Source organism: Dendrobates tinctorius, unplaced genomic scaffold (genome assembly GCF_039654945.1).
Source record: "Dendrobates tinctorius isolate UK_male_01 unplaced genomic scaffold, ASM3965494v1 ptg000142l, whole genome shotgun sequence".
Classification (NCBI taxonomy): domain Eukaryota; kingdom Metazoa; phylum Chordata; class Amphibia; order Anura; family Dendrobatidae; genus Dendrobates; species Dendrobates tinctorius.
Genome location: NW_027361809.1, coordinates 2,531,651 through 2,763,695, shown reverse-complemented (window position 1 = coordinate 2,763,695; position 232,045 = coordinate 2,531,651). Strand labels below are relative to the sequence as shown.

At 49.6% G+C, this 232,045-nt stretch overlaps 2 protein-coding genes across 6 annotated transcripts; one reads left to right on the top strand and one right to left on the bottom strand.

The window, feature by feature from the left end:
• Nucleotides 1–28,366: 28,366 nt before the first annotated feature.
• TUB (TUB bipartite transcription factor) lies at nucleotides 28,367–160,850 on the top strand. 4 transcript variants are annotated; one of them, XM_073545216.1, is made up of 12 exons: nucleotides 28,367–28,872; nucleotides 139,348–139,399; nucleotides 139,555–139,717; nucleotides 145,609–145,746; nucleotides 147,756–147,923; nucleotides 148,007–148,128; nucleotides 148,331–148,522; nucleotides 154,625–154,737; nucleotides 154,808–154,922; nucleotides 156,548–156,646; nucleotides 156,748–156,889; nucleotides 158,694–160,850. In XM_073545216.1, the coding sequence occupies exons 1-12, from the start codon at nucleotides 28,709–28,711 to the stop codon at nucleotides 158,825–158,827; spliced, it is 1,602 nt and encodes a 533-aa protein (XP_073401317.1). In that variant the 5' UTR covers nucleotides 28,367–28,708; the 3' UTR covers nucleotides 158,828–160,850. The 4 variants fall into 4 exon arrangements, with proteins under 4 accessions (XP_073401317.1, XP_073401316.1, XP_073401319.1 ...); XM_073545215.1 differs by having other exon boundaries at nucleotides 28,370–28,872; nucleotides 156,718–156,889; XM_073545217.1 differs by lacking the exon at nucleotides 28,367–28,872 and adding an exon at nucleotides 128,934–129,352 and having other exon boundaries at nucleotides 156,718–156,889.
• Nucleotides 160,851–185,285: 24,435 nt separating this feature from the next.
• Nucleotides 185,286–199,990, bottom strand: RIC3 (RIC3 acetylcholine receptor chaperone). 2 transcript variants are annotated; one of them, XM_073545213.1, is made up of 6 exons: nucleotides 199,729–199,990; nucleotides 196,886–197,094; nucleotides 196,653–196,731; nucleotides 196,417–196,510; nucleotides 188,749–188,894; nucleotides 185,286–187,743 (listed from the first exon to the last, which is right to left on the bottom strand). In XM_073545213.1, exons 1-6 carry the CDS (start codon nucleotides 199,844–199,846, stop codon nucleotides 187,280–187,282), a joined length of 1,110 nt encoding a protein of 369 aa, XP_073401314.1. In that variant the 5' UTR covers nucleotides 199,847–199,990; the 3' UTR covers nucleotides 185,286–187,279. The 2 variants fall into 2 exon arrangements, with proteins under 2 accessions (XP_073401314.1, XP_073401315.1); XM_073545214.1 differs by lacking the exon at nucleotides 199,729–199,990 and adding an exon at nucleotides 199,190–199,702.
• Nucleotides 199,991–232,045: the final 32,055 nt, after the last annotated feature.

Below are 232,045 nucleotides of genomic sequence, written 5' to 3'. Positions count from 1 at the left end.
CTAGGGACCACTTCGCAGCACTGACATTGTAACCCCACAGACAGGAGGCAGGGAGCACGCTGGGGACCACTCCGCAGCACTGACATTGTAGCCCCACAGACAGGAGGCAGGGAGCACGCTGGGGACCACTTCGCAGCACTGACATTGTAACCCCACAGACAGGAGGCAGGGAGCACGCTGGGGACCACTCCGCAGCACTGACATTGTAACCCCACAGACAGGAGCAGGGAGCACGCTGGGGACCACTCCGCAGCACTGACATTGTAACCCCACAGACACGAGGCAGTGAGCACGCTGGGGACCACTCCGCAGCACTGACATTGTAACCCCACAGACAGGAGCAGGGAGCACGCTGGGGACCACTTCGCAGCACTGACATTGTAACCCCACAGACAGGAGGCAGGGAGCACGCTGGGGACCACTCCGCAGCACTGACATTGTAGCCCCACAGACAGGAGGCAGGGAGCACGCTGGGGACCACTCCGCAGCACTGACATTGTAGCCCCACAGACAGGAGGCAGGGAGCACGCTGGGGACCACTCCGCAGCACTGACATTGTAACCCCACAGACAGGAGGCAAGGAGCACGCTGGGGACCACTCCGCAGCACTGACATTGTAGCCCCACAGACAGGAGGCAGGGAGCACGCTGGGGACCACTCCGCAGCACTGACATTGTAGCCCCACAGACAGGAGGCAGGGAGCACGCTGGGGACCACTCCGCAGCACTGACATTGTAACCCCACAGACAGGAGCAGGGAGCACGCTAGGGACCACTCCGCAGCACTGACATTGTAACCCCACAGACAGGAGGCAAGGAGCACGCTGGGGACCACTCCACAGCACTGACATTGTAATCCCACAGACAGGAGCAGGGAGCACGCTAGGGACCACTCCGCAGCACTGACATTGTAACCCCACAGACAGGAGGCAAGGAGCACGCTGGGGACCACTCCGCAACACTGAAATTGTAACCCCACAGACAGGAGCAGGGAGCACCCTGGGGACCACTCCGCAGCACTGACATTGTAACCCCACAGACACGAGGCAGTGAGCACGCTAGGGACCACTACGCAGCACTGACATTGTAACCCCACAGACAGGAGCAGGAAGCACGCTGGGGACCACTTCGCAGCACTGACATTGTAACCCCACAGACAGGAGGCAAGGAGCACGCTGGGGACCACTCCACAGCACTGACATTGTAATCCCACAGACAGGAGCAGGGAGCACGCTAGGGACCACTCCGCAGCACTGACATTGTAACCCCACAGACAGGAGGCAAGGAGCACGCTGGGGACCACTCCGCAACACTGAAATTGTAACCCCACAGACAGGAGCAGGGAGCACGCTGGGGACCACTCCGCAGCACTGACATTGTAACCCCACAGACACGAGGCAGTGAGCACGCTAGGGACCACTACGCAGCACTGACATTGTAACCCCACAGACAGGAGCAGGAAGCACGCTGGGGACCACTTCGCAGCACTGACATTGTAACCCCACAGACAGGAGCAGGGAGCACGCTGGGGACCACTCCGCGGCACTGACATTGTAACCCCACAGACAGGAGCAGGGAGCACGCTGGGGACCACTTCGCTGCACTGACATTGTAATCCCACAGACAGGAGCAGGGAGCACGCTGGGGACCACTCCGCAGCACTGACATTGTAACCCCACAGACAGGAGCAGGGAGTACGCTAGGGACCACTCCGCAGCACTGACATTGTAATCCCACAGACAGGAGCAGGGAGCACGCTGGGAACCACTTCGCAGCACTGACATTGTAATCCCACAGACAGGAGCAGGGAGTACGCTAGGGACCACTCCGCAGCACTGACATTGTAACCCCACAGACAGGAGCAGGGAGCACGCTGGGGACCACTCCGCAGCACTGACATTGTAACCCCACAGACAGGAGCAGGGAGCACGCTGGGGACCACTTCGCAGCACTGACATTGTAACCCCACAGACAGGAGCAGGGAGCACGCTGGGGACCACTTCGCAGCACTGACATTGTAACCCCACAGACAGGAGCAGGGAGCACGCTGGGGACCACTCCGTGGCACTGACATTGTAACCCCACAGACAGGAGCAGGGAGCACGCTGGGGACCACTTCGCTGCACTGACATTGTAATTCCACAGACAGGAGCAGGGAGCACGCTGGGAACCACTTCGCAGCACTGACATTGTAACCCCACAGACAGGAGCAGGAAGCACGCTAGGGACCACTACGCAGCACTGACATTGTAACCCCACAGACAGGAGCAGGGAGCACGCTGGGGACCACTCGCAGCACTGACATTGTAACCCCACAGACACGAGGCAGTGAGCACGCTAGGGACCACTTCGCAGCACTGACATTGTAACCCCACAGACACGAGGCAGGGAGCACGCTAGGGACCACTACGCAGCACTGACATTGTAACCCCACAGACAGGAGCAGTGAGCACGCTAGGGACCACTTTGCAGCACTGACATTGTAACCCCACAGACACGAGGCAGGGAGCACGCTGGGGACCACTACGCAGCACTGACATTGTAACCCCACAGACAGGAGCAGTGAGCACGCTAGGGACCACTCCGCAGCACTGACATTGTAACCCCACAGACACGAGGCAGTGAGCACGCTAGGGACCACTACGCAGCACTGACATTGTAACCCCACAGACAGGAGCAGGGAGCACGTTAGGGACCACTTCGCAGCACTGACATTGTAACCCCACAGACAGGAGGCAGGGAGCACGCTGGGGACCACTCCGCAGCACTGACATTGTAGCCCCACAGACAGGAGGCAGGGAGCACGCTGGGGACCACTCCGCAGCACTGACATTGTAACCCCACAGACAGGAGCAGGGAGCACGCTGGGGACCACTCCGCAGCACTGACATTGTAACCCCACAGACAGGAGCAGGGAGCACGCTGGGGACCACTCCGCAGCACTGACATTGTAATCCCACAGACAGGAGCAGGGAGCACGCTGGGGACCACTCCGCAGCACTGACATTGTAACCCCACAGACAGGAGCAGGGAGCACGCTGGGGACCACTCCGCAGCACTGACATTGTAACCCCACAGACAGGAGGCAGGGAGCACGCTGGGGACCACTCCGCAGCACTGACATTGTAGCCCCACAGACAGGAGGCAGGGAGCACGCTGGGGACCACTCCGCAGCACTGACATTGTAACCCCACAGACAGGAGCAGGGAGCACGCTGGGGACCACTCCGCAGCACTGACATTGTAACCCCACAGACAGGAGCAGGGAGCACGCTGGGGACCACTCCGCAGCACTGACATTGTAATCCCACAGACAGGAGCAGGGAGCACGCTGGGGACCACTCCGCAGCACTGACATTGTAACCCCACAGACAGGAGCAGGGAGCACGCTGGGGACCACTACGCAGCACTGACATTGTAACCCCACAGAAAGGAGCAGGAAGCACGCTGGGGACCACTTCGCAGCACTGACATTGTAACCCCACAGACAGGAGCAGGGAGCACGCTGGGGACCACTTCGCAGCACTGACATTGTAACCCCACAGACAGGAGCAGGGAGCACGCTGGGGACCACTCCGCGGCACTGACATTGTAACCCCACAGACAGGAGCAGGGAGCACGCTGGGGACCACTCCGCAGCACTGACATTGTAATCCCACAGACAGGAGCAGGGAGCACGCTGGGGACCACTCCGCAGCACTGACATTGTAACCCCACAGACACGAGGCAGGGAGCACGCTAGGGACCACTACGCAGCACTAACATTGTAACCCCACAGACACGAGGCAGGGAGCACGCTGGGGACCACTTCGCAGCACTGACATTGTAACCCCACAGACACGAGGCAGCGAGCACGCTAGGGACCACTCCGCAGCACTGACATTGTAACCCCACAGACAGGAGCAGGGAGCACGCTGGGGACCACTCCGCAGCACTGACATTGTAACCCCACAGACACGAGGCAGTGAGCACGCTAGGGACCACTTCGCAGCACTGACATTGTAACCCCACAGACAGGAGCAGGAAGCACGCTAGGGACCACTCCGCAGCACTGACATTGTAACCCCACAGACAGGAGCAGGGAGCACGCTGGGGACCACTCCGCAGCACTGACATTGTAACCCCACAGACACGTAGGCAGTGAGCACGCTAGGGACCACTTCGCAGCACTGACATTGTAACCCCACAGACACGAGGCAGGGAGCACGCTAGGGACCACTACGCAGCACTGACATTGTAACCCCACAGACAGGAGCAGTGAGCACGCTAGGGACCACTTCGCAGCACTGACATTGTAACCCCACACACAGGAGCAGGGAGCACGCTGGGGACCACTCCGCAGCACTGACATTGTAACCCCACAGACACGTAGGCAGTGAGCACGCTAGGGACCACTTCGCAGCACTGACATTGTAACCCCACAGACACGAGGCAGTGAGCACGCTAGGGACCACTTCGCAGCACTGACATTGTAACCCCACACACAGGAGCAGGGAGCACGCTGGGGACCACTCCGCAGCACTGACATTGTAACCCCACAGACAGGAGGCAGGGAGCACGCTGGGGACCACTCCGCAGCACTGACATTGTAACCCCACAGACAGGAGCAGGCAGCACGCTGGGGACCACTCTGCGGCACTGACATTGTAACCCCACAGACAGGAGCAGGTAGCACGCTAGGGACCACTCCGCAGCACTGACATTGTAACCCCACAGACAGGAGCAGGCAGCACGCTGGGGACCACTCCGCAACACTGACATTGTAACCCCACAGACAGGAGGCAGGGAGCACGCTAGGGACCACTCCGCAGCACTGACATTGTAACCCCACAGACAGGAGGCAGTGAGCACGCTAGGGACCACTTCGCAGCACTGACATTGTAACCCCACAGACAGGAGCAGGGAGCACGCTAGGGATCACTACGCAGCACTGACATTGTAACCCCACAGACAGGAGCAAGGAGCACGCTGGGGACCACTCCGCAGCACTGACATTGTAACCCCACAGACAGGAGGCAGGGAGCACTCTGGGGACCTCTCCGCAGCACTGACATTGTAACCCCACAGACAGGAGCAGGGAGCACGCTAGGGACCACTTCGCAGCACTGACATTGTAACCCCACAGACAGGAGCAGGGAGCACGCTGGGGACCACTCCGCAGCACTGACATTGTAACCCCACAGACAGGAGCAGGGAGCACGCTAGGGACCACTCCGCAGCACTGACATTGTAACCCCACAGACAGGAGGCAAGGAGCACGCTGGGGACCACTCCGCAGCACTGACATTGTAATCCCACAGACAGGAGCAGGGAGCACGCTAGGGACCACTCCGCAGCACTGACATTGTAACCCCACAGACAGGAGCAGGGAGCACGCTGGGGACCACTCCGCAGCACTGACATTGTAACCCCACAGACAAGAGTAGGGAGCACGCTGGGGACCACTCCGCAGCACTGACATTGTAACCCCACAGACACGAGGCAGTGAGCACGCTAGGGACCACTACGCAGCACTGACATTGTAACCCCACAGACAGGAGCAGGAAGCACGCTGGGGACCACTTCGCAGCACTGACATTGTAACCCCACAGACAGGAGCAGGGAGCACGCTAGGGACCACTCCACAGCACTGACATTGTAACCCCACAGACACGAGGCAGTGAGCACGCTAGGGACCACTACGCAGCACTGACATTGTAACCCCACAGACAGGAGCAGGAAGCACGCTGGGGACCACTTCGCAGCACTGACATTGTAACCCCACAGACAGGAGCAGGGAGCACGCTGGGGACCACTACGCAGCACTGACATTATAACCCCACAGACAGGAGCAGGAAGCACGCTGGGGACCACTTCGCAGCACTGACATTGTAACCCCACAGACAGGAGCAGGGAGCACGCTGGGGACCACTCCGCAGCACTGACATTGTAACCCCACAGACAGGAGCAGGGAGCACGCTGGGGACCACTCCGCGGCACTGACATTGTAACCCCACAGACAGGAGCAGGGAGCACGCTAGGGACCACTCCGCAGCACTGACATTGTAATCCCACAGACAGGAGCAGTGAGCACGCTGGCGACCACTCCGCGGCACTGACATTGTAACCCCACAGACAGGAGCAGGGAGCACGCTAGGGACCACTCCGCAGCACTGACATTGTAATCCCACAGACAGGAGCAGGGAGCACGCTGGGAACCACTTCGCAGCACTGACATTGTAATCCCACAGACAGGAGCAGGGAGCACGCTAGGGACCACTCCGCAGCGCTGACATTGTAATCCCACAGACAGGAGCAGGGAGCACGCTGGGAACCACTTCGCAGCACTGACATTGTAATCCCACAGACAGGAGCAGTGAGCACGCTGGGGACCACTCCGCGGCACTGACATTGTAACCCCACAGACAGGAGCAGGGAGCACGCTAGGGACCACTCCGCAGCACTGACATTGTAATCCCACAGACAGGAGCAGTGAGCACGCTGGGGACCACTCCGCGGCACTGACATTGTAACCCCACAGACAGGAGCAGAGAGCACGCTAGGGACCACTCCGCAGCACTGACATTGTAACCCCACAGACAGGAGCAGGGAGCAAGCTGGGGACCACTCCGCAGCACTGACATTGTAATCCCACAGACAGGAGCAGGGAGCACGCTGGGAACCACTTCGCAGCACTGACATTGTAATCCCACAGACAGGAGCAGGGAGCACGCTGGGGACCACTCCGCAGCACTGACATTGTAACCCCACAGACAGGAGCAGGGAGCACGCTGGGGACCACTTCGCTGCACTGACATTGTAATCCCACAGACAGGAGCAGGGAGCACGCTGGGGACCACTCCGCAGCACTGACATTGTAACCCCACAGACAGGAGCAGGGAGTACGCTAGGGACCACTCCGCAGCACTGACATTGTAATCCCACAGACAGGAGCAGGGAGCACGCTGGGAACCACTTCGCAGCACTGACATTGTAATCCCACAGACAGGAGCAGGGAGTACGCTAGGGACCACTCCGCAGCACTGACATTGTAACCCCACAGACAGGAGCAGGGAGCACGCTGGGGACCACTCCGCAGCACTGACATTGTAACCCCACAGACAGGAGCAGGGAGCACGCTGGGGACCACTTCGCAGCACTGACATTGTAACCCCACAGACAGGAGCAGGGAGCACGCTGGGGACCACTTCGCAGCACTGACATTGTAACCCCACAGACAGGAGCAGGGAGCACGCTGGGGACCACTCCGTGGCACTGACATTGTAACCCCACAGACAGGAGCAGGGAGCACGCTGGGGACCACTTCGCTGCACTGACATTGTAATTCCACAGACAGCAGCAGGAAGCACGCTAGGGACCACTACGCAGCACTGACATTGTAACCCCACAGACAGGAGCAGGGAGCACGCTGGGGACCACTTCGCAGCACTGACATTGTAACCCCACAGACAGGAGCAGGGAGCACGCTGGGGACCACTCCGTGGCACTGACATTGTAACCCCACAGACAGGAGCAGGGAGCACGCTGGGAACCACTTCGCAGCACTGACATTGTAACCCCACAGACAGGAGCAGGAAGCACGCTAGGGACCACTACGCAGCACTGACATTGTAACCCCACAGACAGGAGCAGGGAGCACGCTGGGGACCACTCGCAGCACTGACATTGTAACCCCACAGACAGGAGCAGTGAGCACGCTAGGGACCACTCCGCAGCACTGACATTGTAACCCCACAGACACGAGGCAGTGAGCACGCTAGGGACCACTACGCAGCACTGACATTGTAACCCCACAGACAGGAGCAGGGAGCACGTTAGGGACCACTTCGCAGCACTGACATTGTAACCCCACAGACAGGAGGCAGGGAGCACGCTGGGGACCACTCCGCAGCACTGACATTGTAGCCCCACAGACAGGAGGCAGGGAGCACGCTGGGGACCACTCCGCAGCACTGACATTGTAACCCCACAGACAGGAGCAGGGAGCACGCTGGGGACCACTCCGCAGCACTGACATTGTAACCCCACAGACAGGAGCAGGGAGCACGCTGGGGACCACTCCGCAGCACTGACATTGTAATCCCACAGACAGGAGCAGGGAGCACGCTGGGGACCACTCCGCAGCACTGACATTGTAACCCCACAGACAGGAGCAGGGAGCACGCTGGGGACCACTCCGCAGCACTGACATTGTAACCCCACAGACAGGAGGCAGGGAGCACGCTGGGGACCACTCCGCAGCACTGACATTGTAGCCCCACAGACAGGAGGCAGGGAGCACGCTGGGGACCACTCCGCAGCACTGACATTGTAACCCCACAGACAGGAGCAGGGAGCACGCTGGGGACCACTCCGCAGCACTGACATTGTAACCCCACAGACAGGAGCAGGGAGCACGCTGGGGACCACTCCGCAGCACTGACATTGTAATCCCACAGACAGGAGCAGGGAGCACGCTGGGGACCACTCCGCAGCACTGACATTGTAACCCCACAGACAGGAGCAGGGAGCACGCTGGGGACCACTACGCAGCACTGACATTGTAACCCCACAGACAGGAGCAGGAAGCACGCTGGGGACCACTTCGCAGCACTGACATTGTAACCCCACAGACAGGAGCAGGGAGCACGCTGGGGACCACTTCGCAGCACTGACATTGTAACCCCACAGACAGGAGCAGGGAGCACGCTGGGGACCACTCCGCGGCACTGACATTGTAACCCCACAGACAGGAGCAGGGAGCACGCTGGGGACCACTCCGCAGCACTGACATTGTAATCCCACAGACAGGAGCAGGGAGCACGCTGGGGACCACTCCGCAGCACTGACATTGTAACCCCACAGACACGAGGCAGGGAGCACGCTAGGGACCACTACGCAGCACTAACATTGTAACCCCACAGACACGAGGCAGGGAGCACGCTGGGGACCACTTTGCAGCACTGACATTGTAACCCCACAGACACGAGGCAGCGAGCACGCTAGGGACCACTCCGCAGCACTGACATTGTAACCCCACAGACAGGAGCAGGGAGCACGCTGGGGACCACTCCGCAGCACTGACATTGTAACCCCACAGACACGAGGCAGTGAGCACGCTAGGGACCACTTCGCAGCACTGACATTGTAACCCCACAGACAGGAGCAGGAAGCACGCTAGGGACCACTCCGCAGCACTGACATTGTAACCCCACAGACAGGAGCAGGGAGCACGCTGGGGACCACTCCGCAGCACTGACATTGTAACCCCACAGACACGTAGGCAGTGAGCACGCTAGGGACCACTTCGCAGCACTGACATTGTAACCCCACAGACACGAGGCAGTGAGCACGCTAGGGACCACTTCGCAGCACTGACATTGTAACCCCACACACAGGAGCAGGGAGCACGCTGGGGACCACTCCGCAGCACTGACATTGTAACCCCACAGACAGGAGGCAGGGAGCACGCTGGGGACCACTCCGCAGCACTGACATTGTAACCCCACAGACAGGAGCAGGCAGCACGCTGGGGACCACTCTGCGGCACTGACATTGTAACCCCACAGACAGGAGCAGTGAGCACGCTAGGGACCACTTCGCAGCACTGACATTGTAACCCCACACACAGGAGCAGGGAGCACGCTGGGGACCACTCCGCAGCACTGACATTGTAACCCCACAGACACGTAGGCAGTGAGCACGCTAGGGACCACTTCGCAGCACTGACATTGTAACCCCACAGACACGAGGCAGTGAGCACGCTAGGGACCACTTCGCAGCACTGACATTGTAACCCCACACACAGGAGCAGGGAGCACGCTGGGGACCACTCCGCAGCACTGACATTGTAACCCCACAGACAGGAGGCAGGGAGCACGCTGGGGACCACTCCGCAGCACTGACATTGTAACCCCACAGACAGGAGCAGGCAGCACGCTGGGGACCACTCTGCGGCACTGACATTGTAACCCCACAGACAGGAGCAGGTAGCACGCTAGGGACCACTCCGCAGCACTGACATTGTAACCCCACAGACAGGAGCAGGCAGCACGCTGGGGACCACTCCGCAACACTGACATTGTAACCCCACAGACAGGAGGCAGGGAGCACGCTAGGGACCACTCCGCAGCACTGACATTGTAACCCCACAGACAGGAGGCAGTGAGCACGCTAGGGACCACTTCGCAGCACTGACATTGTAACCCCACAGACAGGAGCAGGGAGCACGCTAGGGATCACTACGCAGCACTGACATTGTAACCCCACAGACAGGAGCAAGGAGCACGCTGGGGACCACTCCGCAGCACTGACATTGTAACCCCACAGACAGGAGGCAGGGAGCACTCTGGGGACCTCTCCGCAGCACTGACATTGTAACCCCACAGACAGGAGCAGGGAGCACGCTAGGGACCACTTCGCAGCACTGACATTGTAACCCCACAGACAGGAGCAGGGAGCACGCTGGGGACCACTCCGCAGCACTGACATTGTAACCCCACAGACAGGAGCAGGGAGCACGCTAGGGACCACTCCGCAGCACTGACATTGTAACCCCACAGACAGGAGGCAAGGAGCACGCTGGGGACCACTCCGCAGCACTGACATTGTAATCCCACAGACAGGAGCAGGGAGCACGCTGGGGACCACTCCGCAGCACTGACATTGTAACCCCACAGACAGGAGTAGGGAGCACGCTGGGGACCACTCCGCAGCACTGACATTGTAACCCCACAGACACGAGGCAGTGAGCACGCTAGGGACCACTACGCAGCACTGACATTGTAACCCCACAGACAGGAGCAGGAAGCACGCTGGGGACCACTTCGCAGCACTGACATTGTAACCCCACAGACAGGAGCAGGGAGCACGCTAGGGACCACTCCACAGCACTGACATTGTAACCCCACAGACACGAGGCAGTGAGCACGCTAGGGACCACTACGCAGCACTGACATTGTAACCCCACAGACAGGAGCAGGAAGCACGCTGGGGACCACTTCGCAGCACTGACATTGTAACCCCACAGACAGGAGCAGGGAGCACGCTGGGGACCACTCCGCAGCACTGACATTGTAACCCCACAGACAGGAGCAGGGAGCACGCTGGGGACCACTCCGCGGCACTGACATTGTAACCCCACAGACAGGAGCAGGGAGCACGCTAGGGACCACTCCGCAGCACTGACATTGTAATCCCACAGACAGGAGCAGTGAGCACGCTGGGGACCACTCCGCAGCACTGACATTGTAACCCCACAGACAGGAGCAGGGAGCACGCTGGGGACCGCTCCGCAGCACTAACATAACACCGCAGACTGGAGGCAGGGAGCACGCTGGGGACCACTCCGCGGCACTGACATTGTAACCCCACAGACAGGAGCAGGGAGCACGCTGGGGACCACTCCGCAGCACTGACATTGTAACCCCACAGACAGGAGCAGGGAGCACGCTAGGGACCACTCCTCAGCACTGACATTGTAACCCCACAGACACGAGGCAGGGAGCACGCTGGGGACCACTCCTCAGCACTGACATTGTAACCCCACAGACAGGAGCAGGAAGCACGCTGGGGACCACTCCGCGGCACTGACATTGTAACCCCACAGACAGGAGCAGGGAGCACGCTGGTGACCACTCCGCAGCACTGACATTGTAACCCCTCAGACAGGAGCAGGGAGCACGCTGGGGACCGCTCCGCAGCACTAACATAACACCGCAGACAGGAGGCAGGGAGCACGCTGGGGACCGCTCCGCAGCACTAACATAACACCGCAGACAGGAGCAGGGAGCACGCTGGGGACCACTCCGCAGCACTGACATTGTAACCCCACAGACAGGAGCAGGGAGCACGCGGGGGACCACTCCTCAGCACTGACATTGTAACCCCACAGACAGGAGCAGGGAGCACGCTAGGGACCACTCCTCAGCACTGACATTGTAACCCCACAGACAGGAGCAGGAAGCACGCTGGGGACCACTCCGCGGCACTGACATTGTAACCCCACAGACAGGAGCAGGGAGCACGCTGGGGACCACTCCGCAGCACTGACATTGTAACCCCACAGACAGGAGCAGGGAGCACGCTAGGGACCACTCCTCAGCACTGACATTGTAACCCCACAGACAGGAGCAGGGAGCACGCTAGGGACCACTCCGCAGCACTGACATTGTAATCCCACAGACAGGAGCAGGGAGCACGCTAGGGACCACTACGCAGCACTGACATTGTAACCCCACAGACAGGAGGCAGGGAGCACGCTGGGGACCACTCCGCAGCAGTGATATTGTAACCCCACAGACAGGAGCAGGGAGCACGCTGGGGACCACTCCGCAGCACTGACATTGTAACCCCACAGACAGGAGCAGGGAGCACGCTAAGGACCACTACAGAGCATTGACATTGTAACCCCACAGACAGGAGCAGGGAGCACGCTAGGGACCACTTCGCAGCACTGACATTGTAACCCCACAGACAGGAGCAGTGAGCACGCTGGGGACCACTCCGCAGCACTGACATTGTAACCCCACAGACAGGAGCAGGGAGCACGCTAGGGACCACTCCGCAGCACTGACATTGTAACCCCACAGACAGGAGCAGGGAGCACGCTAGGGACCACTCCGCAGCACTGACATTGTAACCCCACAGACAGGAGCAGGGAGCACGCTAGGGACCACTCCGCAGCACTGACATTGTAACCCCACAGACACGAGGCAGGGAGCACGCTGGGGACCGCTCCGCAGCACTGACATTGTAACCCCACAGACAGGAGGCAGGGAGCACGCTGGGGACCACTCCGCAGCACTGACATTGTAACCCCACAGACAGGAGCAGGGAGCACGCTGGGGACCACTCCGCAGCACTGACATTGTAACCCCACAGACAGGAGCAGGGAGCACGCTGGGGACCGCTCCGCAGCACTGACATTGTAACCCCACAAACACGAGGCAGGGAGCACGCTGGGGACCGCTCCGCAGCACTGACATTGTAACCCCACAGACAGGAGGCAGGGAGTACGCTGGAGACCACTTCGCAGCACTGACATATATATTTTTGTACATAGGAGCTGTATTATAGTAGTTATATTTTGGTATATAGGAGCAGTATTATATTAGTTATATTCTTGAACACAAGGCCAAGATAACATATAAAAAATACAATTTTATTACAACATCTAATAAAATCCAATCGACAGGTATATATGGGAACGATGTAGAAAAACGCACACATAATGGTGGTACATAAGCACATGCTAAGGGACGTACACATGCAGATTGATATATATTAGCAATAAATATAATAATTACATAATTGTGATTTAACCCACATGGGGAAAAAACCGCTATAATATATAATATCAGAGGGAAAATGATGGACATACAAGTGCACAGCTGGGATATATACCACAATCATTTCCCTTAGCCATATCCATAAAGATCCCACCCTGCTAGCAGCAAGTGACCTCCATATATTAATCACTACCCCAGAGTTACCATTCAAATGAGGGGTTAAATTACCAGCAGGTCACGGCAGCAGCAGGGACTGTGATGTATCCCGGATGAGCACGTCAGCCCCGACGCGCGTTTCGATCCTCCTTTATCAGGGGGCATAACTACATTGATGGCTGCCTGTCTTTTTATACCGCCTGGTCAAAGCGCGTTTAACCGCGCGACCGGACGTAGCGGTCCCGGACCGGAAGTGACACGCGCTCCGTTGTCAAGACACCAACAACATTTTCCCTCTGATATTATATATTATAGCGTTTTTTTCCCCTTGTGGGTTAAATCACAATTATGTGATTATTATATTTATTGCTAATATATATCAATCTGCATGTGTACGTCCCTTAGCATGTGCTTATGTACCACTATTATGTGTGCGTTTTTCTACATCGTTCCCATATATACCTGTCGATTGGATTTTATTAGATGCTGTAATAAAATTGTATTTTTTATATGTTATCTTGGCCTTGTGCTCGCCTTTCTTTTGGTTTAGTTTATGTGTTTTTGGTGATAGGTAGTTAAATCCGCAATAAATCTTTGGTAGATGTACAAGCAAAATACCATGTATATGTGTTTGACCTGCTGGTGTCTAGTAGTTATATTCTTGTACATAGGGCCAGTATTATAGTAGTTATATTCTTGTACATAGGGCAGTATTATAGTAGTTATATTCTTGTACATAGGGGCAGTATTATAGTAGTTATATTCTTGTATATATGGGCAGTATTATAGTAGTTATATTCTTGTACATAGGGCAGTATTATAGTAGTTATATTCTTGTATATATGGGCAGTATTATAGTAGTTATATTCTTGTACATATGGGGCTGTATTATAGTAGTTATATTCTTGTACATAGGAGCAGTATTATAGTAGCTATATTCTTGTACATAGGATTAGTATTATAGTAGTTATATTCTTGTACATAGGGGGCAGTATTATAGTAGTTATATTCTTGTACATAGGAGCAGTATTATAGTAGTTATATTCTTGTGCATAGGGGCAGTATTATAGTAGTTATATTCTTGTGCATAGGGGCAGTATTATAGTAGTTATATTCTTGTGCATAGGGGCAGTATTATAGTAGTTATATTCTTGTGCATAGGGGCAGTATTATAGTAGTTATATTCTTGTACTTTGGGGCAGTATTATAGTAGTTATATTCTTGTACATAGGGCAGTATTATAGTAGTTATATTCTTGTATATATGGGCAGTATTATAGTAGTTATATTCTTGTACATAGAAGCAGTATTATAGTAGTTATATTCTTGTGCATAGGGGCAGTATTATAGTAGTTATATTCTTGTGCATAGGGGCAGTATTATAGTAGTTATATTCTTGTACTTTGGGGCAGTATTATAGTAGTTATATTCTTGTACATAGGGCAGTATTATAGTAGTTATATTCTTGTATATATGGGCAGTATTATAGTAGTTATATTCTTGTATATATGGGCAGTATTATAGTAGTTATATTCTTGTACATAGGGCAGTATTATAGTAGTTATATTCTTGTACATAGGGGCAGTATTATAGTAGTTATATTCTTGTACATATGGGGCAGTATTATAGTAGTTATATTCTTGTACATAGGGAGCAGTATTATAGTAGTTATATTCTTGTACATAGGGAGCAGTATTATAGTAGTTATATTCTTTTACATAGGAGCAGTATTATAGTAGCTATATTCTTGTACATAGGAGCAGTATTATAGTAGTTATATTCTTGTACATAGGGGGCAGTATTATAGTAGTTATATTCTTGTACATAGGAACAGTATTATAGTAGTTATATTCTTGTGCATAGGGGCAGTATTATAGTAGTTATATTCTTGTGCATAGGGGCAGTATTATAGTAGTTATATTCTTGTACTTTGGGGCAGTATTATAGTAGTTATATTCTTGTACATAGGGAGCAGTATTATAGTAGTTATATTCTTGTACTTTGGGGCAGTATTATAGTAGTTATATTCTTGTACATAGGGCAGTATTATAGTAGTTATATTCTTGTACATAGGGCAGTATTATAGTAGTTATATTCTTGTACATAGGAGGCAGTAGTATAGTAGTTATATTCTTGTACATAGGAGCAGTATTATAGTAGTTATATTCTTGTACATAGGAGCAGTATTATAGTAGCTATATTCTTGTACATAGGAGCAGTATTATAGTAGTTATATTCTTGTACATAGGGGGCGGTATTATAGTAGTTATATTCTTGTACATAGGTGGCAGTATTATAGTAGTTATATTCTTATACATAGGAGCAGTATTATAGTAGTTATATTCTTGTGCATAGGGGCAGTATTATAGTAGTTATATTCTTGTGCATAGGGGCAGTATTATAGTAGTTATATTCTTGTACATTGGGGCAGTATTATAGTAGCTATATTCTTGTATATAGGGGCAGTATTATAGTAGTTATATTCTTGTATATAGGAGCAGTATTATAGTAGTTATATTCTTGTACATAGGAGCAGTATTATAGTAGTTATATTCTTGTACATAGGAGCAGTATTATAGTAGTTATAGTCTTGTACATAAGGGGCAGTATTATAGTAGTTATATTCTTGTACATAGGGGGCAGTATTATAGTAGTTATATTCCTGTATATAGGAGCAGTATTATAGTAGTTATATTCTTGTACATAGGAGCAGTATTATAGTAGTTATATTCTTGTACATAGGAGCAGTATTATAGTAGTTATATTCTTGTACATAGGGGCAGTATTATAGTAGTTATATTCTTGTACATAGGGGGCAGTATTATAGTAGTTATATTCCTGTATATAGGAGCAGTATTATAGTAGTTATATTCTTGTACATAGGAGCAGTATTATAGTAGTTATATTCTTGTACATAGGAGCAGTATTATAGTAGTTATATTCTTGTACATAGGGGGCAGTATTATAGTAGTTATATTCTTGTACATAGGTGGCAGTATTATAGTAGTTATATTCTTGTACATAGGTGGCAGTATTATAGTAGTTATATTCTTGTACATAGGAGCAGTATTATAGTAGCTATATTCTTGTACATAGGAGCAGTATTATAGTAGTTATATTCTTGTACATAGGGAGCAGTATTATAGTAGTTATATTCCTGTACATAGGGGCAGTATTATAGTAGTTATATTCTTGTACATAGGGGGCGGTATTATAGTAGTTATATTCTTGTACATAGGTGGCAGTATTATAGTAGTTATATTCTTATACATAGGAGCAGTATTATAGTAGTTATATTCTTGTGCATAGGGGCAGTATTATAGTAGTTATATTCTTGTGCATAGGGGCAGTATTATAGTAGTTATATTCTTGTACATTGGGGCAGTATTATAGTAGCTATATTCTTGTATATAGGGGCAGTATTATAGTAGTTATATTCTTGTATATAGGAGCAGTATTATAGTAGTTATATTCTTGTACATAGGAGCAGTATTATAGTAGTTATATTCTTGCACATAGGAGCAGTATTATAGTAGTTATATTCTTGTACATAAGGGGCAGTATTATAGTAGTTATATTCTTGTACATAGGGGGCAGTATTATAGTAGTTATATTCCTGTATATAGGAGCAGTATTATAGTAGTTATATTCTTGTACATAGGAGCAGTATTATAGTAGTTATATTCTTGTACATAGGAGCAGTATTATAGTAGTTATATTCTTGTACATAGGGGCAGTATTATAGTAGTTATATTCTTGTACATAGGGGGCAGTATTATAGTAGTTATATTCCTGTATATAGGAGCAGTATTATAGTAGTTATATTCTTGTACATAGGAGCAGTATTATAGTAGTTATATTCTTGTACATAGGAGCAGTATTATAGTAGTTATATTCTTGTACATAGGGGGCAGTATTATAGTAGTTATATTCTTGTACATAGGTGGCAGTATTATAGTAGTTATATTCTTGTACATAGGTGGCAGTATTATAGTAGTTATATTCTTGTACATAGGAGCAGTATTATAGTAGCTATATTCTTGTACATAGGAGCAGTATTATAGTAGTTATATTCTTGTACATAGGGAGCAGTATTATAGTAGTTATATTCTTGTACATAGAAGGCAGTATTATAGTAGTTATATTCTTGTACATAGCTGACGGTATTATAGTAGGTATATTCTTGTACATAGGAGCAGTATTATAGTAGTTATTCTTGTACATAGGGGCAGTATTATAGTAGCTATATTCTTGTATATAGGGGCAGTATTATAGTAGTTATATTCTTGTATATAGGAGCAGTATTATAGTAGTTATATTCTTGTACATATGGGGCAGTATTATAGTAGTTATATTCTTGTACATAGGAGCAGTATTATAGTAGTTATATTCTTGTGCATAGGGGCAGTATTATAGTAGATATATTCTTGTACATAGAAGGCAGTATTATAGTAGTTATATTCTTGTACATAGGTGGCAGTATTATAGTAGTTATATTCTTATACATAGGAGCAGTATTATAGTAGTTATATTCTTGTGCATAGGGGCAGTATTATAGTAGTTATATTCTTGTGCATAGGGGCAGTATTATAGTAGTTATATTCTTGTACATTGGGGCAGTATTATAGTAGCTATATTCTTGTATATAGGGGCAGTATTATAGTAGTTATATTCTTGTATATAGGAGCAGTATTATAGTAGTTATATTCTTGTACATAGGAGCAGTATTATAGTAGTTATATTCTTGCACATAGGAGCAGTATTATAGTAGTTATATTCTTGTACATAAGGGGCAGTATTATAGTAGTTATATTCTTGTACATAGGGGGCAGTATTATAGTAGTTATATTCCTGTATATAGGAGCAGTATTATAGTAGTTATATTCTTGTACATAGGAGCAGTATTATAGTAGTTATATTCTTGTACATAGGAGCAGTATTATAGTAGTTATATTCTTGTACATAGGGGCAGTATTATAGTAGTTATATTCTTGTACATAGGGGGCAGTATTATAGTAGTTATATTCCTGTATATAGGAGCAGTATTATAGTAGTTATATTCTTGTACATAGGAGCAGTATTATAGTAGTTATATTCTTGTACATAGGAGCAGTATTATAGTAGTTATATTCTTGTACATAGGGGGCAGTATTATAGTAGTTATATTCTTGTACATAGGTGGCAGTATTATAGTAGTTATATTCTTGTACATAGGTGGCAGTATTATAGTAGTTATATTCTTGTACATAGGAGCAGTATTATAGTAGCTATATTCTTGTACATAGGAGCAGTATTATAGTAGTTATATTCTTGTACATAGGGAGCAGTATTATAGTAGTTATATTCTTGTACATAGAAGGCAGTATTATAGTAGTTATATTCTTGTACATAGCTGACGGTATTATAGTAGGTATATTCTTGTACATAGGAGCAGTATTATAGTAGTTATTCTTGTACATAGGGGCAGTATTATAGTAGCTATATTCTTGTATATAGGGGCAGTATTATAGTAGTTATATTCTTGTATATAGGAGCAGTATTATAGTAGTTATATTCTTGTACATATGGGGCAGTATTATAGTAGTTATATTCTTGTACATAGGAGCAGTATTATAGTAGTTATATTCTTGTGCATAGGGGCAGTATTATAGTAGATATATTCTTGTACATAGAAGGCAGTATTATAGTAGTTATATTCTTGTACATAGGGGGCAGTATTATAGTAGTTATATTCTTGTACATAGGAGCAGTATTATAGTAGGTATATTCTTGTACATACGGGGCAGTATTATAGTAGTTATATTCTTGTACATAGGGGCAGTATTATAGTAGTTATATTCTTGTACATAGGGGGCAGTATTATAGTAGTTATATTCCTGTACATAGGAGGCAGTATTATAGTAGTTATATTCCTGTACATAGGAACAGTATTATAGTAGTTATATTCTTGTACATAGGAGCAGTATTATAGTAGTTATATTCTTGTACATAGGGAGCAGTATTATAGTAGTTATATTCTTGTGCATAGGGGCAGTATTATAGTAGATATATTCTTGTACATAGAAGGCAGTATTATAGTAGTTATATTCTTGTACATAGCGGACGGTATTATAGTGGTATATTCTTGTACATAGGAGCAGTATTATAGTAGTTATATTCTTGTACATAGGGGCAGTATTATAGTAGTTATATTCTTGTACATAGGAGCAGTATTATAGTAGTTATACTCTTGTACATAGGAGGCAGTATTATAGTAGTTATATTCCTGTACATAGGAGCAGTATTATAGTAGTTATATTCTTGTACATAGGGGCAGTATTATAGTAGTTATATTCTTGTACATAGGGGGCAGTATTATAGTAGTTATATTCTTGTACATACGGGGCAGTATTATAGTAGTTATATTCTTGTACATAGGAGGCAGTATTATAGTAGTTATATTCCTGTACATAGGAGCAGTATTATAGTAGTTATATTCTTGTACATAGGAGCAGTATTATAGTAGTTATATTCTTGTACATAGGGGCAGTATTATAGTAGTTATATTCCTGTACATAGGAGCAGTATTATAGTAGTTATATTCCTGTACATAGGAGCAGTATTATAGTAGTTATATTCTTGTACATAGGAGCAGTATTATAGTAGTTATATTCTTGTACATAGGAGCAGTATTATAGTAGTTATATTCTTGTACATAGGAGCAGTATTATAGTAGTTATATTCTTGTACATAGGGGCAGTATTATAGTAGTTATATTCTTGTACATAGGGGCAGTACTATAGTAGTTATATTCCTGTACATAGGGGGCAGTATTATAGTAGTTATATTCTTGTACATAGGGGGCAGTATTATAGTAGTTATATTTCTGTACATAGGAGCAGTATTATAGTAGTTATATTCTTGTACATAGGAGCAGTATTATAGTAGTTATATTCTTGTACATAGCAGCAGTATTATAGTAGTTATATTCTTGTACATAGGGCCATTTTTATTGTAAAAACCAAACAAATCCAAATAACATTCCTCCAATAATACAAAACTGAATTCACTAGGATTGTACATACATTCATTACATATCCAGTTTATACATATCAAATTAACTTAGAGTCCATACTCTTAGTTTGAGGAGAGAAAAAAACAAACAAACAAAAAAAAAACACACTTTGCAAACAGAGCTCATCATGTTCCTACCCAGTGACTCATCTTTCCATATCTTAACATTTCCTAATTTCTCCTAACGATTTTCCCTATCTGAGTTTGGACATTATCTGGTTGACAGCGTCACAGATCTGAGTCGGAGTTATTCTGTTCACCACCGGTCTCCATCTCAGACTCTACTCGAGTGCCCTCAGGTAAGGGCTTCCGCTTTGGCGGAGGACAGTCCTCTACGTCCCTATCACACTCTGCGTCAATTCTTTTAAGGTCATCTTCAAAATCGCCGTCAGACTCAGACAGAACATCAAACCTGTTAGATACGACCATTACACCTGCAGAACTCTGGAATTTCTTCCCGGCTCCTTGGCCAGTGTCGTACCCCTCAGGTTTACGGGAGGCCTTGTCCTTTTTCTTCCTTTTCTGATTATTGCTATACTCTTCAGACACAGATGGTAGCACTGAAGTAATGCCTTCCTGTGACCGCTGCCCCTGAGGTACAACCTCCATACTCCCCTGTTCTCTCTCTGAACCCTGCTGCTCTGGTGTTAGCTGAGTAGACCCCTGGTGGACCTCTGGTCTGGTCAGTATTTCCCCTAACAGTAAAGCTGCCTCCTCCAGAATCTCTGCCCCTGCCACCAAGTCCTCGTCAGGAAAGTTCTTACAGATATTGTGCCAGGCGTCTGGACAGTCCCTGTGAGGGTGACCGATCTTCCCACAGAGGTTGCACCTGATGTTCTGGCAGTCTGCAGCTAGATGGCCGACCTCCCCACACAGGCTGCACTTCACCACAGTACAGGTATTTGCCAGGTGACCTGCCTTGCCACATTTAAAGCACTTACGAGTCTGCCCAGGATAGAAACACACACCCCTCTCCCTCCCAATAAAGAAGGAGTTGGGTAAGTGGGCAGTGATGTTATTGCATTGGCGCAGTTTCACCAAAACCCGCCACCCTCCCGTCCAGATACCATCACTGTCTCTGCTTTTGGTGAGGTCCGAGACCAGGTCACAATACCTCCGGAGCCACACCACAATGTCCTGCGGGGGAACAGACTCATTCCAGAAGATGACATTTACGGTGACAGTATCTGGCTTAGAGATAGGAATAAAGCTGAACTTACTCCATCCCTCCGAGTCTCTAAACTTGGGGAAACTAGACCAGAATCTGTCCAGGTCAGACATGAGCTTAAAGCTGACATCATAGCCCTGCCTGTCTGGAAGATTAATCACTGCCAGGATGCTGACTGGCACAAACCCCATCTGGTGGCACAAGAGCTCCCTGATGACAAACCTCCTGTCTGGCAGGTCCTCCTTGGCACCTCTGTGCCGGAAACGCACGACGTTTCTCCGTTTAAACGCCTGGCCTGTATAATTGGTACCAGAGGTAAAGGACGGAGCACCACGACTCCAGGCATTACTGTGGGGACCGTGCGGGGTCACATTGGGTTCACTGACGGGGTGAAGGTCTGCAGCAGGAGGGGCAGCCACACCTTGTGTGCTCGAAATTAAAAGGGGGAAATCACAGACATTATCATGCACATTGTTATCATCAGCATCAATGTCATTATCAGACTGTGCAGCGTCCACCAAAGATACTGTGCTCCCCCAAGCCCCCGACCCCCCAGATACAGTGCGGTTATCCCCAGCATCAGAGCCCTGCTGGGCACCATCAGTAATGACCAGCACATGTCCACTGCCCAACTGTTGTGCTTGGCATTCTGAGACTTGTAGTCCCTCTGCTGGAAAGTGCAGTCCATGCTGCTGCTTGGAATCTGCTGCAGGCTGCTGTGCTGGGCATTCTGAGACTTGTGGTACACCTGCTGGAATCTGCATAACATGCTGCTGCTTGGGGTCTGCCGCAGGCTGCTGCGGCTGCAGTATTTGACCCTTTTGGAAGCAGAAACTTGCAGGCTGCAGCACTGGCCGCAGCGGCTTCTGGGGCCCACCTGGGACAATGTCTGAGCTGGAACCTGCAGAGTCCTGCTTGTGTGACATAAACAGTTCCTGGTTCCTATAAGTCTCTGCCAGGGGCCCCATCCTCTCTAGGACACAGTCCATGTCCGTCACCACTTTTGCCAGCTGTATGCCAAGCATGTTCAGAGTCTGATCACAAAAGGTGTGATCCCCACCAGGATTAGCAGCCTTTACATTATAGCCCATTTCTATTTGTATCTGCAAGTCTTTGTGCTGCTGTAACTCACCGAGCCTTTTGACCAGTCCTGGGATCTCCTCTGTGACCTGAAGCTCAGGTGCACATGGCATCTCCTCCTGGGATCCTGCTTTCAGCAATGTCCCTGGATGCTTGAAACCAGACGTCTCCTTAACTTTCACCACCGCTGGTTTCATGGTTCCAGGCTCCACAGCACTTTTACTGCTGCCACCTGACTGCGACCTTGTGCGCCCAGAGCTCGCCATGCTGGCCACCACATGCTTCTGCTGCAGGTTCTCCTGGAGCGTCTGTCTCTCCAGTGAGGTTCTCCTCTGTCTGCTGGGAGTCAGCTGCACACCTGAAGCCGGTGATGGCACCTCCTGAGCTGCAGGCTGCTTTCCTCCATTCAGCTTCTCACCAGTAGATTTCTTCTGGATTTCTCCTAGTTGTCCTTCACTCTGCTTGCCTTGGCTGGCCGACTGCTTAACTGGAACTTTCTTACCCACAGCCAGGGCTTTTCCTTGTTCCGTTACTTTTTGCACTTTCACAGCTTCATCTTTCTTGCTGCTGCTGCTACTTCCATTCTGAGCTTTCTTTCCCTCAGAAACAACTTTGGGACTTGCATCCGCCTTAGACACAACTTGAGCGTTACTTCCAAGTGTAGGCCTGGAAGCCTGGGCCTTGCTTGGGGAGTTACCCCGCCCAGGGTGGCCTCCCCCTGGGCTTGCTCCAGACATCAGGAGAGCTACAAACACACAACCTCACAGCTAGGAGGCAGTATTATAGTAGTTATATTCTTGTACATAGGAGCAGTATTATAGTAGTTATATTCTTGTACATAGGGTCAGTATTATAGTAGTTATATTCTTGCACATAGGGGCAGTATTATAGTAGTTATATTCTTGTACATAGGAGCAGTATTATAGTAGTTATATTCTTGTACATAGGAGCAGTATTATAATAGTTATATTCTTGTACATAGGGGCAGTATTATAGTAGTTATATTCTTGTACATAGGGGGCAGTATTATAGTAGTTATATTCTTGTACATAGGAGCAGTATTATAGTAGTTATATTCTTGCACATAGGGGCAGTATTATAGTAGTTATATTCTTGCACATAGGGGCAGTATTATAATAGTTATATTCTTGTACATAGGGGCAGTATTATAGTAGTTATATTCTTGTACATAGGGGCAGTATTATAGTAGTTATATTCTTGTACATAGGGGCAGTATTATAGTAGCTATATTCTTGTACATAGGAGGCAGTATTATAGTAGTTATATTCTTGTACATAGGAGCAGTATTATAGTAGTTATATTCTTGTACATAGGGGCAGTATTATAGTAGTTATATTCTTGTACATAGGGGCAGTATTATAGTAGTTATATTCTTGTACATAGGAGCAGTATTATAGTAGTTATATTCTTGTACATAGGGGCAGTATTATAGTAGTTATATTCTTGTACATAGGGGCAGTATTATAGTAGCTATATTCTTGTACATAGGGTCAGTATTATAGTAGTTATATTCTTGTACATAGGGGGCAGTATTATAGTAGTTATATTCTTGTACATAGGAGCAGTATTATAGTAGTTATATTCTTGTACATAGGGGCAGTATTATAGTAGCTATATTCTTGTACATAGGGGCAGTATTATAGTAGTTATATTCTTGTACATAGGAGCGGTATTATAGTAGTTATATTCTTGTACATAGGGAGCAGTATTATAGTAGTTATATTCTTGTACATAGGAGGCAGTATTATAGTAGTTATATTCTTGTACATAGGAGCAGTATTATAGTAGTTATATTCTTGTACATAGAGACAGTATTATAGTAGTTATATTCTTGTACATAGGAGCAGTATTATAGTAGTTATATTCTTGTACATAGGGAGCAGTATTATAGTAGTTATATTCTTGTACATAGGAGGCAGTATTATAGTAGTTATATTCTTGTACATAGGAGCAGTATTATAGTAGTTATATTCTTGTACATAGAGACAGTATTATAGTAGTTATATTCTTGTACATAGGAGCGGTATTATAGTAGTTATATTCTTGTACATAGGAGCGGTATTATAGTAGTTATATTCTTGCACATAGGGGCAGTATTATAGTAGTTATATTCTTGTACATAGGAGCAGTATTATAGTAGTTATATTCTTGTACATAGGGGCAGTATTATAGTAGTTATATTCTTGTACATAGGGGCAGTATTATAGTAGTTATATTCTTGCACATAGGGGCAGTATTATAGTAGTTATATTCTTGTACATAGGGGGCAGTATTATAGTAGTTATATTCTTGTACATAGGGGGCAGTATTATAGTAGATATATTCTTGTACATAGGGGGCAGTATTATAGTGGTTATATTCTTGTACATAGGGGCAGTATTATAGTAGTTATATTCTTGTACATAGGAGCAGTATTATAGTAGTTATATTCTTGTACATAGGGGCAGTATTATAGTAGTTATATTCTTGTACATAGGGGGAAGTATTATAGTAGTTATATTCTTGCACATAGGGGCAGTATTATAGTAGTTATATTCTTGTACATAGGAGCAGTATTATAGTAGTTATATTCTTGTACATAGGGGCAGTATTATAGTAGTTATATTCTTGTACATAGGGGGAAGTATTATAGTAGTTATATTCTTGTACATAGGAGCAGTATTATAGTAGTTATATTCTTGTACATAGGGGCAGTATTATAGTAGTTATATTCTTGTACATAGGGGGAAGTATTATAGTAGTTATATTCTTGTACATAGGAGCAGTATTATAGTAGTTATATTCTTGTACATAGGGGCAGTATTATAGTAGTTATATTCTTGTACATAGGGGGAAGTATTATAGTAGTTATATTCTTGTACATAGGAGCAGTATTATAGTAGTTATATTCTTGTACATAGGAGCAGTATTATAGTAGTTATATTCTTGTACATAGGAGCAGTATTATAGTAGTTATATTCTTGTACATAGGGGGAAGTATTATAGTAGTTATATTCTTGTACATAGGAGCAGTATTATAGTAGTTATATTCTTGTACATAGGAGCAGTATTATAGTAGTTATATTCTTGTACATAGGGGGAAGTATTATAGTAGTTATATTCTTGTACATAGGGGCAGTATTATAGTAGTTATATTCTTGTACATAGGGGGAAGTATTATAGTAGTTATATTCTTGCACATAGGGGCAGTATTATAGTAGTTATATTCTTGTACATAGGAGCAGTATTATAGTAGTTATATTCTTGTACATAGGGGCAGTATTATAGTAGTTATATTCTTGTACATAGGGGGAAGTATTATAGTAGTTATATTCTTGTACATAGGAGCAGTATTATAGTAGTTATATTCTTGTAAATAGGGGCAGTACTATAGTAGTTATATTCTTGTACATAGGGGCAGTATTATAGTAGTTATATTCTTGTACATAGGAGCAGTATTATAGTAGTTATATTCTTGTACATAGGGGCAGTATTATAGTAGTTATATTCTTGTACATAGGGGGAAGTATTATAGTAGTTATATTCTTGTACATAGGGGCAGTATTATAGTAGTTATATTCTTGTACATAGGGGCAGTATTATAGTAGTTATATTCTTGTACATAGGGGCAGTATTATAGTAGTTATATTCTTGTACATAGGGGGAAGTATTATAGTAGTTATATTCTTGCACATAGGGGCAGTATTATAGTAGTTATATTCTTGTACATAGCAGTATTATAGAAGTTATATTCCTGTATATAGGGGCAGTATTATAGTAGTTATATTCTTGTATATAGGGGCAGTATTATAGTAGTTATATTCTTGTACATAGGAGCAGTATTATAGTAGTTATATTCTTGTACATAGGGGGCAGTATTATAGTAGTTATATTCTTGTAAATAGGAGCAGTATTATAGTAGTTATATTCTTGTAAATAGGGGCAGTATTATAGTAGTTATATTCTTGTACATAGGGACAGTATTATAGTAGTTATATTCTTGTACATAGGAGCAGTATTATAGTAGTTATATTCTTGTACATAGGGGGCAGTATTATAGTAGTTATATTCTTGTAAATAGGAGCAGTATTATAGTAGTTATATTCTTGTAAATAGGGGCAGTACTATAGTAGTTATATTCTTGTACATAGGGACAGTATTATAGTAGTTATATTCTTGTACATAGGAGCAGTATTATAGTAGTTATATTCTTGTAAATAGGGGCAGTACTATAGTAGTTATATTCTTGTATATAGGGGCAGTATTATAGTAGTTATATTCTTGTATATAGGGGCAGTATTATAGTAGTTATATTCTTGTACATAGGAGCAGTATTATAGTAGTTATATTCTTGTACATAGGGGGCAGTATTATAGTAGTTATATTCTTGTAAATAGGAGCAGTATTATAGTAGTTATATTCTTGTAAATAGGGGCAGTACTATAGTAGTTATATTCTTGTATATAGGGGCAGTATTATAGTAGTTATATTCTTGTATATAGGGGCAGTATTATAGTAGTTATATTCTTGTACATAGGAGCAGTATTATAGTAGTTATATTCTTGTACATAGGGGGCAGTATTATATTAGTTATATTCTTGTAAATAGGAGCAGTATTATAGTAGTTATATTCTTGTAAATAGGGGGCAGTACTATAGTAGTTATATTCTTGTACATAGGGGCAGTATTATAGTAGTTATATTCTTGTACATAGGGGGCAGTATTATAGTAGTTATATTCTTGTAAATAGGAGCAGTATTATAGTAGTTATATTCTTGTAAATAGGGGGCAGTATTATAGTAGTTATATTCTTGTACATAGGAGCAGTATTATAGTAGTTATATTCTTGTACATAGGGGGCAGTATTATAGTAGTTATATTCTTGTAAATAGGAGCAGTATTATAGTAGTTATATTCTTGTAAATAGGGGCAGTACTATAGTAGTTATATTCTTGTATATAGGGGCAGTATTATAGTAGTTATATTCTTGTACATAGGGGCAGTATTATAGTAGTTATATTCTTGTACATAGGGGCAGTATTATAGTAGTTATATTCTTGTACATAGAAGCAGTATTATAGTAGTTATATCCATGTACATAGGAGCAGTATTATAGTAGTTATATTCTTGTACATAGGGGCAGTATTATAGTAGTTATATTCTTGTACATAGGAGCAGTATTATAGTAGTTATATTCTTGTACATAGGAGCAGTATTATAGTAGTTATATTCTTGTACATAGGGGGCAGTATTATAGTAGTTATATTCTTGCACATAGGAGCAGTATTATAGTAGTTATATTCTTGTACATAGGGGCAGTATTATAGTAGTTATATTCTTGCACATAGGAGCAGTATTATAGTAGTTATATTCTTGCACATAGGAGCAGTATTATAGTAGTTATATTCTTGCACATAGGGGCAGTATTATATTAGTTATATCGACGATTACTGAACGCAGGAGGACATTTTCGCATACTGTGAGCCTGAATCTTCTGCTTCCCTTTGATTCCTTGATGGGATATTCAGAACACTGAAAACATTTGCTAATAATCTCTTTCTTTCCTGGAGGTTTGGGGCTGATTCTTGCCCGTGTTGCTGTTGTGGAGCTGTACACTGTGGCACTGGCAGTGCATGATGGCGGTGCAGCGCTCGGTGGAGGATGGGGGTCGTGGGGCGCTGTTGTACGCTGTCTCCACATTACAGTGAGGACCAGACCCTGGTAATGACTGATCTGCAGCTGGAGATGATTTCCAGCCCTCGTCCCTGCGGCTCCTGTACCTGCTGCACACGTAGGATGCTCTGAGGGACCGTGATGTCAGGATGGAGCCGCAGCTGTAGATACAGGAGGCAGCCAGTATCTGGAGACCTTCATCCTCGCCACATCCTCCATCACTCTGGAGCACACTGACGGCACTGAGGGTCTCGCTGCACCCCCCTCCTCACACTGAAAGTGGTACATTCCTCAGATTGTGAGACCCAAGTCAATGAGCCTCCGTGAGTCTCTCTGTGATCCCCCTTACCGGACTGGTGGTACCAATCCCAGCCACGAGCCAGCGCCAGGGTCCCTGCCCAGCACCCGGCAGCACCTGAGGATGGAGGGGGTCAGCAGCAACAGGACCATGTGCTACAGCAGGTGGAGCTATGACAGGTACGGAGCCATCAGCGGGGGCCCAAGGGGTTAATGGAGCCGGTTACAATGTGTCACAAATAGCGGCTGCTACAAAGTGTTACAATGTTGCCGATGTCGCTGCTTGTTACTGTATATGGGGGAGCGCTTGGCAACTCGCGTTCTCCTGCCCGAACCTATATGGTTTACCTCTCATATAGCGCTGGCGATGGATACGGACACGCGTAGCTCTCATATAGCGCTGGCGATGGATACGGACATAAGGAGCTCTCATATAGCGCTGGCGATGGATACAGACACAGGGAGCTCTCATATAGCGCAGGCGATGGATACGGACACAGGGAGCTCTCATATAGCGCGGGCGATGGATACAGACACAGGGAGCTCTCATATAGCGCAGGCGATGGATACGGACACAGGGAGCTCTCATATAGCACGGGCGTTGGATACGGACACAGGGAGCTCTCATATAGCACGGGCGATGGATACGGACATAAGGAGCTCTCATATAGCGCGGGCGATGGATACAGACACAGGGAGCTCTCATATAGCGCAGGCGATGGATACAGACACAGGGAGCTCTCATATAGCGCTGGCGATGGATACAGACACAGGGAGCTCTCGTATAGCACGGGCGATGGATACGGACATAAGGAGCTCTCATATAGCGCGGGCGATGGATACGGACACAGGGAGCTCTCGTATAGCACGGGCGATGGATACGGACATAAGGAGCTCTCATATAGCGTAGGCGATGGATACAGACACAGGGAGCTCTCATATAGCGCAGGCGATGGATACATACACAGGGAGCTCTCATATAGCGCGGGCGATGGATACAGACACAGGGAGCTCTCATATAGCGCTGGCGATGGATACAGACACGCGGAGCTCTCATATAGCGCTGGCGATGGATACAGACACATGGAGCTCTCGTATAGCACGGGCAATGGATACGGACATAAGGAGCTCTCATATAGCGCAGGCGATGGATACAGACACAGGGAGCTCTCATATAGCGCAGGCGATGGATACATACACAGGGAGCTCTCGTATAGCGCGGGCGATGGATACAGACACAGGGAGCTCTCATATAGCGCTGGCGATGGATACAGACACGCGGAGCTCTCATAGAGTGCGGGCGATGGTTACGGACATAAGGAGCTCTCCTATAGCGCTGGCGATGGATATAGACATGCGGAGCTCTCATATAGCGTGGGCGATGGATACGGACACGCGTAGCTCTCATATAGCGCTGGCGATGGATACAGACACATGGAGCTCTCGTATAGCACGGGCGATGGATACGGACATAAGGAGCTCTCATATAGCGCAGGCGATAGATACAGACACATGGAGCTCTCGTATAGCACGGGCGATGGATACAGACACAGGGAGCTCTCATATAGCGCAGGCGATGGATACAGACACAGGGAGCTCTCGTATAGCGCGGGCGATGGATACAGACACAGGGAGCTCTCATATAGCGCTGGCGATGGATACAGACACGCGGAGCTCTCATAGAGCGCGGGCGATGGTTACGGACATAAGGAGCTCTCATATAGCGCTGGCGATGGATATAGACATGCGGAGCTCTCATATAGCGCGGGCGATGGATACGGACATAAGGAGCTCTCCTATAGCGCGGGCGATGGATACGGACATAAGGAGCTCTCATATAGCGCAGGCGATGGATACAGACACAGGGAGCTCTCATATAGCGCAGGCGATGGATACAGACACAGGGAGCTCTCGTATAGCACGGGCGATGGATACAGACACAGGGAGCTCTCATATAGCGCTGGCGATGGATACAGACACGCGGAGCTCTCATAGAGCGCGGGCGATGGTTACGGACATAAGGAGCTCTCCTATAGCGCTGGCGATGGATATAGACATGCGGAGCTCTCATATAGCGCGGGCGATGGATACGGACATAAGGAGCTCTCCTATATCGCTGGCGATGGATATGGACATGCGGAGCTCTAATATAGCGCGGGCGATGGATACGGACATAAGGAGCTCTCCTATATCGCTGGCGATGGATATAGACATGCGGAGCTCTCATATACCGCTGGCGATGGATATGGACATAAGGAGCTCTCATATAGCGCGGGCGATGGATACGGACATAAGGAGCTCTCCTATAGCGCTGGCGATGGATATGGACATGCAGAGCTCTCATATAGCGCGGGCGATGGATACGGACATAAGGAGCTCTCCTATAGCGCTGGCGATGGATACGGACATAAGGAGCTCTCCTATAGCGCTGGCGATGGATATGGACATGCGGAGCTCTAATATAGCGCGGGCGATGGATACGGACATAAGGAGCTCTCCTATATCGCTGGCGATGGATATAGACATGCGGAGCTCTCATATAGCGCTGGCGATGGATATGGACATAAGGAGCTCTCATATAGCGCGGGCGATGGATACGGACATAAGGAGCTCTCCTATAGCGCTGGCGATGGATATGGACATGCAGAGCTCTCATATAGCGCTGGCGATGGATATGGACATAAGGAGCTCTCATATAGCGCGGGCGATGGATACGGACATAAGGAGCTCTCCTATAGCGCTGGCGATGGATATGGACATAAGGAGCTCTCATATAGCGCGGGCGATGGATATGGACATAAGGAGCTCTCCTATAGCGCTGGCGATGGATACGGACATAAGGAGCTCTCCTATAGCGCTGACAATGGATATGGACATGCGGAGCTCTCATATAGCGCTGGCGATGGATATGGACATAAGGAGCTCTCATATAGCGCGGGCGATGGATACGGACATAAGGAGCTCTCCTATAGCGCGGGCGATGGATACGGACATAAGGAGCTCTCCTATAGCGCTGGCGATGGATATGGACATGCGGAGCTCTCATATAGCGCGGGCGATGGATACGGACATAAGGAGCTCTCCTATAGCGCTGGCAATGGATATGGACATGCGGAGCTCTCATATAGCACGGGCGATGGATACGGACATAAGGAGCTCTCCTATAGCGTGGGCGATGGATACGGACATAAGGAGCTCTCCTATAGCGCTGGCAATGGATATGGACAGCGCTGAATCATTCATGCCTTTGTTGATAAATGATTTATCTGATGTATGAAACGATTAATCAAGGAGAAGTAATATGAGCGAGAAGAGCGTCTGACAGCCCTTTGTATGCGCAACCGAGGCATCTGAAGACAGTACTGTATATGAGCGAGCGGGGAGTCTGATGACAACACTTTATATGAGCGAGCAGAGCGTCTGACATCACTTTATATGAGCGAGCATGGCGTCTGATGACAGTACCGTATGAGTGAGTGGAGCGTCTGACTGTACTGTATATGAGCGAGCGGAGCGTCTGATGACAACACTTTATATGAGCCAGCAGAGCGTCTGATGACAGCACTTTATATGAGCAAGCAGGGCGTCTGATGACAGCACTTTATATGAACGAGCGGAGCGTCTGATGACAGCACTTTATATGAACGAGCGGAGCATCTGATGACAGCACTTTATATGAGCAAGCAGAGCGTCTAATGACAACACTTTATATGAACGAGCGCAGCGTCTGATGACAGCACTTTATATGAGCGAGCGGAGCGTCTGATGACAGTACTGTATATGAGCGAGCGGAGCGTCTGATGACAGCACTTTATATGAGCGAGCGGAGCGTCTGATGACAGCACTTTATATGAGCGAGCGGAGCGTCTGATGACAGCACTTTATATGAGCGAGCGGAGCGTCTGATAACAGCACTATATATAAGCGAGTGGTGCATCTGATGACAGCACATTGTATGAGCGAGCAGAGTGAGTGGAGCGTCTGATGACAGTACTGTATATGAGCGAGCAGAGCGTCTGATAACAGCACTATATATAAGCGAGTGGAGCATCTGATGACAGCACATTGTATGAGCGAGCAGAGTGAGCGGAGCATCTGATGACAGTACTGTATATGAGCGAGCAGAGCGTCTGATAACAGCACTATATATAAGCGAGTGGAGCATCTGATGACAGCACATTGTATGAGCGAGCAGAGTGAGCGGAGCATCTGATGACAGTACTGTATATGAGCGAGCGGGACGTCTGATGACAGTACTGTATATGAGCAAGCGGAGTGTCTGATGACAGCACTGTATATGAGCAAGCGGAGCGTCTGATGACAGTAGTATATGAGCCAGCGGAGCGTCTGATGACAGCACTGTATATGAGCCAGCGGAGCGTCTGACAGTACTTTATATGAGTGATCGGAGCGTCTGACTGCACTTTATATGAGCCAGCGGAGCGTCTGATGACAGTACTGTATATAAGCGAATGAGCGGAGCATCTGATGAGGGTACTGTATATGAGCCAGCAGAGCGTCTGATGACAGTATTGTATATGAGCGAGCGGAGCGTCTGATGACGGTACTTTATATGAGCGAGCAGAGCGTCTGATGACAGCACTATATATGAGCGAGTGGAGCGTCTGATAACAGCACATTGTATGAGCGAGCAGAGTGAGCAGAGGGTCTGATGACAGTACTGTATATGAGTGAGTGGAGCGTCTGATGACAGTAGTATACGAGCAAGCGGGACGTCTGATGACAGCACTGTACATGAGCGAGCGGGGCGTCCCATGACAGCACTGTATATGAGCCAGCGGAGCATCTGATGACAGCACTGTATATGAGCGAGCAGAGCGTCTGATGACAGTACAGTATATGAGCCAGCGGAGCGTCTGACTGCACTTTATATGAGCGAGCGGAGCGTCTGATGACAGTACTGTATATGAGCGAGCAGAGCGTCTGATGACAGTACAGTATATGAGCCAGCGGAGCGTCTGACTGCACTTTATATGAGCGAGCGGAGCATCTGATGACAGTACTGTATATGAGTGAGCAGAGCGTCTGATGACAGTACTGTATATGAGCCAGCGGAGCGTCTGATGACTGTACTGTATATGAGCGAGCAGAGCGTCTGATGACAGTACTGTATATGAGCCAGCGGAGCGTCTGACTGCACTTTATATGAGCCAGCGGAGCGTCTGATGACAGTACTGTATATGAGCGAACGAGCGGAGCGTCTGATGACAGCACTGTATATGAGCGAGCAGAGCATCTGATGACAGCACTATATATGAGCGAGTGGAGCTTCTGATGACAGCACTTTATATGAGCCAGCAGAGCGTCTGATGACAGTACTGTATATGAGCGAGTGGAGCATCTGATGACAGCACTTTATATGAGCGAGCGGAGCGTCTGATGACAGCACATTGTATGAGTGAGCGGAGCGTCTGATGACGGTACTGTATATGAGCGAGCAGAGTGTCTGATGACAGCACTTTATATGAGCCAGCAGAGCGTCTGATGACGGTACTGTATATGAGCGAGTGGAGCGTCTGATGACAGCACTTTATATGAGCGAGTGGAGCGTCTGATGACAGCACTTAATATGAGCGAGCGGAGCGTCTGATGACAGCGCATTGTATGAGCGAGCAGAGTGAGCGGAGCGTCTGATGATGGTACTGTATATGAGCGAGCAGAGCATCTGATGACAGCACATTGAGCGAGCGAAGTGTCTGATGAGAGCACTTTATATGAGCGAGTGGAGCGTCTGACAGCACTTTTTATGAGCCAGCGGAGCGTCTGATGACAGCACTGTATATGAGTGAGCGGAGCGTCTGATGACAGCACTGTATATGAGTGAGCGGAGCGTCTGATGACAGCACATTGTATGAGTGAGCGAAGTGTCTGATGACAGCGCTTTATATGAGCGATCGGAGCGTCGATGACAGTACTGTATATGAGCAAGCAGAGAGAGCGGGGCATCTGACACGTTATATGAGCGAGCAGAGCGTCTGATGACAGTACCATAGGTGAGCGAATAGAGCGTCTGATGACAGCCCTTTGTATGAGCAAGCGAAGCGTCTGATGACAGTACTGCATATGAGCGAGCGGTGCGTCTGATGACAGCACATTGTATGAGCGAGCAGAGTGAGCGGAGCGTCTGATGACAGCACATTGTATGAGCGAGCAGAGTGAGCGGAGCGTCTGATGACAGTACTGTATATGAGCGAGCAGAGCGTCTGATGACAGCACATTGTATGAGCGAGCAGAGTGAGCAGAGCGTCTGATGACAGCACATTGTATGAGCGAGCAGAGTGAGTGGAGCGTCTGATGACAGTACTGTATATGAGTGAGCGGAGCGTCTGATGACAGCACTTTATATGAGCGAGCAGAGTGTCTGATGACAGTACTGTATATGAGCGAGCGGAGCATCTGATGGCAGCACATTGTATGAGTGAGCGGAGCGTCTGATGTCAGCACTTTATATGAGCGAGCAGAGTGTCTGATGACAGCACTTTATATGAGCGATCAGAGCGTCTGACACTGTACATGAGCGAGTGAGAAGTCTGCTGACACTTTATATGAGCGATCGGAGCGTCTGATGACAGTACTGTACATGAGCGAGCGGAGCGTCTGATGACAGCACATTGTATGAGCAAGCAGAGTGAGCGAAGCGTCTGATGACATCACATTGTATGAGTGAGCGGAGCGTCTGATGACAGCACATTGTATGAGTGAGCGGAGCGTCTGATGACAGCACATTGTATGAGTGAGCGGAGCGTCTGATGTCAGCACTTTATATGAGCGAGCAGAGCGTCTGACACTGTACATGAGCGAGTGAGACATCTGCTGACACTTTATATGAGCGATCGGAGCGTCTGATGACAGTACTGTATATGAGTGAGCGGAGTGTTTGATGACAGCACATTGTATGAGTGAGCGAAGTGTCTGATGACAGCGCTTTATATGAGCGATCGGAGCGTCGATGACAGTACTGTATATGAGCAAGCAGAGAGAGCGGGGCATCTGACACGTTATATGAGCGAGCAGAGCGTCTGATGACAGTACTGTATATGAGTGAGCGGAGCGTCTGATGACAGTACTGTATATGAGTGAGCGGAGCGTCTGATGACAGCACATTGTATGAGTGAGCGAAGTGTCTGATGACAGCGCTTTATATGAGCGATCGGAGCGTCGATGACAGTACTGTATATGAGCAAGCAGAGAGAGCGGAGCATCTGACACGTTATATGAGCGAGCAGAGCGTCTGATGACAGTACCATAGGTGAGCGAATAGAGCGTCTGATGACAGCCCTTTGTATGAGCAAGCGAAGCGTCTGATGACAGTACTGCATATGAGCGAGCGGTGCGTCTGATGACAGCACATTGTATGAGCGAGCAGAGTGAGCGGAGCGTCTGATGACAGCACATTGTATGAGCGAGCAGAGTGAGCGGAGCGTCTGATGACAGTACTGTATATGAGCGAGCAGAGCGTCTGATGACAGCACATTGTATGAGCGAGCAGAGTGAGCGGAGCGTCTGATGACAGCACATTGTATGAGCGAGCAGAGTGAGCAGAGCGTCTGATGACAGCACATTGTATGAGCGAGCAGAGTGAGTGGAGCGTCTGATGACAGTACTGTATATGAGTGAGCGGAGCGTCTGATGACAGCACTTTATATGAGCGAGCAGAGTGTCTGATGACAGTACTGTATATGAGCGAGCGGAGCATCTGATGTCAGCACTTTATATGAGCGAGCAGAGTGTCTGATGACAGCACTTTATATGAGCGATCAGAGCGTCTGACACTGTACATGAGCGAGTGAGAAGTCTGCTGACACTTTATATGAGCGATCGGAGCGTCTGATGACAGTACTGTATATGAGCGAGCGGAGCGTCTGATGACAGCACATTGTATGAGCAAGCAGAGTGAGCGAAGCATCTGATGACATCACATTGTATGAGTGAGCGGAGCGTCTGATGACAGCACATTGTATGAGTGAGCGGAGCGTCTGATGTCAGCACTTTATATGAGCGAGCAGAGCGTCTGACACTGTACATGAGCGAGTGAGACGTCTGCTGACACTTTATATGAGCGATCGGAGCGTCTGATGACAGTACTGTATATGAGTGAGCGGAGTGTTTGATGACAGCGCTTTATATGAGTGATCGGAACGTCTGATGACAGTACTGTATATGAGCGAGCGGAGCGTCTGATGACAGCACATTGTATGAGCGAGCAGAGTGAGCGGGGCATCTGATGACACGTTATATGAGCGAGCGGGGCATCTGATGACAGCACATTGTATGAGCGAGCAGAGTGAGCGGGGCATCTGATGACACGTTATATGAGCGAGCGGGGCGTCTGATGACAGTACTGTATATGAGCGAGCGGGGCATCTGATGACAGTACTGTATATGAGCAAGCGGGGCGTCTGATGACAGTACTGTATATAAGTGAGCGGGGCGTCTGATGACAGTACTGTATATGAGCGAGCGGGGCATCTGATGACAGTACTGTATATGAGCGAGCGGGGCATCTGATGACAGTACTGTATATGAGCGAGCGGGGCATCTGATGACAGTACTGTATATGAGCGAGCGGGGCATCTGATGACAGTACTGTATATGAGCGAGCGGAGCATCTGATGACAGTACTGTATATGAGCGAGCGGAGCATCTGATGACAGTACTGTATATGAGCGAGCGGGGCGTCTGATGACAGTACTGTATATGAGCGAGCGGGGCGTCTGATGACAGTACTGTATATGAGCGAGCGGGGCGTCTGATGACAGTACTGTATATGAGCGAGCGGGGCGTCTGATGACAGTACTGTATATGAGCAAGCGGGGCATCTGATGACAGTACTGTATATGAGCGAGCGGGGCATCTGATGACAGTGCTGTATATGAGCGAGCGGAGCATCTGATGACAGTACTGTATATGAGCGAGCGGAGCGTCTGATGACAGTACTGTATATGAGCGAGCGGGGCGTCTGATGACAGTACTGTATATGAGCGAGCGGGGCGTCTGATGACAGTACTGTATATGAGCGAGCGGGGCGTCTGATGACAGTACTGTATATGAGCGAGCGGGGCGTCTGATGACAGTACTGTATATGAGCGAGCGGGGCATCTGATGACAGTACTGTATATGAGCGAGCGGGGCATCTGATGACAGTGCTGTATATGAGCGAGCGGAGCATCTGATGACAGTACTGTATATGAGCGAGCGGAGCATCTGATGACAGTACTGTATATGAGCGAGCGGGGCGTCTGATGACAGTACTGTATGTGAGCGAGCGGGGCATCTGATGACAGTACTGTATGTGAGCGAGCGGGGCGTCTGATGACAGTACTGTATATAAGCGAGCGGGGCATCTGATGACAGTACAGTATATGAGCGAGCGGAGCATCTGATGACAGTACTGTATATGAGCGAGCGGAGCGTCTGATGACAGTACTGTATATGAGCGAGCGGGGCATCTGATGACAGTGCTGTATATGAGCGAGCGGAGCATCTGATGACAGTACTGTATATGAGCGAGCGGAGCATCTGATGACAGTACTGTATATGAGCGAGCGGGGCGTCTGATGACAGTACTGTATATGAGCGAGCGGGGCATCTGATGACAGTACTGTATGTGAGCGAGCGGGGCGTCTGATGACAGTACTGTATATAAGCGAGCGGGGCATCTGATGACAGTACAGTATATGAGCGAGCGGAGCATCTGATGACAGTACTGTATATGAGCGAGCGGAGCGTCTGATGACAGTACTGTATATGAGCGAGCGGGGCGTCTGATGACAGTACTGTATATGAGCGAGCGGGGCGTCTGATGACAGTACTGTATATGAGCGAGCGGAGCATCTGATGAGAGCACTTGATATGAGCGAGCATTGCGCATGGAGGACATCTAGCCTAGACCGATAAGATGACTTCTCCCGCCAGGACTCGTCTGCAGAGATTACAGCACAGACACATCTGAATTCTCACATTCCCTGCACCGTCCCCGTCTATACCCGACCTGCACAAACCCCTCATCCTGCTGATGTGGCAGCAGTGGCTTAGTATTGGGGTAGGTGACCCTATTACTGCACTTGCTGTATGGTACTGTGCGCCCGATAATATTCCTCCTACTGGAGTCCTAGATCCTCCTTTCATTGCACCCATAAAAGTATGATGCCAACCAAATGAATTCCTCCACAATACCCTCCATACGTACAGTATGATGACCCTACTGCACCCCACCCCTCAACTACTCCGGAAAACTATGGTGACCCCAGCACAGTATGATCCCCCAACTGTCACCCCCCCACCGCCCTCTATACAGTATAATGGTGCATCACCTTTCCACATTATATAATGTCCCCCACACAGCGTGATGGACCGCAGGCAAACCTTCACACTGTGTAATTGCTTGCATACAGAATAAAGGTTCCCGCATAGTCCTCCAAATATTATAACAGTCCCACATAGCCTTCCATATTGTATAATGCACCCCATAGCTCTCCAAATAATAGAATACGCTTTCCCCATAGTCTTCCATATACTATACTGCACTCCGTACAGTATACTGCACTCCCCCCACGGTCCTCCGTACAGTATACTGCACTCTCCACGGTCCTCCGTAGAGTGTACTGCACTCCCTCCACGGTCCTCCGTACAGTATACTGCACTCTCCACGGTCCTCCGTAGAGTGTACTGCACTCCCCCCACGGTCCTCCGTACAGTATACTGCACTCTCCACAGTCCTCCGTAGAGTGTACTGCACTCCCCCCACGGTCCTCCGTACAGTATACTGCACTCTCCACGGTCCTCCGTAGAGTGTACTGCACTCCCCCCACGGTCCTCCGTACAGTATACTGCACTCTCCACGGTCCTCCGTAGAGTGTACTGCACTCCCCCCACGGTCCTCCGTACAGTATACTGCACTCTCCACGGTCCTCCGTAGAGTGTACTGCACTCCCCCCACGGTCCTCCGTACAGTATACTGCACTCTCCACGGTCCTCCGTAGAGTGTACTGCACTCCCCCCACGGTCCTCCGTAGAGTGTACTGCACTCCCCCACGGTCCTCCGTACAGTATACTGCACTCCCCCCACGGTCCTCCGCAGAGTGTACTGCACTCCCCCCACGGTCCTCCGTAGAGTGTACTGCACTCCCCCCACAGTCCCCCGTACAGTATACTGCACTCCCCCCACAGTCCCCCGTACAGTATATTGCACTCCCCCCACAGTCCTCTGTAGAGTCTACTGCACTCCCCCCACGGTCCTGCGTAGAGTCTACTGCACTCCCCCCACGGTCCTGCGTAGAGTCTACTGCACTCCCCCCACGGTCCTCCGTAGAGTGTACTGCACTCCCCCCACGGTCCTCCGTAGAGTGTACTGCACTCCCCCCACGGTCCTCCGTAGAGTGTACTGCACTCCCCCCACGGTCCTCCGTAGAGTCTACTGCACTCCCCCCACGGTCCTCCGTAGAGTCTACTGCAGTCCCCCACGGTCCTCCGTAGAGTCTACTGCACTCCCCCCACGATCCTCCGTAGAGTCTACTGCACTCCCCCCACGGTCCTCCGTAGAGTGTACTGCACTCCCCCACGGTCCCCTGTAGAGTGTACTGCAATCCCCCCACGGTCCTCCGTACAGTGTACTGCACTCCCCCCACGGTCCTCCGTAGAGTGTACTGCACTCCCCCACGGTCCCCTGTAATGTGTACTGCAATCCCCCCACGGTCCTCCGTACAGTGTACTGGACTCCCCCCACGGTCCTCCGTAGAGTATACTTGTAATGTAAAATGTCTATAAAGTATGATGTTTCTAGAACCTTCTAGAAAACTCCAACTTCACTCTGATGAGAAATTCAGCCTGTCATGTTATGAACTCATTTTCTGCTCCACCAGTTGAGAGTTCCCCTTCCGTTCTCCCTCTGGTGGTGACGGGAGGTAGTGAGGTTGGCTTGAGTGGTAGTGATCAGCCACCTGGTGAGGAAGATAACGATTGGATCTCTGGAGTATCAGGCTGGATATAAGACAGCCGACGCCCTATCCTGTTGCTGGTGGTTCAGTCTGTTTCTAAGGTCTTGGACTCAGCTCTGTTCCAGTCTTCTTAAAGATAAGTTTGTTTTTTGCTAATGTTCACACTTGCTCTTGTTGGTCTTTCCAGTTTTTGTGTGGTCAGCCAGCCCGGCTGGGCTGTGCTGAATTTCCACTCTTATTTGCCAAATTACCTTTTTTTTATCCCATATTAGATTGGCCTCTTTTGCTCTGTCTCAGAATATTTCAGAGTGCTGATATAGTGGGAAAAGTCTAGTGACTTTAGGGTTAATTTTGCTATCAGTTGTGTTGGACATTTTGTAGGGTTTTTTGGCAGACTGCAGACAGTGTCTTTCCTTTCCTGTCCTTTCTAGTTAGTTTGGGCCCCATCGTTTGCTCAGCCTATTTTCCTGCCTTTGTTTGTGTTTTCATCTTTTTTCACCGTCAATACATGTGGGGGGCTGTCTCTCTTTTGGGGTCTGCTCTGGGGCAGTTAGTTTGCCTCTTTTCCTGCTTTAGGCTTATCTAATTCTCCGGTTGTGACGAGGCATCTAGGACCACCGTAGGAACGCTCCACGACTGCTGCTAGTTGCGTGTTAGGATCAGGGTTCTGTAGTCTGCATAGTTACCAACCTCTTTGGTTTTCTGAGACTTAGCTTGTATTGTTTTTTATTTCCTCCTTGGCTACCCGATCATAACACTGTCAGCTCCTACAGCTTCCCTTCTTCCCCCTCCTTAACAGCCTGTGTCCGCACTGGTAATAGGACACTTCCCCTATAGAATTTGCCCCATCTCCACAGAAAGGAATGTTAATTAGTTAAGCTAAAGGAAGTCCTTTGTTTTCTGGGACATGTGTCTGAAATAAAACTATGAGAGATATTAAAATAGGCTAGCATGGGCTCCGATCACGACAGAAAAACGAAACGGACATTTATGTTATCTGCGCGGACCCAGCTTCCCTACGGTGGCTCTTGCAAAGTTCTATCACCGCCAGAAGCTGAGATATGGATTGCTCCCAAACGGAGTGTCCTAAGTATGGCATGTCTGATGTTGCTTTATTACATTCGATGAACTACAACCTATGAGGCCCTCAGTGTGTTGATACGAGCTTCCCTCGTTGAGATATGGTTATCATAAGTTTTGTAGTTAATTGGCAACTTGGAGAAAGGGGGGATGAACTTCTTCACACTGCCCCTTTCGTGATGTCACAGACCCTGGGCTATAAGGCACCCCTCCCTTACAATGAGTCAGTGGGAGCTACAGCGTCCATGCCGACCAGAACCCAGATGAGTGGAGACGTGTGGCTCCGCCTTCTCTCCCCAGCCACATGCTCTGCCTGATACCGACTAAGCACATGTGAGTGTTACTTTCTGTCTTTTTAATCCCCTTTATGTTATATTTGTATTGTACATATGTAATGTCTCAACTTTATAGCAACTTTTATCTATGTAATCACTGCCCGCATTCTTTTGGGAATAAATGATAAAATCTATTAGCTCTGTCTCCATGCTCTAAGAAACGAGCTATGCGCCTTTTTTAGATAATTACGCTACTGTTCGGGTTGGCTTCAAACCCCTCCATTAAGTCTATAACTTAAGTGGAGAAACCAGGAGCTGGTGGCAGCGTGGTGTGTGCGGCTGGCGAGGCTAGCTGGCAGTACAGAAGGGTCTTATATTGCTGAATGAGTGGTTGAGGCCACAGCATTGATAATTCCCTTACTGCAGTAGTCTAGTTGCCCGTGCCCAACAAGCAGCCCATCCGGCGACTAATTATGGCCGGTTTCACATTAGCGCATTTTCAGCGCGCACACGGCCGGGGGTAGCTCCGCCCCCGAGCCGGCTCTCTGCCCGGCGTGCCCGCCCCTTGCTTGTAGCGCCGCCTACTAGCGGACAGCGGCGCCTGCGATCGGCGCACCCTATCTTTAGCATAGGGTGCGCAGATCGTGCGCAGGCCGTGCGCTAGTTGCGCACTTTTGACGGTGCGCCGTGCGCGCCAAAATCAAACTTTTCGGATTTTGGCGCGCACGGCGCACCGTCAAAAGTGCGCAGCGCAGGTCAAAGCGCAACTAGCGCACGGCCTGCGCACGATCTGCGCACCCTATGCTAAAGATAGGGTGCGCCGATCGCAGGCGCCGCTGTCCGCTAGTAGGCGGCGCTACAAGCAAGGGGTGGGCACGCCGGGCAGAGAGCCGGCTCGGGGGCGGAGCTACCCCCGGCCGTGCGCGCGCTGAAAATGCGCTAATGTGAAACCGGCCTATCCTAGGTGCAGTTCCCTGACTGACCTGAGGGTAAGGGAGGCGCCGGAGAGTTGCGAGTTCCAAAGTGGAACTGAGAAAGTGGGATATACATAAATCCCCGCAGTTCTTGAAAGGTTGTTAGCAGTGGTGGGGCATCCAAAATACCCCCCTGCAATAAATTGTTAGAGCAAGATTAGCTTGCTGTGTTTTTGTCACATGGTGCCAGTGGTGGGATAACTAAGATAAGCCCCCACTGTGCCTGTGATAGCCGTGTGCCGGCAGTGCGTCATGTCCCCCCGTCCGCTGACAAACCCGTGTCGGTGGTGGGATCGTGACGTATTGGTGGCACCAGCTGCGCCGTTCGTCACAATTTGGTGGCAGCGGTGTGCCTCCTGCTTGCGTTCATCACATATTGGTGGCAGCGGTGTGCCTCCTGCTTGCGTTCATCACATATTGGTGGCAGCGGTGTGCCTCCTGCTTGCGTTCATCACATATTGGTGGCACAGGGTCCGCTGTCCGTCGCAATTTGGCGACAGCGGTCCGCCTGTTCGTCACAATACTGCACTCCCCCACGGTCCTCTGTACAGTGTACTGGACTCCCCCCACGGTCCCCTGAAGAGTATACTGCACTCCCCCACGGTCCTCTATACAGTATTATGTCCACCACAACTTTCTCACTGTTTTTTTTTTTTAATACAATACTCTCCTCTTCATTTCCCCGCTACTCTGGTCTCTGCAGCAAGTTTTCATAGAATCCTAGATTGTTACAGTTGGAAGGGACCTCCCGGGCCATCTGGTCCAATCCCCTGCTCAATGCAGGATTCACTAAACCCTCATGTCTGTCCAGCCTCTGTTTGAAGACTTCCATTGAAGGAGAACTCACCACATCTAGTGGCCGCCTGTTCCACTCATTGATCACTTTCAAAGTTTTTTCTAATATCTAATCTGTATCTTCTCCCTTTCAGCTTCATCCCATTGCTTCTCGTGTTTCCATATACACATAAAAATGATGATCCTTCTACAATGTGACAGCCCCGAAGATATTTGTAGACAGCTATTAAGTCTCCTCTCAGTCTTCTTTTTTGCAGCTAAACATTCCCAAATCCTTTAAAGTGCCTGTCAGCAGGATTGTGCTCAGTCACTACACACAGTTTCACGTCAGTGCCATTATGCTGATTACACTGACACCTGGTGATTGTAATAACCTGATGGCATTGTATTTGTGACAGAGGAGTCTGGAGGAGGTGACAAGGCTCTAGAGAGAACAGAAAAGTATGAAGCTAGTGACAGAGGAGTCTGGAGGAGGTGACAGGGCTCTAGAGAGAACAGGAGAGTATGATGCAAGTGACAGAGGAGTCTGGAGGAGGTGATAAGGCTCTAAAGAGAACAGGAGAGTATGAAGCTAGTGACAGAAGAGGTCTGGAGGAGGTGACAGGGCTCTAGAGAGAACAGGAGAGTATGAAGCTAGTGACAGAAGAATCTCGAGGTGACAAGGCTCTAGAGAGAACAGGAGAGTATGAAGCAAGTGACAGAGGAGTCTGGAGGAGGTGATAAGGCTCTAAAGAGAACAGGAGAGTATGAAGCTAGTGACAGAGGAGTCTGGAGGAGACGGGCATGTGGCAGTGGCTCTTGGAGAACACAGTTGCTCAGCTGAGCGTTCCTGTATATAGGAGTTGGGGACAGAAGCTGTTGGCTCAGTGAGCTTTCGGTTGACCCCTATCTGATGTGTGGGGGCTTCAGTCTGGTCTTCTTGAGACCCCAGTTCTGTTACCAGGGGTCTGATATGGCAGCGATGCTGGGGCCGGCTGCATTGTGCTCGGCTCCAGGAGACCTCGGGGTCAGTCCTGTTACTAAGGATTTGTCTTGTGAATCCGGGAAAGACGAATATTAAAGATTTCTAACAAAATCCGATCTGAGAGGCAGCGACCGAACCAAAGGGCCCTGACGAACGGCCACAACCGTACTGCAGCATAGCGCTTGACGAGTGTGACCACCTTTTTACCATTGAGGCTGCCTATGCGGGATCAGCAGTAAAAGATGTTAAAAATAATTTAAAAAAATAAAATATATTGCTATTCTCACCTTCCGACGGCCCGATCTCCTCTCCGGCGCTCCCGGCATCTTCCGGTCCCAGTAAGGCTTTGTGCGAAGGACCGGAGATGATGTCACTCTCACCACAGCGCAACGCCATCGCGGTCATTTGCACAAAGCATTACTGGAACCGGAAGATGCCGGGAGCGTGGAGAGAGGAGGGAAAGAGGCCGGGGGCCGTCGGAAGGTGAGAATAGCAATATTTTTAATTTTTATTATTTTTTACAGGGCTGTGGTACCCGGGGCATGCACAGTCTCCTCTCCTCCAGACCCTGGGTACCAGCCGCACATTGAGCGCTCACTTTATGCATGGTGGGCATAGCCACATGTGAGCGTGTCAATGCAATCCTATGGCGGCGGAATTGCCCCGATGCCACAGATATAATGGACATGCTGCAGATATTACCGCTATGCGATTCCACAGCAGAAAAATCCGCAGCACTGACACAGCAACTGCGGAATCCTATAGAATCGCAAGGGGATGTTTTTTATGCATTTTCGTGGCAATTCCGTGCGCAAAAAAACGCAACGTGTGCACACAGCCTTAATCTTCTACAGAAGGGCATAGTCCTTCCAGGACGCACTGCGGCAGCAGCGGTGTCAGAGGAGCGCCACGAACCTGTAGTTTGGCTCCAGTGTCCCAATTGCAACAAGCAGAAATGTAATTGCAGCTTTGAATGTGACTGGAGTAAAAGTCGGAGTCTGAGCTGTAGAAATGTGGCCGTTCTTATTCTGTTCATGTGATGTTACCCTGTAGGCCGCGGCGCGGGGTCGCTGCTTGCTGCCGTTTGCGGTTTACCTGTCCGTACACGAGACACAGTGTGTACAGAGATGTAACGAGAATCCACAGAGACCATCAGTCAGAAATCACCCAGAAACCTGACGATACGAGGCACCGCGGGGTCACAGATCTGATCATCAGCACGAGGAGATAAAGGGAATCTGTCCCCACATGTGACCGATGGGCCGAAAGGTGATGGACGGCCGAGGACGGTGGCCCCTGGAAGACTCCTATCAGAAGCCACGATGTGGATAAAGTATCTCTTATCACTTTCCGTAAATAGCCTCTTCCAGGCTATGTGCGGGACAATGCCTGGAAGATAACTCCACCTCCAGATAGTATTTTACAAGAAAGCTGTCATGATCCAGGTTGGATGATGACAGTTAAAAGCACATGTAACCTTTCTTGACCCTTAAGCTGTGTGCTTAAGTTTGGTTTTTGCCCCCCGGTGGCCATTAGGATTATTACACAGTGGTGTCTTTTGTTCTAGTTTGCCCCCGGTGGTGGTTAGCGTTATTACACATGAATCACTAACAGGTGTGATTCCTCTGGCTTAACTATAAAGGTGTGTCATGTGCTCTCACTGGTGTTGGTGATAGTGTTCATTTCCAACCATCCTTGGTGGAGAAAGGAGCTAGAGAGAGTTCCTTGCAGCACAGTCAGAGTCCTGGTGTGGTAGGAGTCAGAGGGGATTTCCTGGCAGCTCTGACAGAGCTTGGTGGCAGCTATTCAGGAGGAAAGCTGCATTCTGGTGGTGGACTCTGTTGCTGGGAGCAAGAGCAACAGAGCAAAGCTAAGTGGTGTTCCCTTGTTTGTGCCTTTCCTTTATGTGTGTTTCAGTGCAGTGGTGGGATTAGTCTCTGCACCGGCCATTTCACTAGAAAGGGGTAGGTGCAGGGTGAGCTAGGGTTTAAAGCTATCCGGATCGGCGCCCAGTGCGGAACCGGCCTAGGGATCGTTAGGAGTGTAGACACTGACTCAGGGGAGTGCAGGAGGTCTCCATGTCCCCGTTCCCTATCGCAGGGCCCACCATTGTAATTGTTTTCCTGGTGTTTCCCCTTATTATTTAAATTCACCCTGCTGGAGGCGGTGTATCCAGTTTCACGTGTATTTCTGAAATTCGCCCTGCTGGAGGCGGTGTATCCAGGGTCGCATGTGTCATATAAATTCACCCTGCTGGAGGCGGTGTGTCCAGTCACACGTTGACCATTACATTGCACTGTACGTGTGATGGTTTCCAGTGTAACACACGTTCTGCTCCTCTCTCCTGTCTGCTGTATTGTAACGATATTACATTGTGTCTGAGCTGGAGGCGGCGGATGTGTCAGGTGTAATCACACAGGAGAGCGCGGCCATCACACTGGACACTCCCCTTCATGTAAAATAATCTCAGGAGGCAGAGTTATCTTCTGGGCAGCGTCCCGCCCATAGCCTGAAATAAGTCATTAACATAAAGTGATAACAGATGATATCTCAGGAGCAAGACATCTGATAGGACACATCCAGGGATCGCCGACCTCAGCCGTCTATAACCTGCGCGTCTTTAGTAATAAATTACATAGGTCACATGTGGGGACAGATTCCGTTTAAAACTGGTTTCTTAACTTGGAAACATTTTATACCTTGCTGTGAGAAACGAGTCCTTATCAATCTAGCCAAAGAGCTTAGTTTTTCTGATTTTCTGGCAATACAGTCCAAAACCTGTACTTACATTAACATATACAGAGATACATGATAAGATCCTGTCTGCAGTCACCACTAGGGGGAGCTCCCTGTATACAGAGATACCTGATATGATCCTGTCTGCAGACACCACTAGGGGGGCTCCCTGTATACAGAGATACATGATAAGATCCTGTCTGCGGCCACCAATAGGGGGAGCTCCCTGCATACAGAGATACATGATAAGATCCTGTCTGCAGTCACCACTAGGGGAAGCTCCTTGTATACAGATACATAAGATCCTGTCTGCAGCCACCACTAGAGGGAGCTCCCTGTATACAGAGATACATGATAAGATCCTGTCTGCAGCCACCACTCGGGGAGCTCCCTGTATACAGAGATACATAAGATCCTGTCTGCAGCCAACACTAGGGGGAGCTCCCTGTATACAGAGATACATGATAAGATCCTGTCTGCAGTCACCACTAGGGGGAGCTCCCTACATACAGAGATACATAAGATCCTGTCTGCAGCCACCACTAGGGGGAGCTCCCTGTATACAGAGATACATGATAAGATCCTGTCTGCAGCCACCACTAGGGGGATCTCCCTGTATACAGAGATACATGATAACATCCTGTCTGCAGTCACCACTAGGGGAAGCTCCTTGTATACAGAGATACATAAGATCCTGTCTGCAGTCACCACTAGGGGGAGCTTCCTGTATAGAGATACATAAAAAGAACCTGTCTGCAGCCACCACTAGGGGGAGCTTCCTGTATACAGAGATACATAAAAAGAACCTGTCTGCAGCCACCACTAGGGGGGCTCCCTGTATACATGATAAGATCCTGTCTGCAGCCACCAATAGGGGGAGCTCCCTGTATACAGAGATACATAAGATCCTGTTTGCAGCCACCACTAGGGGGAGCTCCCTGTATACATGATAAGATCCTGTCTGCAGTCACCACTAGGAGGAGCTCCCTGTATACAGAGATACATGATAAGATCCTGTCTGCAGCCACCACTTGGGGGATCTCCCTGTATACAGAGATGCATGATAAGATCCTGTCGGCAGCCACTAGGGGGAGTTCCCTGTATAAAGAGATACATGATAAGATCCTGTCTGCAGCCACCACTAGGGGGAGCTCCCTGTATACAGAGATACATGATAAGATCCTGTCTGCAGACACCACTAGGGGGAGCTCCTTGTATACAGAGATACCTGATATGATCCTGTCTGCAGACACCACTAGGGGGGCTCCCTGTATACAGAGATACATGATAAGATCCTGTCTGCGGCCACCACTAGGGGGAGCTCCCTGCATACAGAGATACATGATAAGATCCTGTCTGCAGTCACCACTAGGGGAAGCTCCTTGTATACAGATACATTAGATCCTGTCTGCAGTCACCACTAGAGGAAGCTCCCTGTATACAGAGATACATGATAAGATCCTGTCTGCAGCCACCACTCGGGGAGCTCCCTGTATACAGAGATACATAAGATCCTGTCTGCAGCCAACACTAGGGGGAGCTCCCTGTATACAGAGATACATGATAAGATCCTGTCTGCAGTCACCACTAGGGGGAGCTCCCTACATACAGAGATACAGAAGATCCTGTCTGCAGCCACCACTAGGGGGAGCTCCCTGTATACAGAGATACATGATAAGATCCTGTCTGCAGCCACCACTAGGGGGATCTCCCTGTATACAGAGATACATGATAACATCCTGTCTGCAGTCACCACTAGGGGAAGCTCCTTGTATACAGAGATACATAAGATCCTGTCTGCAGCCACCACTAGGGGGAGCTTCCTGTATACAGAGATACATAAAAAGAACCTGTCTGCAGCCACCACTAGGGGGGGCTCCCTGTATACATGATAAGATCCTGTCTGCAGTCACCACTAGGGGGAGCTTCCTGTATACAGAGATACATGATAAGATCCTGTCTGCAGTCACCGCTAGGGGGAGCTCCCTGTGTACAGAGATACATAAGATCCTGTCTGCAGCCACCACTAGGGGGAGCTCCCTGTATACAGAGATACATGATAAGATCCTGTCTGCAGCCACCAATAGGGGGAGCTCCCTGTATACAGAGATACATAAGATCCTGTTTGCAGCCACCACTAGGGGGAGCTCCCTGTATACATGATAAGATCCTGTCTGCAGTCACCACTAGGAGGAGCTCCCTGTATACAGAGATACATGATAAGATCCTGTCTGCAGCCACCACTTGGGGGATCTCCCTGTATACAGAGATGCATGATAAGATCCTGTCGGCAGCCACTAGGTGGAGTTCCCTGTATAAAGAGATACATGATAAGATCCTGTCTGCAGCCACCACTAGGGGGAGCTCCCTGTATACAGAGATACATGATAAGATCCTGTCTGCAGACACCACTAGGAGGAGCTCCCTGTATACAGAGATACATGATAAGATCCTGTCTGCAGCCACCACTAGGGGGAGCTCCCTGTATACAGAGATACATGATAAGATCCTGTCTGCAGCCACCACTAGGGGGAGCTCCCTGTATATTGAGATACATAAGATCCTGTCTGCAGCCACCACTAGGGGGAGCTCCCTGTATGCAGAGATACATAAGATCCTGTCTGCAGCCACCACTAGGGGGAACTCCCTGTATACAGAGATACATGATAAGATCCTGTCTGCAGCCACCACTAGGGGGAGCTCCCTGTATACAGAGATACATGATAAGATCCTGTCTGCAGCTACCTGTTGTGAGTTCATTTTCCCCTTCACCATTGAGGTCTGATGAACTCCCTCTTCTGGTGAAGGAAGGTAGTGAGGCTGATTACCAAGCACCTGAGCAGGATGATGATGACTGGGTGACTGGAATTACTGACTGGATATAAGGCAGCCGACGCCCTTCTGCCTTGCTGGTGAGTTCTCAGAGGGATTCTAGGAGACCAGTCTGATTCCTGCTCCTCAAAAGCTAAGTTTTCTGCTCTGCTTTTTGCATTTGTGTTTTGGTTTTGTTTTGTCTTGTTTTTCTGGATGTCTGCCATTCCCTGCTGGGGTGAGCTGAATTCCTATTTGCTCTGTCTTCAGAAAATACCTTAGCACTGATATATTCTTTTTGAAGCCTAGCGTCTTCAGGGCTTTTTTCCCTATCAGTCTGTTGGCTCTTGTTTTGATAGGGTTTTAGCAGATTGCAGACAGCAGCTTTTCTATCCTGTAATATTTAGTTAGCTTGGGCCCCATCATTTGCTCAGCCTTTCTTTCTATCTGTGTGAGTATTTTTTCATCTTGCTTCACCGCCATTATATGTTGGGGGCTGCCTATTGCTTTGGGGTCTGCTCTGGGGCAGTTTAGATTTCCCTTTCTGTCTTTAGGCTATTTAGTTCTCTGGCTGTGATCGAGGGGTCTAGGGCACCGTAGGAACCCCCCACGGCTACTGCTAGTTGTTGTTGATAGGTTCAGGGGTCTGCAATCCGATAGCTGCCAACTTCTCTGGTTTTCTGGACTTAGCTAGTATTTCTGTTTTTGCCTCCTACGGTGACTCATTCATAACAGCCACCACTAGGGGGAGCTCCCTGTATACATGATAAGATCCTTTCTGCAGTCACCACTAGGAGGAGCTCCCTGTATACAGAGATACATGATAAGATCCTGTCTGCAGCCACCACTAGGGGGAGCTTCCTGTATACAGAGATACATAAAAAGAACCTGTCTGCAGCCACCACTAGGGGAAGCTCCCTGTATACATGATAAGATCCTGTCTGCAGTCACCACTAGGGGGAGCTTCCTGTATACAGAGATACATGATAACACTCTGTTTGCAGCCAGCACTAGGGGGAGCTCCCTGTATACAGAGATACATGATAAGATCCTGTCTGCAGTCACTGCTAGGAGGAGCTCCATGTATACAGAGATACATGATAAGATCCTGTCTGCAGCCACCACTAGGGGGAGCTCCCTGTATACAGAGATACATAAGATCCTGTTTGCAGCCACCACTAGGGGGAGCTCCCTGTATACAGAGATACATGATAAGATCCTGTCTGAAGCCACCACTAGGGGGAGCTCCCTGTATACATGATAAGATCCTGTCGGCAGCCACCACTAGGGGGAGCTCCCAGTATACAGAGATACGTGATAAGATCCTGTCTGCAGCCACCACTAGGGGGAGCTCTCTGTATACAGAGATACATGGTAAGATCCTGTCTGCAGACACCACTAGGAGGAGCTCCCTGTATACTGAGATACATGATAAGATCCTGTCTGCAGCCACCACTAGGGGGAGCTTCCTGTGCACAGAGATACATGATAAGATCCTGTCTGCAGCCACCACTAGGGGGAGCTCCCTGTATACAGAGATACATGATAATATCCTGTCTGCAGTCGCCACTAGGGGGAGCTCCCTGTATACAGAGATACATAAGATCCTGTTTGCAGCCACCACTAGGGGGAGCTCCCTGTATACTGAGATACATGATAAGATCCTGTCTGCAGCCATCACAAGGGGGAGCTCCCTGTATACAGAGATACATAAGATCCTGTCTGCAGCCACCACTAGGGGGAGCTTCCTGTGCACAGAGATACATGATAAGATCCTGTCTGCAGCCACCACTAGGGGGAGCTCCCTGCATACAGAGATACATGATAATATCCTGTCTGCAGTCACCACTAGGGGGAGCTCCCTGTATACAGAGATACATAAGATCATGTCTGCAGCCACCACTAGGGGGAGCTCCCTGTACACAGAGATACATGATAAGATCCTGTCTGCAGTCACCACTAGGGGGAGCTCCCTGTATACACCGATACATGATAAGATCCTGTCTGCAGCCACCACTAGGGGGAGCTCCCTGTATACAGAGATACATGATAAGATCCTGTCTGCAGCCACCACTAGGGGGAGCATGGAGGAGTCTCTGTAGAGCGTATTAAACAGCACTTAGTGATGGCCGCTGTCTCGCCTCCTCGCTCGCTGTGCTCAGTGATGGCCGCTGTCTCGCCTCCTCGCTCGCTGTGCTCAGTGATGGCCGCTGTCTCGCCTCCTCGCTAGCTGTGCTCAGTGATGGCCGCTGTCTCGCCTCCTCGCTCGCTGTGCTCAGTGATGGCCGCTGTCTCGCCTCCTCGCTCGCTGTGCTCAGTGATGGCCGCTGTCTCGCCTCCTCGCTCGCTGTGCTCAGTGATGGCCGCTGTCTCGCCTCCTCGCTCGCTGTGCTCAGTGATGGCCGCTGTCTCGCCTCCTCGCTCGCTGTGCTCAGTGATGGCCGCTGTCTCGCCTCCTCGCTCGCTGTGCTCAGTGATGGCCGCTGTCTCGCCTCCTCGCTCGCTGTGCTCAGTGATGGCCGCTGTCTCGCCTCCTCGCTCGCTGTGCTCAGTGATGGCCGCTGTCTCGCCTCCTCGCTCGCTGTGCTCAGTGATGGCCGCTGTCTCGCCTCCTCGCTCGCTGTGCTCAGTGATGGCCGCTGTCTCGCCTCCTCGCTCGCTGTGCTCAGTGATGGCCGCTGTCTCGCCTCCTCGCTCGCTGTGCTCAGTGATGGCCGCTGTCTCGCCTCCTCGCTCGCTGTGCTCAGTGATGGCCGCTGTCTCGCCTCCTCGCTCGCTGTGCTCAGTGATGGCCGCTGTCTCGCCTCCTCGCTCGCTGTGCTCAGTAAGCGGTGCCTCCCGCCTTCCACCAATCCCATAATAGCGAAACAACAGAACGGCCTGGATGGGTTGAACAGGTCGGTCACAGTTTATTGAATTCTAAGCCGAGAGAGGCAAATACAAATTCGCAACGGACTCAGAGCCGAAAGCCCCCGTCAGTGACGGTGGGCCAGCAAGCCACGGAGGATCTTGTGTATGACCTACACAGGACTTCGACCCCCACACAACATCATTAAGGCCTGGTCAACGCCGTCCTGTAGGTTGGTTAAAAATATATGCACTATCAGGGTGCAGTGGACCCATATAGTTAAGATGGCAACACAGGTGCAAGAATACCGATATAAAACAACCGCTCGCAGCCTACCAATACATGGGGGGGCGGTTGCCTGGTATGTTAATGCACAGCAAAACACTTGTCCCGTAAGCGTGGAGATCTTTGACGTAGGTTACGGGCTCACGTATTTTGGCCAAAATATCAGCTAATACTCCACATTATTAATGTATTTTTTTAATGTGTTTTTTGCACTTATTATTCAGGGTGCAGTTGGGCCCATCTGGTCTTGTAAACTGCGGCGTCTGTTCACATGGCGTGCATTTTGATAGCGCTGGGCAGCCCGCCTGAGCTAATAGAAGGGTGTCACTACTAGGCTGGCCTGGATGCTGTGCATGGCCTTAGTGTGAACAGCGCCGCATACAAGTGTTTTGCTGTGCATTAATATACCAGGCAACCGCCCCCTCCATGTATTGGTAGGCTGCGAGCGGTTGTTTTATATCGGTATTCATGCACCTGTGTTGCCATCTTAACTATATGGGTCCACTGCACCCTGAGAGTGCATTTGTCTGGAGGCCTATACGGGTAAACCTCTTTGCTCTTTTTGCTGTTTCACATTATTGGTGGACTTTCAAGTCCTCTTTTTGTGCTGTATTGGTTAAAAATATATCCAGCCCGATATCTGTAAGGTGAACGCCGTCCGGTCTGAGTACATTTGAATTGTCTTTTTGAAGGTCGCGGTGGCTACGATGCCATAGTTTTCTCGGACGAATTTTGTCATTTTTGTATCTTTCTCCTTGACTTGTCAATGGCTTTAGGATCTTTGGCTCCATGCCAGACCGCCCTTGGTATAATGTCCGACCACACGACCACCATATCGGGGACTAAGCAGGCAAAATGCCGTATATCCGTTGACATCAATGTGTAGAGCTCGGCACCTTTTTTTCTGGCTAAGTCATTTCCGCCGGCATGCAATACCAAAACCACCGGCCCTTTGGCCGTCTTTGAGATGTTGGCCATTTCGGGGAATGTTTGCTGCCACCGCAGCCCTCTGATGCCTCTCCAGATCACCTCCAGCTCAGGGAAACCAACATTTTTTCCACCTGGGCGCAGGCTGGCCCTTTTGTATGCCCAATAAACATAGGAATGCCCCAGCACCCAAACTGTGGGCTTATGACCTCCTGTAAGAAACGAGATGAGTTAGAGCAGGTCTGGTCTTATGTATCTTGCTAAGCATGCGGATTTCCAACGGCTCAATCTCTGTACTTCAACTTCCGATACGCCGGCCCTAGCTGCTTCGGTGGCCGCCCCTATTCTGAAGGAATGTGTCCCGTATTCCTTTGGGTTAGCGCCAACAGCTTCTAGACATTGTTTAAAAATCGCGTGAAATTGATATTTAGTAAGCGGGGACCCGTCGGTGTGTGAGAGAATCTACTGTCGTGTCTTATGACCGTATAGCGTCTGACTATCTTAACAGGGCATATGGGGCCGTCTCAAGCCTTGACCAGAACCCAAAACCCTCGACCTGTGGGGTCAGATTTGGATTTCCGCACCCTAATGCGCAGAGTGTCACTACATACAACGAGGTCCTCGTTGATTAACCCGCCAACTGCTGCTGTCTTTGACTGCGGTACTAGTTCGCTAATGCAAAGCGCCCCGAAGAACGCGATTGCTAACGGTGTAGATATTAGGGTCGACTCGTATTGTGACCTGCACTCTGTCGCAGAGATTACGATAATATCGCGCAATAGGCTTAAATACACAGGACGACGACATTCCTGACTAGGTTGGAGCCTTTTCCAGCCTTTAACGGCTTGCCTGATAAAAAAATATTTAGTTACGTCGTCCCATCCTAACAGCTGGAAGAAAAAGGCTATCCCTGATAAGTGTCGCTGCGCTAATGTACCCGACGCGCTTCTACGCCTGAGCCGATTCAAAAGTTCTACTAACACGTATTATTATTATTATTTATTGTTATAGCGCCATTTATTCCATGGCGCTTTACATGTGAGGAGGGGTATACATAATACATACAAGCACAGTAATCTTACACAATACAAGTCACGACTGGAACAGGAGGAGAGAGGACCCTGCCCGCGAGGGCTCACAATCTACAAGGGATGGGTGAGGATACAGTAGGCGAGGGTAGAGCTGGTCATGCAGCGGTTTGGTCGATCGGTGGTTACTGCAGGTTGTAGGCTTGTTGGAAGAGGTCGGTCTTCAGGCTCTTTTTGAAGGTTTCGATGGTAGGTGAGAGTCTGATATGTTGTGGTAGAGAGTTCCAGAGTAGGGGGGATGCGTGGGAGAAATCTTGTATGCGATTGTGGGAAGAGGAGATAAGAGGGGAGTACAGAAGGAGATGTTATGAGGATTGGAGGTTGTGTGCAGGAAAGTACCGGGAGACGAGGTCACAGATGTATGGAGGACTCAGGTTGTGCATTGCTTTGTATGTCATGGTTAGAGTTTTGAACTGGAGTCTTTGGGTAATGAGGAGCCAGTGCAGGGATTGACAGAGGGGAGAGGCTAGGGAATAGCGGGGGGACAGGGGGATTAGTCGGGCAGCAGAGTTAAGAATAGATTGGAGGGGTGTGAGAGTGTTAGAGGGGAGGCCGCAGAGCAGGAGGTTGCAGTAGTCAAGGCGGGAGATGATGAGGGCATGGATTAGGGTTTTTGCAGATTCTTGGTTGAGGAATGTACGGATCCGTGAAATATTTTTGAGTTGAAGTCGGCAGGAAGCGGAAAGGGCTTGGATATGTGGTTTGAAAGAGAGATCAGTGTCAAGGATTACTCCGAGGCAGCGAGCTTGTGGGACTGGGGAGAGTGGGCAGTCATTTACTGTAAGGGATCGGTTCGTTGGGGGGGTCACGTGAGATGGGGGAAAGATGATGAATTCTGTTTTGTCCATGTTAAGTTTAAGAAATCTGGTAGAGAAGAAGGATGAAACAGTGGACAGACATTGAGGGATTCTGTTTAGTAGGGAGGTGATATCTGGTCCAGAGATGTAGATCTGTGTGTAGCATAGCGATGATACTGAAAGCCGTGAGATTCTATGAGCTGTCCCAGGCCGAAGGTGTAAATAGAGAAGAGCAGGGGTCCTAGGACTGAACCTTGTGGGACTCCAACAGATAGGGGGCGTGGTGAGGAGGTGGTGTGCGAATGGGAGACGCTGAATGTCCGATCTGCTAGGTATGATGAGATCCAAGATAGGGCCAAGTCTGTGATACCAAGGGATGAGAGGGTCTGTAATAATAGGGAATGGTCCACTGTGTCAAAGGCAGAGGACAGGTCCAGGAGGAGGAGGACAGAGTAGTGTCGCTTGGCCTTGGCAGCTAGTAGGTTATTGGTGACATTAGTAAGGGCAGTTTCAGTGAAGTGGTATGGCTGGAAGCCAGACTGTAAGCAGTCAAGGAGGGAGCAAGAAGAGAGGTGGGAAGATAGTTCAAGATGGACGTGTTGTTCCAGTAGTTTTGAGGCGTAAGGGAGAAGTGATATAGGGTGATAGCTAGATACAGAGGATGGGTCAAGAGAGGGCTTTTTGAGGATAGGTGTGATTGAGGCATGTTTAAAGTTTGAGGGGAAAACACCAGTTGTTAGTGATAGGTTGAAGAGATGAGTTAGGGTTGGGATGAAGACTGTGGTGAGGTTTGGTATGAAGTGGGAAGGGATCGGGTCGAGTGCACAGGTGGTGAGATGTGATCTTGAGAGTAGAGTGGAGAGTCGATCTTCTGTAATGGTGGAGAAGTTGGTTTTGGGGAGGAGGGCAGGGCAGTTAGGAGGAAGGGCTCTGGTGGTTGTTGACCAAAACTGTCTCTGATGTTATCAATCTCCTTGAAAAATGGCCTGATTACATGTATGGACTGGTCTTCCTTTGATTCCTTGCCAGGTAGCCAGTGTCACTGAGGCGCGGATCAAGGGCATCAGTGATTGGCCACAGTGTCCCACGGGGAGGGAGGACACAGTAGGCCCAGTGGCTGAGCGTTGGGGATGAACAATTTGAAGGCCTGCCAATCGGAAGACAACAGAGAGTTAACAATCACATCCTCCACAATAGACGTCACTCTGGCGCGGCACCAGATGTTGTGTCTAAGGCATAATAGCGCTAAGCGGCGCAGCAGTGCCAGAACAGGCAGGGAGGAAGAAGACATGCTGTTCAAATTTTTGTGGTTCCTTGGTGTTTGGTTACAGATCTGATGTCAGTGTTTTCCAGTTGGGCACCCGAAAGCTCAACGGCTGTCACTATCGAAAACATTTCTACCAGTGCTGGGTTGTGGCCCAGGGGGATGAGGTCCATAAGTCCGGCCAGCTGCCGTTACATCATTGGTCTTTGTAGATTGCGACAAAGCCGTTATTGAAATCTCCCCCAACCCATAGACCTAAGTCCTTGCTCGGCGTTCCCTGCGCCATGACGCATGTTTGTCCATTGTAGGATTCTAAGAATGACTTCCAGACCGGCACGTCTGCCTCCATGGACGTGTGGAGTCTAATTCTCTGTCCTGGATGGGTAATGCCTTTCGCTGACCACGATAAACGGCGTGAGAAAGCTCTGCCCGCTGGCATAGCGCGACACGCAAAATTCGAATGGTCAGCCAGGGGAGGAAGAGGAAGACTCCGGCCCAGCACAAGAATTTAACCCCTGAGGGTGCGGCTGGACGCCCCTTCCCCTTTCTCCCCGTTGGTCAGTGGGCGTCCTAGCATGTGGCATCACCTGAGAAGTAGTGGGGGGGCACAGCCCAAAGTTCCTCTATAGCTTTACATATATATGTGGGGGCTCTGCAGTCAGACGCACGTTCCCCATACGGTGCCGTCACATTCTGTCACATTGGTGAAGAGGTGTCTCTTTCTGGAATTTATTTTCCTTCCCAGCAGCAGAATATTGAGGTTTCGGAGAAGTGATTGTCGCAGGGTCCCATCTATCACCCGGCGCGGACGTCACTTATTGATGATTTCTTCCTTTCCTGTCAGCAATTTCGAGTATAATTTGGAAGATGACTAAGGATCATGTTGTCTGATGGAGCCGAGCTATGACACGTCCACGTCCACCACGGCGTCAGTAACGGACCAAGCTTCAGCAATCTGCTGCAATGTGTATGGCACCACCCTACATCTCCTCCCTTGTTTCAGTATACCACCCTACCCGCGCCCTCCGTTCTGCTGATGACCTGAGGTTAGCATCCTCAATAATCAGAACCTCCCACTCCCATCTCCAAGACTTGACACGTGCCGCGCCAATTCTTTGGAATGCACTTCCCAGGTCAATACGATTAGTCCCCAATCCCCACAATTTTAAGCGTGCCCTGAAAACGCATTTATTCAGACTGGCCTATCGCCTCAACACATTAACCTAATCTATCCCTGTGTGGCACAGCCAAAAGTTTTACCATAACCAGGTTCCCCGCATCATGTTCCCACATGCTTTATGCATCCATTAGCCCTCTGTGTCTGTACTGTTACACGCTTAACATTATGAATGGTCCATACAATCAGAGCAACTGTTACCACCCACCTTTCGTGTCTCCCTCTTTCCTCATAGACTGTAAGCTTGCGAGCAGGGCCCTCACTCCTCTTGGTATCTGTTATGATCTATGTGATTATTGTTATGCTGTAATGTCTATCGTCTGTACAAATCCCCTCTGAAATGTAAAGTGCTGCGGAATATGTCGGCGCTAAAAAAATAAAATTTATTATTATTATTATATTATTATTATGGGGTACGTGGTCCTCTGCTCCCTGCAGACCATTCCTCCTGCACTTGTCTATGGGGGTCCTCTGCTCCCTGCAGACCATTCCTCCTGCACTTGTGTATGGGGGTCCTCTGCTCTCCGCAGACCATTCCTCCTGCACTTCTCTATGGGGGTCCTCTGCTCTCCGCAGACCATTCCTCCTGCACTTCTCTATGGGGGTCCTCTGCTCTCCACAGACCATTCCTCCTGCACTTCTCTATGCGGGTCCTCTGCTCTCCGCAGACCATTCCTCCTGCACTTGTCTATGGGGTCCTCTGCTCCCTGCAGACCATTCCTCCTGCACTTGTCTATGGGGTCTTCTGCTCTCCGCAGACCATTCCTCCTGCACTTGTCTATGGGGGTCCTCTGCTCTCCGCAGACCATTCCTCCTGCACTTGTCTATGGGGGTCCTCTGCTCTCCGCAGACCATTCCTCCTGCACTTCTCTATGGGGGTCCTCTGCTCCCTGCAGACCATTCCTCCTGCACTTGTCTATGGGGTCCTCTGCTCCCTGCAGACCATTCCTCCTGCACTTGTCTATGGGGTCCTCTGCTCCCTGCAGACCATTCCTCCTGCACTTCTCTATGGGGGTCCTCTGCTCCCTGCAGACCATTCCTCCTGCACTTCTCTATGGGGGTCCTCTGCTCCCTGCAGACCATTCCTCCTGCACTTGTCTATGGGGTCCTCTGCTCCCTGCAGACCATTCTTCCTGCACTTGTCTATGGGGTCCTCTGCTCCCTGCAGACCATTCCTCCTGCACTTATCTATGGGGGTCCTCTGCTCCCTGCAATCCATTCTTCCTGCACTTGTCTATGGGGTCCTCTGCTCCCTGCAGACCATTCCTCCTGCACTTCTCTATGGGGGTCCTCTGCTCCCTGCAGACCATTCCTCCTGCACTTATCTATGGGGGTCCTCTGCCCTCCACAGACCATTCCTCCAGCACTTGTCTATGGGGGTCCTCTGCTCCCTGCAGACCATTCATCCTGCACTTGTCTATGGGGGTCCTCTGCTCCCTGCAGACCATTCCTCCTGCACTTTTTTATGGGGGTCCTCTGCTCTCCGCAGACCATTCATCCTGCACTTGTCTATGGGGGTCCTCTGCTCCCTGCAGACCATTCCTCCTGCACTTTTTTATGGGGGTCCTCTGCTCTCCGCAGACCATTCCTCCTGCACTTGTCTATGGGGGTCCTCTGCTCTCCATAGACCATTCTTCCTGCACTTGTCTATGGGGGTCCTCTGCCCTCCACAGACCATTCCACCTGCAGTTGTCTATGGGGGTCCTCTGCCCTCCGTAGACCATTCCTCCTGCACTTGTCAATGGGGGTCCTCTGCCCTCCGCAGACCATTCCTCCTGCACTTGTTTATGGGGGTCCTCTGCTCTCCATAGACCATTCCTCCTGCACTTGTCTATGGGGTCCTCTGCCCTCCGCAGACCATTCCTTCTGCACTTGTCTATGGGGTCCTCTGCTCTCAGCAGACCATTCCTCCTGCACTTGTCTATGGGGGTCCTCTGCTCTCCGCAGACCATTCCTCCAGCACTTGTCTATGGGGGTCCTCTGCTCCCTGCAGACCATTCCTCCTGCACTTGTCTATGGGGGTCCTCTGCTCTCCGCAGACCATTCCTCCTGCACTTGTCTATGGGGGTCCTCTGCCTTCCGTAGATCATTCCTCCTGCACTTGTCTATGGGGGTCCTCTGCCCTCCACAGATCATTCCACCTGCAGTTGTCTATGGGGGTCCTCTGCCCTCCGTAGACCATTCCTCCTGCACTTGTTTATGGGGGTCCTCTGCTCTCCATAGACCATTCCTCCTGCACTTGTCTATGGGGTCCTCTGCTCTCCACAGACCATTCCTTCTGCACTTGTCTATGGGGTCCTCTGCTCTCAGCAGACCATTCCTCCTGCACTTGTCTATGGGGGTCCTCTGCCCTCCGCAGACCATTCCTTCTGCACTTGTCTATGGGGGTCCTCTGCTCTCAGCAGACCATTCCTCCTGCACTTGTCTATGGGGGTCCTCTGCTCTCAGCAGACCATTCCTCCTGCACTTGTCTATGAGGGTCCTCTGCCCTCCGCAGACCATTCCTTCTGCACTTGTCTATGGGGGTCCTCTGCCCTCCGCAGACCATTCCTTCTGCACTTGTCTATGGGGGTCCTCTGCTCTCAGCAGACCATTCCTCCTGCACTTGTCTATGGGGGTCCTCTGCTCTCCGCAGACCATTCCTCCAGCACTTGTCTATGGGGGTCCTCTGCCCTCCTCAGACCATTCCTCCTGCACTCCTCTATGGGGGCCCTCTGCCCTCCGCAGACCCCTTTAGCCGTCCTTTGATACATTGTATCCATGATGTTTCCTGTGCATTTCCCCCCGGTTCACACGTTGCGATTCTTCGGCCGCGTTCGTCGCTTCTTGCTCGGTGAAGATCTTGTTTCTCGGGATTTCCCACAGATTCCCGGATTCCGGTAGATTCCACGTGAATGACGTCAGATTCTCTCAGATGAGACGACTCTTGTTATTAACAATGGTCTCAGTGGTTGATACCTTTTAATGGCCTGAGGCTGGAGTCACACACAACGAATAAAAAAATCGGTCAGATTTTAACGGTACGAAATCGCACAAAGGTTTATTGTCCAGAGATCCGTCTGTCCTCCCATTTTCCGGCGATGAACCGATTTTATTCGCATCTAAGCATCCAATGCCAATGCCTGATGCTCTTTCCTGTTGACCTGGAGAAGTCTTGCGATTTAATCACAAGTCACACATCAGGTCCGTTTGTCATCCGATTTTTTTCTCGCATCCATAGACTTGTATTGTTGAATCCAATCCGAAAATCAGTGACAATCGCAGCATGCTGCCGAGGAACGGATCCGATAAAAAACGCATGATGGGAGCAGCACCATAGAATAACATTGGGACGAATGCAATGCGATTTATTATTGCATTGCATTCGTCTGATTTAATCGCCAGTGTGACTCCGGCCAAACTGAAGAGATGGTGACACATTGCAGCTTTCCAGACTCCTCAGGTCTCTTCATCAGGCAAAGACTAATACAACATCTGAAGAATCACATATTTATGCACAATACAGCACAGAAAAAATGCAATAGATAAGACAAGTGATGTGAAGCAGAATTATCATTATGGGAGAGGGATTGACATAAATATTGGACCAGTTCATAGATAAGGAGTCCGGATGTTTTATGGTCCTCTGATTGGGGTCTGGTTCTGTGTTGCGATGACCCCAGAAGGTCTTAGGAGCAAATTCCTTAATTGATGTAAAAAGACATAAATCCATGTGACACATTCATTCCAGCATTGAGAGTGTCAAAGGTCGTCATAAATTTATACTCCCAAACTCGTCTCTCTCTCTTAGACGTGAAGTTACCTTTCAATACCAGTAATTTCATATCCACGCTGCTGTGATCAGGGATACAGAAATGTTTTGCCACAGGTAGATCCATTCTTTTTTCTCTTATTGTGTGACGATGAGCATTCATCCTTGTTCTAAGCTTTTGCCCGGTCTCCCCCACATACAGACCCCCAGTTGGACATTTAGTACAAATAATTAAGTACACCACATTAGATATAATGCAGGTGAAAGTACCTGGGATCTTGTAGTCCTGATGTGAGTTGGGATCTTTATCTTGTCCGTGGTCATTATAGATGGACAGGTTTTACATTTTTTCTGGTTGCAAGGAAAGGTTCCTGCAGCTGTTGGAGAGGACAGGGAGCTTCTGACAATGATGCTTCTTAAATTTGGGGGCTGCCTAAAGCACAGTAGTGGGGGATCTGGAAAAATGGATTGTAATTGGGCATCTTTTTGTGGTAAAGGTTGTAATTTCCGCGCAGCTCCCCTTAGCACCTCCAGATTTGGGTTGTAGGTGACTACTAGAGGCTCCCGCTTATTCTCTTCTTTAGCTTTGTAATGTAGCAGGTGATTCCTTGACATTCTGGTGGCTCTTGTAGTCTGGTTTTCAATTGTTCTTGGATGGTAGCCCTGATTCTAAAAGGTCTTTTTGAGGCGACCAAGGTGTTTGTCTCTATCTGTCTCTTGTATTGTGCATAAATATGTGACCCTTCAGATTTTGTATTAGTCTGTGCCTGATGAAGAGACCTGAGGAGTCTGGAAAGCTGCAATGTGTCACCATCTCTTCAGTTCGCCATTAAAAGGCATCAACCACTGAGGACTCTCAATTCTGAATATTATTCCATCTACTGGCTAACACCGTGCAGAGATATACATCTTCCATGTAACAATGGTCTCGTAATTTCCCCCCCAGAGGATCCAAAGTGATAAATCTAGCAGAGCCCCCCGCCCTGGAGATAGAAGGGGAACTCGGGTAACGACCCCGTGGAGCCTGGAGAGAGGGGCCCCCGCAGTCTCCCCTGGAGCGACCAATTAGGAGGTGAGAACCCACAAGACCCTCCTGGTCAGAATGGTCAGGGGGCAGCAGCTCTGAGGGTCCCGTGATGTGAGAGACCTAGAACGCTCCGACGGCAGAATCCCGGGACTGCGGCATTACTGCGGATGGGCCCTTCTCGCGTTTTCTTTGCACTTTACGCCTATGTTTTCATTAGCGCCTTTTTTAATATGGCAAATTTTAATGTCTACTTTTGATATTCACCAATTATTTTTTTTTGAAGGTCCCCACTGTGAGCGGTTTTTGGCTTTTCAGATGTTTTCTGCGGATTCCTCAATTGCAACATGTTTCCACGATGTCTTCGTAGATGACAAAATCTGTTCAAAAATTAGAAAAACTCTCCCATGTCTTAATTCTGTGGTTATGTCATATCACCTCCAGAGCTGCACTCACGATTCTGCTGATACATCGTGTCTTATCCTCCAGTCACCTCCAGAGCTGCACTCACGATTCTGCTGATACATCGTGTCTTATCCTCCAGTCACCTCCAGAGCTGCACTCACGATTCTGCTGTTACATCGTGTCTTATCCTCCAGAGCTGCACTCACGATTCTGCTGTTATATCGTGTCTTATCCTCCAGTCACCTCCAGAGCTGCACTCACGATTCTGCTGTTACATCGTGTCTTATCCTCCAGAGCTGCACTCACTATTCTGCTGTTATATCGTGTCTTATCCTCCAGTCACCTCCAGAGCTGCACTCACGATTCTGCTGTTACATCGTGTCTTATCCTCCAACTCTTTTATTTTACAAAATTATCAAAATTACACTCAGAAACAAACCACAATACATAAACTAAAGAAAACCAACATAGACAGACATAAAATGTGCAAAACATGCGCAAACAACTGAAAGTCCAAATCCTTTCCTTGTCCCCCACTGAGCTCGGCAGCTTAGGGTCCCCCAGCAGGAATCCACTGAAAAGAGAATACAAAGAAACATAAACCCCTCTCCCCACTCTCACTCCATTCACCCCCATTCACCCCCATTCACACCTCACCGATTTTACTGGTTTACTATTTACAATTTTACTATTTACAAAAACCAAACGAAAATAACCCTTTCCTGGCCCTCCGCCTTGAAAAAAAAAGAACTCTACCACTTTGGCCGACAAACCTTACCTCCTATTACACAGCAAAGATTTTTTTTTTTTTTTTTTCCCTCTCCCACACATGGCAACAAGTTCGCAGCCTTTTTTCCCACCACCTTGCACCGCAGGTCCTACAAGTTTGTAGCCTTGTCACTGCAAAATCTGGTCCACGAAAGTTTATGGCCTTTTGATTCCACACGAAAACTATTTCCAGGGTCCGCAGAGTCTACTTCTCCTGCCCTGCTCCTCTGCTCCTTCATGTTGCTCTTGGCATCCGGTCATCCATCCACCACCCCCCATGCACCCCCCTCCCAACCTGACTACACCCCATCCACACATTCTAACTAAAAAAAAACCAAAAAAAAACGTGTGTTATATGTTTTTCCTTTTACCAAAGCACAACCAAAAGACATTTTCCAAAACTCTCAATACCATCCCATCTACTTACGCATTAATATACAAACTAAACACAGCATTTGCATACCCAAGGCCCAAGTTTGGCACCTGTAAGCCCAATATCCATTATATGTCCTGTTTTTAAAACAAAAAGCTAAGGTGGCATGCACCAGCCCACCACCAGGAAAACGGGGTTCTAGAGGCTCCATCCCTCACTAACACATTCATCCTATCCCTCAAGAACTAAGACTGTCCCTACTTCTGTCCCTAAAAAAAAGAAACCTGTCCCTACCTGTCCCTACTCTACCTAACTTATCATAACTAACTCTCTATCTGTCCCTCAGTGCCTGTCCCTATCTGCCCCTACTTCTGTCCCTAACACACCCAGTGAAACTTATGCTATCCCTACCCTCATTCACACGGAGCTAGCTCTCCCTTGAGTGCGTTTTTAAAAGGAGAGGCCTCTCCAAAGCCAAGAGGCCTTCCTCACACCCAACCTTTCGAACTCCAAAGAACGGACCTTCACCAGGTCACCCAAGATGTTTCCTACCACCTCATCCCTTGGGAGGGTTTTTTTCCGCGTCGTAACTAGGCACCGTGCATTCCAAGTGTGGAACCTAACCACTGCACTGACTAGGAATAAAGTGCACGGGTCCCGGCCACCCAGGGATCTGAACGCTCCATAGGCCCATTCAGCGTAGGAGAGGGACGCCAGCCGCGGCCAACGTATGGAGGCACCCACCCTGTTGTAAACCTCTGCATTAAAGGGACAATGAAGCAGGAAGTGCTCCATGCTTTCCAGCACGTCGCCACACTCCTCACGAGGGCAACCCCGGTCATCGGAGTTCCTGCACTTCAAGTTGTCCCTTACATACAGCCTCCTGTGGAAGCAACGCCAGGTCAAGTCCCAAAACTTCATGGGGATCCGCTTAGAATTTAAAAGCCCCAGCCCGACCTCCAGATCCCGGCCTGGGCAATCCTTAAGGGCCAGGGGCTTCTGGAAATGGGTCAACAGGACCCTCCTGTCAAGGCACTGCCTCGACATGGTCCTGATTTCCCACATTCCCAGACCCCACCGGCGGATCACCTTCAGAACCGGGGTAGCATAAGCCGGGAGATGCCCATGAGGTGTGCGTAGGTCCTTCACCCGCCCTCCTGTCTCCCATTCCTGGAAGAAAGGCCAAAGCCAACCCTTGCAGGAGACTACCCACGGAGGAGCCCTCTCTAGCCAGAGGTTGGAGATGTTAGTCTTAAGAAAGGTGTTTACTAGAAACACCACCGGGTTGACCATACCCAACCCGCCTAGTCTCCTCGTACGGTATGTAACCTCCCTCTTGATTAGGTTAAGCCTATTCCCCCATAACAATTGGAAGAACAGGCTATAGACCCGCGTCCAGAGAGGTTCCGGCAAGATGCACACACTGCCCAGGTATATCAATAAAGGTAGCAGATAGCCTTTAGCCAGGGCAACCCTTTCCCTCAGGGTTAAAGACCAACCCTTCCATTGGTCCACCTTTTGGGCGGCGATCTTAAGTCTGCCCTCCCAATTTTGCTGGGGGTAGTCCCCGGGGCCAAATTCGATGCCTAGAATTTTGGCGGTGGCCTGGGGCCCTGGAAGGGTGTCCGGGAGATCAAAACTAGGATCTCCCCCTCCCAGCCAGAGACTTTCACACTTATCCCGGTTGATCATGGACCCGGATGCCTCCGAGTAGCGCACTACCTCCGACATGACCCAGTCCGCCTCCCCTCTCGAGGATACGAACAGGGAAACATCATCGGCGTACGCCACCACCCTCAGAGAGGAGCCAGAGCCCGCCCGGTCCATCCCGACTCCCGCCAACGGTCCACGATCTACCCTCCTTAAGAAGGGATCGATCGCGAACACGTATAAAAGCGGGCTCAGCGGACAGCCCTGACGGACCCCAGAACCCACCTCAAAAGGACGACCTGACCAACCATTCACCAGCGGAAAAGTCTCAGCCCCTTGGTACAAGATCTCTAACCATTTTACAAACCTCCCAGGCAGACCATACCTCAAAAGGACGGACCAGAGGTACTCGTGGTTGACCCGGTCAAAGGCTTTCGCTTGATCTAATGACAGCAAGTACCCCTTCCAGTGACCTGCCCTACCCTGCTCCACTGCCTCTCGGACACCGAGCACAGCACTAAAAGTACTGCGGCCTGGAACAGAGCAATGCTGGGCCCCTGAAAGGAGCCGGGGTGCAAACTTCACCAGCCGATTAAACAGCACCTTGGCCAGAACCTTCCGGTCCGTATCGAGAAGCGCTATGGGACGCCAGTTCTCGATTCGGGACGGATCCGTACCCTTTGACAGAATAATGAGGGCTGACTTCCTCATTGAGCCGGGAAGAGTGCCCGAGGAGAGACACTCATTAAAGACCCCTGTCAAGAGGGGGACCAAGGAGTCCCTAAAAGTCTTATAGAACTCAGATGTTAAGCCATCCGGACCTGGCGATTTCTTGAGCCGAAGCCCATCAATGACCAGTCTCACTTCCTCTTCCCTGATTTCTTCTGCCAAAACACCAAGAGAGGGGTCACCCCCTGGCTCAGGGGCGGCTTCAGCCAGGAAAGCCGACATCCTGTCCCGATCCAGATCCTTCTTTTCCAAGAGGTGTGAGTAGAAGGATCTGACTACCTCCAGGATCCCTGATTTGGATCTGTTCAGGGACCCCGTACTGTCGATCAGTCCTGTCACCATCTTACAATTCACTGACATCTTACAGTTTCTGTAAGGGTCGGGCGAGCGGTACTTCCCGAAGTCCCTCTCAAAAACCAAGGATGTGTGCCTATCATACTGACACCTCTTGAGCAAAGATTTCACTCTGGAGATTTCCTCTCGGTCACCTCCAGTCGAGACAAGCTGCTCGAGTTTCCTCCCCAGAGCCTGGTACAAGCGGTGCCTGTTCAGACTCCTGAGGCTCGAGAGCTGACGGAAGAACCCCGCCACCCGCTTTTTGAAGATCTCCCACCACTCTGACTTACTGCTACAGAGATCCAACAGCGGTACCTGGCTCTGAAGAAAATCCTCGAAGGAGTGTCTCACCTCCGCTTCTTCCAGCAGGGACGAGTTGAGCTTCCACAGCCCTCTTCCCATCCGAGGAGTCTCTGCAACATTCAGAGAAAAGAAAATTAGACAGTGATCGGAGAACTCCACCTCAACGGCGGACACAGCAGAAAAGATGGCGTCCTCCTTCAAAAAAAACCTGTCTATTCTAGACCTACTGCTACCCCTATGGTAGGTGAAACCTCCGTGACCTGGGGTGTGCCGGATGTGGGCATCCACCAGGCGAGCTTCACTGGCTATGCTATTCAACGCGACGCTATCATAAGCCAGGCGATCTCCGGGACCCCCCCGGTCACGGGACCTCGTAATGGTGTTGAAGTCCCCACCGAAGACCACCTGTCGGCTCGTAAAAAGAAAGGGCTTGATCCTCAGGAAGAGACATTTGCGGTCCCACTTGGACTGCAGGCCGTAGATGTTGATGAGCCGGAGCTCTTGTCCCCTCATGAAGACATCTAGGATCAGGCACCTCCCCATTTCCAACTCAGTAACCCGTCGGCATTCAACTGCTGCAGTCTTAAAAAGGACTGCCACCCCGCTATACGGCTCGGCCGCAAGAGACCAGTATGAGGGCCCGCACCTCCACTCCCTCCGTGCTTTATAGATGGCCCCCATGTCTGTTAGTCTGGTCTCTTGCAAGAATAAAATTTCTGCCTCAATCCGGGAGAAAAAATCAAAGGCCGTGAAGCGAGCCGCATCTGACTTAATGCTGGCGACATTAATAGACGCCAGCGTCAACGGGGCGAGTTCAGCCATCATGGGTGATCGAGTTGGATGGCCAATTTCTTCCCTACCCCGCTATTACCTCCTCCTGGGGAGGGGTCAGACACCTTCCTTTTCAGGGAAGCTCCCGACGTGTCCATCCCACCCCCCCCGGTGTCCTCGCCCCCGGGTTCCAGGTCTGTCCCCCCCTCAGGAGGAGCAATGCCCCCTGAGGGACGGACTCCGCCATCCCCTGAAGGACCCTCCGGTGTTGCCCCCGGCCCAGTACCCTCGTCTTGCGGTTCATCATCTGAACCCCCGAGGGCGCTGAACCGGTTGGAGAGTCTGATCAGAGGGGGGTCAGCGGGCCCTTCCGTATGCACCCTTGTGGTCGGGGGCGGGGGGGACTTTGAAGGCTTGTCAGCCTTCCTCCCCACCGCTTTGCGCTTGGCACGCCTGGTTTTGCCACCTGGTGCTGTAGGCTGCTCTTGGACATCCTCATCAACACTTTCATACTGAGAGGAATTGTCCGAGTCAGCCGCTTTCTCCTCTCTCTCCATCCTCCTGATCTCCTCACTCACCGCACTCTCCCCCAGGGCCTCAGAGGCTTTGGCCACGGGCCTGGAGGGAGGAGCAGGCATCACCCCGGTTGCCCGAGGCTCCACCTGTCCCTTACCTCCCTGGCGCTTTTCCTGCCTCCGCTGGTACGCGGGGCCCCTTGCAGCATTGCCCTTCCTCACTGGCCCCTCAGCCCTTCCCCCTTCGCCACCACCTGCCACAGCAGAAGCAGCGCCACCGGGGGTTGCCCCCCCGCGGTCTCCCCCCACCGGGCCTGTGGCGGCATTAGAGAAAAAGCGAGGGCAGCGGCTGAGAGGGTGACCCAGGTCACCACACAGGTGGCACCGAATGTCTTTGCACAAGGCAGCCAGGTGACCTACCCCACCACACAACGCGCACTTCTGCACCTTGCAGTTGGCGCTGAAGTGAGTGGGGTGGCCGCACTTGTGGCAGACCTTCGGTTGCCCCTGGTAGAAGACCAGGATCCTGTCCCTTCCCAGGAACGCCGAGGAAGGGATGTGGGTGACCGTGCCGCCGGAAACCTTCAATTTGACCATGAAGGTCCAGCCCCCCGACCAGATGCCAAACTCGTTCCTGTTCTTTTTTGGGACCTTGGTGACCTCCCCGTAACGGGAAAGCCACGTCATGATGTCCACGCCTGCGAGTGACTCGTTACATGTAACCACGGTCACTCGCTTGACGGAATTTTGGCGAGACACCGCTTGAGCCACGAAGTCTCGCCATCCGGGCTCTTCTCGCACCAGCTCGTAGTTTGACCAGAAGAGCTCAAGCCCCTCTGGCCGCACGAAGCTGACGTCGAAGAAGCGGGACGCCGAAGGGTGTATCAGGGCAAAGATGTCATTCGCCCCGAAGCCCATCTTAAGGAGGAGCTCCACCACCTTGCTCCTAGGTGGACTAGCTTCACTGCCCCCCCACCTAAGACGGACCACATTCCTTCTTGGCGGCCCCTGCCCGGCTGTGGGGAGAGACCAAACAGTCCCTCCCTCCCTTTGATTTTGGAAGGCTGCTAGGCCATGTCTCTCTATCCAGAAAGACAGGTCCACTGTCCTCCCCTCTACCATGATCGATCTTTCTCCCCTTTGGAGGGCCTCCAGGAAACGGCGGTGCAAACCGCCGTCCCCGGAGCCCGGAGGCGAGGAGACCCCCCCGGAACCACCCCGACCCCCAGCCGCGACCCCCGCATAATTACGTTGGGGCCTTGCGGCTGGGGGGGCAGACGGGCCAGCCCTCCCACCACTACCACCACTTGTGCCAGCACCCTCATTCACTCTCCCGTTCACTCTTTTATTATTTCCACTCGCTCCGGCACTCACTCCAGCATTTACTGCCACATTCACACTCGCACTCACTCCCTCATCCATATCGCTCACATCACCATTTATGTCCTCAAACAGCTCTTCAAAAATATCTCCTATCTCACTCCCACTCTCACTTCCAGATAGACCACTATTTACATTAGCAGACTTGGTGTTGCAGTACCCCTGCCTGCCTGCTGGGGGCCCTGACTGGCCAGTGCTCTGCTCCTTGGAGCTGCTGGCACTGCTCCAACTCTTGTCCAAGAGTGCCGCTGCCCCTTTAAATACCTCCGAGCAGAGCGCACTCAGTACGCCCTGCCCGAGCCTGGGAGCAGCAGCAGCTCCTGGGTTCTCTGGCTCCACTTTTTTTTCTTTTTGCGGTGTCTGCACTGAGGACAGGGACGGCCACTGCCACCGCACCCTGCCCTCTGCTGTTCGCCCCCGCCGGCTTCCCAAGGAGCGCCAGAGCCCCCGCACCACCAGATGGAGGTAAGCGGGCTGGGGACCCCAACAACTCCCTACCGACTTTTGGGGGCACTATGCTGCTTGAGGGGGTAGGCGGGACAGGAGGCAGTGGGCCCGCCAAGGCCACGCCCCCCCCGCCGGCCGCAGCCACCCCGGGCAGAGCAGTGACCCCTTGCGAGGCCACGCCCTCCCCAGGTGACGCGGGCACAGTGTAACGTCCGTCTGCGGTTCTGGGCTGCAGCCAGACAACACCCCGAGAAACACTGATACCCTTTACCCCTATACAGGGATCTGGATTTACAGCAGAGCCCAGGAGGCGCTGTCTGAATATGAACAGTGACCAGAGCAGGACGGTCGTCAGAGAGGAATAAAAACGGGACCAAAAGCGTAGTCGGGAATCAGAGTCTTAACCGAGCGGACAGCAGAAGTACAAGAAACGGCAGACAATAGCAGAGTCAAATTCAGGCCAAGGTCAGAGTCAAAAACCAGGAGGGCAGCAGAGGTACAGAATCGTTAGGCAGTAGCAGAGTCAGAATATCCTGGCCAAAGTCAAAAACCGGGAGAATAGCAGAAGTACAAAATCGTCAGGCAATAGAGGGGTCAGGAATCCAGGCCAAGGTCAGCGTCAGTAATCAGGAGAAATGCAAGGTACAAAAACGGCAGGCAACAGAGGAGTCAGAAGTTCAGGCTGAGGTCGGAGTTAACGATAGGCAATCACAAGCAACACGTAGGGGAACCAAGAATATATCCGGCGGCTTGCAAGCCCAGTCCCAAGATATTTGAGGGATCAGGTCGTCCCTCACAGGCTCCTGGGCTGGTGATGTCATCAGGACCGCCCCCAGGAGCAGACCTGATGATGATGCACCAGCCCCATCATGACTGACAGAGGAGCGGAGTCTGCGTCCAGTAGACGCCTGCGCAGAAGCCCTTTCATTGTTGCCGCCGTCACTCGGGCGCGAGCCACGGCGCCTCCTAGTGGTTGAGGGCGGAACAGCAGGCCCCGAGATCGACGACGACATGTCAGTCCGGCGTCTCCTGGTGGCCGAGGCCTGGACAGCAGGCTCCGAGTCTGACGGCGACGTGACAGTACCCCCCTCTCCAGGAGGGGCCTCCGGACCCTCAAAACCCGGTTTGTCAGGGTGAAGGAGATGAAACCTCCTAATTAATGCCTTGGCATGGATGTTCCTTGCGGGGACCCAGGACCTCTCCTCCGGGCCGTAGCCCTTCCAGTGTATAAGATACTGTATGGAGTCTCTCACAAGGCGGGAGTCAAGGATACCCTGGACTTCATACTCCAAGGACCCTCCGACCGAAACAGGAGGAGGAGGGGACTGGACAGGGTGAATTGGGGAGCGATACAGTTTGAGGAGAGACTTGTGGAACACGTTAGGTAATTTAAATGACTGCGGAAGTTTCAAACGGAAGGCTACCGGATTAACCACTTCTATAATTTCATATGGGCCGATAAATCTGGGACCCAGTTTGGCAGACGGTACTTTCAGTTTGATGTTTTTAGTCGAAAGCCAAACCTTGTCCCCAACCCCCAAGTGTGGCCCCTTGGACCGTCGTTTGTTTGCAGCTGAAGCCTGTCTAACTTGAGCCCCTTTCAAATTCGTATTTACTTCAGACCATATTGTTTTCAAGCGATGTATGTTTTTCTGTACCCCAGGGAGCTCCGACATCCTAGCCGAGAACGACCCAAAGCGCGGATGCAATCCAAGGTTACAAAAAAAGGGGTAGTTTTAATGGAGTCCTGGTAGCGATTATTTAAGGCAAACTCAGCCAATGGCAGGTGTTCTACCCAGTCGGACTGGTGTCCTGACACGTAACAACGGAGGTATTGCTCCAGAGCTTGATTAGCACGTTCGGTTTGCCCATTTGTTTCGGGGTGGTAGGCCGAGGAGAAGGATAACTCAACACCGATGCGTTTACAGAACGCCCTCCAGAATTTTGAGACGAACTGGGTACCTCTGTCGGACACAATATTTGACGGAACACCATGAAGACGTACAATGTGCACAAGGAACAATTTGCTCAAGGTTTCGGAGTTAGGCAAGCCAGACAGGGGAATAAAATGGCACTGTTTGCTGAACCTGTCTACCACCACCCAGATACATGTTTTCCCATCTGAGGTCGGCAGGTCTGTGATGAAGTCCATGGAGATGTGGGTCCATGGACTCTCAGGGGTGGGCAAGGACTGAAGCCAGCCAGCAGGGCGATTATGGGTGGATTTGGCGCGGGCACAGACTTCACATGCAGAAACATAGTTCTTACAGTCCTTGACCACCGTCGGCCACCAAAAGTTCCTAGTTACCAACCTGGTGGTATTGTTGAGCCCAGGATGACCTGCCAGAACAGAGTCATGTGACTCTTTAAGAACTTGAAGGCGAAAGGAATTCGGAACAAACAATTTTTTGGGGGGTGTAGTGTCAGGAGCTCGTTCTGGAGACCTACGGATCTCCTCCAGAAGGTCCAAGGAAACTGCCGACACGACGATCCCATTGGCTAATATGGGAACGGGTTCACAGTCTTCGGCTTGTGTGGGGCAAAAACTGCGAGAGAGGGCATCGGCCCTCACATTTTTCGTGCCAGGGCGAAAGGTGATTAAAAAATCGAACCTTGAAAAGAACAAGGCCCACCTGGCCTGCCTGGAATTCAGTCTTTTAGCTGACTCCAGGTAGGTCAGGTTTTTGTGGTCTGTAATGACGGTGACCTTGTGTTTGGCGCCTTCGAGAAAGTGACGCCACTCCTTGAAGGCCCATTTGATTGCTAGTAATTCCCGATTCCCAATATCATAGTTCTTCTCTGTGGCAGAGAACTTTCGGGAAAAAAAAGCACATGGGCGCAGCTGAGTGAGAGCTGCAGTGCCTTGCGATAGCACTGCTTCCACTCCGACTTCGGAGGCATCCACCTCCACAATAAATGGGCGATCCAAGTCAGGTTGTACTAAAACCGGGTTGGCCACAAAGCATTCTTTTAACGTAGAAAATGCTTGAATGGCCTCGGGATTCCAGTTGGTCACGTCCGCCCCCTTTCGGGTTAGATCCGTGAGTGGCTTGGCAATCTCAGAAAAACTCTTGATAAACTTACGGTAGTAATTGGCAAATCCCAAAAATCGCTGCAATGCTTTCAGCGATTTGGGTTGCACCCACTCCTTAATAGGTTGGATCTTGGCAGGATCCATGCGGAACCCCCTGCCTGAGACCATGTACCCCAAAAATTGTACCTCCTCAGCGAAAAAGACACATTTCTCCAACTTAGCAAACAAGGAGTTCTCCCGTAGTCTCTGCAGTACTGAACGGACGTGTTGAGCATGTGTCACAGGGTCAGTGGAGTAAATCAAAATATCATCCAAGTACACAACGACATACACACCACAGATGTCCCTGAAAATATCGTTTACAAAGTGCTGAAACACTGCAGGAGCATTGCTGAGTCCGAAAGGCATTACTAGGTACTCAAAGTGACCAAGAGGTGTATTAAACGCTGTCTTCCACTCATCGCCGTCTCTTATGCGGATTAGATTGTATGCCCCCCGGAGGTCAAGTTTAGTAAACCAACGGGCTCCAATTAGCTGATTAAAAAGATCAGGGATGAGTGGAAGCGGGTACTGGTTCTTTATAGTGATTGCGTTTAATTCCCGGTAGTCAATGCAGGGTCTGAGACCACCATCTTTCTTCTCTACAAAGAAGAAACCAGCTCCAACTGGTGAAATAGATGGTCTAATGAACCCCTTTCTTAAGCTATCCGCTATGTACTCATTCATGGCCTGACGCTCTGGACCAGAGAGATTAAATATTCTCCCTTTTGGAAGACGGGCATCTGGAATTAGGTTTATAGGACAATCATACTCTCTGTGGGGTGGTAGTTTCTCAGACTCTATAACGGAAAAGACATCTCCATAATCCCTGAGAGCAAACGGTATGAAGGGGTGTTTTTTTAGCTTGGTTTGATTTACTGCTACAGAGATGCAATTATCCTGGCATTGGGAGCTCCAGCGCACCACATCACCCAGGTGCCAGTCAATGACAGGGTTATGTTGATGTAGCCACGGCATCCCCAAAATGACTGCAGAAGATAGATTGTCCAACACAAAAAAGGAAATAAGCTCAGTATGTAATGCTCCTACTGACATAGCAATCTTAGCAGTAACAAATTTAACCCCCTCCTGAATAATGGATGTGCCATTAATAGCCGTGGTTTTAATTGGAATATTAAGTTTTAGTAATGGTACACCCAGATCCCTAGCAGTCATAGAATCCATAAAATTGCCTTCAGACCCACTATCCACATACGCATTTAAACAGAGAGTTTTCTGACCAAATAAAACTGAGATAGGTAATAAAACTTTCGCCGCATCTGCGGGCAATACCTGAGCCTCTGGACAACCATAGCCAGAGTGGTTGCCCAGAGGGCGACGTCCCAGGAGCATGGATCTCTGACGTATAGCTCTCTCCCTGAAGATTCCAGACTGCAGCATGCTTGTGCAGGAGAATGAGAGTGATCTTCCAAGCAGTGCAGTGCAACAGGTGTTCAGGCCAACAATCAGCTCAGTCAGGAGAAAGGAAAAAAAAAGTTCAGGGAAACTGCTTTTATATATGTTAGGAGTATACACAAAAAGCAGTTTTAATTTGTTTGGCCGGATATAATGTAACGTCCGTCTGCGGTTCTGGGCTGCAGCCAGACAACACCCCGAGAAACACTGATACCCTTTACCCCTATACAGGGATCTGGATTTACAGCAGAGCCCAGGAGGCGCTGTCTGAATATGAACAGTGACCAGAGCAGGACGGTCGTCAGAGAGGAATAAAAACGGGACCAAAAGCGTAGTCGGGAATCAGAGTCTTAACCGAGCGGACAGCAGAAGTACAAGAAACGGCAGACAATAGCGGAGTCAAATTCAGGCCAAGGTCAGAGTCAAAAACCAGGAGGGCAGCAGAGGTACAGAATCGTTAGGCAGCAGCAGAGTCAGAATATCCAGGCCAAAGTCAAAAACCGGGAGAATAGCAGAAGTACAAAATCGTCAGGCAATAGAGGGGTCAGAAATCCAGGCCAAGGTCAGCGTCAGTAATCAGGAGAAATGCAAGGTACAAAAACGGCAGGCAACAGAGGAGTCAGAAGTTCAGGCTGAGGTCGGAGTTAACGATAGGCAATCACAAGCAACACGTAGGGGAACCAAGAATATATCCGGCGGCTTGCAAGCCCAGTCCCAAGATATTTGAGGGATCAGGTCGTCCCTCACAGGCTCCTGGGCTGGTGATGTCATCAGGACCGCCCCCAGGAGCAGACCTGATGATGATGCACCAGCCCCATCATGACTGACAGAGGAGCGGAGTCTGCGTCCAGTAGACGCCTGCGCAGAAGCCCTTTCATTGTTGCCGCCGTCACTCGGGCGCGAGCCACGGCGCCTCCTAGTGGTTGAGGGCGGAACAGCAGGCCCCGAGATCGACGACGACATGTCAGTCCGGCGTCTCCTGGTGGCCGAGGCCTGGACAGCAGGCTCCGAGTCTGACGGCGACGTGACACACAGCGGGCGGGACAGCGGCCGAGGAGGACACGCCCCCCCGCATGCCGCAGCCTTTGCAGGCTGGGCAACACTCGGGGAGGCCACGCCCCCCTCACGGACTGTCACTGCGCCCCTGAACCCACCACTTGATGTTGGCAGGGCTGGCCACTCCCCCTCGTCGCCCAGCGGCGGCGGTGCCCCCAGCACGGACCCCTTTTTGGGTCTACGCGCCGGGGACCCCGCTCTTGCCACGGGCGCCGTCAGAGGAGCTACCAGCCCCTTGCATTTTTTTAGCTGCTGCTTCACAGCAGCCTCCACGCCCTTTCTAGGTCTCTGGACCCCCATAAGTGGACCAGACTTAACGGACCCGTGCGTGGGGGATCCAGAGACCCCAGCACTCACCGCCGGAGGTGCGGTCCTGGCTGTACCCGTGCTGAGCGCCAGGCCAGCCCCCCTGCCACCGGGGACTGAGCCCGGACACCACTACTGCCAATACCGCCAGCGGCTGTTACACCACTGGCACCAGCACCGACCTCCATGTCGCTGCCTGAACCCTCACCACCAGATGTGACGGTAAGGTCCAGGCACACATCACTCTCCCCGCGCCCCCGCTGCGGACCCACCACAGGGCCCGAGCCGGGGTGGGCAGCGGGTTCCATACAGCGGGACAGAGGGGCCCCGGAAAGAGGGACAAACATAAGTTTGTCAGCCACGGTGTTTTTTGACTTGCGCTTGTTTTTTTTCTTTTTCCTCTTTCCGGTTGCCCCGTCCTCAGGGCAGACCTCATCCCCAAAGAGCAGTGTGCCAAACCGCTCTGGGGACTCGATCTGCCTCACCTGTTGTAGGACGAGGCAGCCCCCCTCACTACTACTGTCCCCACTCCCACCAGCCTCCCCCTCGCCCCCACTTTCCTCCGAGTAACTGGAGTCCGGTGGGAGAGCCACTTGCTCAGGGGCCACCCCGCTGCATGTTACCTGGGTGTTGTTGCTCACCAGGCCTTCAGGTGGGGCAGGCGTAGATGTTCCGCCATCCTCCTCCTCCTCCTCTTGGCCCTCCACCTGGCAGGGGCCTCCCGACCCCCCAGGAGACCCTCCGGTCATGGCTCTAAACCGGTCATCGTTTTTCAGTTTCTCTGCAAAGGGGCCGCTCCCACTCAGGATAGCCGCCCGTATCTCCTCCAAGGCCCTGATAGCCCCCTTCAGCCTCTCCACCGTGGCGGAGACCTCAGCTCGTCTCGAGGCGGGGAGCCGGTTCTTAGCCACCGCTCGTGCTCCCCTTAACTCCTCCCGGAGTTTTCTCAGCTGTTTGGCGGCCTCCTCATATTCGCAGAGGTGCGCATGGATGCGGGAGGCGTAGATGGTGGATGGCTCTCCCTCAGCTCTGGAGCCCCAGATGTTGGGGGGCTCTGCCACTGCACCTCTGCTCTGGGCCGCCACTCCTCCGGGAGGAGGAGCCGCCACTGTACCAGCTTCGGGGGGCCCGGTGTCCCGGGGCTCCTGGGTCCTGCGACCCCCTCTCTCCTGGCTCCGTCTCTTCCCCATCTCCCTGGGACTGGCTGGCTGCACCCTGGCCTCCGGATGGTGCTGAGGCCCCCCACCCCCAGCTGGCTTGCCGGAGGGTGGGAGCCAGGGGCACAGCCCCGGCGCTCAGTCCCAGGGAAAGTCCTCTTTCCTGGGAAGGGGGCAGATGGAAAGTCCTTGCAGGAAAAAACCTCCCTTCCCAGGAGCTTAGCAAGGCCCTAGCCTGCAGACGCTCAGCACAGATGCTCCTCCTCTTCCTGGGCGTGCTCTATCCTCCAGTCACCTCCAGAGCTGCAGTCACTGTTCTGCTGTTACATCATGTCTTATCCTCCAGTCACCTCCAGAGCTGCAGTCACTATTCTGTTACATCATGTCTTATCCTCCAGTCACCTCCAGAGCTGCAGTCACTATTCTGCTATTACATCGTGTCTTATTCTCCAGTCACCTCCAGAGCTGCAGGCACACTTTGCCTGTAGCAGTTGATTACCTTATAGCAATATGAAGTATAAAGTTGTTGTTCAGTCACACCATACTAATGAGCATCTAGCTCTGTGACATTAAGGCAATGTTCACACGAGGCGTTTTTAGTGCGTTTACCAGTCATACATGCACACAGCTTGTTTTTTGCCCTGAGTATTTTGTACTTTGCTTTCTCCAGGTGGAGCAGACTGTGTTGCACCGCTTTCTCCAGGTGGAGCAGACTGTGTTGCACCGCTTTCTCCAGGTGGAGCAGACTGTGTTGCACCGCTTTCTCCAGGTGGAGCAGACTGTGTTGCACAGCTTTCTCCAGGTGGAGCAGACTGTGTTGCACCGCTTTCTCCAGGTGGAGCAGACTGTGTTGCACTGCTTTCTCCAGGTGCAGCAGACTGTGTTGCTCTGCTTTCTCCAGGTGGAGCAGACTGTGTTGCACCGCTTTCTCCAGGTGGAGCAGACTGTGTTGCACCGCTTTCTCCAGGTGGAGCAGACTGTGTTGCACCGCTTTCTCCAGGTGGAGCAGACTGTGTTGCACAGCTTTCTCCAGGTGGAGCAGACTGTGTTGCACCGCTTTCTCCAGGTGGAGCAGACTGTGTTGCACTGCTTTCTCCAGGTGCAGCAGACTGTGTTGCTCTGCTTTCTCCAGGTGGAGCAGACTGTGTTGCACTGCTTTCGCCAGGTGGAGCAGACAGTGTTGCACTGCTTTCTCCAGGTGGAGCAGACTGTGTTGCACCGCTTTCGCCAGGTGGAGCAGACTGTGTTGCTCTGCTTTCTCCAGGTGGAGCAGACTGTGTTGCACCGCTTTCTCCAGGTGGAGCAGACTGTGTTGCACCGCTTTCTCCAGGTGGAGCAGACTGTGTTGCACCGCTTTCGCCAGGTGGAGCAGACTGTGCTGCACCGCTTTCTCCAGGTGGAGGAGACTGTGTTGCACCGCTTTCTCCAGGTGGAGCAGACTGTGTTGCACTGCTTTCTCCAGGTGGAGCAGACTGTGTTGCACTGCTTTCTCCAGGTGGAGCAGACTGTGTTGCACTGCTTTCTCCAGGTGGAGCAGACTGTGTTGCACTCCTTTCGCCAGGTGGAGCAGACTGTGTTGCACTGCTTTCTCCAGGTGGAGCAAACAGTGTTGCACTGCTTTCTCCAGGTGGAGCAGACAGTGTTGCACCGCTTTCTCCAGGTGGAGCAGACAGTGTTGCACTGCTTTCTCCAGGTGGAGCAGACTGTGTTGCACTGCTTTCTCCAGGTGGAGCAGACAGTGTTGCACTGCTTTCACCAGGTGGAGCAGACTGTGTTGCACTGCTTTCTCCAGGTGGAGCAGACTGTGTTGCACCGCTTTCTCCAGGTGGAGCAGACTGTGTTGCACCGCTTTCTCCAGGTGGAGCAGACTGTGTTGCACCGCTTTCTCCAGGTGGAGCAGACTGTGTTGCACCGCTTTCTCCAGGTGGAGCAGACTGTGTTGCACAGCTTTCTCCAGGTGGAGCAGACTGTGTTGCACTGCTTTCTCCAGGTGGAGCAGACTGTGTTGCACTGCTTTCTCCAGGTGCAGCAGACTGTGTTGCTCTGCTTTCTCCAGGTGGAGCAGACTGTGTTGCACCGCTTTCTCCAGGTGCAGCAGACTGTGTTGCACCGCTTTCTCCAGGTGGAGCAGACTGTGTTGCACTGCTTTCTCCAGGTGGAGCAGACTGTGTTGCACTCCTTTCGCCAGGTGGAGCAGACTGTGTTGCACTGCTTTCTCCAGGTGGAGCAGACTGTGTTGCTCTGCTTTCTCCAGGTGGAGCAGACAGTGTTGCACCGCTTTCTCCAGGTGGAGCAGACAGTGTTGCACTGCTTTCTCCAGGTGGAGCAGACTGTGTTGCACTGCTTTCTCCAGGTGGAGCAGACTGTGTTGCACTGCTTTCTCCAGGTGGAGCAGACAGTGTTGCACTGCTTTCGCCAGGTGGAGCAGACAGTGTTGCACTGCTTTCTCCAGGTGGAGCAGACTGTGTTGCACTGCTTTCTCCAGGTGGAGCAGACTGTGTTGCACCGCTTTCTCCAGGTGGAGCAGACTGTGTTGCACTGCTTTCGCCAGGTGGAGCAGACAGTGTTGCACTGCTTTCTCCAGGTGGAGCAGACTGTGTTGCACTGCTTTCTCCAGGTGGAGCAGACTGTGTTGCACTGCTTTCTCCAGGTGGAGCAGACTGTGTTGCACCGCTTTCTCCAGGTGGAGCAGACTGTGTTGCACCGCTTTCTCCAGGTGGAGCAGACTGTGTTGCACTGCTTTCTCCAGGTGGAGCAGACTGTGTTGCACTGCTTTCTCCAGGTGGAGCAGACTGTGTTGCACTGCTTTCTCCAGGTGGAGCAGACAGTGTTGCACTGCTTTCTCCAGGTGGAGCAGACAGTGTTGCACTGCTTTCTCCAGGTGGAGCAGACTGTGTTGCACTGCTTTCTCCAGGTGGAGCAGACTGTGTTGCACTGCTTTCTCCAGGTGGAGCAGACTGTGTTGCACTGCTTTCTCCAGGTGGAGCAGACTGTGTTGCACTGCTTTCTCCAGGTGGAGCAGACTGTGTTGCACTGCTTTCTCCAGGTGGAGCAGACTGTGTTGCACTGCTTTCTCCAGGTGGAGCAGACAGTGTTGCACCGCTTTCTCCAGGTGGAGCAGACAGTGTTGCACTGCTTTCTCCAGGTGGAGCAGACTGTGTTGCACTGCTTTCGCCAGGTGGAGCAGACAGTGTTGCACCGCTTTCTCCAGGTGGAGCAGACAGTGTTGCACTGCTTTCTCCAGGTGGAGCAGACTGTGTTGCTCTGCTTTCGCCAGGTGGAGCAGACAGTGTTGCACCGCTTTCTCCAGGTGGAGCAGACAGTGTTGCACTGCTTTCTCCAGGTGGAGCAGACTGTGTTGCACTGCTTTCTCCAGGTGGAGCAGACAGTGTTGCACTGCTTTCTCCAGGTGGAGCAGACTGTGTTGCACTGCTTTCTCCAGGTGGAGCAGACTGTGTTGCACCGCTTTCTCCAGGTGGAGCAGACTGTGTTGCACTGCTTTCTCCAGGTGGAGCAGACTGTGTTGCACCGCTTTCTCCAGGTGGAGCAGACAGTGTTGCACTGCTTTCGCCAGGTGGAGCAGACAGTGTTGCACTGCTTTCTCCAGGTGGAGCAGACTGTGTTGCACTGCTTTCTCCAGGTGGAGCAGACTGTGTTGCACTGCTTTCTCCAGGTGGAGCAGACTGTGTTGCACTGCTTTCTCCAGGTGGAGCAGACTGTGTTGCACAGCTTTCTCCAGGTGGAGCAGACTGTGTTGCACTGCTTTCTCCAGGTGGAGCAGACTGTGTTGCACTGCTTTCTCCAGGTGGAGCAGACTGTGTTGCACCGCTTTCTCCAGGTGGAGCAGACAGTGTTGCACCGCTTTCTCCAGGTGGAGCAGACAGTGTTGCACTGCTTTCTCCAGGTGGAGCAGACTGTGTTGCACTGCTTTCTCCAGGTGGAGCAGACTGTGTTGCACTGCTTTCTCCAGGTGGAGCAGACTGTGTTGCACTGCTTTCTCCAGGTGGAGCAGACTGTGTTGCACTGCTTTCTCCAGGTGGAGCAGACTGTGTTGCACTGCTTTCTCCAGGTGGAGCAGACTGTGTTGCACTGCTTTCTCCAGGTGGAGCAGACAGTGTTGCACCGCTTTCTCCAGGTGGAGCAGACAGTGTTGCACCGCTTTCTCCAGGTGGAGCAGACTGTGTTGCACTGCTTTCGCCAGGTGGAGCAGACTGTGTTGCACTGCTTTCGCCAGGTGGAGCAGACTGTGTTGCACTGCTTTCTCCAGGTGGAGCAGACTGTGTTGCACTGCTTTCTCCACGTGGAGCAGACTGTGTTGCACTGCTTTCTCCAGGTGGAGCAGACTGTGTTGCACCGCTTTCTCCAAGTGGAGCAGACTGTGTTGCACAGCTTTCTCCAGGTGGAGCAGACTGTGTTGCACCGCTTTCTCCAGGTGGAGCAGACTGTGTTGCACTGCTTTCTCCAGGTGCAGCAGACTGTGTTGCTCTGCTTTCTCCAGGTGGAGCAGACTGTGTTGCACCGCTTTCTCCAGGTGCAGCAGACTGTGTTGCACCGCTTTCTCCAGGTGGAGCAGACTGTGTTGCACTGCTTTCTCCAGGTGGAGCAGACTGTGTTGCACTCCTTTCGCCAGGTGGAGCAGACTGTGTTGCACCGCTTTCTCCAGGTGGAGCAGACTGTGTTGCTCTGCTTTCTCCAGGTGGAGCAGACAGTGTTGCACCGCTTTCTCCAGGTGGAGCAGACAGTGTTGCACTGCTTTCTCCAGGTGGAGCAGACTGTGTTGCACTGCTTTCTCCAGGTGGAGCAGACAGTGTTGCACTGCTTTCTCCAGGTGGAGCAGACAGTGTTGCACTGCTTTCTCCAGGTGGAGCAGACTGTGTTGCACCGCTTTCTCCAGGTGGAGCAGACTGTGTTGCACCGCTTTCTCCAGGTGGAGCAGACTGTGTTGCACCGCTTTCTCCAGGTGGAGCACACTGTGTTGCACCGCTTTCTCCAGGTGGAGCACACTGTGTTGCACCGCTTTCTCCAGGTGGAGCAGACTGTGTTGCACTGCTTTCTCCAGGTGGAGCAGACTGTGTTGCACTGCTTTCTCCAGGTGGAGCAGACTGTGTTGCACTGCTTTCTCCAGGTGGAGCAGACTGTGTTCCACTGCTTTCTCCAGGTGGAGCAGACTGTGTTGCACTGCTTTCTCCAGGTGGAGCAGACTGTGTTGCACTGCTTTCTCCAGGTGGAGCAGACTGCTCTGTAATGGTGGTGTGTGGCCGGAGTCCTCCTGGAGGTCTCGTGTGACCCTGTGCTGAGGCCGGAGTCCTCCTGGAGGCCTCGTGTGACCCTGTGCTGAGGCCGGAGTCCTCCTGGAGGCCTCGTGTGACCCTGTGCTGAGGCCGGAGTCCTCCTGGAGGCCTCGTGTGACCCTGTGCTGAGGCCGGAGTCCTCCTGGAGGCCTCGTGTGACCCTGTGCTGAGGCCGGAGTCCTGGAGGCCTCGTGTGACCCTGTGCTGAGGCCGGAGTCCTCCTGGAGGCCTCGTGTGACCCTGTGCTGAGGCCGGAGTCCTCCTGGAGGCCTCGTGTGACCGTGTGCTGAGGCCGGAGTCCTCCTGGAGGCCTCGTGTGACCGTGTGCTGAGGCCGGAGTCCTTCTGGAGGCCTCGTGTGACCGTGTGCTGAGGCCGGAGTCCTCCTGGAGGCCTCGTGTGACGCTGTGCTGAGGCCGGAGTCCTCCTGGAGGCCTCGTGTGACCCTGTGCTGAGGCCGGAGTCCTCCTGGAGGCCTCGTGTGACCGTGTGCTGAGGCCGGAGTCCTCCTGGAGGCCTCGTGTGACCCTGTGCTGAGGCCGGAGTCGTCCTGGAGGCCTCGTGTGACGCTGTGCTGAGGCCGGAGTCCTCCTGGAGGCCTCGTGTGACCCTGTGCTGAGGCCGGAGTCCTCCTGGAGGCCTCGTGTGACGCTGTGCTGAGGCTGGAGTCCTCCTGGAGGCCTCGTGTGACCCTGTGCTGAGGCTGGAGTCCTCCTGGAGGCCTCGTGTGATGCTGTGCTGAGGCTGGAGTCCTCCTGGAGGCCTCGTGTGACCCTGTGCTGAGGCCGGAGTCCTCCTGGAGGCCTCGTGTCCCTGTGCTGAGGCCGGAGTCCTCCTGGAGGCCTCGTGTCCCTGTGCTGAGGCCGGAGTCCTCCACGCTCCGTGTTTCCCGTCTTTTCATTGTCTTGATGTTGGGTGGATCCAGTCCATCGTGTGTCTTTTACCTGCTCGCTGAGGACTTGTTGCTACGGAAACCAGGGAATAAAGGATTCACGTTTTCTCCCACTCACAGAACGAGCGCGGAGGAAGAGAAAGGTCAGGCGAGATGAGGACGATATAGGATCGGGGCGATCGGGGTTGATGAAGCTCCATAGACTGTCAGCTCCTGTATCTGTAGGGGGCGGAGGCCGCAGCCACAACTGGAGACCCTCTCCCACATGAGAAGACCCCAATATTATCGCTATAGTTACCAATAAGCATCTTCCGCACATTATAACCCGCTAGGAAAACAGAAATCTCATCAGTAAATCTTTACAGTAACACAGATACAACGCTTCCAGTCTCAGCATTGTGTGACCCATTGTGTGCTGGTGTAACTGTCAGCCCCATGTAGATCATTCCTATCAGCCCCATGTAATGTCCAGATGATGAGGGCAGATCAGGCCCCTGAGAACAGAGTAGTGGCCCTTTGTCTTCTGACGATCTGATTGGCTGCAGGTAGCGCGCGTCGTGGTCCATTTCCTGAGTATGACTTGTCTGTAACCATGGAGACACATAAATCTGCCTACGAGCTGTGGACTCAAACATTCATTCATGGCCTTGGATACTTGGTATAAGAAGGTGGGGCTCGATTTCAGCTTTATTTATTGCATTCCCCTGCTGGACCCCAGGACTCAGGGGAGACGACCTCGGAGGGATTCATCTGAGGTCACCCAGCTTTCCCAGGGACTGACATGACCATGTAACCTCCTGATAAGCCAGTGGTCCCGGATGTGTATAGACGCTGTCATGGCGTCCGTGTCCTGAAGGTCATTGTCCCAGCGGTCAGCGCTGACCCCATGTAACCTTCGCGCTCCATTTCCTGGGTTATCGCCACCTCGGACCTTGGAACCCCCTAAATTCCTGGACACGTCACAGTACAAGGGTCTCAGCAGCTTTGGGTCTCCAACAGTGGCATCCAAGATGAGGGAAAGTCTCAGGAGGAGAGAGAAGAACTAGAGGTAACCTCACTATTATTATTGGGGCGTTATCACAGACGAGCCGTCACCAGCACACAGGGGCATCAGTACATGGGGGGCATCAGTACATGGGGGCATCAGTACATGGGGGGCACCAGCACACGGGGGCACCAGTACATGGGGGCACCAGTACATGGGGGGCATCAGTACATGGGGGGCACCAGCACACGGGGGCACCAGTACATGGGGGCACCAGTACATGGGGGGCACCAGCACACGGGGGCACCAGTACATGGGGGCATCAGTACATGGGGGGCCCCAGTACATGGGGGCATCAGTACATGGGGGCACCAGTACATGGGGGCACCAGCACACGGGGGCACCAGTACATGGGGGCATCAGTACATGGGGGCACCAGTACATGGGGGGCACCAGCACACGGGGGCACCAGTACATGGGGGCATCAGTACATGGGGGGCACCAGTACATGGGGGCATCAGTACATGGGGGCATCAGTACATAGGGGCATCAGTACATGGGGGGCACCAGCACACGGGGGCACCAGTACATGGAGGCACCAGTACATGGGGGGCATCAGTACATGGGGGCATCAGTACATGGGGGCACCAGTACATGGGGGCATCAGTACATGGGGGGCCCCAGTACATGGGGGCATCAGTACATGGGGGCACCAGTACATGGGGGCACCAGCACACGGGGGCACCAGTACATGGGGGCACCAGTACATGGGGGGCACCAGCACACGGGGGCACCAGTACATGGGGGCATCAGTACATGGGGGGCCCCAGTACATGGGGGCATCAGTACATGGGGGCACCAGTACATGGGGGCACCAGCACACGGGGGCACCAGTACATGGGGGCATCAGTACATGGGGGGCCCCAGTACATGGGGGCATCAGTACATGGGGGCACCAGTACATGGGGGCACCAGCACACGGGGGCACCAGTACATGGGGGCACCAGTACATGGGGGCACCAGTACATGGGGGGCACCAGCACACGGGGGCACCAGTACATGGGGGCATCAGTACATGGGGGGCCCCAGTACATGGGGGCATCAGTACATGGGGGCACCAGTACATGGGGGCACCAGCACACGGGGGCACCAGCACACGGGGGCACCAGTACATGGGGGCATCAGTACATGGGGGGCACCAGTACATGGGGGGCACCAGCACACGGGGGCACCAGTACATGGGGGCATCAGTACATGGGGGGCACCAGTACATGGGGGCATCAGTACATGGGGGCATCAGTACATGGGGGCATCAGTACATAGGGGCATCAGTACATGGGGGGCACCAGCACACGGGGGCACCAGTACATGGGGGCACCAGTACATGGGGGGCATCAGTACATGGGGGCATCAGTACATGGGGGCATCAGTACACGGGGGGCACCAGCACACGGGGGCATCAGTACACGGGGGCCCCAGTACATGGGGCACCAGTACACGGGGGGCATCAGTACACGGGGGGCATCAGTACATGGGGGCATCAGTACATGGGGGGCACCAGTACATGGGGGCATCAGTACACGGGGGGCATCAGTACACGGGGGGCATCAGTACACGGGGGGCACCAGCACACGGGGGCATCAGCACACGGGGGCATCAGTACACGGGGGGCATCAGCACACGGGGGGCATCAGCACACGGGGGGCATCAGTACACGGGGGGGCATCAGTACACGGGGGCATCAGTACATGGGGGGCCGGCGTCCAGGGGTCGGTATATAGGGCCTATACCTGGTGTAAGGAAAGCTCTGAGACTCTCCAGGAAACTAAGATTCAATTCTTGTTTACTTTCAAGATCCTAGCTTGCAGTCAATGAATGGAAACCTGTTCACACAGCTGACTAGCAGTGAGGCCTCGCTCACACTAAGAGTGGCCTCGCTCACACTAACAGAGAGACCTCGCTCACACTAACAGAGAGACCTCGCTCACACTAACCGAGAGGCCTCGCTCACACTAACAGAGAGGCCTCGCTCACACTAGCAGAGAGGCCTCGCTCACACTAGCAGAGAGGCCTCGCTCACACTAGCAGAGGGGCCTCGCTCACACTAGCAGAGAGGCCTCGCTCACACTAGCAGAGAGGCCTCGCTCACACTAACAGAGAGGCTTCGCTCACACTAGCAGTGAGGCCTCGCTCACACTAGCAGAGAGGCCTCGCTCACACTAGCAGAGAGGCCTCGCTCAGACTAGCAGTGAGGCCTCGCTCACACTAGCAGAGAGGCCTCGCTCACACTAGCAGAGAGGCCTCGCTCACACTAACAGAGAGGCTTCGCTCACACTAGCAGTGAGGCCTCGCTCACACTAGCAGAGAGGCCTCGCTCACACTAGCAGAGAGGCCTCGCTCAGACTAGCAGTGAGGCCTCGCTCACACTAGCAGTGAGGCCTCGCTCACACTAACAGTGAGGCCTCGCTCACACTAACAGTGAGGCCTCGCTCACACTAGCAGTGAGGCCTCGCTCACACTAGCAGAGAGGCCTCGCTCACACTAGCAGTGAGGCCTCGCTCACACTAGCAGAGAGGCCTCGCTCACACTAGCAGAGAGGCCTCGCTCACACTAGCAGTGAGGCCAAGCTCACACTAGCAGAGAGGCCTCGCTCACACTAGCAGTGAGGCCAAGCTCACACTAGCAGAGAGGCCTCGCTCACACTAGCAGTGAGGCCTCGCTCACACTAGCAGTGAGGCCTCGCTCACACTAGCAGAGAGGCCTCGCTCACACTAGCAGTGAGGCTTCGCTCACACTAGCAGAGAGGCCTCGCTCACACTAGCAGAGAGGCCTCGCTCACACTAGCAGTGAGGCCTCGCTCACACTAGCAGTGAGGCCTCGCTCACACTAACAGAGAGGCCTCGCTCACACTAGCAGTGAGGCCTCGCTCACACTAGCAGTCAGGCCTCGCTCACACTAGCAGAGAGGCCTCGCTCACACTAGCAGTGAGGCCTCGCTCACACTAGCAGTGAGGCCTCGCTCACACTAACAGAGAGGCCTCGCTCACACTAGCAGTGAGGCCTCGCTCACACTAGCAGTCAGGCCTCGCTCACACTAGCAGAGAGGCCTCGCTCACACTAGCAGTGAGGCCTCGCTCACACTAGCAGTGAGGCCTCGCTCACACTAGCAGTGAGGCCTCGCTCACACTAACAGAGACCTCGCTCACACTAGCAGAGAGACCTCGCTCACACTAGCAGAGAGGCCTCGCTCACACTAACAGAGAGGCCTCGCTCACACTAGCAGTGAGGCCTCGCTCACACTAGCAGTCAGGCCTCGCTCACACTAGCAGAGAGGCCTCGCTCACACTAGCAGTGAGGCCTCGCTCACACTAGCAGTGAGGCCTCGCTCACACTAACAGAGACCTCGCTCACACTAGCAGAGAGACCTCGCTCACACTAGCAGTGAGGCCTCGCTCACACCAGTGTATACATCAGATGGGAGCAATCTGATGAAGAACGGATCGCACCCTGACCAGTGCTGCTCAATGCGGCCGTGCAGATCTGCGGCTTTATCTCAGCTGTATTCGGCTCACTGCGATTTCACTGCAAAATCAGACGGGGGCGAGAAAACCATCCCACTCCATACAGACTATTAGTATACGGACCGCCAGTGTGTGTACCGCCAGTGTGTGTACCGCCAGTGTGTGTACCGCCAGTGTGTGTACCGCCAGTGTGTGTACCGCCAGTGTCCGGACCGCCAGTGTACGGACCGCCAGTGTGTGGACGCCAGTGTACGGACCACCAGTGTGCGGACCACCAGTGTACGGACCGCCAGTGTACGGACCACCAGTGTGCGGACCACCAGTATACGGACCACCAGTATACGGACCGCCAGTGTGTGTACCGCCAGTGTGTGTACCGCCAGTGTACGGACCGCCAGTGTACGGACCGCCAGTGTACGGACCACCAGTGTGCGGACCGCCAGTGTACGGACCGCCAGTGTACGGACCACCAGTGTGCGGACCACCAGTGTACGGACCACCAGTATACGGACCGCCAGTGTGTGTACCGCCAGTGTGTGTACCGCCAGTGTACGGACCGCCAGTGTACGGACCGCCAGTACAGCATTGGATTATTACAGATGTGCTACAATTCTGTCGCTTAGGAAACTTTGTATTCAAAGGGGATTCGTAGTTCTCTTCCGCGCCGCCGCTGGGACAAATTCCAGGAGAACGCTGTATGATTGCAGTGGTTTTATTCTATGCGTTTCAGGGGTCTCATGCCCCCTTCATCAGGTGACGCCACACGGTCCGTACAGGCATCACAGACATATAGAGTTTAGAGAGGACGCTGGGTTTAAAAAAAATGAGCGCCAACAAGTCAGATGGCGCTGACTGTCTAGACTGGATACAATGGTAACAGAACCTCAGCTGTGAAGAAGATGAGGCCAGGATGGAAGGTTACTGAACGGAAACTACAATGTTCTCATTCACTGACAGCAAACAACAGTTATTATCCAGGCCTGGAGGAGGAGGATGGTGGGGGTGACGGGTATGTGGACAGTGGGGTGACGGGTATGTGGACAGTGGGGGTGACGGGTATGTGGACAGTGGGGGCGACGGGTATGTGGACAGTGGGGGCGACGGGTATGTGGACAGTGGGGGCGACGGGTATGTGGACAGTGGGGGCGACGGGTATGTGGACAGTGGGGGCGACGGGTATGTGGACAGTGGGGGCGACGGGTATGTGGACAGTGGAGGCGACGGGTATGTGGACAGTGGAGGCGACGGGTATGTGGACAGTGGGGGCGACGGGTATGTGGACAGTGGGGGCGACGGGTATGTGGACAGTGGGGGCGACGGGTATGTGGACAGTGGGGGCGACGGGTATGTGGACAGTGGGGGCGACGGGTATGTGGACAGTGGGGGCGACGGGTATGTGGACAGTGGAGGCGACGGGTATGTGGACAGTGGAGGCGACGGGTATGTGGACAGTGGAGGCGACGGGTATGTGGACAGTGGGGGCGACGGGTATGTGGACAGTGGGGGCGACGGGTATGTGGACAGTGGGGGCGACGGGTATGTGGACAGTGGGGGCGACGGGTATGTGGACAGTGGAGGCGACGGGTATGTGGACAGTGGGGGCGACGGGTATGTGGACAGTGGGGGCGACGGGTATGTGGACAGTGGAGGCGACGGGTATGTGGACAGTGGAGGCGACGGGTATGTGGACAGTGGGGGCGACGGGTATGTGGACAGTGGGGGCGACGGGTATGTGGACAGTGGGGGCGACGGGTATGTGGACAGTGGGGGCGACGGGTATGTGGACAGTGGGGGCGACGGGTATGTGGACAGTGGGGGCGACGGGTATGTGGACAGTGGGGGAGACGGGTATGTGGACAGTGGGGGTGACGGGTATGTGGACAGTGGGGGCGACGGGTATGTGGACAGTGGGGGCGACGGGTATGTGGACAGTGGGGGCGACGGGTATGTGGACAGTGGGGGCGACGGGTATGTGGACAGTGGGGGTGATGGGTAGGCACGGGTAGGGGGCATCGAGTCGCTGTGGTTTTCATACATAGTCCTCCAGTCTCCATGGAAACCTTTGGCGTCATTCCTTCTGTAAACCTTACAATCTGGCTCCACCTTGTGTCCATCCGCAGAGTGACAGCTGCTGGGATATCGTCACAATGTCTCAGGAACTGGATCAGCGGCGGATCTGGACTCTGGAAGCATTTTATGACTTTAGTTTGGGCTGTATCTTAACTTGCACCAAGAGTGTGTCATTCATCCAGAACATAGAACTGTCCAAATGGACAGAACAATGTCCCGTCATCCTCTGGAATGATTAATGCATTGCTTTTATTAGGGATCATTTACAATGAGTAATGTAAGTTACCCATGGCAGTAGGATCGTCCCTCCTGAGCCACCTATATGGCCGCAGGAAGCTGAAGAAAATTATGCCCTTATATCTGCGATCCGATGTCTTGTTCCAGAGAATTCCATGTTTCTTATATGTAAATTAGCTGTTCCAGGCTATGGGTGAGGCATAGATCTTCCTGAGACTTCACCTCTACAGCTGATGTAAATGACAGGGGACAGAAGAAGTGAAATTTGACTCTTACAAACACATTTGCTGCAGCTCTGACAGCTCTGCTGTATTGTCCTGGCTCCTGTGAGATGAGTATAATCACACACAGCTCTGCAGTGAGATCAGGAGATCAGAGCACAACCATCACACATAGAATCTTAGAATACTAGAATGTCAGAGTTGGAAGGGACCTCCAGGGTCGTCATGTCCAACCCCCTGCTCAATGCAGGAGTCACAAAACCATCCCAGAGAGATGCCTGTCCAGCCTCTGTTTGAAGACTTCCATTGAAGGAGAACTCACCACCTCTCGTGGCCGCCTGTTCCACTCACTGATCACCCTCACTGTAAAAAAGGTTTTTCTAATATCTGATCTGTAACTTCTCCCTTTCAGTTTCATTCCATTGCTTCTCGTGTTTCCATGTAAATGAGAATAAAGTTGATCCTTCTACACTGTGACAGCCCTTTAGATATTTGTAGACAGCTATTAAGTCTCCTCTCAGTCTTCTTTTTTGCAGCTAAACATTCCCAGGTCCCTTAACCGTTCCTCATAGAACATGGTTTGTAGTTTACTCACCATCTTGGACGCTCTTCTCTGTACTTGCTCCAGTTTTTCAATGTCTTTTATATAATGTGGTGCCCAGAACTGGACACAGTATCCAGATGACGCCTGACCAAGGTGGTGAGAGGGTGATAATTACTTCACGTGATCTAGACTGTATGCTTCTCTTAATACATCTTAGAACCGTGTTTGCCTTTTGCTGCTGCATCACACTGTTATTATTATTATTATTTATATAGCGCCATTAATTCCATGGTGCTGGACATGAGAAGAGGGGGTTACACATAAAGTTATAGATATCGTTAACAGTAAACAAATTTACAATGACGGACTGGTACAGAGGGGAGAGGACCCTGTCCTTGTGGACTTACATTCTACGGGATAGTGGGGAAGAGACAGAAGGTCGGGGTGCAGCAGCTCTGGTGGTGATGAGGCGGCAGCTCAGGCGGTGGTGAGGCGGCAGAATGGTCATTGCAGGCTGTAAGCTTTCCTGAAAAGATGGGTTTTCAGGTTCCGTTTGAAGGATCCGAGGGTGGTGGATAATCGGACGTGTTGAGGCATGAAATTCCAGAGGATAGGGGATATTTGGGAGAAATCTTGGAGGCGGTTGTGTGAGGAGCGAATAAGTGTGGAGGAGAGTAGGAGGTCTTGGGAGGACCGGAGATTACGTGAGGGAAGATATTGGGAGATTAGTTCAGAGATATAGGGAGGGGAAAGGCTGTGGATGGCTTTGTAGGTCAGTGTTAGTAGTTTGAACTGGATTCTTTTGGGAATTGGGAGCCAATGGAGGGATTTGCAGAGGGGAGAGACGGGGGAGTAGCAAGGAGAGAGATGGATTAGTCAGGCAGCAGAATTGAGGACAGACTGGAGTGGTGCAAGAGAGTTAGCAGGGAGGCCACAGAGGAGAGTGTTGCAGTAGTCAAGGCAGGAGATGATGAGGGCATGCACAAGAGTTTTAGTAGATTGAGGGCTGAGGAAGGGACGGATTCTGGAAATATTTTTGAGTTGGGGCGACAGGAGGTGGCAAGAGATTGGACATGCGGTTTGAAGGACAGGGCAGGGTCGAAAGTTACTCCGAGACAGCGGATTTCAGATGCGGGAGAGAGCGTGATGCCGTTTACCATAATAGATAGATCGGGTAGGGAAGATACGTGAGATGGAGGAAAGATAATGAGTTCAGTTTTGTCTACACTGAGTTTTAGGAAGCGAGAGGTGAAAAATGAGGATATGGCTGATAGCCACTCTGGGATTCTGGACAGCAGAGAGGTGACATCAGGGCCAGAGAGGTAGATCTTAGTGTTGTCCGCATATGGGACGCCCTCACACCCAGGGCAGTGGGGTACTCGGTACCGGGCTCGATGGTCCTCAATGGGAGATGTCACGGTAGCTGGAACCCGGCCCGTGGCCCTGGGCACCCATTGTAAATGTTCAGTGTCAATGTGTAAGTCGTGACGCCACCTGTGGTGTTCGGCAATGAAGATGTAAGCCGACGCTGCAGACAGATCCTCTGGGACAGATGGTGTGGTGCAGCAGTGATGGTATAGCCCTCCACAGGCAGGGCTGTAGTCCCAGGGCAGAGTAGGTGAAGTGACACGTAGATGGTGTAGTGTCAGGCGCAGGGGATGTAGCCGTGCTGGGCAGGTTGGCGCAGGAATAAGTGGAGGACACCAGGGCATGTAGTTCCAAAGCTTTACTCAGTCTGTTGTACAAACAGGTGCCTGCCTCCGTGCCGTGTCCTCCGGGTCAGGGACTCAGTCTACCTCCAGGCCAGATGGAATACTCCTTTCCAACACTCCGCCAACATATGTGCCTTTTCTGAACGCCTCCTCTTATAGCACCTAGAGTGAAGTACTCCTAGTACTGAGTTACACTGGAGTTCCTTCTGTCAGATGTTCCTATGAACTCTACTTGTACGGCAGACAGCTGTAGCCTACTTCGGGGAATTCTTGCTACTAAGTCCCGGCTCACTATCCAGTTGCTGTTGTGCCCCCAAGTCTTGTGTGGGAATAAAGTGGTCACTACTTCTATTCCTCCTGTGTCTGCTGCAGGACCATTAGTATCCATACAACCTCGGGGACCGGGCCCCGGCCTTGCGCTTGGAACTTCTAGGAAGGGTTTTCTTCTAACCCACGTCCTCAGTTCCCTTTTACTCCTCACATTCCGTACTAGTCTTTCTTTCTATGGAGAATCAGGCTTTCATTCTATGTTGCTCTCTCTCTTCCTTTCCTGTGCCAGCAGACCCAGGTCACTGGGATCTGCTGCAGCACTTCCATCCATCTATCCCTCTCTCCAGGGATCTTCTTCTCTCCAACCCTCTAACCAACTGCCTGACTGACTGCTCTAAACTCTTCCCGCTCCTTGTAATGTAATCTAACTCCCCCCACCTCCCAGCATGTTTCGTGTTACAAGCAGGGAGCCACCAAGGGGTGCTTTGCTATACTCCAAGCAGGGAGCTGCCAAAGGTGCTTTGCTACACTACTTTGTGGTGTGGGGTGCAGGTGTTGGAGCGTGGTCAGGAGTCTCCACCTTACCTGGATGGTGGGATACCACACCTCAGGAGGAATGTGTAGTACCTCTGTGGCGACTGAGCCTCAGGGGTGCCACATACCCCCCGTTAAACACAGCACGTCCGCGGGCTGCAAGGCAAACAAAAGTTGACAAATACAGGAACATACAAAATTTTTTGCAATGCTTAATAAACCGTTCTTATCTAATCTTCTCAATATGCAATCATTCTTGAACGTTGCAAACAATTCTTAATTAACTATCTAAAGTCCTAATTCAAAAAGTGCTTTTGTCTATAACTCACTACCACTTCAAGTATTCTGCATCAACACACTTCTTCATCATATCTTCTACTTTCCATCATTAACCTTAAGTGATAACCGCTGATGCCTGGTCCATCACCTACATCTTTCAAATCTTTATTCTCATTTCTCATCTCTTTATTAGAACATTCCTATAAAAGTTACTGTGACTAACTACATTCTTCATAAAAGCTGTTTTCTACTATTAATACTTCCATAAGACACATTATCAAATACTTCACATCAAAAACTTCAATAATTCCTGTAAGTGCTGGACACCGCTCCCAGCCGGGATCTCTTGCAGTGTCCTTTGATTGGAGCTATGCTCCAGGTGAGGTAGTCTTTATCTTCAAAAGGTCTATGTAAAACCAAGAAAGGGCACCTAAAGAGGTGCAAACTATTTACATACACAGTTCTGGATCATTCAGTGTTCATGATCTCCACAGTTCAATTATGAAAAATATGCTGCCAATGGAACTGGGCAATAAAAAACTGGAAAACAGAAAAAGAACCATGATAAACAAATAAGGCACAACGGTGCAAATACCCTTCTGGGTAACGAGAGTCAATTGAATGTTTCTTTATTGGGGGTCCCCTCCTGGGGTACTGGAAGCTGGTTTTCTTGGCTGCTGCTTCCACGGAAGAATTTCTTGACATCTTCTTCCTGCTGTTTACCCACAAATTGCATATACTCTTTCTCCCAAGGAGTTAAATTGGTATCTGCTTGTGAAGGTAGCATTTCCGCTGCTGCTGGTGGTATTTCTGCTACCAGGGATTCTGCAGGAGTTGCAATGGGTACCAATGAATGTGGTTCCTCAATTTCAGGTGGTACCACAGTCTTGATTTTTGGCCTGACATCTGGTGGTAGCGGTGTCTGTGGGCGCTTGTAGGGGTTGAGGCGGGGGTCCTGAATTTGTGGCAAAGGAAACCCATGATGCGTTTCAATGTCCCGAAGCGGCCTAGACTCTTCCAAGCCCTGAAGGTGTCGTATGGTGCGCGCCTGTTCCAGCCTGACCCTTTTCAGCAGGGACGTCTTCCATTTCCCCATCTTCGTCAGCCTGGTGCTCCCGGATGACTCGTCCAACACCCCCATTTCAAGCTCCAGCAGGCCAGCCTCCGACAATGAGAATTCAGGGGGTAGTCCGTTGGGAGGGCCTGCATCCATACCTGGTAGCTCCCGGCGGTGCGGCCTCAGGTCCGGCACAAGCCCGGTGCGGGCCCTGGTGGCAGCGGTGGTGAAGGTGGCCGTCCGGGTAGATATCAGAGACGGTGGTGGTGGAGCAGATGGCGGCTCCGGGTGCGCGGGGGTCTCCGATGGGACCTGCGCGGCCGCGCTAGGTCCAGACAGGAGCTTCTCTTCCTCCGCTTCAGCTCCCAAAGCTTCACACAGCAGCTGTGGTAACGGAGAGATGACACTAGACGCTGCCGGTGACATTGCAGCAGTGTCAGATGCTACAGGGTCTTCCTGGTACAGATCTGGTGAAGCGGTGGCAGGTACCGGTGACACGGGTACCGCGGGTGTAGTCCCCTCCTTGGCGTGCTGCCCGCTCAACTTCCGTAAGGCCTCCTGCCTCAGGCGCAGACGGGTTGTCAGCTGGGCTATTTCCTCCTCCAGCTGCCGGCGGTTCATTGTGGAAGCCAGATCGGAGCCTTCAGTTGCTGCGCCTGGGAGATTCAGCTCAACCTCCCTTCGCTCTTCAGGCCTCCTTTCTTCCCCTTCCAATATGGCGTTCTGGTGTTCTTCCTCCTTCCTGGGCTCTTTTCCCGCCACTGGCTTCCGCTCCTCCTTCTGGGGGGCGGCGTCTTTTTCCTACTCCTCCATACCAAGCCAGTATATGAACCCCTCGGGGGGTGGGCCATGTTGCTGTCGCATAGAAGTTCAGACAGGGGAGGCCCAGGGCAGTCCGCGCTCTTTTCTTAGGACCACCCATATTGTCACGCCCTTCTTCACCGCACCAGCGGCCATTTTTAACATTCATTTCACAGTCTATTAAATTGGGTCTTCTGCACATTTCCAAAAGTTTTAAGTCTTAGGCACACAGAACCCGATGGCATCGGGTCTCGTCATCCTGTTCATGATGCCAAAAATTGGTCGCCCTCACACCCAGGGCAGTGGGGTACTCGGTACCGGGCCCGATGGTCCTCATTGGGAGATGTCATGGTAGCTGGAACCCGACCCGTGGCTCTGGGTGCCCATTGTAAATGTTCAGTGTCAATGTGTAAGTCGTGACGCCACCTGTGGTGTTCAGCAATGAAGATGTAAGCCGACGCTGCAGACAGATCCTCTGGGACAGATGGTGTGGTGCAGCAGTGATGGTATAGCCCTCCACAGGCAGTGCTGTAGTCCCAGGGCAGAGTAGGTGAAGTGACACGTAGATGGTGTAGTGTCAGGCGCAAGGGATGTAGCCGTGCTGGGCAGGTTGGCGCAGGAATGAGTGGAGGACACCAGGGCATGTAGTTCCAAAGCTTTACTCACAGTCTGTTGTACAAACAGGTGCCTGCCTCTGTGCCGTGTACTCCACGTCAGGGACTCAGTCAACCTCCAGGCCAGATGGAATGCTCCCTTCCAACACTCCGCCAACATATGTGCCTTTTCTGAACGTCTCCTCTTATAGCGCCTTTAACTGAAGTACTCCTAGTACTGAGTTACACTGGAGTACCTCCTGTCCGATGTTCCTATGAACTCTACTTGTACGGCAGACAGCTTGGGCCTGCTTCTGGGACTCCTTGCTACTAAGTCCCGGCTCACTATCCAGTTGCTGTTGTGCCCCCAAGTCTTGTGTGGGAATAAAGTAGTCACTACTTCTATTCCTCCGGAGTCTGCTGCAGGACCATTAGTATCCGTACAACCTCGGGGACCGGGCCCCGGCCTTGCGCTTGGAACTTCTCGGAAGGGTTCTCTTCTAACCCACGTCCTCTGTTCCCTTTTATTCCTCACGTTCTGTACTAGTCTTTCTTATGGAGAATCAGGCTTTCAATCTATGTTGCTCTCTCTCTTCCTTTCCCATGCCAGCAGACCCAGATCACTGGGATCTGCTGCAGCACTTCCATCCATCTATGCCTCTCTCCAGGGATCTTCTCTCCAACTCTCTAACCAACTGCCTGACTGACTGCTCTAAACTCTTCCCGCTCCTTGTAATCTAATCTATCTCCACCCACCTCCCAGCACGTTTCGTGTTCCAAGCAGGGAGCCACCAATGGGTGCTTTGCTACACTACTTTGTGGTGTGGGGTGCAGGTGTTGGAGCATGGTCAGGAGTCTCCACCTTACCTGGATGGTGGGATACCACACCTCAGGAGGAGGTGCAGTACCTCTGTGGCGACTGAGCCTCAGGGGCACCACACATACAGGTGGTACTGGAAGCCATGGGACTTTATGAGATGTCCTAGGCCAAGTCAGTGTATAGATGGAAAAAGTAGGGGCCCCAGGACAGAGCCTTGGGGGACTCCAACAGAGAGGGGGCGGGATGAGGAGGTAGTGCGGGAGTGGGAAACACTGAATGTGCGGTCAGCAAGGTATGAGGAAATCCAGGACAGGGCGAGGTCTTTGATGCCAAGGGAAGAAAGAATCTGTAGCAGTAGGCAGTGGTCAACTGTGTCAAAGGCAGAGGACAGGTCAAGAAGGAGGAGGATGGAGAACTGTCTGTTAGCTTTGGCTGTGAGTAAAGGCCCCGTCACACTAAGCGATCTCGCCAGCGAGATCGCTCATTTTGTGACACATCAGCGATCTCGCCAGTGAGATCGCTGTGTGTGACGGGGATCAGCGACCGGCCCCCCTGCCGGTTATCGCTGATCGTGCTTGAGCGGCCTGGGCCGTTTTTCGATCGCTGGTCTCCCGCTGCCTAGCGCGCATCGCTGCGTGTGGCACCGAGAGACCAGCGATCAGCGAGGCTGGACGCTGGTTGCTAATGTAAACGTCGGGTATCCAGGAGTCGCGCGGCTCCTAGATAACCGCTGTTTACCCTAGATACCAGCGTGCATGCTCAATTCCAAGGTAAACAGCGGGTATCCAAGAGCCGCGGGGCTCCTAGATACCCGACGTTTACATTAGAAACCAGCGTCGCTGGTCCTGATCGCTGGGGCTGTCTAACGATGTCCCAGCGATCCCATCATGTCGGATCGTTGGTGGGATCGCTGGGACATCGTTTAGTGTGACAGGGACTTAAGTCATTAGTAATTTTGGTCAGGGCAGTTTCAGTGGAGTGGTGGCGGCGGAAGCCAGATTGCAGGATGTCAAGGAGGGAGTTAGATGAGAGGTGGGAGGAAAGTTGAGCATGGACATGCTGTTCAAGGAGTTTGGAAGGAAACGGGAGCAGTGATATGGGGCGATAGCTGGGCAGAGCAGTTGGGTCAAGGTTTGATTTTTTGAGGGTGGGTGTTATGGTGGCATGTTTGAAGGCAGAGGGGAAGGTACCAGAAGTTAGGGATAGGTTGAAGAGATGGGTTAGGGCTGGAATGATCATGTTAGTGAGGTTGGGGAGCAGGTGGGAAGGGATGGGGTCAAGTGCACAGATGGTGAGGCGTGATTTGGAAAGGAGATGAGTAAGCTCTCCTTCAGTGATGTTGGAGAGGGAGGTTATTAGGGAAGGGCAGAGGTCTGGTATGTGGAGCGGTTGGGGTGGTGGAACTGTAAAGGTTTGCCTTATTTGGTCAATCTTGTTTTTGAAGTAGGTGGCAAAGTCCTTGGCAGAGATGAGGGGAGTTGGAGGTGGCAGTGGTGGGCGGAGGAGAGAGTTGAATGTGCTGAACAGTTGTTTTGGGTTGTGGGATAGTGAAGATACAAGGTTTGTGAAATAGGCCTGTTTAGCAGAGGTGAGGGCTGATTTAAAGGCAAGTGTAGCTTGTTTGAAAGCAGTGAAGTCGTCTGGCAGGCGTGTTCTCTTCCAACGCCGCTCCCCGACCCTGGATGCTTGTCGAAGTTTTTGGGTGAGGTTGTTGTGCCAGGGTTGCCTATTGGTTTGTCGCACTTTGCCATGCATGAGAGGAGCAACTGAGTCTATGGCTGATGTGAGGGTGGCGTTGTAGAAAGCAGTGGCAGTGTCCGTATCGTGGAGTGCAGATATGGAGGACAGAGGTAGAAGAGAGTCTGAGAATCTGTGAAGGTCTAGGTGTGCAAGGTTTCTGCGAGGATGTGCTAGTGGCTGGACGTGGGGGGCAGGTGAGGACAATTATGAGAAGGTGAGTAGATGGTGGTCAGGGGGAAGGGAGAGGTTGTGAGATTAGATAGGCAACAGACGCGGGTGAAGATGAGGTCTAATGTATGTCCATCTGTGTGGGTGGCTGTGGAGGACCACTGAGTAAGTCCAAAGGATGAGGTAAGTGACAGGAGTTTGGAGGCTGCTGGCTGGTGGGTGTCAGTGGGGATGTTGAAGTCCCCCCATGATGATGGTGGGGATGTCAGCAGAAAGAAAGTGGAGGAGCCAGGTGGAGAATTGGTCGATGAAGGCAGTGGCTGAGCCCAGTGGTCGGTATATGACAGCCGTTTTGAGATTAGAGGGAGAGTAAATATGGACAGAGTGAAACTCGAAAGAAGGGAGGATAAGGGAGGGTGGGGGGTGGATAGGGCTGAAGGAGCAGTTTTTAGAAAGGAGAAAACCCACTCCTCCACCATGTCTGTTGCCAGGGCGAGGAGTGTGGGCAAAGTCGAGGCCGCTATAACTCAGTGCGGCTGGGGAGGCGGTGTCAGGAGGTGTCAGTGAGGGCCAGGAAGGAAAGGTTGTGGGAGGTAAACAGGTCGTGGATCTAATGGAGCTTGTTGCAGATGGAGCGAGCATTGCAAAGTGCTCCAGAAAGAGGGTGCGGGGGGTGAGGGTCAGTGGCACAGGCTGTTGACTCATGTGCAGTCTGTGAACTATTAGTATACCAAAGACTTTTTCACATGTGCTGTTGCTTAGCTCTATTCCTCCCATTCTGTAGATGTCATTTTTGTTTTTCTTGCCCAGATGTAGCATCTTCTATTTCCCCAGTTAAACACCATTCTATTAGTCACTGCCCATTGTTCATGCTTATCTAGATCCTTCTGAATCCTTTCTCTGTCTTCACTATTGTTAAGGCCCTTTTACACATAGTGAGATCACTAGCGATATCGTTAAAGCATCACCGATTTTGTGACGCAACAGCGATATCGCTAGCGATCTCGCTTTGTGTGACACGTACCTCCAACCGCCCCCCCCCGCTGGATATAGCTGATCACGCTCGAATGTCCTGGGCCATTTTCTCCTCGTTGGCGTCCCACTGGCGCTGACTAGCGACGCATAGACGTAGGCAGAAGTCGGCATCATTGCTGTGGTGTGACAGGTAAGAGCGACCGCCGACGGATTGCTTATCGCTGCTGCGTCGCTGTTGAGATCTGCCTGTTTGTCAGCTCACTAGCGACCATTTAGCGATGCACAAGCGATCCTGACCAGTTCGTATCATTGTCGGGATCGCTGGTGCATCGCTAAATGTAACGAGACCCTTAGCTATCCCTCCTAACTTTGCATCGTCTGCAAATTTGATCAGTTTACCTTCAGTTCCCTTATCTAGATCATTTGTAAAAATGTTGAACAACACTGGGGCCAGAATAGAGTCTTGTGGTATCCCACTTGAAACACTGTTCCAATTGAATGTGCAACCATAGTGTGAGATACTTTATAAAATGCTTTGCTGAAGTTGAGATATACTATATTGACCACATTTCCCTGATCCACCCAGTCAGTGACTCCATCATAGAAGGAAATCAGATTAGTCTGGCATGACTTGTTTGGTACAAACCCATGCTAACTATGGCTAATTACTGTATTCTTATCCAAGTAATTACATACATGCTGTGTAATAATTTGTTCACAGAACTTTCCTGGAATAGAAGTAAGGCTCACTGGCCTGTAATTTCCTGGCTCCATCTTCTTTCCTTTTTTGAAGATAGGGACAACATTTACCCTTCTCCAATCTTCTGGGACTTCTTCTGCTCTCCAGGATTTTTCAAAGATTTTGGCTAAAGGTTCTGTAATTTCCTCTGCTAACTCTTTCAGTTCTCTAGATGTAATTCATCTGGAGCAGGAGATGTAAATTAATGTATTTTATCTGAGTGCACCCTCGCCATCTCTCTGTTTATAGATAGTGCGTATTCTTTTATTCCTTTCGATGGCCCCTTGGAGATCAGTTGATGTTGGTCTCCCTTGCAAGCCTCACTTCATTACTGGCTTTAGCTCTTATAACCCTTGCCTTGCAGGCAGCATTATATTCTTCTTTGGATATGCCTTCCTCTTTCCATTTAATATACTTTTCTTTTTCCTTTTTAACAAGTGATAAGTTCTGTTTTCATCCTCCCTGGTCTGTTGAAATGCTTCCAATTCTTTCTTTTCGGGATTGTTACCGATTGTGCGGTGAGAATTTCATTTAGCAAAATCTCCCATCCTTGGACATTTCTGTCCTTTAGATCATCCGGCCATTGGACCTGTCCTATCCGCTGAGTCCATCAAAATCTGCCTTTCTGAAGTCCAACCTTAAGGTCTGAGTCCTCGCTGGTCTTCCTCCTCTTGTAATACTAAATTCGAGTCTCAGTGATGCCTGTGACATCATATCTCTCTTCCTGTGTCAGCAATTCTCCTTGTCTGTTTCCCATGCTCTGTGCATTTGTAGAGACACATTTCAGTTTAGTCGGTTTCTCTTGCTCCTCTATTTTCATGCAGAATTTGTGTTTTGTTCTTTTATTTCCACTGCTACCATCAGGTTCTTGAAAGAAATAATTAGCTGCATATTTCTTCCTGGCCGTATATTTCCCATCCCATTGCTCACGGCACCATTGACGTAGCCAGTCGTTCACCTGTAGAATCCTGTTCATTCTCTTTGGTCCATGTCCGTCCACCGGGAGGATGGATGAGAAGACGACCTGCGCTCCCAGTTCCTTCACTTGCCAGCCTAGGTCTTCTCTCTCTGCCTGTAGTTTCCAGGTCCTTTCTTGCTGTGTCTTTTGGTCCCGCATGTATTAGTAGACATGGATGGTCATCCATAGCACTGAGGAGTCTTGAAGCCTGACGCATCTTTGATTTGGGCACCTGGAAGACAACCCACTTCCATCATACTGGTAACACTGGGGACCATCACTCATATCACTGGTAACACTGGTGACCATCACACACTGGTGGCCATCACTCATCACACTGGTAATGTCCCATCATTTACAATAAGCTCTGGAAGCGGAGTCTCAGGAGGAGATCTATGCCCCGCCCACAGATCTGAACAGCTCATTTACATATAGTAAAAATATGGATTTCTCTGGGATAAAACATCACATCACAGATATCAAGGTGTCCATTTATTCTACATTCTATGACCTGCGGCCATATAGACGGCTCAGGAGGGACGATCCTACTGACAGATGCACTTTACATGATTAACAGTGGAGGAAATCCTTAATGTGTCAATTTTGCAATGTGGTCAACTGAACGGGAGTGCGGCTCCTCTGCCATCTACAGCTGAACTAATGCTGATGGCGGAGCCCAGTACACGACTGGTGCCAGGGACAGGACACCACAACTGATAAAGCCTGCTGCACCAACCCCTGATGAGCGGGTGTGAACTGCGACCCACCGTCAGCGCAGCTAGTGCAGCCGTAGAGAGCAGAGGAGCCGCCCTCTCGTTCAGACATCGGAAAATCATCTCAGAACGGTGGAGGAAATCCTTCATCATTGAGGTTAGTGTTATTCATTGTAAATGATGCCTAATAAAAGGGACTTATTAATAATGCCCGAGGACGCCGTGCAGGGAGGAACATTTTTCAGTCTTTTTGTACAATTGTATATGCATCTTGTATAGCCTTCCGCCATCCCGGGGTCCAACCCTGTTGTTTCTGACATTCAGCCATAGCCCCATCTCACCCTTTAGAAATTACAGAAAGGATTTGCAGAATGGCAGACGTGAGGACATTTTGTAATTTTTGTGTGGGATTCATGTCTGGTCCCGGTGGAAGAAGTCAGGGTCATTTTCTGATCCCATTGGCGTAGGGTCCACGTCTGGTCCCGGAGGCTCAGGGTCCACGTCTGATCCCGTTGGTGCAGGGTCCACGTCTGGTCCCGCAGGCGCAGGGTCCACGTCTGATCCCGTTGGTGAGGGTCCACGTCTGGTCCCGGAGGCGCAGGGTCCATGTCTGATCCCGTTGGTGCAGGGTACACATCTGGTTCCGGAGGCGCAGGGTCCATGTCTGGTCCCGTTGGTGTAGGGTCCACGTCTGGTCCCGGAGGCGCAGGGTCCACGTCTGATCCTGTTTGTGCAGGGTCCACGTCTGATCCTGTTTGTGCAGGGTCCACATCTGGTCCTGGAGGTGCAGGGTCCATGTCTGATCCCGTTGTGCAGGGTCCACGTCTGATCCCGTTGGTGAGGGTCCACGTCTGGTCCCGTTGGTGTAGGGTCCACGTCTGGTCCCATTGGTGCAGGGTCCACGTCTGGTCCCGTTGGTGCAGGGTCCATGTTTGGTCCCGGAGGCGCAGGGTCCATGTCTGGGGCCAGAGGTGCAGGGTCCACGTCTGGTCCCGGAGGCGCAGGGTCCACGTCTGGTCCCGTTGGTGTAGGGTGTACGTCTGGTCCCAGTGACTCAAGGTTCATGTCTGGTCCCAGAGACGCAGGGTCCACGTCTGGTCCTGGTATTGCAGGGTTCTCCTGGTGGTGCAGGGTTTGTATTTAGTCCTGGTGGTTGGAGGTCTAATAGAGGTGGTGCATGAATTGAGACGAGGAGATGTTGCACTGGGTCACTGAGGATACAGCTACTAGCTATCATTACATGATCCATGTGTCTCTTGCCTCATTACTAATGTGGTTATGTTTTGCCTGAATCAGAACCGTCTTCTTTGCGGCGGGGTCTATATAGGAATAATCTGTTGTGGCAGAGCCGGGCCCCTTGTTATCACTTCCCCTCCAGAGCTCAGAAGTTGCCAATAATAGTGTGTCCAGGCGGAGAAGAAATGTTGCTTTTCTTCTTCTTTACTCTTATCTGTGCATCCATAAATATTACGTTAATGCAGCCTTAATTGGAGAAATGATGCAGCGTGCGTCCAGCGAGACCACGCTAAAGTTCACTGCGCTTAACTGCACTTTGTGGAGATGACTATAAACCAGTCACAAGATGGCGGAGGGATTCAGGATCTGGATTCTCTGTTCCCTCCCCATCTCCGTGCAAAGTGTGACTGTGTCCGGACTGCGCAGCCTTCATATCAAGCCTGTAACAGAACAGAGCTACCTAAAGTAGTACTCTACCCTGAAGAGCACATAAATATGCATAAATGTATTCAAAGAACACAAACATATATTCACAGAGCACATACATGTTCCCACATGCCTTATGCATCCATTAGCCCTCTGCATCTGTACTGTTACACACTTAACATTATGGCTGGTCCATACAATCAGGGCAACTGTTACCACCCACCTTTCGTGTCTCCCTCTTTCCTCATAGACTGTAAGCTTGCGAGCAGGGCCCTCATTCCTCTTGGTATTTGTTATGATCTATGTGATTATTGTTATGCTGTAATGTCTATTGTCTGTACAAATCCCCTCTGAAATGTGAAGTGCTGCGGAATATGTCGGCGCTATAGAAATAAAATTTATTATTATTACATACATATTATGTATTCACAGAGCACAGTTGGATCGCCCTCCCAGGGCTGTGGGGTACTCGGTACCGGGCCGGTGTCAGTGGGATGTGTCACAGCAGCGGTGACCCGGTCCATGGCCCTGAGCGCCCAAGTAATGGGGAGATGTAGTTAATGGAATGGAATAGTTTGTGACGCCACCTGTGGTGTTCGGCAAGGGAGGTGTTAAGCCGACGCTGCAGACAGATCCTCCGGGACAGATGGTGCAGCAATGGTGGTATAGCCCTCCACAGGCAGGGCTGTTGTCCCAGGACAGTGTAGATGTGGAGACACTTAGATGGTGTAGTGTCCAGCGCAAGGGATGTAGCAGTGTCAGGCTGACGGACGCAGGAAGGAATGGAGGACACCAGGGCATGTAGTTCCAAAGCTTTACTCACAGTCTGTAGTTCCCGCTTCTGTGCTGTTCCAGGTCAGGGATCCAGTCAACCCCCAAGCAAGATGGAAAGCTCCCCTCCACACTCCACCAACTTATGTGCCTTTCCTGAACGTCTCCTCTATAGCGCCTTTTAGTGTGAAGATCTCCTAGTGAGTTAGTTCCTCCTGACAGATGTTCCCAAGAACTCGTATGACAGACAGCTGTAGCCTGCTTCGGGGACTCTCTACTCCTGAATCCCAGCTCTCTATACGTGTTGCTGTTGTGCCCCAAGTCTTAGATGGGAGTAGTGCATTTACAGCCAACTACTCTACCGGTGTCTGCTGCAGAACCATAAGTGTCCATACAACCTCGGGGACCGGGCCCCGGCCTTGCGCTGAGAACCTATAGGCAGGATTCCTCTTCTAACCCATGTCCTCTCTGTTCTCCTACTCCTTCGTTCCGTACTGATCTTTCTCTCTCTTATGGAAGCTTAGGTTGCAGTTCTACATCTTTCTCCTTCTTTTTCTTTCCCGTGCCAGCTGGCTCATCACTGAGGCAGCTGCAGCACTCCTTCCTCCATCCCTTCTTCCAGGGATCCTCACTCCTGTCTGCGTGACTTCCTACCCGACTGACCTTCTGTCAGACTGACCTGTCATCCTATACTTTCCCACTCTTTTATGTATCTTAACTCCACCCACCTCCCAGCACATCCAGTGTTCCAAGCAGGGAACCACCAGAGGTGCTCTACTACTCTCTAAGCACTGAGCCGCAAAGTGGTTGTGCAGAACTACCCTGTTGTGTGGGGTGCGAGTGTTGGAGTGTGGTCAGGAGTTCCCACCTTACCCGGACGGTGGGGCACCACACCTTAGGAGAAGGTTCAGTACCTCTGTGGTGACCGAGCCTCAGGGGCGCCACATACACATTCCCAGAGCAGATAATTGTAGACTTATCTATACACTGAATGTATTCACAAAGCCTATGCCTACAAACATATGAACCAGTCTGTATCCTCTTCATTTCCTTTAGACTCCTGCAGGGTAAATGACCTTCGGAGTAGTGATGGGTCGTTCGTAAACGATCCGGTACAAAGAGCCGGCTTCCTGCTGTGAACGATGAGAGCCGGCACCCCAGTGGGAGCCACTAAATTCTCTGAATGGCTCTCAATGGGTGTAAAAACCCAGAGATGCAATTCCGGCCACCCGAACAAAACTCCACCCACTCAAAGAAACTGGTTACTACCAAGTGGGCGGAGTTTCTGCAGTAGGTGGGCGGGGTTTTGAACACATTAACGTCAGCTTAAATGTGTGTTCATCTATTGTGAGCACATATTTAATAGGGAACCATTCAGGATCCAAAAAGAGCTGGCTCTATATGGTGGGCGGAGCCATGAGAGCCGGATCACCAAAAAGAGCCAGACTGCCCATCACTACTTTGGAGGCATCATGGTCACATGATCGGGATGTCATCTAAAGTCCTGATGCAGTCTCAGCATCGGAAACTACATTTAAAGTATTATCCTGCCCTGAAGAGGTTAAGACTATAAAATCAGGGGTCTTATGTATGCGCCGGGGGATGCGCAAGAAATGAAGAGCGCATGTCCAGAGTCAGTGAATAGCTGTTATTCTTGAGAAGTCGCAGCATAGAATAGTCCGTGTCGTGATTCCTTGCTGTAATGTATCAGTCTGAATTTCTCGCTCTCTTACTCACACAGGATGGAACTGTAACAAATCTTCAGCTGTGAGAATGTGAAGGGCAAGGAATATATGAATATTTAGCATGGATGTGAGCACTAATGTCCTCATTCACTGTCAGCAAGCAGATTTAATAAATGGAGCCATGGTTGACTGAAGACGTAACTCTATGGGGCTGCATCTATATCTGTATAAGACTGCTGAGACATGATAGAGATGCTGCTATGATACGCAGGGTCGGTTTTAGATAATGAGGGGCACTGGGCAAAAGTTAAAAGTGGCCGAATGCTTAACTGAACACTGTCCCCATACACATTGTCATCGAAAACTTCAGTGCGTCTCCAGGGAGGGGCATCCCCAACACACACTATCAGGATCCTGACAGCGCCGGCGTACAGCCTCCGCTGAGCAGGGACTCACCCGCACTGTAGGGACCCCTGGGGACAGGAACAGCCAGAAAGTACAGATGCACAGGACCTGAACGCTGAAGGTAAGCAAGCCGGCACAGGACCTGAACGCTGAAGGTTAGCAAGCCGGCACAGGACCTACGGTCATGTGACTGCAAGGGGGCGGGGCTTAGCGTCCAGCTTTCAGAGAAGATAGAAAACTCAGAGTCAGGCAAAACGGTGTGAATACACAGTACGGGCAAACGAGGTACAGGAAGGGTAAACAGACGGGAGGTCAGACAAAGCCAAAGGTCATACACAAGAGGGCAGTGCGGTACCAAAGGGGCGAGCAGAGAACAGTCAAGTCACAAGCAGAGTGTCATACACGAGAGAGCGGTGCGGTACAAAAGGGACAGGCAGAACTCGTAACAGGGACAGAACCGGATCAAAACCAAACAAGCAACAAGTTATCAGGCACAAGGCACACGAACACAAGAGGTCAACTAACTCAGCCGAGGGCAGGAGTATAACTGACACCGGACCCAGGTCCAGTGAGCATTAAATAGCCACCCTCTGCCAGAGAGAGGCAGAAACAATTAACCCCCAGTCAGACCAGGACGGGCCAAAGCGAAACCCCGTCCTGGATCATGACACACACACAATCTCCCGGAGGAGAAAGAGCTAGCAATCTAAACCTGTTTTGGTAATCAGACCATATGTTTAACGTATAGGAAGAGAGTAAATTACGTATAGCTAGGAGGTGAGAAAACTAATTAAGACAGAACAAACCATTCAAGTTCCTTTTGAAGCCAAGACTCCCCCTGTAATGTGCAGGTAATTAAAACAGGATATCTATTGTAGGAAGAAGTCAGAAAGACTTAGATTTGAAGATTCAAGAGGATGGAAAGCAAAAATCACCTTTGGAGTTAACTCTTGTTCTCTTCAGAGGAAACTGGACGTCTGTAACTACACATTTGGACACTGTTGGAAAGTTATGAATATTGGGGTTTGTTTAGATCCGATATTGATGGTACATACATTTTCAAGTTCAGGACTAATAGGAGAAGAATATGAATATTTTTTCCATCACTGGGACACCTGCCTATAAGTCCCAAATTAAAAGTAGCCAGATCGCTGACAAAAGCCATGCCATGTTTCCTGTCTATGAAAAGGTAAAATCACAATTAAAAAAAAAAAATATAACGTGGGTACCAAACTCCTGTGATCGTCAGGAGTGAAGATTTTGGGAATCTCATAATTTTCTGAAACTGAGGCCACATCCCATGAACGGCCATGATTGAGTCATCAAGGGGAGGTGTGTGAGTGTAACCTAGGTGCGAATATCAGCAAGTAGTTAGTTTTGTTACTACAAAGCTGGCAGTGACAGTACCGGGGGTATAAACATATATTCCATGTGTTGGAATCGGAGATGTATATAGCATACACTCACTGTCAGTTTCCCAATAATCGGCCAAGTAGTGGAAACCGACTGAGGCCTCCTCCGTTAATTGTCGGTCCGTTGTGTAATTGTCCTGATGATAGGGGGCAGCAGAGGGCTGTTTGTGAAGATAACAGTGGGGTGGTTCAGCGTGACCCCCCCAGCTGTGATCTTTGGCACACATGTTATCAGCAGCACATCTGCAGTTTATACCGGGCGATGTGCTGCCGAGAAACATGATCTTTGTTGAGGCATAAACAATGCAATTGCACCTGTTTGACCTTGTTACCAGTATAACAGACACCTGTCCACAAACTCAATCACACTCCAACCTCTCCACCATGGCCAAGACCAAAGAGCTGTCTAAGGAAACCAGGCACAAAATTACACCTGCACAAGGCTGGGATGGGCTACAGGACAATAGGCAAGCAGCTTGGTGAGAAGGCAACAACTGTTGGCACAATTATTAGAAGATGGAAGAAACTCAAGATGATTGTCAATCTTCCTCGGTTTGGGGCTCCATGCGAGATCTCGACTCGTGGGGTAAGAATGATTCTGAGAAAGGTCAGGAATCTGCCCCAAACTACATGGGAGGACCTGGTCAATGACCTGAAAAGAGATTACACACTACGATGTCATAGATTAAAATCCTCTTGGGCACGTAAGGACCTCCTGCTCACACCAGAACATGTCCATGCCTGTTGGATGTTACCCAATGACCATCTGGATGATCCAGAGGAGGCATGGGAGCAGGTCATGTGGTCAGATGAGACCAAAATAGAACTCTTTGCCATCAACTCAACTTGCCGTGTTTGGAGAAAGAAGGATGAGTAGAACTCCCAGAACACCGTCCCAACCGTGAAGCATGGTGGGGGAAGCCTCATACTTTGGGTTGTTTTTCTGCAAAGGTGACAGCACAACTGCACTGTATTGAAGGGAGGATGGATGGAGTCATGTATGGCAAGATTTTGGCCAAAAATGTCCTTCCCTCAGATCATTGAAGGTGGGTCGTGGCTGGGTCTTCCATCATGACAATGACCCGAAACACACAGCCAGGGCAACTAAGGAGTGTCTCCATAAGAAGCATTTCATGGTCCTGGAGTGGCCTAGCCAATGTCCTACCTGAACCCAATAGAAAATCTTTGGAGGAGCTGAAACTCAATGTTGCCCAGCGACAGCCCCCGAAACCTGAAGGATCTGGAGATCAGTATGGAGGAGGGGGCCAAAATCCCTGCTGCAGTGTGAAAACCTGGTCAAGAGCTGCAGGAAATGTCTGACCTCTGTAACTGCAAACAAAGGTTTCTGTACCAAAAATTAATTTTCTTAGTTACATAGGTAAATGCAGTAGGTACGGAAAGTATTCAGACCCCTTTAAATTATTCACTCTTTGTTTCATTGCAGCCAACTGTTAAATTAAAAAAAAGTCAATTTTTTCTCAGTAATGTGCACTCTGCTCCCCATCTTGACTGAAAAAAACAGAAATGTAGAAATTTTTGCAAATGTTAGAAAAGAATAACTGAAATATCCCATGGTCATAAGTATTCAGCCCCTTTGCTCAGACACTAATATGCAAGTCACATGCTGGACATTTCCTTGTGATCCTCCTGGAGATGGTTCTAATCTTCTCCAAGATTTTTCAAAGATTCTGGCTAGTGGTTCTGCAATTTCCTCTAACTCTCTCGGTACCTTAGGATGTAATTCATCTGGACCAGGAGATGCAAATCTCTGTTTTTAGAGAGTGCGAATTCTTTTATTCCTTCGATGGCCCCGTGAAGATCAGTTGATGTTACATTTACTTTCTTAGAGAACACAGACATAAAATAAGAATTTAAAAGTGATGAAAAAAGTGTAAAGTTATGATGATGATGATGATGAGTGATGAAGTTGACTATGATGAGTGATGATAAGTGATGAGTGCTAATGACGATGATGAGCGATGGTGGTAAATAGTGGTGATGATGAGGGAGGCTGACGACGATAATGGGTAGTGGTGATGATGAGGGAGGTTGATGACGATAATGGGTAGTGGTGATGATGAGGGAGGTTGACGATGATAATGGGTAGTGGTGGTGATGATGACGATCATGAGTGGTGATGAGTGATGATGGTGATGATAAATCATGATGAGTGATGATGATCAGTGATGGTGGTAATTAGTGATGTGATGAGTGAGGTTGACGATGATAATGGGTGGTGGTGATGGCGATGAGTGGCGATGAGTGATGATGATTATGAGTGGTGATGAGTGATGATGGTGATGAGTGATGACCATGAGTGATGATGTTGACTATGATGAGTGATGATAAGTGATGAGTGCTAATGACGATGATGAGCGATGGTGGTAAATAGTGGTGATGATGAGGGAGGCTGACGACGATAATGGGTAGTGGTGATGATGAGGGAGGTTGATGACGATAATGGGTAGTGGTGATGATGAGGGAGGTTGACGATGATAATGGGTAGTGGTGGTGATGATGACGATCATGAGTGGTGATGAGTGATGATGGTGATGATAAATCATGATGAGTGATGATGATCAGTGATGGTGGTAATTAGTGATGTGATGAGTGAGGTTGACGATGATAATGGGTGGTGGTGATGATGGCGATGAGTGGCGATGAGTGATGATGATTATGAGTGGTGATGAGTGATGATGGTGATGAGTGATGACCATGAGTGATGATGTTGACTATGATGAGTGATGATAAGTGATGAGTGATAATGACGATGATGAGCGATGGTGGTAATTAGTGATGGTGATTAGGGAGGTTGACGACGATAATGGGTGGTGGTGATGATGACGATTATGAGTGGTGATGAGTGATGATGATAAATCATGATGAGTGATGATGATGAGTGATGGTGGTAATTAGTGATGGTGATGAGTGAGGTTGACGACGATAATGGGTGGTGGTGAAGATGACGACGAGTGGTGATGAGGACAGTGATGATGATTATGAGTGGTGATGAGTGATGATGGTGATGAGTGATGACTATGAGTAATGATGGTGATGATCATAAGTGGTGATCAGTGATGATATGAGTGATGATGATGAGCGATGATGATGCCTTCAGACATGTCTCTTGTCTCTGCGCTTGTCAGTCCTCCCTCCATATTACAGATCTCACCCCACCCCCATTCTCGGGTTTATGATACCATTAGATATTTTCTAGAAGAGAAGAAATACAAGGCGGAGATGTGGCTGATAACAGCGGCCACAGGAAATGAATCCCGAGACTCCACGAGTGACTCGGACGCTTGAATATTACTGCGCTCGGGGGAGGGGAGCGGCAGTCACTTCATTTTGATGAACATGTGAGTGACAAACCAGGAATTAATTATATTGCAGTCATCATGGAGCTGGGCGTCCCCAATGATCCATCAGATATATTATACTGGAATGTGGAATTACTGACTGCGATGAAAAAACAACGAACATTTCATGTGTCAGCACCAAGAAACTCTCGCTGTTTTCCAGATCTCTGCTTGCTTTCAGTGAATGGGATCTTTCATGTTCAGAAGCAGGAGGTCAGTGGCAAACCTGAAGCTCATGGGCCCCAACGCCAAAGCACCAGCAGGGCCCCAGTTACTGCAGGCCTTTAACAGTAATGGTCTTTTTATATAGGCCAAAAGGACATTTGGGCCCCTCAGGCTCCAGGGCCCGGGGGTGATCACCAGCCCTGCACCTATTGTAGTTACACCCCTGGCAGAGGCCATCACTTCTCACTTGGTCAGAAATGATGCTGAGAAGACAAACTTTTATATTCCTATTTTGCATCTGTGTTCTTCAAGAAACCAAATGTAACATCAACTGATCTTCACAGTGCCATCAACTAAAAGAATCCGCACTACCTATAAACTGAAAGATAGGGAGGGAACACTGAGCTAATTTACATGAATTGACATCTACTGGTCCAGATGAATTACATCCTAGAGAACTGAAAGAGATAGCAGAGGAAATTACACAACCACTAGCCAGAACCTCTGAAAAATCCTGGAGAACAGAAGTCCCAGATGATTGGAGAAGGGCAAATGTTGTCCCTATCTTCAAAAAAGGAAAGAAGATGGAGCCAGGACATTACAGGCCAGTAAGCCTTACTTCTATACCAGGAAAGATCTGTGAACAAATTATTAAACAGCATGTATGTAAGTACTTGGATAAGAATACAGTAATTAACCAGAGCCAGCATGGGTTTGTAGCAAAAATTACATGCCAAACTAACCTAACTTCCTTCTATGATGGAATCACTGACTGGGTGGATCAGGTAAATGCGGTAGATATACAGGTACTTCTCACAAAATTAGAATATAAACAAAAAGTGAATTTCATTTCTTCAATACAAAAAGTGAAACTCCCCTATTCTATAGAATCATTACACACAGAGTGATCTATTTCACGGGTTTATTTCTGTTATTGTTGATGATTATGTATTGCAGCCAATGAAAACCCAAAAGTCATTACCTCAGTAGAATAGAATAATTAACAATAAACATCTGTACAGGGTCCTAAGTGTTTAAAAAGGTCCCTTAGTCTGTTTCAGTAGCTCCACAATCATGGGGAAGACTGCTGACCTGACAGATGTCCAGAAGGCAGTCACTGACACACTCCACAAGGAGGCGAAGCCACAAAAGGTCATTGCTAAAAAAGCCGGCTGCTCACAGAGTGCTGGATCCAAGAATATTAATGGAAAGTGGAGTGGAAGGAAAAAGTGTGGTAGAAAAAGGTGCACAAGCCACCGGGATAACGGCAGCCTGGAAAGGATTGTTAAGAGAAGGCCATTCAGTAATGTGGGGGAGATTCACAAGGAGTGGACTGCTGCTGGAGTGATTGCTTCACACCACACACAGACGTATCCAGGACATGGGCTACAAGTGTCACATTCCTTGTGTCAGCCACTCATGAGCGATAGACAACACCAGACGCGACTTCTCTGGGTCAAGGAGAAGAAGAACCGGACTGTTGCCAGTGGTCCCAGAGTTTGGAGGAAGAGTGGAGAGGCCACAATCCAAGCTGCTGGAGGTCTAGTGTGAAGTCTCCACCATCAGTGATGGTTTGGGGAGCCATGTCATCTGCTGGTGGAGGTCCACTGGGTCAAGACCAAAGTCAGCGCAGCCGTCTACCAGGACATTCTAGAGCTCTTCATGCTTCCCTCTGCCGACAAGCTTTATGGAGATGGAAATGTCATTCTCCAGCAGGACTTGGCCCCTGTCCACACTGCCAAAAGTACCAATACCTGGTGTACACACAACAGTATCACTGGGCTTGATTGGCAGCAAACTCGCCTGACCTTAACCCCATAGAGAATCTATGGAGTATTGTCAGGAGGAAGATGAGAGACACCAGACCCAACAATGCAGACAAGCTGAAGGCTGCGATCAAAGCAACCTGGGCTTCCATAACCCCTCAGCAGTGCCACAGGCTGATCGCCTCCATGCCACGCCGCATTGATGTAGTAATTGATGCAGAAGAAGCCCTGACCAAGTATTGAGAGCATTTACTGATCAGACATTTCAGGAGGACGACATTTCAGATTTTACAATCATTTTTCAGGCTGGTGTTATAAAGTATTCTATGTTACTGAGATAATGACTTCTGGGTTCTCATTGGCTGTAAGCCATAATCACCAACATTACCAGAAATAAACCCATGACACAGATCACTCTGTGTGCAATGACTCTATAGAATAGAGGAGGGTCACTGTCTGTATTGGAGAACTGAAATAAATTCACGCTTTGATGATATTCTAACTTAGTGAGATGAACCTGTACTATATCTCGACTTCAGCAAACCATTTGATAAAGTGTCTCACACAATCCTTATTGAAAAAATGACCAAGTCTGGGATTGACAAGGCTACGGTTACGTGGATTCATAATTGGCTCAGTGATCGTACTCAAAGGGTGTTGATAAACTGAACAAAAAAAGAGAAAATGGGCTAAAAGTCCCAGCCAGCTCACCGACAGGCGCAGGTGCTCGGAACCACATTCAGACTAGACGGCAGACATCACTGAAGACAGAGAAAATGGTGGTTGGGCGTTCCAGGGATCCACAAGGCTCAGACCTGGCCCCAGTGTTCAACATTTTTTAAAGAAGCATAGCGTCTAGATCATGTGAAGTAATTATCCCCCTGAGTCCATAGAAGGAGCCACGGAAGCTTCAGAATGGGACGAGTGTTTGTGTGGAAGAATGGGCCGAAGTCCCACCTGAGCAATGCCTGCGACTAGTTTCTCCATAGAGGAGGTGTCTGGAAGCTTCATCACCAACAAAGGCTTTTGTATCAAGAATTACATGTCAGTAGTGTTCAGTACTTTACCCTGCGTCATCTCTCATTATTACACATACTTTGTGGACATTATGGTGGTTTCTGGCCTGTGTGGATTGGACAGGTCGTTCCCGACATCTGCAGAGAATTTCATGTCAATAGCATCTTTACCAATAGATTTACTGAGAACATTGGTGATGAGTTCAATCCTTATTTCACCCGCTGTATATTTATTTATTATGCTTTGCTTATATAGTGTCATCTTATTCCACAGCGCAATACAGACATTATCATCACTGTCCCCATTGGGGCTCACAATGTAAATTCCCTGTCCGTATGTCTTTGGAGTGATACTCACTGTCGCCTAACTTTTGGTTGGCCCACAGATATTGTATCTCCATCTAGTATAGTCTGTAGTCACAGTCCACGCTCCTCCACGTATCCAGCAGCAATAGTCTTTAAGAAAGTTCCTGAAATACAGATCACAGATCCCTCACCAGTAGCAGAGGGATCCAGCCCAGCCAGCAACCGATCTCCAAACTCCATACGTGTCCTCCAGGACCTCATCCTCGATCCTCTCCCTTTGACATCACGCTCCCAACTCCCTGACTAAACATGTGGCCCCCCCTCCCTGGGATTACCCCCCTGAATGAGCAGAAGTGTTCACACCCTCCCCCTTAAAGATTTGCTTTTATATTAAAGAATGAAGCATATTCCAGAAACCCCTCACCTGGGACTGCAGGTGAGACCCCTGTAGTGAGGGCTCCCCTCGCTCTACTATCCCCATCCACACAATGGGCCCAGGGCTGGGAGCACAATGGCGGGAGGCTCCGGAGTTACTGATGAGATACTAACGAGCAAGAAAATATCTAATAAAACACAACAACATTGAGGCAACCGGTGCTCCGTGCTGGAAAAAGTCTCTATCTGGTAGAGCTGTGGACTCGGCTCTACGTCCATTTGTCCTATAGGCTTTAGTAAGCGGCCATCTCCTCACACTCCTCCTCCACTTTTTCAGTACGGACACGGATGTAAGAGATTTCACCGTCATGAGAACTAAACTTTGTATCATCCAGTTTCCTCAAGGCGTATTCCATGTCGTCCTTGTGAATAATCTCCACAGTCCCCATTCCACCCTGGTGTACATCGGCACAGTAGACATCTCCAGCTTGTCTCATATGATCTCGCAGATCTTGCCAACTCCCCGATGGCGGAAATCCTGAGACGAGGACTCTGTATATAGTTAGCTGGGACAAGGGTCTGTTTCTCCAGCAGGGTCCTCCATATCCTCCTCTGATGAAAACTGAACTTGTGTCCATTGCGTCCAACCCCACAGTGCTGACCCCAGCTAGGATAATGGTCACTTGGAGGCCTGGTAAATAATGTTCTGGGGGGACAGTATTTGGGCTGACCAGGGTGATGGTAGACCAAGTGTCCTGAAGTCCCTGGGCCCCTCCCTGAGGTCATTTACCTCCCCCAGGTCACACTCCTTCATGGTCACAGTCATTACATTTTGTGCATTGCTCACCACTGGCGGGGGGAGTAGTCGGCATGCTGAGATTGCTCCGTTCCCTCTCGGCTGACGCAGTGTGAACTGATCCTTGGCTTTGGGCTACGACATTGGCCGAGTGGCACACCAGCCCCCCTCCTAGGCTGTGACATGAGCTAGAATGTTCCCGGAATCCCCTGGCAAAGTCCCATGCGTCCACAGCTATGGCAGCTTAACCCTCCTTGCCCCGACGTGGGCCGCACTGGGGGGCTTGGGAAACCTCCCCCTCTTTGTACAGTCCGAAATCCCCTCCGTTCCTCCTCTTGCCAGTCCATGGGTCTCGCTGGCCTCCATGTAAGCTCCACTGGGGCTGTACTTTCACGTAGCCCGGGCCGATCAGCAGACCAATCATCAGCCAATCTTGCAGCCTCATCCAGACTCCAAGGTTTTCTATCCGCCACCCATCCTTTTAAGTCACCTGGGAGCTTGGACATAAATTGTTCCAGCATGAATATATCCAAGACATGTTCTGCTTCCCGATCCCCCAGTCCTTCTATCCCGAGCCCCCGATCCTTCTATCCCGAGCCCCCGATCCTTCTATCTGTAGGGAAGGTGACTTGACATACGAACTTGTCTGTAGGGAGAAGGTGTGGTTGGTGCACTTTAGATGGATGTTTGTATTAGCAGAAGGGGTTCGCTGGGAAAAGTGGAGAATGAGTGTAATACCAGGGTTTGACCACAAGATGGCAGGAGAGAGCTGTGAGAACAGGGCTAAACAACAGCTTAGGGCTTAGGAAACTGCACAGTCATGGGGGCGGGGTTACAGGAACTCAGGAGGGAAATCCCCAGTCTGAGAGAGGGGATAAAAAGGAGAGAGAGGGTTCCAGTCCAGGGAGAGGAGCTCAAGAAGAGAGGCGGCAGAAAGATAAGATGGACAACAGAGGAGAGCTTCTAGAAGGGACTGAGGAGAACAGACGTTCAAGGGGGTGGCCCAGACAAGAAGTACCGCAGGACAGACAAGGCCCTGGGGTACCAAACGGACGACGTACTGGGACTGGTGAAACGCTGGCGGTAGATAGGCCTAGGGCAGTGTCACGCTCGCGCCTTGGCTGAATGGCGCGAGCCGGGGGTTGTGGCCCCACTGTGCCACAGACCAGACTACCCTGGAAGGGGCGTGACTGCAACAGCTACCCTGGTCTTCACTGGAGCCTCTGATGGTGAGGTCAGGCTTGTGCGGCAGATAGCTGTCGGGTGCCACTCCAGGGCGGTGTCTGGCTGTGGCTGCTGATCCCACTTGGAGACAAGTCACTTGGACAGATGTGACTGACAGGCAGACTGAGACACAGGGCAAGAAGGTACGACAGATACAGGGCAAGCAGGCGTGGCTTGGAGACACTGGGCAAACAGGCACGGCTTGAGACACAGGACAGGCGGGCACGGCTTGAGACACAGGACAGGCGGGCACGGCTTGAGACACAGGACAGGCGGGCACGGCTTGAGACACAGGACAGGCGGGCACGGCTTGAGACACAGGACAGGCGGGCACGGCTTGAGACACAGGACAGGCGGGCACGGCTTGAGACACAGGACAGGCGGGCACGGCTTGAGACACAGGACAGGCGGGCACGGCTTGAGAAGGAACAGGTAGGGACCTGTTCACACAGCAGGTATGGATGCAGGCAGGCAGGAGTGAAATATGAAGGAACGGGTTTGGACCTGTTCACACAGGAGGTGCAGGTATGTATGGATGCAGGCAGACAAGAGTGAAATAAGAAGGAACAGGTTTGGACCTGTTCACACAGGAGGTGCAGGTGAAGGCAGGAGTGGAGAGAGAAGCTGCAGAAAGAGGTTCTGCAGCGGCAGCAGGAGTAAAGCAAAGCTGAACCACAAGGTCTGTGGAGAGAAGCTGCATCAAGAGGTTCCGCAGCAGGAATGGAGCAAAGCAGAACCACAAGGTCTGTGGAGAGAAGCTGCAGCAAGAGGTTCTGCAGCAGCAGCAGGACTGGAGCAAAGCAGAACCACAAGGTCTGTGGAGAGAAGCTGCAGCAAGGGGTTCTGCAGCAGCAGCAGGACTGGAGCAAAGCAGAACCACAAGGTCCGTGGAGAGAAGCTGCAGCAAGGGGTTCTGCAGCAGCAGGAATGGAGCAAAGCTGAACCACAAGGTCTGTGGAGAGAAGCTGCAGCAAGGGGTTCTGCAGCAGCAGCAGGAATGGAGCAAAGCTGAACCACAAGGTCTGTGGAGAGAAGCTGCAGCAAGGGGTTCTGCAGCAGCAGCAGGACTGGAGCAAAGCAGAACCACAAGGTCCGTGGAGAGAAGCTGCAGCAAGGGGTTCTGCAGCAGCAGGAATGGAGCAAAGCTGAACCACAAGGTCTGTGGAGAGAAGCTGCAGCAAGAGGTTCTGCAGTGGCAGCAGGAATGGAGCAAAGCTGAACCACAAGGTCCGTGGAGAGAAGCTGCAGCAAGGGGTTCTGCAGCAGCAGGAATGGAGCAAAGCTGAACCACAAGGTCTGTGGAGAGAAGCTGCAGCAAGGGGTTCTGCAGCAGCAGGAATGGAGCAAAGCTGAACCACAAGGTCTGTGGAGAGAAGCTGCAGCAAGAGGTTCTGCAGCAGCAGCAGGACTGGAGCAAAGCAGAACCACAAGGTCTGTGGAGAGAAGCTGCAGCAAGGGGTTCTGCAGCAGCAGCAGGACTGGAGCAAAGCAGAACCACAAGGTCCGTGGAGAGAAGCTGCAGCAAGGGGTTCTGCAGCAGCAGGAATGGAGCAAAGCTGAACCACAAGGTCTGTGGAGAGAAGCTGCAGCAAGGGGTTCTGCAGCAGCAGCAGGAATGGAGCAAAGCTGAACCACAAGGTCTGTGGAGAGAAGCTGCAGCAAGGGGTTCTGCAGCAGCAGCAGGACTGGAGCAAAGCAGAACCACAAGGTCCGTGGAGAGAAGCTGCAGCAAGGGGTTCTGCAGCAGCAGGAATGGAGCAAAGCTGAACCACAAGGTCTGTGGAGAGAAGCTGCAGCAAGAGGTTCTGCAGTGGCAGCAGGAATGGAGCAAAGCTGAACCACAAGGTCCGTGGAGAGAAGCTGCAGCAAGGGGTTCTGCAGCAGCAGGAATGGAGCAAAGCTGAACCACAAGGTCTGTGGAGAGAAGCAGCAGCAAGGGGTTCTGCAGCAGCAGCAGGACTGGAGCAAAGCAGAACCACAAGGTCCGTGGAGAGAAGCTGCAGCAAGGGGTTCTGCAGCAGCAGGAATGGAGCAAAGCTGAACCACAAGGTCTGTGGAGAGAAGCTGCAGCAAGAGGTTCTGCAGCGGCAGCAGGAGCCGTGCAGACAGAGCGGCTAGAGTGCAGATGCACAGACTGGGAGGACACAAGGAAAAACAGCAAGGAAGGGAGCCACGGACAAGGAGAAAGGGAGACTGATAGACAAAGGTAAGACTGAGTTCAGACAGAGACACAAAGACACAAGGACCAAGACTCAAGGACCAGGATATTCTGCCTCCTGGCAGGCGGACAGAGAAAAGCTAGGCAAGGTACCAAGACACAAGAGTACGCAGTAAGAGCCTTCAGAGAAGGCAAGACAGGGCCTGGCTGGCTCAGCAGCAAGGAGCTAACTGAGTTTAGACATTGCACAGGCAATGTTTCAGTGGGAGTGGTGAAACTAAATAGTCAAGGGCTCCAGGTGATTGGTCAGGGACAGATTACCCAGGTGCACCCTGACTGCATAAGAACCAGAGAGTTCAGGCGCCGCCCCCCTATACACACAGTCAGGAAACATGGAGAGCAAGCAGGAAAACAAGAGGCATAGCACATGGAGCACAGGGCTGGCAACAGACAGTATTCACAGCATGGCTTGAAGCAGAAAGTAAGTTGGTGTGCGGGGGATGGGAGGCCATGCAGTGATGCCAGCAGGGTTGTTACAGGCAGCCACAGCGGAAGAGCCACGAGGGACGCCACTACTAAAGGGAAGAAAGGTGCAGGTACCCGGGCCTGTGTGCGGAGAACTGTGAAGTGGCTGCGGTGTATTGCTACGGTTGTCGTGAGGACAGCCAATAAAGGAGACCTGTTGGACGCAATTCTGTCTCCGTCTCGAGTCTGTTCGCGGCTTAAAGCGGACCACCCCCCCGGTCGGCTCACGTACCCACATTTGGCGTAGTCGGCAGGATCACCACCGCGAATACACCATCCTCAGCGGTAAGCCTGCCCCGAAGCTCCAAAGAACCCAAGCTGATCGGGTTGAAGATTTTCCTCTGTGGATTACAAACAAATTGAACTGTGCTCCGGATTGCTGGCTGTCATCAAGCGGATCCAGAGCGGAAAGGCGCTTTGTCAAAATGGCTGTGGCATTTAAGCGCCGGAAAGAAGCACAGAAGTTTGCAGCCACATTGGACATTCTGGGACTATGTCGCACCCGCCCCTTGGGGGAGCGGCCTACATCAGGAGACAGCCGCCCTCCCATGCTGGACCCTGGAAGATGGGTGGAGAGGCCGATCAACGCCCCACCCAAGTACGGGAGTGGCCCAAGTGAAGAGGCTGGGTGCGGCTGCTTGGCGCCATTGAGCTTCTGGACCTCGCCCGGGATGCGACGCTGCAGCTGCCATGGTCTCGGACGCCTGGAATGGCGGTGGCATCAGGAGATGGAGTCTCGTCGGGAGACCTGCCCCTGGGAGCCCGTCGCTGTCCTGGACGCGTACCAGAGAGGAAGAACGACCCCGGATCCTGCTGGAGCCACCACTGGAGGAAGCAGCGTGGAGTCTCCCCGCGGAACCATCGGGGCCTGGAGGCTGGCCCTGCCGGACGTTGGGGTGAAGATCAGAGGCTGGGGGATTGCCTGTCGGAAGTTGCGGCTCCGGGGAAGGTGAGAGTTCCCCCGTCCCAGCTGGCGGTTCCGCAAGCTGCCCCTGCCACTCGGCCTTCCCGCGCGGCCTGCTGCTTTCCAACGGCCCCGGCTGAGGAGGGCTTTGCGGCCTCCACTGGGCTGACCGACGCTCTCGCCCACCACCCCAACCCACCTCGCCCGGCAGCGCATCGGCCCGCGTCGTCAGTGTGGAACCCGCCCGCGGCAGACTCTGCTGCGTTCCACCTGTCAGCAGTGGCCTACCAACCGAGGCCCGCCGCCACTGCGGCCCCGCTCCAGAATACCGTGGCGGTCGAGCTGCCAACTGCTGCTGCCTACTCACCAGCATCCGAGGCCGCCGCTGCTCCCTCCTCGGCTGTGGCCTACTTGCTGAGACCTGCGGCCGCCTCCGTTCAAGCTGCGGCCTATCCCACGGCTGCCACTCCAACATCCCTGGCCTTGGTTGCGGCCGACCTGGCGGTGACCGCGGCCGCCTCTGCCCCGTCCGTGGCTCCGGTTGCGGCCTGTTCTTCAATGCCTGCGGCCGCCTCCCCTCTTCTCCAGGCCCCGGTCGTGGCCTATTCACCAGGACCCGCGGGTGCCCCTGCTCTTCGCCCGGCCCCGGCTGAGGCTGGTCTGCCGGCACCTCCGGCCGCCACCGCCCCGCTCCTGACCCCGACCCACTCGATCGGCTCTGCGGCCTACACCGGACCCTCCGCCTGGGTTGTGGAGGTTATTGAACTGAAGAAGGTCAGAGAGCGGGAGGTCTTGGCGCTGCTCCACGAAAAAGGCGAGGCCGCCATGCCGGTCCCACGGTCCACTGGCCGGCTTGTGCACACCAACATTGCACAGGGCTATGGCTTTATTCGGGACCTCACAACCAGCCAGAAATCTACCTTAATGTGAAGTCCATCAAGCACGGGCGGGCTCTGCGGGAGGGAGACCTGGTCTCCTACTACAAAGAATACTGATGATTTAAATATACAGATTTTTAATATACAGTACATACAGTATAGACGTTTCAGTCACATTGACCTTCATCACAGTACTATGTATTGTACTGCTGTCATAGGGCTCCTCTGACCCGCGGTGGATGCCGTGTCATTGCCCTACATGCTGCATACTGACCGGACTGACTCTGCAAAGCTTTGCCTTTTGTTCCTACTCCTGGGGGGACCACTTACCTTTTGGCTCTCCCTCTTTTGAGCATTATGCAAATGACAGCAGTACAATACATAGTACTGTGATGAAGGTCAATGTGACCGAAACGTCTATACTGTATGTACTGTATATTAAAAATCATTTTTTCACTGGAAATCATACATACTGTGTGTGCCAAGTTTCTATATTCATATGATTACGGACTAGGATCCTACTTGTTGCACCACCACTTTATAGCTGTGCTAAACGGTTTTGTGTTGCATAGTAATGATGGATGTAGATAAGAGTAATCTGTTAGTAGGCGGGTAACAGAACTAGTAAATAGTTTAAATATAGCATATTAGGTTGATGATTAAGGTAGAATGTTGTAAGAAAAGAGGTAATTGTTGTACCTATTGCAAATAGTATAAACTATGTATAGTAAATATAGTAGGTTTAGAATGTTACCAGTTAAAAAATGTATGAAAATGTAAGAAAAAAAAAGACGCCGACCATGACTACTTAAAAATTGACGGGACAGAGAGACAGAAGAAATTGAACTAGACACTGGTCCCTAATACCACGTACACCCTAGAAGGATAGGAGGATGCTGACGATGACCTGGTAGGTTAGAGCCTCGGTCATGTCATTCCGAATAGAAGAGGGTGACAGAAGGGGAGAGCAGTGGGTGATATGCACCTGTAGAGTAGTCCGGGTAGACCTAGCCCAACCAGAAAGGAGTGGTCATGTGGCGTGTGCACCGGCGGGCAGCTGTAGGCTGCTCGGAGCATGGTGCTCCCGGTTTGGTTCGGCTCCACATATGGTGGGTTTGGCTCGACAACCGGTCTGACAACAGACAGAAGAAAAGCTTCAGAACGACAAAGGTAGGGAACGAGATTGTCAAGGAGACAATAGACAAAGGAAGGGAGAGTGTAGGGAAGGTGACCTGACGTACGAACTTGTCTGTAGTGAGAAGAGGTGGTTGGTGCACTTTAGATGGATGTTTGTATTAGCAGAAGGGGAACAGCTGGGAAAAGTGAAGAATGAGTGTAATACCAGGGTTTGACCACAAGATGGCAGGAGAGAGCTGTGAGAACAGGGCTAAACAACAGCTTAGGGCTTAGGAAACTGCAGTCATGGGGGCGGGGTTACAGGAACGCAAGAGGGAAATCCCCAGTGTGAGAGAGGGGATAAAAAGGAGAGAGAGGGTTCCAGTCCAGGAAGAGGAGGACAAGATGGACAACGGAGGAGAGCTTCTAGAAGGGACTGAGGAGAACAGACGTTCAAGGGGGTGGCCCCGACAAGAAGTACCGCAGGACAGACAAGGCCCTGGGGGTACCAAACGGACGACGTACTCGGACTGGTGAAACGCTGGCGGTAGATAGGCCTAGGTCAGCCACAGCGGAAGAGCCACGACGGAGAACTGTGAAGTGGCTGCGGTGTATTGCTACGGTTGTCGTGAGGACAGCCAATAAAGACCTGTTGGACGCAATTCTGTCTCCGTCTCCAGTCTGTTCACGGCTTAAAGCGGACCACCCCCCTGGTCGGCTCACGTACCCACATATCCACTGAGTGCATGCTGTACATAGTGTGTTAGCAAACTCCCGATATGTGTGTGCACCGGGCTTGTCAGACTCCCGAAACTTGCTCCGGTAGGTTTCAGGCGTGACGGCATACCTCTCTAGTAATGCACTGCGAATGGTAGAGTAACATCTCTGATCCCCAGAAGACAAGTTATTAGAAGCTTCTCTTCCTTTTCCAGTTAAGCCAACGCTCAGACATCTGGGCCAGTCCCTGAGTGACACCTCGTGTAGCAGGCAGAGGTTCTCAAATAACCGGAGATGCTCATCAATATCCGAGGTGTCCTCACTGAGCTGTGGAATATCCTCATGTTGTTGTTCTCGGTCCCAGTCATCCAAGCGTTGTATTAGGGTTGCCCGGTTGTCCTCCGCCAACCATTCTAGCTCTCTCTCAGCTCCTTCTTCTTCAGCTTCTTGTAGATGGCGTCTACCATGTCTTCTGCCCAAGTCACCGGTCAGTAACTTTCCTTGGTATGCCGTCCAGAGATAGGTGACCCCACCAGCTGCCACCACTGGTGAGGATCTGAGGTTGTAATAATCACCAGGCAGGTTAACGATGCAACTGTGTTTATTTCATACATCCATGGTTGTACAACTCTGGGTAGATGGCCAAAATACAGTGTCCCCAGCCCACAGGATCCCTTCCTGGTGCCAGTGGTCCTACTGCCCTGTACCAAGTGATAATCACGGTCTCCCAACTTTTGGTTGGCCCACAGATATTGTATCTCCCTCCAGTATAGTCTGTAGTCACAGTCCACGCTCCTCCACGTATCCAGCAGCTATAGTCTTTAAGAAAGTTCCTGAAATCCAGACAACAGATCCCTCACCAGTAGCAGAGGGATCCAGCCCAGCCGGCAACCGATCTCCAACTCCATACATGTCCTCCAGGACCTCATCCTCGATCCTCTCCCTTTGACATCACGCTCCCAGCTCCCTGACTAAACATGTGGCTCCCCCCTGCCTGGGATCAGTCCCCTGAATGAGCAGAAGTGTTCACACCCTCCCCCTTAAAGATTTGCTTTCGGCTTAAAGAATGAAGCATATTCCAGAAGCCCCTCACCTGGGACTGCACGTGAGACCCCTGTAGTGAGGGCTCCCCTCGCTCTACTATCCCCATCCACACAATGGGCCCAGGGCTGGGAGCACAATGGCGGGAGGCTCCGGAGTTACTGATGATTGCTTTACCTTTAGGGCCCCGTCACACATCGCGATCTCACCAGCGAGATCACTGTGTGTGACAGCGACCGGCCCCCCTGCCGGTATCGCTGATCGCTCTGGGAAACCTCTGGACATTTCTTTGGTCGCTGGTCTCCCGCTGGCCAGCACGCATCGCTGCGTGTGACAGGCGGGAGACCAGCAATCAGCTGGTAACTAACGTACACAGGGACGCCGCGCGCTGGGCGTCGCTGTGCTGATCGCTGGTGAAGCTGCCTGTGTGACAGCTCACCAGCGATCACATAGCGACTTACCAGCGATCCTGACACGTTGATATCGTTGTCGGGATCGCTGGTGAGTCGCTATGTGTGACGGGGTCTTTACCCTTAGCAGTCTCCTGTCTGGCCTTAGCTATACATAAGATCCAGCCGGCTCGCCTTCCTCTGCTTACGGTCACTGAATGGAAACATTGAGGATGAACTGACAAGTAAAAAAAAAAATATCAATAAAACACAACAGATGTAACCAGTGCGCGGTGCTGGAAAGTCTGCATCCCATAGAGCCGTGGACTCTGCGGGCGTCGCTCCAATGGTCTTTAGTAAGAGGCCGGCCGGAGGTTGTGGATGGGTCTCATGGTGACATCGGCATGGACTTTTCATGGTCCCTGGGTGTTTGCTGCACTGTCATGGCAGCTTTCAGTGGTTGTCTCTGAGACACGTTGTCACGACCGCAGCCGCCTCCACGCCGACGGGGACGCAATATGGACCCTGCATACCACAGAGGGGGACCCGGGCCTACCCGAACTAGGGAATGGCAGCGACCGGAGTACTGTGGCAGCTGAGCATGTGGACAAGGACACGTAGGACTTGATGACACCACACAACTTCAGGTATAAATAAAGTCACAGTACATAGACAAAACCAGGAGACACGAGGTCATCAGGAGACACGAGGTCATCCAGACGCAGGCAGGACATGAGTCACCGGCAGACATCAAACGGGAGTCGTTAGGTTCCGGACATCCAATATGACCTACAGGCACCACTGCAGTCATCCAGCTCCAGGCAGCGGTCATCAGGCTCCAGACCTAGGAAGGAACTCGAGTGTGATGGAGCTAACACCGCAGGACTGCTGGGCCTGCATGGAGCTAGCACCGCATGGTAGTCAGAGCACAGCATAGTAGATGCTCAGCAGGAACACCGGTTGCAAGAGTCTCAGAGTCACTGGGTGCGAGGCTCCAAACACAGAGGGATTCCAGGAACACAACATAGCAGACAGTTCAGACAGGGTCAGGTACAGGATAGGTACAGGATCAGGGATTCAGGCCTGGATACACCGCCTCCGGGGAAGGGCGAGGGAACAGGAATCAAGGCAGGGAATTTGGTACCATAACCGAGACACACGAGGTCCACAGACACGAGACACACACCACAAAGTCCAGGAGCATTGTGAGTAGCTCTGGCCCCGCCCATAGGGCATTGGCTGATAGCGCCGCCCTGGTGCACACACCTGTAGTGTCAGGACAGTGGAGGAGCGGTTTTATCCTGGTGTTACTATGGGGCGGTGGGTTATCATTAGCGATCATCTGATGACCAGTGATGACGAGGGTTCGTTATACGAGTCTCCATGACAACGCGGAGCCCGAGCGGCCGCTTCATTCAGGAAGGGAAGGGTTGTTACCTGCATGGTGCCACCACGTCTCACCGCTGCCACCTGCTCTTCTAGAGGTCCCACTAATGGAGGGGACAACCAGATCTCTGAACATGACGCCAAGGAGCCTCCACTTATATTAGACAGCATGCAATGACCCTGCAAAAATAATCACCCCCTTACACGTAATCGCTGAATTCTGCTTATCTGTTCTTTCAAGGGGCCTGCAGGGTTAATGGGTTCTGCAGCGATCGAGACGGAAAGGTGATAGTAATGGGGGGGGGGGGTATTTGGCATGGCAGGGGCCAGCGGTGAATGTACAGGGCACCGATACAATGAGGCCTCATACGGGGGCTCCAGTAGCACGGTGCCCTCTCCTCCCCCCCGTGCCCCTCTCCTCCCCTCCCCCGGTGCCCCTCTCCTCCCCTCCCCCGGTGCCCCTCTCCTCCCCTCCCTCGGTGCCCCTCTCCTCCCCTCGCTCGGTGCCCCTCTCCTCCCCTCGCTCGGTGCCCCTCTCCTCCCTCGGTGCTCCTCTCCTCCCTCGGTGCCCCTCTCCTCCCCTCCCTCGGTTCCCCTCTCCTCCCCTCCCTCGGTGCCCCTCTCCTCCCTCGGTGCCCCTCTCCTCCCCCGGTGCCCCTCTCCTCCCCTCCCTCGGTGCCCCTCTCCTCCCCCCCCTCGGTGCCCTCTCCTCCCCCGGTGCCCCTCTCCTCCTCCCTCGGTGCCCCTCTCCTCCGTGCCCCTCTCCTCCCCTCCCCCGGTGCCCCTCTCCTCCCCTGATGCCCCTCTCCTCCCCTCGCTCGGTGCCCCTCTCCTCCCCTCCCTCGGTGCCCCTCTTCTCCCCTCGGTGCCCCTCCCCTCCCTCGGTGCCCCTCTCCTCCCTCGGTGCCCCTCTCCTCCCCCGATGCCCCTCTCCTCCCTCGGTGCCCCTCTCCTCCCCCCGGTGCCCCTCCCCTCCCTCGGTGCCCCTCTCCTCCCCTCCCCTGATGCCCCTCTCCTCCCCTCCCCCGGTGCCCCTCTCCTCCCCCCCATCGGTGCCCCTCTCCTCCCTCGGTGCCCCTCTCCTCCCCTCCCTCGGTGCCCCTCTCCTCCCCTCGCTCGATGCCCCTCTTCTCTCCTCCCCTCGGTGCCCCTCTCCTCCCCTCCCCCGGTGCCCCTCTTCTCCCCTCCCCCGATGCCCCTCTCCTCCCTCGGTGCCCCTCTCCTCCCCTCCCTCGGTGCCCCTCTTCTCCCCTCCCCCGGTGCCCCTCTCCTCCCCCGGTGCCCCTCTCCTCCCCTCCCCCGATGCCCCTCTCCTCCCCCGATGCCCCTCTCCTCCCCTCGCTCGGTGCCCCTCTCCTCCCTCGGTGCCCCTCTCCTCCCCTCGGTGCCCCTCTCCTCCCCTCCCCCGGTGCCCCTCTCCTCCCCTCCCCCGGTGCCCCTCGCCTCCCCTCCCCCGATGCCCCTCGCCTCCCCTCCCCCGATGCCCCTCGCCTCCCCTCCCCCGATGCCCCTCTCCTCCCCTCCCCCGGTGCCCCTCTCCTCCCCCCCTCGGTGCCCCTCTCCTCCCCTCGGTGCCCCTCTCCTCCCCCGGTGCCCCTCTCCTCCCCTCCCCTCCCTCGGTGCCCCTCTCCTCCCCTCCCTCGGTGCTCCTCTCCTCCTCGGCTCCAGCTCAGGTTTTGCAGCCCGCTGGTGACTGGCAGATGACATCACCGGGGGTTGTGGCCGCCGCCGCCGCTCATTACATGGACGCTCGTTGCCGCAGGTGAAGCATCATGGTGCAGCGGGTCCCGGCGGCGGAGCTGCTGCTGCTCTCGGGGCCTCGGCGGTGACCGGAGGCGGCTGTAGTGGCCGTCCTCCTCCCCCCGGTGCTGCTGGGCTAGAGGCTCTGCTCCTCCTGCGCGGCCGCCTTCCACCAGGACCCCGGAGGATGCTGCCGGCTCCATGGCGGAGCGCTGCGGTCCCGGCGCCTTCTCTCGCTCTGGAGGCTCAGGCCCCGGACTGTGAGGAGCGATGACTTCCAAGCACCAGTCTGACTGGATCCCCTACAGGTACCTGCCCCCTCCTCTGCAGGCTAGACCTGGCCGCAGCCCAGCCGGACCGGCCGCACAGGACACCGGGGATCTCTGGGAGCAGTCCGGTCACTATCACTCCATCAGGCTGTGGCAGAGCCCGAGATCACTGGGGTCAGGGACGGGACTGGTGTTCTGGCTACTTGTAGAGCTCAGGTTGGTTTCAGTGTTGGGGTTCTGGTTATTAGGGGGGGCTAGTATAAGGTGGTTGGGGGGCTAGTATAAGGTGGTTGGGGGGCTAGTATAAGGTGGAGGGGCTAGTATAAGGTGGTGGGGGGCTAGTATAAGGGTTGGGGGGGCTAGTGTAAGGTGGTTGGGGGACTAGTATAAGGTGGCGGGGGGTTAGTATAAGGTTGAGGGGCTAGTATAAGGGGTTGGGGGGACTAGTATAAGGTTGGGGGGCTAGTATAAGGTGGTTGAGGGGCTAGTATAAGGTGGTTGAGGGGCTAGTATAAGGTGGTTGGGGGACTAGTATAAGGTGGTTGAGGGGCTAGTATAAGGTTGGGGGGCTAGTATAAGGTTGAGGGGCTAGTATAAGGTGGCGGGGGGCTAGTATAAGGTTGAGGGGCTAGTATAAGGTGGCTGGGGGGGCTAGTATAAGGTGGCTGGGGGGCTAGTATAAGGTGGCTGGGGGGCTAGTATAAGGTGGCTGGGGGGCTAGTATAAGGTGGCTGGGGGGCTAGTATAAGGTGGTTGGGGGGGCTAGTATAAGGTGGTTGAGGGACTAGTATAAGGGTTGGGGGGGCTAGTATGGTGTTGGGGGGGCTAGTATGGTGTTGGGGGGGGGCTAGTATGGTGTTGGGGGGGGGCTAGTATGGTGTTGGGGGGGGGCTAGTATGGTGTTGGGGGGGGCTAGTATGGTGTTGGGGGGGGCTAGTATAAGGTTGAGGGGCTAGTATAAGGTTGGTGGCGGAGGGGCTAGTATAAGGTTGGTGGCGGGGGGGCTAGTATAAGGTTGGTGGCGGGGGGGCTAGTATAAGGGCGGGGGGGCTAGTATAAGGGCGGGGGGGCTAGTATAAGGGCGGGGGGGCCAGTATAAGGCGGGGGGCTAGTATAAGGTTGAGGGGCTAGTATAAGGTGGCGGGGGGCTAGTATAAGGTTGAGGGGCTAGTATAAGGCGGGGGGGTTTAATTAACCGAGGTGTTGAAGCCAAAATCTGAGGCATTTCTAACACTTAAGTGAAATATAAATAAGCCCCTTACTACATGCTGGACACACTATTGGGTTCAGATAAAGTTAGATAGATCTGAAAGGAGAGCACATAATACATAAAATTGAATATTGAGTAGCCAAAAGACATAACATGCAATATATTAAAGAGTGGGAACCCCAAGAATGAACACCATTACCCACATTTACACTAAAGAGAGGTTTGCCCGTATCTAAAAAGACCCCAACAATCCCTCAGAGAGACGCTGTGAGAGCGTGCCACAAAGGCACAGTAATGACTAGATTGATTGCCAGTAGTCCTATTCAAAAGCTACAAACAGTGCAAAGATTGATTACTTACCTCCTGTGGGTGTTGGCGCCATGTTTAGCATTATGATGGTGATATGCCTGTGACTAGGATTGGGCTCAGTGATTTATTTGGGGTTTTCTGTTATGATTAAGTTTCGTATTGGACTCAGTAGTAGAATAGCTTTGAGTGTTGTTGAGTGTGTTCTTTTAATCCATGTGTTGCACGGTAATACTATTCAGTGATTGGTCACCCGGCAGTCAGGAACAATCATTGAGATGATGGCATCTAGATTACGGCGGAGAGCACCACTTGCAGCCAGGGGTCATATATGTCCCACAGTACCATTAATGTATGGTCTTCAGCTCCACGTAACTTCTATTTCCTTAACCTCCATTAATTACAATTAAGAAAGAAAACCAAGTAAGCAGAGGGCCCTATTCTCTGGATGCAGGGGTGCGGGAAGTCAACCGTGCACCTGGTGTATGGACTCATCATACATATCTTGTATGGGAATACCTCTTTATGCTGTCACATGACCCGTGGGGGTTAAAAATTGGATATTGTCAATTTTTCTTCCTAAGACTGAAAATCGACCCACAAGAGATTGTAAAATCTCCAGCTTGGACCAAAAATGTTTAAAAGTGTGTTAGTGCCAGTACGAATAAGGTGTACAGTCTGAGGGAAAGGGTCTCATGGGCCGGGTGCTAGGACCCCCATGAATTTCTGTTCAGCATCTGATTTGGGGTTGCTGATGGACCCATGGCTGTCCCCTGGTTCACAGTCACTTAGTAATGTGAGGGGTTAATAATTCTGGGCTGAGTAGCCATTGATAAGAATGTTGCCTCGGGATTACATCACATTATTGGTCCTGGAGACATTTTGGGGGTGATTTTCTCCAGGTTTGTGCTGATGTTTGGAGACTTGGTCTCAGCGCTGAAGTTTGGGAGACTGTGAACTGTGCGGCTGATACAGAGACACTTACTTGGGAGGATTCTTGTGGTTTCCATGGCGATTCGCACATATATATATATAATATTCTGTAGGTGTATATATACACTGCACAGTACCGCTCCTCCTGTATATATACACTGCACAGTACCACTCCTCCTGTATATATACACTGCACAGTACCACTCCTCCTGTATATACACTGCACAGTACCACTCCTCCTGTATATACACACTGCACAGCACCACTCCTCCTGTATATATACACAGTGCACAGTACCACTCCTCCTGTATATATACAGTGCACAGTACCGCTCCTCCTGTATATATACAGTGCACAGTACCGCTCCTCCTGTATATATAGTGCACAGTACCGCTCCTCCTGTATATACACAGTGCACAGTACCGCTCCTCCTGTATATACACACTGCACAGTACCGCTCCTCCTGTATATACACACTGCACAGTACCGCTCCTCCTGTACACAGACACTGCACAGTACCGCTCCTCCTGTACACAGACACTGCACAGTACCGCTCCTCCTGTACACAGACACTGCACAGTACCGCTCCTCCTGTACACAGACACTGCACAGTACCGCTCCTCCTGTACACAGACACTGCACAGTACCGCTCCTCCTGTACACAGACACTGCACAGTACCGCTCCTCCTGTACACAGACACTGCACAGTACCGCTCCTCCTGTACACAGACACTGCACAGTACCGCTCCTCCTGTACACAGACACTGCACAGTACCGCTCCTCCTGTACACAGACACTGCACAGTACCGCTCCTCCTGTACACAGACACTGCACAGTACCGCTCCTCCTGTACACAGACACTGCACAGTACCGCTCCTCCTGTACACAGACACTGCACAGTACCGCTCCTCCTGTACACAGACACTGCACAGTACCGCTCCTCCTGTACACAGACACTGCACAGTACCGCTCCTCCTGTACACAGACACTGCACAGTACCGCTCCTCCTGTACACAGACACTGCACAGTACCGCTCCTCCTGTACACAGACACTGCACAGTACCGCTCCTCCTGTACACAGACACTGCACAGTACCGCTCCTCCTGTACACAGACACTGCACAGTACCGCTCCTCCTGTACACAGACACTGCACAGTACCGCTCCTCCTGTACACAGACACTGCACAGTACCGCTCCTCCTGTACACAGACACTGCACAGTACCGCTCCTCCTGTACACAGACACTGCACAGTACCGCTCCTCCTGTACACAGACACTGCACAGTACCGCTCCTCCTGTACACAGACACTGCACAGTACCGCTCCTCCTGTACACAGACACTGCACAGTACCGCTCCTCCTGTACACAGACACTGCACAGTACCGCTCCTCCTGTACACAGACACTGCACAGTACCGCTCCTCCTGTACACAGACACTGCACAGTACCGCTCCTCCTGTACACAGACACTGCACAGTACCGCTCCTCCTGTACACAGACACTGCACAGTACCGCTCCTCCTGTACACAGACACTGCACAGTACCGCTCCTCCTGTACACAGACACTGCACAGTACCGCTCCTCCTGTACACAGACACTGCACAGTACCGCTCCTCCTGTACACAGACACTGCACAGTACCGCTCCTCCTGTACACAGACACTGCACAGTACCGCTCCTCCTGTACACAGACACTGCACAGTACCGCTCCTCCTGTACACAGACACTGCACAGTACCGCTCCTCCTGTACACAGACACTGCACAGTACCGCTCCTCCTGTACACAGACACTGCACAGTACCGCTCCTCCTGTACACAGACACTGCACAGTACCGCTCCTCCTGTACACAGACACTGCACAGTACCGCTCCTCCTGTACACAGACACTGCACAGTACCGCTCCTCCTGTACACAGACACTGCACAGTACCGCTCCTCCTGTACACAGACACTGCACAGTACCGCTCCTCCTGTACACAGACACTGCACAGTACCGCTCCTCCTGTACACAGACACTGCACAGTACCGCTCCTCCTGTACACAGACACTGCACAGTACCGCTCCTCCTGTACACAGACACTGCACAGTACCGCTCCTCCTGTACACAGACACTGCACAGTACCGCTCCTCCTGTACACAGACACTGCACAGTACCGCTCCTCCTGTACACAGACACTGCACAGTACCGCTCCTCCTGTACGGAGACAGTCATGGCCAAAAGTTTTGAGAATGACACAAATATTAATTTTTACAAAGTCTACTGCTTCATTTTTTTCTAATGGCAATTTGCATATACTCCAGAATGTTATAAAGAGTGATCAGCTTAACAGCAATTACTTGCAAAGTCAATATTTGCCTAGAAAATGAACTTTATCTCCCAAAACACATTTCAACATCATTGCAGCCCTGCCTTAAAAGGACCAGCTAACATCGTTTCAGTGATTGCTCCATTAACACAGGTGTGGGTGTTGATGAGGACAGGGCTGGAGATCAATCTGTCATGATTAAGTAAGAATGACACCACTGGACACTTTAAAAGGAGGCTGGTGCTTGGCATCTTTGTTTCTCTTCTGTTAACCATGGTTATCTCTAAAGAAACACGTGCAGTCATCATTGCACTGCACAAAAAATGGCCTAACAGGGAAGAGTATCGCAGCTAGAAAGATTGCACCTCAGTCAACAATCTATCGCATCATCAAGAACTTCAAGGAGAGAGGTTCCCTTGTTGCCAAAAAGGCTCCAGGGCGCCCAAGAAAGACCAGCAAGCGCCAGGACCGTCTCTTAAAAGTGTTTCAGCTGTGGGATCGGGCTACCAGCAGTGCAGAGCTTGTTCTGGAATGGCAGCAGGCAGGTGTTAGGGCATCTGCATGCACTGTGAGGCGGAGACTCTTGGAGCAAGGCCTGGTCTCAAGGAGGGCGGGAAAAAAGCCGCTTCTCTCCAGAAAAAACATCATGGACAGACTGATATTCTGCAAGAGGTACAGGGAGTGGACCGCTGAGGACTGGGGTAAAGTCATTTTCTCTGATGAATCCCCTTTTCGATTGTTTGGGACATCTGGAAAACGGCTTATTCGGAGAAGACCAGGTGAGCGCTACCACAAGTCTTGTCTCATGCCAACTGTCAAGCATCCTGAAAGCATTCATGTGTGGGGTGGCTTCTCAGCCAAGGGAATGGGCTCTCTCTCAGTCTTGCCTAAAAACACAGCCATGAATAAAGAATGGTACCAGAATGTCCTCCAAGAGCAACTTCTCCCAACCGTCCAAGAGCAGTTTGGCGATCAACAATGCCTTTTTCAACATGATGGAGCACCTTGCCATAAAGCAAAGGTGATAACTAAATGGCTCAGGGAACAAAACACAGAGATTTTGGGACCATGGCCTGGAAACTCCCCAGAACTTAATCCCATTGAGAACTTGTGGTCAATCATCAAGAGACGGGGGGGACAAACAAAAACCTTCAAATTCAGACAAAATAAAAGCATTGATTTTGCAAGAATGGACTGCTATCAGTCAGGATTTGATCCAGAAGTTGATTGAGAGCATGCCAGGGAGAATTGCTGAGGTCCTGAAGAAGAAGGGTCAACACTGCAAATATTGACTTGCTGCATTAACTCATTCTAACTGTCAATATAACCTTTTGTTACAGAAATATAATTGCAATCATATTATGAGTATGTGATAAAAACATCTGACAAACACACATAAAAACCAGAGGCCAGCAGATCATGTGAAAATATATTTGTGTCATTCTCAAAACTTTTGGCCATGACTGTACACTGCACAGTACCGCTCTTCCTGTATCTAATCCTATCCTGTGTGATACTGACTGCTGAGCCGTGTATCTAATCCTATCGTGTGATACTGACTGCTGAACCGTGTATCTAATCCTATCCTGTGTGATACTGACTGCTGAACCGTGTATCTAATCCTATCCTGTGTGATACTGACTGCTGAACCGTGTATCTAATCCTATCCTGTGTGATACTGACTGCTGAGCCGTGTATCTAATCCTATCCTGTGTGATACTGACTGCTGAACCGTGTATCTAATCCTATCCTGTGTGATACTGACTGCTGAGCCGTGTATCTAATCCTATCCTGTGTGATACTGACTGCTGAACCGTGTATCTAATCCTATCCTGTGTGATACTGACTGCTGAGCCGTGTATCTAATCCTATCCTGTGTGATACTGACTGCTGAACCGTGTATCTAATCCTATCCTGTGTGATACTGACTGCTGAGCCGTGTATCTAATCCTATCCTGTGTGATACTGACTGCTGAACCGTGTATCTAATCCTATCCTGTGTGATACTGACTGCTGAACCGTGTATCTAATCCTATCCTGTGTGATGCTGATTGCTGAGCCGTGTATCTAATCCTATCCTGTGTGATACTGACTGCTGAGCCGTGTATCTAATCCTATCCTGTGTGATACTGACTGCTGAGCCGTGTATCGAATCCTATCCCGTGTGATACTGACTGCTGAGCCGTGTATCGAATCCTATCCCGTGTGATACTGACTGCTGAGCCGTGTATCTAATCCTCTTCTGTGTGATACTGACTGCTGAGCCGTGTATCTAATCCTCTTCTGTGTGATACTGACTGCTGAACCGTGTATCTAATCCTCTTCTGTGTGATACCGACTGCTGAACCGTATATCTAATCCTATCCTGTGTGATACCGACTGCTGAGCCGTGTATCTAATCCTATCCTGTGTGATACTGACTGCTGAGCCGTGTATCTAATCCTATCCTGTGTGATACTGACTGCTGAGCCGTGTATCTAATCCTATCCTGTGTGATACTGACTGCTGAGCCGTGTATCTAATCCTATCCTGTGTGATACTGACTGCTGAGCCGTGTATCTAATCCTATCCTGTGTGATACTGACTGCTGAGCCGTGTATCTAATCCTATCCTGTGTGATACTGACTGCTGAGCCGTGTATCTAATCCTATCCTGTGTGATACTGACTGCTGAGCCGTGTATCTAATCCTATCCTGTGTGATACTGACTGCTGAGCCGTGTATCTAATCCTATCCTGTGTGATACTGACTGCTGAGCCGTGTATCTAATCCTATCCTGTGTGATACTGACTGCTGAACCGTGTATCTAATCCTATCCTGTGTGATACTGACTGCTGAACCGTGTATCTAATCCTATCCTGTGTGATACTGACTGCTGAGCCGTGTATCTAATCCTATCCCGTGTGATACTGACTGCTGAGCCGTGTATCTAATCCTATCCCGTGTGATACTGACTGCTGAGCCGTGTATCTAATCCTATCCCGTGTGATGCTGACTGCTGAGCCGTGTATCTAATCCTGTCTCGTGTGATGCTGATTGCTGAGCCGTGTATCTAATCCTGTCTCGTGTGATGCTGATTGCTGAGCCGTGTATCTAATCCTGTCTCGTGTGATGCTGATTGCTGAGCCGTGTATCTAATCCTGTCCTGTGTGATACTGTCTGCTGAGCCATGTATCTAATCCTGTCCTGTGTGATACTGACTGCTGAGCCGTGTATCTAATCCTGTCCTGTGTGATACTGTCTGCTGAGCCGTGTATCTAATCCTGTCCCGTGTGATACTGACTGCTGAGCAGTGTATCTAATCCTGTCTCGTGTGATACTGCCTTCTGTGGGTATGAGCTCCTGGGTGCAGGACGATGGGAGTACTGCATCCTCTTCTCGGCATGAATGCCCCCGTTGTCGGTGACTATGGGGGGGCTCCGGTTCCCTCCCCGCTTCCCTTCCCAGAGTCAGAGGAATGAATACGGAGCTTTGAGGGTCCGGACTTCTTGGACCATTTGTGCAGCGGCAGGTGTTGAGGAAGACGAGACAACTGTCCCCCCCACAAGACGCGGGGTCTGTGCTCAGACGCATGAATAGGGGGCTGGGGGTCCCATAATGCGCCTCCTGTGCCTCATTCCGGGGTCAGACATTTCATGTCCTGCAGAACAAGGAGGTTTTCTGTCTGCAAAAGGTTCATTCAACATGTACCAAACTCGTGAAGCCCCCAACAGTGTTTCCCAGCCCCCTGAATGGCAAATCTGTCCAGTTATGTTAGTGTCGCGGGCAGCTCTGACCAATGAATGCGGAGCACACGGGATAACGGAAGCTGACAATATTTACATTAGAATTCAGCCTTGTTACATTGTTACATTCTTTATGACATTGTAATATTTCTGCACTGCTCAAATCTCACATCAGTCACCGATTACCACGGTGCACAGTGCGGACCCCCATCACTGCTGCCTGTCCTGTATAAGGGACCCTCGCCCTCTATAGCGCCGTCTATTACACCTGTTGCATGGAGTAATCAATATAGACCCTTTAAGGAGCCTTGTCACGTGACTTAGCGTAAAACCAGAATCTCAGTTTGCACAGATGATATTTCGGAATTCTGCCCCTCATCAGCGCAAAGCGGGAGATCCAATTGGGCTGGGTGAGAAGCTTCTGCTGGGACCTGCGGGGGAGAGTGACCAGCCTGGACGGCCGAGTCAGACATGTCACTCTCCTCACCAGATCTGCCTCTAAGGTCACTAAAGAACCACAGATCCGTCAACATCAGCTTGCTGACAGTTTCCAGCATTACTCCAGTAGGTCCTTTCATAGCAGAATGTGACAACCAGGTTTATAGGTGGAGAGTTTCCGGTTCTTCATGAGATTAATCATTAGCGGAAGGGGTAAATCTCTAGGTGCTTTGAATTCAGGGGGTCTCTATCCTTCTGTTTCCTCTCACGGTCGTCGCTCTGGACACAGGATCCATCACAGATCACTCGTAGATCTTCCCGGCCTCCTCTAATGCACAATTACACAGCTCCGATTTAATAAAAGCCTAAAATGAAGAAGATGCAGAATAACAGGACTGCTCTGGGCCGCCACTTATCTCCCATCTCCCATGTGCATCCCCGCCAGGAGGCGCCTCTATAGTGACCCATCTGGTGCCGGAGGCCCCCCTAATGGTCAGGGAGCAGATCCATGGTCCATTAGTGAGATAACAAGAGAACACATTGTATCCACCTGGTAATTCTGCAGAGCTCGTCCCCAGGCGGAGCCCCCAAATCTTCTGCAGGACGTGGAGGGGGGAGGCGCTCGTGTGCTGGTAACTAAGCTAAATACATTGACAAATTCTGGTCCACGTTTTGCCAGGATTTATGCTCCAGTCACATCCAGAGCTGCATTCACAATTCTGCTAGTTTCCTGTTGTCAGATAGCGGTGTGGGAGTTTAGAGGCGTCAGTTGGAAACGTAAGCTCAGGACACCCCCCCCGATTGTTTGTATCTGTGCAGTGATACAATGTGCCGCGTCTTCTACCCCGATGCAACAATATAACAAAGGACATGATGGAAACTATGACGTCACCGATACATAACGTGCCGCCGCGCGCCGGCTGACGACAGCGCCGTATTCAGCTGTTTATCAAGAGACATAATCGCCCACCTATGAAAATACAAGTCCCATCATAACATGAAAACTACAGTGTCAGGACATGCTGGGAGTTGTAGTGTCGCCGGCTGCAGACTCTCAGAATTGTTATTTACTCTTATTTTTGTAATAATCCTAACCTACATCTTGTGTCGGGATTTGCAGTGTCTTGGATGATGAGAGCAGCAGTCTACGGCAGCAAAAACTGGACAGACAGGTGAGTTCCCCAACGTTATGTTACAATTGTAATGGGGCTGACAACCTGTCACACCACAGCCAGGCAGGTTGTCAGCAGATGAGTGGTGCTGGAGTGTAAGGCCACTAATTGATTGCGGTAATTAACCCCGTATTGTACCTTTTATTCTCGGACAGCGCGCTCTATTAGAACAGAAGCAGAAGAAGAAGCGTCAGGAGCCGCTCATGGTCCAGTCTAATGTGGACGGTCGGACTCGGACTCGCAGGATGAAACAGTCGGAGGAACAAGCTCCTCTGGTGGAGTCCTATAACAGCAGTAATAGCAGCACCATATACCACGGTGAGTTACTGCGGAGCGCCAGGACACTTATTACCTGCAGGAATGAGCTCACGACGTGTCCTCTCTGTCTGGTGTCTCATGTCCGATCTTTATTCACAGCCAAGTGACTGGACCAATCTGCACCAAATCCGGCACAAGTGTAAATCGGATGCTTCCGAAGGTCTGAGTCTGGTTTCAGATCTCTGACTTATTTTTCTAGAGATATTCACAAAAATATTGAATACAAAAGCAAATGTTAATTTACAGACCATCCTCTGGGGCAGTCTGCCCCAAATGTGGCACATAGGTCCCAGAAAACCAGTCTGAGCCTGATTTACTTACTGTTCTTACAGTACTCAGCAAGATCAGTGTATGGTAGGATCAGTACTCAGCGGGATCAGAACCCAGAAGGATCAGTAACCGGCAGGATCAGTACTCAGGAGGATCAGCAACCAGAAGGATCAGTCATGGTAGGATCAGTACTCAGCAGAATCAGTAACCAGAAGGCTCAGTAATGGTAGGATCAGTAACCAGAAGGGTCAGTAAAGGTAGGATCAGTAACGGTAGGATCAGCACTCAGCAGAATCCGTAACCAGAAGGATCAGTAATGGTAGGATCAGTAACCAGAAGGGTCAGTAACCAGCAGGATCAGTAACCAAAGGATCAGTAATGGTAGGATCAGTAACCAGAAGGATCAGTACTCAGGAGGATCAGAAACCAGAAGAATCAGTCATGGTAGGATCAGTAACCAGAAGGGTCAGTAATGGTAAGGATCAGCACTGGGTCAGTTCCCCATGACCTCAGTACCCGTCAGGATCCGTAATCAGCAGTTTCTTCTCCCCTTGTGATCTCCTCTGTCAGTTTCTGCTCCATCATTTTGTTATTTTATCACTGACGTCCAATCAGAAGAACGGAAAATAACAAACCTTGTAGACTTCAGACTCTGCTTATAGAGACAGTGAACACTGCGTTATCCTTGCGCCGTCCATCCATGCGCCAAGAATTACCATTTCCCGTCCATGCGACTCCTTCTAAGATGAAGGGAAACATTGTTCTAATGTTACCTGATCCTGGGATGTTTGAGTTGGCAGCTGTATCTCTATTATTACACGACATCACTCAGCTTTCCCAGACTCCTGCATGATGAATCTGGCGAGTCAGGTCCTGACAGAGACCTGGGAGATGAGGCCCAGTACAAGGCCACGTTCACATGACCAGTATGTGTAGCCAGCAGTGGTGATGATCCAGAAGTGGTGACGCGTCTCTAATACTTTACCTCTCCTGGTTTTGGCTTATAAATACTGATGTAAAATACTGACCCAATACTTAGTGTGAACATGGTCTAACGGCAGATTTACCAGCCGCTGTGTGGAAGGTGGTCGCCGTATTGTTCGGCTCCAGCTTTTCTAGATCCCTGAACGGCAGGTTTGTCCAGCTATAGGGCTCGCTCCCACTGGCCTGTGTGTTGTACAGTAGGCAGAGGAGATTCTGGGTTTACTGGCACTCGGGGCAGGAGTTCAGTTTGGCCCCCCACATCTAGCACACATGCGATTTGCACGCTTAGTCACCTGCCGACGAGCTGCTCGCACTAATGCTCCCAATGTTCAGTGAAAACCTGAGAGAAGCAGGTTACCCTACACTGCTCCCTCTTATGGTTCATGGCCCCCCCTACACTGCTCCCTCTTATGGTACATGCCACCCCCCTACACTGCTCCCTCTTATGGTTCATGCCACCCCCCTACACTGCTCCCTCTTATGGTTCATGCCACCCCCCCTACACTGCTCCCTCTTATGGTACATGCGCCCCCCCCTACACTGCTCCCTCTTATGGTACATGCGCCCCCCCCCTACACTGCTCCCTCTTATGGTACATGCGCCCCCCCCCTACACTGCTTCCTCTTATGGTACATGCCCCCCCCCCTACACTGCTCCCTCTTATGGTACATGCCCCCCCCCCTACACTGCTCCCTCTTATGGTACATGCCCCCCCCCCTACACTGCTCCCTCTTATGGTACATGCCCCCCCCCCTACACTGCTCCCTCTTATGGTACATGCCCCCCCCCCTACACTGCTCCCTTTTATGGTACATGCCCCCCCCCTACACTGCTCCCTTTTATGGTACATGCCCCCCCCCCCTACACTGCTCCCTTTTATGGTACATGCCTCCCCCCCCCTACACTGCTCCCTCTTATGGTACATGCCCCCCCCTACACTGCTCCCTCTTATGGTACATGCCCCCCCCTACACTGCTCCCTCGTTTCCATATTGGGCCCCCTCTTCACACTGTCTTCTCACACTGTATTCCCCTTATACTGCCCTGTCTCCATACTGTCCTCTTCACCACTCCCCCCTCCTAGCTGTGCCCTCACACTGTCTGCCATGCTACCCCCCACACTACTGTTTCTATTCACGCTCACGCTTTTCTCCACCCATATAGTGTTTCCTCACAGTATTCCCCTCCCTAGTCTCAATCATCTCCTCACACATTTCCCCCAGATAACCACACTGTCTCCTCATATATTTACCCCTGGCTCTCCATACTGCCTCCTCACACATCCCCCTGACTCCCATACTGTGTCCACACACAATCTCACACTTGCTCCTCATACTGTGTTCGCACCCATGCCCCTCACTCACAATACTGTGTCTGTATCCATGCCCCTCACTCACAATACTGTCTGTATCCGTGCCCTCCACAAATTTCTCCCCATCCCTTCCTCATTTCCAAAAACTGTAAAATCCTGTTTATTCTGTCCCCCCAAACAATAAATCATCGGTGTCTTCAGCTCTACAGGCGCACCTTGGTGCCTCTGCAGCGTCGGCGAGGGATGTCAGCATCATGATCACATGACCTCACCACGCTGCTGACGTTGCCCCCACCCAGCGGTCAGAGCTTCAACTGCGTTGCCTTGACAGCCGGCTGAGAGAACGGCCGTCTCCTCAACAATAGGCAGCTGCCGGGAGACACCTCTGACCGCAGTTAGGTGGTCCGACAGCCCCCCTTGCCGGCTGCTCCCCTGGATGCGCTTCTGCTATAGGATATTTTATCATATAACACTGACTCCTGTTATCATGGGGCAGTGCTGATTGTTTTTTTTTTTTTTTGTTTTTTTTACTGACAATCTCCATGCTGCAATCACTCAGAAATCAGATGCAACTCTGCCACACAAGACTATGGGTGCGTGGAAAATGTCGCACTGCACTCAGATGACACCTGAGTGCTGTCTGATTTCTGTGCACTCACAGAATGGAGAAGATGAAATCGTGTTCCCCGTCTTCTCCTCACCTGTGCTGCGATTCCCTTATCCGAGAGAACGGGATCACACTGACACTCGGATCAGAGTCTGATAATCCACCTGATTCTCAGAGATCTATGGTCAGGTGAGCGAGTCCTATGGAGACCGCGACCCACGGAAAGCCGGACAATGTGTCACATTGTTTCTACTGTTCCCATAGATCTGCTACATTGATGTTTGGAGGCTCTGGTGACATTTTGGGGTCTTTGTAAGACACTGTCCCACCACCCCGATTTACGTGGTGGCACGTTATGCTCAGCACCGCCGCAGTGATATCTGTGCAGATTGCCCCCGCTCATACACGTCCGTGTTTTGAACTGTCATGAATTAACTCCTTTTCCAAGGTCGCACTCATTAAACGTCGCACACGACCATCAATCTCTTCACGGAGTTTGTCCCTGACGTCAGAGAGATTGCAGGAAATCCTTGGATAAATGGCCGATTGCTGTAAGACGACTCACTAACATTATGTGCCATTTTCATCTATTGTTCCTGTGTGTCTGGGGGACACCTCGCCCTAGCAACGCAGAATGGGGGGACTCCACCCGTTTCCAGCATCTCTACAGGGCGACTGTGAGATGGTTCACAAGAAACCATCTGCAGAGGCCAAGTCTAGTCCTGACCCATCCTGCTCACACAGCTGAGGACCCGTTACAATGTAGCTCAGGAGATTTCTGCCGCTTAGATGTTTTCCTGACATAAGGAAGACTGCAGACGATTGTTACCAACTCCGTAATGTGAATCAGGGCCAGGACGAGACAATCCGCATTGAATGGAAACAACAACGTTCCTGTTCAGTGACCGCAAGCAGAGATCCTGAAAAATAGTGAGAAATGGAATGCAAAGTCCCTTATGTAGAGGAAGATGAAGCCTCTTTTCTAGAGACAGGACGCTGGCCCTTTAAGTCTATTATTTGCTATAGATACAATATTTACAAAATAGGGAAACGTCTTAACTGAAATCTGAAACATTGTTACTAATGATCTCCAGGTTTTGGGTCCTGATTCTCTCCAGTCATTGTCACATTGTCCTCCCACAATTCTGTGCTCAGTCACTCCTCGATCTAGGGGGGGGGGTCCCGTATCTCTGTCTCCGTCTGACGATTGAGTATTTCCTCACAACCCCCATCATCTTCTCCGGGAGGCGCTGTGCGGTAGCTGTCGTCTATGCAATTAGCTGATCTTAAATGGCGCCTGATGGCGGTGGTCATTTGTGCCGCATGATGCTGCTGAGCGCCTCACTGATCGCTGGAGAGAGTGAACTGATCTGACTGAGAGAAGTCAGCGAGCCCCGAGCTTTGGTCAGGATCACTGATGTCTCGCCACATGTGTGTCCACCTGAGACTGACCCTGGGGTGTCAGCAGCCTCCGCTCAGAGCACATGATGGGGGGGGGGGGGGGGTCGCTGTCTGAGCTTAGGCTGAAATACAAAAATCTTTCTTGTTCGGTTTAATTAGAAACGTGACACTGCCTGGCTTTTATTGGCGCTTTGCTTCTTTGATGTGTAACTTTGATGTGGTCTGTGGTCATAGATCAGCTGAGAAGAGCTCATAAAAGTACTTCCAAACCCCCATCACATCACCATAGAGCGCTCACTGATGGGTACTCAGTTTATTCATTCAGCAGCCAGTAATAGACAGTACAACAAGGAGCATAATATTTAAGCACTAACGCGAACATGATTTTTAGCCAAAATTAGATGCATTTAAGAAATAAAAACATTCCCAAAAGTAGACAACCCCTTTAATATGGAGGAAGTCCAGTTCTTACCAAGGTGAATAGTAATGGCGCAGTGACGACTCCACCGTTTGATGTGAAGCAGCCATGTTGCTTTACTACATAGAAAGTGGAATCACTTTGTAAAATCTTTGTGCCGATCCTGAATATCATATCTGATACTCCAGTCACAGCCAAAGCTGCATCCACCATTCCTCTTGCACATTCAGGACACGAAATAGAGAGCTGTAAGCGCAGCTCTGGATGTGAGTGGAGCATAGGGCGCCTGCGCTGTGATCGGTGGTGGACCGCCACGTTTCCGGCTCAGCGCTCCATGTTTCCACTTCCACAGATTATAAGATCCTGGAATTTCAAGGCCGATGACAACAATGAAATGTTATCTGCGGGATGCGACGTCTTATGTGTCTCCATGTAACCATGATGTTGTCAAGGTCTCTGCGGACCCTTCACTTCTAGATAAGAAAACTGCATATAGAGCAATTCCACAACCCTTTCTGATATGTAACCACTCTACATGGCAGATTCACTGCAGGACTGAAAGCAACAAATAATGAGAATGAATGAGGGCCATCGATGGAGGAGACAGGACGACGTGGTAGGAAAATCTCTGCGTCTACCATCACTGCGCTATGGCAAGGGCACAGGAAAAAGAGAGGGGCCACAGGGAACGTCACCCCCCCCATTACCTGCTGCTAAAGAAATTGTTGGGGGAGTTAACTAAGCAATTCCCCAGTGTATAATGGCAATTCTATGCAGGCAAACCCTTTGTTATCTTGTTACTGTGGGCGTACATCTTGGTGGTCCTCAGTGTGGACAGTGACCGCGGTGACTCTGGTGTAATGTCATTTCTCTCTGTTTCCTCCTGTGTACACCGAGCAGTGCAGGAGGCCGAGCAGGAGGACACACAGGTGGCAGACGAGGCTCAACCTCCAAAATCTACCAAAAAGAACAAAGCAGCAGGTGCCGCTAGTTGTCCATCTGGCAGCGCCAGGAAAGAGAAAAAAGGAAAGCAGAAAGGTCAGATGCATGACGACCCCTGCATGAGTCCCATACAGCTGCATGACCACTGTGTGTGCCCATCCAGCAAGAAAAGCATGACCCTCCCTGCACGTGGACAACGTCACACAATCTGCATTATCGATGATGTGCACAAGTGTATTTGTAACCAAGCATGTCTGTCTGCAGTCACCACTAGGGGGAGCTCCCTGTATACAGAGATACATGATAAGATCCTGTCTGCAGCCACCACTAGGGGGAGCTCCCTGTGTACAGAGATACATAAGATCCTTTCTACAACCACCACTAGGGGAGCTCGCTGTATAGAGATATATGATAAGATCCTGTCTGCAGCCACCACTGGGGGGAGCTCCCTGTATACAGAGATACATAAGATCTTGTCTGCAGTCACCACTAGGGGGAGCTCCCTGTATACAGAGATGCATAAGATCCTGTCTGCAGCCACCACTAGGGGGAGCACCCTGTATAGAGAGATACATAAGAACCTGTCTGCAGCCACCACTAGGGGGAGCTCCCTGTGTACAGAGATACAAAAGATCCTTTCTGCAACCACCACTAGGGGGAGCTCGCTGTATAGAGATATATGATAAGATCCTGTCTGCAGCCACCACTGGGGGGAGCTCCCTGTATACAGAGATGCATAATAAGATCCTGTCTGCAGCCACCACTAGGGGGAGCTCCCTGTATACAGAGATACATGATAAGATCCTGTCTGCGGCCACCACTAGGGGGAGTTCCCTGTATACAGAGATACATAAGATCCTTTCTGCAGCCACCACTAGGGGAAGCTCCCTGTATACAGAGATACATGATAAGATCCTGTCTGCAGCCACCACTAGGGAGAGCTCCCTGTATACAGAGATACAAGATAAGATCCTGTCTGCAGCCACCCCTAGGGGGAGCTCCCTGTATATAGAGATGCATAATAAGATCCTGTCTGTAGCCACCACTAGGGGGAGCTCCCTGTATACAGAGATGCATAATAAGATCCTGTCTGTAGCCACCACTAGGGGGAGCTCCCTGTATACAGAGATACATGATAAGATCCTGTCTGCAGTCACCACTAGGGGGAGCTCCCTGTACACAGAGATACATGATAAGATCCTGTCTGCAGTCACCACTAGGGGGAGCTCCCTGTACACAGAGATACATGATAAGATCCTGTCTGCAGTCACCACTAGGGGGAGCTCCCTGTATACAGAGATACATGATAAAATCCTGTCTGCAGCCACCACTAGGGGGAGCTCCCTGTACACAGAGATACGTAAGATCCTGTCTGCAGCCACCACTAGGGGGAGCTCCCTGTATGCAGAGATACATAAGATCCTGCCTGCAGCCACCACTAGGGGGAGCTCCCTGTATGCAGAGATACATAAGATTCTGTCTGCAGCCACCACTAGGGGGAGCTCCCTGTATACAGAGATACATGATAAGATCCTGTCTGCAGCCACCACTAGGGGGAGCTCCCTGTACACAGAAACATAAGACCCTGTCTGCAGCCACCACTAGGGGGAGCTCCCTGTATACAGAGATACATAAGATTCGGTCTGCAGCCACCACTAGGGGGAGCTCCCTGTAGTCAGGGGTTCCAAAGCATAAGTTCTTATTAGGTGCCCCTCTGCCCACAATCTGAAAAAGAACGTTACCCCGTTCTACTCCTCTGCATCCTGAGGGCGCAGACACCATTGACATGAGGTGACAGGTGGGGGTTTGGAGGTGTGCCGTTCAGCTTCGGGATCCCCCCGGCTCACAGTTCCATAGCAGTTGTGGGGTCTGCGCTCTGGATGCCTCTGAGCAGAGGGTGGACCCCATCAGCATGAAGGTCTTGGCTGTTCCTGATGGGGCAGGTATCGGTTCTCTCTTCACAGTAGAGGTGGGGGGTTTGCAGCGATTTCAGGGGTTATTCTCTGGTGCTTTCTTTGATGGCCCCTTCTAATGGATGCCCCTCGTCCTGTCTCTGCTGCCTGGTGATTCTGCGCCCACTCACTACCAGGTGTCTGTCCCCTAAGGTATCGATGGTCCTGCAGCTGCTTTCCAGGACGAGACCACGGACACAGGAGGCCACGTCCAGATATTAACCGTCGGCCAGTCCAACCACGAAGAGGATGAAGCAGAAACGCCAAGTGTCGGTCAACAGCAGAGCAAGCAGGACCTGAGGGTGACTATGCAGAAGAAAGGTGAGAAGCCCGATGGGGGAGTTAGTGCCTGCCACTCTGCTCGTCCTCGCTGTTTCCATCAGTCGCTCTGATTTCATCTGCAGGAATATCCAGCAGCATGAACTTCGATGAAGAGGAGGATGATGAGGATGAGGACAGTTCAAGTTCATCCCAGCTGAACAGTAACACCAGACCGGGCTCCGCCACCAGCAAGAAATCCAATAAGGTCAGTAAATTCCATGTCTGCTCCACTCCGCGAGAATCCTTCCCTGAGGGTCAGGATGACCATGCAGATTTATGTGATCTTTCGACATCCCCTGTGGGCGCTGAGCGGTGGCCATCAGAATACTACTAGATCTGGGGGGCCGAGGACTTAGGGGTTAGTTCTCAGATCAGTCTCTATCCTTGATCAGTGTGTCCCCCCACAGGAGACAGCATCAGCCCCCAGCCCTGCCACCAACGAGCCTCCCATCGATGTAGAAGACCTGGAAGAATTTTCCATGCGGCCGGCTCCACAGGGGGTCACCATCAAGTGCAGGATTACCAGAGACAAGAAGGGCATGGACCGGGGCATGTACCCCACTTATTATCTGCACCTGGAGCGGGAGGACGGTAAAAAGGTCAAAATGACATCAACTTTCCAATATCTGTCACGACATGAAGTTGGATCATTGTGATCAGAGACAGATTCTTGTCTCTTTACATCTGTGGCCGACACTAAACGTGATCCCCTAACTGTAAAGAATCCTTTCTTGTACCATTATCCTACTGTCCTTGCTGGTTAATGAAGCCGAGAACATAAAGCAATGTTTCATCCGTCCGATGCCACAAAATCATTATGTGTTGTCAGTTTTCTGTACATCTAGAATTAATCATATCAAACTATCCCGTACGTGTGAATACAGGACTAAGACGAGATCCCAAGATGAATAGAAACTATTTTATTACATGCTTTTTAAAAATACACAACAAACATAAAAAAGCAAAAAATGCCGTATATGGGGAGGCAAGAGCACACCCGTGTGATAATCCTTGTGGGGCTGATAGTAACAGTCCAGAAATATAAACACATGTCCAGGGAATTAAATAATTGTCACGGGGCAGTTGGGGCAAAGCAGGAGACGTGGAATCGGGGCCCCTGAACTGCCCCTAACACTAAGGGGGTACCCTGACTTTCCTTAACTTGGGGGTACACTTGAAGGTAGTGAGGCCCAAGGCCCTGACCTGTCCCTATCGCCTGTTTAGCCCTGAGCTAAACCACCAACCCCCTCCCCAGGAGGCGAGACAGGGAATTAAGTGTACTGCACAACACCCAAAGGGAAAAACACAAACACTTATCTTGCTCTGCTGCAGTCATCAGGCAGCAGAGTGAATCACTGGATAAACTTTTCACAGTTGCTCAACACCTCAGAGCCAGCTGCCACCTTCACCATCTAACTCTGCTGCGGACGCCGGGCAGTCAGAGTTCACACCAGTTTCAGCAGTGGCTCTTCACCTCAGAGCCCGCCGCTCACTTCACTGTGGTTCGCATCCAAAAGGAAAATGCTGCTATTGGTGAAGGTGGCAGCTGGCTCTGAGGTGTTGAGCCACTGTGAAAAGTCTATCCAGTGATTCACTCTGCTGCCTGATGACTGCAGCAGAGCAAGGTAAGTGTTTTGGTGTTTTTCCTTTGGGTGTTGTGCAGTACACTTTATTTCCTGTCTCGCCTCCTGGGGAGGGGGTTGGTGGTTTAGCTCAGGGCTAAACAGGAGATAGGGACAGGTCGGGGACTTGGGCCTCACTACCTTCAAGTGTACCCCCAAGTTAAGGAACGTCAGGGTACCTCCTTAGTGTTAGGGCCAGTTCAGGGGCCCAGGTTCCACGTCTCCTGCTTTGTCCCAACTGCCCCGTGACAATAATATTCTTAAGCAAACATGCAATTATCCTCATAACATTAGAAGTCAAAGAACAGTATCCATCAAATGCTGATATACAGCTGATGAGGAACAGATATCAAATCACTAAGCATGAAAATTACCCTGTAACATGTAAATATAATAACCCATGACTGACTGAAGTAATCAGAAAAATGTCCTAATCACATGGATGGCATAGCCTATATATTACAAAGAAATACCCAAGTGCATGGTAACACATAAATAGGGTCACAAGTGGGGAGCAATAGTCCTTAAATGCCCCAAATATAACTACATCAATGATAAATAATATAGCAAAACACCTGTGTTGGGACATAATTACCGAAGGTAAAGGTAAACGGAGGTGCTCCTGGTGTCCCCTCACCCCGACGCGCGTTTCGCCACCAGCTTCTTCCGGGGGCGTTAATCATGACCCTGAGTAATGTCATCTCTCAAACACCCTCACTACTGACAGCTGTTCTAGCATAGCGCCGCTCTGCTATGCTCTTCTTTGCTCCTCTATGCTATACTCAGCCCTGCTATGCTCTCCTGTGCTCCTCTCAGCTATGCTCAGCCCTGCTCCTCTCTGCTATGCTCTCCTGTACTCCTCTCTGCTATGCTCAGCCCTCCTATCCTCTCTTGTGCTCCTCTGCAATACTCAGCCCTCCTATGCTCTCCTGTGCTCCTGTCTGCTATACTCAGCCCTGCTATGCTCTCCTGTGCTCCTCTCAGCTATGCTCAGCCCCGCTATGCTCTCCTGTGCTCCAGCTCCTCTCTGCTATATACTCAGCCTTGCTATCCGCTCCTGTCTGTTATACTTAGCCCTGCTATACTCTCCTGCTCCTCTCTGCTATACTCAGCCCTGCTATGCTCTCTTGTGCTCATCTCTGCTATGCTCAGCCATGCTATGCTCCTCTTTGCTACTCAGCCCTGCTATGCTCAGCCCTGCTCAGTTCTCCTGTGCTCCTCTCCGCTATACTCAGCCCTCCTATGCTCCTCTGCTATACTCAGCCCTGCTATGCTCCTCTATGCTCTCCTGTGCTCCTCTGCTATACTCAGCCCTGCTATGCTCTCCTGTGCTCCGCTCTGCTCAGCCCTCCTATCCTCTCTTGTGCTCCTCTGCAATACTCAGCCCTGCTAAGCTCAGCCCTCCTATGCTCTCCTGTGCTCCTGTCTGCTATACTCAGCCCTGCTATGCTCTCCTGTGCTCCTCTCAGCTATGCTCAGCCCCGCTATGCTCTCCTGTGCTCCAGCTCCTCTCTGCTATATACTCAGCCTTGCTATCCGCTCCTGTCTGTTATACTTAGCCCTGCTATACTCTCCTGCTCCTCTCTGCTATACTCAGCCCTGCTATGCTCTCTTGTGCTCATCTCTGCTATGCTCAGCCATGCTATGCTCCTCTTTGCTACACTCATCCCTGCTATGCTCAGCCCTGCTCAGTTCTCCTGTGCTCCTCTCCGCTATACTCAGCCCTCCTATGCTCCTCTGCTATACTCAGCCCTGCTATGCTCCTCTATGCTCTCCTGTGCTCCTCTGCTATACTCAGCCCTGCTATGCTCTCCTGTGCTCCGCTCTGCTCAGCCCTCCTATCCTCTCTTGTGCTCCTCTGCAATACTCAGCCCTGCTAAGCTCAGCCCTCCTATGCTCTCCTGTGCTCCTGTCTGCTATACTCAGCCCTGCTATGCTCTCCTGTGCTCCTCTCAGCTATGCTCAGCCCCGCTATGCTCTCCTGTGCTCCAGCTCCTCTCTGCTATATACTCAGCCTTGCTATCCGCTCCTGTCTGTTATACTTAGCCCTGCTATACTCTCCTGCTCCTCTCTGCTATACTCAGCCCTGCTATACTCTCTTGTGCTCATCTCTGCTATGCTCAGCCATGCTATGCTCCTCTTTGCTACACTCAGCCCTGCTATGCTCAGCCCTGCTCAGTTCTCCTGTGCTCCTCTCCGCTATACTCAGCCCTCCTATGCTCCTCTGCTATACTCAGCCCTGCTATGCTCCTCTATGCTCAGCCCTGCTATGCTCTCCTGTGCTCCTCTGCTATACTCAGCCCTGCTATGCTCTCCTGTGCTCCTCTGCTATACTCAGCCCTGCTCAGCTCTCCTGTGCTCCTCTGCTATACTCAGCCCTGCTATGCTCTCCTGTGCTCCTCTCCGCTATACTCAGCCCTATACTCAGCCCTGCTATGCTCTCCTGTGCTCCTCTCAGCTATGCTCAGCCCTGCTCCTCTCTGCTATACTCAGCCCTGCTATGCTCTCCTGTGCTCCGCTCTGCTCAGCCCTCCTATGCTCTCTTGTGCTCCTCTGCTATACTCAGCCCTGCTATGCTCTCCTGTGCTCCTCTCAGCTATGCTCAGCCCCGCTATGCTCTCCTGTGCTCCAGCTCCTCTCTGCTATATACTCAGCCTTGCTATGCTCTCCTGTGCTTCTGTCTGTTATACTCAGCCCTGCTATACTCTCCTGCTCCTCTCTGCTATACTCAGCCCTGCTATGCTCTCTTGTGCTCATCTCTGCTATGCTCCTCTTTGCTACACTCAGCCCTGCTATGCTCTCCTGTACTCCTCTCTATGCTCAGCCCTGCTCAGTTCTCCTGTGCTCCTCTCCGCTATACTCAGCCCTCCTATGCTCCTCTGCTATACTCAGCCCTGCTATGCTCCTCTATGCTCAGCTCTCCTGTGCTCCTCTCTGCTATGCTCTCCTGTGCTCCTCTCTGCTATGCTCAGCCCTGCTCAGCTCTCCTGTGCTCCTCTGCTATACTCAGCCCTGCTATGCTCTCCTATGGTCCTCTCCGCTATACTCAGCCCTGCTATGCTCTCCTGTGCGCCTGTCTGTTATACTCAGCCCTGCTATACTCTCCTGCTCCTCTCTGCTATACTCACCCCTGCTATGCTCTCTTGTGCTCATCTCTGCTATGCTCAGCTCTCCTGTGTTCCTCTGCTATACTCAGCCCTGCTATGCTCTCATGTGCTCCTGTCTGTTATACTCAGCCCTGCTATGCTCTCCTGTGCTCCTCTCAGCTATGCTCAGCCCTGCTATGCTCTCATGTGCTCCTGTCTGTTATACTCAGCCCTGCTATGCTCTCATGTGCTCCTGTCTGTTATACTCAGCCCTGCTATGCTCTCCTGTGCTCCTCTCAGCTATACTCAGCCCTGCTATGCTCTCATGTGCTCCTGTCTGTTATACTCAGCCCTGCTATGCTCTCCTGTGCTCCTCTCAGCTATGCTCAGCCCCGCTATGCTCTCCTGTGCTCCAGCTCCTCTGCTATACTCAGCCCTGGTGCTCTCCTGTGCTCCTCTCTGCTATACTCATCCCTGCTATGCTCTCCTGTGCTCCTGTCTGTTATACTCAGCCCTGCTATGCTCTCCTGTGCTCCTCTCAGCTATACTCAGCCCTGCTATGCTCTCATGTGCTCCTGTCTGTTATACTCAGCCCTGCTATGCTCTCATGTGCTCCTGTCTGTTATACTCAGCCCTGCTATGCTCTCCTGTGCTCCTCTCAGCTATGCTCAGCCCTGCTCCTCTCTGCTATACTCAGCCCTGCTATGCTCTCCTGTGCTCTGCTATACTCAGCCCTGCTATGCTCTCTTGTGCTCCTCTGCTATACTCAGCCCTGCTATGCTCTCCTGTGCTCCTCTCAGCTATGCTCAGCCCCGCTATGCTCTCATGTGCTCCTGTCTGTTATACTCAGCCCTGCTATGCTCTCATGTGCTCCTGTCTGTTATACTCAGCCCTGCTATGCTCTCCTGTGCTCCTCTCGGCTATGCTCAGCCCTGCTCCTCTCTGCTATACTCAGCCCTGCTATGCTCTCCTGTGCTCTGCTATACTCAGCCCTGCTATGCTCTCTTGTGCTCCTCTGCTATACTCAGCCCTGCTATGCTCTCCTGTGCTCCTCTCAGCTATGCTCAGCCCCGCTATGCTCTCCTGTGCTCCCGCTCCTCTGCTATACTCAGCCCTGGTGCTCTCCTGTGCTCCTCTCCGCTATACTCAGCCCTGCTATGCTCTCCTGTGCTCCTGTCTGTTATACTCAGCCCTGCTATACTCTCCTCCTCTCAGCTATGCTCAGCTCTCCTGTGCTCCTCTGCTATACTCAACCCTGCTATGCTCAGCTCTCCTGTGCTTCTCTCTGCTATGCTCAGCCCTGCTATGCTCTCCTGTGCTTCTCTCTGCTATGCTCAGCCCTCCTATGCTCTCCTGTGCTCCTCTCCTATACTCAGCCCTGCTATACTTCTGTGCTCCTCTCCTATACTCAGCCCTGCTATGCTCTCCTGTGCTCCTCTCTGCTATACTCAGCCCTCCTATGCGCTCCTTGGCTCCTCTGATATACTCAGCCCTGCTATGCTCCTCTATGCTCAGCTCTCCTGTGCTCAGCCCCCATATGCTCTCCTATGCTCCTCTCTGCTATACTCAGCCCTGCTATACTCTATGCTCAGCTCTGCGGGAAGAAAGAGAATGAAAAGGGGGGAATTAAAGAAAGACAGAGTGAAAAAGAGAGAGACAGTTGGGGAGAGTAACTCTTTCCCTTAAAGCTATGTTCACACTAGGCATTTTCAGTGGTTTTATGCCTTTTTTATACTAATGTTTAGCTGCATTTCACAGTCCCGGCAAAGTCTATGAGAATTCAGAAATCTCATGCACACCCTTTTTTTTTTTTTTTGTATTTTGTGTCTTTGCTTGGTTTTCACAGAATGCAGCATGTCGCTCTTCTTCAGCGTTTTTCATCCATTGAAAGTAATGGGTGGTGAAAATTCATTGTATTTCTATAGCACCAACATATTCTGCGGCACTTTACAATTACAGACCATGAATCTCAATTACATTGTGATATTTTTAGGTTTTTCTATTGGCTGGAAGAAAACGGAAGAAGAGTAAAACCTCGAATTATCTCATCTCCATAGATCCAACCGACTTGTCGCGGGGAGGAGAGAGTTTCATCGGCAAACTCCGGTAAGGATATTACAGATCAGTGTCACATATAAGAGTCACATGGATGACAGTAACCACGTAATCATTGCAGGTCAAACCTGATGGGCACCAAGTTCACGGTCTACGATAACGGGGTGAACCCGGTGAAGACTTCCTCAAGTCTGGAGGCGAGCAACTTACGTCAGGAACTCGCCGCCATCTGCTATGTGAGCGCTGGGTACAGGGACTGTAGCTTACCAATAGACTCTGGGCTTCGATTGTGTTCCATGTTCAAGAGCTCTGCTTACTGTCAGTGAATACACACATACATTACTGCCACCTAATGAGCCGACTGCTGGAGGACACACCGGCTCAGTCCCCTCCACCTACTGAGCCGAGTGCCGGAGGGGACACACGCTCAGTCCCCTCCACCTAATGAGCCGAGCGCCGGAGGGCACACACGCTCAGTCCCCTCCACCTAATGAGCCGAGCGCCGGAGGGCACACACGCTCAGTCCCCTCCACCTAATGAGCCGAGCGCCGGAGGGCACACACGCTCAGTCCCCTCCACCTAATGAGCCGAGCGCCGGAGGGCACACACGCTCAGTCCCCTCCACCTAATGGGCCGAGCGCCGGAGGGGACACACGCTCAGTCCCCTCCACCTAATGAGCAGAGCGCCGGAGGACACACCGGCTCAGTCCCCTCCACCTACTGAGCCGAGTGCCGGAGGGGACACACGCTCAGTCCCCTCCACCTAATGAGCCGAGCGCCGCACACACGCTCAGTCCCCTCCACCTAATGAGCCGAGCGCGCCGGAGGGCACACACGCTCAGTCCCCTCCACCTAATGAGCCGAGCGCGCCGGAGGGCACACACGCTCAGTCCCCTCCACCTAATGAGCCGAGCGCGCCGGAGGGCACACACGCTCAGTCCCCTCCACCTAATGAGCCGAGCGCGCCGGAGGGCACACACGCTCAGTCCCCTCCACCTAATGAGCCGAGCGCGCCGGAGGGCACACACGCTCAGTCCCCTCCACCTAATGAGCCGAGCGCGCCGGAGGGCACACACGCTCAGTCCCCTCCACCTAATGAGCCGAGCGCGCCGGAGGGCACACACGCTCAGTCCCCTCCACCTAATGAGCCGAGCGCGCCGGAGGGCACACACGCTCCGTCCCCTCCAACTAATGAGCCGAGCGCGGCGGAGGGCACACACGCTCAGTCCCCTCCACCTAATGAGCCGAGCGCCGGAGGACACACGCTCAGTCCATCCAGCTAATTAACTGCAGTTGATACCAGGCTTCCTCATCATGTACAATCCATAATAAGGCACAGACAGGGACGCCAGCGCTGATTGGGCGCCAGAACCACCTGTCATGGCACGGGAAGGGAGTATAGGTCTTCTTATTTTATTGGGGCCAAACATTTAGTTCAAGAAGGGGTGGAGAAATTAATGTCTGAAACGTTGGTCAAAATCATCTCCGCACACAAATCTCCAAGGGTGCCCAAACTTTTGCATTGGCTCATTTTCATAATTTTGAAAATGTAAAAAAAAAAAAAAAAAAATATATATGTGTTTGCCTAAAATATAAAGGAGATGTGTCCTCTTTTCTTCCTGTTGGCCTGTATCCTCTCTGCCTTTTCCATCCATATTGGAAATGTGTCACCTGTAACTTTCGGCCTTTTAGATCATTTCATCTTCATGTTGCTGAACTGTTCACAGTAACAGTAACTTTCACCAGGGGTGCACAAACTTTTACATGCCACTCTATAAAGCTCCGGGTGCGATGTGGACGATTCTCTGTGTCCATGGACCAGTCCGTTCTGAGATCTGACAAATATTGAATTTCTCTTCAGGAAACCAACGTCCTGGGCTTTAAGGGCCCTCGGAAGATGAGCGTCATCATCCCCGGCATGAACATGGACCATGAGCGTGTCTCCATACGCCCCCGTAACGTGAGTGAGGGATCTGAGCACCATTCACTCCACAGCAGAAATCCGCCAAACTTACATGGTGACTATTACAGGAACACGAAACACTTCTCTCCCGATGGCAGAACAAGAACACTGAGAGCGTCATCGAGCTGCACAACAAGACGCCCGTCTGGAACGACGACACCCAGTCCTACGTCCTCAACTTCCATGGCCGGGTGACGCAAGCTTCTGTCAAGAATTTCCAAATTATACACGACAATGATCGTAAGTTACATCCTGCACTCCAGTCACCTCCACAGCTGCAACCACTATTCTGCTGTTACATGATGTCTTATCCTCCAGTCACCTCCAGAGCTACGCTCACTATTCTGCTGTTACATCGTGCCCTATCCTCCTGTCACCTCCAGAGCTGCAACCACTATTCTGCTGTTACATCGTGTCTTATTCTCCCGTCACCTCCACAGCTGCAACCACTATTCTGCTGTTACATGATGTCTTATCCTCCAGTCACCTCCAGAGCTGCACTCAGTATTCTGCTATTCCATCGTGTCTTATCCTCCAGTCACCGCGAGAGCTGCAGTCACTATTCTGCTGTTACATGATGTCTTATCCTCCAGAGCTGCACTCACTATTCTGCTATTTCATCGTGCCCTATCCTCCTGTCACCTCCAGAGCTGCAGTCACTATTCTGAATTTTGTTTCACATTTTGTTTATATAATAATTGTAACATTTATTACAATCTGTTTTGCATTTATAATTCTGCTATTGTAACTTCATGTTATATACTGTAGTCACATCCGGAGATGCATTCACAAGTTAACTGGCTGGCCATCGGAATCTGAGCTGTAATCCCATGATGCCCGTTCCCTGAAGTGCATTTTGGGGGTTCTTCTGTAGCAGAGAACTGTTTGGTGCAGACAATACAACTCCCACAATGCACTAATACAGACCACGATCTACCCCTCTGGGGCCAGTGCAATGATATCACGTCCTGTGAGCACTTTAGCCTGATTCGTAGTGATTGACCCTGTCAGCATGTATACAGCATAATAATCCTACAGGTGGCAGCAGTGAGACGAGAGAGCCTGCAGCCTGAGGAAGATAGAATTGTGTGAGTACAGCTCTGGACGTCCATAGCAATGTGCAGCTAGCTGATTGGCTGTGGTGATCTCAGGCTGCCCCTGTGGCTTCTGCTCTCCCTGATTCTCTAACCCTGCAATCACCCCAATCTCTCCCTGCGCTCTCCCTCAACGCACCCTGCAATCACTCCCAGATCTCACCCTGCAATCATCACTCTCTCTCCCTGATCTCACCCTGCAATCACCCCTGATCTCACCCTGCAATCATCACTCTCTCTCCCTGATCTCACCCTGCAATCACCCCTGATCTCACCCTGCAATCACCCCAGTCTCTCCCAGATCTCACCCTGCAATCACCCCGCGCTCTCCCTGATCTTACCCCGATCTCTCCCTGCAATCATCACTATCTCTCCCTGGGCTCTCCCCGATCTCACCCTGCAATCACCCCAGTCTCTCCCAGATCTCACCCTGCAATCACCCCCGATCTCTCCCTGCAATCACCCCAGTCTCTCCCTGATCTCACCCTGCAATCACCCCAGTCTCTCCCTGATCTTACCCCGATCTCTCCCTGCAATCATCACTAGCTCTCCCTGAGCTCTCCCTGATCTCACCCTGCAATCACCCCCGATCTCTCCCTGATCTCACCCTGCAATCACCCCCGATCTCTCCCTGATCTCACCCTGCAATCACCCCCGATCTCTCCCTGATCTTACCCCGATCTCTCCCTGCAATCATCACTAGCTCTCCCTGATCTCACCCTGCAATCACCCCCGATCTCACCCTGCAATCACCCCCGATCTCTCCCTGCAATCACCCCAGTCTCTCCCTGATCTTACCCCGATCTCTCCCTGCAATCATCACTATCTCTCCCTGAGCTCTCCCTGATCTCACCCTACAATCACCCCCGTCTCTCCCAGATCTCACCCTGCAATCACCCCGCGCTCTCCCTGATCTTACCCCGATCTCTCCCTGCCTCTCTGTCTTGCAGCGGATTACATCGTCATGCAGTTTGGTCGGGTGGCAGAGGACGTCTTCACCATGGACTACAACTACCCGATGTGCGCGCTCCAGGCTTTTGCCATTGCACTGTCCAGCTTCGATAGTAAACTGGCCTGCGAGTAATGGCCGCGCCGAGGCCGCCGTCTACAGTGAGCCTGTTTGTGTGTATTGTTGCTGGAGACCAGCACGCCTCGTGTCCGCGCAGCCGCTTTCTCTGGAGAAGTCGCTTTGTAAATAGGCGTGAGGTCGCTCGCGGCGGAGGAAACACGTCTGTCAAACTTTCTTCCGCGCTCAACTTCGGATTCTACAATGGTGGAAATTGTCATTTTATTTTTGTATTGGTTTCTATTGAGGCCGGCGGTGGTGGAGAGGTGATCGAGGCCACATTTCACCATGGTAGCGACGGCGCCCCCCACTGGCCGCAGACAGGAGGGGAATTATTTGCTTTCTAGTTTACTAATGGCAACTGCACGGCTCCGTTACTACACACCGCCACTGACTGATGGAAGCACAAGGGGCAGCAGAACGGGGCGCTCTGCCCAATCACAAGAAGGAAAGGATAATATCCAAAAGGGCAGCAGAACGGGGCGCTCTGCCCAATCTCGGGAAGAATAGGATACTATTCCCAAGGGGCAGCAGAACGGAGCGCTCTGCCCAATCACAGAAAGGATAGGATACTATTCACAAGGGGCAGCAGAACGGGGCGCTCTGCCCAATCTCGGGAAGGATAGGATACTATTCACAAGAGGTAGCAGAACGGGGCGCTCTGCCCAATCACAGAAAGGATAGGATACTATTCACAAGGGGTAGCAGAACGGGGTGCTCTGCCCAATCACAAGAAGGAAAGGATACTATTCACAAGGGGCAGCAGAATGGGGCGCTCTGCCCAATCGCGGGAAATATCAGGTAATGTCTCCCCAATTTCTGCCATCCTGACTTCACGCAATAGGCGATCGGGCCCCAGTGCTTCTCTAAGTGATGGTCTGTGTCCTTGTCGCCTTCAACATCTCAGCTTGCTTTGAGTGATCAGGGTCACAGTGGGAGGTTTATGTCCCAATATATGTGTTGGTAAATACTGTCCCGCCCAAAAAGTGAATGGCCCCCCACGGTGGGCTCGTTACTATGCAGCTCTGAGACAGTATAACAAATCCTCAGCACAAGACAGAATCCTGACAGAGGATTGTCCAGACTGATACATGGTAACAAAACCTCAGCTCTGGACTAAGTCATGATGAGTTTTCAGAATGTGAATGTAAAGGATGAATGTTTCTATCCTTTGACAGCAAGCAGAAATCTTGATTATTGCCCCCAGGTTGGATCGATTTCCCCTTAATTATGATCAGCAGTGAAGGTGATAGGGCCCAAGAGGGAGAAGTGCTTGGGGATGCACTCCTGCTCCGGAGTGATAACTTTTCAGATTAGTTTCCTCTTAGTTCTAGATTTTCTGTCTTTTTTCTTCTGAATTCTGCTCCTGAAAACCCCACTACTCATGCCTACTCCATAGTGACCTCTGCAGGACGATCCTGGGAGCACAGCCTTCACTTTACTCCCTGCGCCACCTAGAGACCGCTTGTTGAATTACAGAATGGTTTCTATCATTTTCAGGGTCAGAGGTCAGGCCGTTCAATTGATCATATTTTATCAGCGTTTTGGGAGGAGTTCCCTTGCCAGAAGCCCAGCCCCCACATCGATGCCTCAGTCCCCCACATCGATGCCTCAGTCCCCCCGGCCCCCGCATCGATGCCTCAGTCTCCCGCCCAGCCCCCGCATCGATGCCTCAGTCTCCCGCCCAGCCCCCGCATCGATGCCTCAGTCTCCCGCCCAGCCCCCGCATCGATGCCTCAGTCTCCCGCCCAGCCCCCGCATCGATGCCTCAGTCTCCCGCCCAGCCCCCCGCATCGATGCCTCAGTCTCCCGCCCAGCCCCCCGCATCGATGCCTCGTGTTTCTACTAATGAGCTGCAGCCACCGCTGATATTCTCGTGATTATAACGTTCTGCATCCTGTTTTATATCGTTAACCCTCGCGGACGGGCGCACAGTTCGCCTTTAATTGCCGCACACTTATTGTTTTTCTTTTTTAGCATCTGTAAAAAACGGTGATGACTATTTTGGAAGTGAATTATATATGAAAAAGAAATATCTGGAGCCGGTGGTCTGTGGTTATTCTCTGGTCTCAGAGCCCCCCAGCGCCAGAGTCATGTGATCTGGGGGGGAGACGTCGTTATCGCAATGATCAGGACATACCATCAACAATCCTTATATCAACCTTTCTATAGTGTAGGGGATGACCCCGCACAGACCTGAGGCATAGGGACCCCGGCAGATACTGTGCCCCCAATTAAGAAAATCACTTTTTCTTTAGATCTTTTCTAAAATCAGAATATACATAAAAAGTAAGAAGACGCGCTGGTAATAAATCTATTGTCACAAAATTGGAAAATATATCATTTCATAGTACAGAACCATAAAGACAATTCTAATCTGAAGATTAGGAAGTTATAAGGGTTAAAAGTTGACCGGCGATTTCTCGTTTTTACAATTTTTTTTTTTAGGGACCACCTCACATTTGAAGTCACTCTGTGGGGTCTATATGATAGAAAATACCCAAAAGTGACACCATTCCAAAAACTGCACCCCTCAAGGTGCGCAAAACCACATTCAAGAAGAGTGTTAACCCTTCAGGTGTTTCACAGGAATTTTTGGAATGTGGAAGGAAAAACTGAACATTTACAATAATAATCTTTATTTTTATATAGCGCTAACATATTCCGCAGCGCTTTACAGTTTGCACACATTATCATCACTGTCCCCGATGGGGCTCACAATCTAAATTCCCTATGTGTTTGTCTTTGGAATGTGGGAGGAAACCGGAGAACCCGGAGGAAACCCTCACAAACATGGGGAGAACATACAAACTCCTTGCAGATGTTGTCCTTGACTTTCACAAAATATTTTATTTCAGATCTAAATATTTTTATTTTCCCAAGGGTAACAGGAGAAGTTAGAACCCAAAAGTTATTGTGCAATTTGTCCTGAGTACGCTGATACCTGATGTGTGGGGGTAATCCACTGTTTGGGCGCATGGCAGAGCCCGGATGGGAAGGAGCGCCGTTTGACTTTTTCAGAGCAAAATTGGCTGGAATTAAGATCAGACGCCATGTCTCGTTTGGAGAGCCCCTGATGTGCCCAAACAGTGGAAACCCCCCACAAGTGACCCCATTTCGAAGTGGGTAAAAACGGCAACAAAATGTGTCCCATAATTTCTACTGAACATGGCAATACCCCATATGTGACAAGGGGGCATTCTCTGCGTGTGGAGGGGAGAAGGTTTTTCCACCAACACAGAAGAGGATTCTTTACTGTTAGGGCAGTGAGAATCTGGAATTCCCTGCCTGAGGAGGTGGTGATGGCGAACTCAGTCGAAGGGTTCAAGAGAAGCCTGAATGTCTTCCTGGAGCGTAACAATATTGTATCTGACAGTGATTAGCTTCTTTAGAAGGACGTAGATCTGGGGATTTATTCTGACGGGAATATAGGATGGACACATGGCTTTTTTCGGCCTTGCTAACTATGTTACTACTATGTGTTCAGCACCCGGCGCCAGGGAACAGCGCTTACTGTAACGCTTCTTCCCTGGCACCTGTCCTTGTGGTACTGATGCGTCACACGTGTGCCACAAGTATTGAACACACGAACACTGACATCTCCAGTACTGGAAATATCAGGATGGGTGAAAGAGGCCTAATAGCGGATTTTTATTTTTGGCAGCTGTCACTCAATAAAAGACACTTTTTGCACCACATTTTGAGAGCTATAATTTTTCCATATTTTGGTCCACAGAGTCATGTGAGGTCTTGTTTTTTGCAGGATGAGTTGACGGTTTTATTCGTACCATTTTCAGGCACATGACATTTTTTGATTACTTTTTATTCCGATTTTTGGGAGACAGAATGAGCAAAAAACAGCATTTCATGAATTTCCCTTGGGGGGGTGCGTTAACACCATTCCGCGTGTGGTAAAATTAATAAAGCGGTTTTATGCTTCGGGTCAGTACGATTACAGCGATACCTCATTTATATATTTTGGCGCTTTTATACAATAAAAACTTTTATATAAATAACTTTTTGCATCGCTTTATTCTGCGAGCTGTAAGTTTTTTATTTTTTCGCTGATGCTGTATGGCGGCTCGTTTTTTGCGGGACAAGATGACGTTTTCAGCGGTGCTATGGTTATATGAGCCTTTTTCATTGCATTTTATTGCACTTTTTGTTTGGTGGTATGATGGTAAAGCATTGTTTGTTGCTTTTTTTATGGTGTTCACTAAAGGGGTTAACTAGTGGGACAATTTTATAGGGCAGGTCGTTACAGACACGGCGATACTAAGGCTGAGTTCACACGTGGCATTTTTTTCGCGGCGGTTTTAACCGCGCGATTTTGCTGCGAAAAATAAGCATCCCATGCATTCCTATGGGATTCCGCAATGCTGTGCTAATGCGGTTTTTACCGCGGCGGAATCGCTTCGCGGTAAAAACCGCAGCATGCTCATTAACTTTGCGGAATCGCGGTGATCCCGCACCCATAGGAATGCATTGTTCCGCTTACTTCCCGCATGTGGCTGTGCACACCATGCGGAAAGTAAGCAGAACAATTGCGGATGGTACCCACGGTCCGGAGGAGAGGAGACTGTCCTCCGGGCTTTGGGTACCATATCCCTGTAAAAAATAGAATTTAAAACAAAAAATATTGTTATTCTCACCTTCCGACGTCCCGCGCAGCCTTCCCCCCTCTCTCCACGCTCCCGGTCCCAGTAATCCTTTGCGAAAATGCCCGCGATGACGTCCGTTCTCGCGGGATCGCTTAGTCTTGCGGTCATTTGTGCGACGTCATCGCGAATTACCGCGAGAACGGACGTCATCGCGGGCATTTTCGCAAAGGATTACTGGGAACGGCTGCGTGGGACGTCAGAAGGTAAGAATAACACCATTTTTATTTTTTTTTTACATTTTATTTTTTTACTACTGATGCTACATAGGCAGCCTCAGTAGTAAAAAGCTAAATACGCTTGCAAAATGCTATTTTTTCCGCGGGAAAATCGCGGGAATTTAAAATGCGATTTTCCCGCAGAATAGAATTCCGGAATTCTCGCAGGAATTTCCGCGAGAGTTCCGGTACATGTGCACATAGCCTAAATGTGTACTTTTATTGTTTAGATTTTTTTCATTGAACTATTTGTTTAGTGATAGAATATCGTTTTTTTTTTTTTAGAATTATTTGATTTTTTTAAATTTCTACAATTTAAATTTTTTTTTTCCTAACTTTTACACTTCATCCCACTATAGGACAATCATTTTTTGCAGGCTGATCACTTCTATAGTATGCAGATGAAGCAGCACCTGCATGCCATACAAGCTGTCAGCGCTGCCAGCTTCTGACAGCCTTACTGATCATGCACTGTGCATGATCAGCAAGTTTGCTAGGTCTGGTGACCCGGATATCGTCATGACGATATCGGGTCACCATGGCAATGGTTGGAACCCGCAGTGGTGTGAGGGGGACCCCACTGTGCCCCCATTACCAGAGCACACGACACCCAGCAGTGGTGTAACCCCAATGTGCCCCCATCACTAGAGCACACGACACCCAGCAGTGGTGTGAGGGGGACCCCAATGTGCCCCCATCACCAGAGCACACGACACCCAGCAGTGGTGTGAGGAGGACCCCAATGTGCCCCCATCACCAGAGCGCACGACACCCAGCAGTGGTGTGAGGAGGACCCCAATGTGCCCCCATCACCAGAGCACACGACACACAGCAGTGGTGTAACCCCAATGTGCCCCCATCACCAGAGCACACGACACCCAGCAGTGGTGTGAGGAGGACCCCAATGTGCCCCCATCACCAGAGCACACGACACCCAGCAGTGGTGTGAGGAGGACCCCAATGTGCCCCCATCACCAGAGCACACGACACCCAGCAGTGGTGTGAGGAGGACCCCAATGTGCCCCCATCACCAGAGCACACGACACCCAGCAGTGGTGTGAGGAGGACCCCAATGTGCCCCCATCACCAGAGCACACGACACCCAGCAGTGGTGTGAGGAGGACCCCAATGTGCCCCCATCACCAGAGCACACGACACCCAGCAGTGGTGTGAGGAGGACCCCAATGTGCCACCATCACAGAGCACACGACACCCAGCAGTGGTGTGAGGAGGACCCCAATGTGCCCCCATCACCAGAGCACACGACACCCAGCAGTGGTGTGAGGAGGACCCCAATGTGCCCCCATCACCAGAGCACACGACACCCAGCAGTGGTGTGAGGAGGACCCCAATGTGCCCCCCCATCACCAGAGCACACGACACCCAGCAGTGGTGTGAGGAGGACCCCAATGTGCCCCCCCATCACCAGAGCACACGACACCCAGCAGTGGTGTGAGGAGGACCCCAATGTGCCCCCCCATCACCAGAGCACACGACACCCAGCAGTGGTGTGAGGAGGACCCAAATGTGCCCCCATCACCAGAGCACACGACACCCAGCAGTGGTGTGAGTAGGACCCAAATGTGCCCCCATCACCAGAGCACACGACACCCAGCAGTGGTGTGAGGAGGACCCCAATGTGCCCCCCATCACCAGAGCACATGACACCCAGCAGTGGTGTGAGGAGGACCCCAATGTGCCCCCCATCACCAGAGCACACGACACCCAGCAGTGGTGTGAGGAGCAGGGCTGTGGAGTCGGTAAGCCAAACCTGCGACTCCGACTCCTCAATTTCCCTTACACCGACTCCAACTCCACGACTCCCACACATATTGCTTATATTTAAGTGAAAAATTTATTGTAGTACAATGTGAACCTCAGACATTTAATCATTTTTATGATCTAATAATCAAGATATTTAGAACAGAATATATATTGGTGTACTACCCGGTTTTCATTCTTTTTGGTACAGATACGATATGGATAGACAGATATGGATAAATGGATATATAGATAGAGCAGATTTCTAATCTGCTTTTGCTATTGAGTAACATTATCTATGAGCTCAAAAACCTTTCAGGTGATGCAGTTTTTTAAAAAGATGATCAGCTTTTGCAGCTGAAAAACATATCCTCAAAAAACACAGGAAAAACGCTGTGTGTGAATGTAGCCTTAGATCAGGAATAGAACAGCCATTTATAGGACATTTCATAACTTTCCCAAACTCCTATGAAAAAATATTCAGCACATTCTGCACTGAATTACTGTACCCAATTTATTATATATTTTAGGAGTCGGAGTCGGTCCATTTTATACCAACTCCACCAAAATGAGCACCGACTCCGACTCCACAGCCCTGGTGAGGAGGACCCAAATGTGCCCCCCATCACCAGAGCACACGACACCCAGCAGTGGTGTGAGGAGGACCCCAATGTGCCCCCCATCACCAGAGCACGCGACACCCAGCAGTGGTGTGAGGAGGACCCAAATGTGCCCCCATCACCAGAGCACACGACACCCTGCAGTGGTGTGAGGGGGACCCCAATGTGCCCCCCATCACCAGAGCACACGACACCCAGCAGTGGTGTGAGGAGGACCCCAATGTGCCCCCCATCACCAGAGCACACGACACCCAGCAGTGGTGTGAGGAGGACCCCAATGTGCCCCCCATCACCAGAGCGCACGACACCCAGCAGTGGTGTGAGGAGGACCCCAATGTGCCCCCCCATCACCAGAGCACACGACACCCAGCAGTGGTGTGAGGAGGACCCAAATGTGCCCCCATCACCAGAGCACACGACACCCAGCAGTGGTGTGAGGAGGACCCCAATGTGCCCCCCATCACCAGAGCACACGACACCCAGCAGTGGTGTGAGGAGGACCCCAATGTGCCCCCATCACCAGAGCACACGACACCCAGCAGTGGTGTGAGGAGGACCCAAATGTGCCCCCATCACCAGAGCACACGACACCCAGCAGTGGTGTGAGGAGGACCCCAATGTGCCCCCCATCACCAGAGCACACGACACCCAGCAGTGGTGTGAGGAGGACCCAGATGTGCCCCCATCACCAGAGCACACGACACCCTGCAGTGGTGTGAGGGGGACCCCAATGTGCCCCCCATCACCAGAGCACACGACACCCAGCAGCGGTGTGAGGGGGACCCCAATGTGCCCCCCATCACCAGAGCACACGACACCCAGCAGTGGTGTGAGGAGGACCCCAATGTGCCCCCCATCACCAGAGCACACGACACCCAGCAGTGGTGTGAGGGGGATTCCTGTCACAGTTACCTGGATTCGCCTTCCTCCGTGTTCCGCTTGTGCTTTCTCAGCAGGAGTGAGGTCTGTACAGCCAATCAGCTGTGGTGATGTCAGACACGTGACTTCCGGGCTGTCAGAGCCGCCGTCTCACAGCAGGATGGACTCTCCCTCCCCAGACTGATCCGTCCCGATACAGTGCGCCCGTCATCAGGGGGCGGAGTTAAGTTTCCCGCCACTCACTCAGGCCGCCATTGGATAGATTCACTGTGACGCTCTGGAGCATGCGCGTTAGCATCGTCTGGTCTCGTATTGTAGCGGCGTGCTCCGGTCCTGTCACTGCAGTGAGGAGCGGCCCGTGTCTCTCCGTGTCTCCGCACAGCGAGGGGTCTGATGTCTGCGGAATAAGCGAACAAGACGTGAGTGATGTCAGGAGCCGAGCGACCGTTACCGCGGTACAGGGAGGTGTACACACAGTGTGGTCCCACAGAGACCTCCGCGCCCCGCAGAGAGCTCCGCTGCGCCCCCGCAGAGAGCTCCGCTGCGCCCCCGCAGAGACCGCCCCGCTGCGCCCCCGCAGAGACCGCCCCGCTGCGCCCCCGCAGAGACCGCCCCGCTGCGCCCCCGCAGAGACCGCCCCGCTGCGCCCCCGCAGAGACCGCCCCGCTGCGCCCCCGCAGAGACCGCCCCGCTGCGCCCCCGCAGAGACCGCCCCGCTGCGCCCCCGCAGAGACCGCCCCGCTGCGCCCCCGCAGAGACCGCCCCGCTGCGCCCCCGCAGAGACCGCCCCGCTGCGCCCCCGCAGAGACCGCCCCGCTGCGCCCCCGCAGAGACCGCCCCGCTGCGCCCCCGCAGAGACCGCCCCGCTGCGCCCCCGCAGAGACCGCCCCGCTGCGCCCCCGCAGAGACCGCCCCGCTGCGCCCCCGCAGAGACCGCCCCGCTGCGCCCCCGCAGAGACCGCCCCGCTGCGCCCCCGCAGAGACCGCCCCGCTGCGCCCCCGCAGAGACCGCCCCGCTGCGCCCCCGCAGAGACCGCCCCGCTGCGCCCCCGCAGAGACCGCCCCGCTGCGCCCCCGCAGAGACCGCCCCGCTGCGCCCCCGCAGAGACCGCCCCGCTGCGCCCCCGCAGAGACCGCCCCGCTGCGCCCCCGCAGAGACCGCCCCGCTGCGCCCCCGCAGAGACCGCCCCGCTGCGCCCCCGCAGAGACCGCCCCGCTGCGCCCCCGCAGAGACGCCCCCGCAGAGACCGCCCCGCTGCGCCCCCGCAGAGACCGCCCCGCTGCGCCCCCGCAGAGACCGCCCCGCTGCGCCCCCGCAGAGACCGCCCCGCTGCGCCCCCGCAGAGACCGCCCCGCTGCGCCCCCGCAGAGACCGCCCCGCTGCGCCCCCGCAGAGACCGCGCCCCCGCAGAGACCGCCCCACAGAGACCGCCTCACAGAGACCTCCGCGCCCCCACAGAGACCGCCGCGCTCCCCGGCTCGGACTGGCCCACAGGGTAACGGGAATCCCCCGGTGGGCCCCTGTGCAGATCTGGGCCCCAACCCCACTGTATGGTCAGTACTTGGCATCATTTACTTGATTCACTCTGTACAGAAAAAAGCCTCATCTCCTCATTCAGTAACTCATCTACCCCGTGTGTTATTATATAGAGATACAGGTGAATTTGTGAGCCAGGGTGTAATATTTATATGAAGGTAAAGGTCCATGTTACTGGTGGGCCCTTGGCACCCCAGTCCGATACTAGGCGCGCCCCAGAGAGAGACCGCTGCGCCCCAGAGAGACTGCCGCACCTCGCAGAGACCGCCGCACCCCCACAGTGATTACCGCACTCCTGTACGTGAGAGAAAAGAGCAGAAAGTAATGATGGACAATAGATAATGTTATTTCTATAGCGCTGACATATTACGTAGCGCTGTACATTACAGGGGACTGATACAGACTATAGACATTACAGCATAAATCACAGATCACCAGATACAGGAGGGGCGAGGGGCCCCCGATCACCAGATACAGGAGGGGCGAGGGGCCCCCGATCACCAGATACAGGAGGGGCGAGGGGCCCCCGATCACCAGATACAGGAGGGGCGAGGGGCCCCCGATCACCAGATACAGGAGGGGCGAGGGGCCCCCGATCACCAGATACAGGAGGGGCCCCCGATCACCAGATACAGGAGGGGCCCCATCACCAGATACAGGAGGGGCGAGGGCCCGGCTGCTCACAGCTACAATCTGAGGAAGTAAGGGGGACACGAGCGGTGGATGGTAATTGCTTCTAGTGTACAGTGCGGCCATCACTGTAATGCTGCATGGACCAGTTAAGTCTAAATATGTAACAGTACAGACACAGAGGGCTATTAAATGCATAAAGCCTGTGGGAACATGATACGGGGAACCTGGTTATGGTAAAACTTTTGGCTGTGCCACACAGGGATAGATTAGGTTAATGTGTTGAGGCGGTAGGCCATTCTGAATAAATGCGTTTTTAGGGTACGCTTAAAGTGTGGGGATTGGGGACTAATCGTATTGGCGTGGGAAGTGCATTCCAAAGAATTGGCGCAGCACGTGTAAAGTCTTGGAGATGGGAGTGGGAGGTTCTGATTGAGGATGCTAACCTCAGGTCATTAGCACAACGGAGGGCGCGGGTAGGGTGGTATACTGAAACAAGGGAGGAGATGTAGGGTGGTGCTGAGCCATGGAGGGCTTTGTGGGTGAGGGTAATAAGTTTATACTGAATTCTGGAGTGGATGGGTAGCCAGTGTAATGACTGGCACAAGGTAGAGGCATCGGTGTAACGATTGGTGAGGAATATGATCCTGGCTGCAGCATTCAAGACAGATTGGAGAGGGGAGAGTTTGGTAAGAGGGAGACCGATTAGAAGAGAGTTACAATAGTCCAGACGAGACTGGATAAGAGAAACAGTAAGAGTTTTTGCAGAGTCGAAAGAAGAAAAGGTCGAATTCTAGAAATGTTTTTGAGGTTCAAATATCAAGAGCGAGCCACTGATCGGATTGGCGGACAAAGGAAAGCTCGTAGTCAAGTATGACCCCCAAGACAGCGGGCATGGTGCTGGGGAGTAATAGTGGAACCACACACGGAAATGGCAATGTCGGGTATAGGTACATTAGTAGCGGGAGGAACCAGAGGGAGTTCAGTCTTTGACAGGTTCAGTTTCAGATATAGTGAGGACATGATGTACAAGGAGAAGAGGAGGGGGCCTAGGACTGATCCTTGAGGAAACCCAACAGTAAGGGGAAGATGAGAGGAGGAGGAACCGGCGAAAGATACAGTAAAGGAGCGGTCAGAGAGATAGGAGGAGAACCAGGAGAGAGCAGTGTCCTTGAGTCCGATGGAGCGAAGCATAGTGAGGAGGAGCTGATGATCCACAGTGTCGAATGCTGCAGAGAGATCCAGGAGAAATTGCATGGAGTAGTGACCATTAGATTTAGCTGTTAGTAGATCATAGAGACTTTAGTGAGGGCAGTTTCAGTAGAGTGTAGAGAGCGGAAACCGGATTGAAGAGGGTTGAGAAGAGCGTAATCAAAGAGATAGCGGATAAGACAGGAGTGGACCAGGCGTTCCAGGAGTTTAGCAATGAAGGGAAGATTAGAGACAGGTCTATAGTTAGCGGCACAGTTTTGCTGCTAACTAGACCTGCATACAATTTGTCAGGATAACCCAACTCTTGTTTCTCTTAGTTCCAGTTAGGAACTTTGCAGCTCTCTAGCGCCCCCCTAACCCTCAGATCAGTCAGGGAACTGCACCTAGGATAAGTAGTTGCCGGAAAGGCTGCCTCGTCACGTACTAGCTATCTGGCACCCAGCAATGAGGGTGTTATGTATATCACCAGTCCCAGGCAGGGAATATACACATAAACCTCAGATCCGTCACTGCCAGGGTTCCCCAATAACAGCAGGATGCCACGCTGCCACCCGTACCTTGTTTGACACCAAAGCCTATATCAGGTCAGGAACCAACCCAAGGTAGCGTGATATGGTGCGGAGTATGTGTCGGTTCAATCTTAGAGCAAAAAGGTCAAAACTAGTAAATTTATAAGTTTACTCCAGAAAATATTGGCAGTGTTCACAGAAGTACAAAAGATATTACAAAAGGAGACAAAATACAGTACGTAGAGACAATTACAAATAAAAGGGATTCAAATAGGAAACTTACTCTGTCCCTGTCACAGGTATGACGTGTCGATAAAGGGGAGGAGAGCTCTCCCAAAGCAATTGATCAGCAACACAGCCTGAGTCTAGCTGACTATGAAGCATCTGACATCTCCCCCAAAAAATAGATGGTAAAGAAATGTTTTGGACTTAGATGATTAGAGCAGAGCAAATAGCAATGGAATAGTGAGTAATAAAACAGGAGCCACAGCATCTGAGGAGAAAGTGACATTCGAGAGCCTGGAGCCACCGAGCGTCAGTGATGAGTATGGAAACGTGTGTGTACAGGGGTATAGAAAAGGAGCCACCGCCGAGCATGACCACACCTTAATACATAGACAGCTCATAAGCCGTGTGCTCAGTAGTGACAGCGCCCCACACTGCATCTGGGTCAGTCACAGATCCACTAATGTGCGAATCTTCATGGTGAAATAGAATTAGCAAAGAAAATAAAAAACACAACAAAGTAATATCCCAAACGTAAGAACAAACCCGCGGCACTTCATTATAGACTTTCCTCCATCCCTAATAAAGGTAATGATAATCCTTCCAGATCAGTGAATGGAGGCCAAACGCCCGGCGTGGCCGCGAGCTCAATACCCCAAATTAAAAAAGTGTTTTGCATTTATTTTATTCATATTAAATTGCTCTGGCCATAGGAAATCTAAAAGCTCTCATTCATCTATTCATTCCTAATCTTCTCTTCTATACGATATCGTCTTCCACATAATCCCGTCTCCCATACACGCCCCGACCACCTTCATCTTTGTGAATCTCATGACACCATAAACTAGCAATGACACAGACATAAAGTTACAATATTATAAAACCCCATGAAAAATGGAAGGAGTGGAAAGACAAAACCACAGCTCCGCTGGGCTGACGGGCAAAGCATAAAACCTCATTCACACCCGTTGGACATGTAGTTTCCAGATCCACCTCGTGTCGATCTGCGACAGTCTCTTCCTAATGTCAGCACCTCTCACATTGGTTACAACCCCGTCAATACCGAATGCCTCCAATACCGTATGGGCACAATCATGTACCTCCTTACAGGTTTAAGCTGGGAGAAATCATCCGTTTTTTGTGTGTTGATGATATCCAGAACATGTTTGTGGATACGAGCCTTGAGTTTCCTTGTTGTTAGTCCCACGTATGCCTTTCTGCATGGGCAGGTTTGTACCACACCACTCTCTCTGCATCAGACGTAACGCTGTGTCATAGAGAACTCATCTTGACCGTGACTGCTCTCAGCGTGTCCGGGCACCACGCACACCTCCCACAAGCGAGGAACCCCCATTTAGGTCCCTTTGAGCCTTTTTGGATCTTATTCCCTTGCTAGTCGCTCCTCACTAACTTGTCGGGTTGTCAGATCTTCTATATGTGATTGTCGGCTTTTCAGAGACATAATTTCCCATGATGGGATCAGTGGAAGTAGTGGGCCAGTATTTTGTAAGAACTTCCTTCATTAAGGTCCAGTTTCCATTATACTGCGCGATGAACCTTTTGGCTCATGGGTGTACGGCGTCTGGACGTACACAGATGCCTCTTGGGGGTCTCCCCTGCTCTTGTTAGTGCCTTTTGGATGACTCTTTTGCTATATCTTCTCTCGCAATATCTAGCCAATTAATCTTGTGCCTGTTCACAAAAAACATCCTCTGAGCAGTTCCTTCAGTTTCCCACAGCTCCAGGAACAGGTTGGGATACGTTCACCGGGCCGGTTGGGCTGTTCCCTGGTGACGCACATGCGCCAGTGCGTCATAGTGAATCTATTCAATGGCGGTCTGAGTGACTGGTGGGAAACTTAACTCCGCCCCCTGATGACGGGCGCACTGTATCGTGACGGATTCAGTAGGGGATGAGTCTATTTGAGCGACACGTCCTGTCAGACGCCCACTCCACCCACCTATGACGTAGAGCCACCCTGTGTCGGCAACCAGCATGGACGCTGCATCAGGCTGATGTGTGGCGTGACTCGCTGATACCAGGTATCTATTGTATGATGCCTGATTAGTTATCCGACAGTGCGGAAGTCACGTGTTTGACATCACCACCAGGGCTGTGGAGTCGGTAAGCCAAACCTGCGACTCCGACTCCTCAATTTCCCTTCCACCGACTCCGACTCCCACATATATTGCTCATATTTAAGAGAAAAATTTATTGTAGTACAATGTGAACATCAGACATTTAATGATTTTTGATACAATAATCAAGACATTTAGATAGAACATAATATATATTTATTGGAATACAACTTTAGAACACAAAAAACTGTAATAAATTGTAAATATGTAATATCGAATATATATATACACACTGTGTGTGTGTGTGTATATATATATATATATATATATATGTATATATACACTATGTAATAAACTATGCAAGTGGCAAAAAACAGTTTTCAACAAAAACATACTAAATAACATTTGTGCAATCTATGAATTTGTTCTAAGAAATAGTATCGCCTCCATCGGATCCTCCTTCATAGATGCTCTCAAATCTGACCTAATAATTTTAAGGTCAGAGAACAACCTCTCTACACTAACTTGGGTTGGAGGCAAAGCCGTAACCACATGGGCAACATCTCTAACAATTTACGGGTATAAAAGAGTTGCCTCCTGCACAGTCAGTTTTGATGAACGGTTGAATTTTTCTTTGAGAGCAAGTGAAACATTTTGCTGAAATATGGTCAATCCGCTTGTTATAGGAGACGGAGTGAAATCTTTTTCCTTGCAGCAACGCTTTGCCTGATCCATGTCATCCAAATACTTGTCAAAGTCAAACTCCTCATCTGATGAGGATGAAGATATGGCAGAAGTAGCACTGTCAGGACCCGAGTCCTCTTGCGCCTGGCAGTCCTCCTGTGGGCCACTCTTCCTAACTGCTACCTCAGTCAGAGCTTCTTTTCCTTTAGTAAGCTGTTGATCATCAAGCAATATACAATGACTTGGGTCCACATAAACAGCTGCCAGAAAAATCTTATTTTCCAGTAGCTGTGTCTCTCTCCATTTCATTGAAGCAGAAATGCCATCTGCGATTAAATCTCCTCTTTGGGACAGGCAAAATAGCAAGTTCTTCCACTTCCTTATGAAAATGCCAGGAGTTAAATCAGCTTGTAATCTTTTAGCCACGGTAAATAGGTGATTAAACAATTCCTTCAATTCAGCCACCTGTGTCCATTGACCTTCATTTAGGGTTACCTGAAGGTTCGTCATATCTATAAGAAACTGTTTTAGCCAGGATCAAAACTAGGGAGGGCAGAACCTCATACTGTTCCGCAGAATCTCATACTGCACACCTCAGCTGCTGCAGAACCTTATACTGCACACTAGGGTGACCGGATCTCATATGGGGGGGGGAATGTCAGAATCTTGTTCGTCTGGACCCCACAAAACGATTCCCCTTTCCAGATATTGAGAGAGCCAAAATTTGAGCTCGATCAAACAACGTTAACCCGTGCCGCTCGTCGCTCAAAGTTTGAAAAAATCCAAATTGAGGTATTTTAAGATTTAGGTATTTTGCATAGTCTGTTAGACTATAAAGAATGTGACAACAACATTGCAGAAATAGCCCTGACCAAATTTCCGAACCATTTGTGGTATTTGAATGCAGAGTTGGTGGGATTATCGTTTTTTGATCCCACCATTACAGACAATGAAAAGTTGTTAATGGCTAATAAATTGCTCAGTAGCACAGATGAACCATCAGAGCACGCTAACCTACATGAGTTGATAATTTTACATAGTTATCTAATCTATTCTAGAGATTTTGTTAAAGTAGTTTTTGAAACGTCAGAATATAATGCTCGGCATTTGCTTACAAGTTGCAGGACATATTGCTTTTGTTCTTCATCTTTTGTCAGAAGGTCATTAAAGTCGGTTACTTCCTACCTCTTTTAATTTTTCTTTCCTAACTTTTGGATTTACAACCCTAGCGTGCTCTGATGGTTCATCTGTGCTACTGAGCAATTTATTAGCCATTAACAACTTTTCATTGTCTGTAATGGTGGGATCAAAAAACGATAATCCCACCAACTCTGCATTCAAATACCACAAATGGTTCGAGAATTTGGTCAGGGCTATTTCTGCAATGTTGTTGTCACATTCTTTATAGTCTAACAGACTATGCAAAATACCTAAATCTTAAAATACCTCAATTTGGATTTTTTCAAACTTTGAGCGACGAGCGGCACGGGTTAACGTCGTTTGATCGAGCTCAAATTTTGGCTATCTCAATATCTGGAAAGGGGAATCGTTTTGTGGGGTCCAGACGGACAAAATTCCAACATCGATTTTTTGCGGTCACCCTACTCCACACCCCTACTCTTGAAAATAAAGCCTGCACCTTAAGAAGATGTGGTGATGAATGCAGTCTATTTATTCCAACTATCAGTTGATGTGTTACTGAAGACAAGCAATGCCTGTCCTGGGCGTCCTTTTGGGCAGCTATGAGGTATACCTAACTGGTGCTAAAAAAAGGAGTGTTAGTCTGTGTGCTACCCGGCTTTCATTCTTTTTGGTACAGATAAGATATGGATAGACAGATATGGATATATGTATAGAGCAGATTTCTAATCTGCTTTTGCTATTGAAAACATTATGAGCTCAAAAGCCTTTCAGGTGATGCGGTTTTTTAAAAAGCTGATCTGCTTTTACATCTGAAAAACTTATCCTCAAAAAACGCAGCAAAAACGCTGTGTGTGAATGTAGCCTTAGATCAGGAATAGAACAGCCATTTATAGGACATTTCATAACTTTCCAAATTCCTATGAAAAAATATTCAGCACATTCTACATTGAACTACTGTACCCAATTTATTATATATTTTAGGAGTCGGACCATTTTATACCGACTCCAACTCCACCAAAATGAGCTCTGACTCCGACTCCACAGCCCTGATCACCACAGCCGATTGGCTGGACTGTAAAACAAACCTCACTCCTGCTGAGGTATGAAATGCTCTCTGAAGAGGCACAAGCAAAACGCCCAAAGGGCTGATCCGGGTAACTGTCATGGGGGGTCCTCCTTATACCACTGCTCTGTGTCATGTGCTCTGGTAATGGTGGCACATTGGAGGTCCTCCTCACACCACTGCTCTCTCCCTCTATTGATGCATAATAGCTTTCCTGATATTCATTTCATATGTTGAATACTTTATTTATGGTAGCATATACCAGCACTCACCACTAGATGGAGACTGTAGGATTTGTCCTCACTGCTGATATAGGACCTGTGCTAGATACAGCTCTGGCAAAAATTAAGAGCGCACTGTGGTGTATAAGAATCCGCTTCTCCGTGTCTGACAGCCATTCCATTCCAGTGTCAGTTGAATTCCAACCAGAGTCCACCTCATTCTACTTAATGTGCTTCTGATTAGGTGATCACCTGAACCAAATCTTATTTAACGAAGGAAAGTATAAAAAAACCCCGCTGTGGTGTTCACAATCCTCTTACAATAGGACAAGCTGGATGGCACAACAAGTGCTAGTAATATCCCAAAAGTAATAGGACTGAAAAAATAACTTAACCATGCCAAAGGAGTTGAAAGGAAAAGTCTTGAGTGAAGAAAAGAAGGGCTCAATTCTGGCTTTACTAGCAGAGGGATACAGTGAGCGTCGTGTTATTCCATCCTTAAAATTTCTAAGACGGCAGTCCATTACAAAAGGTCAAGCAGCAGACATTGGGGAAAACAAAGCTACAGACCCACTGACCGGGATGACAGTCATCTTATTCGAATGTTACTCAGCAACCGCATGATGACATCAAGTGACCTACAAAAGGAATTGCAAATGGCAGCTGGGGTGAAGTGCACAGCAAGAACAGTTCGTAACAGGCTCCTAGACGCAGGGCTCAAGTCATGTAAAGCTAGTAATAGGCCTTTCATCAATGAGAAGCAAAGGAGAGCCAGGCTGAAGTTTGCCAAAGACCATAAGGATTGGACCATAGAGGACTGGAGTAAGGTAATTTTCTCTGATGAGTCTAATTTTCAGCTTTGCTCAACACCTGGTCATCTAATGGTTAGACGGAGACCTGGAGAGGTGTACAAGCCACAGTGTCTTGCACCCACTGTAAAATTTGGTGGAGGATTGGTGATGATCTGGGGATGCTTCAGCAAGGCTGGAATTGGGCGGGTTACTCTTTGTGAAGGACATATGAATCAAGCCGCATACAAGGTGTCATGGGGTCCTTCTCCGATACCAGACAATCAACAGAGCGAGGGAAGGGTGAACAATCCTAAGACCTTTATTACAGGCAAAATTAGAAGGTCCATAATCAATCCACCAGACTGAGGATACAATAGTCCAGAACAAGAATGTAGTCCAGTAACAGGATAAAATGTCCAGGGAGACGAGATTCCAAAACTCTAGCACCAAAGGATAAAAATGGGTCCTTCTCTCTGAAGTGCAGTCTATACACGATCCTCTCCAATCAGGAACTGACTTGACCAGCTCCTGTTCTCCCCACCCCCTTCCTTGTGTCCAGGGGTAGTTAAACAGGTTGGGGCGGTTTCCAGGCCTCCCAGAGGAGAACAAAGGAGCCTTGGTGATTAATGCACTACAGGGGGTCATCAAGAGACAGACACAGTCAGGCTGTAGACCCACAGGGCATCAAGAAAATCACTATGAAAACAAGTGAAATAGAAATACACACAAAATGATATCCACATAGCATATCACACCATCACACAAGGTTATCCTGGAAAAACAGCTGATTCCTTCTGCTCAGGCAATGTTCCCCAACTCTGAGGACATGTTACGGTGTTGAGGAAAAATAAAGATGCACCTGAAAGTGCATCCTCTGGGTCACGACTCCAGAGCCCCCGGAGGCAAGTGCCCAGGTGAGGACCACCCCCTATACAGGGAGTGTTAGGGACAGACCTCCAGGGGATAGAGCCGGAACCAAAGGGACGACTGAGGCAATGGAAAGAAGGCGCTGACGTGGACGATAAGCAGAGCACCGGGCAAGGCAGAGACCCAGTGGGGTACATGACCGGAGAGCCAGGGGAGCACAGGACTGGAGGCTGTAAAGGTAAAGAAGCAAAATGATGTATAAGGTAGTACGGCAGATAACCGAGACGGAGAGGGGAGAGCAGGAGGCAGGACAGAGGAGGGAAAGTCCTAGGGAGACTGGGAGGGCAGAGTACAGGAGAGGCAGACCGAGATAAAGCAGGCAAGGGACTAGGGAGAACCAAGGCACTAACACAGCACAGACAGAGGACGAGAGGGGGCTTGAGGACACAGTGAGCACCGCAGCAGACAGCGTCACCGCATAAGATAATCAGGCGTCTTACCTGAGCAGGCGCCGGGCATATGTAGCGGTGGGCGCCGCCATGTTGGGGGCGGGGCTAGCGCGTCACATTACCCAGGAGGCCGCGCGCTGTGTGCTCATACCCGACGCCGAGGGAGCCGGAGGCCGGGCGCGGGGACGCGCCGAGAAGCAGGAGCGCGCCGGACAGAGCGCGCAGAGAGGTAAGCAGGGGCCGGTGCCGTGACAGTACCCCCCTCTTTACGCCCCCTCCTCCTAATGTTGGAGAGGAACCGTCTCATGATGCGGGGAGCATCAATATTCTCCTGAGGTTCCCATGATCTCTCCTCGGGACCAAAGCCCTTCCAATCAACCAAAAACAGAGTTTTTCCTTTAACAGTCTTCCTAGCCAAAATATCCCGCACCTCAAAGGTGTTATCCGAGCTACATGGTTGGGAGGTTTGAGAAGGTGCAGAATGCAAGTGGTTAAACTCAGCTGGTTTAAGGAGAGACACATGGAAGGTGTTGGGAATCTTTAGTGAGGCGGGTAATCTCAACTTGTAGGCCATGTTGTTGATCCGGCTTAAGACCTCAAAGGGACCAATGTAACATGGACCTAACTTGTAGGAGGGATTTTCAACCTGATATATTGGGAAGCTAACCAAACCTTATCCCCAGGGCGATTCGGGGAAACGTCTAGCCGTCTCTTGTCGGCATACCGTTTCATTCTGAGGCTGGTACTTTCAAGAGCCACTTTGGTCTCTCTCCAAATCTGAGAGAAGTTTATGGACAAGGAATCTGCTGCCGGCACACCCGAGGTGGGGGACACGGGAAGAGGAATGCCGGGGTGTTGACCAAAAACCACAAAAAAGGGAGATTTGGAGGGGGCATCAATGGGATGATTGTTGTAGGCGAATTCCGCCCAAGGAAGGGGAGAGACCCAGTCGTCTTGATGAGCATTGGAGAAATGCCGAAGGTAAGATGTTAAGGCTTGGTTGACTCGCTCGACTTGACCATTCGACTGGGGGTGATAACATTGGATTTCTCCTCAGCCTATCTTCAGTAATCCGCAGAGAGCTCGCCAAAAACGGGAGGTAAACTGGACTCCTCGATCTGAGACAATATGTTGAGGAAAACCATGAAGGCGAAAAATGTGAAGCAAAAAGATCTTTGCCAACCCGGGAGCGGTAGGTAGACCAGGCAGAGCGATGAAGTGGGGCAATTTTGGAAAATCGATCCACGACCACCAATATCACAGTACATCTAGACGAAGGAGGCAAGTCAGTGACGAAATCCATGGCAATATGAGTCCATGGGTTTGCAGGTACTGGTAACGGATGCAGGAGTCCCGCAGGAGCATGCCGGGAAACTTTGTTCCGGGCGCAAGAAGGACAGGAGACAATGAAGTCTTGAACATCCTTGTGAAGCGAAGGCCACCAGTAATGGCGGGAGACAAGCAAGAGAGTCTTGTTAATTCCGGCATGTCCAGAGAATCTTGAAGAGTGACTCCAGCGTAGAACTTTTAATCTGTCTCCACTCCGAACAAAGGTCTTACCAGATGGTGGGGAGACCAGGCTTACTGGAGCCACAGTAAGGATCTTGGCAGGGTCAATGAGATGGTTTGGATCCTCCTCCTTGTCAACAGACAGGAAGGACCGTGAAAGAGCATCCGCCTTGATGTTCTCCCCGGGTCGGAAGTGGAGTTCAAAGTCAAATCTTTCGAAAAACAGTGACCATCTGGCCTGTCGAGGGTTGAGCCTTTGAGCGGACTGAAGATATTCCAAATTCTTGTGATCCGTAAAAATGATGAACGGATGGAGAGCACCCTCGAGAAGATGGCGCCATTCCTCAAGAGCCATCTTTATGGCCAAGAGTTCTCTATCTCCAACGGCATAGTTACGTTCGGGAGCGGAGAAAGCCTTAGAAAAGAATCCGCAGGTAAGAGTGCGGCCCGAGGAGGACTTCTGCAGGAGAACTTCTCCTGCTCCCACCGAGGATGCGTCCACCTCGAGGATGAATGGCCTGCTTGCATCCGGGCAATGAAGTACCGGAGACTTAGCAAATTCTTGTTTCAGGGCCGCGAAGGCAGCCTCTGCTTCAGAGGGCCAATGATTGGGATTGGCCCCTTTGCGGACAAGAGCTGAGATGGGTTTAGACAAAGAAGCGAAATGAGTGAAAAATTGCCTATAATTGGCAAAACCCAAAAACCGCTAAATTGCCTTGACTCCGGAGGGACGTGGCCAATTGAGAACCGCCAAGACTTTCTCAGGATCCATCTCTAGTCCGAGTTCGAAACGATGAAACCAAGAAAAGGCAATGAAGTTTGCCCAAAGAGGCATTTCTCCAACTTAGCAAAGAGATGGTTCTCTCAGACGTAGAAGGACTTGGCGTACGTCTCGGCGATGTGTGGCCAGATCAGGAGAGAAGACCAAGATGTCGTCTAGGTAGACTACGACACAGGAGTAGAGGAGATCTCGAAAGACATCATTAACGAGTTCTTGGAATACTGCAGGTGCGTTGCAAAGCCCAAAGGGCATAACCAAATACTCATAGTGTCCATCACGCGTGTTAAACGCAGTCTTCCACTCGTCTCCGGAGCGTATGCGAACCAGGTTATAGGCCCCTCGAAGATCAAGCTTGGTGAATACACGAGCCCCCTTCAAACAGTCAAAAAGTTCAGAGATAAGTGGTAGTGGATATTTATTCTTCACCGTGATACGATTCAAGCCACGATAATCGATGCACGGGCGCGGGGACCCATCTTTCTTTTTTACGAAAAAGAAGCCTGCTCCTGCAGGGGACGAAGACTTCCGAATGAAGCCCCTGCCCAAGTTGTCCTGGATGTATTCAGACATGGCTTGGGTCTCTGCCGGAGAGAGGGGATAAATCCTACCATGAGGTGGAATGGTACCAGGAACGAGCTCGATGGTGCAGTCGTAGGGATGGTGCGGAGGAAGAGTCTCGGCCTCTTTCTTGTCAAAAAAATCAAGGTACACCGATGGCAATCCATGGGGAACAAGGGAAGGACGAGGGTCACCTACGGGACGCACCGACAGCAGACACCGAGCCCGACATGACTCCCCCCAGCGCAAGACGTTGCCATTATGCCAATCTAAGGTGGGCTCGTGGAGCCGCAGCCAAGGAAGACCAAGCAGGATAGGGTGAGAAATGCCTGCTAAGACGTAAAACGTAATCTTCTCCTTGTGCAGCGCCCCTACCTGCAACTCCACTTCATGAGTAACTAGAGTAACAGTCTCTAGCAGGGGTCGACCATCTACGGAGGCGAGAACTTGCGGTTTTTGCAAGGCCCTCACGGGAACAGAAAGCTTATTTAACCTCCTCTAGCCTGATAAAATTCCCGGCGGCACCCGAGTCCACATAGGCCACCAGAGAAGCCTGCTTCCCACCAACATGCAAGAGGACAGACAAGGTGAGAGGGAGAGAGGTATCATGTACACCTAGGGAGGCCTCTTACCTGGCCTAGGCGGAGAAGTTTTCTGGACGTTCCGGACAAGTTCGGATGAGATGGGAACCGCTACCGCAGTAGAAACTGACTGTGGAGACTCCCCTCCCTACGACGCTGGTCAGAGAGCTTCAGGCGATCCAACTGCATAGGTTCGGGTGTCGGTGGTGAAGGGAGACTCCTAGGTCGAGGACTGGGTGGCCTGCGGACAGAAGAAAATGGACGGGAGACCCTTCTCTCCCTAGCACGCTCTTGAAAGCGGAGGTCAATTAGCATAGCTAAAGAGATCAAATCCTCGAGAGCTGTTGGGGTGTCACGACCAGCGAGCTCATCCTTTATACGACTTGAGAGGCCTCGCCAGAAAGCGCCCACCAAGGCCTCATTATTCCAACCTAAGTCTGAGGAAAGAGTCCTAAACTGGATAGCATACTGGCCCATATTTAAAGAACCTTGACATAGGTTAAATAAAGCCTCAGTGGTGGAGGCTAAACGGCCCGGTTCGTCAAAAACTCGACGAAACGTATCCAGAAGAAACGGAAAGCTGAGTAACTACTGGGTCATCTCATTCCCAGAGCGGATTGACCCAAGCCAAAGCGTCCCCCTCAAGATGAGAAATGATGAAGGCCACTTTGGCTCGGTCAGTGGGGTACTGCTGGGGCAGCAATTCAAAATGGAGACTGCACTGATTTAAAAAACCCCGGCATAACTTGGCGTCTCCGCTATATCGGGGTGGTGTGGCCAACCGCGGAGGAGGATGGGAACCCGCGGCTGGGGGAGCAGATGCGGCCGAGTGCAAAGCGAGCAACCGACTGTCCACCAAAGCCATGTAGCTGAGAATATGCGACTGGGTGTCTCGCTGCTGCGCCAATTCCTGTTGCAAGCCAGCCAACTGGGCGGCGTTTCCAGGGTCAGAGGACTGGAGGGCGGAAAGACGGGAGTCCATAGTTTTCATGAAGGACATCATGCGCGTCTGATTCTCCCGAAGGAAAACTAACTCCTTCTGAGCGGCCGTGGCTCCATCGGGGTCCATGGCCTGATTATGCTGTTACGGTGTTGAGGAAAAATAAAGGTGCACCTGAAAGTGGACCCTCTGGGTCACGACTCCAGAGCCCCTGGAGGCGAGTGCCCAGGTGAGGACCACCCCTATACAGGGAGTCTTAGGGACAGACCTCCAGGGGATAGAGCCGGAACCAAAGGGACGACTGAGGCAATAGAAAGAAGGCGCTGACATGGACAATAAGCAGAGCACCGGGCAAGGCAGAGACCCAGTGTGGGGTACAGGACCGGAGAGCCAGGGGAGCACAGGACTGTAGGCTGTAAAGGTAAAGAAGCAAAATGATGTATAAGGTGTAGGACGGCAGATAACCGAGATGGAGAGGGGAGAGCAGGAGGCAGGACAGAGGAGGGAAAACCCTAGGGAGACTGAGAGGGCAGAGTACAGGAGAGGCAGGCTGAGATCAAGCAGGCAGCGGACTAGGGAGAACCAAGGCACTAACACAGCACAGACAGGACGAGAGGGGACCTGAGGACACAGTGAGCACCGCAGCAGACAGCGTCACCGCATAAGATAATCAGGCGTCTTACCTGTGCAGGCGCTGGGCATATGTAGCGGTGGGCGCCGCCATGTTGGGGGTGGGGCTAGCGCGTCACATTACCCAGGAGGCCGCGCGCTGTGTGCTCGTACCCGACGCCGAGGGAGCCGGAGGGCGGGAGCGGGGACGCGCCGAGAAGCAGGAGCGCGCCGGACAGAGCGCGCAGAGAGGTAAGCAGGGGCCGGTGCCGTGACAGGACAATGCGCCATGCCACACAGCTAGGTCAATCAATGTGTGGATGAAGAACCACCACATCACATCCCTGTCATGGCCGCCCAATCTCCAGACCTGAACCCCACTGAAAACCTCTGGAATGTAATCAAGAGGAAGGTGGAGAGTCACAAGCCATCAGACAAAGAAGAACTGCTGACATGTGTGTACCAGGAGCGGCATAAGGTCTCCCAAAAGCAGAGTGACAGACTTGAGGAAAGCAGCCAAGACTCAGGAAAGCTGGGATTAGCAATCATGGAGATTCCACAGAATATTGATCTCTGAACTCTTCCTGAGGTAAAACATTAGTATTGTGGTTTCTAAATGATTATGGACTTGTTTTCTTAGCATTATTTGAGGTCTACAAGCTCTCTGCATTTTTTTGTTCTTTTGACCATTTCTCGTTTTCTGAAAATAAATAAAATATTTAGTGCTTGGAAATTTGTAGACATGTCAGTAGATTATAGAATAAAAGAGCAATTTACATTTTACTCAGAAATATAAAGAGGAAAATCAGACAAACTGAACATTGTGCAGCGGTCTCTTGATCTTTGCCAGAGCTGTATTTATCGCTTATCTTTCCCTTTGTGTCGGCCGAGTTATGATGAATGCATTTAAGTAATTCTTCAGGTTATTGTGCCATGAGACAGTTCTGTGTCCTGTATACTCATCCATTGATTATTTCTCTGCTTTTTATAAGTATTTTATGGTTTTGGTAAACTCAAGATGTTTTGCTTAAATCATGTTATTTCTATTGGCTTTTCACGTTCGTGATGAGCGGCTGTGGTCCTTTTGCCACAAATCTTACTCCAATCCTCTACTGGCATAAGATTTGTGGTGTGCCTTGTTGTATTGACAGTTGTGTAACTCTTAAGGAATCGCGCACCTCGCTCCGCGCCGTCACAACACTGCAGTAAGAAAAGCCCGTGTTGATGAATTGCCGCATGAATATTCTTATTCACTGACAGTAAACAGAGATATTGAAAGTGGTGAAGGATTGATTAGAAAGTTACCGTACAATAATTCATGTAGTTTCATGACTGATGTGATCCATCAGAGAAGCGGCCGTACCCCGCAGCTCGTGAGACCGTAGTCTGGGGGTCCGTGTGTACGGTGGGCAGCATTGTTGCCTTTCTGCCTGTTTTTTGTTTTGTGTCTTTTTTTTTTTTTTTTTGTTCCTAAGCGCTGCCTGTTTTGTTTTCCGCTTTCTGGTGTTTTTCCCTGAAACTTGCGACTACTTAAGCTTATTGGTTATAAATACAGTAAAAGACAGGAGAAGACATTTTTTGACTCTTAAATCGCTTGCGCCATTTTCGATAATTTTTTGCACAAAAATGGTAACTAATACGCTAACAACACAAGGCAAAAAAAAAAATGACATAAAAAGTGACTTTTAAGAAAAACGCAATTGATGACCTCGTCCTACTCACACAGCTGAGGCGTTCGTGGCAATGTAAGAACAGAACTCCCATAAGCGAAAACAAAGATCTTTAACCAGATTGTAACAATCCTCCGTGTGTGAACAGAAACCGATCACGGCAAGCTTCAGCCTCATGAAGTAGAAAATAATGTTCTAATTCGCTGACAGCAACCAGAGATGAGGAATTCAGACACCCAGTATACATGTTTCATCTTATAATAGTGGAGGTGAGTGCGGGGTATATCTTTGCAATTCATTTTTATTGCATCTGTGTATCCAAAGTTTTTAAATGACACAAAATAGTAATAGTCTTGATTAAAAACCTCCGAACATTTAGTGTATACAGCTGCATTTATGTCTCATGGCTACATGCAAGCAGAATTCATGTGTAGCTTCCATCTGCTCCTGCGTGCTGCTCGATGCATACAAGGAGGTCCCCCTAGTGGAGTCTGCAGACAGGATCTTATGTATCTCTGTATACAAGGAGGTCCCCCTAGTGGAGTCTGCAGACAGGATCTTATGTATCTCTGTATACAGGGAGCTCCCCCTAGTGGTGTCTGCAGACAGGATCTTATGTATCTCTGTATACAGGGAGCTCCCCCTAGTGGTGTGTGCAGACAAGATCTTATCATGTATCTCTATACAGGGAGCTCCCCCTAGTGGTGTGTGCAGACAAGATCTTATCATGTATCTCTGTATACAGGGAGCTCCCCCTAGTGGTGACTGCAGACAGGATCTTATCATGTATCTCTGTATACAGGGAGCCCCCCCCCCAGTGGAGGCTGCAGACAGAATCTTATCATGTGTCTCTGTATACAGGGAGCTCCCCCTAGTGGTGTCTGCAGACAGGATCTTATCATGTATCTCTGTATACAGGGAGCCCCCCCCCCCCTTAGTGGAGGCTGCAGACAGGATCTTATCATGTGTCTCTGTATACAGGGAGCTCCCCCTAGTGGTGTCTGCAGACAGGATCTTATCATGTATCTCTGTATACAGGGAGCCCCCCCCTTAGTGGAGGCTGCAGACAGGATCTTATCATGTGTCTCTGTATACAGGGAGCTCCCCCTAGTGGAGGCTGCAGACAGGATCTTAGCATGTATCTCTGTATACAGGGAGCTCCCCCTAGTGGTGTGTGCAGACAGGATCTTATCATGTATCTCTGTATACAGGGAGCCCCCCCCTAGTGGAGGCTGCAGACAGGATCTTATCATGTGTCTCTGTATACAGGGAGCTGCCCCTAGTGGTGTGTGCAGACAGGATCTTATCATGTATCTCTGTATACAGGGAGCCCCCCCCCCCTATTGGAGGCTGCAGACAGGATCTTATCATGTGTCTCTGTATACAGGGAGCTCCCCCTAGTGGTGTGTGCAGACAGGATCTTATCATGTATCTCTGTATACAGGGAGCTCCCCCTAGCGGTGTCTGCAGACAGGATCTTATCATGTATCTCTGTATACAGGGAGCTCCCCCTAGTGGTGGCTGCAGACAGGATCTTATCATGTATCTCTATACAGGGAGCTCCCCCTAGTGATGGCTGCAGACAGGCTCTTATCATGTATCTCTGTATACAGGGAGCTCCCCTAGTGGTGGCTGCAGACAGGATCTTATGTATCTCTGTATACAGGGAGCTCCCCCTAGTGGTGGCTGCAGACAGGATCCTTATCATGTATCTCTGTATACAGGGAGCTCCCCCTAGTGGTGGCTGCAGACAGGATCTTATGTATCTCTGTATACAGGGAGCTCCCCCTAGTGGTGGCTGCAGACAGGATCTTATGTATCTCTGTATGCAGGGAGCTCCCCTAGTGGTGGCTGCAGACTGGATCTTATGTATCTCTGTATACAGGGAGCTCCCCCTAGTGGTGGCTGCAGACAGGATCCTTATCATGTATCTCTGTATACAGGGAGCTCCACCTAGTGGTGGCTGCAGACAGGACCTTATGTATCTCTGTATACGCTGATTTCTGTTTTTTCAATAAGGAGGACAGTAATAACCATGATACATCTGTCGGAGCTCTGTGTCTGGGGGTTCAGAATTCCTGTGATTTCTTTGCAGCACAATGTGACAATGATGATACATGTTAGACAAGTGTGAATACTTTCGCTCTATAAACCCTGTACGGCATATTGTCACGTGTGACCCACGGTCGGTGTCGGGTGCTTCTTGCTGCACCTCTGTGGTCGCTCCTGGGTCGCCCCACTTCTACAGTATCTTATCTCCTAGCACAGTATGGGTGGTTAGCAATCTGGAGTCTTTTTGCTCCTCTTTCGCAGAGACTGAGCCTCATCACTGACTGAATTGCTGATTGTTTCCAGTAAGTTTCCATTAACAGCAGGATGTGTCCCTGAAGCTTCCGGTCCCTGCTCCCCGTCACTATCTGTGTCGGGGATGAAGCCAGCGTTCTCCGCTATAATGGCGGGGTCATCATCATCACTCTGCTCCTCCGTGCACATCTCGTCCTCTGGGCGGAGGAGAGGGCTGTGCTGGGCGTCATCACAAGGTTCATACGTCGTCACCCCAGTACTCCTGTCCTCCGCTGGGTCCTCTGTGTAGTAACGATTATAATCTTCCATGAATTCCATCTGCTCGGCTATCTCTTCTGCCGAGGGCTGGTCCAGCAGCGAGGGGTCCACCAGAATTGTACTGGGTCTCTTCCTGCACTCGGACCTGTCGTAAACTGGATACGTCTCTTCTGGGTAACCTGTGACAAGAGGAAAACTTGACTGCAACATTGAAACAATGTCCAGAGTAGCGCTGCACAAGGACAGAAAGCTGCACTGCCCCCAATTATTGCATGATTAAAAGGGTCATCCACTACTTGGACAGCCCCTTCTGATTCCCTCGGTTTCCCCGTCAGTAAAACATCACTTATATTCCCTGACTGTGTGAGCACTGGCTCTCCCAGGGCTCAAGTGCCATTATGTCAGGCAATCCCTGCAGCCAATCAGCGGCTGCTTCGGACAAATCCGACATCCACAAAAAGTGAGAGTAGCAGCAGCTCCCAATTCCTTCGGATGCCAGTTATCTGACGCAGCGGAGAGTAAAGCAGCTGCTGATTGGCTGCAGGGATTGCCTGACACAATGGCCCAATAGCCCTGGGAGAGACGGTGCTGACGCCACCAGAGAGCCAGCAACGGAGAGGACTACAAGTGCTATTATTTTACTGAGGGGCTGTATGAGTAGTGCACAAGACCTTTAAAATCGGGGACTCGTTCCCATGGAGAAGAACACATTGCTTATCAGTGTCATGTCACTGGGGGGAACCACACTCCAATAGGCACAGTATAAGCTTCCAACCATTGTACCAATTCTCATATCCAGAACTAAAGCCTCATCGAGTGAAATGGATAAACAGAGAAAAACAGAAACCTGTCGGGGCCCCGCATCCCCTTTACCCGACAAAGGTAGATCAAGATTCCAGATCCGGGGCGCCATCCCCCAAAGTAAAACCAGTGCAGTCAATCTCCCAGTACAGAGACAAGTACAGTGTGTACGACTATTGGTGACTACACAATACACATGAAAACTATCACAGCTCATCCTCAAGTCCCCTCCAGAGCTGCAGTCGTTATTGTGGTATTACATCGTGTCTCATCCTCCAGTCACCACCAGAGCGGCACTTACTATAGATCCCAGTGACAAGTATGGAAAGCAAAGTATGGTTAATATTAATGATGACATGCTGACTGTTTCCACATTAACTCACCTTCCCATTCCTCCATGTACGGAGCCTCTTCGGCTTCTTGCTCTGGTGAGATGCCGTCCAGGATCTTTCCTTTCTTCATGACCCGAGTGATTTCCTTCAGTCTCTGTAGCAGTTGTTGCTCCTCGTCGTTACTGACATTATTCTCTCTGCAATAAATATAAGATTATAACCAAAGACATCGACAGCTGCACCCCGTCCCCCACACAGATTATAACCGAGGGCCCCATATGAATGCCAGGTTACAAAATCAGTTCCCAGAGCGGTTACCAAAAATGTCAGATCAGAAGAGCAAAAATTCAGGAGAGAAAATTAGTCACCCTCTGCAGTCTGGAATGGCTGATAACAGGGAGTAGTTTCCTGTCCTACTGTCTCCTCCCCAGTAATGGCTGATAACAGGGAGTAATAGATTGTAGTCTCCTGTCCTACAGTCTCCTCACCCAGTAATGGCTGATAACAGGGAGTAATAGATTGTAGTCTCCTGTCCTACAGTCTCCTCACCCAGTAACGGCTGATAACGAGAAGTAATAGATTGTAGTCTCCTGTCCTACAGTCTCCTCACCCAGTAACGGCTGATAACGAGAAGTAATAGATTGTAGTCTCCTGTCCTACAGTCTCCTCCCCCAGTAATGGCTGATAACAGGGAGTAATAGATTGTAGTCTCCTGTCCTACAGTCTCCTCACCCAGTAACGGCTGATAACGAGAAGTAATAGATTGTAGTCTCCTGTCCTACAGTCTCCTCCCCCAGTAATGGCTGATAACAGGGAGTAATAGATTGTAGTCTCCTGTCCTACAGTCTCCTCACCCAGTAACGGCTGATAACGAGAAGTAATAGATTGTAGTCTCCTGTCCTACAGTCTCCTCCCCCAGTAATGGCTGATAACAGGGAGTAATAGATTGTAGTCTCCTGTCCTACAGTCTCCTCCCCCAGTAATGGCTGATAACAGGGAGTAATAGATTGTAGTCTCCTGTCCTACAGTCTCCTCCCCCAGTAATGGCTGATAACAGGGAGTAATAGATTGTAGTCTCCTGTCCTACAGTCTCCTCCTCCAGTAATGGCTGATAACAGGGAGTAATAGATTGTAGTCTCCCGTCCTACAGTCTCCTCCCCCAGTAATGGCTGATAACAGGGAGTAATAGATTGTAGTCTCCCGTCCTACAGTCTCCTCACCCAGTAATGGCTGATAACGAGAAGTAATAGATTGTAGTCTCCTGTCCTACAGTCTCCTCCCCCAGTAATGGCTGATAACAGGGAGTAATAGATTGTAGTCTCCTGTCCTACAGTCTCCTCACCCAGTAATGGCTGATAACGAGAAGTAATAGATTGTAGTCTCCTGTCCTACAGTCTCCTCCCCCAGTAATGGCTGATAACAGGGAGTAATAGATTGTAGTCTCCTGTCCTACAGTCTCCTCCTCCAGTAATGGCTGATAACAGGGAGTAATAGATTGTAGTCTCCCGTCCTACAGTCTCCTCCCCCAGTAATGGCTGATAACAGGGAGTAATAGATTGTAGTCTCCTGTCCTACAGTCTCCTCACCCAGTAACGGCTGATAACGAGAAGTAATAGATTGTAGTCTCCTGTCCTACAGTCTCCTCCCCCAGTAATGGCTGATAACAGGGAGTAATAGATTGTAGTCTCCTGTCCTACAGTCTCCTCCTCCAGTAATGGCTGATAACAGGGAGTAATAGATTGTAGTCTCCTGTCCTACAGTCTCCTCCCCCAGTAATGGCTGATAACGGGGAGTAATAGATTGTAGTCTCCTGTCCTACAGTCTCCTCACCCAGTAACGGCTGATAACGAGAAGTAATAGATTGTAGTCTCCTGTCCTACAGTCTCCTCCCCCAGTAATGGCTGATAACGGGGAGTAATAGATTGTAGTCTCCTGTCCTACAGTCTCCTCCTCCAGTAATGGCTGATAACAGGGAGTAATAGATTGTAGTCTCCTGTCCTACAGTCTCCTCCTCCAGTAATGGCTGATAACGGGGAGTAATAGATTGTAGTCTCCTGTCCTACAGTCTCCTCCTCCAGTAATGGCTGATAACGGGGAGTAATAGATTGTAGTCTCCTGTCCTACAGTCTCCTCCTCCAGTAATGGCTGATAACAGGGAGTAATAGATTGTAGTCTCCTGTCCTACAGTCTCCTCCCCCAGTAATGGCTGATAATGGGGAGTAATAGATTGTAGTCTCCTGTCCTACAGTCTCCTCCTCCAGTAATGGCTGATAACGGGGAGTAATAGATTGTAGTCTCCTGTCCTACAGTCTCCTCCTCCAGTATTGGCTGATAACAGGGAGTAATAGATTGTAGTCTCCTGTCCTACAGTCTCCTCCTCCAGTAATGGCTGATAACAGGGAGTAATAGATTGTAGTCTCCTGTCCTACAGTCTCCTCCCCCAGTAATGGCTGATAACGGGGAGTAATAGATTGTAGTCTCCTGTCCTACAGTCTCCTCCCCAGTAATGGCTGATAACGGGGAGTAATAGATTGTAGCCTCCTGTCCTACAGTCTCCTCCCCCAGTAATGGCTGATAACGGGGAGTAATAGATTGTAGTCTCCTGTCCTACAGTCTCCTCCCCCAGTAATGGCTGATAACGGGGAGTAATAGATTGTAGTCTCCTGTCCTACAGTCTCCTCCCCAGTAATGGCTGATAACAGGGAGTAATAGATTGTAGTCTCCTGTACTACAGTCTCCTCCCCCAGTAATGGCTGATAACGGGGAGTAATAGATTGTAGTCTCCTGTCCTACAGTCTCCTCCCCCAGTAATGGCTGATAACGGGGAGTAATAGATTGTAGTCTCCTGTCCTACAGTCTCCTCCCCCAGTAATGGCTGATAACGGGGAGTAATAGATTGTAGTCTCCTGTCCTACAATCTCCTCCCCCAGTAATGGCTGATAACGGGGAGTAATAGATTGTAGTGTCCTGTCCTACAGTCTCCTCCCCCAGTAATGGCTGATAACGGGGAGTAATAGATTGTAGTCTCCTGTCCTACAGTCTCCTCCCCCAGTAATGGCTGATAACGGGGAGTAATAGATTGTAGTCTCCTGTCCTACAGTCTCCTCCCCCAGTAATGGCCGATAACGGGGAGTAATAGATTGTAGTCTCCTGTCCTACAGTCTCCTCCTCCAGTAATGGCTGATAACAGGGAGTAATAGATTGTAGTCTCCTGTCCTACAGTCTCCTCCCCCAGTAATGGCTGATAACGGGGAGTAATAGATTGTAGTCTCCTGTCCTACAATCTCCTCCCCCTGTAATGGCTGATAACAGGGAGTAATAGATTGTAGTCTCCTGTCCTACAGTCTCCTCCCCCAGTAATGGCTGATAACGGGGAGTAATAGATTGTAATCACATATAGTGATTGCCCAGATGTCCTGTTCTTTTTTCCCCTCCCCTTATGATACAATATATCCACTTGGAGTAAATAATAAATAAGGGCATAATGTCTCCACCCTCTGGTTTGCACATTATCCATTCCGTCCTCTTAGGTTCTGCTCTCCTGTACATGACCTCAGACTGGACATCAAATAACTGTAAAAAATGAGGATGAATGATCTCATGGAGATCATTATCCAACACTGCGGAGACACCATCACGTTTCTCAACGCAGTGATTCTAGAGCAATGCCCCCATCCCTTATGGGAAATATGTAAAAATATGCAAAACACAAGCCGCGGAGACACCATCACATGTTTCTCAACGCAAGCAATGACTAGCCAGGTCTTTCCCCGGGAAGGAACAACCACGGGAAGGGCAGTCTCCAATGAAGGAAGCCACCTATGCTAAAACATGGTATCCATCCATAGACGGCTGTTTCGGGGTATTACCCCTCATCAGTGTGGAGTAGGAAACTGGCCAGTAGGAGCAATGCCTAGTAGAAGACTGTGAAAAATGAGGATGAATGAACTCAGAGATCAACATCCAACACTGCGGAGACACCATCACATGTTTCTCAACATGTTCCTTCCCGGGGAGAGACCTGGCTAGTCATTGCTTGCGTTGAGAAATGTGATGGTGTCTCCGCGGCTTGTGTTTTGCATATCATATAACTGTAGACGGCTAGAAGCAGGAGATTTCTTGCTTTCCTGCAGCTCTGAACTCATTAGTATAGTCCTCATGGAAACTAAATAGCTAATGGAAAATTAAGCATTTTGACATCTGGATGTACAGTGGATTAAATAAGTATTTTGTCATGATCCAAGGTGGGTCTGACAGTTTAAATGGACAAAGTGAACTTTTTTCCTTTGGCTAGGTGCCAAAGTGGGTTGATTGCCCCCGGTGGCCAGTAGAATTATTATACGTGATGTCGTTCATTCTAAGTTGCCCAGTGGTGGTGAGTGGTATCGCACCTTAGTTTTCGGGTTAATGTGCACGCAATTACAAATCAGGTGTTAGGCTCTATAAAAGGGAGCCAGGTGGGTTCAGTCAGGGTTGGTGACATTGATTGTGTGTAAAGTCATTCACAAGGAAGCCTGGGTGAAAGAAGGAGCTGAACATGAGTCCTGCGCAGCCCAGCCAGAGGGGACGAGTGGCAGGTAGATGGTCTGCAAGAAGGGCTGGCATGGCGTGGTGCAGTCAGTTTATGGTGTCGGCAGGAGGTGCTTGCATGGCTTGGTGGAGTGACGACTATGGAGAGAGTTGCACTCAGCATGCGGGACTTGGTTGCTGAGAGCTGGACTCAAGCATGCTTGACTTTTTGGGCAGGAGCTGAACTCATCTTTGGGACTCTTACTGGACAGCTGCAATTGGTGGTGGACTCTGCTCCAAGGCTGCACTGTGATGGATCCGATTATGGTGATGGATCCGGGTGGAGGAGAAGATGCACGCAGGTGGTGGGCTCTGTTGCTAGGAGCGTACGCAACAGAGCAAAGTTAAGTGGTGTTTCCCCTGTTTTGTCATTTTTCCTCATGTGTTTTAGTGCAGTGGTGGGATTAGTTTCCGCACCGACCAATTCCCTAGTAAGGGTTTAGGTTCAGGGCAAGCTAGGGTTTTTAGGTTCCTATTGCGCGCCCGGTGCGGAACCGGCATAGGGAACGTTAGGAGTGCAGGGACACTGGCTCAGGGGAGTACAGGAGGTCTCCACTTCCCTATTCCGTATCGCAGGGCCCACCATTGTTAATGTTTCCCTTATTGTTTAAATTCGCCTTACTGGAGGCGGGGTTTCCAGACTTGTATATACGTGTAATGTCTAAATTCGCCAGTTGGAGGCGGTGTATCCAGCTGCATGTGTTTAAATTCGCTCCACTGGAGGCACTGTATCCAGGGTCACGTGCGTCACATGGGTTCGCCTTGCGGTACTCGCTGCGTCCAGACACGCCTGTGACCGTGACATATTTTAACCCTTGCTGATTTTGTAAGTTTGTCCACTGACAAATACATGAACAGTCTATAATTTTAAGGGACGGTTAATTTTAACATTGAGAGATAGAACATCAAAATAAAATCCAGAAAATCACATTGTATAAATTATCTAAATTTATTTGCATTTTGCAGTGGAAATAAGTATTTGATCCCCTACCAACCATTAAGAGTTCTGGCTCCTACTGACCAGTTAGACGCTCCTAATCAACGGTTATCTGCATTAAGGGCCTTACACATAGCGATCTTGCTACATGTGACACTTACCTCTGACCCCGCTGGATATCTCTGATCGCGCGAGAACATCCTGGGCTGTTTTCTTCTCGCTGGCGGGACGCTGGTGCATCCTGGGCCATTTTCTTCTGAATGGCGCCGATGAGCAACGCATGGATGCAGGCGGAAATCGTCATCGCTGCGTGTGACAGGTAAGTAGCGACCCTGACCGCTGCTGCGTCGTTGGTGAGATCTGCCTGTTTGGCAGCTCACTACCGACCATTTAGCGATGCACCAGCGTTCCTGACCGGGTCATATTGTTGTTGGGATCGCTGGTGCATCGCTAAATGTAACGGGACCTTTACAGACAGCTGTCTTACATTGTCACCTTAATAAAAGAATCCTGTCCACAGACTCAGTCAGTCAGAATCTATCCTCTACAACATGGGCAAGACCAAAGAGCTTTGTAAGGATGTCAGGGACAAGATCATAGATGTGCCCAAAGATGAAATGGGCTACAAAACCATAACTAAGATGCTGGGTGAGAAGGCGACAACTGCTGGTGCAATAGTAAGAAAATGGAAGAAATACAAAGTGACTGTCAATGGACATCGATCTGGGGCACCATGCAAAATCTCACCTCGTGGGGTATCCTTCATCATGAGGAAGGTGAGAAATCAGCCCAAAACTACACAGGGGAACTTGTTAATGATCTCAATGCAGCTGGGATCAGAGTCACCAAGAAAACCATTGGTAACACATTACACCATAAAGATTTACAATCCTGCAGTGCCCGCAAGGTCCCCCTGCTCAAGAAGGCACATGTGCAGCCCGTCTGAAGCTTCCCAATGAACACCTGGATGATTCTGTGAGTGATTGGGAGAAGGTGCTGTGGTCAGGAGGAAGAGAAATGCTGCCTATGACCCAAAGAACACAATCCCCACTGTCAAGCATGGAGGTAGAAATATGTTTTTGGGGTGTTTCTCTGCTAAGGGCACAGGACTACTCCACCGCATCAATGTGAGAATGGATGGAGTCGTGTACCGTAAAATCCTGAGTGACAACCTCCTTCCCTCCACCAGGACATTAAAAATGGGTCGTGGCTGGGTCTTCCAGCAAGACAATGACCCAAATCATACAGGGAAGGCAGCAAAGCAGTGGCTGAAAAAGAATTACATTAAGGTCATGGAGTGGCTAGCCAGTCTCCAGACCTTATTCCCACAGAAAACTTATGGAGGGAGTTGAAGCTCTGAGTGGCCAAGCGACAGCCTCAAAATCTTCATGCTTTAGAGATGATCTGTAAAGAGGAGTGGAGCAAAACTCCCCCTGACATGTGCGCAAACCTCATCATCAACTACAAGACACGTCTGACTGCTGAGCCTGCCAACAAGGGTTTTACCACCAAGTATTAAGTCTTGTTTGCCAGAGGGATCAAATACTTATTTCTCACTGCAAAATGCGAATAAGGGTATATAATTTATACAATGTGATTTTCTGGATTTTATTTTTGATGTTCTATCCCTCAATGTTAAATTTAACCGTCCCTTAAAATTATAGACCGTTCATGTCTGTCAGTGGACAAACTTACAAAATCACCAAGGGATCAAATACTAATTTTCCCTACTGTATTTTTTAAAAAAATGTTGCTGCACAGAGACGATCTGACAATGCTGCCCCTGCAGTGTCCTGTGCAAGGCTTGTGTCCGTCCATATGGAGGAGTGCAGCTGCTGCTGGAATTGATCTGAAAGGAGGATGAGTGAGAAATCTCTACGATTTCATTGACGGGGGCTCCCGTAATGATGGCGAGGCGGCCGCTCCTGTAATGATGGCGAGGTGGCCGCTCCTGCACCGATGGCGAGGTGGCCCCCCATAATGACGATGACATTTCTCCTCCCTGCGGTTCCTTCCTTCTCAGCAGTGGTGGCATCAGGACCTCTGTGCTCCCCAGGATAAATCACCCCAGTGCAGAGCGCTGTGTCAGAACATAATACGGAGCTCTGCACTGTGCGCCAACACCAGGCCTGATGAAGGAGATCCCCTGTGTCTGACCAGCAATCCACAAATATAAAGAATAGCCCCATGTCTAGTGATCATGGGCTCCTCACCTGTCGTTGTCGGGCCCCAGGCGGTGAATGATTTTCTCCATGGCATCTTCCGTCTCCTTCAGTTTATCCTGTAGCTGGCTGAGCTCGTAATCCGCTGAGAACAGAAGACGATACATTGTAACAATTAGACAGCTTCCATTATAACCCAGTGGGGTGTGGCTTGTGTAAGGAAGGCCCCACCCCTTTGTACGAAGAGATAATTGTAGCGGACAATCATTATATTACGTGGCACTCACTGATCTTCCTCTTCAGGTTCCCGTTAGCAGTGGGGACACTTTTGGGCTCAGTCTTCGCATTTCTGCCTTTAGACGAAAGCTGAAAATAATAACGACCCGAAAAGTGATAACAGAAAAAAAGAAGTCTCCAAGTGCACATAAATGATCCGCAAAGACCCAAAGTGAAATGTTCTGCAGATTATTACACCACTGACCGCTGTGCAGAACACAACAGAACCAAAGATATTCCTCACCTTGAAAAGTATGTAGAGGATATATAATAATATGCCAAATCCATAGATGGGTATGATCTGCCCCACCAGACTCTGCCGGCTGTTACTGCCTCCGCCACCAGCCTTCGCCTTAGACACCGCTTCAGATAAGTGGGATCGCGAAAAGCCCCCTCCCCTGCCCTCCACGGGCTTCCCATGAGGAACCGCAGAGGGAAAACGGCCAGGATTTCCTGCAGAGTCAATGAAGGAAGATTAGTGTAGTTAAAAGTAGAGATGTATGTCTCTGTACCGTGTTAGCCAGTAGATAGAAAAATATTCAGAATTGAGAGTCCTCAGTGGTTGATGCCTTTTAATGGCTAACTGAAAAGATGGTGACACATTGCAGCTTTCCAGACTCTTCAGGTCTCTTCATCAGGCAAAGACTAATACAACATCTGAAGAATCACATATTTATGCACAATACAGCACAGAAAAAATTTTCTGCATTTTTTCTGTGCTGTATTGTGCATAAATATGTGATTCTTCAGATGTTGTATTAGTCTATGCCTGATGAAGAGACCTGAAGAGTCATATACAGGAGATGTCCAGGTTATACCAGCTGTACATATATAATTATATACAGGAGATATCCAGGTTATAGCAGCTGTACATATGTAATTATATACAGGAGATATCTAGGTTATACCGGCTGTACATATATCATTATATACAGGAGATGCCCAGGTTATACCGGCTGTACATATATAATTATATACAGGAGATGCCCAGGTTATATCGGCTGTACATATATAATTATATACAGGAGATGCCCAGGTTATACCAGCTGTACATATATAATTATGTACAGGAGATGCCCAGGTTATACCAGCTGTACATATATAATTATATACAGGAGATGCCCAGGTTATACCGGCTGTACATATATAATTATATACAGGAGATGCCCAGGTCATACCGGCTCTACATATACAGTTATATACAGGAGATATCCAGGTTATAGCAGCTGTACATATATCATTATATACAGGAGATGCCCAGGTTATACCGGCTGTACATATAATTATATACAGGAGATGCCCAGGTCATACCGGCTCTACATATACAGTTATATACAGGAGATATCCAGGTTATAGCATCTGTACATATATCATTATATACAGGAGATACCCAGGTTATACCGGCTGTACATATATAATTATATACAGGAGATGCCCAGGTTATAGCATCTGTACATATATAATTATATACAGGAGATACCCAGGTTATACCGGCTGTACATATATAATTATATACAGGAGATGCCCAGGTTATATGTACAGCTGGTATAACCTGGGCATCTCCTGTATATAATTATATATGTACTGATGGTATAACCTGGGTATCTCCCGGTACCAGGGGCTTCCTCATAATACCTTGCAGTCCCGGGGGCTTCTCTATAATACCGTGCGGTCTCGGGGGCTTCTCTATAATACCGTGCGGTCTCGGGGGCTTCCCCATAGTACCGTGCGGTCTCGGGGACTTCCCCATAATACCGTGCGGTCTCGGGGGCTTCCCCATAGTACCGTGCGGTCTCGGGGACTTCCCCATAGTACCGTGCGGTCACGGGGGCTTCCCTATAATACCGTGCAGTCCCGGGGGCTTCCCCATAATACCGTGCGACCCCGGGGACTTATCTATAATACCGTACGGTCCCGGGGGCTTCTCTATAATACTGTGCGGACCCCGGGGGCTTCCCCATAGTACCGTGTGACCCCGGGGACTTATCTATAATACCGTGCGGTCCAGGGGGCTTCTCTATAATACTGTGCGGTCCCGGGGGCTTCTCTATAATACTGTGCGGTCCCTGGGGTTACCCCATTGAACCGTGCAGCCAAGCATGGACTAGCATAGCCTGTATAGCAGCTGAGGCAGGGAGTGATAGAGAATCTGGATAGTGAGGAGACGTCACAGCTCAGAAATAGAAAAAATTGAGAGAAACCAGAAAACACCGAATAAAGTCTCATTCCCTCATCAGTGTTTTATGCCCAAACCAGGAGAATCCCCAACACACCGGACAGGCGGCAATCTCTCAATTGAAGCTTTTTAGACTTCCCGTCTTGGTTTTGGCATAAAAACACTGATGTGAAACTGAGCAAATCCTGATGTGTGAATGCCGCCTGAACATCACAGATGGATGCAGTGGCTGCTCACTGCTGCCCTGTCACTCGGACATTACTAAGGCTGCGTCCGCCTGTAGGGGGCGCTGTCAGCACAGAATGGCTGCTGAAGCCAAGCACAGGCGCTCGGCACATCATGGCGGCCAATCATTAAAGTGCAGCTTCTCACCTGGTTGTTTCGCTCTCCCTTCCCCATCTTCTTTGATTGGCAGCTCTGACTTCATAGAGTGGAGAAGGAAAACAAGCCGGTGGGAATGGATAAATGATTAGTGGCGCCGAGAGCACGGAGCGCCTGGACTTGGTTTGCGCAGTCATTCTGGGCTGACGGCGTCCCTTGCACAGCTTGGGAAGTGTTCACTGCAGTCCTAGAAGACCTCAGAGTGTTGCACTCGTGTTTTCTGGGCTTGTGAGTAATGACAAATCAATTCTCTGCTTATTACACTTGGTGTGACAACTCCAAATTTCAAAGTATTCGCTCCTCTCGGACACATGTGGCTCCAGGAATCTCTATTCTTTGCTCAGGGTATTTAGGTATAGTGAGAAAAATGATTCCAAGCTATGGAGCCTGGAGAAGAGGGGCCACATGTAAGGCCCAGGACCCCCATCTCCGCACTGGCACGCTATCCCCCTGGATTAGGGACAGGGGTGTGGGATGTCTCTTCTATCATGCTCCCTCCCAGCCCACGACATGCAGAGCTGGCAGCTTACCCTCCGACTGCTGCAGTGATGGCTTCCCCCTGTTCAGGAAGGTTTTGGGTAGGAGCAGGGACACACACAGCACCAGGCCGGAGAACATGACCACCTTCTGGAGAGTGGATAAGGCCATTTTGGATCACAATTTCCTGGAGATCACTGCTGCAAAAGAGCTCTCCAGTGTCATAATAAACTGCTGCACCAATGGCTGCGCCTCTGCAGCCTGCGGACAATGCAACACGCAGTCCTATTGGCCAGCGATGCCAGCCGCCCTATTGGTCCATGCTCACTCCTGCCAGACCTGTATCCCCAGCATCTCTCCCTCCATGTGAACAGTCAGCGGAAACAATGTTACATGGCGAGAGCATGCAAGTGACATAGATGATACAATGTTACATAGATACAATATTACATAGATGATACAGTGCTACATAGATGATACAATGTTACATAGATACAATATTACATAGATGATACAGTGTTACATAGATACAATATTACATAGATGATACAGTGTTACATAGATACAATATTACATAGATGATACAGTGTTACATAGATACAATATTACATAGATGATACAGTGTTACATAGATACAATATTACATAGATGATACAGTGTTACATAGATACAATATTACATAGATGATACAGTGTTACATAGATACAATATTACATAGATGATACAGTGTTACATAGATACAATATTACATAGATGATACAGTGTTACATAGATGATACAATGTTACATACAGTGGGGCAAAAAAGTATTTAGTCAGTCAGCAATAGTGCAAGTTCCACCACTTAAAAAGATGAGAGGCGTCTGTAATTTACATCATAGGTAGACCTCAACTATGGGAGACAAACTGAGAAAAAAAAATCCAGAAAATCACATTGTCTTTTTTTTTTCATTTTATTTGCATATTATGGTGGAAAATAAGTATTTGGTCAGAAACAAGTAATCAAGATTTCTGCCTCTCACAGACCTGTAACTTCTTCTTTAAGAGTCTCCTCTTTCCTCCACTCATTACCTGTAGTAATGGCACCTGTTTAAACTTGTTATCAGTATAAAAAGACACCTGTGCACACCCTCAAACAGTCTGACTCCAAACTCCACTATGGTGAAGACCAAAGAGCTGTCAAAGGACACCAGAAACAAAATTGTAGCCCTGCACCAGGCTGGGAAGACTGAATCTGCAATAGCCAACCAGCTTGGAGTGAAGAAATCAACTGTGGGAGCAATAATTAGAAAATGGAAGACATACAAGACCACTGATAATCTCCCTCGATCTGGTGCTCCACACAAAATCCCACCCCGTGGGGTCAGAATGATCACAAGAACGGTGAGCAAAAATCCCAGAACCACGCGGGGGGACCTAGTGAATGAACTGCAGAGAGCTGGGACCAATGTAACAAGGCCTACCATAAGTAACACACTACGCCACCATGGACTCAGATCCTGCAGTGCCAGACGTGTCCCACTGCTTAAGCCTGTACATGTCCGGGCCCGTCTGAAGTTTGCTAGAGAGCATTTGGATGATCCAGAGGAGTTTTAGGAGAATGTCCTATGGTCTGATGAAACCAAACTGGAACTGTTTGGTAGAAACACAACTTGTCGTGTTTGGAGGAAAAAGAATACTGAGTTGCATCCATCAAACACCATACCTACTGTAAAGCATGGTGGTGGAAACATCATGCTTTGGGGCTGTTTCTCTGCAAAGGGGCCAGGACGACTGATCCGGGTACATGAAAGAATGAATGGGGCCATGTATCGTGAGATTTTGAGTGCAAACCTCCTTCCATCAGCAAGGGCATTGAATATGAAACGTGGCTGGGTCTTTCAACATGACAATGATCCAAAGCACACCGCCAGGGCAACGAAGGAGTGGCTTCGTAAGAAGCATTTCAAGGTCCTGGAGTGGCCTAGCCAGTCTCCAGATCTCAACCCTATAGAAAACCTTTGGAGGGAGTTGAAAGTCCGTGTTGCCAAGCGAAAAGCCAAAAACATCACTGCTCTAGAGGAGATCTGCATGGAGGAATGGGCCAACATACCAACAACAGTGTGTGGCAACCTTGTGAAGGCTTACAGAAAACGTTTGACCTCTGTCATTGCCAACAAAGGATATATCACAAAGTATTGAGATGAAATTTTGTTTCTGACCAAATACTTATTTTCCACCATAATATGCAAATAAAATGAAAAAAAAACAGACAATGTGATTTTCTGGATTTTTTTTTCTCAGTTTGTCTCCCATAGTTGAGGTCTACCTATGATGTAAATTACAGACGCCTCTCATCTTTTTAAGTGGTGGAACTTGCACTATTGCTGACTGACTAAATACTTTTTTGCCCCACTGTAGATACAATATTACATAGATGATACAGTGTTGCATAGATGATACAGTGTTACATAGATACAGTTACATAGATAGTGTTACATAGATGATAGTGTTACATAGATACAATGTTGCATAGATACAATATTACATAGATGATACAGTGCTACATGGATGCAGTGTTACATAGATACAATGTTGCATAGATACAATATTACATAGATGATACAGTGCTACATAGATGCAATGTTACATAGATACAATGTTACATAGATGATACAATGTTACATAGATGATACAGTGTTACATAGATGATACAGTGTTACATAGATACAATATTACATAGATGATACAATGTTACATAGATACAATATTACATAGATGATACAGTGCTACATGGATGCAATGTTACATAGTGTTACATAGATACAGTGTTACATAGATGATACAATGTTACATAGGTGATACAATGTTACATAGATGATACAGTGTTACATAGATGATAGTGTTACATAGGTGATACAGTGTTACATAGGTGATACAGTGTTACATAGGTGATACAGTGTTACATAGGTGATACAGTGTTACATAGGTGATACAGTGTTACATAGGTGATACAGTGTTACATAGGTGATACAGTGTTACATAGGTGATACAGTGTTACATAGGTGATACAGTGTTACATAGGTGATACAGTGTTACATAGGTGATACAGTGTTACATACAGTAGATACAATATTACATAGATGATACAGTGCTACATAGATGATAGTGTTACATAGATACAATGTTACATAGATGATACAATGTTACATAGATGATACAATGTTACATAGATGATACAATGTTACATAGATACAATATTACATAGATGATACAATGTTACATAGATGATACAGTGTTACATTGATAGTGTTACATTGATAGTGTTACATTGATAGTGTTACATAGATACAGTGTTACATAGATGATAGTGTTACATAGATGATACAGTGTTACATAGATACAATATTAGATGATACAGTGTTACATAGATGATAGTGTTACATAGATACAGTGTTACATAGATACAATGTTACATAGATACAATATTACATAGATGATACAGTGTTATATAGATACAATATTACATAGATGATACAGTGTTATATAGATACAATGTTACATAGATGATACAGTGTTATATAGATACAATGTTACATAGATGATACAATGTTACATAGATACAATATTACATAGATGATACAGTGCTACATAGATGCAATGTTACATAGATGATACAGTGTTACATAGATACAATATTAGATGATACAGTGTTACATAGATGATAGTGTTACATAGATACAGTTACATAGATGATAGTGTTACATAGATACAGTTACATAGATGATAGTGTTACATAGATACAGTGTTACATAGATACAATGTTACATAGATACAATATTACATAGATGATACAATGTTACATAGATACAATATTACATAGATGATACAATGTTACATAGATACAATATTACATAGATGATACAGTGTTATATAGATACAATGTTACATAGATGATACAATGTTACATAGATGATACAATGTTACATAGATGATACAATGTTACATAGATGATACAATGTTACATAGATGATACAATGTTACATAGATAGTGTTACATAGATACAGTGTTACATAGATACAATGTTACATAGATGATACAGTGTTACATAGATACAATGTTACATAGGTGATACAATGTTACATAGGTGATACATTGTTACATAGATAGTGTTACATAGATAGTGTTACATAGATACAATGTTACATAGGTGATACAATGTTACATAGGTGATACAATGTTACATAGGTGATACAGTGTTACATAGGTGATACAGTGTTACATAGGTGATACAGTGTTACATAGATGTAGAGTTACGTAGATGTAGAGTTACGTAGATGTAGAGTTACGTAGATGTAGAGTTACGTAGATGTAGAGTTACGTAGATGTAGAGTTACGTAGATGTAGAGTTACGTAGATGTAGAGTTACGTAGATGTAGAGTTACGTAGATGTAGAGTTACGTAGATGTAGAGTTACGTAGATGTAGAGTTACGTAGATGTAGAGTTACGTAGATGTAGAGTTACGTAGATGTAGAGTTACGTAGATGTAGAGTTACGTAGATGTAGAGTTACGTAGATGTAGAGTTACGTAGATGTAGAGTTACGTAGATGTAGAGTTACGTAGATGTAGAGTTACGTAGATGTAGAGTTACGTAGATGTAGAGTTACGTAGATGTAGAGTTACGTAGATGTAGAGTTACGTAGATGTAGAGTTACGTAGATGTAGAGTTACGTAGATGTAGAGTTACGTAGATGTAGAGTTACGTAGATGTAGAGTTACGTAGATGTAGAGTTACGTAGATGTAGAGTTACGTAGATGTAGAGTTACGTAGATGTAGAGTTACGTAGATGTAGAGTTACGTAGATGTAGAGTTACGTAGATGTAGAGTTACGTAGATGTAGAGTTACGTAGATGTAGAGTTACGTAGATGTAGAGTTACGTAGATGTAGAGTTACGTAGATGTAGAGTTACGTAGATGTAGAGTTACGTAGATGTAGAGTTACGTAGATGTAGAGTTACGTAGATGTAGAGTTACGTAGATGTAGAGTTACGTAGATGTAGAGTTACGTAGATGTAGAGTTACGTAGATGTAGAGTTACGTAGATGTAGAGTTACGTAGATGTAGAGTTACGTAGATGTAGAGTTACGTAGATGTAGAGTTACGTAGATGTAGAGTTACGTAGATGTAGAGTTACGTAGATGTAGAGTTACGTAGATGTAGAGTTACGTAGATGTAGAGTTACGTAGATGTAGAGTTACGTAGATGTAGAGTTACGTAGATGTAGAGTTACGTAGATGTAGAGTTACGTAGATGTAGAGTTACGTAGATGTAGAGTTACGTAGATGTAGAGTTACGTAGATGTAGAGTTACGTAGATGTAGAGTTACGTAGATGTAGAGTTACGTAGATGTAGAGTTACGTAGATGTAGAGTTACGTAGATGTAGAGTTACGTAGATGTAGAGTTACGTAGATGTAGAGTTACGTAGATGTAGAGTTACGTAGATGTAGAGTTACGTAGATGTAGAGTTACGTAGATGTAGAGTTACGTAGATGTAGAGTTACGTAGATGTAGAGTTACGTAGATGTAGAGTTACGTAGATGTAGAGTTACGTAGATGTAGAGTTACGTAGATGTAGAGTTACGTAGATGTAGAGTTACGTAGATGTAGAGTTACGTAGATGTAGAGTTACGTAGATGTAGAGTTACGTAGATGTAGAGTTACGTAGATGTAGAGTTACGTAGATGTAGAGTTACGTAGATGTAGAGTTACGTAGATGTAGAGTTACGTAGATGTAGAGTTACGTAGATGTAGAGTTACGTAGATGTAGAGTTACGTAGATGTAGAGTTACGTAGATGTAGAGTTACGTAGATGTAGAGTTACGTAGATGTAGAGTTACGTAGATGTAGAGTTACGTAGATGTAGAGTTACGTAGATGTAGAGTTACGTAGATGTAGAGTTACGTAGATGTAGAGTTACGTAGATGTAGAGTTACGTAGATGTAGAGTTACGTAGATGTAGAGTTACGTAGATGTAGAGTTACGTAGATGTAGAGTTACGTAGATGTAGAGTTACGTAGATGTAGAGTTACGTAGATGTAGAGTTACGTAGATGTAGAGTTACGTAGATGTAGAGTTACGTAGATGTAGAGTTACGTAGATGTAGAGTTACGTAGATGTAGAGTTACGTAGATGTAGAGTTACGTAGATGTAGAGTTACGTAGATGTAGAGTTACGTAGATGTAGAGTTACGTAGATGTAGAGTTACGTAGATGTAGAGTTACGTAGATGTAGAGTTACGTAGATGTAGAGTTACGTAGATGTAGAGTTACGTAGATGTAGAGTTACGTAGATGTAGAGTTACGTAGATGTAGAGTTACGTAGATGTAGAGTTACGTAGATGTAGAGTTACGTAGATGTAGAGTTACGTAGATGTAGAGTTACGTAGATGTAGAGTTACGTAGATGTAGAGTTACGTAGATGTAGAGTTACGTAGATGTAGAGTTACGTAGATGTAGAGTTACGTAGATGTAGAGTTACGTAGATGTAGAGTTACGTAGATGTAGAGTTACGTAGATGTAGAGTTACGTAGATGTAGAGTTACGTAGATGTAGAGTTACGTAGATGTAGAGTTACGTAGATGTAGAGTTACGTAGATGTAGAGTTACGTAGATGTAGAGTTACGTAGATGTAGAGTTACGTAGATGTAGAGTTACGTAGATGTAGAGTTACGTAGATGTAGAGTTACGTAGATGTAGAGTTACGTAGATGTAGAGTTACGTAGATGTAGAGTTACGTAGATGTAGAGTTACGTAGATGTAGAGTTACGTAGATGTAGAGTTACGTAGATGTAGAGTTACGTAGATGTAGAGTTACGTAGATGTAGAGTTACGTAGATGTAGAGTTACGTAGATGTAGAGTTACGTAGATGTAGAGTTACGTAGATGTAGAGTTACGTAGATGTAGAGTTACGTAGATGTAGAGTTACGTAGATGTAGAGTTACGTAGATGTAGAGTTACGTAGATGTAGAGTTACGTAGATGTAGAGTTACGTAGATGTAGAGTTACGTAGATGTAGAGTTACGTAGATGTAGAGTTACGTAGATGTAGAGTTACGTAGATGTAGAGTTACGTAGATGTAGAGTTACGTAGATGTAGAGTTACGTAGATGTAGAGTTACGTAGATGTAGAGTTACGTAGATGTAGAGTTACGTAGATGTAGAGTTACGTAGATGTAGAGTTACGTAGATGTAGAGTTACGTAGATGTAGAGTTACGTAGATGTAGAGTTACGTAGATGTAGAGTTACGTAGATGTAGAGTTACGTAGATGTAGAGTTACGTAGATGTAGAGTTACGTAGATGTAGAGTTACGTAGATGTAGAGTTACGTAGATGTAGAGTTACGTAGATGTAGAGTTACGTAGATGTAGAGTTACGTAGATGTAGAGTTACGTAGATGTAGAGTTACGTAGATGTAGAGTTACGTAGATGTAGAGTTACGTAGATGTAGAGTTACGTAGATGTAGAGTTACGTAGATGTAGAGTTACGTAGATGTAGAGTTACGTAGATGTAGAGTTACGTAGATGTAGAGTTACGTAGATGTAGAGTTACGTAGATGTAGAGTTACGTAGATGTAGAGTTACGTAGATGTAGAGTTACGTAGATGTAGAGTTACGTAGATGTAGAGTTACGTAGATGTAGAGTTACGTAGATGTAGAGTTACGTAGATGTAGAGTTACGTAGATGTAGAGTTACGTAGATGTAGAGTTACGTAGATGTAGAGTTACGTAGATGTAGAGTTACGTAGATGTAGAGTTACGTAGATGTAGAGTTACGTAGATGTAGAGTTACGTAGATGTAGAGTTACGTAGATGTAGAGTTACGTAGATGTAGAGTTACGTAGATGTAGAGTTACGTAGATGTAGAGTTACGTAGATGTAGAGTTACGTAGATGTAGAGTTACGTAGATGTAGAGTTACGTAGATGTAGAGTTACGTAGATGTAGAGTTACGTAGATGTAGAGTTACGTAGATGTAGAGTTACGTAGATGTAGAGTTACGTAGATGTAGAGTTACGTAGATGTAGAGTTACGTAGATGTAGAGTTACGTAGATGTAGAGTTACGTAGATGTAGAGTTACGTAGATGTAGAGTTACGTAGATGTAGAGTTACGTAGATGTAGAGTTACGTAGATGTAGAGTTACGTAGATGTAGAGTTACGTAGATGTAGAGTTACGTAGATGTAGAGTTACGTAGATGTAGAGTTACGTAGATGTAGAGTTACGTAGATGTAGAGTTACGTAGATGTAGAGTTACGTAGATGTAGAGTTACGTAGATGTAGAGTTACGTAGATGTAGAGTTACGTAGATGTAGAGTTACGTAGATGTAGAGTTACGTAGATGTAGAGTTACGTAGATGTAGAGTTACGTAGATGTAGAGTTACGTAGATGTAGAGTTACGTAGATGTAGAGTTACGTAGATGTAGAGTTACGTAGATGTAGAGTTACGTAGATGTAGAGTTACGTAGATGTAGAGTTACGTAGATGTAGAGTTACGTAGATGTAGAGTTACGTAGATGTAGAGTTACGTAGATGTAGAGTTACGTAGATGTAGAGTTACGTAGATGTAGAGTTACGTAGATGTAGAGTTACGTAGATGTAGAGTTACGTAGATGTAGAGTTACGTAGATGTAGAGTTACGTAGATGTAGAGTTACGTAGATGTAGAGTTACGTAGATGTAGAGTTACGTAGATGTAGAGTTACGTAGATGTAGAGTTACGTAGATGTAGAGTTACGTAGATGTAGAGTTACGTAGATGTAGAGTTACGTAGATGTAGAGTTACGTAGATGTAGAGTTACGTAGATGTAGAGTTACGTAGATGTAGAGTTACGTAGATGTAGAGTTACGTAGATGTAGAGTTACGTAGATGTAGAGTTACGTAGATGTAGAGTTACGTAGATGTAGAGTTACGTAGATGTAGAGTTACGTAGATGTAGAGTTACGTAGATGTAGAGTTACGTAGATGTAGAGTTACGTAGATGTAGAGTTACGTAGATGTAGAGTTACGTAGATGTAGAGTTACGTAGATGTAGAGTTACGTAGATGTAGAGTTACGTAGATGTAGAGTTACGTAGATGTAGAGTTACGTAGATGTAGAGTTACGTAGATGTAGAGTTACGTAGATGTAGAGTTACGTAGATGTAGAGTTACGTAGATGTAGAGTTACGTAGATGTAGAGTTACGTAGATGTAGAGTTACGTAGATGTAGAGTTACGTAGATGTAGAGTTACGTAGATGTAGAGTTACGTAGATGTAGAGTTACGTAGATGTAGAGTTACGTAGATGTAGAGTTACGTAGATGTAGAGTTACGTAGATGTAGAGTTACGTAGATGTAGAGTTACGTAGATGTAGAGTTACGTAGATGTAGAGTTACGTAGATGTAGAGTTACGTAGATGTAGAGTTACGTAGATGTAGAGTTACGTAGATGTAGAGTTACGTAGATGTAGAGTTACGTAGATGTAGAGTTACGTAGATGTAGAGTTACGTAGATGTAGAGTTACGTAGATGTAGAGTTACGTAGATGTAGAGTTACGTAGATGTAGAGTTACGTAGATGTAGAGTTACGTAGATGTAGAGTTACGTAGATGTAGAGTTACGTAGATGTAGAGTTACGTAGATGTAGAGTTACGTAGATGTAGAGTTACGTAGATGTAGAGTTACGTAGATGTAGAGTTACGTAGATGTAGAGTTACGTAGATGTAGAGTTACGTAGATGTAGAGTTACGTAGATGTAGAGTTACGTAGATGTAGAGTTACGTAGATGTAGAGTTACGTAGATGTAGAGTTACGTAGATGTAGAGTTACGTAGATGTAGAGTTACGTAGATGTAGAGTTACGTAGATGTAGAGTTACGTAGATGTAGAGTTACGTAGATGTAGAGTTACGTAGATGTAGAGTTACGTAGATGTAGAGTTACGTAGATGTAGAGTTACGTAGATGTAGAGTTACGTAGATGTAGAGTTACGTAGATGTAGAGTTACGTAGATGTAGAGTTACGTAGATGTAGAGTTACGTAGATGTAGAGTTACGTAGATGTAGAGTTACGTAGATGTAGAGTTACGTAGATGTAGAGTTACGTAGATGTAGAGTTACGTAGATGTAGAGTTACGTAGATGTAGAGTGTGACGAACAGCCCACCGCCGTTCGTCCACTTACGGGCGACACTAACGGGGGTCCCGCTGCCACCAAAACGCGACGGACAGCGGACCCTGTGTCACCACTATGTCACAGTCCCACCACTGACACGGGTGTATCAGCGGACGGAGGGGCGTGACACAATGCCGGCACACGGCTATCACAGGCGCAGTGGGGCTTATCTTAGTTATCCCAACACTGGCACCATGTGACCAAAAATATCCAGCAAGCTAATCTCGCTCTACAATTTGCCGCAGGGGGAGTTTAATTTGGATGCCCCACCACTGCTATCAATCTTCCAAGTACTGCGGGGATTTATGTATATCCCACTTTCCCAGTTCCACTTTGGAACTCACAGCTCTCCGGCGCCCCCCTTACCCTCAGGTCAGTCAGGGAACTGCACCTAGGATAATTGGTCGCCGGACGGGCTGCCTGTTGTGAACCGGCAATTAGGCTTCTGCAGTAAGGGAATTATCAATGCTGTGGCTGCAGACCCTTATTCAGCAATATAAGACCCTTCTGTACTGCCAGCAAGCCGTAATAGCCGTACACAACGCGCTGCCACCAGTCACGGTTACTTAATTCACAGTGTTAAATTAAGAGGGTCCGTGGCAAACCCCTTGAATTAGTAGCGATTATCTATCAAAGGCGTATAGTTCGATTCTTAGAGCATGGAGACAGATCTAAATAATTATTTCATTTATTTTCCGAAAGAGGACAGTGATTACAGATAAAAGTTGCTATAAAATTGAGACATAAAATATGTACAGTACAGGTATCAAATAAAAGTGGAGAAAACAAAGAGATTACACTCACAGTTCCATATTGTTCCTTAGGCAGACCATGCGGCTTTAAGGGGGGAGGAGCCACACGTCTCCACTCATCTGGAGTTCTTGTCAGCACGGATTCTGCAGCTGTTCTGAGCTGGTTCTGCCAGGGAATGCCTTATAGACTTTCCTATGTGACATCACAGAGAGGTGCATTCTGGGTTGATCCCACCTCTCTTATCCAAGTTATGTTTTGGCTACAAAACTTAGATTAGCTATAACTTTATGGGAGAAGCTGGTATGGACTCATCAGTGGTATCATGTTTCCCAGCGTAATGAGCCCATCAAGAAAACATCAAACATCTATGCGATATGACCGTCCATTTGGGCGCAAATCCTATCTCATGTTCTGGACAGGGTAGAACTTCGAAACATACGCGGTATCGAAGCTGGGACCGCTCAGGTTACAAAAATATGATTTTCATATCTCTGCTTGGTACGGTTTTCGCAGGGCAGGCTCTTATAGTTTTATTCAAACCTCTTTGTTTCAAACAAAGAACCATCCCGCACTTTTTTCTCTCAGCTGTGGAGAGGAAACAAATGGTTGTAACAGCAGGGGGTCTCCTATTACTAGTGCGAACACAGGCTGTAGAGGAGGGGGGTGGCACTGCTCTGTGTGTGTGTGAAGGGAGGAGGGGTGAAGCTGCAGAGCTAGCAGCCTGGATTGTCATATGTGCCGGATCTTTCTGGAAAGTTACAACAGAAAACATCATATTTTGTAGACAAAACCCCATACCTCACAGACATTGTACATCACACCTCCCCCCTTAAGAGGGCGCTAAGGAGGCATTACCTCTCGGTAATCGGCCATGCGCACCTCAGCGGGTTCGCCCCGGCGGGACAACCCATCGGCATTGCCGTTTTCACTGCCCTTCCTGTGTTTTACAGTAAAATCGTACTGTTGAAGGGCAAGGCTCCAGCGGAGCAATCTTCCATTGGTTCCCGACACGGTGTGCAACCAGCTCAGTGGGTTGTGGTCGGTTACCACCGTGAAGGCGCGCCCATACAGGTAGGGCTGCAAACGCTGCAGTGCCCACACCATGGCCAGACACTCCTTCTCGATGGTCGAGTATGCCACTTCCCTCGGCAAAAGTTTCCGGCTCAGGTACAACACGGGGTGCTCTTGGTCCCCCGAGTCGACCTGGCTAAGCACAGCACCGAGGCCAAACTCGCTGGCGTCGGTCTGTACCAGAAACGGGCGACTGCTGTCGACTGCTCTCAACACTGGAGAGTTGCACAGGGCTGCTTTCAAAGCTTGGAAAGCCGCCTCACAGTCATCTGTCCAGTTGACTGTTTGGGGTAGCCTCTGCTTGGTGAGGTCAGTCAAGGGTTTGGCAAGGGCGCTATAGTCCTGTACGAACCGCCTATAGTACCCTGCAGTGCCCAAGAAGGACTTCACCTGTTTCTTGGTCCTGGGGGTGGGCCAGGACACGATTGCGTCCACTTTTTCTGGCTCCGGACTCATGGAACCCCCGCCTACCCGGTGCCCCAGGTAGTGGACCTTGCGCATGCCTATCTGGCACTTCCCCGGCTTGATGGTCAGGCCTGCCTGGTGAAGACGCTTGAGCACCTCCTGGAGGTGCTGAAGGTGTTCCTCCCAGGTGGAACTGAAGACGGCAATATCGTCTAAGTACGCCACGGCGTACTCCTCCAGTCCCCGAAGCAGGTGGTTGACCATCCGCTGGAAAGTGGCAGGGGCATTCTTCATGCCGAAGGGCATGACCGTGGACTCGTACAGTCCAAAGGGGGTGATAAAGGCGGATTTCTCCTGCGCCTCAGGGCTCAGGGGAATCTGCCAGTATCCCCGACTCAAATCCATGATGGATATGTAGTTGGCGTTTGTCAACCGCTCGAGCAGATCCTCGATGCGCGGCATCGGGTGGGCATCAGAGGTTGTGATGGCGTTGAGCCCCCTGTAGTCCACGCAGAACCGGGTGGTTCGATCCTTTTTAGGCACGAGGACTACAGGTGAAGCCCACGCACCTTTTGACCGTCGAATCACTCCCAGCCTTAACATCTCATCGACCTCTCGGCGCATGACTTGTTGCACCGTTTCAGAGATCCGATAAGGTGTTCGCCGTAATGGGGCGTGATTCCCGGTGTCCACCTCATGAACCGCTAACTCCGTCCTCCCAGGACGGTTGGTGAACACGGGCCGGAAGAGTTCCAGGGTGGCCATCAACTGCAACCGCTGGGACACGGTGAGCGAACCACTTATCTCCATGTCCTCAATGGACCCATTGGCCTTGGCCTGGGCCAGCATGTCCAGGAGGGAATCTTCCTCCCCATCCTCTGGCAGATTGCAGACCGGTAGGACGCAAGCTTCACGTTCGTAGTGCGCCTTCAGCATGTTGACGTGAAAGGCCTTGCGCCTACCCCGAGCATGGTCAAGCGTGACCACGTAGGTGACCGGGTTGAGCTGTTGGTGGACGACGTACGGGCCTTCCCAGGCTGCCTGAAGCTTATCCGTTGGTACAGGGACCAGCGCCCACACCTTTTGACCCACCTGGTAGGTCCGCTCCCGGGCGTTCTGGTCGTACCAGTGCTTCTGGTCAGCCTGAGCCTGCGTCATGTTGTCATGCACCAACTGCGTCAAGGTCTGCATCTTGTCACGGAAGCGCATGACATAATCCACGATGGACACTTCTGTGGGGTTTGGCTCATCTTCCCAGGATTCTCTTATCAACCCAAGGGGTCCCCGGACTCGCCTGCCATACAGGAGCTCGAAGGGGGAGAACCCGGTCGAGGCCTGCGGAACTTCTCTGTAAGCGAACAGCAGGTGTGGGAGGTACCGCTCCCAGTCGCGCCCTTGGGTCTCAACCAGTATGCGGAGCATCTGTTTGAGGGTACCGTTGAAACGTTCACACAAACCATTAGTCTGTGGGTGATACGGACTCGATACCAGCTGCGTCACCTGCATTTTCTCACAGAGAGCCTCCATTAGGCGAGACATGAATTGGGGCCCTTGATCGGTAAGCATCTCCCTGGGAAATCCTACTCTTGAAAAGATGGTCACCAGTGCGTCAGCCACCTTATCTGCCCTGGTTGAAGACAGAGCTACTGCCTCTGGGTACCGGGTAGCGTAGTCTACCACGGTGAGAATGTATCGCTTTCCGGAGCTGCTGGGGACGGACAGCGGTCCTACAATGTCCACCGCGATTCTCTGGAAAGGCTCCTCTATCACCGGCAAAGGAATAAGGGGAGCCTTAAGAGCAGGCCCCGCCTTACCCACTTTTTGACAGGTGGCACAGGAGCGGCAGTAGTGTGTTACATCTGTCCCCATCTTGGGCCAATAGAAGTGTTGAGACAGCCGTGCCTTTGTTTTGCTGATCCCCAAGTGTCCAGCGAGTGGAATCTCATGGGCAATCCGCAACAACTCAGTTCTGAACTGATAGGGGACGACCAGCTGTCTTTCCCTCAACCACTCCTTTTTAGGATCTCCGGGTACTGTCTCCCGGTACAACCTTCCTCGTTCCCAGAACACCCTCTCCTTATCAGACTTGGAGGTGGGCGTCTCGGCGAGACCTCTCAATTTCTCCAGGCTGGCATCTGAGTGCAGAGCAGCCTGGAACTCCATGCTGGAGGCTGCCAGAAGTGACGTCAGGGTCCCCTCTTTACTGGGACCCTCTGGAACCGGCTCTGGGTTCACCTCTGGTTCAGTCTCTCCTGTAACAGCAGAGGGTCCAGAAGACAGTGCGTTACCTGCGATCTGGGCACTCTGACTGCGTGTGACAGCTGCTATGTATGCTGTCTCCCTGGGGATTTCTGCAGACCCACCAGCTGGTGCTGCCCTGGGCTCTACCTCCCCATCCACCCCCAACACTTTAGGAGCAGTGCTACTTATGGGCCAGTTACCTTCCTCGGTGGCACTGGTCAGCTGCATGGCATTACCTTCCTCATGGTCCCCATGCACCTCCCCATCCTCTTGAGCACCGTTGCTTGCTCCTGCCAGGGGTTCCTCAGCCGTCTCACTCCGCAGAGTGACGGGGCTGAGCACTTCGGTACCTGTGGACACATCTACCGCTTCAAAGAAAGGGTTAACGGGTTCAGTCGGCACAGATACATCAACATCCTCATCATCCTTCCTAGGAGAAGAATGGTTATCAGTTTGCTTTGGTACATTCACATCAGCATCAGCATCGTACCTGGGGAAAGAATGGTTGTTAGTTGCATCATTACTCATCAAGGCATTAGCAGGTAACACATTCAGTTTCCCATCATCAACATCATCAGGGTTAACGTTACCCTTATTATCAGTTTGGGGAAGGGTGTCAGGTACATAGTATGCAACCATCCTCCCCAAGTCAGTCCCCAATAAAACATCAGTGGGCAAATTTTCAGACACTCCCACCTCCCTCAACCCGCTCCCGGCACCCCAATCAAGAAAAACTCGTGCCACTGGCAAGGGACAACGGGTGCCTCCAATCCCGGTGACAGTCAGGGTTTTCCCCTCAACAAACTCTTCAGGGGCCGCCAGTCCAGGACGGATGAGGGTTCGTTCAGCCCCGGTGTCCTTGAGGCCTGTAGCAAGACGGGCCCCCACCTGAACAGGTTGAACGTTGTCGTCAGCCCTCCCAACCACACCTCCCACCAAAAGAACAGAGGCATTGGGCCCGGGGGCCTTGGCTGGGGGGTTCTTCGGCCTATTCGGACAGGTGTAAAAGAAGTGACCAGGCCGCTGGCAGTGGTGACACAGGCGACTGTCAGTAGCCGGCCTGCTGTTGGCAACAGGGACTGGGCCTCCGGAGGGACGGCTAGCTGGGGCATTGGGGTTGGTTGCTGGCTTACCCCCTTTCCAGCTGGTGGCGACTGGCCTCCGCGTCTCGGGCTTCCGGTTGGCCTCGTGGTTGTCGGCGATCTGCGCCGCTTTGTCCGCGTTCGTTGGTTCGCGGTCCAGGATGAACTGTCGGACCTCAGCTGGGCAGAGATGCAGGAACTGGTCTTTGATCATCAGGTCCCGTAGCTGCTCAAAGGTTTCAACGGACAGTCCATGGATCCACTGGTCAAAGTGGGTCCTGAGTCCTTGCACCACATCACTGTAGCTATCGTGTGGGCCACGTTGGAGGTATCGGAACTTCTTTCGGTATACCTCAGGTGTCAGCCGGTATTTGGCGATCAGCGCCTGCTTTATGGCGTCATAGTCATCATCGGCTTCTGGCGGAAGAGAAGCAAATGCCTCCAGGGCTTTGCCTTTTAGCCCTGGGGTCAAGTACCTTGCCCATTGGTCTCTAGGCAGCTGGTACTGTCTGCAGGCTTTCTCAAAGGCTCGCAGAAATGTGTCCAAGTCCCCATCCTTTTCCATCACGGGAAAATGCTCTGGCCGGGGTTTAGGAGTCTGGACGCTGCTGGGCTCACTGCTTCGGGCTGTGGGGGCATTCCCACCCCGCTGGAGTACCTCCAGTTCATGGGCCCTCTGCGCCTGGCGCTCGGCTCTCTCAGCCTCCGCTCGGCGCTCAGCTCTCTCAGCCTGGGCTTGACGCTCGGCTTGGGCCTCCTGCCGATATTGCTGGATCAGCCTCACCCGCCCATCACTGTCTTCGGCGGGGAGTGCGTCCAAGGCCATTTGCAGATAGGGGTCCACCCCGTCCTGGTTGAATGTGGGGCCAGCGCTCAGGAGTGGAGCCTCTGCTGCAGCCCCATTGCCACTTGGGCCAACTTCTGCGCTCGCTGGATTCTGGTCGTTGTCCAGCTGCACTAGAGCCGCGATCATTTGAGCTCTGTTTTTGTTCGTGGCGTCAAGGCCTTGGTACGTGCATAACCCAGCAAGAACTTCCTTTGTCTGCCGGTTGTACCAAGGTTCTCCTTTTGCCGCCATGGTTGCCAAATAAAAGATAGAAAAAGAAAAACGAAGAAATGGGAGGGGGATACTTGCAAGTACACACTAATGTCTCAGAACTAGTAACCACTGAGTCTGTTCTCCAAAACCTATGATGCAGGATTCCCGCAGGAACCGTGCAGGTTTTTAGTGAGAGGAATGATTGCTCAAACCAAATCACTAATGCTCTAGGATTATCCCACCGCTCTGCCACCAATATGTGACGAACAGCCCACCGCCGTTCGTCCACTTACGGGCGACACTAACGGGGGTCCCGCTGCCACCAAAACGCGACGGACAGCGGACCCTGTGTCACCACTATGTCACAGTCCCACCACTGACACGGGTGTATCAGCGGACGGAGGGGCGTGACACAATGCCGGCACACGGCTATCACAGGCGCAGTGGGGCTTATCTTAGTTATCCCAACACTGGCACCATGTGACCAAAAATATCCAGCAAGCTAATCTCGCTCTACAATTTGCCGCAGGGGGAGTTTAATTTGGATGCCCCACCACTGCTATCAATCTTCCAAGTACTGCGGGGATTTATGTATATCCCACTTTCCCAGTTCCACTTTGGAACTCACAGCTCTCCGGCGCCCCCCTTACCCTCAGGTCAGTCAGGGAACTGCACCTAGGATAATTGGTCGCCGGACGGGCTGCCTGTTGTGAACCGGCAATTAGGCTTCTGCAGTAAGGGAATTATCAATGCTGTGGCTGCAGACCCTTATTCAGCAATATAAGACCCTTCTGTACTGCCAGCAAGCCGTAATAGCCGTACACAACGCGCTGCCACCAGTCACGGTTACTTAATTCACAGTGTTAAATTAAGAGGGTCCGTGGCAAACCCCTTGAATTAGTAGCGATTATCTATCAAAGGCGTATAGTTCGATTCTTAGAGCATGGAGACAGATCTAAATAATTATTTCATTTATTTTCCGAAAGAGGACAGTGATTACAGATAAAAGTTGCTATAAAATTGAGACATAAAATATGTACAGTACAGGTATCAAATAAAAGTGGAGAAAACAAAGAGATTACACTCACAGTTCCATATTGTTCCTTAGGCAGACCATGCGGCTTTAAGGGGGGAGGAGCCACACGTCTCCACTCATCTGGAGTTCTTGTCAGCACGGATTCTGCAGCTGTTCTGAGCTGGTTCTGCCAGGGAATGCCTTATAGACTTTCCTATGTGACATCACAGAGAGGTGCATTCTGGGTTGATCCCACCTCTCTTATCCAAGTTATGTTTTGGCTACAAAACTTAGATTAGCTATAACTTTATGGGAGAAGCTGGTATGGACTCATCAGTGGTATCATGTTTCCCAGCGTAATGAGCCCATCAAGAAAACATCAAACATCTATGCGATATGACCGTCCATTTGGGCGCAAATCCTATCTCATGTTCTGGACAGGGTAGAACTTCGAAACATACGCGGTATCGAAGCTGGGACCGCTCAGGTTACAAAAATATGATTTTCATATCTCTGCTTGGTACGGTTTTCGCAGGGCAGGCTCTTATAGTTTTATTCAAACCTCTTTGTTTCAAACAAAGAACCATCCCGCACTTTTTTCTCTCAGCTGTGGAGAGGAAACAAATGGTTGTAACAGCAGGGGGTCTCCTATTACTAGTGCGAACACAGGCTGTAGAGGAGGGGGGTGGCACTGCTCTGTGTGTGTGTGAAGGGAGGAGGGGTGAAGCTGCAGAGCTAGCAGCCTGGATTGTCATATGTGCCGGATCTTTCTGGAAAGTTACAACAGAAAACATCATATTTTGTAGACAAAACCCCATACCTCACAGACATTGTACATCACATAGAGTTACGTAGATGTAGAGTTACGTAGATGTAGAGTTACGTAGATGTAGAGTTACGTAGATGTAGAGTTACGTAGATGTAGAGTTACGTAGATGTAGAGTTACGTAGATGTAGAGTTACGTAGATGTAGAGTTACGTAGATGTAGAGTTACGTAGATGTAGAGTTACGTAGATGTAGAGTTACGTAGATGTAGAGTTACGTAGATGTAGAGTTACGTAGATGTAGAGTTACGTAGATGTAGAGTTACGTAGATGTAGAGTTACGTAGATGTAGAGTTACGTAGATGTAGAGTTACGTAGATGTAGAGTTACGTAGATGTAGAGTTACGTAGATGTAGAGTTACGTAGATGTAGAGTTACGTAGATGTAGAGTTACGTAGATGTAGAGTTACGTAGATGTAGAGTTACGTAGATGTAGAGTTACGTAGATGTAGAGTTACGTAGATGTAGAGTTACGTAGATGTAGAGTTACGTAGATGTAGAGTTACGTAGATGTAGAGTTACGTAGATGTAGAGTTACGTAGATGTAGAGTTACGTAGATGTAGAGTTACGTAGATGTAGAGTTACGTAGATGTAGAGTTACGTAGATGTAGAGTTACGTAGATGTAGAGTTACGTAGATGTAGAGTTACGTAGATGTAGAGTTACGTAGATGTAGAGTTACGTAGATGTAGAGTTACGTAGATGTAGAGTTACGTAGATGTAGAGTTACGTAGATGTAGAGTTACGTAGATGTAGAGTTACGTAGATGTAGAGTTACGTAGATGTAGAGTTACGTAGATGTAGAGTTACGTAGATGTAGAGTTACGTAGATGTAGAGTTACGTAGATGTAGAGTTACGTAGATGTAGAGTTACGTAGATGTAGAGTTACGTAGATGTAGAGTTACGTAGATGTAGAGTTACGTAGATGTAGAGTTACGTAGATGTAGAGTTACGTAGATGTAGAGTTACGTAGATGTAGAGTTACGTAGATGTAGAGTTACGTAGATGTAGAGTTACGTAGATGTAGAGTTACGTAGATGTAGAGTTACGTAGATGTAGAGTTACGTAGATGTAGAGTTACGTAGATGTAGAGTTACGTAGATGTAGAGTTACGTAGATGTAGAGTTACGTAGATGTAGAGTTACGTAGATGTAGAGTTACGTAGATGTAGAGTTACGTAGATGTAGAGTTACGTAGATGTAGAGTTACGTAGATGTAGAGTTACGTAGATGTAGAGTTACGTAGATGTAGAGTTACGTAGATGTAGAGTTACGTAGATGTAGAGTTACGTAGATGTAGAGTTACGTAGATGTAGAGTTACGTAGATGTAGAGTTACGTAGATGTAGAGTTACGTAGATGTAGAGTTACGTAGATGTAGAGTTACGTAGATGTAGAGTTACGTAGATGTAGAGTTACGTAGATGTAGAGTTACGTAGATGTAGAGTTACGTAGATGTAGAGTTACGTAGATGTAGAGTTACGTAGATGTAGAGTTACGTAGATGTAGAGTTACGTAGATGTAGAGTTACGTAGATGTAGAGTTACGTAGATGTAGAGTTACGTAGATGTAGAGTTACGTAGATGTAGAGTTACGTAGATGTAGAGTTACGTAGATGTAGAGTTACGTAGATGTAGAGTTACGTAGATGTAGAGTTACGTAGATGTAGAGTTACGTAGATGTAGAGTTACGTAGATGTAGAGTTACGTAGATGTAGAGTTACGTAGATGTAGAGTTACGTAGATGTAGAGTTACGTAGATGTAGAGTTACGTAGATGTAGAGTTACGTAGATGTAGAGTTACGTAGATGTAGAGTTACGTAGATGTAGAGTTACGTAGATGTAGAGTTACGTAGATGTAGAGTTACGTAGATGTAGAGTTACGTAGATGTAGAGTTACGTAGATGTAGAGTTACGTAGATGTAGAGTTACGTAGATGTAGAGTTACGTAGATGTAGAGTTACGTAGATGTAGAGTTACGTAGATGTAGAGTTACGTAGATGTAGAGTTACGTAGATGTAGAGTTACGTAGATGTAGAGTTACGTAGATGTAGAGTTACGTAGATGTAGAGTTACGTAGATGTAGAGTTACGTAGATGTAGAGTTACGTAGATGTAGAGTTACGTAGATGTAGAGTTACGTAGATGTAGAGTTACGTAGATGTAGAGTTACGTAGATGTAGAGTTACGTAGATGTAGAGTTACGTAGATGTAGAGTTACGTAGATGTAGAGTTACGTAGATGTAGAGTTACGTAGATGTAGAGTTACGTAGATGTAGAGTTACGTAGATGTAGAGTTACGTAGATGTAGAGTTACGTAGATGTAGAGTTACGTAGATGTAGAGTTACGTAGATGTAGAGTTACGTAGATGTAGAGTTACGTAGATGTAGAGTTACGTAGATGTAGAGTTACGTAGATGTAGAGTTACGTAGATGTAGAGTTACGTAGATGTAGAGTTACGTAGATGTAGAGTTACGTAGATGTAGAGTTACGTAGATGTAGAGTTACGTAGATGTAGAGTTACGTAGATGTAGAGTTACGTAGATGTAGAGTTACGTAGATGTAGAGTTACGTAGATGTAGAGTTACGTAGATGTAGAGTTACGTAGATGTAGAGTTACGTAGATGTAGAGTTACGTAGATGTAGAGTTACGTAGATGTAGAGTTACGTAGATGTAGAGTTACGTAGATGTAGAGTTACGTAGATGTAGAGTTACGTAGATGTAGAGTTACGTAGATGTAGAGTTACGTAGATGTAGAGTTACGTAGATGTAGAGTTACGTAGATGTAGAGTTACGTAGATGTAGAGTTACGTAGATGTAGAGTTACGTAGATGTAGAGTTACGTAGATGTAGAGTTACGTAGATGTAGAGTTACGTAGATGTAGAGTTACGTAGATGTAGAGTTACGTAGATGTAGAGTTACGTAGATGTAGAGTTACGTAGATGTAGAGTTACGTAGATGTAGAGTTACGTAGATGTAGAGTTACGTAGATGTAGAGTTACGTAGATGTAGAGTTACGTAGATGTAGAGTTACGTAGATGTAGAGTTACGTAGATGTAGAGTTACGTAGATGTAGAGTTACGTAGATGTAGAGTTACGTAGATGTAGAGTTACGTAGATGTAGAGTTACGTAGATGTAGAGTTACGTAGATGTAGAGTTACGTAGATGTAGAGTTACGTAGATGTAGAGTTACGTAGATGTAGAGTTACGTAGATGTAGAGTTACGTAGATGTAGAGTTACGTAGATGTAGAGTTACGTAGATGTAGAGTTACGTAGATGTAGAGTTACGTAGATGTAGAGTTACGTAGATGTAGAGTTACGTAGATGTAGAGTTACGTAGATGTAGAGTTACGTAGATGTAGAGTTACGTAGATGTAGAGTTACGTAGATGTAGAGTTACGTAGATGTAGAGTTACGTAGATGTAGAGTTACGTAGATGTAGAGTTACGTAGATGTAGAGTTACGTAGATGTAGAGTTACGTAGATGTAGAGTTACGTAGATGTAGAGTTACGTAGATGTAGAGTTACGTAGATGTAGAGTTACGTAGATGTAGAGTTACGTAGATGTAGAGTTACGTAGATGTAGAGTTACGTAGATGTAGAGTTACGTAGATGTAGAGTTACGTAGATGTAGAGTTACGTAGATGTAGAGTTACGTAGATGTAGAGTTACGTAGATGTAGAGTTACGTAGATGTAGAGTTACGTAGATGTAGAGTTACGTAGATGTAGAGTTACGTAGATGTAGAGTTACGTAGATGTAGAGTTACGTAGATGTAGAGTTACGTAGATGTAGAGTTACGTAGATGTAGAGTTACGTAGATGTAGAGTTACGTAGATGTAGAGTTACGTAGATGTAGAGTTACGTAGATGTAGAGTTACGTAGATGTAGAGTTACGTAGATGTAGAGTTACGTAGATGTAGAGTTACGTAGATGTAGAGTTACGTAGATGTAGAGTTACGTAGATGTAGAGTTACGTAGATGTAGAGTTACGTAGATGTAGAGTTACGTAGATGTAGAGTTACGTAGATGTAGAGTTACGTAGATGTAGAGTTACGTAGATGTAGAGTTACGTAGATGTAGAGTTACGTAGATGTAGAGTTACGTAGATGTAGAGTTACGTAGATGTAGAGTTACGTAGATGTAGAGTTACGTAGATGTAGAGTTACGTAGATGTAGAGTTACGTAGATGTAGAGTTACGTAGATGTAGAGTTACGTAGATGTAGAGTTACGTAGATGTAGAGTTACGTAGATGTAGAGTTACGTAGATGTAGAGTTACGTAGATGTAGAGTTACGTAGATGTAGAGTTACGTAGATGTAGAGTTACGTAGATGTAGAGTTACGTAGATGTAGAGTTACGTAGATGTAGAGTTACGTAGATGTAGAGTTACGTAGATGTAGAGTTACGTAGATGTAGAGTTACGTAGATGTAGAGTTACGTAGATGTAGAGTTACGTAGATGTAGAGTTACGTAGATGTAGAGTTACGTAGATGTAGAGTTACGTAGATGTAGAGTTACGTAGATGTAGAGTTACGTAGATGTAGAGTTACGTAGATGTAGAGTTACGTAGATGTAGAGTTACGTAGATGTAGAGTTACGTAGATGTAGAGTTACGTAGATGTAGAGTTACGTAGATGTAGAGTTACGTAGATGTAGAGTTACGTAGATGTAGAGTTACGTAGATGTAGAGTTACGTAGATGTAGAGTTACGTAGATGTAGAGTTACGTAGATGTAGAGTTACGTAGATGTAGAGTTACGTAGATGTAGAGTTACGTAGATGTAGAGTTACGTAGATGTAGAGTTACGTAGATGTAGAGTTACGTAGATGTAGAGTTACGTAGATGTAGAGTTACGTAGATGTAGAGTTACGTAGATGTAGAGTTACGTAGATGTAGAGTTACGTAGATGTAGAGTTACGTAGATGTAGAGTTACGTAGATGTAGAGTTACGTAGATGTAGAGTTACGTAGATGTAGAGTTACGTAGATGTAGAGTTACGTAGATGTAGAGTTACGTAGATGTAGAGTTACGTAGATGTAGAGTTACGTAGATGTAGAGTTACGTAGATGTAGAGTTACGTAGATGTAGAGTTACGTAGATGTAGAGTTACGTAGATGTAGAGTTACGTAGATGTAGAGTTACGTAGATGTAGAGTTACGTAGATGTAGAGTTACGTAGATGTAGAGTTACGTAGATGTAGAGTTACGTAGATGTAGAGTTACGTAGATGTAGAGTTACGTAGATGTAGAGTTACGTAGATGTAGAGTTACGTAGATGTAGAGTTACGTAGATGTAGAGTTACGTAGATGTAGAGTTACGTAGATGTAGAGTTACGTAGATGTAGAGTTACGTAGATGTAGAGTTACGTAGATGTAGAGTTACGTAGATGTAGAGTTACGTAGATGTAGAGTTACGTAGATGTAGAGTTACGTAGATGTAGAGTTACGTAGATGTAGAGTTACGTAGATGTAGAGTTACGTAGATGTAGAGTTACGTAGATGTAGAGTTACGTAGATGTAGAGTTACGTAGATGTAGAGTTACGTAGATGTAGAGTTACGTAGATGTAGAGTTACGTAGATGTAGAGTTACGTAGATGTAGAGTTACGTAGATGTAGAGTTACGTAGATGTAGAGTTACGTAGATGTAGAGTTACGTAGATGTAGAGTTACGTAGATGTAGAGTTACGTAGATGTAGAGTTACGTAGATGTAGAGTTACGTAGATGTAGAGTTACGTAGATGTAGAGTTACGTAGATGTAGAGTTACGTAGATGTAGAGTTACGTAGATGTAGAGTTACGTAGATGTAGAGTTACGTAGATGTAGAGTTACGTAGATGTAGAGTTACGTAGATGTAGAGTTACGTAGATGTAGAGTTACGTAGATGTAGAGTTACGTAGATGTAGAGTTACGTAGATGTAGAGTTACGTAGATGTAGAGTTACGTAGATGTAGAGTTACGTAGATGTAGAGTTACGTAGATGTAGAGTTACGTAGATGTAGAGTTACGTAGATGTAGAGTTACGTAGATGTAGAGTTACGTAGATGTAGAGTTACGTAGATGTAGAGTTACGTAGATGTAGAGTTACGTAGATGTAGAGTTACGTAGATGTAGAGTTACGTAGATGTAGAGTTACGTAGATGTAGAGTTACGTAGATGTAGAGTTACGTAGATGTAGAGTTACGTAGATGTAGAGTTACGTAGATGTAGAGTTACGTAGATGTAGAGTTACGTAGATGTAGAGTTACGTAGATGTAGAGTTACGTAGATGTAGAGTTACGTAGATGTAGAGTTACGTAGATGTAGAGTTACGTAGATGTAGAGTTACGTAGATGTAGAGTTACGTAGATGTAGAGTTACGTAGATGTAGAGTTACGTAGATGTAGAGTTACGTAGATGTAGAGTTACGTAGATGTAGAGTTACGTAGATGTAGAGTTACGTAGATGTAGAGTTACGTAGATGTAGAGTTACGTAGATGTAGAGTTACGTAGATGTAGAGTTACGTAGATGTAGAGTTACGTAGATGTAGAGTTACGTAGATGTAGAGTTACGTAGATGTAGAGTTACGTAGATGTAGAGTTACGTAGATGTAGAGTTACGTAGATGTAGAGTTACGTAGATGTAGAGTTACGTAGATGTAGAGTTACGTAGATGTAGAGTTACGTAGATGTAGAGTTACGTAGATGTAGAGTTACGTAGATGTAGAGTTACGTAGATGTAGAGTTACGTAGATGTAGAGTTACGTAGATGTAGAGTTACGTAGATGTAGAGTTACGTAGATGTAGAGTTACGTAGATGTAGAGTTACGTAGATGTAGAGTTACGTAGATGTAGAGTTACGTAGATGTAGAGTTACGTAGATGTAGAGTTACGTAGATGTAGAGTTACGTAGATGTAGAGTTACGTAGATGTAGAGTTACGTAGATGTAGAGTTACGTAGATGTAGAGTTACGTAGATGTAGAGTTACGTAGATGTAGAGTTACGTAGATGTAGAGTTACGTAGATGTAGAGTTACGTAGATGTAGAGTTACGTAGATGTAGAGTTACGTAGATGTAGAGTTACGTAGATGTAGAGTTACGTAGATGTAGAGTTACGTAGATGTAGAGTTACGTAGATGTAGAGTTACGTAGATGTAGAGTTACGTAGATGTAGAGTTACGTAGATGTAGAGTTACGTAGATGTAGAGTTACGTAGATGTAGAGTTACGTAGATGTAGAGTTACGTAGATGTAGAGTTACGTAGATGTAGAGTTACGTAGATGTAGAGTTACGTAGATGTAGAGTTACGTAGATGTAGAGTTACGTAGATGTAGAGTTACGTAGATGTAGAGTTACGTAGATGTAGAGTTACGTAGATGTAGAGTTACGTAGATGTAGAGTTACGTAGATGTAGAGTTACGTAGATGTAGAGTTACGTAGATGTAGAGTTACGTAGATGTAGAGTTACGTAGATGTAGAGTTACGTAGATGTAGAGTTACGTAGATGTAGAGTTACGTAGATGTAGAGTTACGTAGATGTAGAGTTACGTAGATGTAGAGTTACGTAGATGTAGAGTTACGTAGATGTAGAGTTACGTAGATGTAGAGTTACGTAGATGTAGAGTTACGTAGATGATGAGTTACGTAGATGTAGAGTTACGTAGATGATACAATGTTACACATGCAAATTGCCTCTTCAGAGAGAAAGAAGACTTGAACTCTGTAGCGCCACCTATTGGTAGTACCGATCCTACAAGACACAATCAACCCTTTAATGAGTCTTGTAATATGACTTAGGATTAAAGCCAAATCAGAATCTCAATTTGCAGGCACGGTGTTTCAGGCTATTGGCCCTCGTCAGTGCAAAGTATGAGAACTGATTTGGCTAGGTGAGAGGCTCTGGCTGAGGTCTAAGGGGTAAGGTTTCTCCTTGTGGAGAGTGACATGCCAGCTCTGGCTTGTCAAGGTAAGGAGGCTTATTCGCCGTGCAATGGTCCTCTGGGAAATTTAATATGTTACATAGAGCATGCAAGCTACATAGATACAGGCAGTGGATACAATATTTCATAGATGATACAATGTTACGTGGTGAGGGCATGCAATGTTATATGGATACAATGTTGCATAGATGCTACATTAGTGATGAGCGAGTATGCTTATTGCTCGGGAGTCCTCCGAGTATTCTGGCGTGCTCGGAGACTTAGTTTTCGTTGCTGCAGCTGCATGATTTGTGGCTGCTGGACAGCCTGATTCCATGTGTCTCATGCCTGTTTGTTAGGGAATCTCCACATGTATTCAGCCTGTCTACAAGTTGCAAATCATGTAGATAGGACGACAAAAACTAAATCTCCGAGCACGTCAGAACACTCGGAGGACTCCCGAGCACTCGCTCATCACTAGATACAATGTCACATAGTGAGAGCATACAACGTTACATAGATACAGGCAGTGGATAGAATATTACATAGGTGATGCAATGTGCAATAGACCCCATCACACTGGTGGCCACAGATAGGAAAGGGCTGTTGTGTAAGAACAATACAAGAGCCCTTTGCAGTCCAAAATTAAAAGCAAGCCACAAAAAGAATAAAAAATCATCCAAGAATACAGGAAAAAAGGGGGCCGCAGGATTGACCTGCCAGGTCTCAGAACTAATGCAATAAACTCTTGTAGTAGAGATGGTGCCGCCATCAGGGGTCCTCACATTGTGAGTCCCCAGTATAATATTGTTTGTGTGCGGACCCCTGACACAGGCTGCGAGCTTGCATGTCTTGGCCAGAATATCAACCAATACCTCAGATATTCTGTCTAGATTCTTTTGCCCTTTGTTTTCCGGGTGCAGCCGGGCCCGGCATTCATGGCCTTGTAAACTAGGGTGTCTGTCCTCATGGGATGCGCTTAGACTGTGCTGTGCAGCCGCCTGATCTAACAGTATGGGTGTCATTAGTAGGCTGTAAGCCGGACACTGAGCATTGCCTGTGTGTGACCAGCGCCCGATACAAGCAGCTTTTGTGCAATCCACCCCTCCATGCACTGGTAGGTTGGGAGTGGGGGTCTCCTCAGCATTTTGCCCCTGTGTTGCCGCCATCTTTACTACATGGGCTGGCTGCATCCTGATAGTGCTTTAGTTCTGACACCGGGGCAGGTAAGCACTGCTGCCCCTTTCTTTGCTGTGTTAACCCTTTGCAGACACATAACTGATATGTGAATACAGGCAGTAGATACAATGTTACAGGTGCCCAAACTTGGTCCTAGATTTCTCCGCCATGTATTGAGCTTTGCCCTCATCATTTGTTTTCTCGGTGTAAGCCAGGATTGGGGAACATCATGCCCATGGATCTTTTATCCGGCCCCAGGCAGATTACCGGGCACCGCAGTGCTGCTGATGGCCGCTGTACCATTAATTTCTTCTTACAAAGAGAAGGCTGGTAGTGCAATAAAAGACTGCGCTGCTGTGGTAGAATTCAAGATATCTTTATTGCCAACGCGTTTCCTGAGCCAGTCCCAGCTATCTTGAATTCTGCCACAGCAGCGCAGTCTCTTATTGCACTACCAGCCTTCTCTTTGTACCAAGTCCTTGGACCTCGTGCAGACTGCTGCCGCTGTTTTATGCGATTATAGGTGTTGTGACTCTCACAACCCTATCAGGTGAGCCTAACACTTGCTGTGCACTCATCTACTTTCCATACAGACCTACGCATTGGAAGCGCCCTGTCTCCCCCTTTTTATTAATTTCTTCTTGTGAGTGCGCAGCATTCACTATTAAACCCTGGGGCGCATGCGATGAAACGTTCAGTCCTGCCACCGAGGTCAGCGCCAGCACTTTGTGGGCAGCCGTAGATTCCCCACCCCTGGTGTAAGCGGATGCATTGTTGCAGAATTGTTTGCTGTGAATATCTCATGTATAACAATCTTGTTACCTAGTCACATAGATATACTGAGTGCAGTCACTCTACAGATGACAGATCTGACGCTGATCACATAAAGACCACCTTTCAGAGTTGATGTGTCGCATCCTCTTTATTTTTCCCTGCTCGACTTCCCCGGTCTGGCTGGTTTTCACTTTGATTTCCCAAATTATATGACAAGACAGGAAATTAAAAAAAAAATAAAAATGTGATGTACTTGGGTTCCATGTGATTTGTATGAACTTATTATTAATTACATCTTTGTAGATCTAAAGATAAAAGAAACCAAGTACCGGTCAATAGGTAAAAACCGGAAACCCAGTTAATTTTCTAACTACGTTTAATAAGTGCCACAAACAAATGAAAAGCATATTAATGACGACTTGGCACATTCTCTGCAGTGATCCTATCTTGGGGAATTCCTTGCCTGAGAACCCCAGGATCACCTATAGGAGGGCTCCCACGATCAAAAATATATTGGCCCCTAGTCGTTTGAAGGAGACCTCTAATCATTTTTTGAATATTAAAAAAGCCAGCCATATTGGAGTGTTTCCGTGTGGGAAACTGAAAAGCCATTGTTGCAAAGGCATCACTCCTAATGTGTCCTCTTTCAGCTCCACTTCTACTAATGAGTCCTGCCCCATACGTGAGCGATTGTCCTGCGAGTCGGACTTTGTCATTTATTTGACACAGTGCAGCTGCAATAAGCAGTATATAGGGCGGACAACACAGACATTAAGAGAGAGAATCAATGCACATCGCCACAATACTAAAAAAGGCTTCATGAAGCCCGGCCTGTCCAGACCCTGCGCTATCACCTGTCCAGACCCTGCGCTATCACCTGTCCAGACCCTGCGCTATCACCTGCCCAGGCACTGCGCTATCACCTGCCCAGGCACTGCGCTATCACCTGCCCAGGCACTGCGCTATCACCTGCCCAGGCACTGCGCTATCACCTGCCCAGGCACTGCGCTATCACCTGCCCAGGCACTGCGCTATCACCTGCCCAGGCACTGCGCTATCACCTGCCCAGGCACTGCGCTATCACCTGCCCAGGCACTGCGCTATCACCTGCCCAGGCACTGCGCTATCACCTGCCCAGGCACTGCGCTATCACCTGCCCAGGCACTGCGCTATCACCTGCCCAGGCACTGCGCTATCACCTGCCCAGGCACTGCGCTATCACCTGCCCAGGCACTGCGCTATCACCTGCCCAGGCACTGCGCTATCACCTGCCCAGACCCTGCGCTATCACCTGCCCAGGCACTGCGCTATCACCTGCCCAGGCACTGCGCTATCACCTGCCCAGGCACTGCGCTATCACCTGCCCAGGCACTGCGCTATCACCTGCCCAGGCACTGCGCTATCACCTGCCCAGGCACTGCGCTATCACCTGCCCAGGCACTGCGCTATCACCTGCCCAGGCACTGCGCTATCACCTGCCCAGGCACTGCGCTATCACCTGCCCAGGCACTGCGCTATCACCTGCCCAGGCACTGCGCTATCACCTGCCCAGACACTGCGCTATCACCTGCCCAGGCACTGCGCTATCACACATGGACGGGATTGCTCGGGTTTCCACCTATTGACTGGATGACTCCTAATCCTCCTAACAGATTCCAGGCTCTGTGTAGGAGAGAAATGTATTGGGTTTATAGGATGAATACTATAAATCCGAATGGCCTCAATGAGCTGTGTGATATATTCGAGTAAAACTTCCCCTCATATGTATTCATCCGGCATTTTTTTTCTCACCTGGGATCCTCTGATACTTTTTAATGATCCCAGTAGCTCAGATATCTGGTGTTGAAGGGCTCGACTGACATCTCTCCGCTTCCTTGGAAATGTCTCCCTGTCCTCTGACGTCAGTACTGACCGTGGGAACTGGAGAACCCTTTGGGTTACCCACAGTCACGGTCTCTGGCGCTCCCCAGGCATAATGTTTACTTTCCATTGTAATATACGTCTCTCTTATCAGTCAGATATAGCAGAATGCATATAGCACTGCTCGTTAAAGTGGATGACCTTGGCTCACATACATACACTCAGTCCCACAACCTTCTTGGTTTGATCCTGGTGTGGGGAGTCTTTTATGCTTCATTTTTAAATATTCTTATTTTTTATTTCTTTTTTAATTAGTCCAACTTGTGATCTATGGGATGTAAGTTATTGTGTCTTTTAACACTTGGTCGTTTTTTTGTGAAAGTTCTATGTACTTGCCTTTGGTTACTGCCCCCTCCCCCTCCATTTTTTTTTTCTTTTGTGAACAGCGGGGGCCTAACCTCGATATGATATAAACCGCCAACTTCTGATTTATCTTCATTCCTGTACATTCGACCTGAAGAAGAGGTCACTGAATGGACCTCGAAACGCGTTGTCTCTCTATGTACCATAAATAAAGTTCTGATATTGGAACCAATTTCTACAATCTACTGGATTTCCTCTATTTGATGGTTGAAATATAGCAGCGTGGGAATCTGGTGTTTTTTTCCCTTTTGGGATCTCCTCCTTGAGTATCTTTGTAGATCTATAAAACAACACAAATATCCTATCTGCACAATATACCTAGTGCAGTTCCTCTTTCCGCCATGAGATGTCCCCATAATACTAAAATGAACGTTTTTGGTCCCCATCCATCAAGCACTTCCAAGGTTTCTGGAGAAAACTGCGTAAAATCACCAAAATAATTTGCACAAAAATTTTGTTATTTTAAGTTCCAGCTACCAATTTTTTTGTAAAGTGGATGGACCACCGATGGGGTCATGTGCGGTTACATGCACCTAACAAAACCGTCATAACGTGCAGCCCCAGAGCCGCGGAAATCGCTCCACAACGGCCCTGCAGTGGGACGCTCCCTGCTCAGAAGCGATGAGACGCATCTTTCTCCATAAAGACGGAAGTACAGAATGCCCAGCTGTATATATGTACAGCCGGTATAACCCAGGCATCTCCTGTATATAATTATATATGTACAGCCGGTATAACCCAGGCATCTCCTGTATATAATTATATATGTACAGCCGGTATAACCCGGGCATCTCCTGTATATAATTATATATGTACAGCCGGTATAACCTGGGCATCTCCTGTATATAATTATATATGTACAGCCGGTAAAACGTAAGCATTGTTGAGGCCGAGCACATGTTGGTATAGGTGTGCATTCACACTGTGGTCATTTCATTCCTTCAGCAGATAAATGGTGCCGATCTTTGAGCGACCAGGGGCCACTGCCTGAACATTTAAGGGGTGTGGCTTAATGTTGAAGAGGCGGGGCAATGGGAGGACTGAAGTGGGGTTAGTGTTGGAGTGAAAAGGTTAATTGTAAGTCGCTCAGCACATCCTGCGTTATGGCGTCCTGCGTTATGGCGTCCTGCGTTATGGCGTCCTGCGTTATGGCGTCCTGCGTTATGGCGTCCTGCGTTATGGCGTCGTGCGTTATGGCGTCGTGCGTTATGGCGTCGTGCGTTGCGGCGTCCTGCGTTATGGCGTCCTACGTTACAGCGTCCTGCGTTGCGGTGTCCTGCGTTGCGGTGTCCTGCGTTGCGGTGTCCTGCGTTGCGGCGTCCTGCATTGCGGCGTCCTGCGTTATGGCGTCCTGCGTTATGGCGTCCTGCTTTATGGCGTCCTGCATTGCGGCGTCCTCTGTGCACGGAATGACGTTCTGACCAAATCGTGAACTATAGAGACAAGTAGATAAAATTCCAGCTTCTGGCAACAATCCATAAAAATATGAAAATCCTTTATTGAAGACGCTTTAAAATTCCAAAGTTTTCACTGGACATTGCGGGGACAGGGAACAACACGGCGACGCTCAATGGCCAAAAAAACAACTCGCATGATAAAAAGCTGCGTAAATG

Excerpts from the sequence above, each read along its gene's own strand:
- RIC3 (XM_073545213.1), bottom strand. The coding sequence starts at position 199,846 with ATGGCCTTATCCACTCTCCAGAAGGTGGTCATGTTCTCCGGCCTGGTG. Across the intron at positions 188,895-196,416 it reads CTGGGGCCCGACAACGACAG|AGAGAATAATGTCAGTAACG; the intron begins GTGAGGAGCCCA and ends TATTTATTGCAG. Across the intron at positions 187,744-188,748 it reads GTACATGGAGGAATGGGAAG|GTTACCCAGAAGAGACGTAT; the intron begins GTGAGTTAATGT and ends CTCTTGTCACAG.
- TUB (XM_073545215.1), top strand. The coding sequence starts at position 28,709 with ATGAGCCTCCGTGAGTCTCTCTGTGATCCCCCTTACCGGACTGGTGGT. Across the intron at positions 148,523-154,624 it reads AGCGGGAGGACGGTAAAAAG|GTTTTTCTATTGGCTGGAAG; the intron begins GTCAAAATGACA and ends TGATATTTTTAG. Across the intron at positions 156,647-156,717 it reads TCTCCATACGCCCCCGTAAC|GAACACGAAACACTTCTCTC; the intron begins GTGAGTGAGGGA and ends TGACTATTACAG.